Genomic DNA, 288,358 nt, shown 5'->3' on the forward strand with positions numbered 1-288,358 from the left:
CTATGGCTTTGATGATATTCCAAGAAGATGTAACCCTGAGCCGGGGCAATTCTTATTTTTCACCAGGAAATAATTCATCAGTATTTGTATGGCTTACCTATCAATAAAGTACATATTTTATATGAACCTTTCTTGTTCTGTTTTATAAAAACTGTATGATCTATTTCTATTTTTAAAATCAAGTATCTGTTACAGAATTACTAATATACAAAGCTATCAAATTTTCAAAGGACAAATGGGAGCATATTAATAAAATTCATTGATTTTTTAAAAGATAAATATCATTGTTTTTCATATTAAAAATGGTACTTATTGCTGAAAAAGTTAAGAAAATATAGATAAGCAAAATTAAATAATCTCATAATCCCAACACCCAGAAACAGATACCATTAACATTTTTTCTAGCTTTATTGTTATAATTGACCCATTAACATTTTATAACATGCCATATGTGTATATATATATGGTGTGTGTGATCATTTTACAAAAATTACTTTGTAACTTACTTTTTTCACTTAATGTTTCCATTTCTCACATCATTAAATACTTTCTACACCATTTCCCTTGTGATAGTGAGTGGAATTTTATAGATTGGATGTATTATAATTTATTAAACTAGTCTCTATACTTCGACATAAGGCGCTTCCAATTTTCCCCCAATATATGCTGCAACGAACATTCTTATACTTAACTGTGAACACATCCATATTTCCTTAGCACAAATTTCTAAAATTGAGTTTCTCTGTGTGAATGGATATACACAGTTTAAGGTTTGGGTTTTTTTTTGTTGTTTTGAAGACCATTACCCACCTGTTGTGCCAATTTACTATCTCAATCAGCAGTAGTTAAGGCAACTATCAAATAATATATCATCTCATATTTTTAAAGGAAACTTGCTCCCTTCTTGAGCCTCCAAAAAGATGATGAAATAAAGCTACATTTTCTTTTTTCTAGTATGGGAGTGCCTTTTTCCCGCAACTTTGATTAATTTTTTAATAGTTTGCTTCCTGCTATTAAAAAATGCATAACAACACGCATTATTGAGTGTGAGTTGCAAAGAAAATACAAGGTCATCTGAAGGAAAGAAGTTCAAGGGAGCATGGCAACAGCAGGAAGAACAAAAATGAAATTTATTAATTAGGCTCCTATTTGTAAATCTCTTGTCAAGGACAATTACGTTTTTAAGTAAGTTTTCTTTGGTATTACTAGTATATTTACATGAAAGATAATATGTTGCATTTTTATTTCAGATTCACCAGGTTTTCTTATAAAAAAGAAACTGGATCAGCCAGCAGTTGTATGTACACAAACAGTTGAGAAATAGTTGTCACATTTAAAATAAATTTCCCAGTAGAAATGTGATCATTAGTTCTTTATTTGTAGTTATTTATACACTGCACAAAGACCAACAGGGCCAAGAAAAAGGGAAATACAAATTTGTTAATGTCACAGTTCTGCTTGAACTTCAAATTTGGTTTCATGAATTATTCTTTCCTGTTTGGGACATAAGTCTTTGTTGCTAATACACATATCAGATTTATTTCATGTGCAACATTAAGATGACAATTCAATAATTTCCAATTATTAATGTTTACGCTAAGAGAAAAATTCACATAAGTCCTTAAAGAAAAAATAGCTGATATATACACTTCCCCATTTCTATAGCTAAAAACAGAAGAGCAATGTAGCTTAAGTTACTTTAAAAAATTTGAACAGTTTTCAAAAACTTTATTTCCCCTTCAAAGATCTGAAAGGCAGAGTATGAAATCAACCTACATTTTTTTTTCTACTCACCTAACATCAGTCAATCGTGGGTGACTAAATCTCTACAAGTTTGCTTTAAATTGAAAAGTCCTTTAAACTAATACTGTATTCTTGAAGTATCCTTAAACTAATACTGAATTTTTAAAGTATAAAGGAGACAAAGTTGGCATCTAGGAAAATAGAAACATTCTATTGATCTCCCAAGAGACATGAAGAAAGCCAAAGATCACATAAGCAGTCTGTTTGGCAGTGGCAATAGTGCAAGAAAGAGCTATTAGTTCTAAATAGCACTGTGCCCACCAGGACGCAGGAATTTGCACCCAGGATATCCTGTTGCTGTTTGCAATATTAATTTATACTTTCTGCAAACTGGATAATATATATTGGTAAGACAAGCAACATTGCTTCTCAAACAAAGCCATAGTGGGTAAAAGAACTGATAAGTGATTAGCAAAGTCGGGTTTACTTCTGGCAAGTACATCACAATGTTTGTAAGTCACGTATGAGATTGCCAAAGTGCCTATCGGCCAACTGAGCGAATCTTCTAGAAAAACGCCTCACAGTTGAAATGCTAGGGGAGTGACTCTGTAAATGCATGTCACACCTTGGAAGATTTTAATGATGTGGGGGTATGCACATGAACATATGCATGCAAAACGCTTTACTCTCCTTGTAATGCTCCAAATTCTAAAAATGTACATCTTGTGACTGGCGTGAATTATCTCTATGATACTGGAAAATTACCTGTCTTTCTAGCTTAAAGTTTTTGAAGGGCTTTTTGGTAGACTGAGTGTGCATTGAAAACATGATACCTTATTTTCCAGAAACCATAATCATTAGAAACTTTTGGAGGAGGGAAGAGATTTGTGTAAATTGGCACTTTACAACTCAGTACCTTTGAGTTTTAGTTCCTCCTTAATAGAAAATGTTGAATTTTTTCTTTCTAGTGAAAGGCTGTAGCTAGGTACGATGACTCTTATTTGGGGCTTCAAATTAAACTTCAAAAACAGCTTCACTAATATCCAGTGAATGCCTGGATGGTCCATCTTTCACTCCAACTCAGTGTGTGTAATAATGTCATATTTTAATTCATGTGTCTCTTCTTTGTTTAACTTGTCTGTTTTATTTCTGGTCTTACAGAGGTACCGTGCATTTCCCATGTGTCTTTAAGCCTCTGGCCAGTAACCATTTTCCTGATGCTTTCTGTGCCAAGGGAAGAAGAGATACCCCAGAAAGGGCCCTGACTCTTGCTACTCAGAGACCAGCAGCAAAGCATCATCTGGGCTTTTACATCAATCTACTTTTTACGTTTTTCATCTGACGAAATCCACTTTCAGGTGATGGGGATTACTTTTGTTACAGCAAGTCTGTAAAGAAAAAGGGAAAGAGTTAATGTTCAGCCTACAACATCCAAAATAAAATGTTTTATTGTGCAAAAGATAAAAGATTTGAAAGCCAAGCTTTGTTAAGAGAAGAATTTCTACTAGTCCTGTCTTTCCCCCTTTTGTCATATCACAAAGCAGGTGAATGCAGATCATAAGTTTTTTCCACAGCATAGAAACGACCTCTATTCCACGTATGACCGAGACTGTGACGTTTTCCCTTCATTGGTTTTATTTGGAAATAACTGTGTATTTACAGAAGAGTTGCAAACATGGTACAGAGAGTTCTCATGTACCCCTCCCCCAGCTTCCCATAATGATCAAAATTAAGAAACTGACATTGGCACCATACTCAGACTTTAGTTGGATTTCCCCGGGTTTTCTACTAATTTTCTTTCTTTTCCAGGGTCCAATCTATGACATCACATTGAATCTAGTGCATGAGTCTCCTCCAAGCTCTGATCATTTCATGGTCTTTCCTTGTCTTCCATGATCTCTACAGTTTTGAAGAGACTGTCCCTCAATCTGAGTTTATCTAATGTTTTCTCACGATAAGACTAAATGTTCATGTTTTGAGGAGGAATACCAGAAAGGTGATGTTAGGCCATGAATGGTATCCTTAATGTATGAGGATAAGACAAGGAGAAAATAAAAAGCCAGAAGTTTGCTCTGGTCCCAGGAGATGGTAGGGAGAGAAAAGAGACAGAAGCAGGGCAAGTAGATAAGATGATAATAGAGGTCTAGTTTTCAGGATCTCTTCCACACACAACTCTTTGGGCAAATCTTCAGGGCAAGGGCAGCTTTGTAACATCTTGATGGGTACAGAGTGACCAGAGGCCATTGGGTTGATGGCTCACTTTCCCAGACTTAGGCTCTAGGCAGTGATGTGCTGGTAAATGTTTAATAACTGGCCTTGGGGGTGGGGGGCTGGGGTAGAGGTGTGGGAGGGTGGAGGCCTGATTTATAAAGTTTGCTCATTTCCGTGGTGTAAATACTCCTGCCTTGACCAATTTGAAACTATCAACATAACATTACTGAACAGAATTCGGAAGAACTATGTTGTAGTTCACTGTTATATAGTATTTCTACCATGCATCTATAACAAACATAGATAATAGTAAAATGCAGTAAAATAAATAGGGAGTGATGATTCTGAGTATCAATTACCTTGGCTGTTAATATAATTTGTTTAAAGGTATGTTTATATTATTTGATTTATAATAATGGCTCTGTTTAACAGCTAGAGTGTAAAATTCCTAAAAAAATTTTTACAGGCTCCCTCCAGCATGTCACTGCTTCTAGGGGATTCTGGGCATTTGGTCCAGTACCACATCCCACGTGGATCAGAAGCAATGATGCAGAGGTGGCCGCAGAAGGTGTATAGGACTTAGAAAGCGGTCCTGTCTCCTCATGGCCTTTGTGTGGGAAGTAAAGCTCTCCGGATCTTGGGAAAGAGAAGGATGAGGGAGGAAGAGAATTTGAGATAGACTGAGTCATCTAAAATAATGTTACTCAGGCTTTCTGGGTGGCACAGTGGTTAAGAATCCGCCTGGCAATGCAGGGGACACAGGTTCGAGCCCTGGCCTGGGAAGATCCCACATGCCGCGGAGCAACTAAGCCCGTGTGCCACAACTACTGAGCCTGCGCTCTAGAGCCCGCAGGCCACAATAGCTGAACCTGCATGCCATAACTACTGAAGCCCACACGCCTAGAGCCCATGCTCTGCAACAAAGAGTAGCCCCTGCTCGCCACAACTAGAGAAAAGACAGAGTGCTGCAACAAAGACCCGATGCAGCCAAAAATAAAATAAATTTATAAAAAAATAAAATAAAATAAAGTAATGTTACTCAAAATCCAGTCCACGGGCAGTGCCAGTCCACTAACTATTACTGATCTGAGGTGAGATAAATACAGGTGAGTTCACGTTCAGAAATTTTTATCATAAATTGACATTGCCTTGACATCCTAGCATGTGATCAGGGGACGGGGTTTGTTGGACAAGATATAGACTAGTTCAGGTGCATTGAACTGGAATGGCAAGGTGCTTGTGGCATGAGCTGCATCCTAGTCCTACATAGGAAGGCCATGTATTGGATCCATGATCCATTGGAAAGATCAATCAATTTGAGAAGCATTCATCTCAAAGGGGCTGGTTTTGAAATCATCATCTTTAGAAGGGAATAAAATGCTGAGTAGTCTGAATGAGAGGTTGTCAGCATGTGTTCCTTGGACCAGCAACCTGGTCCACCCTGGAACCCCTTAGAAATGCAAGTTCTAAGTCCCCAGCCAATGTTCTGAATCAGAAACCTTGGGGGAGGGCCCAGAAACCTGTGTTTTAACAAGCCCTCTAGGTGTTTCTGCTTCACGTCTGCATTTAAGAACCACTGGTTAGAATGCTTTAAGTGAAAGAATTATGCTCAAGCTGGAGGAAAATGAAACACAATTAATTAAGTGCAAATTATCCCTGCTAGTATGCAGAGCTGGAGCCCATGAAAAAGATCAGACCAGGTAGAGGAAAAAGGAAGAAAACTCAACTTTCTTTGCATATCGGAATGATACGCAAATGCTAAAGCCAACTACTCTTAGTGGGTGATGATTTTTAATTTTTCTCTACAAGCTTACCCATAGGGCTGTGTTTCCACATTTCCAAGCATCAGTCATTTCCCAGCCCACTGCAGCCTGTTTTTATCAAAAAGGGTCACAGCGATAGGAACAAAAGAGTGTTTTCTTCAGCTTTGCTCTCACCACACAACTGCTGGATTTCTGGCTTTCCTCGCATTCCCTACAATTACCACTATTAATAGCTCAGGAGGCCCCTCCTGGCTGCTTTGGGTTCTCCATCCTTTTCCCTCTCTGCTCTCTATTCCAGGTACCCCTAGCATCTCATCTTCTCCAATGCTTCTGTCCCTTCCCAGATATGGTTTTGGCTTAGAATCTGGCTGACCTGGACATAAGCCGTATCACAGCCAAGAACTTCCCTCTGCTTTCCATCCGTGCTACGTTTTCTTTCTGGGGGACGCCACATGGGGCTCCCAGGATCTTCTAAGGCCATCTTTCTCAAACTGATGTGCAAGCAAATCACCTGGGGCTCTTGTTCTGGGACAGGTTTGATCCTGCAGGTCTAGGGTGGGCCCGAGGAGCTGCATCTCTAACAAGCTCCCAGGTGATGCTGCTGTTACCAGTCTGCAAACAATTATTTTGAGAAACAGGTTTAGAGCAGTGGTTTTCCTACTTTCACCGTGTCTTCTCCCCAGGTCTTGAACACAGGTGAGGAAGCGTCGTCACAGGGTGACCAGCTGTCCTGGTCTGACAGAGATTGTCCTGAACACCATGTGTCCTGGGATATCCCACAGTCCTGGGCAAATCTAACAACTGGTCATCCCAGCAGCCCCGAACCACTCTGAAGAGCCCTCATTCTGCTTCTCCCCAACTCCCTCCCCATCCGACCCTTGGATTTTTGCTTCTTGACTCTTAAGGTAAATGTTTTCCCTTGAGGCTCTTCATTTCTCCTCCGTGAGATGCCCTCTCCTTGGCAAACCTGTCTCCACTGGCCCTGAAGACAGAACTGCATCTGCACCCTATGTAGTTAGTTAGCCCAGTCTTTGGAAGAGCTGCCCATTAAACTTGGTTTGGAAGGTTCCATGTAATGTTTCCCCACAGATGGTCAGAACTAAGAGGCCTCTCTGAGATTGGCTGGGCCCCTATTTGACAGTTCACTCCTGTGCTTTCACATAAACATTCTCCTCCCTCCTGGTCTCTGCAGACCAAGCAGGATTGCCCAGTGCCTGGGAGCAATGCATATTCTGCTTTGCTTCTTAGGTGATGATATGGATGTTAACTGGAATTAGCAAAAACAAAAATCTTCAACTCTGAGGTTTGGCAAATACATGTTTTCCAGTATTTCCAATTGTCCTTTCTACGTTGAAGCCATGAATTCTTTTACGCACAACTTCATGCTTCATCATCATAGAAATACAGCTCTGATTATGTCCATCCACAGCTAAACACCTTCATTAACACTGAATTTCCAGCAGAATCATTTCCAGACTCCCCATGTTAGAACAAAGCAGTGGTTCTCAAAACTTTAGGATGCATCAGAATGACCTAGAGGGATTGCTAAAACACTGATTGCTGGCCTCATCCCTGAGTTTCAGATTCAGTTGGCCTGGGTGGGGACCCAGAAACTTGCATTTCTAACAAGTTTCCAGGAGATTCGGATGCTGCTGGCTCACAGAACACACTCTGAGAACCACCAGGCTAGTGGACCCCTTCCATCCGGCCACAGATTGCTTTCCTAACACCCAGCTACAGTACATGTTTTCTAAGATAGCCCTGTGCATACTGTATGCTTTCCTACTCTGTGCCTTTGTTTTGTTTCATTCATGTATTCACTCATTCATTGTCTTAGTCTCCTCAGGATGCTATAACAGAATACCAGAGACTGGGTGCCTTAAACAACAGACATTTATTTCTCATGGTTCTGGAGGCTGGAAGTCCAAGATCAAGGTGCCTGTAGGTTTGTTTCTTGGTGAGGGCACTCTTCTTGGCTTGCCGACAGCCACTTTTTCGCTGTATCCTTGTGTCTCTTCCTCATCTTCTAAGACGCTCCACCTTCATGACCTCATCTAAACCTAATTACCCCCCAAAGGCCCCACTTCCTAATACCACTGTGTTGGGGGCTGGAATTTCAACACAGGAACTTGGGGAGGGACACACATTCAGTCCAGAACACTCATGGATTCGTTCATTCAATCGGTGGTTCATTATTTCATCAAACTTTTTTTCCCAGTTTTATTGAGGTATAATTGAACAAAGTTGTAAATACTTAACGTTTACAACATGATTTTTTGATAAACTTCTTCAAACATCTTTTTTAGCATTTGCCAATTTATTTCTTTATTTTTAAAACTTTTTCATCAAACATTTTTTAAAGACCAACATGACTGACCCTGTCCAGTGCCCTCATGAAGTTTATGGTACAAGAGAAGAGAAATTTTACCCTTTTACGGAGTGCTTCATGGTTTCCAAAGAGTTTCCACACTCAATCTCCCATTAGATCTTCTCCAGAGCCCTGAAAGACCAACGGGCACAGATCGTTTTACACATTTCACAAATGAAGAAATTGAAGGGGAAGCGGCTCATCCAAGGTAATGTCAACGCAGGTCTCCCCAGTCCCAGGCCAGCATTTTTCCACTCAGTTCCACAGCTTCAGTCTTGGCTCACTGTACCCTCTCACTCCCTACTGTCCAAACTGTACCCCTTCTTTAAAGCCCAATCTGACACTACCTCCTCCACGAAGCCTTCCCTGATAACCCTAGTTAAAATAATTTCTCCTTCTAGAAAATTCGAATTCAAAAACATACATTCACCCCTGTGTTCATAGCAGCACTATTTACAATAGCCAAGAGATGGAAGCAACGTAAGTTTCCATCGACAGATGAATGGATAAAGAAGATGTTGTGTGTGTACACAATGGAATATTACTCAGCCATAAAAGGAATGAAAGAATGCCATTTGCAGCAACATGGATGGACCTAGAGATTATCATACTAAGTGAAGTAAGTCAGACAGAGAAAGACAAATATCATATGATACCGCTTATATGAGGAATCTAAAAAAAAATGATACAAGGGAACTTATTTACAAAACAAAAACAGACTCACAGACATAGAAAACAAACTTATGGTTACCAAAGGGGAAATGGGAGGGGAGGAATAAATTAGGAGGTTGGGATTAACAGAAACACAGTACTATAAAATAGATAACCAACAAGGACCTACTGTATAGCACAGGGAACTATATTCAATACCCTGTAATAACCTACAATAGAAAAGAACATGAAAAAGAATATATATGTATATGTGTAACTGAATCACTTTGCTGTACACCAGAAACTAACACAACATTGTGAATCAAGTATACTTTGATAAAAAAAAATAATAATTTCTCCTTCTCATAAAGTAAGATAGTACTTTATTTTGTGTCTCTACTGGCATTAAAAATATATATATATAAAACTTCCCTTTCTAGATAGACCCCAATCTCCTCAGGAATAGGATTAATACTTCACTCTCCTTTTGGTCTCCCAATGCAGTCAGTTCTTATCTTATAGTAGATGCTCATTAAAGCACTGAGAAATGAATAAAGGAATGAAGTTTGGGGAGATGAAAATTTCACCTATTTTCTGAGTCAGTAGTTATATTCATAAGATAATCAATGAAGAATATATTTGAAGATGAGAGCAGAGTTGTCTATTATCTCCATAATTAATTAAGTGACTGCTGGATGCCAGGTGATTTATGTTATGACATTTTGCTCTCATAACCTAACAGATAAAAAACATCGTTCCTATTTTCAAGTGGACATACTGAAGCCTCAAATTCTTTAGAAATTTTCCCCAAGTTCAGACATTGATGGCTTGTTAGAGAGGTGACCAAACTCAATTCCTTTTCACCTCATGTGGTAACATGAACACATGAAATCACCTCCAATTTTACTATAACAATAAGAAATTGTCCAGCATTTATCTACATAAGAAATTAGTTCAAATTGTAGTAATAATCTTGAGATCACCTTTTAGTAACATAGTCTCTCACAGTATTATTGACTCATCCTTGATTCACCATTTGTTGGGTGAATCCTTTGATCCATTTTTCCAAAAGAGGAAAGGAATTTCACTACTACCGTTGCTATTGCTATTTTCTTATTCTTCATGTGGTCCGTCATCACTAATTGTGAAAATGCTGCCTTCTGACTTAGTAAATCTGTCTTAACCAGTGGTACTGTGTTCTAATGGAACATGACTCCTAGACAAGAGAGTGTAAAAATTTGGGGCAAATCCTGGAACAAAGGTGGGGTGGGGGTGGATAAACCTAGAGATGCTTTCATGAATCACCCCCAAAGGAATAATAACTTTAGCAAAAATGAAAAACTCAGACATTAAAACAATTTGTTAGACATTTACCATTTTATAGAAATGAGAATTATTAGGGAGTTTAACCAAAGGACATTATTAATGAATGTCATAGGGCCTGGAGAGAGGCAGGTAAGAGACAGATGGCATTAAGGAGACAGCTAACTCACCTAGGAGGGTTCACAAGTGGGTTCTGCAGCTGAAGTCTTAGAAGAGCAGAGGCCAGCAACATCCTGAAAACCAAATAGGCACATCAAAGGTGACTGTTCTTCCAAATGTATAAATACCAATTTGCATCCTTTCCTCTTACAGGTACTGCAATATTTTACCTGGTAAACACCTGTCAGTATAATTGGCAGGGGTTATTAAAAGATCTTGTCATTTCATTAGCCATTAAGACAGCTAACAATAAATCCCAGTATCTTAACAGTTGTTTGGGTTTTTTGCTTTGTTTTTTGTTCTGTTTTTGTTTTTATTTCACTGAAACTGTTTCAGGTCATGAAAAAATTCTACCAAAATCTTCCAAATCTTCAGGCCTCCTGGGGTGTTCAGTTCAGAAAAATCAAGTCACAACAAATGTCTTCTTTCTTATACAGCTTTCTATTGTCAGATCAGGGAGCTGGAAAAGGTCATGCATCGAGAAGAAGGTGAAAATTGGGGAAGTAGATAAATATTTTTTCTAATTCAGGGCTGGTGAAATTAATGTAATACTGGCTTCAATGGGCAGTTTCAATCGCTCTTGTACCTGTCCTCAGAGATATGACACAAGCGGAAACTGAGCTTCTTGAAAATAAAGAACATAGACGTTTGATTTTTGTCAGTGCTTCTTGGAAAGAATTCAGAAGTGCCTCTTCAACCAATAGTAGGTAGGTTTCTAGAAATCTCTGCATTGGGGAATTCATAGTAAGGACAGAGTACAACCTATATATAGAAATGAAACTTGTTGCTAATGGGTGTGCTATCTAAGGACCAGTTACACGGAAATGTCATTTTGTTTGGTCACTAAGGAGCTGTAAAACAATGAGGTTTGTTTGTAAAATAACAGTAACAATACTAGATGATACTTACATATTTAAGTTCCACACAGTGTTCTAAATACATTTAATTTAATCTAAATACATTTAATTTAATCTTCCTAATCACCCAGTGAGGTAAGTACTATAATTATCATCATTTTACAGGATAAACTTAGAAACAAAAGTTCAACAACTTGCCCACGGTCTCACATCTAATAAGTGGTGACACAGGCAGCCTGGCTCCAGAGCCCAGGCTCTTACACAATAAACTCTATCAGATTTTTATATATAAACAATGGTATATACTTTTGAATATAAGGAACACATATTATTAATAATGGAACATAAGGAACACATATTATTAAAAATTTGAGAACGTGAGAAATGGAAGAAAAGAAATGGAAGAATAGTGCTACTAACCTCACATAATTGGACTTTATACTTTCTTTTTTTCAATAATTCCTCGTTGTTTCCTTTCCATCTTGTCTTTTGTATGGACTATGTTTTGTTTACTTTTATCTTCCATGATTATTTATAAAACAGATATTCTGTTTCTCATTCAACTCGTACCTATATTAAATTGTTCACAATTAACCTTAAGTGCATTCTTACCTAATGATTTAAAAAGAAAAGCAAAACTTCTAATGCTTTTTTAGTTTTCTCCATGTTCTCTTTTCACATTGTGATCGTAAGTTAGACTCTTTATTAAAAATTTTAAAACCTCCTTTTCAGGATTATTTTATTGAAAACATTGTTTCTTTAGTAAAAAAAAAAATTCTAGCCATCAGCATCAAGTCTTAATTCACTTCAATGTTCACTATACTTTATTCATTTATTACTTTGTATTTACCTTCTATGCTAAATTAGCACTAATCTTTTTCCCTGAAATTTCCTATTCTTGAATTTTTGTACTGTCTCACCTCTTAGTGATCTGGAAGCTATCTCTTTGCAATTTTTACAGAAAATAATCTGACACCTTGCAGATTTAAAAATGTTCTTCTGTTGTTTATACATATAAGCCAATAATTGGGTAGGCATAAAACTTGCAGAATCAAACTTGTTTCTCTTAAAATTGTGTAGAAATTGAACTATGGTCTTAAAAAAGTTCTTGTTCTATATTAGAAATATGAAGGCAATCTACAAGAGCACATATATGTTTTCCTAGATACTTGCAGGAATTTTGTTTGTCTTAGAAATTTAAAAATTTACCAGCCTATGACCAGACATTTATCTCTATTCCTTAGTTTTGCCCAAAAGAAACCTTACAGTGTCACTGTGGCTTTTACATGTAGAAAGTCTTCTTCTGGTACGACTTTGATTTTTACTTCTGATCCACCTGCTCTATTTTCAGGTGGATCATTTGACTCATAAATTTTATTTTATTCATAAATAAATGAATTATTTTCATTATTTTGTTCATAAATTCAAGAAATAGTTATCTAACACTAACAGTATATACTGTGTTAAGCACTCTGTTGGGGTAGGATTACAATAAGATGTTTACTGTTCTCAAGGAGCTTACAATCTAAGCTAGAACTCCATAACTTGCCCATTTTCCTCTTATCCTTTTAACTTTTATTCATTTTCTTTGGATAGTTAGACTAGTTATGAGGCTTATCTTCTGTATCCCTCATTTCTACTTCTGCAAAACAGAAATTTCACTTACTGAATTTTTTATTCAGTCACAATCTATTCTTATTTTTACCTGTTCTTGTTAAATTAAAAACAAAAGAGTCTGTCCTGCTATATTGTTATAATTGCATTCCTAAGACACCTCATATTATCAAAAGGTTATTACAAAAAACAATTATTTCAAGGAGAAAAGGGGCTAGGGGCTAAACAGTTTGAAATGCACAATAATAAAATAATGTTTACTACAGTAATTTTAATAAGTGTGTTTTTAAATCTGTTTTTAACTCAAATTACAACTAATAAATTTTTATTTCAAAATCAATAAATATAGTTCTCAACATTACTGACCAAGTAATGTTAGACTTACAATGTAAAGTAAGACCACATTTTAGACAACGAGTTCTTAGGACCATGAAATAAATTATATTACAGTTTGTAACTGTCTAAGGTAAGGAAAGGACTACAACACCAACTGAGCAGCCAGCCATTCAAACAAATCTATTCCAATTATTTTTATGGAATAATTTTGCTTCCACATGTATAACTCTAGTTCTAGACAGGCCATCATGTTAAAATTAACAATAGCCAGTAAAATGCAAACGATATATCTTAATTTATCAGTGGTGTTATCTCCAATTCCATCTACAGAGGAAAAGCTCCCATGCCTTCAATGTACTTCCATGAAATTCCCCTTTCCTTATAAGCTTACGGAGCCAGCTTCTAGCACTTACCAAGAAAGCAAAGGAGAGAACAAAAAAGGAACAAAGGAGAACATTTTGTGATGCTTATATATTTCAAGTCATTGGTGCACAAGGCCCAAGAAGCCATCAAAGGGAAGTCTTATGTTTGACCACTAAAATGCAGTAATGCAATTCTGCCCAGGAGTAACTTTTACTCTGCTATAGCATAGGAAACTCCCAAGGTATGTCAGGGCCAGCAACACTGAAGGCCACAGAAACATGTTACGGTATGAATGTGACAAAGTAGACTCTTCATTCCTTCCAATATCTGGAATATGCTTATTTCGCATATTTTTACTGTTGATGCATAAAATTCTTCTACAGACGGTTTTAAAGCCTTTAAAAAAGTAATTCGGTGGAAGAGTGTATTCATATATTGCAGCTCATTCAGTGTCTTTGCAGAAGTCCCCCAAATTGGAATCTTAACATATGCATATTGGGATGAAAGAAAAAACCCAGCTTAAAAACAGTTTTGTTAAATGTCTGTTTTTCTAATTCAATGAATGGTTTAAAAAATTAACTTCATTGTTTTTTAATTTACCATCTGTTAACTCAATAAATATGAGTTCTTAAAGTTAACCTAATTGTCTTGAAATTTGCTGTTTTTGAAGCTGATTAAAGTTATTTAAATTAATTTTATTGTATATTCAGACTAGAACAAGGCATGTCTGCATTTGGATAGATCTTGGCTAATAATTCACAAATAAATTTGCCCATTTAAAAAATGGACTAATTTTGTTTATGGTCCTTAATATATATCAGTCAACTTGCAGAAATGCAGAGATGCTGAGGTTAGATAACCAAAGATATAGTACATCAATACATCAAAATTTGTAGCCATTAAAAACTGACCAAGTACAAAATTTTCATCAACTCTGTCTCTTGTCTAATAAAGAGGAAACGTGGAGTTAATATCAACTAGAATGCAATTTCTTTTCACCCTACATTCTCATAGATGAAAGGAACTGCTGTGTTCTTTAAACATTGTCCTTCCTCTGGTCAGTTTATTGGATTAAGGGCGGTCATGGACCCAAGTGGACCGATCAGACTCTTCCTTGAGAATTGTGAAAGACAGAAAGATGGTCCTGTCTCTGGATGGCTCCACTGGAACATCCATGGCATGAGAACAACCTGCAACCATGTTCTGCTACGTAACTGAGGAGAGGAGCAGCTGGACAGTCATAAGGAAGAAAGCCAAAGAAGAGAGATGGAGAAAGAAGATGGACTGGGTTCCCTCTAGCACTTCAGGACTTCTGTTCTGGGAGGCCGCACTGCACCCCTGACTTTGGATTCCATGAAAAGCCCCAGTCTGCTTTTCCTTTTTTGCTTGAGCTCAGAGTCAGCTTCAATCACTTACAAGTCAAAACGACTTGAACTAATGCACAAGAGAGGAAATCCTCCTGATGGCAATGACTGTTTGATCATGGATTCCCAGGCTTTATTCCTCCCCCTCTTTCCTTTAGATGAGGAGAAACTTTTTATTTTAACATGTAATTTATCTATTTTTTTCTTTTATGATTATTGATTTTTTTTGGCTTCTCTAAGAAACCTTTGTCTATCTCCAACTTATGTTTTAAAACATAAAGCTCTACAAGCTTTAGGGCTTTAGCTTCTACATTTATAGCTATAATCTGTTGCCAATGAATTGTTGTGTATGATGTGAGGGAGGGATCAAGGGCTTTTTGTTTGTTTGTTTTCTCTATGGATGTCTAGTCATTCTAGCACCATGTGTTGAAAATACTTTCTTTGGTACATTGGGTTGCTTTGGAGGAGATGAAAATGGGGAGGGAGGGCATGGAGAGGCCATCTCAAACTAAACTAATGACTTAATAGTAAAATGAAGAGGTAGACATTTTATTTTGCTAATCTTATTAATGAGTTTAACAAAACGTAGTAGCCTCTTCATTTAACAAAAGAATGGGCTGACAGTCCATTTATTAGAAGTCACTTTTTCCATGAACTTGGACATAATGCACCTAAAACATAACTGATGACCAATAGTTAACTCAGTTTTCTGTTCTATGCTGTTGCCAGCTTAACCCTTTACACTGTCTGTATAATGTGCATCCATTCGTGTTCCAGACATTAACTGAGATTTAGACTAGGACTGTATCCATTAGATGGAACAGACTACATTTGCCCAAGAATATTAAATAAAACCAAACTGAAAACCAATTCAAAGTAGGATATAACTGTTGGCCCTGCTTGTTTGTCTGTCCTACTTTTTTGCACCAGAAGGGGAGCTTTTATTGTCCTTTCATTTGCGTAAGCCAACTTCCAAGTTATCTCAGGAAGATCTTAGAATAACAATATTATTGTGTTTGAGATGACCCCAAAGTGTGAATGATTCTCAAAATCCATTGATTCGCAACGTGCAAGTCACAGGTGAGCTGCATATAAATCATCTTCATGGTGCACATAGAAAGTGCTTAATATAGGCCAAGAACGCTGGGGTAAATGGTTGAGGCAACTGGCTCAGGGACTCTGACCATCATAAGCCCTTCCCAGGCGCTGTCGGGTCACCTGAAAGGTTGAAGGCCTCAATATCTTGGTACACTGGTCATCCGTTTGTAACAGAGCAGTTGGCTTATTCTCATCTAAGTACTTCTAGGAAATGTACAGTAGTGGATGGAAATCTACAGTTTTGGCCAATAAGCATCCACTTTCCCTATTTCTGGGAAATTATCCCCAATGTGTCTTGGAGAACTCCCAGACTACCTGATTTGGGTAGTGTGGCTAACACTCTCAAATCCAAGATGGGCATGTGACCCAAGGCTGGTGAGTTAAAGAACTGCAGCCCCTGACCAGGGTGAGGTCTGGGTACAGGATGCAATTTGATCCAGTCACAACCAGGTGTAATTTCTGGAAACTTTGAGAAAGAGGAACGCTCTTTGTGCTGGGGTTTCTACGTCAGAAGAATGGAAGCCTGGAGGGAGTAGCTTACTCTAGTAAAGGGACAACCAGCCTGAGGATAAAGTGAAAACAGAAGAAAAGAGGACCAAGAGAGAGATGGTGACATTATTTGAGCAGCTAGATTTAATTATGCCTAAAGCAGTCCTTACACTGTATTTTCCAATTTATGTGAGTATGTGTGAGAATATGTATGTAGCAGGGAGAATAAGCAATGAAACAAACTTTCCTTTTTGAGTTGGATTTCTGCCCCTTAACAGCCCAAGTTTCTCAAATCAATGTGGATTGCTGGATCGCAGCGTATTTTTTCTACCGAATCTGAATTTATAGATTTGGAGCCAAGGAATCTGCATTTTAAATAAGCATTCTATTTAATTCCGAAACACACTAAAGTTTGAGATCTACTGTTCCAATTTGATGGGTTAGGAAACTGAGACTAATAAAGACTAGGTGTCTTTCCCAAGATCATTCAACAACATATATTTATTCTAGGTGGGTGGGAAGACATAACAAACTAGCTGATTAGTTACAGAATCAAAACTAGAATTCAGTTACGCTCTTGTCTTCCTGGTGACTTTGATCTTCCCAAGCTTCTGCTCTAATACCTTTCTTCCCTATTCCAACATATTTTTCACCTAAAATAGGAACATTGGGTAGCATTCACAGTATATCAAAATAGGAGGTACTTTAACAATCTCAGGTCAGTGTTACTAGTGTGGATGGTCTGGAATTTGGAAACATTTCCACCAAAGCGAAGGAGGAGAAGAGGCAGCAGAACTAAGCAAATGCTGTCTCCAGGCAGTCCTCCCCCCTCCCCTTCCAAGTCTCAAAGATTCCTGTTTTTGTTAAAAATGCATGCAAGGGGACTTCCCTGTTGGCGTAGTGGTTAGGAATCCGCCTGCCAATGCAGGGGACACGGGTTCGAGCCCTGGTCCGGGAAGATCCCACATGCCTCAGAACAACTAAGCCCGTGCGCCACAACTACCGAGCCTGCGCTCTAGAGCCCGCGAGCCGCAACTACTGAGCCCGCGAGCCACAACTACTGAGCCCGTGCGCCTACAGCCCGTGCTCCGCAACAAGAGAAGCCACCGCAATGAGAAGCCAGCACACCTCAGCGAAGAGCAGCCCTCCCACTCGCTGCAACTAGAGAAAGCCCACGCACAGCAACGAAGACCCAACGCAGCTAAAAATAAATAAATTTATTAAAAAAAAAACCAAAACGTTGCATTCAATTCTAGTGTATGTATAACTGTTTTAATAGGAAAAGAATTTCTTCCAACATCTTTAAGTAAAAAAATAAGTACTCCAGAAATAGAGGCCATCATTATTCTCTGGCTTTGTGTGTCCCTGGCACAGCAGCAAATCACCCAGGAGGGACTTGCTTCTACCCCACTTACATTCCAGTCAATTCATTTTCTATTCTTGTTTAGATCCCAGGATTTCTTTTCTACTAGAATCATAATGACAGCAACAACATTAACAAAAGAAGCCATTGTTAGCCTTTATTGAGTACTAGCTGTTTTGAAACCCTGGGCATTTACTCTCTAGAGGAGGTGGGTACAATTATTATCCCCATCATAAGGATGAGGAAGTTGAGGCAGAAAATTAGGAAATTTGTTCAAGGTCAAACAAGCAGCTGAACCAGGATTAGAATCCAGGCAGTCAGACGCCCAAGGCTGCTTTGCCTATATCTGTTAATTTACTCTGAAATTCATGTAAAATATTATGATATGCTCATGCTGCTCCTTTGTCTTCAAAACTCATGGAACATATAAAACGGGTGAACTTTATTGTATAGAAATTATACCTCAAGAAAGCTGAGTAAAAAAATGACAATTTGTAGAGCGAGCTGTTGAGAATTTAAAGATTTGATTGCCCGGTGAATTGAGTGGCTTTAAGAATCTGGATGTGCCCATGGGAACAGAACCTACAAGAAACCAATCACATACCTTATGAGAGAATATCTAGCGTTTCTAAAGTTATACAGGCGTTTATGGGAGAGTGTGGGGTGTTCTTGCAGACTGCTGACTGTGGAATGGCAGGCAAGTATGGTTTCAAAGCAGGAAAGGAGCTGGGAAAAAGGAGGGTTTGGTGTCCTCAAGTTTTTTAATTGAAAAATTAACATCATTGAGACGGTCTTGGGCACATGGATATAGGACAGACTGAGTTATAATATACTCTGAAGGACAGTAATAAAGAATTTGGCTTTCACTAGAAACATACATAAGCTATACAAATGGGCCTCTGTAGTTCCACAGAGCCTGAGGATAGTTTTAGGGCCCAGTACAAAATCCAACTGTTTAGATGGCATTCCTCAATAAGGTGGAAAGATCAGGAAGTTTAGTCCCAGACAACACATATTCTGATGCCTGCTGATCTTTGTGTCCCGCACTGAATGATTTATGCATTTTAAAAATCCAATAATATGTATCAGAGAATGACACAGAAAAATTACATCTGATCAAGAAAAGATCATTGTGCATCCACGTTGCTGCAAGTGGCATTATTTCGTTCTTTTTTATGGCTGAGTAATATTCTATTGTATATATGTGCCACATCTTCTTTATCCATTCATCTGCCAATGGAAATTAAGTGAAGTAAGTCAGACAGAGAAAGACATATCTTATGATGTCACTCATATGTGGAATCTAATTTTAAAAAATTGTATAAATGAACTTATGTACAAAACAGAAACAGACTCACAGATTTTGAAAACAAATGTATGGTTACCAAAGGGGGAATGTGGCAGGGAGGGATAAATTAGGAGCTTGGGATTAATGTATACACACTACTATATACAAAATAGATGAACAACAAGGGCCTACTGCATAGCACAGGGAGCTCTACTCAGTATTCTGTAATAACCTATATGGGAAACGAATCTGAAAAAGAATGAGTATATGTATAACTGAATCACTATGCTGTACACCTGAAATTAACACAACATTGTAAATCAACTATACTCCAATAAACTTTTCAAAAAGTCATTAAAAAAAAGGACTGTTTTGCTCTTGAAAAATAAACAGTCTAGCAAAGGAAGTGTATAACATAAGGAGTACTCAAAATATGTGCCCCCCTTCTAAAACTTCAGTTTTCTTCTCTTTCATTTATTAGCTCTGCAAATATTTATTGGGTACCCCCTATATACGTGGGAAGTTGTGTCCTATAAAATGGGCAGTGTTATAGAGGGCTTTGCATCATCGCTCAGATGGTTATGCGGTATCAACTAGACCCTCCCGGCTCCAGCCTTTTCCTATCCACTCTGCCACCAGAGTGACCTTTCTAAAGAGATCTGATGGTGTTACCCCATCCTTACAAGCTTTAATGACTCCCTATCTCATGAAGTAGGAAACAGGCGACTGACTGGGGGTCCTTAAGCTGATTTTGACCTGTAGACGTTTTCCCTCCACATGGGTTCTTTAAAATGTGGATAAGTCCTCAACATTTAAGATTGCAATTTTTCATAGCAATCTGAATCAGTAGCTTCTCTTTAAAAGCTGGAAGATCTGACACTTGGTATGATTGGCCTTCACCATTCCACTTAGGCAGAGAATCTCTCTCCTGCTTGCCATTGTCGCTACCAATGCTTATGGTCTTCAACTCCGTCTGCTTTGCTCATTTACGTTCGTGCTTGGACCAAGGTAATGTAAGAGTTTGCAATCCCTTGATGCCTAAACTCTATAGAGTATGTCTTCAAGGTCCTTCACAATTTGAAGCTCTTGGGTTTCATCCTTTGCAAAGACCCCATGTTCCAGCCACACTGAATTCCCTGTAGTCCCCTAAATGACAAGCTTTGTCATCCTCAGTGCCCTGACTCCTGCTGGACTCTGCTTGAAATATCTTCCCTCCATCTTCCTTTTTTGCCTAAAGGAATCTCATATATCCTCAAGACTTAGTTCAACTCCTCTATGGAACTTTCCTCAATCCTGCCGGAGAGTTATTTGCTTCTACCCAAGTGTTCCCATAGCACTTTGTGCCTCTACTAGCATTGCAATTCTAATAGAATTCAAAATTCAAAATTCTTTCTGCATCTATCCAATTGGAAAATGTATTTCTTGAAAAGGAGGACTCTACCCACCTCTATATCCCCAACCCTTAACAGGGTGCCTGGCATCTAGTAGGTACACGATGAATGGTTACTGAATGAACAAAAATATGGATGAATGAATGAATGAATGAATGCATGAATGAATACTTCCAAGAGAATTTTTGTGTGTGTGTCACAAGATTGTGACATTTAAAATAAGGGAAGTAATGACTCGAGACCAAATTTCAAAGTTTGATAATGATCATGACATCTTCTGATAACAGTTCTTAAAAGTTCCTGTTCATTGTACCCTTTCCAGGAAAACAAGGCTTGAGAAAATACAGTGTATATAATATTAATAAATGGATAAAGAGTGACTTAAAACTGATAGGGTGCCACATTTTGGTGGGGGAGGGGTGGGTTATAGGGCTGCATTCAGAGAGTGGATGGTGAAAGAAACCACAGCATGTCTCCCTTTAAGCTGGTGGACTCTCTGGCAGCGTTTACCCTGAGGAGGGGAACATTTGGGCCACAAAGTGGCAGGAAGAAATCAGTTAGCTGGAGGCGATCATGTGGACACAAGTCACCATGAATATATCAGTTTTTAGAGCTGTGTACCATAGTTCTCCACTTTGGGGCACAAGGTAGGCTGCTCTGTTGGGCCTTGTTGTGATGATTCCATGGAGCCATGTCATCACTCTTGGACAATGAGTTGTGTGTCCAAATGATGTGTGTCACTTCTGGCCGCAGCACTTAAATACCAGTACGAGACTCTCCAGAGTGATCTTTATTTTTACCATAGCAACATGAAACATTCAAGGTGGCAACTGTTCCATCTGCCTGCGACCCTAAATGAGGAGACGTGGAACAGACCAGTAGACCTGCAGTGGACTCATCGCATAACCAAGAAGACAACCTTTGCCATTATAGGTCACTAAAAATTGGAATTGTTTGTTACTCTGGCATAACATAGCCTATCCTGACAAATACAATAGATTTGCTCTGTTTTGCAGCAGGTGGCAGAACTAATGGCTGGAAGTATTAGGAAGACCGATTCTGTGCAATTTAAGACAAAGATGTCATAAAGTGTACAAACACAGAACTACTTAGGATGTTATTCATTCACACAGTGTACACTGAACTCTACTCTGTGATAAGTATTCTTTAGATAAAATCCTTGCCTCTATGGAGGTAAGTGGTGAGTTTCCCTTCACTCAAGATGTTTGTATTGATGGTCCCTAAAGTTTTCACTCAACAAATCAACTTTAAAAATGCCTTCCAACCTGGAACTTCAGGATGTCTATTTCCTCCAGTTTAAAAAGGAAAAAAAAAAAACTATTTAAAAAAAATATTCCTTTGACTCAAACCATTTACTGATCTGCTGAGTTGTCTTTTCACATTATAATGTCATTTTCCCAGCAAGTAAGTGCCTTGCAGGCCAAGACTGTTTTATTCTTCCTTTGCATCTTTCTCATACTATTTAGTAGGTAATATTTTACTGTCTGTTCTCCTAGGAAGATAATGAGCTTTTGACACTAGCTATTATTATTGACCAATTGATAGGCTTCAGATTTAGTTGTCTTTCAACCATTTAAATTAGGTTTGGACTTGTTAAAAAAAAAACTAGCAGCACAAACGTATTACCCTAATAACTTTCAGGCAAGATGATTTTTCCTTCTGAAAAAAAGCCTTAGCCCTATACCATTGAATTTGTGGCCAATTACAATATTTCATTAACTTATTAATCCAGTAAGTATTTAATGTATTCCTACTATGTGCCAGGGGACAGGGTTTACATTGCGTTTACCAAGATATGTTATTTCATGCACTGTACCCATCATTACATCATTCTACATTATAACAGTGACTATGAGTTCTCTGTATAAGACTATTTCCCCAGGGGAAAGCAAATTCAAAAGGTTGGGGCAAAATGTTCCCTTGGTTTAATGCAGAGGACCATATCACACCTTAAATTCTGGGGGCTTGGTTGATAATTTGGAGGAGTAGATGAGTACGTAAGAGTGTGTAAGGGAGGAGAAACAATCCTTTTTTTATATTTCGATTTCTGCTAAGCTTCAGTTCAGGCTTTCAGAATTGGAGAATCAGCTTCCTGCTTCAAGAAATTGCTAATAAGGGTAATTAAAGACCGAGAATTTATTCTTTCCATTCCAAACCTGATGTCATTCCCAGATGGAGATATTGGTACTAGTTAGGCAATTCAGCATTTTGGTAAATGAAGGCAGGAGGATTTGGTGTCTCTTGGACCCTGTGGAGACAGAAAGTGGTCCAGAAAGGAAAACTTGGGTTTTATTTTGTTTTGCCCATTGCAATCATTTATACCTTTTTGCTTTAGAACCAGAAGCTGAGGTGGGCACCTGTGTCTTAAAAAAAAACGAGGGGCTAGTTCTCTTAAAGAACGCTAATTCATAAACTTTCTACATTCTTATGTCTTTAGAATTGTCAACTCTGCATAAAATGACAATCAACTGAAAAAGATGGATAAATTCCAGTGAATTCAATACCCATTGATAGAAAAGAACAGGCATATCAGAAACCAGTGTGAATACAGGCAGTATTATCCTTTATTTAGAAAAACCACACAAAAATACAGCACAGTTGATGTACCGTCACCAGGACTTGAAAGCAGAATCAACCACTGTGTAAAAGGTAAAATAAGAGGGCACAGATATCAGGATTTTCCCAGCGTGCTTTATTCATAGACATCTGACAGAAGAGGACCTAACAGAGCTTTGAGGAAAAACTGAATTCTCAGCCCACTGCCACTTTCCAGGAACTTCACTGCAAAACAGTGCTCTGCGCTGGCGGGATGGAGATCTTAGCAATCTTCGTCCTGCTCCCATAGTTTCCTGCTCTCTAAATACAATTATTTATGGGGTCTTAATAAGAGAACGAGCCTTGTGTGAAAGGAACTCAAAGTGCAGCTTCTAAAAATACACCGAGGCGCCTCTACCGTCCTTATTGTTACAAACTGACGTTTTGCAGTTCGAGCTTAACGACTACACACACACATACACACACACACACACACACACACACACACACACACACACACGAAGAGAGAAAGTAAACACTGTGTTTTTTCTTTCTGCGATTCTCTTAACTTTGAGTAAACAGTAGTCATTTTCTATTGTCATACTCAGTGCGCATTTCCCAAAGACAACACAACACAAAAGACCTGTTAGCTCCCTTAGAGCTGGGGGTAAGAACGGCAGGAAAAGAAAGCAAAGTTGACCGAGTTCCAGTTTCTCCTTAGCCTGGGTCCTGAATCTCCAGTCACCTAGATCTTGCAGAGGTGTTTGGAGTTTCACTCCCCTTTTGGAAAGGTTTCCTCGCCCCTTCTCCTCTCCGAGTCCGCTGTCATTTAATCCTCACTTGCCCTTTTTGCTTCCCGCTTTTTGGAGAAATTGGACCTCAGTTTAGGCGTCTTTTGCCAATGGGTTGAAAAGAAGTACAGCTGCCGACGGGAGGATATTAAATAAATGAGCAGGGGCGCGGCATGGGGAGGTCTGCAAGAGGGTCCCCTCCTCCTCTTTCCGCCACGTGCTCCGCAGTTGGGGTGCAGCGCTCCTGGATGGGGTGCTGAGCGGGGCGAGGGTGGGGTGAAGAGAGGTGCACCGAGCAGGTTGGAAGGGAAGGAGGCCCTCTAGGAAAGATCGTCTCGACCGAACACTGACGAGAGAAAAAAGCTGGCCCACATGCCCCTAGTGGGGAGCGATCCACCCCACGGAGGCTGGCTTGGGGCGGGGGGGGGGGGTGCGTCGGGGCCTCTCACCTGACTTCCTCCTCCGCTGGCACACAGCTACAATCATCCCCTTCCCGCTCCCCACCCCCCCCAGCCAAAAAAAAAAGCCCAGCCAAACAACGAACAACAAGAGGAAGCCGCAGGCGGCTGGAGGAGGGGTGCGCGCGCTGGGGGCCCGGGAGAGGTGAGGGGGGGTGGTTGGCGGGCGTCAAGAACCGCGCCGCGCACAGCCAAGCGCTCCCCCAGGCGCCCACACTTACCCTCGCGGCCGAGGGTCCGGTCTCCGGCGCCGATCGTAGCGCGCGCCCCTCGTCCGCCCGCGCCCCTCCGGCCCGCTGCCCCCCACACCCGGGCCGGCGCGCTGGGAGGGAGCCTGGGAGCGGCGGCGGCGGCGGCGGCGGCGACTCGGGCTCGGCTCGGCTCGGGCTCCAGCGCGCCCAGTGTCGCCGGCGGTCGCCGAGGCTCCACCGCCAGGGGGAGAAGCCGGGGTGGGTGCTGGGGAGGCGGGCCGGGCCCTCGCCGCCCCGCCGGCCAGCCCGCGCCGCACACGCTCCTCGGCGGCGGCGGGCGGCGGCGGCGGCTACGCGGGGTCCGCTGAGCCCCCGGGCGCCGCGTGCCCGGCCCGAGATCTGTGGCTGGATGCGCGCCCGGGTTGCTGCGGGCTCCCGCGGGGGGCGCCCCGGCCGCCCCGGTGCGCCTCCAGACTGCGGGCGCCGAGACCGCCTAGCAGAGAGCGACTCCCGCCGGCCCCTTCCCCCTCCCGCCCCCGCCGCCGCCCCCTCCCTCCCCCCGTTAACATCTCCTCCCTCCCCCCCCTTCCTTCCCTCGGCCCCGCGCGCTCGCTAGCTCGCTCCTCGCCTCTCTCTCCCCTTTAAACGCCCACTTCGGATGGGAAAAGAAGACAACTTAAAGTCAAGTTGCAATTAACTTCCGCGGCAGCCGCAGCTCCGGCGGCGGCGGCACCAGAGGCAGAAGCCGCCGCCTCGGAAGTCCGACGCCGCCGCGCCCGCCCGGGAAGCTGCGCCTGGTCTCGGGCCGTGCTCGACAGCCACCGCCGCCCCCAACGCCCATGCCTGAGTGAGTTCTGCTCCTTTGCCTCTCTCTCTCTCTTTTTTCTTTTTGGCCCCTACTCTTAACCTTTTATCTCTGTCTTTCTTTTTTCGGAGTCGATCTAAACTTCACCGTAGCGCCCACCCACCCGCGGTGCCCGTCGTTGGGGCGACTCGGCTCCTCTCTCGTGGGCGCCCGGGGACAGGGGTCTTCCGAGCTCCTTCTCTCGCGCGCGGCCGGATCCGGAGGGGTGGCCAGGAGAGTGAGGGAGAGCACCCGGGACGGGGGACTTGAAGATGCCATTCGTTCTTTCTCGGGGTGTGGACACCCTCACACACACCTGCCCGACAGACCCTGGCTGAACAAACTCCTTCAGGTCATCGGTAGAACCCCTTTGGGAAGAGAAAAGGGGGATCGAAAAGACCGAAGGAAGCACACGGGGAAAGGGAGACCCTCTCCGTGCGCCCCGGGGCCGGGCGGAGTAGGCTGGGGAGTGGAAACGTTCCCCCGCCGGATCGCAAGTTAAGCTCAGCATCCTTCCCCGGTCCATCTGCGCCTTCCTCCGCCCCCCGCCGGCGCGGCTGGTTGGGAGCAGTGGCGGAGAGAGGGGCCTGGGAAGTTTGTGGCAACTCCTCCATCCCGGGAGCCACTCGGGCCCCGGGGTGTTCAAGTTGGAGCCGGGAGTTTGAAAGGGGCGGCAGTCCGCGTTTCGAGCCCTCGCCGGTTGTAGTGAGGTCGGTCCTGAAGGCGCTGCTGGAGGGAATGTGGGTTTGGAGTTGGGCTGGAGGCCGGAAGAGGTGCTGCCCTCTTTGCAGGGACAGAGACATCACAGGTGCGGCCTCGGGGTCCGCGCCGTGTCTCCCTCCTGCGGCCCCGACCCGAGCGTGGCGGCCTTCTCTGAGCGCTCCACTACCGAGGCTCCCGAGGCGGCAGAGCGTGGGTTTGGACCACCACGATGAGAAGGACAAAGCAGGCGGGTGGCAGGTCCGGGGAGTGACAGGCGCGTACCGGGGAAATCCACCGAGCTGGACTCTTGGGGGCGACCCCAGAAGACGGAGAAGGGCTTAGGGCTCTTGCTGGAGATTTTGGCCCTGACCTTAATTAGAGCGTAGCAAATTTCACTTACAAGCGTCAACCACCGGATCGCGTCTCAAAAGTGCCCTGGTTGGCAGCTTGGACCTCTGCGCCTTTCCTGGGCGAACTTTCTCAGCAGCATTCCGGATTTCCAGGCAAATGCTGTTAAGACTTGGACTCCACATGGTTGTAAAGAGACAGAAAAGCTAAAGACGTCCTGTTCTCAGGAGAGAACCTTTCTGCCCCGACTGGCTGGGGGTCCATCCTGGGAGGCCAGGGGACCTGAGTTTCCCAAGAGGACAGAAGAGGGGGTAAGAATGAGTAAAATGCGACTTGCTGGGTGTCAGGATTTGTCCTAAGCAGTCCCTGAAATCTACAGTGTTTGTACTGCTGACAGAGTAACTCATCCCGCTGAAACTTTCTTGAAATTTACACCCAATCTAAAGTGGATTTTTCTGAGATGTCAGGAATTAAGATTTATTCTGTCGTCAAAAGTAGCTGGGGGGGGGGGGAAACTAAGACTGGAGAAAGCCAAGGTTGAGGTGTTTGCTCTAAAGACCTTTACTCTGCTGTGTGGTACTCGTGCTATGATTTAGCAGCGGTCCTTCATTTCTATTGCATATTATTTTAGTAGAACAGTAGTACATTCGTATACCGCCTGCTCCAGTCTGCTGGCAAACATTAGCATTCAGGCTTACATTTTTGACAAATGTGCAGACAGGAATAGCATGAATAGGCATCTTAAATATTAACAACCTAAGCATCTGTTGTGAAACAATTTTAATATATTTACTCTGTTTTTCTCACATTGTTAGAAAAGGTTATAATAAGCGCATAATCTCAACTTTAGTTAGCAGGAGTAACTGGCTGTATCTTTCACTACCTCTCCAAGTGTTTAACACAATCACCAGACATAAATACTTTAACTAACTCGGTTAGGCACATTATTAAATACACTTTAGACAATGTGTATTCTATATAAAATGTAACAGTAGCAAAATATGTATCCTATTTGTGCACATTTTAAATGACTATACATTTTATAAATATACCGGGCATGTTTATTCTTCATCTCCATTTGACACTTATTACTTCATATTTTTCCTAATGGAAACAATATTTTAAATGTAGAGTCGTTCAGTCATATGTAACACATAATATGTAAACAGTAGCTATAAAATACAAAGCATTGTTAAATTTGAGTATGGCTGCATGTAACAAGATTATACAAGAGAAATAAGAATCACTGCCCAATTTTATATTCCTTTCTAAATAATGAATACAAATGATGGATGAAAAAAGAACAAATAGGGATTTCCTTCCTAAAGTACTAGTGCCCTAAAATGTGGGGGGTGTGGGTATGGGGGGACAAGGCGGGGGGGGAATGAAGGGAGGAAGCAGAAAAAAAAAATATCAGCAGAGAAAGAAGACTTAAAGAACTTCCAAAAGTCTGAATAGTTATTTCCAGAATCAATGCATTCTTCATTTTCCCACAAGCTGAAATATGTAATAAATAATAGTTCTTTGTATGTAAAAGTATTCCAAAGGAATGCCTTTTGTTCAGTTGTTGTAATAAATTAATATATTCTTTGGTTGATAATCTACAAAAGGAGTTCTTTTGTCTCTCAGCATCTTAAACAAGAACAACAACAAAATGAATAATGGTTTATTTCTGCAAAGAAGTCTGTTGCCAAGCTATATGAACCTGCGATTGAATAAGATGATGTGCTAAATGATGGTTAGGCAAGTCTGCATTAAATTAGCAAAGACTGAAATATCTGGGAGAGATTTTCAATGATTTTTTTCATGTGACAGGTTGCGGATTGTAAATTAGGCCTAAAAGGTCAGGTGACAGGCACCTGTTCCTCATTATTGTTAAAACCTTTTGGTTACAAACACTGTTAAGCTAAATACAACATGGATATACAGCAGGGACTCTATAAAGCACTCTGGTGGGTTTTCATCTGCTCTGTAAATTTCCAAAAGGGCCATACACAGATATGCCCTTTACACAAACACATCTTTTCTCCTAAGACGTGTTGTCTCGGATGACTCTTGTGTCATATTCGTACCTGGGACTGATGAAGTATATAAAATAAATGCATATGACGGAATCGATCTTCAGACTCTGTCTGGACCTGTTGTAGTCAGATGCAAAAATATTGGGTTTTTTTGCATTTGACTTTTACAGTCCACTGATTAATGATCAGAATTTGTTCGGGTTTTAAATAGAAACCTCCCCAAATTACCTTTTATACTTTTTAGATAAGGTAAGTTCTCATCTTAAATGATGCCAGGAGATATTTTGCTTTGTGCTTATGTATAAGGAGAACCTGAGTTGCTCTATACTGTCAGAGCTTTGTGGTATGTAGAAAATGGGAAGAAAACCACATTTTACATGAATGCTGTTAGGAAGGGTATCATCATTTGCTCTTCATACTTGCCACTTCTCTCAGGGGAGTTCAGTAATCTTTTGATTAGAATTAAAGAATGTGATCGGATTTTTATGAATGGTTTACCTTTAGATATTTCAGAGAGCAGAAGAAGCATACATATTGAACAGGCCTAAGTAGCACAAGGTTGCAAAATATGAAAGGTGCCAGTTGCTTTTAATTAGCAAAGGAGGAGGATTTTGAGTAACTTCGGTAACTGAGATGATTGAATTCTCTATTTAAATATGTTCTTTGTCTCTTTTGGTTTGGTATACTTTCTGCTTATTATACTAAGTAGTCATTTTTAGCATTTGTGATCAGATTACAGAACAGTCATCCTTCTTGCGTTTCCAGTTGGTTTTCAAACTCCAAAACTCTGGGATGCTTTTAACAAATTGGTTTACATTTTGACAGAACAGAGTTAAGTTAATTAATAGATCAGGCACGAAAATCCTCCACGGTAGGGTGTATTTTCTGGTAAAATGAAAGTTGTGTTTCAGCACGATGAGCATCAGGCTTCAGTAATCTGTTCCTCGTGTGGAATGAACACTTCCTACTTCAAGCTAGCAGGCACCTACTGTTTATTTACGCTGCATTAAACTGACAGCTCAGCAATCAGAGGAAAAATATTACTTACCTTCCTGAAGTAAATACCAGCTTATAGGTTAGTGCACGTATTTATATTCCTGTCACCACTAAATAACGGCTCTGTCTCCACTTTAACATCTACCTGTACTATAATCCAGGGCTTTAGACTCTTCCTGGTTGGGGGTAGGGGTCGAGAGGAGTTTTCTTATCATTTCCCAGTGGCTGAAGTTTTAAAAAGAGTCATTTTATCTTCTCATGTTTTGTCCTGCGAGAATGAGTTGAAAGAAATATTATACATTTTTCCTTTGCATACTTCAACTATAATATCCAAATCCCCAAAGACTCCACATGCCACTTAAAATAGTCATCGTAGAGCAACCTCAAGACAAATATGTTCAGACACATTCAAGTGTACGTTTGCTAAATTAAACTTTCTACAGAATTCCAAAGAGATAACTTCAACTATTTGATATCTTAGATAATAACTTTGATAAAGTGTCTTCTATTCCAAGCCATAGATGGAATGCTTCGGGTTTTAATGGAGGTCTGCAAATATGAGTATAAAGTGGGACACATTGATTGATTGATTAATACTGTTAACTTTCCTCTGAAAATATTCTTGCCTCCTTTGTCTTTTTGTTTAATCTGCCAACCGTGAATTTCAAATTTTTGACAATACTAAATGCATTTGTTGTTTTTCTTCTTAAGTTGAAAGCCCATTCTCTTTGGAGACCCCTAGAAACTTCAAAATATTGTTAACGTTGAATTCCAAAACTTATTATTAACTTGAGAAAGTGCTCGTTTTCGAGTATGCTCTGTAAGTAGCTCTTACGCTCATCCTGTACACACGGTTGTTAATCTCTAATCACATGTTCCATTGACATCAGAGCAGAATGTGGTCTTAATACAGCATGTAAATCAAATCTGTTACACAAGGTTCTTCTCTTTCTCTCCCAAAGAAAAAGTGTCTACTGTGGTAATTTATATATCATTCCTAAGTGTTATTCTCAATGGTAAGTCTATTTCAACTTGATGTCTTCATAGAGTGTGATCAACACATTAACACACATTATTTAGTACTTTTGAACTTATGCCAACGGTACCTTTTGCTGTTTACTTTTTTTTAAGTCTTTTTTAAGATCAGATATTTCATTTCAGAGTAAATAGATACAGATTGTGTGTATATATATTCAGGGTGAGATTTAGTAGCGTAGCATTTCTCCAGCATATTGGCCTATTTTTATTCTTTCAAGTTATTCTGTATCACTTCCACAGTTGTTGCTGTCTGAAGGTTCGTAAATAGAAATTCTCATCACCTCTTTCAATGGACTCTCAAGGATGTAATTTAGCTTATGTGGTGATCCAGTTTAGTTATGAGAGATGAAAATTAGTTAACCGGTACCCCAGCATTTATGTCCCTAGATTCAGCTGCAATTTATTCAGTCCAGTTATTTGATGTTTGGTAGCGAAGTGTCTTGTAATCAAACATTAAGGGTTGGTTCAGTTTCCAGTGGAGAAACGATCTTGCTGCATACAACGTTTAACTGTGCAATATTTTATTACACTCATCACTCCTTGGAGAGCCTGCGTATTGTGGCACGAGTTGTGGCTGCACCTTAGGGGTGCAGGTCCCCCACATGAAGCGGAGATGCTTGCAGAAGAAGCAGATGTCAGGCTGCACTTGGTCCTGCCTTTGCTCGGATGTCTGTGGACCTGCATTTCCCTCCACCCCTTCCTTGGCACCCCTTCCCCCCAGGTGTGCAGGAAATGGAGGGCGTTGTACCCGGTGAAGTGGGTGGACTCTACCCAGAGCTATGACCTGATTTGTGACGTACCCTCAGAACTGCAGTAATGGTCCAGCTGCTTCACAGGCAACTGGTAACCACCTCATTTGGGGATGCTTCTGCCTTGCTAGCAGTGCCAGAGAGAACTTCGTCATTGTCACCTCGTCAAAGACTACTTCTTGAGAGCTCTCTAGTAGGGCTAGATTCGGAGAGCAGCCTCTGATATTTGGAGGGTAAGTGGCAGAAAAGTTCCATATGGGGAATCAGGGCTATAGCCACAGGGAGAGACCAGCATTTAGTGTCCAGGGGAGGTTTCTGTGTTGGGATGTTGCTTTTTCTCAGCGAGAGATGATTTGGGACCAGATACCAACAGAAATTCTGCAGTGTGAATTCGACTCTGGGTGGTGAAATGTGGTAGAAAGCTCCCAGGAGAAATTACTAGATCTTCTTTCCCTGAGATATTTAAAGAAAAGGTAGTCAGTAATCTGTGAGAGGGGGAACTCTTTAGATGCAGTTTTCCAGGAAGCTGGGCATATAGTGGAGTTGATTGCTAGAGGTTCTTTTCTAGTCTTACTCCGTGGTTTCTGATATGCTGTTAAGAGCATGCAAAAGACAATTTGGCCTTTTAATGTTTATAATGTTAAGGACTTTAAGGTAAAAGAGGTTTTCTGTTGTAAATATTTTATTGTAATAAATACTATAAATAAAAATAGAACCTAGTATATGCAGATATCTTTTAAACTTGAGATAGTCTTGAATATAGTGTGTCCATAATTAGCTGTTTGATGTTGAATGCAATTGAGTTTTCCTGTTCCAGTGAACCAGACAATGGAAATCACTGGGGATTAACAACAGGGCTATGTGATCATTCTTGATATAGCAGACCTTTTTTTCCTGTTCACTGATAAAAATATTTTATCAGTAAAGAAAACACTCAGTTCAAATGCTTACAGTTTTAAATTTTAAAAGAATATCTAGAATTAATAAAATAATCCAAGTGTTTCTCACTATATTTTCACCAACTGAAATAAATGATACCTAGATGTTCTAATAGTAGACAGATTTCTCCAGGCTCTGAGAGGTTGGCACAATATTTTAATAACTGTGCTTTAAAATTTTTTTCTTAGAGGTGGGCTCTCTTTGGGGTGGTTTAAGAGGACTCAAAAACAATTTAGAACATTATCTTAAAAGTTTAAAAATGACAGTCTTACTTTGTAAGGAGTCATTGTATTTTAATAATACTGTACACATATTAGTGTTATTGGCGCAGTAGACAGTTAATTACAGCCTTTTCTGAGACATGTTAACTGTATATTAACAGTCATGTTAAAAAAGAATGATGTATACTCTTACATACAAGCTGCTGCTTGCTAGACTCTTTTCAAAATAGTCTTTTAGAATGTATGGAGTCAGATTTGGGGTCCAGAATTATCAGAATGTTTTCTGCTAAAGCAACTTTATTTTAAAACTTTTCACTGGGATGTAAGCTTTTCAATTTTCTTCTTTTTTTTTTCTCTTCCTTTCTTTCTTTGTAATTAGCATTGGCTTGATCACTTTTGCCAGTGGCTTTAGAAATCAGAGTCCCTCAGTAGTTTCAGCCTTCCCACATTGTATTTTGAGATGCCTACATTTTTGTTTTGTGATGACTTTGGCCAACATAAGCCATTAAAAGCTTATTGAGTTGATTTAGCACCTCTCAGTACTACTCTTTGTGGAATCGTTTTAGTCACTGTTTCTTGAGCCAAGCTATGTTTTCTTACAATTCTCTGTAACCTGATCTTTAAGATACGTTTGAGCAATTGATCATAGCAGTAGTTCTAAGAATATTTTATTTTCCAAATCTAAAGCCTAGGTTTTTGCTTTGGCTTCTGGTGTGGCAGAACAACGCGTGACTGAAACGAGTGAGGTTTAAAGCTGGACTGAGCCTGCCTTAGACAGTTCTATCAAATTGGTTAACTCTTTGAACTCCCTTGGTGAATCTGGATATGGTGACCTTGTAATACAGCACTTAAAAATGCACTAGGATTCCCACTTTACAAATTTTTAGGTGCTGCCCTTATTTATTTCTACAAGGTTTTCAACTACGAGAAAAAAATTCAACGTAAGGTACATGTCTGTGTTATAGAAAACAGTAGAAGCTTCGCAGTTAGCGTTCTGTCTTGCGTGGAGAGCACTCGTTAAAGATTTGCTAAATTAATAATAAAGTAGTGAATTTAGCTTGTGCTGATCTGGTTTAATGGGAAAAGACTTTCCTCTCTAATTTTCTGTTTTTACTCGGGTTATCTGCACACTTAATCTACACATGCCCGTGTTCTGGATAATTGAGTGTTTTTTTCTCTCTGTGCTCTGTCATTTTGGACAGTAGCACTGGGGTTTGTTTTATCCTCACTGACCTTGAGGATGAGGCAAAGTCTGTCTGATTAGGTTCATGGTCCTTTGGTGTTCAGTTGTGGTAACAACCTATTCTGGTATAAGCACAGAGCACTCCCTGGAGGTCCTTGCAGTTAGGCTACCATGTAATGGTTTTTCTGATATGCTGGGGCCAAAAATACCATGTGGCCCAAGTCTGATTGACCTCTATCTGTTCTTTTCTACAATAATGATTTTTTTCAGGACCCCACTGGATAAATATCAGCCATGATTAATTGCATAAATAGATATTTTTTAAATTGTAGCTGTAGCCATTATTTTAAAATGTTTTGAGAGTTAGGATATTTATATTAATGAAGATTTCACTCCATTCCTTAAGGGTTGTGTTAGGTGCATCTAAAACAGTCTGAAAAGTTCTGGCCATTCTATGCAAGTTATCTTTAAAAAAGACGCTTCCTCTTTAAATTGATTTTCATGTGTGTGGCGCTTTACAAGACAGTGTTAGTTACACAAAGAAAAGTATTCCTGAAGCAGTACACTGCTGTGTGACCTATTCCATTATCATGCACATTCTGTCTCTTTAAAAACAGTCTCCTCTATTTGCCCTATTAATTGTTGATATGTTGCCATCCACGAGACAAAAATTAGAGCTGTAATTAAATAATCATGTGATGCTCCTTTAGTGCCAGTGAGAGCAAACTCATTTTTCCAGGCCCTGATGGTCACTGATTATTGTATTACTACCAGCTTGTTTTATTTTTTTTAATGATTCTCTATCTGTAGATTACCTAACTACTGTCCTTCTTTGCAAAATTAAAGAACATAGAGAACATTCAGCCAGTTAATTGGCTGGACGTCCTCAGGGATGTAAGGTAGACATACCTTTTTGTGCTTTTGGTCACCTGGTAGGTTCTTTGGGGAGGCTACATCAGTGGTGTGGTTGCCTGCCATTTCATTTACACTGGTGTTTTGGCTGGGATGGAGGCATATGGGGAATGCCAGGAGAATTACAAAAGGAGCCGGGTATTAAAATTCAGAAATGATTAAAATTGAAATAAAAGGATGCTGCTTCTTTGCCAGTACTCTGGCAGTCATAATGACACATAGAGATTAGTTTCCACCTTCATCTTTTCCTTCTTTTTCATTTCCTCTTGTTTATTGTTGACACATTTTCCTTATGTCTGTCTCCCGTCTCTGTATCTTTTTGCACTATTGTGCATTCCTAGTTGTCCCTCTTTCCTTAAGCATGGAGAAGCCTACTTAACCTTATTATAACAATAACAGAATAGGTTATTAATATTTAATATGCACATGATTAAAATTTCTCTCCCTTAAACATAGGTCAGCTGTATTATTATTAACTGGCATGTAATTTTTCATTTAAAATATTCTTATTCTGCCCTTGCTGTTTCTGAAATGTAGTCTACTTTACTGGTGATTTAATACATAATGTTTAGAAAATTGTGGTCGGCTAGTGAGAAAAGAACTTACCAGTCATGGATAATCAATTATGCATGAATTCAGATGTAACAGATGGAATCTGGTGAGTTAAAGTTTCCCTTTGCCTTAGTGGTTTTTTTTTTTTTTAATTTGTTTGTTTGACACCTGTCTCCTATATAGATAAACATCTAATGTAGCATGTGAGAAATTTCCTTATATATCTGTATATTCTCTTTAAAGTGAACTTGATTTTTAAAATTGAATTTAAGGGCAGAGAATTTCTTTTTTTTTTTTTGTGGTCTTAAAGATGATCAGATTCTTTTCCAACACTTTGTAGGTACAGAACTGGGTTCTGCTTGGCTTATGAAGGGTAACTCTTCTACTTGGTAGAGGAAGAAGCAAGACCTGAATCTAGTGTTCCTACCTTTTCTCCACTTCTTTTCCCACTATGTCATTTATCCTTTTTTGTAGGAGTTGCCTAATGATAGAACACTATTACACTAACTCTGGGTTTTAAAGAATTTCTGATGAAAATTGTGGTTGTCTAGTTTTAAGTTGTGTGACATTCTCTTGTATGACATGCAGATAGTATCTGTGAACATGTATATCATGTTATGCTATATGTATATCATACGTACATGTATTCATACTAGGTTGTTGGCCAAACAGTTGGATTTTTCAAATCTGTTGAGAATGCCCCAAGACTTGGCTTATATCTGAAACTACAGCATATGCCAGCCACAAAGATGCCTTTACCCTAGCTTGCGGTGTTGTAAATTCTTAGTGACAAAACCCCTTTGTGCAAAGTGAACCTAAAAGTTAGTTTTGGGAGTCTTGTTACCTCCACAGAGAGATAAGTTTAATTTTCATTAAATATGATATGAATGTGTAGTAGTTTTTTCAGTTGCAGAAGTAATGAAACAGTGGGTATTGTCCATCTTTAGAGCAATTACAGTCTCAAAACAGTTACAAGCTGGTCCCCATCAAAAATTTTTATAAATATGCTGTTTGTTTCTCTTCCAAGTGTATTTATATATAGATAAAAAAATAAAAATAGTCTTTACAGAATAAACAAAAATAAATGATTAAAAAATAGCCTGAAGGCTCACTAGTTCTGTTTTTAAAATTATACTGCAGCATTATTTATCAACTTTTTGCTTCATATCAGCTGGAAAGTTGCACGTGTATTTATAGTCCATGTTAGTTATCTAATGAATTAAATTCCACAATAAACACACTAATAAAGAAGGCCACACCTGCAAAATAGGTAACTGGATATGCTCTAGCTACAGTTATGCTGTGAAACTATTTTTTAGTATTTTATTTAGGCTTTTATACCCAATAAGGATGTAATTTTACTTTGGCTTTACTATGTAATCATATTCCTTAGTCATGCATCAGAAAAATACATATCTATAGGAATGAACTTCAATGAGATACAATTTATATATGAATTTCCACTACATTAAAAATAAAACTCCATCATTAATATAAAAGTCCCTAATATAAAATCAGTAAGAATAGATGATAGGAAACAGAATATCAGACAATATACTGGAAAAAAAGAAAGATGATATTACAAATTATTGCATGCAGAAATAAATACTTCAATCGTAATTACTATCACAAAAAAGTGACTGATAAAAATAAATCTGAAAGCCTTTTGGACTTTTCATAACAAAAAAGGTACTCTTTTATTAATAAATAGGATCTAGAATCTTTATGTAGAGATAGTTTATAAATTATTACATTGACTACATTTATACAGTTGTTTTACCTCTGTGGCTGGACTGCATAAAAGCGTCCTGCAAATGTTCCCCTGGGACGGTCTACTGTTTCATGAGTATAGTTAATTTTTACCCATTTGAAAAATATCCAGAAAGAATGTTTGTATATTTAAATGTTGGATATTTGGAGTGTTTGGTTTTTGTCTGTCCTTCCTCTTTTGCTAAGATACAAGAATATAGAAGAACATCTGAAAAGAGAACCATTTTCTTGCCTCAGAGGACCATCAGATTACCTACTTTGGGTGAGATCTTGGTCTCTCATTATCAATCTATGTTACTTATCCTTGGGTCAGGTAATCATCATGTGAATTAATTATCCAGCATAGACTGGACTGTGCTGTTGGCGGGTAAGGACAAAGCAGTGGCGGGTTGGCATCAAGGAGGCAGTTGTCAGTGTGTTGTAGCTTATTGTTTTTCTGTGTGGCATGATTAATATACGTCTGCCAATCTTAGGAATAGATGAAAGATTGTTTTGCTTAGTTTTGTTGTTTTTACATTTTTTTAATTGAGGTAAAAGATATATACCATAACATATGCCACTTGGGCAGTTTGTAAGTGGACAGTTCAGTGGCCTTAATTACATTCACACTGTTGTGCACCCAGTGCCACAGTCTCTTCCAAATCTTTGCCATCATCCCAAAGAGAATGTGCTTTAGTTTTGAATTACACTTCTCCTTCGCCTCAACAAATTTCAAGCATTATAGGGGTATTTAATCACTGTCCAGGTGTGTTGCACTTGTTTCTGGTGGTGGCTTTTCTTCCCAATGAACAACCCCTGTCCACTGCTTTGTGGCGATGGGCACAGCGGTACAAAATCAGATGTTGCTCGTGGCTGGTACTCTCCCCCAAAACAATCTGAACCCGGATTCAGGTCTATTTTAACCTCAAACTCTTTTTCCCTTTAAGTAAGCCGAGAAAGATTAAAATAGCATTCACATCACTAAGATTTGGTTGATATGTCTTGGCTAAATGTTGATTGGGAACAGTTCCTGTTTGACTTCATTGGAATTCAAATCCCCTGAGCTTCCTGAGAGTACCACACAGCAGCTAGGTGCCCTGCCACTAGCTCTTGGGCACGGACAACGTGAACACTTCACTTCTGCTTAAGTGCAATGACTAAGTCTAGAAATGAGTTAACAGTTTTCAACTGTTGCAAAGGGAGTCCCACTCCAGGTTGAAATTTTCTGGGAGAAAAAGCCTGCTGGACTATGTTGAAGGAAAAAAAAAAAAAGAATTAGAGAAAACTGGGATGGTTCTGGCTGCAGTAAATAATAGACTGATTTTGGAACTTTACTTCCACGTGTAATTTTGTGTTTAGTCGCTTATGTCTGTGATGATAAATCATATACTTGCATAGAATTTCTGGCATCCCCGTTAAGCCTCACGCAAGTGCGCAAATGCTAATTTGTCATGGTTCCTCAAACAGCAGACTTTTATTCACCAAATCAATGATCTAATAGCTTGCCCCCTACCTTTTTTTTTGTTTGAAGCAAGTAGCTTGCCTGCACATATATTTCTTAAGTTTGGGCGTGAGTGCTGGTTCCTAGAAAAGCCTTAACTTTTCCAAGTGACCCCAGGATCTTCATCTCACTTGAGGATGTCCCAGCAGGTATATTGGATTTCCTGTCTTCAAAACATTACCTAATCCAATAGATGCCAAACTTGGCTGTACACTGGAATCGCCTTGGTAACTCGCAACCACCGCATACCTGGCTCCTACCCGTGGCAGTGGGGTGCAGCCTGGACATCTGGGTTGTTGAAGTAGCTCGCAGGTGATAACATGCAGCAGATTTGAGGAGCCACCGGACTAACTTCTGATCTTGCACCTGGCTTTACCACCCAAGATTGCAAGAATCTTTCTAAGATTCTCACCAGCATTCACTTGTAAGAGCAGTTCCTGGATTCCTTTCCCTGAGAGGGCAGGCACCGTGAGACACTCCTGGAATACAGACAGGAGTCCACCCTCAAGATGTTGACAGACTTACACTTGGGAGGGGCAGACATGTAAATCTGAAATGCCACACTGGAGGACAGGGGCTGGGATGGGGCATCGAGAAGGAAGTAGCTAATAGCTGGAGGAGACTTTGGACAGAAGAGGTACAATCCAGCTGCATGTTAAAGGATGTGGCAGAGGGAGAAGCGGCAGGGCGGGCACTCAGAAGTAATGGGGAGAAGACAAGGCAACCTGAAACTCTTAAGTGATTTGGTAATTTGGCGATAGCTACATAACTATGGGAAGGTCTCAAGAGCATTGCTTTTGGAACCTGGCCCCCTCCCTACTCAATTTTGGAGCTAGTTCTAGATAGAGATGCCAGTTTTCATGGAATGTTTACCACTGTACCTTGTCAAGGTTATGCTCCACACTGACATCTATGGAAGGAAACGTAGCTTTTTAAAAAATTTGTCCAATCAATTCTTGCTTTAAAAAAGGTAATATTTCTGGGTGAAAGGACCCGATAGCCCATCAGGTTCTAGAATCCAACTATAATGGCTGCTCACTTCCCTTAGCCCACTCTCTCCAAACTAGCTTAAACATTGGCCTTTCTTTGCTTAGCTTTAATGCTGACCTTTGTCTATTAAAACCATAATCCAAATGACGAGTGGGTGTTTACATCCACCTTAAAGTAATTAGGAAAACAACTTTTGATCACTCTCAGTCTGACTATAACTGAAACCCCATGTATTAGGGAAAAAACAAAAACAAAAAACCTTAGGCCCCCTATTTAGAGTTCTTTATTATTTCTCCTTTATCTCTCCGGAAATATAGTCAAGCCTTTTGCTATGATTTTCTGCAGTACACCATTATTTGTTTGGTGTTTGGATGCCCACCCGGTTTGCGTAGGTATCTACATTAAAGCTTCCAAAAAAGCCATTTCTAATGGCAACTATGCTTATTTAACGTGGGGGTGGGAGAGAGGATGGCAAGTGATTCTGTGGTTTTTAGCTTCAGCTATGAGCTATTTAAATGTTCATGGAAAGCAGCATTTGGGGTAACTGCATATTATTCCAAATGTACTCTAGGACCCTTTCACATACATACAGGTCTAGAAAGTTGTCTTAAATCTGTGTGCAGCGGTACCCTATTCTTATTCCATGCAAACTTACAGATCTATGGGCTCATTCTAAAGTGGAAAATGGGGCTTCCCTGGTGGCGCAGTGGTTGAGAGTCCGCCTGCCGATGCAGGGGACACGGGTTCGTGCCCCGGTCCGGGAAGATCCCACATGCCGCGGAGCGGCTGGGCCCGTGAGCCATGGCCGCTGAGCCTGTGCGTCCGGAGCCTGTGCTCCACAACGGGAGAGGCCACAACAGTGAGAGGCCCGCGTACCGCAAAATAAAAACAAAAACAAAAATAAAATGGAAAATGGCTTCAATTTGGACATGATTAGAATGTCTGAAAGCCATTCAGCACCTCTAAGACTCCTCCTGGCTAGGTCCTGGATTTACTTAGTCATCTTTGATAGAAGTTCTCCAGATAAATGCTGTCCGATAGAACTTTGTGCGATGGTGGAAGTGTTCTATAGTCTACACTGTCCCATAGGATAGCCACTAGTCACATGGGGCTATTGGACACTTGATATGTGACTGAGGAACTAAATTGTAAATGTTACGTAATTTCAGTTAATTCACATTTCAATGATATAGCCACTTTTCCCTCTGCTAACTCCATCTCACTTCCGCAATCTCTAAAAGGAATTGTCCTTGCAATTAGCAGTGGAATTTGGTTGCAAGTGACACTGTGAGCGTTTGGCTCTCATTTATTTATTCAGAATGTAAATACTGCAAGGACGCTGTACAAATCCCTGGTGATAGGGCAGTGAGCAAGACGCAGCCACTGCTCTCATAGGGTTTACAGTCTAGTGTGGGAGATATTTATTAAGCCAGTAATTATCCACATTGTTCATTGATGATAACTGTGACAAAGGAGAATTGCCAGAGGCTATGAGAGTGTAAAATGGGGACCAGACCTTCTTGTAAAATTAGTCAGAAAGTTTAATCAAGGGTTCTGTTTATTCACTAAACGCGTGAGCCGGCTTCCCTTCCCCAAGTTCAAGGCTAGGTCAGGCTGACTGCAGGACCCAGAGCTCTCAGAGTAGGGCAGCTACCATGTGCCATGCCATGACCTCCAGAGATGCGGGGTCTATCTGATTCAGCTGCATACACACACACACACACACACACACACACACACACACACACACACACACACACACACACACACACACTGCAAACTTCTGAACTTGATCAAATAGATCCTCTCCCCAAGCTATGCAGTTGTGATGATGTCAGTCACAGATAAGATGTGAGAAGAAGGGTGCAGATGTTTACAGGATATTGCATTTCCTCTCCTATATATGTTTTGACAAAGTTGTTTGGGCTCCAGCCCCAGTTCTTTTTTCCTCTCTGCTCTTACAAATTTATATTTGGTCCATTCAAGAAACGATGTGGAAATCAGTCCTGACATCCCAGACAGACAAAATGAGACACATGACAGCAGAACATATGGCTCAAAGAGACATCCTTATATGGCCAACACAGACCGTATTCCCAGAAATTCATATATGGAAAACACCACCTGCAGCTAAAGCCAAAAAACAAAGAGTTGACACGACAAAAAGAGCAATATGCCACGTAAAATGTGCTGTTTTAAGAGTGTGGAGAGATAGGCAACAGTATTTGAATTTAAAAATTTGAAAAAAAAAAACCCACCATGTCCTTAGAAAGTGCTAATGGTGGTAAGCACTGCTTTGCTAACACAGTCACTGGCGGAGCTGTCATATCTTAAAAACGTTCAAATTCTAAATACTTTCTCTGTTTATTACAAACGTATGTGCTATTCAGAACTCCGAATGTGTTTTAATGCTTTCGGATATCTGCCTGTATATTTATCTTAATATGTTGCCATCTGAAACATGCTGTAGTCCTTTTATTATTCAACTTAAAAAAAATCTTGTCATCTGTTAAAATATTTTATCTCTGCTACCTTTGTGTAGCCAGTCTGAGTGCCGCCTTCTGTGATAAAAAACTGATGCACTGTTTTAACTGTACACCCACATGTTAAATAGTTCATGTATTTGACTTGCAATATTTCATGTTCCTGAGGTTTTCTATTTTCATAGCTAGATTTATTAAGTTTAACTTTATTCAATACTCTCTTGCATCTTTGTTGCCAAATTTAAGATGCCTGTGTAGAATAAAATTGATGCCCCCCTATTATGATAGTTTATTTTCACATATGCCTGGAAAGGTGGTATTTTCCTAATTACCTTTCTTTCCTTCTTCTTTATTTTAGAATAAGTATTCCAAAGGGGTAGATAATATATAGGAAGTTCATCAGTGTACTGTATCACTTGGAGGACATAAACCTCGGTGCCATTTTACTTGTGTCATTTCTTATATAGTTCCTAAATAAAGAAATTATTGCTTGGGGGAAATTAGTTATGTATATGTGATTAACAGATTTGTAATTGTACTATATTGTTTTTTTAAAAATAGTCAAGTCATTATTAGATGTCTTTATCCTCATTTATTCTGTTTATCATTTTCCAAGGCCACGTCCATCCTTACTACACATTTTTATGTTTTGTGTTTGAGAATTAGCTTATAATTCCTGGATAGAAGGTGCTATTCAAATTTAAAGATTAATATATGAATCCCCACATCATTAGGAGGCTAAGGCAATCAGGAAACTTTTTGTCTTGTTTATTTGTGTAAATAATGGGATAACCATCATTTACAATATTTTATGCCAATGTGTCTTAATATTGATATTTTCAGTCACCCTTTTTTAGTCTCCTTTTCTCTTTGCTCAAATTTTGTTTTGCCCAACAGCTGTCTTCCTTTTCTTTCTTTCTTTTTTTAAACGTTCAACTTGAGTTGCATTTGCATGGATAAATGATTTTTTGCAGTCCACTATACTTTTTCTCTATTTTTAAATTTTGCTATTGTTTGTAAATTTGTACACTTGTGATGCTAGAATGCACTGTCCCTACTGAAAGAAAATCAGGCAGGTTTCAGGGAAACATGTCAGGCATCACCAGTTTGAAGCAACTATTAAAATATACATCTTGGAAATTCCTAATTTGACCTACCGTATTGCAAAAATCATTGTCATTCTAAGGATAATTGAGTGTTATCCATGTTTTTCTTTTTGAATATCAAACATTAAAAAAAATAAGTTTACATCCATCCATCCACAATACCAACTCTGACAGCAGTGCTGTGTTTTGCCATGTTTATATATTTCCTTACTGACTGTATTTCTTATACTTTAATTAAAATACCCGCCTCCATACTTCCCCACATTTCAACTTTTGAAAATATGTTATCATTTGAGCTTTTTAGTAACGATTGCCTTATGTTTATTTTCTTGTTTAGGATGCTGGGTTTTGTGTTTTATTATCACATTCTTTTGCCCTAGGCTTGGGTTTCTATGCGCCAAGATTTCACTGTTGCCTTCCTCAATTTTCACTAACCTTTCTGGTTTTGTGGGTGAAACGTGGGTGCCATTAGAGTGATATATTTTCATTGTGTTTCTCCTTAACTTATCCTCCCTGGGAGGCCATTATTTCCTATACTTTATCTTCTGCTTTACCTTCTGCTTTTCTTAGATTTCTCATGTACACACTAAGAGTGTATTGGTAGTTTTAAAGAGCTTCATTTGCATATTTTCCTCTTATCTCGGTACTTGTGCTAACTTGTTGCTTTTTTTATGTGTAACAAAATGTTTCTCTTTTTCTCTTTTCCCTCCTAGTCTACTCTGAAAAATGATTCTTATAACATTTTTGTTTTTAATGATTAACTGCCTTCAGGGTTCTAAGATGTTAGTACTAAAACCTCTCTATTTTGGGCATGACTGTAATGTTCTTCATTTTTTTAGGAACTAGATTTAATAGATTATCTAAATAAGAGGATCATACTTATGTGCTAATGACCATTTACCTACCTGGGTAATTCACCGTAGATTACAGAAGTATTTATTGCTACAACAGAGGTTCCTACCCACCCCAACTTTCTTGTCTTTCACCCGAGGTAAATTAAGAATGGTGGCATGTTTTCTTTTGTAATAACTAACTGGTCAGGTCTCTTTCAAGTGACCCAAATTTTGTTTCACTCGGCCACCGTGGGCCACGTACTTCTTCCTCCGACGTGTTCCCTGGCTCAGAAGGGACGGAGTTTTGAATCTACCTCTGACTAGTATAGAAAGGCTCTTACTCATCTTTTTTGATCACTGTCTCTTAATAGTTTAGGGTTCCCCCGCCTTTGAGGATAAATAGTCGCCAGAGCGTTTCAGGGACCCTGGCCTTTATGTCTCTGCAAACGCCTTATGCACCCTCCGTGCTTCTCCGGAGAGCTGCACCTCCCGACGGTCCCCTTCGGCCACTTCCTTGAAGTCCCCCTGCCTCGGCGCTCGGCGCCCGTCACCTGCCCGCCCGGGCCGCTCTCCCGCGGGCCGGTGCGCCCTCCCCGCCTCGCCAGTCCCCCGGGTGCCCGCCCGCTACGCTCCCGACGTATTCCTTTCGGTGGCTTTTGTGGCGCGCGGGTGGGGTGGTTAGTTTCCCCCGGCCCTAGCCCTCTTCTCCCCATCACTTTCCTCCCCCGACACCCCCCGCCGGCCCTGTCCCTCCTCCCGCCCCGCACCCGCGCACACCTGCCCCCGCCGCCTGCGCGCCCGGCGGCCGCAGCCCGGGCAGCGCTCCCCGCCCCCCGCTCCTCCTCCCCGCGCGCCCTCCCCGCGCGCCCGGCGGCCGGCGCCGGCCCGCGCGCGGCGCCCTGTTATTCTGGGTATTGTGTGTAATAAACGTCGGGCCGCCTCACTCTAATCAAGCTCATTACAAATTCTTGCGCGCCCGGGGCCGGAAATCGTGCGCTCCCCCCTCCCCGCACTCATTCACTAGTTACTTGTCTCGCTGCTTTTTTAACTCGCCGCCCCCGCCCCCTCCCCCAATCCCGGCCCTCCAGCCCGGGTTTTAATCCCCATCCCTTTTCCGCCTGCTCCGTGCACCCTGCCCCCCCCCGCGCCGCCTTCCTCCTCCTCTCCCGCCCCCTCCCCCTCCGCCGCCGCCGCCGCCGCCGCCGCCGCCGCCGCCGCCGCCGCCGCCGCCGCCGCCGCCGCCACTCGCTCGCTCGCTCGCTCCCGCTCCCCGGACGCGGCGGCGGCGGCGGCGGAGCCGGCCCCGCTGGGGAAGGGCTCTGGGCGGCGGCGGCGGGCGGCCCGGAGGAGGCTGCGTGCTCGGGGCTGGGGCTGCGAGCTGGGTGACTGTGTATTAAAATGAGGAGGAGGAAGAAGAGGCAGCCACAGCGGCGGCGGCGGCGGCAGCAGCAGCAGCGGCGGCGGCAGCAGCGGCGCGGAGGGCTGCAGCGCGGCCGGACGCGCGGAGCCGAGCGGGGCGCGGCGGCGGCCACCGCGCCCGGGAGGAGTCCGTTCCGAATTTGATGGGGGCAGCGCCGGCGGCGAGGGGGAGAGCGGAGCGGCCCCGTCCGGGGACCCGCGCCCGCCCGCACGCACACACACCGCCGCGCGCGCGCCGCTCCCGGGGCCACCAGGCGACCGCCGGCCTCGTCGCCACCGCATTAGCCGTGGCCGCCCTCTAGCCCGCCCGGGCGCCCAGGCGACTCCGGGGGGGCGCCTCCTACCCACCCCCAACCACCCCTCCGCTTTCGGGAAACTCCTGCTCAGTTGTGTCGGGGTTTCTGGCTTCCTTTTCCCCCAAGTCCTAGAGCCATTGTGGAGCTCGTTGTTTATTTACCTCGGACTCCGGCTGAGTGAGAGCTCGGCGACTTTTTGGGGGAAGGGGGTGGGGAGTCGGTGGCGGCGGAGGCGGCTGGGGTGCCTTCCGATCCCCCGTCCCCTCCCCCCAGCCCTCTTCCTCGGCCTCACTCTCTCGGCTCCCCAGACGCTCGCAGCCCCGCGTCCATGGGCAGGGAGGGGGTCCTCGAGGCTGTCGTCAGCGAGGGCCGAATCAAAAGTGGCATTTTAATGCCTTGCCGGGGCTTTTTCCGCGACCTCCTGCCCCCCACCCTCGCGGCCCCCCGGTAGATGCCCTGGTCGGGGGCGCGAGGCTGTGGGAAGAAAGTTGAAGGTTTGTTACTATCAGGCGCAATTGTTGGGGAGGGGGAGGGGCGGGGGGCGATCGGAGGGGAGGCGAGCCGGCCTTCCCCTCCCTGCGTTCTCCGGGGTGCCTGGAGAATAAGATTACAAGTGACAGCCAGAAGTAGACTTTCTGTCCTCACACCGAAGAACCCCAGCGAGCGGGAGGGAGGGAAGCGAAGGGAACCTTTCTTGCCTTTCTGGAGACCTTGTCCGCAGTGATTTTTTTTTTTTTTTTAATAAGAGAATCCTCAGTCACCACCTTGTCTCCCCAGCACCGCCACAGTGTACTGCTCTTAAGGGGTTTTGCTTTGTTTTTACGATTCCCCCCCCACCACCGAACGAATCACTTGTCAGATCAATTTTATCTTCTCTCTCCTCCCACTCTCCCCTCCTCCCCCATCGAAAACCCTGTTCTCTGAGGTTAGACATTTTACAAACCATATATGTTGTTTTTCGAATTGTGATTTTTTTTTTTTTAACCCCTCTCTCCCATGGCTACTCTTCCAGACGTTTATCGGCCCTTCCCCCGCTTAGGGGGGCGGGGGTAAGGGAAGAGAAAATAATACAATTTCAGGGGAAGTCGCCTTCAGGTCTGCTGCTTTTTTTTTTTTTTTTAATTAAAAAAAAAAGGACGTAGAAAACATCATTCTTGAACTTCTCTTCAAGAACCCAGGCTGCAAAGGAAACCTCCTTTGTTTTTGTTATTTATATGCTGTCAAGTTTTGAAGTGGTGAGTTTCAGGTCGGTTTTGCTAATTTCACTCAGTAAAACTGCAGTGTTTCTGTTTCTAGATAGTACTTTGCTTCTTTGTCTCTTTAAAAGGTCACAGTGAAAGCTTGGCCTGGATCGTGCCGGCCATATGGAATGGATAAGGGCACAATCTCTTAAAATGTGATTATGAGGTTCTGTGGGCCGAGGGAGGCGATCCAGCACGGAACTCATTGAAAAGGCTCCCACGCTGCAAAAAATAGGTTCTTGAAACCGGAATTTCGGGCTTGGCTTTCTCTTTTCAAAGGAAATAATTGCTGTGTCTGAGTTCACTGTTTATTTCGTTGATTATCGTATATGGACTTCGTTTATGGACAGGGAAATGGGGTTTTGAGAAAGTAGCCTGCTTTCAATGCGCCAGCCAGACGTTGCAGTAAAATGGGTTGTTTAAATGTGTAACTTAAAAGAAACTCTTCAGCCTGGCATCTGTTGAGACTGTAGTTAGTTCCGGTGCTGTCAGTCCAGCGGGCCCCGTGGAGGTTGCTCTTTGCAATTCCAAACTCAGGTTTGGTGAACTTTAGCCTTGGGCGTAGAGTTTAAATGAGTAAATTGGGCGTTTTATGTGCATGTAATTTTGCTTTATAATGTAGAGCTTTTTACAAGATGACTGAGTTTGATAGCTGCTTATAGGTGGGTATTCATTCGAAGGACAATTTTGCATGACCTATATGACGTTTTGATTGTCAATACATTAAATTATCATCTAACACTTTACTGTACAGTTTATAACGCTGTTAAGCCTCATGACTACTTAATATGTTTTGTAGCATTAACTTTGATGCTTTTATCTACTCCCCCCTCTTTTTTTTTTTTTTGCTCTTAAATTGCCCCATGGGTTAAGTATTTTCTTTTCAAGTCATATGTTTTAAAATTCATCTTCCGCTCTAGGGTAAGGCAGCCAATTTCAGGAGAAGCAGCTCTGTACTGTAACCCATATGAAGCATTATAAAGCGTGTTTTGAATCAGTTAATAATCACCACTAATTTTGGCTTTAGACTACAGTTTAATATTAGTGGAAAAGAGTAATCTTGATAAAAAGTGGTTAAAAGAGGCACATTTATTGTTAATGAACCTCATAACCAAAAACAGATGGGACCTCGATCAACGGTAGACCTTTGGTCTCAGTGTGCCACCCTGGAGTACAAGGATAAATAGCCATTATTTCTCTAACTTTCTAGTTCTTCAATTGACATTCTTAAGGTTGCTTTTAAACCTACAGATTATCATTGCTCTCCCCTCCCCATCACCTCTTTCCTTGATTATAATGGACAAAGTAATCTACAGTTAAACAGAGGGGGAAAAATAAATGCTTACAGAAAGACCATGCTAATAACACAAGCTCGCTTTCAAATCTGGATCTGAGTAGCTTCTTCGGTATAGTGTGTGTGTGTGTGTGTGTATGTATATGTATTTTTTTTTAAGGGAAAGATATGTCGAATTACCAGACAGCTGGAGAAAAGTGATAATTCTCATATTGTCTCTGGTTTTTCTATATGTGCTCCCCTCTCCCTTAGTGTCAGTGAACTCAGTACTTCACGTACCATGAAAGTTCATAAAAGAATTCTACTCATCTGTTCGTATTAATGCTAGTTAAAACTGTATTTTAGAAGGGAGTTTGATAATGTACTACTTTATTATAAACAGTATGAAAATTGATGTCCCATGTATAATATAACTGAAAATAATTATCTGTTAATTTTTTCTGAAGTTAATTGAGATGTTGACTTCTTTGCATGCTGAGATTATTTTTGAACACTGGCAATTGTGTTTTACCGAAATTATCAAGATTTTTTTCAAAGCGAGTTTAGCGCTTCAATCTAATGTGTGTATTATGAAATATTTTCAAAATTTTTGCTATTTAAATTGTTAACAGCATTCTATTACTAAAGGACCCCGAAATATTAACCCGAAGACATGTGAGTTGTAACACTTCAGTACCGGGGCTATTTGAAGAAATCCTCCACTTCTATCCATTTGCTTAGGGGTGGAATGATTCAGTCACATGTTTGAGACAAGACTTGACTAAATCTTTAAAACAGGTCATGTAACTCTTGATACTTTGACAGTAGAAAAGTTTTTCTACAAATTAACTGTAAAGCCAATAGAGAGTTTCAAAAGCAGAAGTTTGCTACCTTTTGAGGTGGTGTATACGTATGTAGATATATTTTCTTAATGAGAATTAAACTGCATATAAAAATATAAGCAAAGACATCAGATCTAACTAATATTTTGGACTGTGATAATCTTTCCATCTTTGATTAAAGTGTTGTTATTGTGTTCTGTATTAAGTTTCTAATTTTTAAAAATTGGGACTACATAAATACAATTTATTTTCTTTTTAGCTATACTTGTAAATTCTTGTTCTAAAAGTAAGCCCATTCCCCCTGCACCCACCTCCCCAGTTAGTTTTGCTGGTAGGTGACAAATTACCTTTTCGTTCATGTGTGTTGGTACAATTTCCGCAAATTATTCTGTTACCTTGAATGGAAATACAATGCTGTGATCTAGAAATAGAGTAACGTCTGCATTATATTATATGTCCAGTTAAGCAATTTTACAAATAAGAGAGAAGCATCCAGGATAAAACATATACATGGTGTTACATATACAGAGAGAGAGAGAGATGTGGAGACCCCCACCCAATTATAACATGTCTTCTTTTTAAATTCTGGCAGGTGATCTTTAGAGAGTAACTGAGTATGGATCATTTGAACGAAGCAACTCAGGGGAAAGAACATTCAGAAATGTCTAACAATGTGAGCGATCCGAAGGGTCCACCAGCCAAGATTGCCCGCCTGGAGCAGAACGGGAGCCCACTAGGAAGAGGAAGGCTTGGGAGCACAGGTGCAAAAATGCAGGGAGTACCTTTAAAACACTCGGGCCATCTGATGAAAAGCAACCTTAGGAAAGGTAAATACTTTCTATACAAATCCTGGAAGGCTGCAAGCCCTGTGTTCACCCAAGGCCACTTGGTGTCCGTGTGGAGAGGCAGAAGGCTTCTTTGTTACGTTCTTTTCCTTGATTCTGATCTGAAGTTAGTTACATTTCTGGCTGTAGGTTCAGCCACGTTTGAAAGTGTAGGCTCCATGCCTGAGCAGAGCATCTTACTCCCCTATAGACTGGAGTCTTTGGATGTTGTGGACAATAAGAACTGAATTAAATGTCATTGTCTCAGTTACACGAGGCTTCCGTCGAGAAGATGTTATTGTAGTAGGGCATACAGAGGTGGCTATTGCTGAAACTAACCCTGAGTAAGAAGACGACATGTGGGACTTCCCTAGTGGTCCAGTGGCTAAGACTCACGCTCCCAGTGCAGGGGGCCCAGGTTCGATCCCTGGTCAGGGAGCTAGATCCCACATGCTGCAACTAACACCCGACACAGCTAAATAAATAAATAAATACTAAAAAAAAAAAAAGAATAAGACATTTCCATTGTTTGAGAACCAACCTAGCTTTTTCATAGAATTACTGGTTGTAAGGCAGTTTCACAGATAATGGAAGTCTTCTGCAATATGATATAAAAGTTTTGTGATGTTGGTTTTTTTTGGTGGTTTGTTTTCTTCAGAGCAAACTCATTATTTAGTAGCGAAAAACCTGAAGATTCTAGTGTCTCCCTTTTGCTGTAATTGGGTATTTTTGATAAAAGAAGGGCAGATCTAGGCAAGTTTATAAGGAGAGGGTATGTAACTGTGATTCCTTTCTACCAATTTTATATTCCATTGATGCAGTTGAATAACTTTGCGTTCAGCACTGTTGTTTCTATAAATCATTGCCTATCCTGGGCATAATGTGTGGGCCTTAGAAGGTCTTTATTTGTCTCCGAATAACTGTGTATAGGATTCAGATTTTCCTTACATTTGCTAAAGCAGAGGATAAAAATGCCATCTTGTAGCGACCAAGAATATTAAGTAGATAAAGTTAGCAAGCAGAGGAATTTCATTGTGTTTGATGCATAACATTTATCATACAATCATTTATTTTTTCCTTGGTTTGGCGAAAACAAAGAATATATTGATCCTGAAATGAACAGACACAGCAGTCCGTATTGTTAGATCTTTATCTATTAAAAATGGAAAAACAGCACTTCAGCAAATTCTTTGGCCTCTCCTCATGATTACCCTATTTATTGATTGTTTGCCAAGAATGTATGCATCTTAAGAAAGCCAGGGTAAGAGCATTAAAAATATAATTTATTACGGCTTTTTCAAACAGAGTGCATTAATATTGTACTGCGAAGCACTGGGGCTCTATAAAAAAGACTTTCTGACGCCTGCAAACATGTAAGTTCCATAAATTCCTAAATAGGAGATTTCAGCTGTCTCTGGTATTATGTGATATTTGCACAGCAAACTTTAATGCCAGGACAGTTTTAGACAAGGATTCTACAGACTTCACTGCTCCTTATGGCAGACGTGCTGTTTACACAGGCTCATAAACCTTCAGCAAAAGCTCCTAAGACTGCCTTCAGGTTTAAATCATGGGGTATTTTTAGCAGTCAGCAGTGACCAGCGCACTCCCCTTTCCATGCTGGAAGGTTATGAAGTTGGTGGAGTTGGAAGCCTTGTCCAGCGCTTACACAAATAATCAGACAGTTCAGAGAAGTCCCCTGTTCAGCTTGACTCCCAGCATCCGGAGGACAATGTGACAGTTTGCTGGAAGGTTTAGAAGCTAGATTGGGAATTAAAGGCTACTGTTGTCGCTTTATCAGTAGCCACCTTAATGATCTTACAGGGTCCCTCTAAATAAAGTCCAAAACAACTCTCATATATTTCAACAGTTTGAAAAACCTACAGTTATTTCATAGGTCTCAGGAGAAGCAAAGAGCAGAACAGGTCTGTATCATTCTATAAGAGGAGAAATCAATGTGTATGTTTTTGTTGTATTAGTAACCCAATTCTTTGAAGACCTCAGGACAGGGGGAGGAGAAACCAAAGTACAGTCATTTCACTTCCTGCTCAAGTGCTTTTTTTTTTAAGCATTGCATTCATAGTGACATTTTAAAAATGCAGTTTAATTGTAGAAGTTTCTGCTTACTTCAAGCAACAAAATTCCTACAGCCTTTTGGTGGTGGTGGTAGTATTTTTTTTAATCTTCTTTTTCCAGTGCAGGGTTTCTGTTTGACAGGCGCTAGATAAAAAGTGGGGCTGGGATGAGAAAGCACACCTTAAGAAAAGGGGTTGGAGGTTTTTGTTTATTTGTTTAGAAGGTTTTGCCAAAGTACCTTCCAGCCAAGGAAGAAATCACCCCTTTGCATACTGCTGTTTTTGCTGTGGTCTCCCCCAGTCTCTTTCTGATCCCTGATGGGTTCTCTCTCTGGTATAAAACAGCCGAATGAGTGACATGAATATTGGCAAGCTCCGCAGCTTGTTTTTCATCGCTAGCCTGTTGGGTCCCTCCAAATGAGTTTGCGAGCCTTTCTAAGTAAACCTAAAGGGGTTTATTTGTCAGAGCTAGAATCTCTTGTGAACAGTTCACTGAAGCTGTGGGGTAGATGCACACGTAGAAAAATGTAGCCGCTTTTACTGCCGGCTTTGTTCAGCAGCAACAAGCAAAGAGGGCGTTTTTAAAGGGCATCCCTAGTGTCAGGAGGAAATCCTGATTTTTATCTGTGCTTGGCAGGCACTCGACACCTTCAGAAGTTGGTTGGATTCTGTGAGTCCAGAGGGCAGAGCTTATAGAGGCATTAATGTGATAGGACTAATTGGGGATCCTGGGTGCCCTGTTAAAGTAACCCTAGTCATCATTTATGCTAAAGATGATACCCTCCTGGCAGCTTGCCACAGTATAGTTCAGATGCATCTGCTTTTAACCCTTTTCCGTTTATCTCTGGAAGTCTGACAGTGCGCTGCGTAAACACCTCGAGTACTACCACGTTCCGTGATTTCTGTTTCTAGAAACCTCTTTGCTAACAGTGGTGTGGCCTGTGTGTGTTAATCATCTGGCTACTGCGTTATTACGTGGGATTACAGTAAATAAAGAGAGAACACCTCAAGTCTATGCAGATTCCTGTATCCTAAGATGCCCTGATGAGGCCAGTTTCCTTTCCTCTCATTTTTATCCCATTTGCAATGGCAAAGATTGTTCATTTTAAAGACATGTGGTTACTGTGATATCTTTTTAGGCAGATAGATTAAATGAGTAGCCATCAGAGTAAAACCTTATTCATCTACAGTTTGCACATATTGAAATCGTGTATTTTGAACATCAGTTTGGTTAAGTTTTGTGTTTCTTCTATGGACTCGTTAAAGTCAAGGTCTTAAAAAAGGAGGAAAATGCTAATGATTTTATCATCAAATATAATTTGTTTGGATACAGACAATGAACGTTTAATGTTAACAAAAGTGTGTAGGAAGCCCAAAGGTGGGTTCTTTCGAGGACAAGTGTAGCGAATTGCGTTTGCACACTGGGTACCACTCACAGCAGATCAGACGAGACCCTGGCTCCTCTCTCATCAGCCTTATGATTTGATCAAAAAGGTAGTTCTGCATTAATTGATGTGGGGAAACGCACTGTTAAAATTAAAGCAGAGCCCAAGTTACCTCAGGGCCAAGTTCACATTCTGTTTCAGTATTTCTCTTACAACTTAAAAAAATAAAAATAAAGGCAGGTGTATGTGTGTGTGTGTGTGTGTGCGCCTGGATCTCTGTGCCCTGTCTGCCTTGGAAACACAGCCGCCCCTTCTCTCACTGTGTTGAAGATTTATTTTCACGGCTTCGTTTTTCCTCCCCCCAGACTGTATTTCTGAAGATCGTTGGTTTGCGTCTCTTTTTCCTCTGTGTCCTTGATAGGAACCATGCTACCGGTTTTCTGCGTGGTGGAACATTATGAAAATGCCATTGAGTATGATTGCAAGGAGGAACATGCAGAATTTGTGTTGGTGAGGAAGGATATGCTTTTCAACCAGCTGATTGAAATGGCCTTGCTGTCTCTGGGTTATTCGCATAGCTCTGCTGCCCAGGCCAAAGGTAAATAATGCAGACGTGGGGTTGGAAAAATTGCTTGGCATCCTTTGTTTACCTTGCAGAGAAAGCAACTGAATATTTCCATTCAAAAAACTGTAGCCTGTGTGTTACATGGGTTCCTTCTAGACTGTGGCTTTAAAAAATTGGCTTAATTCAGTTTGGTTTAGTTAACACACATTTTGCTCATGTGGAATGTCGAGGTAGATTTTTTTTTTTAAATTACTTCAGCTGAATCATTAGTATGCTTATTGACCTTAATAATCTGCTCCACTGAGGACCCACAAGGAAGTGAGGAACGTATTTGAGCAGATGGACTGTTGAGAGTCAATTTGCATTTATGACTGAATATCTAGTTCTGTTTCTTTTATTCTGTTTCTGATGGTTTTATGGGCTGTAAAGTATTTTTCAATGCTGATTCCCATTGCAGTAGAGAATCTTATCTAAATCGTAAAGCCATTTAGAACTGGTTCAGCTATGTCTTATTAGAACTTCCTGCAAGTTAGGAAAATGTGGCCTCTGCCTAGGTTTTATTGATGGGGTTTTATTTCCAAAATAATAAACAACCCCACCGTCATTTACATAATTTCACAATTTAGAAAGCTGAGCTGTGAATATTTTCATTGACCTGCCTTTTAGAGGGAAGGGAATCATTCAAAAAAATAACAATATTGCTTGTGGTGGGGGGCAATTAAAAAAGAAAAAGAACAAACCTTCTACTAGATACGTTATCTGAAGGGTAAAATAGTTAGTGACATATTCTCTTTATCTGGAATAGGACTAATCCAGGTTGGAAAGTGGAATCCAGTCCCACTGTCTTATGTGACTGATGCCCCTGATGCTACGGTAGCAGATATGCTTCAAGACGTGTATCATGTGGTCACATTGAAAATTCAGTTACACAGGTGAGTCAGGACAGCAACTCTAGGGCAGAACATTCTACTTACCTGATCATCTGAAATAAAGCATCTCTGGTCACCCTTCAGTTGTGATTTACTCTGTGTTTCAGAAAGGTTAACCCAAATTGATTTTGTTACTTTACCCCTTCTGCTTTATTTTCCTAACTTCAATCTGTCATTAAAAAGCAACCTTCCCCCCAAATGCATCGATCTGTGCAGGTTATCAGACGACGAGACTTTGTATGTGCAGTGGATTAAATGATGCATTACAAGAAGGCATTTTACATAAAGTTTACTTAAGAGAAAAATATTTTTGCATATCATGAACAGTGCCATCTGTGTACATTTTGTGAAAGAATGCCTTATTCGCTATTGCCGAGCTCTTCTTCATTTATGTATATATATATTTTTTACCATTTTAACTCGAGTCCTGAAAGGAAAGTGTTCCCACGTTCCCGTTTTTCACCATGGCTCGTGAGAAAGCAGCACACCTTAAATTGTCTTCCCAAGCACATCAGAGCAGGAAGGTAGAAGTAACGTGAAAAAATAGCCACCACAGGCAGCTGATGTATAATTCATGCATCGATACAGCAGATGTGTTGTATAAAGTAATTAACTAATCGGAACAATCAGGAGACCGAGAGCAATCTCCAGATGCATCTGTTTGATGCGCAAAATGAAATCTGTCTGTCTTAAAGGAACGTTCTGCAGCAGGATGCGATCTGGTCATAATCCCCTTTCTAATCTGTGTCTCCAATAGTTGCCCCAAACTAGAAGACCTGCCTCCAGAACAGTGGTCCCACACCACCGTCAGGAATGCGCTGAAGGACTTACTGAAGGATATGAATCAGAGTTCCTTGGCCAAGGAGTGCCCCCTCTCACAGGTACTTGGCATTGCCTGTCCTAAATGATAGGACATTGTGGGCAGCCCTAGTTAGAGGTGTAATAGGGTTCCCTAGTCTAAAGCAACTGGCATCGGAAGCAAGAATCTCCCCAAAAGGCAAAGTGACTTGACCGCTGGTGACTTTCAAAAATATGCCCTATTCGTCCTGAACCAGAGCCTTTACACTTTTTCCCCCTTGGGGAAAAGAGCGGAGGAAAAACAGCTCAGCAGAACTCTACACTAGCTCGATTGTAGATTCCTCCTCTTGAGTGCTCTGAGCTTGGAAGCTACATTGTCCTGAGAGCCTTTGTTTAAGGGAATAAAGGTGGTATAACTTCCAGGCACCCCTAGGTGAGTGGGAAGGGCATTGGAAGTGTTAATGTTCAAAACTGCACCATGCTACCTCAATAAAACAAGAGTATAGTATAGTTTTTGGATACTTTGTTCATTACCAAAAAAAAAAAAAAAAGAAGAAATAGCATTTAGTAAAAAAAAAATTTTTTAAGTAAGAACAGAAAACAGAAATCTCTTCCCTGTAACTAAAGATTAAATAGTTATTATTTATCAGGATTTTGTCACCAGTTTTATGGCATTGGTTTACACACCCCAGCTTTTTATTTTTTAGTGAGATCATATGTTTTCCTCTGAGACGCCTGTCATACCATCAGGGATTTTTGAAATCAGACAAAGATTTATTATTATTGTATTCGAGTTTTTAGAGTGAATTTTGGTAGAGGGGCAATTAAAACTCTACTGAGAGATTGCCTCTGTTTCTAAATGTAAAGCCAAACATCACTTTTGATGATGCAGAGCTGATTTCAAATAAAAAAGAAAGGATGCTGTGAACCCGCTCTTCATGGGCTGCTCGTGTGGTCACGACGTAACTGTGTCGTAATGTCATCTCTCAGTGCCCACACCAGTGAAGGTCATGCCACCATAGAGTATAGTTGAAGTGCTGGTCTAACTAGATTTTTACTAAATTTTTAAAGTTTTTCTTTCAATGCAAGTTTAAAATGTAAGTGTGAATGTTAGTCTGTCAGTCATTTGGACTTGAACTGAATGAGTGCTGTAAACATTTCTGCAACTGAGATATTCTCAAAATGTGTTTCTAATGTGATGGCCGTGAAGATACATGGGTACCTTTGGAAGGAAGGTTGTGGCCTTTTGTGCTGCCGTTTCATGGAACCTCCATGTATTGCAGGTTTGCTGCGTTACAGTCCATCAGCTTTACTTTGTTATTTGTTAGCAATTCTAGGAATGAAGCAAATGAATTAAGTTTACAGTTAATGATGGCTTTTTATATTCTTTTAAGGTAAGCTGTGGCCACAGGTAAAATATTCTCTGGTGTTAAGTGTCCGTTTCTTGAAAATCAGAGCAAAGTCTTTTTGTCATTTTAGCTGATCTTCTCTTTCTCTCTCTCTCACCCTTGGAGTAGGCAGGATGTGAATTTATAACCGTCGAATAAAAGTAATTTAAATTAATTAAACACAGTTAAATCAATAGGATGATATAATGAAGCAGGTGACTTACCTCTGGGGCTTTGGATTTTGCAGACAACTCCAGATAGTTTGTCACTTAGTTTCAGCATTTGAAAATTTGAAATGTCCTAGAATTAAAGGCTGGTTTATTTGTTTGTTTGTTAACTCAGCGTTAAAATACATATAAATACCCACTATAGGAATCTCATGTATCTTCATGTTACTAAGTGTCCCATTGATTTGGGAAGGCAGAGATTTAAGGCATTTACTGTGAGCCGGAGAAGAGGATGCTAGTATAAGTATTTATTGAAACAGGCAGTGAGAACTAATTGTTAAATGACATCAACATTCAGCCAATAAACTCTACCTCACTATAGCTTATAAATACAATTGTGAGTTTACTTAATGTTATCATGGGAAATGAATTAAATACAAACTATTATAATGTTAAACAGAATTGACAAAATGAAATTCAGGACTTGGTTTTGGAGTCAGACATGGGTGAATTTCTATAGAGGCCTCGAGAGGAACATGTGGGCCTGGGTAGCTGGGGACCCTGCTGTCATCCTTAAGTGGTGAAACTAGGCTGTAACTTCAACATCAGTTGTAATTACAATCTTCCTTTCTTTAAAAAAAAAAAAAAAAAATTTGTAAAAGTATACATCGTTCAGCAGTGGCAGCAAATATTTGAAATTAATATTTAATATTTTGAAAAAGTGCAACTTGTTCTCTAAATGAGGGGGTTATTTTATATTCTGCTGCATCATCTTCTATTTCTCTAGAATGAATTCGTGAATCTGATACTCAATTCGGAATGTTTTAATTATGGACTGTTTTCCATTTGCTTCTTTATTTTCTCTTCTGTCAGAAGTTATTAGTTAGAGGAAATGCAGGCACTCTAAGGCCTCAGCCCCAAATATATGCTGAGCTTGGTAAAACTGCTCTTTTTTTCCTCCCTGGTGAGATTTGGTGATGAAGATGCTGTGGTGCAAAATGCCTAGCAAATAATAAATACGGCCTCAGTCTTGTACAAAATGGGACCTAACGCCAAGAAATGCTACAGCTTAAGACTTTTTCCCCTCCTGTGGAGTTCTGATTCATTCACGTGAGGACTCTTAGCATACAATTCAGCATGCCCATTTTGCTGTACATTAAGGATTTGGTTTTGTTTAATATGGTAAAATAGCCCAGTCTTGAATATGGCCATTGGGTCCCTAATGATATGCTGAGCAGAATGTCCACCCTGTGGGCAAGGAGATTCCCTTTACTGAGGAGCGGCCAGGAGGGAAGGGGAGGGGCAGCCCCAGGAATTTGCCTGGGGTGTCCGGCAGGCCATGCCTCCAGTGCTCCCAGGAGGATTGTCCCCTACTTGCAAAGAGCAAGTCCAGTTTGCACTTCCAATCTTAGAACTAGAAGATGTTATCTTTCCCAGAGATTAAAGTCAAAATGCTGGTTAGTGACTGACCCCCAAAGTCCTTTCCCAAGGATGCGTTTTAGTGTGTTGATTTTAAAATGAAGACTTAGGTTTTCCTGCAGTAATGTTTTCTTGGATAATCTTTGCAAGGTTTTCTCTAGCCGCAGAAATTCCATTAAGTGTGCGTGGGGTTTGACTTATAACTCAGACCTTTATTTCTGTGACTGATTTCCTATCATAAATCTGCCCAAATAGATTGACATCCATTTATTGTTTATTCTACCACGTGTTTGTTTATTTTTGTAAACTGTTCTAAGGCATAAGAAACCCTTAGCTCATTATGGATCTGAGGTTGGGCGCTGTGTTGTTACTCTTGCTTTTTTCAGTGGATGTGGTTAGGTAAGGTGGGTGTTGTATTCTGACCTGCAAGTAAGGAAGGGAGAATAAAGTCTGACGTGGGGATAGGAAAGCTTATGGTCATGGGAACTTGGAGGGTATGGATTTGGAAGGTAAGTTGGGATTTGAAAAAGTAAATATTTTGATGTACAATAAAAATAGATTTCATTTTAAGTTTCCCCTGAAGTTTTAGAAATTGAACATTAGATAAATATGTATACATTCAGTACAAGGATAGATTCGTTTTGTTAAAAGTATCATAAGTAAAAGGTCAGTTATTACTTCTGCCAGACTAGCGTCTTCCTTCTAAAAAGTTTAGGTCACATATTCCTAAGGGATTTTAATCTGATATATGTGCATTTTTACCACCCTTGCCCACCACACACACATTCACATTTGTGTACACAAACACACACACGCTCACACATCACCACTTTCATATTTTTAAGGTGCCGGTTCTTTCTGTTTCATTTCTTACCTGGGAAAAGTAGCTCCAAGCCCGAGTCCTCCATACAGTGAGAACTGTCATTTTTATTTTCAAGTAGCAAAAGATATATAAAATGAATTTAAATTCGAACGTTCCATTTAGAAGTAACGTGGAGAAAAATGATATTTTGGTTTTCCTTTTTCTGACAGCATCTAGGGGTGTAGAATGTGTCAGACTTTTCATTAGGTACTGGCAAAACAGGCGAAAAAAGAAGCCACCTTGCCCTGCTGAAGCTTGGCGCTTAACCCTGCCCATTCTCTGAAACTTGACAGTCATTTCCATAGACATTAATAAACCCCTGTGTTCAGCTGGTTTTCAGTCTGTATTATACAAAGCACCAATTTAAAAAATCCCTATCTGTTAGGCTGTAGAGATATATATATTTTTTAACTGCACTTTATATTATTTTTTTCATAATTTTGGGGCCAAAATGACGTCTCTAAAAAAATTCCAGTAAACATTAATAATCACATTTTCTCCAGAGAATATCCAACATCAGTATTCAAATATTGTATTTCACATGAGAGTCTAACCTATGAAATTTATTCACATATTCATATATTTATTCATTCAGAAATAGGTATTGACAGTCTGCTGTGTGACAGGCATTCTATTTCCTATGGAGTAATAAGGGTGACACATCTTAGTAGTTGAAATAATAGTAACTTTCATTTAGTACTTTTACAGTATCAAGAGTGTATCTGTCACCCTAAGTGGTATATGGTTTTATATCCCCATTTTCAGTTAAGGAATCCGAGCCATGGAATGTTTAAGCAAGTCCCATGATTACGGAGCAGGTGAAGCAGAGGGGCGAGAATTCATACCCAGACCCTGTGAGCTTAATCAAGTATTCTCGGATGGATGGATGGATGGATGGATGGATGGATGGATGGAAGGAAAGATAGATAGATAGATAGATAGATAGATAGATAGATAGAGACAGAGGCCTTTTTAAAAAACCTTTCTCCAACTAATTTGATGTTTTATAAAATACATTTCTCTGTAGTACTGATAACTACTTACAGTTTTCCAACTGTATTTATTCTTACTGCTGAAATTTTTCTTTAACGTATGTTTTGTTTTTGTACCTTTGATTTTGTCATTCTTACATTGACTCACTTTAAAAATACCGTCATGCCCCTAATTTAGAGTATTCGAGGGTGATTTAGAGCACGGGGACTGATTCCTGGGATAGTCTGGTATTTGGGAGGTTCCAAAAAGTTTGACTGTAAGAACTCTGTTGGCAGTCACTTCTCCCCGTCCTTACATCCTGTCCGGATCAGTAGGTATAATTGCACTAATAGCCCAAGACAACGTTAGATATTTGCATGGGAAACAGTGGGCAATTTCTCGAGTCTATGTGAAAATATAGACCTTAGTCATTCACTGGCTCAATGTGATGACCAAGGGTATAACTGGCAGCTCTATTTAAAGTTTCCTGTTTGAGATCTGCTTGTAGGATTTTGTACCTGCCCCTTCCTAGCATAATATTGTAAATCTATTGTAAATCTTGTCATTAAATATCATATATTTTGAGGAAAAGCTCCACGTAGGAGCTTTTCTTTCCTCTTTTAAATGGCAAAACTTTTCCCAGTTTTTACCTTACTGCCCAAGGGAGTCCGAGGTTATGAATATCTGCTTTGCCAGGCATGGAAGTACTAGATACTAATTGGATTTTATTACTACTTTCAGCAATTAATGGCGAGATCCATAAAGGAAATGGCAAACCAGTCTTAAATGGGCAGTTGTGTGAATTGCTAAACTTACATCAGATTACTTTTTCTGTCTCCTTTTTTGAACCAGTTATTACTTCACTCTAGTACCTCTTTCAAATTAGTGAGATATCTGTTCTGTGTTAATAATGTAATACGTAGCATCTATAATAGACGTGTCCTCCAAATTGCAAATTTGCTTTTTTGTGTCTCATCTACCAGGCTCATTTTTAGCCGGTTTATATACATAAGGGTTTTACTGTAGCTTGATATTAGTTCCCTGTAACCTTTCAAAAAAGCCAAACTTAATAAAGCATCTGACTTCAAATGGATTGATCTCAGATATTTTATGGCCACTATCTTTTCACAAGAATAAAACATAAAAGAGTTTAAGCCATGCCAATTTAGAGGGTGCTTTGACAGAAGTAAGCACTTCATTTTCACTTAATAGATTTTTACCCACGCTTTGTTTTAGATCTGAACAGGTTTCCTCTGACCTCAAAATCACTAATGCAAGGAAAATTACCATATCATGAGTGCATTTCCCCTATTTTTTTCTGATTTACAGAATAATAAATACTGCCAAGGCTTAGGAGTAGACATGGCCTGAGAGAAAGCCTATTAAATGCTAGTTTCTAATTTTTTTAAAAAGTTAACCAAATCATGCTAATCAATCAGATTTTCTTGCTCAAACAGCTAGTTTTAAAGTGCTTTTGGAGTGTCTTTTGTCAGAATGACTACGTAAATTTCAAGTTGGGCTTTCTCTGGATTTGCTTTTTAAACCTGTTTTATTTCATGTCAGATTTTGGTCCCCAACAAACTCATAAACAAACAAACAGAAAACCCTAAATTCAGAATAATCAAAACAGATACTACACGCACCAGATTTTTTCCTCTTTCTTTGGAAACTGCTTGATTGTAAGGTGCTCTGAGTATTAAAAAACATAACAGAGCCTTTAACGTAACAGGAGAGAGCGTCAGCCAGGCTCCGCAGTTCATTGCCAATTGAAATAAGGAACGCTCTTGCTGTTGGGACTTTTAAATCTAGACTTAAAAGTTATTTGTTCTGCTTAGCATTTTTAAAATGGTTCTGTTAGGAATTGTATGTGCTTTAGTTTTAATTTTAACTCATAATGATTGTAAAGCACCCTGGGATCCTTGCATGAAGGGCGCTACAGAAATGTAAGATTGTAGTGGGTTCTAATATGCAGTATTATTATGGGGTGCTGGAGTTCCATTAGGGACAATTCAGGAGGCTGCAGAATTCCGCATTGTAGAGAAGGTGGCTGACTTAAGAAACTTTTTCTTTTCTCTCATCCTTACTCTAAAACTTCATCCTCTTTAGTCATCTTTTTCTTTCTCCTTTTCAAAAGACTATTCTCTTGTACGGCAATATTTCCCCACGAAAATGCTAATCTAATTTAGTTTACTCAAAGAGGTTAAAGAGGCAAATGATGTTGAAAGTTAAGAACGATTAAAGCTTTAATTGTTAGCACCGTTTGAAATCACATTCTTATCTAGATGACAAGACAGGGTATTTCCTCACTGGATACCACCCGACTGTCCTAGGCTTGTCCCGTTTTACTATCAATCCAGCGCTTATTCCTATGCAACTGAAAAACGTGGAGCAAACCAAAACGAGTATTATCTTTATGAAACGTCACAATAAATATTTCGCCAAATGTGTTGAATCTCCTCGATTATGTTAACGTAGGGCAGAGCTCGATCTCATTTTCTTTTTATTTCTTAATGGAACTATCTTTGGAAGTGATATATTTCATCAGCCACTGCTCCTTGCCATCACATAATTAGTAAGCTAATAGCATTCGTTCCATGGGAGTCAAGAATGTGAGCTCTGTCGTTACCCCTCTGTAAATTCAGGCAGGTGACTCTCCATGCCTCATTTTTTAAATCTGTAAAGTAGCAAGATAATAGTACCAATGTTTCAGGATTGTTAGGAGAATTACATGAGTTAATACTTGTAAAGCATTTGGAACAGCGCTCAGTTCTAAAGTACAGTATACTTGTTTTTCTACAGCCTGGGGATTGAGAGTTTGAAAGGGCACTTGTGGGTCTAAGAAACTTCGTTGCTAACATAGAAGATTTTGGTACAAGTGTCACTTTTTATGGAAACAACCAAGAACTTTTCGTTTGTGAAATAATTAAAGGGCCGTTTTATAACTAACTCATTCTCACCTTTAAGGAATGCTTTTAGCGCCCTCCTTAGAATCAGTATAAAGGTCTGATGCATCTTAAAATGCAAGTGGGGGGAAAACTCAAACATGATGCTTTAAATAAGCACATTTGAAAGTTAAGCAGATGTGGTATCTTAGACTGGACAGTGTCAAAGATGCCTGGTGTGGACTGTCCTCTGGATGTGAGTTTTCCCAGTGTTCCTTCCTTTAACTACCCTCCACCCCCCACTCCCTACATCCAAGTCTCTGTCCCTCCTTTATGCCCCCCCCAATAGCACTTTCCACTTTGTTTTGTAATTATCTGTGGACTAACTCCGTTCTCTGAGTACACTGTAATTGATGGTCACAAAGGGACTAAGTTTTATTCATCATCACATTCAGAGATCTGACACATAGTAGGATCTCAGGAATATTTGTCAAACCTAAACAGACTCATAGAATTTTCATCATGTTTATTTCATGAGCCTATAAACTATGTCAAGTAGTTTTATTACTAGTATTTTATATGTAGTCTTATCTATAATATCCTACTTTACAAAATATATTTCCTATTACACTTAATTCTGAATTTTTAATTTACCTTACCAAGAGCAAATTACTTCTACATTTTCCTCTAAGAAAACCTACTGATATTCCAAGCTGTCCCATATTTTTGCTTATATTGTCACTGTTCTTGAGTATATGTACAAAACCTCTATGTTTGTAAGCAGAACAATAGTCTTGGGAGGTACAAGGGACCCAGAGATCTAAAAACTGCTATAAAAGACCTAATTATACGTCACTGTTAAGCACACTCTTTAACAACATATTTCCGTGCACATTTAAAATTTTTCTTTTATAATCAACTGTGTATTTCAGCTTAGCTAGTAGGTTTCATTTTGTCTCAATTGCGTTATATTTGAGATCCATGCTTTTCTATTATTACTCTATTTATTTATGTTTGTCTATTTCTCATATTAAAAAAAAAAATAAAGCGGGGGGGAATACCAATAGCAGAATCAAATGATTTATAGACCAAGACGCTGACACTGCCAAGCTGCTGACACTGCCAAGCTGGAAATGCCAGCAGTTAAGTAGCACCCCGTGTTAGCTCACAATGTCTGTCCCTCAGCTGAGGTTCCAGAGGCCACATTTGGCATTGGAGACTCCGTTTGGGGCTATAAACATCTAGTGTGTAAAAGTCAGCGGTGTGAACGTCCAGAATCACCTGAATTTAGAGAGAGCTGCAAGTGGAGATAAGTGTTGAGCCATTGCAGAACAGGCCTCAGGGGCTTGGTCTGTCCACCCTTCTGCAGGAGGCACCAGCTCAGCCTGGCTCTTCACGCACCTGGTGATGGACTGAGCTCCTTACTTCATGACGGACAGCCCGTCCAGCACATTTTTTTTTTACCATTTCACCATAACTCCCAAAGAGGTGATTACCAGTATATGGCATTTTCCTAAACTGTAAAGCATTTTCATAATACTGATAGAGGTGAGCTAGGTTAATTTGATTTTTCTCTGTGACCTCATCCAGAGGTGACATTGGTTTCTATTTATTTAGTAGACGTGGGAAGTCTTGGCTAACAACTAACAACTAATAAAACACAGAAATCAAGGACATGACCTAGCCCTCAGTCTCCTGTGAAATCTTGGATCAGATCTGGGTGTGATCCACTGCCCACGCAGTGGGCTCCCAAGGGTTTGTGCAGACCCAGAAGTTCCAAGCCTCTTTTGGGGAGTATATATGTGGGGAGAGCTTCCGTTGGATTCATGAGACTCCCAAAGAAAGTCTTTGGCCCCATAAAAAGCTAAAAAGCAGTCTTACTTTTCTCCCCAGTTTTTAGGCAGTGTGGCTTAAAAATCTAATAGCGTTCATACAAGGAAGGAAGGGATATAAAATCTGTGAAGAGTTACAGAGTCTGATTCTAGTATTTACTTTTGGAAAAATGGATTGTTCAGACTAGTTTTTTTTTTCACTCTGTGGCTTGAAGTTTCTCAAAATGCTTTATTTAGGACCTCTGGAATTTAATACAAATTTGGTATCTTTTTCTGCTATTTCTAAGTACAGATATGAGAAATTTTAATCTCCATAGAGAATGGGAGATTTAACCACACAAGGGCCATCAGAGAAAGAAGGAGCAAGCATTCCCAGTGCTCAGGATTTAGAATTTTAGGAAATGATTTTTGCTATAAAATCAAATAAAACTCACTAGATTTATCTAATGAAAAACTTATGAAAATTCTATTTGGAGTAGCGTAATGTTTAATGATAGTATGTTTTTAATAATCATATTATAAGCAAGATACCGAGGGACTCCAACCTTCCTAAAAAATAAAACTGTAGTTGGTAATGTCTGCACAGTGAACGGTTGATGGGTATAACAATCGCATCTTCTTTAGTCATTAAAGAAGACCCTGTAGGACCTGTGTCTGGGAATGCCTATAGATCTCATAGAATCTTCAAGTTGTTAGAAGGGACCTTGCAGATTATCTAGTTCATTTCCCTTCATATTGCAGATGAGCAAACCTAAGCCTGCAGTTAGTTTGAAATATTACATGCCCTTAGTAACAGTACGCTTTTTAGCAAATATTTTCTAATTTAAGCTCTTTACCAATGTATTCAATTCGTTTGAATAAGAAGGTTTCAGTAGCATTAAGAACGATCTAGATGATACTTATACAAAAAGATAGAATAGAGAATCTGGTCAGAAGATATTATCTGGGCCTTATGTAAAATTACTTTAATTATGCGGAAAAGCCGTACGAACTGTGAGCCAGCATTTCCTTTAAACATGATGAATTGGCTATTTAAACCATTACATAAAATTCCTGTGCTTCGAAACGGTCACATTTTCATCTTTAGGAAATGTAGTAAGAGAATTAAAACAGAATCGCCCAGGTTCTCTTTGTGCTTCCCTTTGTACTCCTTTGGAGCTTTGTACCGAGTTTCTATTTTTAGCACGATACAAGGGTGACTCTGTGTGACGATGCCATTTTCAAGGCACCGGGATTGATCAAGATGGCAAGAGCCTTAACGATGGCAACTGGAGTTTAAGTAAAATTTAGAAGTGATTAGTCTCTTCTCAACAAATTGAGATGCCAAGTATGCCCCAGTTGTATCTCCCAAGAGAATAGCTTAGAAAGCAATAAAGGATCCAGAGGGAAAGATTTGGGGAACATAAGCTAACATCACAAAGAGAGTATGACACTTAGAAATCCTGCCATTTGCTTCCCATAAATCGAAACCCGATTCCCTTCCTCCCCTCCCTCAATACCAGATGGGGACTACCTGTGAATTTTCAACAAATTCGTTCCATGTCACCATCTCCTATGATGCCTTGTTTGTAGTATTTGATATCCTTTGGGATGAAAAGAAAACCCCATTTACTGAGAATCCCTATTAAAACAGTGTTTGAATGTGGAGTTGATTCCATTTGATCTGAAGTTAAAATTTGACCTTTAAGTTTCCCACGCGCATCTAAAAACCTGCTGTGAAAATTCAGGCCATAGGCAGGCCGGACCTAGAGAGAGGGGAGGGCCAGCCGAGTGTGTGAAGTTACACTTGTCAAAAAATAAAAATGTAAAATAATAGAGAGCCAGCAGTTTGACAGATTGTTCAGTAAATGCTCATTTTATTGAAAATTATAAAAAGGTGCTTAATGTCTCTGTGCCATTAATACAATACATAAAAAGGTTACTGTCAAGATTAGTGCTCCAGCCCTGAAAATTAACTGCGGGGCTTTACAAAGCATCACTGTGTGTCGCCTGAGAAGTTAAAGGTTTCTGTATATACGTTCTGCACGCACGGACATTTATTTCAGAAAACAATTATTTTAGACTTTATGCCAAAGACATGAGCAGTTATGTGCTTTCATTTTAAGACATGGATGTACCAGATATATATTACAGACAAGGTAGAACCATGAAAAATCGCCTTACAGAATTAAACCTGTGCAAGATGATTTCCCCTTGTGTCTCTGGAGTATTCCAATTCAAAACATACATTCCTTCCTACAGAACAAGATATTCAGATTCCTTAGTTGAAATTAATTAGCATTCAGAAACCAGATAGCATGTTTTTGGGTATTCATGAGATCTCTGTTTGAAAAAAAAAATGTTTTTAACTTGTAGAAATGTGTTGCAACACACAGATGGGAAGAAAAAGGAAAAAAAAAATCTCTTTAGCAAGCACTGTGTGTAAAAGGAATATTACATTTTGCACGTTCCTGATTGCTCTGTGTAAACAGTTTTTGACATCTGTCTTTATAGTTTTCGAGGAGAGGAAGACTTTGTTAAAAGAATCATTTTTATACAGCAGTCCCCATTTCAGTCTTGCTTTACCTGTATTATGAAAGCAGATGGTCTGCATGTCTTTTGAATATTTATAACTATCAAAAACAATCTCTTGCTATTCACCCTTAGGCTTATGAGATGTCAGGACTGTTCTGGTTGAAAAAAAATCATCTTGGGTGTTTACAGAAAGAGGATTACATTAAGCTGAAATGACTATACATTTTCCAGTTTAATATTTGTCCATCAGCTGTTTAATCGTATTTAGATAATTGTGTAAATAAGATGTGGTAGCTTTTGCCCTCTCTGCTGATGGAGCCTGAAAGCTTTAAACTTGGGTGAACCACCATTTTGTAGAGGCTCTGGCACCTCTTCCCACCTCAGTCAGACCATCCACAAGTCTTTAGTAAGTTTTGATCATGATATCACAGTCCTGTTAAAAAAAAAAAAAAAATTGTGCACGGAAAGCCTGTATGGAGATCCCATGAATGCTAGGGACCTGCTGGCTTCCGGTACAGGCTGTGTAGTTTATTAGAGTGAACTGTAATATGCAAATAGGGTCCAGCGCTCCAATTACCCTTTAAAGATGGCATGGCTTTCTCTTTCTCCTCCATGAGCACGCAGCGCTTTGAGGGTATTTTGGAAAACTTTTGGTATAGTCGGGGTTAACTGGTTTTTTGACTGGAAGCTGAGCAATCAGAGATAACAGATTTTGCTGTGGTTGGTTGATTTGGCAGAAAAGCATGAACAGTTTTGGTTTAAATGATTGAATAACCTGATTAGCATTGTTTGGGGGTGGGTTTTTTTGTTGATGTTAAAGGCACAGCAAAGCAATTTTAAGGGTAATCAGATCACTGCCTTTCCCCAGTTGATGAACCGTTTTTTCAGAAGGCCTCACCTCTCCCCGCAACCTCTTCCTTGGCTCCTAAGATGACCAAGGAGAAAAATAAAAAACTCTCTTCCTTCGGTTTTCTAAATGTGTTATAAATACACACTTAACAGTGTACGTCCTATTCTAGCAGGGGGTTGACAGGATAGAATATTTTGAAAAAATTATGTAACTTCCACCAATTCCTTATGGGTTTGGGGGTTGTTTTTTGTTTTTCAAATGCAGAGACCTGCAGTATTTGAGAGCAAAGGTTCAGAATGTTCTAACCATATCGAAGTCAGGCTGTAGAAAAATTCCACCCTTACCTTTTCACAATTAGAAAGGTTATAAATAATGTATTTGGCTGAAAAGGAAGCTCAGCCTGTGGCAGATGGTATCATTCTAGAGAACCAGGGTTTCTGTGAAGATGGCATTCTTTCAGATCGGAACTCGAGCAGACTCTCAGAAAGAGCCGGAGCTCCTCATAGGGCGCAGACATGTGCTTTATGGATCTGAGAAAAGCTTACAACTTGGCTCCTAGGATGAGAATATTGTGTCACACTGGGGTTAGGAGACCCACAGCCAATTTCTGCCGACTTCCAAACTGTATTTCCTGACGCTGGAAGCTGGGGCCTCTTCCTTGGTTTGTGTTCCTGGGTAGTGTTTGAACTTGGGATTTAAACTGAAGGAGTTTTATCAGCCTGGTTATTTTAGTCCCTGAACGTGGATGCTTTCCACAGACTGGCCACCAAATAAGAAGACTTGTCAGGCAAGCCGTGCCCTTTTCCCAGTGCTTTGGAGAAGCTCGTATAAATAGACACCCAGAGATCTGGGAGAACACGAGCACCGAGCTCAGTGACTTCCAAGACATCTGTGAGGAAGTAGCTTCAAAAACCTGGAAGGGAGCTCTTGCAAATTCAAGAACAAAGGTTCTTCAAACTCTTTGAGCTCGAGCTTGACAGCTAAAACTGATGGATGGAAAAGATTCCCTGTGACAATTAATCTAACATTACCTTTGACCTTTAAGAAAACAAAGAGAGAAGAGGACTTTCTGGTAGCCTGCAGTAATGACTTATTTCAGTGACCTTTTATCGATCACCAAATAGGTTGCCCAGCCCTGTGATAGGTCCAGGCTATATGGAGATAAGCCCCAAGGCTCACCCTCCTAGTGGGAAATAAACAGCGTGATGGGTGCCATGGTGGAGGTTCTATGTACGGGATGTTTGGGCCATCAGGAAGAGCCCTGCAGGAGTACGCGCTGAAATTGTATCCTAGGTGAGCAGCTGTTAGCTAGAGATGGAAGAGGGCATGGATCAAATAAGTCAGAGGAGTGGTGTGTATCTTCCTGATGTCAGCTACCACCTGGTACCTACTGGCCAGCTTTGGAAGATACCACCAAATTGGAATATTGAAACAAATGGAAATGCTCTTTTTCATTGATGTTTTCCCTTGTTATCCCTTGACCCGACTTGTCATTGAATCATTTAATTTGTATCCTCTTTGTTCTTTCATAAGAAAATTTCTTTGACTTAAAATACATCATTTGAAAATTGTATCTAAGACTCATATGTTATTTAAAGCATAGTCTTTCGACTGATCTGAAATGTGATCACATAATAAAAGCCAATGAAGAGGGAGGCAGAGGGTTGTCATAGTAATTAACTTCTCTTAAGTCCATACTCCGTATGTTCCAGGCTCTGTGCTAATTGTATCACATTCATTGTTTTATTTATTGTCAGTCCAAGTGGAGATAGTATGTCTCTTCGAGTCATTATTTTTCTAGTGACTTGTTCAGTTCTAGGCACATAGCAGGAGTTCCATAGATAGTTGCTGGATGAATGAAAAAAAAAATGTCCATATGAATAGGTTCTCAGAACAGCCCCAAGAGGTGACTGCTGCTGACATTCCCGTTTAGTACTGGGAATTGTCGTAGTGGTCAGTTAATCTGACCCAGGTCACACTACCAGTGTGTGATACATGTTGGACTTGAATGCAGGTTTAGCTCATTCTGCTTCATCAAATGAACATTTAGAGTGTATTTAATACGTGCCAGGCATTTGGGCTGGAAAGGAATACAGAGCCCCAGACCTGCATGGACTCATAGCTTAGTGAGTAATCTTTTTAGTTAGTGATCTTTTTAAACTACGTTCTTTTGATTGACAGAAGAATCCCAAGCCTCCTTCTCAGAAACATGGATCTTCGTTTACCTACCCCCATCCATCCTCAGCCCATAGGGAAGTATTATCAATCTTGACTTTCTCTTCTTTGTATTATCAAAACAAGAGGTGTTTCTTTATGATTTTCCAAATTTACGACACAGGACTGAATGTGATCTTTCAAATACCATGTGCCCCCCCCGCAAGATTCTGAAATCTCTCTTCCCTGCCTTTAAAACTCATAGACCTAGTTAGATGCCATGCCTAAGCCTTCAGTGGGGATTGTACCACAGGGAAAACAAAATGTCTCATGCAGTGGCTGTCTGAGCAGTTTAGTTGGACATATCACTGCATATTGTTCCAGTAAAAATAGAGGTGACCCCAAGTTACCTGAATTATGGACTATTTCCCGGCCCCCTAAAAGCACAGAAAGATAGAGAATCTAGAAAGTTGCTTTGGCATGCGTCATAACCTGTGGATTAGCCTTTTGACTTATGTCTCACTTAGGCTAATATTTATGTTATTCAGAGTTTCCCTAAGCCCGCACCACTTGACAGAGTAGAAAGCATCCAGAAAGTCACTTAAGGACAGAGCCTACCAATTTAGGGTTAAACGAGGGCAGGGGGAAGCTTTGATGAACACGCACATATGGATATTATTTTCCACATATGGGTAATAATGAACTACATAGCACTGTTACATATGGGCTCTAGTTTTATAAAAATATTTCAGATGTTTTTTTTTCTTTTTCCCACACATTGTATATTTTTCTTCCTCCCCTACCCCCATATATTTTCCACTCTTGCGCTACTGAATCACATTAAATTGAAATGATCTGTTTACATGTCTCTTCCTGATAGACGGTAAACTTCTTGTAGGCTGAGGCTGTATCTTATCTGCCCTTGTATCCCTAGTACCAGCCAGGGACGTAGTAGGTGCACAGCAAAGAGCGAATCTCATAGATGGAACCATTGGCAAAGTCAGGTAGCCTGGACATTTGTCAGAAACCTCAGCAAAATTTTGATATTTCAGACTTTTCTGAAAACTAAGACATAAGCTACATCTAAAATTTACATGTACTATTATGTTAACATTTAAGAATCTGCCAGCATGTCTAAGTTGAAGAGTAATAATTTTTTAAAAATTGGACCAAAGTAGAAGAACATGGGCTCTCACCCATTTGCAGAATCACAGTGATCCATCAGCCATCTCAGTAGTTTTGTTAGTGTCTGACTTTATTGATCCATCGTTAATAGAGTAAATGTGATTGAAGCTGACGGATTGTTAACTGGATCAGGTAATCTTCTGGGTCCGGTTTTGGCAACCTTGCTAAGTATCTTTTTGTACCTTGGACTGAGGGACTCTCAGTCTGGATTAATGGCAGAGTATCATGAGCACATTAAGAATGTCTTTTTAGAGAAATGTAAAAATGACTATCCAGTAGAAAGTGTCAAAAAAAAAAAAAGATATCATAGTGCCTCTTAGGAAGGATAGCCATGTTTTACATCAATAATGTAACCCCAGCTTATCCTTCACTGGAAGTTCTTCAAAGATCCCCAAGGTTTACATATTACAGGAATGTGTGCATGCTACAGAATTAACACTGATGACGGATGTCAGGAGAATCAATGATAATCAGAAGAGCTCTACGTTAGAAGTAGCTTAAAGAAGGTAACGATGTAAAAATACTTTTGTCCCCAAACTGGCTTTTCTGCTTGTTCCCCGCCTTCTGTAAACCGTTTTCACCACAGACCACCTGAAGTCTGAAATGTAAGTTCTCATGTTTCTACACATAGGAGTGGAGGACAGATTGGCTCTGCAAAGTCTAATTATTCCTACGACTCAATGGGAAATTAATTTAGCCACTACTAGAGAATATGAGTGTTGTGGCTGGAAATAACCATGACCAAGCCACTGAAATGACCAGAACCAAAATTTCCTGGGAAGAAAATACTTTTCTTTGTTGAAAATGAGTTTAAAAAAATAAAGACAAAACTAGTAATACATCAAAATCATTGTCTTTCTTCATTTTTCTATGTTAAACTGTTGACTCCATTTTCCAAGCTTTTGTTATTAGAAGCAGGATGAAGACAAGTGACAAAATAGGGCGTTTTCTTTTTTGTGGTATCCTTGAGAGATGAGTCACCATGAAATGCATATTTTTAAAAATGATATGGTTAGTTTGAAATTCAAAACCCAAGCTTTACTATATATGAAGCTAGCAATAAGATTGCAGCATATGTTTTTCTTCTGTTAGAGGATCTTTGTGAATAGTTTTTCTCTTCTTAAATGTGGTCAGTCAGCCTTGCAACAGTGTTAATTTACCTCCAGGTGAAACCCAAATACTATGAGTGGAAAGTGCAAGGGGTGTTTCCCAAACTTCAGTGGGCACGCAAATCCCCGGGGATCTGATGAAAATGCAGGTGCTGCCTGACCAGGTCTGGAGTAGGGCCCAATATTCTGCATTTCTAATAAGCTTCCAGATGATGCTGATATTATGGTCCCTGGGCCATCCTGGGAGTTGCAAGGATGGAGAATTTAGTCACCAAACCACAAAGTGGCATTTATTTATGAATTACAATCAGAAAGCCATCTCCAAGTATTTGGATTTATTGGAATCGGTGGAAGTTTGAAGTTTGTCCGCCCAGGAACAGATGACATTGGTGGAGGTCCCATACATACTAGAGCAAAGTCTGTGGGTGTGATCATTTTATACCAGTCTCAGCGGACTGTTGCTTTCTACTTAAATAAAGCATTTGATGCTCTACTTACTGACTTTGAAGAAGTCATGGCTTTAGGCTACAGTGTGAAACAAAAATGTATTGGTACTCAGTTGATGAAAAAAAGTTACAGTTTCCACAATTGAAATCATGTCCGTGTTCTGTCTTGTGCCGCTGTGTATTACAACTGTTTCCATCCCCCTCTTCACGCAGAGTATGATTTCTTCCATTGTGAACAGCACTTACTATGCAAATGTCTCAGCAGCAAAATGTCAAGAATTTGGAAGGTGGTACAAACATTTCAAGAAGACAAAAGATATGATGGGTAAGCAGAAAACCGTTGCAGCGGTGGCTACATACCATTACGTGTCATTTGGGGGTTTATCCAAGTTGCATGTAAAGCCAGGTCTTGTGATTGCCCAATTAGAGATCAATTTAGAATGTTTCTTGGAGGGTGGGGAGTGGGTCTGAGTATAATGAGATAATTAAATTCAATAAATGTTTGTGTTTAAATCAGCCCAACTGACTTGGTTGTCAGACATGCAGGAGATGGAGGCGAGGCGGGGTGGGGGGGGGACCTGTCATTTTTTAACATCTCAGTGAAGACCTAACCAGGCCTTGAATAACTAATATTGGCTGTGGGTTCTCCCAGAGATAAATCATGCTTTTATGTTTTTTTGAGTTTTCTTTGAGAGAAAGGGAAAGTGCCAATTTTTACACCCAATTTTTGAGGATATTCAATTGTATTTATAGTCTCCACAGTTGAGATCAAGTGATATTTACAGCTATAGTCTCCAGCCCCCCCAGATAGGCACTTTGGTGAGCATAGTGCTTTACCATCCGTAACCAAAGAACCATTGCATCATTTCTAGACTCTCACTGCCATGGCATCCTATCTTAACATGTAACTTTAGGTCAATATTTGTTACGCAGGAAATACATTAAAATTATCTGCAGTGTGAAGTGACAGATAAAAGTTGTGTGTTGTACCCTACCTAGCATTTAGATGATGTCATTTCTCCCTGTTGAGTTTGCTAGTGTTCGTTAAAGCAAACACTGTGATTAAGGTTAATGTTTTAATTTCTATTAAGGTTTTCTTTCTTGTACCTACCAAATAAAATGTTTTAAAATAATATAGGAATGGGATGTTTGATATGCATAACATTACGTTGTGTTTTAAGTCTATTTCTGTTTACTTCCGTTACATTCATTCAATAACACAATAATAACTTCTCCTGAAGATTTTAAGAGGCAAGAGAACCTGAATTTTGAGCCTGTTTTAGCGTTTAATATTTGAAGCAAAACCATCCATCTACCAAAACAGATTCTTTGCCGTTTATAGCTTAGAGCTGTAATGAAGACAATGCATCATTTTTTGGAATAATTGCTTGAATTACTATTCCCTATGAATGGCCCACTTGGGCTGATATCACTGGTAGAAATGGAAGGTTTCTTCCCCAATGCTTAGTTATATTTTGCATATATCAGTGACTATAGCAGTATGATAAGTTCCTCTAAATATAAAGCCTGAATATTTAATAAAAAGAGAAATGATGATTAAAATCAACCCAGAGTCCACACATGGGAAGCACGGTGTATTATTTATTTATTTATTGGCCGCACTGCACAGCTTGTGGGATCTTAGTTCCCCAACCAGGGATCAAACCCGGACCCCACAGCAGTGAAAGTGCGGAGTCTTAACCACTGGACCGCCAGGGAATTCCCATGGTGTACTATTTAGAAAGACTCACCTACTGACCGTCCTCAGCCTTTCAGGTCAAGAGCATCCAAGCAGTCTCTTCCCTGTAGCAGGAAAGCAGTTGACACACTATTCACTCTCAGCCAGTCCATGTGAGGGATGTAGCCAAGGGAGAAACATTCGTCCTGTGTGGGTGGTAATAAATTGCAAGATGGTGACGGTATCACCATTGCATCAGAGTGACTCCCTACCCCTTCCTTGAAAGATTGTCATAGCATCTGGTGATGGTCACAGCTTCTTCAAGAAGCATTTGGGTCTTAGCAACACTGGGTATGCTGGCTTGCAATACATTAAGTCCTTTGCTTCATTCTAAGAAATATTTGCAGCTATACCCATCATCTAACATGATAGTTAGAATTCAGCAAAACAGGACGTGTAAGATACCCAGCCCAGTGTCCAGCATGCACTCAGTTATCATTACTGATCATTATGACCACTTTTATTATTTATTATATTGATTAGTTTTCTATATTAACAGCTAGGTTAAAATTGAACATAAGTAACATTTGTGTACTTTTTTTCATGCAAACTTTTTGCCTGGAGTAGTAACAGTTAATGTATATATTATGAGAAAATACTTGCATATTTCTTTTTTCTACAGTTGCATATGATCTTTTCCTAGCTCCACTCACTCTTTCTAGTTGCCGTTAAGGAAAGAGTGTTCTTCTAGAAGCTATTTGGTTTTTTTGGGGCCGCATGCAGCATGTGGCTTGCAGGATCTTAGGTCCCCAACCAGGGATCAAACCCAGATCCTCAGCAGTGAAAGCGCCAAGTCCTAACCACTGGACTGCTGGGGAATTCCCTAGAAGCTATTTTAAAATAAATGTTGCCTTATAAGAAGTAAGAGTGAATAATCGTTTGACCCCCAGACTAGTCACATAGACTTTGAAAATAATTGATTTCTGGCCTTAAATCTAAACCACATTATAAAACTAGAAAGCATTATCCCCCTTTCAGAGTTTGTGCCATGGTGCAGAGGACAAAAGTAAAAGCATGGCCAGTTGCATTCCATCTTGAGATGTTCCTAGTTTCCTTGGACCTTGGGTGTGCCCTGTGCCTTCTGTCTGTATTAGGGAATGACCAGAGATCCTTATCAATGCAGATCATTGTTGGCTCAACGTGATTTTCCTTCTTGTCCACTTCAGTTGAAATGGATAGTCTCTCTGAACTATCCCAGCAAGGTGCCAACCACGTCAACTTTGGCCAGCAGCCGGTCCCAGGGAACACCGCGGAGCAACCCCCGTCCCCCGCGCAGCTCTCGCACGGCAGCCAGCCCTCTGTCCGGACCCCTCTTCCCAACCTGCACCCTGGGCTCGTGTCAACGCCCATCAGTCCTCAGTTGGTCAACCAGCAGCTGGTGATGGCTCAGCTGCTGAACCAGCAGTATGCAGTGAACAGACTTCTAGCCCAGCAGTCCTTAAACCAACAGTACTTGAACCACCCTCCCCCTGTTAGTAGATCTATGAATAAGCCTTTGGAGCAACAGGTTTCCACCAACACAGAGGTGTCTTCCGAAATCTACCAGTGGGTACGTGATGAACTGAAACGGGCAGGAATCTCCCAAGCAGTATTTGCACGTGTGGCTTTTAACAGAACTCAGGTCAGTTTTGTTTTATGTGTAAATGGTTCCTCTCTCTCTTTTTCTCTTCCTTCTTTAATCCCATCTACACTGATGTTTATGCTTTTACTTTGTACTAACATTTTTTTCCTTCTCTCCCTGTGGTCATATTGTCTGTACCTGGGGGTGCCTACATTTTATCATTTCTCTGCTTATCGTAAACCTCTTCTACCAAGAGAAAGCTGTGTACAAATCGATCCTGATTCAGGGGCCTTGAAAGAATAAATATCGAAAATATTTCAAACTGACATTACCTATGCTTTTATGTAATGGAATTATAGACTGTTGGTAGCAGATTGAGAAAGGTTTGAGGACTTGGTCAAGGCCATTTCATTGGTAGGGCTCCAGGCTTCTAGCCCACTATCCACCTTTCCTAGACCAGGGATCAGCAAACCTTTTCGGTAATAGGCCAGATAGTAAGTATTTTAGTCTTTGAGGGCCACAGCAGCCATAGACAGAAATGCATAAAACTATTTACAAAACAGGCCCTGGGGGTAAGCTTGGCCTTGGAGGCCTTAGCTTGAGACTTCTCATTGAGATTTGCATATACCCCTTGTGTTCTCACCTTTGTCCTCCTGGGCAAATTCCTGTGAAGATATTATCAGGAAGGAAGATGTTTAGCAGGATGTGGAGAAAGGGTGATATACAGGAGAAGACCTAAGATAAAGACATCTGAAAAGCCCTAAAAAAAATTGATTCCATTGGGCTTCCCTGGTGGTGCAGTGGTTGAGGGTCCGCCTGCCGATGCAGGGGACATGGGTTTGTTCCCCGGTGCGCGTCCAGAGCCTGTGCTCCGCAACGGGAGAGGCCACAACAGTGAGAGGCCCACGTACCACAAAAAAAAAAAAAAAAAAAAAAAAAATTGATTCCATTAAACACTGAATGAGAGGATTTTTTTAAAATGTCTTCTTTTTTGAAACTAGTATGATATATACATGGTGTTTATTACACACACACACACCCTCCCCAGAAAAACCCCAGAAGAACATGTAACTTTGATTAGAATGAGGACATTATGTCCTTTTAACTTTTCTTGTTTTGCCACTGTTCTTTCGTCAATTTTTTTTTTTTTGGCCTGACTCATACTTTCCTTTCGTATTTATTTTGTTTATTACATGATTATAAGAATAAAATCCGGGGGCTTCCCTGGTGGCGCAGTGGTTGAGAGTACGCCTGCCAATGCAGAGGACACGGGTTCATGTCCTGGTCCGGGAGGATCCCACATGCCGCGGAGCCATGGCCACTGGGCCTGCGCGTCCGGAGCCTGTGCTCCGCAACGGGAGAGGCCACAACAGTGAGAGGCCCGCGTACCGCAAAAAAAATTAAAATAAAAAATAAAATCCGGGTACAAAAATATCTAGTATTAATTCCTTGCTGGCAGTTTCCATACCTAGGAGAATCCCAGCTGTGATTTATGTTTGGCTTGCCTTCACTGGATTGAAACTTAGGAGGCCTTACAAAGCCTTTAACTCAGTGTTTGTTTTCAGTTTCTTTAACTGTTTTTTGTACATCATCTGTCTGTGTTTAAAAGGGTGGTTGCAAAGTTATTTCTCAGGTTAAAATTGTATGGTTTTACCTAGTTTTATTAATATATCTTTACAACTTAAAAATGTGTTCATTATTAGGTGGTAAATTTAATATGACACCTCTATTCAGTTGGAGGGTCATTATTTTAAAAAAAATTTTAAAAATGAATAGATGAAAGGATCAAGTCAGCCTTCTAGCTACTCCTGTTTCTGGCAGCATCCTTTATTTTTGTAAATAGCAGTAACTACCAGTAGTTCTTAGTACTGGGCAAAAACCAGGCAGGTCTCTGCCTAAAAGTTGCTTGTTGAACTGAATTGAAAGCCCACAGAGACAGCACTGACATGGACACAGATGACTCACAGATTCAGTGGAAAGCATTTTGGAAATTGAGCAAATTGTTATTTCTTAAAGGACCAAGGAAAGTGTGTTTTATGTAGTAAAGAGAGTCTAGCTGAAGGTGAAAAGGGTAAGGTCACCACCCATCAGTGTATTTTTTCTTCTGTGGGGCTGTAATGTCCCAGGCATCATCACCCTGGAGAGTGACCATTTGTTCTCCTTGGGTTTTCATGTGGACGGATTCCACAGATATCAATAGGATTTGTTACTGGAAAAGAGACAGAGTTCTCTATTTTATACCCTATCAATCTCTTCGAAAAGATGGTTATCTCTGTGGTTAACATTGAAAACAGTGACTTAATGTTTTCAAGGGAGAGAGGAGAATGAAACCCGGGTGCAGCTTGATATCCATCTCTTTATTAATAATAGCCAGTTGAGAAAGAGTCATTACCGAAAAATTGTCTGGAGCCCCGGATGACAGAGGGGTTTGGTTTTAAACCTGTATAGAGGTAATTGGGACTCCTCCGTCGAAGTGGATGATGGGCCATGTTTGAAGCTGTTAGATTTCAATGAGAGTCATTGTCTATGTATATTTAAGAGTTCACTTTTGGGGAATTCGCTTTGGAACACGCAAGCATGCATGTCTTTTCGGTGGTCATACCAAAACACCACGCACACTCACGCGTACACACACAGCTGCATTTATTTTAATGATTATATATTCATATGAGTGTATGTAGTATGTTTATTTCAAACTGTATGCATTTCAATAAAAGCAGGTGCATCGTGAGAGTGTATGGTGTGAGTGTGGAGGATGAAAATACACATGCTAATGCATATGTATAGAGCAGGAGCTCTGCAGAGTTAAACCGCACAGACACGTTTGTGTGTACTTATTACAGTGTGCAATTCCGGCTCCAGGTTTTAAAAAAATTAATGAAAAATATGTACATACAAATGCAAAGTCCTCTGATGTGATCGGATAAAGACACTGGCATCCTATAAACAGTATGTTAAAACATTCATGTAATAGATGATGCTGTTGTGAGTTGAGAATATCGACAGCTCTGTATAACTTTAAAATCCTGGGTCTCATCTTTCAACTCTTCATTGGAGAATTTTCTCATCAGCTTAATTGGGTCTCCTGAATTAAAACATACCCCTCTCTTTTAAGACATTCCTGTATCGCTATTTTTTAAAGTCGAAAACAAAAGAAAACAAAAAGATGAAAAAAAGTCTACCTTTTCTGAAAGCTTGTGATGAAATTTATATAATTCCTTGTTTTAAGGATGTTTCCCCCTTCTGAATTGATGGGCATATGTTCTTTAATTGCTACGGAAGGTACCAGCTTTTAGCATCTGTCATTCATTCAGTTATGCCTACTTGATGTCTTTTTAATGGAAACCCATGGCTAAAATTAATTGCTGAAGCTTCTAGATTTATACTTTTCCATTCACTTCTCTGTATTACTGCTACTTAAAGGTCGTGATAGAAGAAAATATATTCTTTAGTGCTCCCCCCGCTTTTTAAAATAAATCCCATAGTTTAACTCTGATCCCATTCTGTGGCTTTTCCCCTTTTTTCTCCCCCCTCCTCTTGTCTTTGGCACACTTTATTTTCCAGTAAAATAAAGAATGAAGATGGATTATTCAAAACTGATAACAGTAATGGACCATCATGTAATGTTTTATTGAATTTGAGTTCTGTAAATTATGTGGTGGAGAGAAATTTGCCTGCTTAAGTATAACAGAAATTGCTACTGTGTTCCTATAATTCTTCACAGTGTAATTTAAGAAAAGTCCACTCTCCATATCACTATTGAATAAAAGGTAAAAAGGTGCTATTACCCCGACGTGACAGCTCTTGTTTGGCCTCCCAACCGACAGAGATAAATGTGTCTGCTTATAACTTGCTTGGCCTGAGTCCAAGGTAGGAGGTGGAGTTCGAAAGTAGTCTTTCACCTGGACATGTGATTAAAAATTCACCAAACAAGAGGCAGGTAGCCTTGAAGAATCTTCTACATGTTTTATTTTTAGAGGGAGGTTTCATCAAATCATATTTTCCTTCTGAGGGCTTTGAAGTTCCACGAAGCTGATAAAAATCTATTTGAATCAGTGATTATGTTCAAAGAGGAGACAAACGGGAGGCCAGACAGGCTTTTTGTTCATACTGGCAGTCTCTTTCGCTTATCTGCTGTTTTAAAGAATTCATAATTAGCTTTTGGAAGTACTGATAATATTTATTGAAGGTTTTTCTTTCTTTTCCAATACTAATGAATTTTACTTGTAAACTCTTTCTGGAATGTAAAAAAGGTTTAGGTATTCATCAGCAAGTTCACTCTTTAATTGAAAACATTAGAAATCTCACCACCACTATGGAATGGCGATGCAGAATAATCTTACGTTTTCATGTATAGAGCCCATATTGAACACTCTGAAGATGTGAAGTGCATGAAAAGCAGCTTCTCGTTTCCCATAAAATTGATATCCATGAGGTGCTGGTAACATACTACATAATATACAAAATCGCAAGTTCTTTTTGGAAACAAAAATGACTAATGATTTTGTTTAATTTCATTCAGCAAATTTATTGAGCACCTATGGGGCATAATATTGGTAAATATTTTAGTCCTGGTATTTCAGCGATAGCAAGTATGGTACATGATGACCTTGACATGTTATTTTTTAGCATGAAGAAAAGTTTTTGGTAAGAGGTCTCTCTTACTATCCACCATGGGGCATTACTACAAATGACCTTGACCTAACTTGGCAAGTCTTAACTGGATTTTCAGTCATGGGAAATGGGAAACAAGGGCCACATACATCTTGAATCCATAAATGTAGCTACTCAAATAACAACAACCCAAACAGGACCAAAACGTGCATTCCCATACCCGGATTCTAATGCCAGTCATTTCGCATCCAGAATTTTCTCAAGTGACATCATTTTCTTTAAAAAAGTAATTAACACATTCTAATCAAAACATTTTCTAATAATATTTTCAAGCATTTCCACCAGGGGGCACTCCCCTCATTGAAAGCCTGGGCCAAAAAAAAAAAAAAAAAACCACACAAAAACCCGAAGGTTTGTAAAATACCTGAGACTGTCTACACTGTCTGCTTTCGAGCTCTGTGAATGTCCCAGGATTTGAAATATCAGTCTAGACCTTCAGCACATCCCAGGCAGAAAACCTGCACTCGCTCTAGTTAGAATAATTAAGTGGAAATAAAATGTTTTGCCCGGAAAACATTTCATATGCTCAAATGGGACGTCATGCTAACGTCAAAATATGAGTAGAGAAATTGCTAAATTCTCTCCCAGGTGACCTTCTATCTGTTACTTTAAGCCATACAGGAATGACTCAGTCTCATGTTAGCAAGACTTGATATCATTATGTATTTTTTCATGTGTTGGCTTTCTCACTGTAGTTCTCTGCTGTCTCGGGAAACATTTGTAATGGAAAGAGATGACATTTTGTTATCTGAGATCTCTGAATGTCTAATTTCAAATTTCCCAAATATAATAACATCTGTTTATAGGATCTCTTTTGACCTAAAGTGTTTTGTAAATAGTTGATTTACAATGTTATGTTAGCTTCAGGTGTACAGCACAGTAATTCAGTTTATATATTCTTATATATTTTTTTCAGATTCTTTTCCCTTATAGGTTATTACAAAATATTGAGTATAGTTCCCTGTGCTATACAGTAGGTCCTTGTTGATTATTTTATGTATGTTGATAGTAGTGTGTATGTGTTAATCCCACACTCCTGTTTTATCCTTCCTCCCTTCCTCTTTGGTAACCGTAAGTTTGTTTTCTGTGTCTGTGTGTCTGTTTCTGTTTTGTAAATAAGTTCATTTGTATCATTTTTCTTAGATTCCGAATATGAGTGATACATGATACTTGTCTTTCTCTGTCAGACTTACTTCACTCAGTATGATAATCTCTAGGTCCATCCATGTTGCTGCCAAAAAAATTTTTTTAATTACTGAACAATTAGTGCAGATAAACGTCTTACAAAGTGCCACATAACTTTCCACTGAAGGCTCACCTTGAGTACATTATTAATTACCATTAGAATTTTCCCGTGGGGAACATATCTTGTTAAGTTTCTGTCACCCATTTGGAATTTTTTCCTTCTATGGTCTGAATACACATAATCCATTTAGTAAATATTTATCAAACACTTACGTGGCAGGCATTGTGCTGGGATGACAAAAAAAGAATATTAGACTATTGTACTCAAGGATTTATAATGTATTTATGTGTACTGTATGTTTCTCTTTCTGTAGAGTTAAGATATATTGCTTTGTGAAATATATCTTTTAATATCTTTAAAGATTTTTTATCCCCATTTGGTAGGGAAGAGTTTAGAGCAAGGGCTGTTTTTTTTTACACCTATTTTCAAACATTGTTTCTGAGACCTGTATTTCTTGGTTTCAACGTGACACATCAAAAACACAGTCAATCTAATTAGTTGGCCTTGCGCAAATTAAATAGCTGGATGATTGACTGCCTGTTTGACTGAATTTTAGTTAAATTGACTGGATGTTTTGCTCATGTATAAACACAGTTGCAACATTACTTGTCAGTATTATAAATGAAAGGACAAGTACCCTTCATTCTTCAGTCACATTTCTTAGGGTGAAACTGGCTTCCCTTGCATAGACCAAATGAGAAACTAAAATGTACTCTTAAGCCCCCGAGCCTATTGGAGGATCTTTTTTAATAGCAGCCTATATAGATCGCTTTTGAAGTGGACACTGCTTTTATATTGTCTGTACCCAACTGTTATCTTGGGGCAATATGCTACATTTTCCTTGAGGAATTGGGAACAAAGCCAGGTTTGCGCTTCTAGGAAACCATGAAAAAACCCCAATGTTATAACGTTGGGGCTTGGTTGTTTTGACATGACACTTTACCTCCCTTTCCCAAATGTACCCTGTTGCCATTTCTGCAGGGTTATTAGAAAGTGAAATTTGCAAATGATATAGAGATCTCCACAACATTTTATTCTGAGCCATATTGTGATAAACTGAAATGTAGAAAGCAAACACGTCTTGGCATTCCAGGCATTTTTTCATGCAGGAGGTTGAAGAGGTAAGGCCTGCTCAGTCCTTATCAAATGGGCAGAAAATGTTTCTAATCCTTGTATTTCATATAAGCCCTTAAACAAAATTGTGGAGAAACACCCATTTTTAAAATGCATTCTTCCAAAAATTAAAGAAGTAGTTAACAATTCTCTGTTATTTGGGGAGGAATACCATAAAGAAGTTTACTAATGGGTTGTGAATTTCTTCTAGCACTATTAAAAATGTTTATTCCTCAAGAAATTTGATTTTTACAGAATTTGATAGTATTCTTTTTCTTGGCATGCTACGGTGGAATTTTGCAGTGTGGAAAAGGGGTTATGTATTTCAAATTTAAAGGATGGTTTCTGAAGTTCAAATTTTCAACCTGTTACTCAGAGGTATATTGTATAGCAAGCAGTATAGTTTCCTTAAGCGGTAAATAGAATCACTTGTCATTGACTCCAATAATTTGAAAACCAAGGAATAATGTAAAATATTGCCTGCAAAAACATAGCATAAATCTTAGATGATGCTTTAGTGATACTCTTTTTCCTAGTATGTTACAATTCATTTTCGAGTATTTTCTTTGTAAATCCTACTTCTCTCGAAATGGCTTTGTATCTTTACATATTGGGCTGTTGGCATTCCACTGCCTTTGTCTTGGCAGCTTGAGAACTATACAGTTCAGTGCTGTCGTATTATGAGCATTTCATTTATTCTTAACTTGCCTCAATCCTGTCTCTGTGAAAGATTTCATGGCAAGTTAAGCTACTCAAAAGAAGGAGACCAATTAGGCAGTTGCAGTTTATGTTATATGTAAAGCAGACGCTTAATAAAATTAAGAATACAATTGAGGCTCTCTTCTCTACCACTTCAATTGTAACTAATATATTCCTATGTGGAATTAATGCTTCTGACTGTTCATTTTCTGAACAGAGTGGAGAAGAAAAGGAAAGTTTCACCGCGGGCTGGGCAGAGCATGGGGGCAAGCTCACCCTGTGCCTTTCATTCCCTGCAGGGCTTGCTTTCAGAAATCCTACGAAAGGAAGAGGACCCCAAGACTGCATCCCAGTCTTTGCTGGTAAACCTTCGGGCTATGCAGAATTTCTTGCAGTTACCGGAAGCTGAGAGAGATCGAATTTACCAGGATGAAAGGGAAAGGAGCTTGAATGCAGCCTCAGCGATGGGTCCTGCCCCCCTGATAAGCACACCGCCCAGCCGCCCTCCCCAGGTGAACTCTCTTTTTCCTCCTCACCTTTCTGCTTTTTGTTTTTGTCTAAGAAAAAGAAGAAGTCTAAGGAAGAATCTCAACAAGCATGAGAAAGGTAGATGGATAGGGATTTTTTTTAATAGTAATTCATAGACTTGCTTGAGGAGAATTTGGTCCCAGCTCACTAATTCTGATATAAAAACAAGTAGCTACTAATTAGATAGAGGGAAAAAAAAATTACTTTGTGTTGCTTCATTTGGGGGGTTCTTTGGGGGTGAAAAGTCATCTTGAAATGGGATATTTGGCCCTACTACTATTAAGTAAAAAGGTATTTTAAACTCAATAGGGAAAAAAAAAGTAATGAAGTCCATTTTATCCCTGCACGTTTTAGAACCACCATTTGAATAGTAAATAAATAAAAATAAATAATTCCATTTGTATTTATGCTTTCCAATACCAACTGCAGCTGGTACCAATTACGCATCATCTCGTTTGTAATCTTTCATAATTAAGTTTAATACAATCCTTGAAGGCAGCTTTAAATGGGGCTGATAAGGAATTCCATCCATATTCCCAGAAATGGGCACATTTTCTATTTTCCAAATTTTTGCACTTTTTAGAAAGGACAGAAGTCACCTGCCAGGTAATTTTGTGTATGCGCATCTGTATTTTTTTTAATCAAGTTTAAAAGGTAGCCTCAAAACTATTATGAGAATTGAGAAGTTAATTTTCAGTACAACTGTTAGATACAAATTTGAGAGTGGATTAGATGTAAGATCCACAAGCAAATATATTTCTTACACATTTAATTTGTGGCCTGTGCAACTCTTAACAATGAGGTCAGCTAAAACGATGGAAAGTAAATATGGAGTACTAATTAAAAGTGCTTATGTAACATAATGTCACAATGAAATTATCTCTTAATGTTAATTTCATCAATAGTAAAAAATGGTCATCCATTTCCAAGTATAGAGAGAAAACTCACTCAACACTAAAAGTGAAGCTGCCATAGATCCTCCTTAAATAAGAAATAGACATAATACACAGCCACTTGTGGAGGGTCTTAAACTGCATATTTTAATGTTCTGAAATGATTATTGTTTAGAACCATCCCAAAGGTCCATTTTCTCCATATTATTCAATGAAAATCAATTAAGTTTTAATGTCTATAGGAGCAGACGATAAAGAAGGCATTGCTGTAACTTTAAGAAAGATATGTTTCTCTAAGCAGAAAAGAATGGCACCCAAATACATGCATACATGTCCATCTGCGGACACACACACTTACTGAATCTGATCTGTTAAGCCTTCAATACAATATTTCTTACCAAAAAGAATGAGGAATTCTTTATATACATATATGACTTTTGTAAGAGCGATTAAACAAAAAATACTTGGACTTGACTGAACACTGAGTTTGTGGTGTTTAGAGTTATCATATGTACCATCATTAGTTAATTTTGCTGTTGCAGTCATCATTGGAAGGCCTCTGGGCAGAGTTATTTTACTTATCACTTAATCTTGCAATACTAACAAAAGAAGGGCTTACTTAAGACCAGTGTGAATTTAAGCGTTGAGCTGCTTCTTTTTTTTTGTTTTAATCTATCCAAATATTTGACTTAGTAGTTCCTTAATATAGCTTTTGTTTTCTAATTTTTCTAGGACTTTAATGCTTTTATTTGTTTTCCAGATATGATTCTGCTTTCCTTACTCATCGTTCTTTGTTTTTTTAGCCAAAATCACATTAATTCTTAATTGTGATATTTATTTTTGTATACTATTAAGATACTCTGGGTTGCTTTCCTATATGTATGTCTAAAGACTATACCTGCTGATAAGTTGGGATAGAAACTGTAATTTATTTTGGCCTGAATTACTGATAAACTGGTTGAGCCACCCTCAGCTGTATGTGTTTGTTCTCAAGAGGGGGTTGAGACCAAGCCTTTAGCTGGAATATTTAGCCAATGATGAATGTACTTAGATACTGTAGATTCTTAGTGAAGGTCTTTCACAGAAAAAAAGTTTCTATTAACACAGTATTATTGGCCATCTAACCACATTCTGAAATGATTATCTGATATGTGTGAATAATTTTATTTCACTGCTTCATAGAGAATCCCTTTGCATTCCTTAATTTTATCATAACAGAGCTCACAACCGGTTTGTTCACCTTTTACCCTTGGACAGCGATTCAATGAATTAAATTTTAGGGAACTTTTAATGTATTAAATGTATTATCAATGTAAAATGAGTACTTAGGATTTGGAAGAACGGGTTATAGAGCAGTTGAGTTAGTACTGTTTTGCAGCAGTTGAAATCCAGTGCTTAACCTGGAACCAATACACCACACATAAGGTTTTCATGTGCTTATTTACAGATGACTAAAATGGAAGGAGTTTAGTAAAGGAGGAGACCACAGGTATAGAAAAGGACTGCAGGATTTTGTCTTTTTATATTTTGCCAGAGAGGAATCTGTGTGAAATCACTGTGCATTTCATTCCCCCCCCCCCGCCCCCCCACAATGAAGATATTCGAAATCTGTTTTGAGACTAGTCTTTGGCTTGGGTTGGACCGGAACAGGATTTCTTTCTAATGCTTGTTGAAGGCAGAGGTCCCTTGTGGCTCTCTGAAGACCCAGGACACCTTTAGGCCTGAGAGACTGGATTATCTTCCAGCTTCTCTGAAGAGTTTAGGTCATATGGAAGATGATTGGATGTCCCTGGGTCCTGCCAGACCAAGGACGTAAACCACTGAGGAACTCAGGTTATAAATCATCTTCAAGAAGGGGCTTCCTTCAGGCCCTGGGTGTTATTCTTAGGAGAACCTCACCAGGGAAAACCTAGGCCAGCCTCAGGAAGCTCTTGGCTGGCTCTGCCTTGGCGAGATGGCTCCTGTGCACTCCTGTCCCTCAGGCTTCGGTAGGGGTAGCCACGCCAGGAGCTTTGTCTTCTGGCTGGGGCAGTAGGCTCCGGGCCAGAGCTGTTGGTTGAAAGCATATTTTCACAATGTCCATGCTCTGATTCAAGAAATATGAATACCTTGCACTTGACAATGATTCACAGTTTTCTCAGCACCTTCACATACGTGAATTCATGGAATCATTATACCAACCTTTTGGTATGAGAAAAATGAGAAAAGTCAGATACTTAGTTTTCAAATCCCCTATTCAGTCGGATGCTCTTTCCCCTACCTCAAGCCACGTCCTCAGAAGACAGACATTTTAGAAAGGAGAAAATGAAACTCAGGGACTCTTTCTGTTTGTCAGAGAGGATGAGAAGTTTTCTTGTTAGGTTAGAAAGAGGAACACATGTACACTGAATATTTAACAAATGGTCCACTTTGGAGGACTTTAGACAGTTGGGCATTTCTGAGGTTGTAGAGAAAAGAGCCCTTTCCAAACTTTGGTGGTAGGAGTATCTGGGAGAAACCAATCCCTGCAAATCTCCATGGCCTTAAAGATTTCTTTTCTATCGCTTAGCAAATTTTCCAGGTGAGTTTACAAGATGAATCTTATTAATAGTAATTAATTATTATTTTCTGGAAGTTGTCTATTGCACTAAACATATCCATTTTAAGTTGATGGTTTCTATCTAGGTGTGCACTTACTATGGATTTATCTGTGTGTTTTAAGATGTGTGACTTTTAGAGTTAAATTAGCAATTTCTGTCTTCATAAGGACCATTTGAAAGCCTATAATTATCAAGTTATAACTTTTACATGAATTATATAATATTTTTTCTTTTTTTAACATCTCGTTATGGCATTCTTTGGTTTCTTCTGAAGATGGGACATTTTATAACAATGTTTTAGAAAATGTACAAAGTTTATGTCAATAGAAGCGATATATAATTAATTTAATCTGGTAGTTGCACACTTCTGTCCCTTTACAACACATTCTTCTATAGTATAATGAAACATAGGTTCAGTTGTGGGCAGGAACTTCACACTTGATAAAAGTTTTATTTGTTATGAATCCCTTGACCAGCTTTATTTTAAGATCACATATGTGCTTGGAAAATACTTCTCATTAATGGTCTTTTAAAAGCTAGAGGACTTTTGAAAGTCTAGATCTGGAAAATAACTAATATGGTTTCTACAAAAGGAAGAAAAGTGTAAAAAGGTAGAACCATGATACTCAAAACAGTATTAATATATAAAAGTATGAAAATGTGGACTGTTTTCTATCACCAATAGGAATTCCTCAAAATAGCACGGACTTTTTAAACTAATGATAAAACCATTCCCTACTAAAAATTAGACATTCATGAGCTAGATTTAGCAAAGGGCCACCAAAAAGCAGGTGCAGCATGTCTTAAAAAATAATAAGGATTTTCCCAAATAAAGAAGTCCTATATAACATCATACTCTCAGTGTATTGCAGTGATTCCTAAGATAAGCATTGGTGTTAGACTCAAGTTCAGTTCTCAGCCTTGCCCCGTGGACAAATTACTTAACCTCTTTGTTAGCTTCTCAATTTAAAAATGGGGCAGTAATGTGACATTACCTACTCAGGGCTATTATGCAGGTTAATGTATGTTAACACAAGGCCCAGCTCATAATAAACAACTGATGAATGTGAGTCTCTCTTATTATCATAATTATTATTAAAACTACATCAACCTTTAATTGCATATGGGCATGCCCTCACACATGTGTGCAGTATGAGCTTGCAGGCAGTTCCACTTGCATCAAGGAAGAGCACAGACGCCAGTCAGGACCACAGTAGAGTCCATTTTGTGTAGCCTGTATGTAGTACATATATAGTACGTATGTAGTGTATATAGTTCATTTTGTAGTATGGGTTGATGAATTCAGCAGCGGTAAAGGAGCAAAAAATTCTCATGGAAAATCTGTGTTTACTGAACAATTGTAGTGAAATAAAAAGCACACCCTAGTGCTACACCCTCTCCCCATGTGGGAGGGTAAATAGCAGAAGCTCCAATTCTTAACTACTTCCCTGGCGCCACCGTAATGATGGAGTGGTACACGCTACCTTGATAAATGCTATTCAGAAAGCAACTGCATTTATTTTACCTCCTGTGCTATTTGCAGAGAAGAGCTGAAGAGTAGTTTGTTTTGCCTGGAATGAACTATTTTATGAATTTTAATGTGTGATATAATATTAAAAGCTAAACCAGGATTAAAGAAGATTTTTTTTGAGCTAAGCTAAAATAGTACTTAGTAGAGTGAGGTATAAAAGATTTTTGTTTCCATTTTTACCTGGGGAAAAATTTCAGCTTTCATATTTTTGAAAAGCTGTCCAAGTCAGTTCCCCTTAAGCAATACCTTGTGTTTAGAGAAAAATGTGGTTCCAGAATTCTAATAGCTTATCTCTAATAAGATGCATATCTGAGCCAACAAGATGATAAGGAAGAGCTTTTCTAAATATTTTTTAATGAGTAATACAGTTTCTTAATATTTTTAAAAGTTGTTGCTCTCACCTTTTTTTTTTTTTTTTGCGGTACGCGGGCCTCTCACTGTTGTGGCCTCTCCCGTTGCGGAGCACAGGCTCCGGACGCGCAGGCTCAGCGGCCATGGCTCACAGGCCCAGCTGCTCCACGGCCTGTGGGATCTTCCCGGACCGGACCGGGGCACGAACCCACGTCCCCTGCATCGGCAGGCGGACTCTCAACCACTGTGCCACCAGGGAAGCCCTCTCACTTTTTTTATTTTTTTGAAAGAACTTTTACAAAGAACTTTTAAAAAGTACTTTAAAAAAGAAAAAAGTACTTTTCAACTTTTGATTGTGTTGGCTACTAGGAGATTTTTCTTTTTTATGATTTAAAATGTTTGCTTTTTGGTTCAAGTTGTAATTGCTTTATTAAAAAAAGAAAACTTAAACCAAAGAAATTTTTAGAAACAAAATCACAGGGTTGAAACAAATGATTATAACCCACCTCGAAGATAAATTCTTAAACATCATTTTTACAAAAGAATGAAAATGATTTTCAAAACACACTGAAACACCAAGTTTCCAAAGCCTGCCCTCTTAACTGTTGCTAAGCAGATGATACCAAGGAACTGTTTCTTCCAATGCCCTGAACTTCATGCCTCCATTTCCATAACATTCAATGTTCAAAGCGATTGAAATGGCTTTTCTTTTCTCTTTCATTTAAGCAGTGAAAAAAATAGGTATTAAAAGGGACCCCATGTGGTGATCAAATCTATCCTTCGGCCTCAAAGCAAGACCACCCCAGAGCAAAGTTGCAAATCTCAGCAAAGCAATTTTGTAGGCAATTTATGGTAATGCATTAACTCTTCTGGCTCCTAAAGTGGTGTTTAGCAGATTACTGCTTCAAAGCCCTGTGTCTGTGCCTAGTGGCCCCCAGTCCTTAAGATGCCTCCGTGAGTTAGTGCCCTTGCTTACTGGAGTGCAGAGCTGGCAGGGGAAGGCTGAAATCCAGCCTCTGCTCTTGCTGTTTCTGTCTGCGGATTATGTTTTAGGAGAGGCCAGTGAGGCCAGCCAGTGGGTCCCTTGTCCTGCCTCACCTTCTGTGTCCTCACTGGGGGCCTGTGGTCCAACCATTTCCCAGCATTATCCTTTCCGTGCTCCCAAGGGTAGTGTCCAGGTGGGAGAGTCTAGCTGCATCCTCCAGAGGTGAGTTATTTTGCTTACCAGGTAGAAGTTACGAGTCAGAAAGCACATTGTAAAGGAGACTCAGCTTTACTCTCTAAGTGCAGGGAATTAAATGGCTTAGGATAACCTCTGCCCCTCTTTTGATACCAAATATTTGGGGGCAGGGTGAAATAAACATTAGAAGAATTACTGTATGACTAGGAAGGTGTGTCATTTAGTGCCCCCAAATCATTTGTTTATCTTAAAATGAGCTTCATTTTCTGTTGTTCCTAGTGGATGAGAGAAATGGTCCAAGATGGTAAGTTTCTAGAGAAGGAAAACCTGGATTCTGTAAAGGACCCTAAGAAACGTGGTCCTTGATGAATCACTTTGCCAGGAGAAATGTGGTCCTGCATCTGGACAACTTTTCATTTATGTTTTCATCAGTTTCCCAGTAAAAAGCAGCTACATGGTTCATACGTGAATTTCCCAGGCTGGTTGGTTCCTGTAAATGCTCAATAAAGATCAAATTTTTATTTTAAAGATTTAAAGTTTTAAAGATTGATTTTAAGTTTTGAAGATTAATCATGGTATCAATAAATTCTGAGGTTGATTTTCCCCCTAAATTTTGTGGCATTTTTCTGCAGCTATCTGCTTATCATTATTACCAAAGGCATTTATATTAATTTCTCACTCAAGATTATACATTTTGAATATATCTGTAAGTCACTGTTTATATATTTTGTGTAACTTGCAGTCATGTTCTATTAAATATTGTGAAACTTTTTCTTATTGTCTGGTTCCACCAGTCAAAAGGAAAGAGTTATATACAGCGGTGCCAGGAAATGATGAAATAATTATACAGAACAGCTTGGACATGCATGTGTAAAATGCAACCAGCCTTTATGATAATTAAGCAAGGCACTCTACCTGTTTCATGGATGGATAGAAGATTTAAATGTGCAGCTCTGCAAATGGCTTTGTTATAGAAGATTTTTTAAATGAAACATAAGAGGAAAAGGCATTAAAAAAAAAAAAAGAGTCTAAAATTAAAAAGGCCGTAGTATGTAATAGCTATTAGTGATGCAATTGTCTCTTAGGCATCGGGTACCCAGCGAAGAGAGAAGATACAGCCCTGTGCATTATGATTTTAATTGTGAATTTCCTTTGTTAGAATTGCCGTGGAAGGTAATTGGGAAACAATTAGTTTAGGGTTTTCAAGTCTTTGAAACTATTGCATTTTCCAGAAAACTTACTTTATGGCATTATAATTCCTGGTTGTCAGCCGGCAGTTGCTGTCATATTACAGCTGCAGTCACCTGTGACACTGTGACTTCCTTAACGTAAGCAATCTGATATCCAGCTAAGAACTCATGTTGAATGACCGCATTGTTGATCACCTTGATCGTAAAAGGAGCAACAGTATCCAGTTTGGATGCCGAGCCTGAGAAGCTTCAAAACAGTTTGGCCAGTGGAAAATGACAGGCATGTTCAAAATGTTTTGTAGGTGAAAACAGCTACCATTGCCACCGAGAGGAATGGGAAACCAGAGAACAATACCATGAACATTAATGCTTCCATTTACGACGAGATTCAGCAGGAAATGAAGCGCGCTAAAGTTTCCCAAGCTCTGTTTGCAAAGGTGGCAGCAACCAAAAGCCAGGTAAGAGCCTCTGTTAGGCCTGGAGAACGTTTATCTGCGATGCCTGTGAAAGTTCCTTCGAAGGGGTGTCTATTTGCAAGTTGAACTTGCATCCCTGAGAGGTCACGGTTTCCAGGATTATTGACAGAGCTCATGACGAAACAGAGTGTTCAGATTCAGGGAACAGAGACGCTTGGTTGTGTTTCCTCCAACAGCTACTGTCCAGACCACAGATTTCTCAGGAAATCCCTGAGTCAGTTAATAGTTGTTTCCAGAAGAGTACTGTAATGTATAGGAGGTTTCTCCATCTGGTCTATTGTAGTGGAACAAATAACTTGAATTATTATTATTTCATTAGTACTTAGGTGACCTTGATTTCTATCCTAAAATACTACGAGCGTTGTATTTTTTTTCTGTTCCAACTCAGGCATCTACAACTGTTAGGTGTGCTTATTAAAACCAAGTGACACACACACATACACACACACACACACAGCTTTGTAAAATAATGATTTTAGTTATATATATATGTATATATGACACACAAATTTAATTACAATTAGAAAACTTGTCTATATCTTTTGAATTATAAATGAATCGAATTGAATGGAAAAAGTGGCAGGTCCCTACAAGACATAACGAAGGACAGATAATGCAGTCTTTTTGTCATATATTGATAATTTATGTTCATCAAAAGTAGAGTCATCTACATGAACAAGCTCACAGTTATCTACAAACCCTTGTTCAAGGCCGGGAATACTTTTTAAAGCACCAGAAGAATACCGGTCTTGTCCAGTATAAGTCTTGTCCCCTTTGCAGAAAGATTTGATAACACTATCAAAGTGAGATTGAGAGGCAATCAGGGAAATTTTAGACACATATATTTCATTATCGTTAATGAACCCTCCTTTGTAAAACAGCCTGGCTGCTGTCAGCCTCTGATAAAATTATACAGTCCTGAGACTATTTACAATGTGAGGTATTTACAATACAGTACTTTCCTTATTAGGTTTTTCTGAAATTTCACTCTAGCAACATTCATAGTGGTCCTTGATGGGAGTTTTGCTTGAGAAAAGGTGGTTCTCGTTTAAGTTATAGGCTGGCTGGAAATACGTAAGGGATATCTTGGAAATGTTATATAAAAATGATTAAACTCAAGCTGTGGACTGTAAAAATTATAGCTTTATAGGCCACATGCCTGCGTACCCTTCAATCACTGTCAAAGTGATAATTTCTACAATAATATGTTTCTTTTATTGTGAGATTCTAAACATCAAGTGCTGTTTAAACATTAAACTGAATTGTTTATGTTAGTGCCATACTCGGCGTGTCATACATCAGGCCACCGTAATCTCTCATGGAATGTAAAATTCTGTCATGAATCATGGCTTGTATATCGGAAATTACTGTAATTTTGATTGGAAATTACAGGGCTCTTGAAATGTTTCTAATTATGATAGAATGTCAGAGCCGCTTCAAACCTGTGTGCTTCTTCAGATGTCTTCATTTACATGCCAAGACTAGGCATTAAGGAGAAATGTCCTGTTCGCACATCGCCCCTCACCCACCCACCCTGCACCTTCTTCTTTTGGCTATTTAGTCTAATTAGGATGAGGATCTCATATTTCAACATAGTTTATCCTGCTTTTCTTTCTGATTCTGCATCTCTTCTGACCTTTCCAATTAAATTATCAAGAATAACAGACTGTCTTCTTACAAGGCCAAACACTTTCCCCCAATCTCCAGAATAGATAAACAGAGAAACTAAACATGCATTATTGTGATAAGGGGCAGCCTTAAAACCAACAAACAAAAATAGAATATTAAAACTTTGGGGTAAGTTGGCATCTGTCATATAATCACCACCACCCTCCCTCTCCTTTCTGACGAGCGCATAGCTCCTTCTGGCTAGCAGCGTTTTTGCTACCTTCATTCTTTCTTTCTTTTAAATGATATCCACAATTCTCCCCTCCTGGGCTGAGTACTGATTTGGGAGCTATTCAGACAGTGGTAGCAATGGGTTGGTAATGTCATGTGAGTGATGTTCTAAGGGTTTTTTTAACATCTTTGCTCTTTGGACTCCTGTCCTACGAAGCTCCCCATGAGTCACTTTCAAAGATGTCAGTTGCCAACTTCTGTGTATCTGCCATGATGGTGTGTTCCCCAGAACCCCCAAAGCTGCTAGCTCATCTCCTCATTACTGGTTGAAAGAGATTCCAGGGGGCCAATTGTAGACTACTGGGGTCCAGCAGACCATTAACTTTCATTCCCTCACATAGTTATTCCTAACTACTAATTTACTGGAACTTCGTTAAAAAGCGTTTCTGTAGCTTTCTCTTAGCTGTTCAGTTTAGATGTTAGCACTGCCCTCTTTATGAAAATCTAAAAGTTGATGATTACTGAAAAATAAGTCCAAAAACTGTATATATCCCTAAGAGAAGAGATCTAACTTAACGAGGGCAGGTAGTCCATTGACTTAAGTTCTGTTCACCTGCCATGATTTTTTGTGAAGGAAATAGAAAAACTAGAAAACAAACCAAAACCAAAAAAAAAAAAAATCTTCAAATCCAACGTACCTTTCTCATGGTCAGAATTCTTAACTTGCGCAAGAGTTGTTTATGCCTTGGAGATAGGTGCCAAGGCTTGTCAGCATGGGCAGAGGTCCTCCCAAATGAAACACGTGTACAGTGTGCTGGAGCCATTTTATCTCAACTGGTCCAGCCCCATCTGCTTCTGTATCTCGCCCTGATTCTCTATGTTGGCCTAACATTCGCTACCTTTTTTGTGCTAGACCCCGTCCTGCATTATATATTATCTGCATTTAGTTCTCAGTAACCCTGTGGGCTGTAACATTGATTTCCTCATTTTACACGAGGGTTACTTGACTGAAAAGTAGGAGAGCCAACCCCAAATTCTGCATCTCAGCATCACTATTTTAGTGTCTCCTCAGGGTTCCAGGCAGCATCAGGACCAAAGGAAAGAGGAATTAAGAATGCTGGACTAATTGATAGTGGAATGGGAGGGGCTTTCCTTTCTTCACTGACATATTCATGGAATATGGGTTCTTGCCAACATAGGGCCCTTAGAAGCCAAGCTTTTTCACGTCTGTTTGGGGTTGGGATGTAGGGAAGGGTACATGGTGGAGGACTCAAAGGACACGCTATGGTCCAGGCTGAGTCACTGCTGTTCTGGTATTGGGAAATGATTTAACCTTTTTGAACCCAAGATTTCTTTTAACATGGGAGGAGCTCCCATGCTGTCATGCATGCAGAAGAGCTTTTAGATTTACAGCACTGTAACACAAATAGATAATGTCTTACAATGTGCTAAGCAAAAGACTCGGACCTGCACACAGAGTGACTTATTTATTATCTATTTTTGTATCTCAAATACTTTTTATTTTACAAAGTAAAGCTTTAGGTAAATCCCTGAATGGCAGAGAGCAGGATTATTTGGAAAAGATAGTACAGCCCCAGAATGTGGTGGAACCAGACATGTGTAGCTGTGGTCTGCAATGACTAATGCACAAAGTATTTTCAGGAAAAGAAACCAACTTTTCAGATCCCACCATTTCACATGTATTATACTTTCTCTTCGATGAGTAATAGAAATGAAATTGTTTTTAACGTTAATAGAAATGTCTGGGTAAAGTATGCAACTGCAAACTGAAGGTAGGCTACTTTTTGTGCTTGGGTAGGAAAGCAGGCTAACGCAGACTTTAAAAAGGTGATATGCTTTAAACATAATGTGAATCGCTACAAATGAATACACTGTATACTGTGGGTATTCAAACAAGCAACCTTTTTTTTTTTTTTTTTTCTTTTTTTTTTGGTACGCGGGCCTCTCACTGCTGTGGCCTCTCCCGTTGCGGACGCGCAGGCTCAGTGGCCATGGCTCACGGGCCCAGCCGCTCCGCGGCACGTGGGATCCTCCCGGACCGGGGCACAAACCCGCGTCCCCTGCATCGGCAGGCGGACTCTCAACCACTGCGCCACCAGGGAGGCCCACAAGCAACCTTTTTTCCAAGTGAATCATATTAGAATTTTATCAAACATTTAGTCTGATACCATTCAAATAATTATGAGAGCAGAATTCACTAATTTTACTGTTTAAAAAAAAATAGTTGATTTGGGTAATAGCCATTACGGTATCAAGGTTCAGTTACTGTTCAGTGGTTATAGTGTTTTCATATGGGAGACGGAAATGGAATTTTTTCCTTAATGGTGGCAGATGTTGGAATCTAATTTTATTCCGCAGCAAACCTCCTGAGAGCTCTGAGACTTAAGGTGTATGTCCAGCAAGGGGACATTAGCAGTGCCGTAGGCCTTGCCTTGTACATCGAATTGTTACATTGATTTTCATGTTTGCAGAGGTGGAGCTCGCAGATACAGTAATGCAGTCAGAATAAAGGGCTTTTCCAGAGCGGCTGCATCCCCACTTGCGTTTAGAAAATGATTTCTCTCTAGTGCGTTATTGAACAGGGTATTTCTTTTAGGTAAAGCAGCTAGATGATGGAAATTCTATTTGACTGAACATGCTTTTCAATAGAATCTTTCGCAGTCTCTACCTACCAGTCCTGTAGTTACTGGACTCTTTGGCTGCAACAACTTCGACTGCTTGATAGGTGTGGTTTTTTGCACTAAAAAAAGAATTTCTGCCTCTGTGAAGATAGCACGACCAGTAGAAGAGACCAAATAATTCGAAGCCTTTTGCTTTCTTCCATCTACTTTTCAGACACTTCTGTCATTGAGATTCAAGACCTCTAGGATGGGAGAGAGAGGGGAGAGTGAAGGAGAAAGAAGAAAGCTTTAGTGCCCTTTGGGGTTGTAGGTAAAAAAAAAGAAAAAAGCATCTTCAGATTCGGTAATTCTTAGATGGTGATGGGAATGCCTTAAATACGAGTAAGACATGATATGTCACAAATCATTAGAGGTAGAAATAGGGCTAAGAATGTCATTTTCATTGCTGGTTATAGGAATCTACAGTGATAAAATCCAGGAAAAAAAAATCACGGCACCATGACTGCATTCTGTATTCTAGCATGTCAGTGAAGCCATCTTTTATTTTGTTAGCATCAAATTACACTTCACGGAAACTACACTTTGAAGCCCTGTGCTGATTCATTTTTTTGGAATGTTCACATAACAGACTTCACTGCAACACGATTTCACCTGTGTAGCCTCCTGTTTCAGATCCACAGGAGGCCCCTGCAGATTTGCGAGTCACGGTTCCGGTTATTTCTGGTGTCACATGCTTTTCTAGCAGCCTGTGGGAAGATCTTTACATCGCGTCCTCAGAGCCCCTTCTCTTGGGCTAATAGAGTTGCCTTCAGCCAGCATCTAAGGCGAGAACTGCCTCTTCATACATTTTCCATCTAGTGCCTTATTTTATTTTACTTTATCCATTTATTTATTTACTTTTTACTGGGTGGGAGGAGATCCTGGGGAGATACAGGTTAGGTTTCCCTGGATCAGCTTCCGGGAAGAAGGAAGAGGCCAAAGGAATGCTTGAAGGGAGAAGAGAAGTAAGACAGCCCAGCGTGTAGCATCTCAGGACTGCCTGTATTCAGGTTTACCTACATTTGGGGAATTGGGAATCCATGTTGAATTTAGTTTTCTGCAGTGTAGACCTATCTTTATGTCTCTAGTGGTTGCTCAACAGGACTTTTGAAATTAATGGCTTTAAATACATAAACATTGACATAATCTAGCGGTTTAAAGGTACATGATTGTGTTATACGATGTTTTAAGAACTAAATTTGTGAATCTGAGCCCTTTCCACATTTCTATGTTATAAAAACAAGCATATGTTTTAATTAATCTAGGGTTTGACCAAGGAGGTTCAAAATTATTAAATAGAACATGTACTTGCCGATCATACCTTTGGCTAAAAAAAATCACGTAATGGGGTGTTTTTCCCCCAGGCACTTGATATTGTCTATTGCAGCAAGTCGAACCGAAACTTCCTGGTTATCTTATTGCCACCTTCAAATTATTTAAAAATTTGTTTTCCTCTAAAATTTGAAATTCGGTAACTAGAGTGATATGAATGCATCTTCCTCATTCTCCCATTTAATAAGTTCACTGTAACAAGTAGAGTCATAACTCATTACGCCCAGTTTCTCCATCTTTCAAAAAATGTCATAGGAAAATATTAGTCAAGATTTGAAAAGAAGCAGTTTGTGAATATTGAGCCAACTCTCTAAAGAGGGTTATCACGTGAGGAAGTTCCGGGAAGGTGACCCCAGGAGTGGTCCACTTAGAAGCAGACCAGTGTAATTAATGCATTCTAAAGCATGAGTATAGCAAGTACATATTCGTAGAATCTGCTTTAATCTGAGGCCACCTTTTGTCCGAAAATGTAGTATAAGTTGAAAACTGTGGACTCATAATATCCTATGAAAGTTCCTCTTTTTGGAAGCCCTTCTATAATCATCTTTGACAATTGAAGAGTTAAAGTTCTTCAGGACAGGATCCGGTATCTACAAAATGGGAGTAGGGAAGAGACCAAATCCATGGGGTTTTTTTTTTTTTTTACATCTTTATTGGAGTATAATTGGTTTACAATGGTGTGTTAGTTTCTGCTTTATAACAAAGTGAATCAGTTATACATATACATATGTTCCCATATCTCTTCCCTCTTGCGTCTCCCTCCCTCCCACCCTCCCTATGCCACCCCTCTAGGTGGTCACAAAGCACTGAGCTGATCTCCCTGTGCTATGCGGCTGCTTCCCACTAGCTATCTACCTTGCCTTTGGTAGTGTATATATATGTCCATGCCACTCTCTCGCTTTGTCCCAGCTTACCCTTCCCCCTCCCCATATCCTCAAGTCCATTCTCTGGTAGGTCTGTGTCTTTATTCCTGTCTTACTCCTAGGTTCTTTATAACATTTTTTTTCCCTTAAATTCCATATATATGTGTTAGCATATGGTATTTGTCTTTCTCTTTCTGGTTTTAACTCTTAAGTAGGAATGAATTTCAAAACGGAATGTCATTCAGTTAAACTTCACACATAATTATAACACTGATTTCGTTCTTTCACAAACTACCAAGTGAAAAGACAGAGTGTTTCTCAGAAGTCTCAACAGTTGTCTTTTATGGTTTGGGTAGTAAAGGTAGGTTTTATTTTAGCTTTATCTTCTTTTTCCCTCATATGAGAAATGACAATAAAAGCCCCGTGAAATGAATGAGCTCTAAAAATGCATTTATGCAAAATGACAGTAGAAAAATAGCTCTGGAAGAAACTGCACTGTTAAACTTTCACATCAGTGAAAGGTACTAAAAGAGGGATGGAAGAACTTATGTTGGTAATAGGAATCTGATGTAGAATTTTTGGGCCTTGCAAGACCTGCACCTTAAAAAGTAACCTTTGAGATTATTCATTTTTATAACTGTAGTTGTTATGCTTTTGCACATGCAGTTCTTTTGCGTGACAAAATGACACAACTAAATCATAGACCACCCATTTATATATATAAAATATACATATTAAAAATGTTTTATTTATAAATATATATATTTATATAAATATAAATACATAAAACAAATAAATATAAATAAATTAAATAAATATATTTATATATCATATAAATATAAGATATATATGTATATTTTATATATATATAATATATATGTATTTTAGAGATTAATAGAAATATAGTCACTTTATAATTTGTCATTAAATACCTTGAAAAAATATAAGCTCCAGTCTGCTGATGGCGTCGCCGTACAATTGCTAAATTGATGAAGTTGTCCCTTTTCTAAGACCTAATCTACTTCTGTTGTCTGGTCATAGAGAATCTGTTCTCCTCTGATTTCTTGCTTCAACCATTCCAGTGGCCTTTTGTGTAATTTTCTTTTTTTTTAAAACAATCCCCTTTTCAACCCGTATGCCTCAGGAATTGGGTGGAAACACACTGTTTCATAAACCGCCAGCCTCCTCGGCTGCCTCGGTGCCTCTGATTCTGTAAATCAGATCATAGGCAGCATGCTGTCGTATAATAAGGTGTCTGATCCTTATTACCAGTTTGTTGATGCACAGGCTCCTTCAAATTGACCATTGCAACACATGGTTTCCCCTGAAACTAGCTGTGATAATTAGCGTGGTTCTAATGAGACAGAATGTCACTGATCTTGTGCTGAACTGTCGAGTCTTGATGCTACGGATGGGAACTGTCAGAGCCTGCCATCTGTGACAGCGCTTGGCGTATTCCGGTGGCAAGGTAGAGCATGCTCAATAGACTAGTTTCAAACAAATGGCCCTTTTCTTGACGAGGGCTCTGTGTTCTGTTCAAGTCAAGAATGTTTGCCCCAACTTCAGCCTATGCCAAAACCCATTTTGAGATCCAAAGGGGAAGAAATATTTAAACCTCTGTTATATGTTACGAAAGAGAGGACTCTTTTGTTTAGCAGGTGAATTTTAAGTGGGGTTCCTTCCCTTGGGCTTTTTTTTTTTTTTGGCCTCTCCCAGTGGCCCCATATAGTCAGTAAGGCAGTCCTGGAAGAGCCTTTCCCCCAATTTTCAAATTGCCTTGTTTAAAAGAGATTTGTTAGGGAGTTGGGCTGGCTCATCATGATGGAGCAGTCAGATTTAGCGGAGAGAGGGGAAACGAAAGGAATAGTTGAGAGTGTGTCTAGGAATACACAAGTTGAATAGCAGAATGAAGATGGACAGGAAGTTAGATCTGTAGGCTCCAGAGAGAAGTGGAGATTTTTTTTTTTTTTTTTTTTTGCTAGAGTACAAGTCCAGCGCTGCTTATCATTCCAAAATATGCTTTGTTGCTTTTTATTTCCTCTTCTCTGGCAGACCACACAGGGCTTGTTCTGAAGAACATTTTCACTAATCTGATCAGGCAGCCAAATACGCCGGGAAAACTGCTTTAATGATCCCACTAATTACCTCAAGTCAATATGAACTGTATTATTAGACTGAGGGAAAATATTCCATTAGGTCTCCCCCTTGGGAGTTCCTCCGCTTTGTGATGTCACCGAAGCCTTCACCCTCTCGCTTGTAATTAATTTTATTTACACACGCAGGCACGCACAAGGTCACACCTGCACAACCGGCGCTGGCCAGGGAGCTTGTGGCACTCGGGCTTAATCAGATCTGTCATAATTACCATTCTGCATGTTTCTGACACACGCTGTGAAATATTTCAATTTAACTGCCGCTACCAGCACAACCAGATGTAGTGCGAGTGTGGCTGCATTGGAAATATTATTCCTCAGGATAAACTCTCTCCTCCTCCTCTTTTCCTTCCTCCCCCGCCCCCGCCCCCAATTTACAGCTAATGTAGCACAGAAGCTGATGGGTCCTGTAAATCTTGAATGCAGCGCTAGATTGATAACAGGCGATTAGACAGTTTAACCACAAACAGCTTGTTCATTTTTCACAAATGAAAACCACATGTGGTGTAACTAAAATTTCAGGCCCTTTTTTTTTTTTTCAGAGTTGGGGTCTGTATGTGTGTGTGTTGGAGATGTGCTTAAATAAAAATAAAATGCAATGGAATGAAGTGTCTAGAAAAATGGAGAAGTTGCCTAGTTTTTTTCCAGGTGATTTTATCAAAACCATCGTCAAATTCCATGTTTTCACTTTTGCCAAAACTCGAATGGGAAAAAGATGGTACTCTCCGTTTCCTTTTTTTGGTACAATTTTTCTTTTCTCTCTCTCTCTCGCTCTTTTTTTTTTTTTTTTTTTTTTTGTATGGGAGGGATAATATCCTTGGAGTCTCTGCCTTTTTTATTTTGTCAGTGTTAAGCCTTTTATTTGAACATAAATTTTGAAAGAATTTCTACAGTGGGCATATGCAGTTTTTTAATGGACGGTTTCCCTTATTTTTGTTAATGAAAAGTTGTTAGTTTAGGTGTGCTGGTCATATCCCAGACAATCCCAAAACAAAAATGGACCCAATCAAAAAATTTATTTCCTAGAGAGTTGTGTTAATTTGCAGAATCAGTTTGAAAGGTAGAGTTGAAAACCAGTGAATTCTGTTGCTGCAGAAATAGTGGAGATAACCTGGCAGAAAGTGCAGGTGCAGGGTAACCATATAAGGCCAAAGTTATCACCAGTCTCAGAAGAATTCAGCCATAAGAAAATTAAAGTATTGGAGCCATAAGAAGGCAAATAAGCTGGTGGAAAACTAAAATTAAGAGAGGAGAAAGGAACAGGATCATTGGTGATTTAGAATCGTACCTCTAAAGAAAGCTTGCAACCATCCACTTTAGAGAACATTTAAAACATAGATCAAGATAATTAAGTGTCTTTTAATGCCAAATAAAATACACTCTCTCTTTTTATCTTTATTTTTGTTTTACTACTAAAGTTATGAGCCTCGTTTGGAAGCTTCCTAAAGTTCTGTGGTGATTCCTGTTACTGATAAGAGGTACCATTCCCCATAGAATAGCAGATTTTTCCCCTTTATTTCCTTTCCTTAACCATTTTTCCCTCTTCCTTATTTCCTCACATTAAAAAAAAAAACTTCCCAATTTTTCCCTGTTTGCTTAGTGTTTGCTCCATAATATCTTCCAACTTTGAAATTTAGCATTTTTCTGCCTATTCATATTTTCTTCTGGCCTAATATCACTTTAACGGAAAAGAAGTTATTTTCTTTTTAGTTAGAATCCCTCTTTCATCTCAGCTGCTAAGCAGTTTACATGATTAATACCAAATTATTAGGTCAGTTTCTTCGAACAGTCTTAATCTACCTTTATAATCATTTTGCAAGATACAGTTATTGTGGAAGATTTGATTCAAGCCTCACATCACCTGTCACATCACTGTTGCGTACAGATATAACCTCAGAATCCTTCTTAGCACAGAAGTGAAAGCACCCATTACTAATCAGTGAGATCCATCCACAATGGCTTGCTGTCACTTTTTATTTAGGATTCCCAAGAAGAGGGTTGATACATATAGTTGTATGGGAATGAGTCCAAGAAATAAGAAAAGTAGAGGTTAAAAAAAAGTACAGCTTATGACTTCATTGCTCCTGCCCTTGCTTTAATGACCCTGAAGATTTTGCATAGCTACTTCAAGATAGGTTAGTCAGCATGCAAATTGAATCACATTTTGCAGTCATTGGTAACACTCGCCACTTAAAGGAAACTTGCCTTGTTTTTTTTGCAAGTGAAAGATTTCATTTATAACCTGAAAAATCATCCCTAGCTTTCCACATTTGCAAACTTTAGTTTTCATGTGTTAGGATTATCTTTGTGTCTAAGCACACCTGTAGATACAAAAGGAAAGATGAAAGAGAACCAAAAAAAAAAAAGAATTGCTGTTTAGGGATGCTGGGGTATGTGTGAAGTTTGAGAATATTCAATATTTTGAGTATGAGGGAAGAGCATGTCTTTCCATTAAATTTAATGAGACTACAAGAATCTCATTATTCAAGGAAAATATTGTAATTTTCTTTACGGACCCTGCTGGGTCCCCGTCTAACAAAAGGACAGTTTTCGTGTAATCTGTTAGCAAGTGCCGGTGAAGATTCGGTTGAAAAGGAATTTATAAACTTGATCCTGCCTTTCAGCTCAGTCCATCTTTTTCAGCCACTCTGCAGTCGCTCTTCTCCACTGCTCTCAGATCCTTAGGAAAATGTACAGGAAGGAGAATTAGTTTCTTTGAATACTTTCTGCTCTTTTCTTTTGGACCCACTGCATTTTTCATCAGCATTGTCGAAGTCATCAATATCGTCTGTTAGTGTAGCTCACATTTTTATTCCAAGCTGAAAGGAAGGGGAGGGCATGGTTCCTGATTATCTACATGAGAAATAGGATTGTCCATAAAGTCACACGTGGTTTATATAAGAACTTGTACATAAACTGCATCTTTCAGAGAAAGCATTGAGGATTGGCAAAGAGTGGGGGGTGGGGGTCCCAATTTCCTGTCTACCATGTTGTGGATTTCCCTGGGCAAGTTGCTTGACCTTTCAGGCTTCTAACTTTCCCTTCAGGAAGGTGACATAGATTGGGTCGGACTCTGTAATGTCCCAGGCAGTTCCAGGTTCTGTGAGTTTGTTGCTGAAACAGGTGCAGAAGTGTGAAAAAGGATGCTATTTTGACGGAAGGTCCTGCTGACAGGTGTGTTAGTCTGGGAATGAGTCACAAAGGAGGCAAGGTTTTGAATAATGGAAGGGCTTAACCCAAAAGGGTTATTTATGAGTGGCATATAGTGAGGAGAACTGATTGTTTGCAATCCAGGGTATGAACTCCATGTTACACAGTGTGAGATGAGCTCAAGATTGATAATGATCTCATCTGCAACTCGTTGCTAGAAAACTGGAAGATCCCCCTCTCTCATCAGGGACGTAGCAAAGTCAGGACACTATAGAGAGGAGGTGAGCTTCATTCAGTTGGGCGTGGGCTTGGCTTACTACGTGGTGAGGTAGTGGTTGCCAACACCACATGACTTAGAGATAGCTAAAGAGTTTCCCCCTTTAACATGTCTTTTTTGGGTTTTTAACTGATGCCTGAAAGTCCACCTTTAACTTCTCATTTTGGGGGATTAATGCAAGTTCTTCAGAGGCAGGATAGCACATCAGAGAGGAAAAAATAGACTCAGTCCGTGAGAAATCACAGGTTTGGAAGAGGTTCGTGAAATGGAGAGTAAACCAGGAGGAAGAAGCAGGGAATGGCTGCTGATGTGAAGGAATATCTTGAAGCCCATATTTGCAGTTTGTCATTTGGTACCTGTAGCAAGCGTGTAATAGCTGCTGAGGAGTGCCCGTCCCCAAGTGTGTCCTTTAAATGTTTACCCATTTTACTCCTGGTACCAACACTGGGCTACTTGTCAGGGTGTTACTTGGCTGGTTCATTGATGGAGTATTTGGTGGTTTAAATGCAATGCAGATTAGGTAAAAATAAATTACTTTCAATACGGTCAAGAAAGTGAAGGCTATAAATAAAATATACATTCACAAACAGACAAATGCTATTAGGAAATCCAGCTCAGTCCATGCCAAGCTGTTACTGTCTAAATTGCCTTCTTTCTTCCGGGCTTGCAATTAATTTTTGCTTGTGTGTTTGGAGATTGGGGGAAGGGTAATAGCCTAATGGGTAATGATTTTATTTTAGTATTTTGATTAAAGAGACTAAATAACTTGGACCCTGGGTAACCATGAGGACTAAAGCCTTATCCATCAAGCTTAATTTCTAGGCAGAAAATTGTGTTTATATTTTTGGATAAACTTAGCATTGCGTTATATATAATATAAAGTGATGAGATGGCTATGTGCTCATTTTCTACCTATCCCCACTTCCTTTACCCTCTTTCCTACTCACTTTCTTTTCTTTCTTTAATCCTTTGACTAGCTTCCTTCTGCCCTGTTTTCAAATCTTAAAGGTGTGTCCTTTGTGACCGTTTGCTCTTTGAAGAGGTGATGAGAGGAAAGACCAACCATTGTTTGATTTGTAAGCCTTCCCCCCTCTACCTCCACCCCCCAACAGCAAGGACCTGCCTTAATTCCATTCCTTTCCCCGCCTCCATCCTGTATCTGCCCTGCTACTTTATCCTCTTCTATTTGGGAAACCCAGGTGTCTTTGGAAAATTGATAGTGTTCCTCTCCTGGCACATCCAGACATTTCTCAAAGGATACTCTACTAATCTTGCTTACCTTTATAGTTTTTGGGGTGGTAGGACGTTGGTTAACTAAGTCAGGGTATGGATGCTTTCTTTATTCAGAGGTGGTAAACCCATTTACTGAGTTTGTAACAGGACCAGGGAAAAACAGTGAGGTATATATATGTGCTAGTGCAATTGTCAATCAAGAAATTTCAAACTGTAAAACTACTGTTTTATGAACAAAAGCTCATCCAGAACTGAAATACGTAAATGGGATAAAAGTCTTCCCCCGTTCTGATTGACTTGAGGATTGGTTGGGGGCGGAGTGTTCTCATCAACACCCCACCCTACGTACAGCACTGCTGAAACACCCCTGGTGGAAAGCTGGGCCTCCTCAGGATGCAGTCCGGGAGGAACCATTAACTAGTGATTAACTCTTTCCCTCCAACCCATCTCTAAGAGGCATGGTCCTTTAGTGGCAACAAACAAACAAACAAACATGATAAGCAGATCTGTTCCAAGAAGTTATAAATACCAAAGTTTTGTAATCTACTAGGAGCTTATATAAGATAGTTCTGGAATAATATTTGAAATATATACGTGTATGTATCTATGTATGTATACAGACACATATATATTGGAGGGTTATTGAACCCCTCTTCAGGAGTTCTTAACCTCTGTCCCATCTTCCCCCAGGGGGTCCATGCATGAACTGGAATAGAATAAAAAAACTTTATTTTCACTAATGTCTTACTGAAATTTGACATTTTATTTAATTATCAACATAGGCAACAAGTCACAGTAGTATTAGCAATACCTATGAATTTGTCACCAATAAAAATCACAAATATTGTGCTTCCCTGGTGGCGCAGTGGTTGGGGGTCCGCCTGCCGATGCAGGGGACACGGGTTCGTGCCCCGGTCCAGGAGGATCCCGCGTGGCGCGGAGTGGCTGGGCCCGTGGGCCGTGGCCGCTGAGCCTGCGCGTCCGGAGCCTGTGCTCCGCAACAGGAGAGGCCACAACAGTGAGAGGCCCGCGTACCGCAAAAAAAAACAAACAAACAAACAAAAAAATCACAAATATTTTCATATCACATTTTTATTGCAGATATCTCAAAATACTATTTTTGCTCATCCCTCTGAAATTACAGTAGTTATTAGATCTCCTCCTAGATCTTGCTATTTGGTACGTTAATAAAGAAGCACATACATTACTGTATGATACAGTTTGGATGACCGTATTTCAGTACAGTTGGTTTTCTTCGTAATTTTATGCATTTTATTTCAGGCACATAAAAACATTGTTCTGAAAACAGTGGGCTTTACCAGACTGCCAGGAGGGTCCATGGCGCAAAAGAGATGAGACCAATGATTAGACAAGTTGTGTGTTGGAAGAAAAAAATTATATGTTTTTTTAACATGCTAGCTGAGGAATTCTTGAATTTGCCCGGGAAAGAATTGTTATTTGTTTATTACTTTTTCGATGCTTATTTTTCAAGTGCCCTTCACTCCAGAGCATGTAAGCGGGGTTTATGATCAGATCATTGCAATGACATTGCAAACAACAACAAGAACCTTACAGGCAACCTTGCTCCAGCGTTCTGATGCCCGCATATAGTGCTGGAATTCGAGGAGAGAGTACCTTTGCCCTTAGGCTGGAAACTTTTTGCCAGTTAAGCTACACCTTTGCTATCAGCTTACACATGAAGTTCAATCTGTTCTTACCTCACTGGACAGTCAGTGGCTGGGAGAAATAATTCCCTCTTACGTCTGTCCCCGCATCTCTTAGCCTCACAGTAGATGGCACGTAGATGGCGCTTTCTAGTTTTTTGTAGAAGGGTGGAATGATTCAGAAGCAAATTCATCTGATCACAATTTTGCCCTCACAAAAGTGGGCACATTCCTCAGGTAGTCCCAGCGGGGGACCCTGTTCTCAGAAAGACAAGATAGGGCCAGTCTCCACCCCTGTCCTTCTGCCCCGGGCCCCTCTCTGGACTTGCTCTCCCCACTGTAACACAGGACCAGTGGTTGTGAGGTGCAGCTGCTGGCCTGAGTGACCCAGCCTCCCTTGTCTCCTTTCATTGGTAAATGTCTAACCTGGCCATTATCACTGGGACCCCCACGGTGCTTCTAGAAATATTTACGCTTTCTTTTTTTAAAGCCTACTTGTGAATCCCAAAATTTGAGTCCCTCAATTAAGCCGACTTCTGATGAGTCGGTTTGCATAATGGGTAAAATGATGAGGTTTTTGGCCACAAAATGAGTGTTACTTTATCAGCAAAATCATAAGCAACTTGGGAGCTTGTAATGACCCTGCCCGTTTGATTGTTCTTCTAAGATATGAGTCCCATAACTTTTACAATCCCGAATTGCCTTCCCCTGGTTTTAAAAATTCTTTTGTTATCTCTCCTAGAATATCATAGAGGGAAGATTTAAATTTTTAATTCCCAGCCCCTCAATATGCATAATGGAAAGTATAGCTCATCTGAGGAGATATCTGCAATATTGAAAAGTTTTATATAAATCAATTAAAAATGCAGTGGCAGAAATATTTGTTTAAATTAAACTGACAATAGATTATTTTTGTCAGCAGACAAACCAGTGTATCGAGGCAATCATAACCTAAAAATTATTCATTTTATAGGTTCATATTTTTATAGTTTTTTTTTTGCACATGGCATATACAGATATTCAGCAACAGTTTTTCTTAGTGATCATCATAACTTTGAAGAGAAGAATAAATATTGTAAATTTTTCATAGTGACTTAAGAATGCAACATGATAAGAAATTTGCTTCATAATATTACAGTATAAGCACATATTTATTGGGTCAGGGGATTTGGGAAAAGGTAAGTTTCCCAGGAAGCTTCTGCTTTAAACAGTCTAATGTATTTGCCTTTGATAGAAGCCTTTAATAGTGCTTCTCTGCCTCTTACACCTACTAGGCTCAGCTCGCTTTGAATCTTATTCCTTTGAAATGCAACGTTATTATGAATGTAAGTTGTTGGACTTTGCTACAATACACAATGCCCTCAGGAATTGTAGAGGTGTATACAGTTTTTTGCCACTAACTAAATGTCCCAGACTGTGCCGTTTTTGTATTTTCCTCTGATCCCCCAGCTTACTGCTGCTTCAGTGTTGCAGGAAATCTTTTGCTATATTTTTACACTCACTCATTCAAGTGTGAGCCTTAAAGCGTCTCCAAGCCCCTTGGGTGAAGGAAAGTGTGGAGTATGCTGCTCAGGGGGCTCTTTGCACTGACATTTGTTTATGATAAATGTAACTCAGGTAACAGAGATGGGGGTGGATTGGAATAAAGAAACCCATCAGCCTTAGTTCGCGGAAGAAATGCTGAGGGCCTGAACCAGAGCAGTAGGAATGGAAAAGAAGGAACAAATTCAAGACGCCTTCTGAAGGAGTAGAATTGACAGGAATTCATGATTGTTCGCTTATGGAGGAAGCAAAGAAGAAAAGTCATATTTTTAAATTGAAGCCATTTGCTGTTTTTTTTTATTATTAAAAAACAGTACTAGCCAAACTAGAAAAAAAAAATTTAATGCAAGCATAAAGGAGGAAAGAACTAACCATAATCCTAATTAAGTAGCGATAACCTGATTTATGTTCTTTGCATACACACATACGTGTATGTGTGTATGCATGTATGTATACATATCACATATGTATACACATATACGTGTGTGCACATGTGTGTGTATATATATGCCTTTCATTCATTCATATGCTATACCCACCTGTTAATTCCCTATTGAGGTATATTCAAGTTGTATTCAACTTTTGCTGTCACAGATAATGCTAATGTGAACATTATTATGGTTAAATATTTGTATACATCTTTATTATTTCCTTATGATTAATTCTCAGAAGTAGAATTATTGGATCAGAAAAGGCATTTGTGTTTTAAAGGAAATTGCTAGTCATTTCTACATTCAAACATTTCCACCTTGCGCTTCAGAAAGTATATACCAATTTATACTTCAAATCACAGCCTTTCAGCCCAGGTGACTGGGTGAGTGGTGATGCTGTTAATTGAGTATATATAGGCAGAGCCTCGTTTGTGGGAGGAAGATAGTGGGTTCAGGTTGGGATGTGGTAGCTGAATTATTTTCATTATCTCCCTAGATAGCTCACATTCCTTTGCATTATCTTTGTGATAATGACAAAATAATAAAAATAATAACAGCTGACATTCATCATACTGTTACTGTGCGCCAAGCCCCTTGCGTGAATTATCTCACTAATTCTTACAACACTGTGAGTGGTGGTAACATTACCCCCATTTTACAGAGGAGAAAATTGAGGTGTAGAGAACTCAAGGAACTTGACCAAGGTTACAGGGCTAGTCAGTAGTAGAATAGGTGTTAAAATGAAAATCCAGGCTTTCTTAACATATAGATCTTAGAAGCACATTATAAAGACGAGACGAAGTCATAGTAATTAAGTTGCATCCTCAAGAAGGTATGGTAAAAAGCAATGACGAAAGAATGGATTCCAAAGCAACTAGTCTACCTATTTTTCCTAGCATATTGCTAATTCATCTTTTTTTTTTTCATTATTCTTCCCACTCTAAATATTGCCCATTCTTAAAAGCCAAACCAACATGACTCTACATCAACAAAGACTTCCTTGACCACCCCAGTGGATCTCTTCTTCCTATCCTCTTGGTTCTCACTGGATGTCTGCCCCTCACTGACCTTCACCGCATACTGCTTTGCTCTAGTAGTTATTTTTGAATGTCGCCTCTTCCCGAATGTACTGTGAGCCATTTAAGGGAAATGCTTTTGGTTAAGTCCATCACACCTTTTTGTAGTTATCACTGACCAGGCACTGGGCTAAACATATCCTGTTTCATTTGTACCAGCCACAGTCTTGTGAGATGAGTACCATTATCATCTGCACTTTGTAGAGGAAGATCTGGGGCTCAGAGAGGTAATTTGCTCAAGGTTGCATACGTAAATGCCTATAACAGGATGTAACCCTTAACTGGTATACTGAGGTAGTTGAGAGTAACTGGAAGGACCGTTAGTATTCGGGTGGGCAGAAAAAAAGGGGAGAGCGCTTTCCTGTTCGAGAGAACAGTATAGAGAATGAGAGTAGAATGTGGGGAAATGGGCAACAGTTAATAAATGGTCCGATGAATTAGGACCTAAGTATGATTGAAGGAACCTTCAGTGACCTCTAGGGAGGATGACCTTTTTCTCTGTCTTGGGAAGCTTTGAAGGTCATTTTGAGCAGTGGGATAACCTTGGGTAGTTTGAAGGCAAAGACCAGAGCAGTGGTTTTCATCCCAGCCTCCCTTTCCAAGGGCATCTCATTAAAGAGGACTAAGGGGATTCAAGAAAGCTTAATTAAACCTGTGTATTTACCTATCAGGAAGTTCCACAGACCAAGTCAAGCATCGTATTTATTTGCTTCTTGTAGGGGTCACAACTCTCTATGATAACCCTTGTTTTCTCATTCTTCCCCAAAGCTCTAGTCATCATTGGTATACACTTTCCCCTAAGTTAAGAGAGGAAAAGGAGTGATTACTTAAAGGCTGTTTTGTTCAGAAATTAAGATAATTGTCCATTGGACATAATTAACAAGTGTTTGGTACCTAAGAGCATCATTCAAGGAAAATGTACCCCAGCGCTGACAAGTCAGTGGTGGGCAGAATGGAAAGGAGAAGATGATTCTTTATGGTAGAAACAGAGGTGAAAATTGATGCAAGTATTACAGCATGAACCTTAGGGATATGGTGTTTTCTGTCTTTTAATGACACCTTGCTATGAAGAATGAGGAGAGAATAAGAACTTAAGATTTTTTTTTTAAACAAACAGATGCGGTATTTTATTTTTTTGGATTTTTTTAAACTGAAGTATAGTTAATTTACAATGTTGTGTTTCAAGTGTACAGCAGAGTGTTCAGTTTAATATCAATATATCTATTCTTTTTTCAGATTTGTTTCCATTATAGGTTATTACAAGATACTAAGTATAGTTCCCTGTGCTATACAGTAGGTCCTTGTTGGTTATCTATTTTGTATATAGTAGTGTGTCCATGTTAATCTCAAACTCCTAATTTACCCCTCCCCTCCCTTAAGATTTTTAAGACAGAGAGTATAAATGTTAAACAAGAGCCAAACCATATCACTGAAACTTATGTAATGTCAAAAATACATCCTGGATTGAGAGGGAAAAACATTCTTTTTCAAAGTCTGTATTCAAGTATCAGACAGGTAAGCCAGATTTTTATTTGTTTCATTTAAACTTCGAAGAAACCATCCTGAAAGCAGCTTTGAAGCCTATGAAAAAATAATCTTTAAATTAGATATCTTCCAAATATACTTTTTTTAAAGTAAAATGAAGGCTTTCTTTGGAAATTCTCTGTTTCAGTCGAATTAAGAGATTATCTTCTTGCCAGCTAGTTTAATATGTTGTCTAGAATTTCATAGTTTTATCTTTAGTCCTCCTTTTTCTCCTCAGATTCTTCTTGAAAATATTCTTTAAAACTTTCCTGACAGTCTTAAGTGAGAACCATCTTTATGTTTTTATCTACCCTGGCCATCTGATAATCTTGTTACGCACCAAACAATCTATAGGAAAAGAAACAAAACACCATATTTACGTGTTCCCTCAAGTCAGTGGCTTTGAGAAGGTAAAAAAGAGGTGAACAATCAAACCACAGAAAACAAATGATGTCTTTTTTTTTTTTTTTTGGCTTGGTTAAATTTTAAGCAAAATTGAAAACTAAAAATCATTTACCAGTGGTTCTGAATATTCCTTCTAAATTCACTGACTTTTAATGTGAGCTTCCCCTAGATTGTAGAAACATTTCTTTTCGCAAATGCCAAACCTCCAGAAACTCTGCTAGATGCGCTTAACCTCTTAAAGACAAAGTGGCAAAAATTTACTCAAGTGGGAAATTTATGGGTAGCCATTTTATTTCCTATTACTACCGCAGTATGGAAACCCGCGGATTTTTGGCTAAGATATTGAGTCCCTTAAATAAACTATAGAGTCTGGAGAGAGTTTAAAACAGTAACAGTTTAGACATTTAAAATAGTAATAATTTAAAAAACTAGTATGATTGGGGTTTTTTCCCCCCAGCAAAAATACAAGCATCAGAAACCACACCTTGAAAATAAAATATATTTGGGAATACACACCCGTATACATATGTTCCATTTAAGTAGGTTTCTTTTTAAAGCCCATCTTTGAATAAAGTGAGTATAATGTGCTACTTTTTGAATGGCAGATGCATTTATTGCTGCGCCTCTGTTCAAATTTATTTCCCATGTTTTCTTGAATCCAACCAATGTTAGCAGGAGAAAGTTACTTGTAGTGCCTGCTGGAATTCTCTTTACACAAAGTAGATATTAGTAAACTGGGAAGGAAGATCCATGTATTTCCTGCTAATTCCATAGAGAACATGTATCTTTATTAATGTTAATGGTGGGGACCTCTCATTATGTTATAGAATAATCTGCTTTAGCAAAGGTTTTTCTCCTCAAGAACTTCATAACATTTAAAGGTTAATATGTTAGGTAAAGAACAATATCTTAAGATAAGCGTTTTTATTACAGGACATGATGGGATGGTTTTTATTAAATTATATGATGATTTGAATGGGGAGAAAAAAGTGCATCGCTTCTTTGCCCTCAACTTTAATGCCTTTAATCAAATAATGACCTTCTGGAAAATAGTTAATTTTCAGCATTTGGAAAGATCAATACCACTTTGCCACCAAAAAATGGCCCAGACGATGAAATCTGATGTATTTAAAGTATCATTTCACCCTTTTAACCTAGTAAATAATTGAAAATGCTTTCAGTAGTGCTTTGCCGCTGTTTTGTTTCTCACTGTTCAAAGTGATAGGATTGTTCTTGAAAAAAAAGGTTTCAAGTTGGTGTGTGAAGGAAGGATGCAGACCTCACACCCGGAAGTGGGATTGTACCCCCATCAGGCCTTGTGTGTCTCTGCATTAGGGGCATGGAAGAAGTAATATGTTTTAATACTATATTTGAGGCAGAGTGTATATAAAGCACAAAAAGGGTGGAAATGGAACCCTTCTGGAACATTCAAGGGGTGGTTTAAAACATCATTAGTCACTTTGCATCTTTTGTGATATCTTTCAACCTTTACGTTGGGGTAAAAGATTCAGTAGTTCTGACAGTTAGAACCCATTTCCCCCCCCACCCCAGCTTATAGAACATTGATATGAAATTACCCATGAGCACAGATAACTTTGTAAATTTAAAAAAAAAAAATTGCCCTCTCTTAGCATGTTTGTGGGCAAATTGAAAACTGTCTTCATTAGCATAAGTAACAGATTCTTTTAAAAGTAGAAAATTATTTGCTGAATGATAAATTGCTAGCTCTCTAGTTAGTCGTTGTTGAAAACGTACTCATTCAAAATGCCTGGTGTAGTAGTTTAGTCTACAATACTGAAATTTTTTTGTGTGAGAAGTACTATTTAATGGATTATGTACTTAATCCTATTCCTACTACTTGCTAAACTGTAATTCATGCTTTCCACTAGAATGTTTGTATCAAATACCTCCCTATTCAGATTGATTTCTTTTAATGTCATATATTATTATACTATATGCCCCAGAGATTGGAACAAAATACTTCTGCAAATAACACATGAAAGATGAGGGTAAGGGGTGGGAGAATAAATACAGACTCTGAAATGTTTTGCTTTTTAGAACTCAAATTACCCATTCTGGTTTGTTTTTTTTTTTAATGTTTTTTCCTTCTTAGTTGCAGGGAGAATTATTTGTCATTTTTCTTTCTCTTTTTATAGCTCTTGGGTTTAAAATGTATATGTACGTAACAATCATATATACATATCTGTATATTGTATTAAATGACTCTGTTTTTTCTCTCAGAGAACACTGAAGTCTCTTTTCCCCTGGAAAACTAGTTGTGTTACGTGCTCCCAGCTCTGTCACAGACCAGGCCTTGTAAGGGTTCTCCTCTTATGTGTTTGAGGCTTCCTAGGTACAATAAATTCATTCGTGAAACGAGGTTGCTTTCCTGACTCAGTTAAAAATCACTGTGCACCCCTTATCTGTTAAAATGATAGAAGCAGCAAATTGACTTGAATTAACTGTTCTAAAAAGAGTGGAGTGGAAATCAGAGATTGAGTTTGGGTGGAAATTAAGCAGCTGAGAGATGAAGGTGCCAGGATTTTTATTTCAATGTGGTACAACAAGATTCTGTCGGTAAAGCACATCATTAGAATATTGAGTTTAGAACTGCTAATTTTTCCTTTAAAATGAGCATACAGTCATGTGTTTCATGGACCATGATAAATTGCCATTGTGTTGTCATTGAGTTTGTTTTGCTTTTTTTCAGTACTGGTTTGGCAGTCGTTCTGCATTTTCTCTTTTCCTTTTTCTCCCCCTCTGATCTTCCATGTCTTTCATAGATTCCCTAACCAAAACCAGTCCAAAGAATGTTATTGATTTCATACAGTCTGAGGTTTAACATCTTTACCATTTTCTTGCTTACAGTGGCAAGACATTTACAGATGGTTCTTGGTTCCTATAAAGTACATAACAGTATTTCCTTTGTGGCAGATGGATTCAAGACTTTTAGTTCTCAATAAATGTAGGTTTACAATACATAACTTTACAGGATTTGTGTTGTATATAACAGGTTTGAACATATTATCTCAGAATTCATCTGCATGGCATTTTCAGCTTGTTCAGGGTCCATGCCAGTTTTTTTAAGTAATAGGGGAAGTGCTGTGATTGATAGCAACAGCTCAAGGCGTGATTTTGAATAGAAACAAAGGGTTTAGAACAGAAGGTGTCAAATTAAACTTTGTCAGTTTGAAAAGTAGGAACATCCTGAAAGTTTTACTTATTTATTTACATGTGGCTACTGTTTATATTTTGCCCTCTTTATATTCAGCGTAATGTTGCTTGGCAAATTTACTACATTTAAAGTTTAGGTTGTTCCTTGTGCCATTTTAGTTTTCTGAGAATAGATCATTCTTATTATTTTAAGGCTGTTAGTCTCCTGTCTTTTCTACTGTTCAGAACAGTTGTGATCTAATTTTAATTGTCAGAGCAATTCCCTACCCCCGCCTAGGGTCTTATGATATTTTAAGTCCCAGAGACCTGGCTTAAAAGGTAATTATGTTCACATTTTGCAACAAAGTGCAGCACCTTATTCACCTCCTCCACCCAGTAAATCTATGCATGTATCATTTAAAAAAACCAATCTAGTATATAGGGAAATCATTATTTTTATTTGTTACATATTACCAGTATTCTGACATATCGTTGTCTTTATTTGCCCTAACAATATGGCTTATGGAGAAGCGACCTAGGAAAAGGTATTGGGGAATTGGAAAGCATTTGGTTTTTTTCGTCACTTTCTGCAAAACATAGATCAGATTACTGTCATCATTAATAGAGTCTCGATCGATAGGATTTGAGGGCGTCAGAATATTCCGACGTGTTTAAATGGTATCATAATAAATTGATCTTCTTTTTGCCAGTGTGAATTGGGAATGAGCCAGTTGATTTCTCTGCTGACAAAGAACTAGCCTGTCAGAATATCTGTTTTCCGTTATTTGTTGAGGGCGACGCACAGCACACCGCTCCTCCCCCCATTTTTGTTTTTTGGAATACCCTTGTAGAACTAACAGTTCCCAGCTGCATGCACTGTTAAATATTTTTCTAAGAAGCATCTGATTTCAGTCTCTTAAAATCATCACATCTCTTGAAAGGCTAGCGGAGACATGCTTCAGATTTATAATTCATCACATTATTTTTAGATAAGGAATTAGAAGTATTATTTAAGGGCAGAGGTTAATAGCAAACTACTGGAAATGTTATGTTAGTCATGCGCAATTAATAAAAATAAGAATCCGTCTCATAAGTATAGAGACAAAGAAGTGACAATAAGAGCAAAATATTTGTTGAATGAGTCAGGGCTCTTTTTCTGAAATATTTGTGAAACCAGCATGAGTGTGATTGTTTAGGAATTAACTATCATTATTAGCCGTTTTAAAAGAACTAATGATTTTCTTTTCCAAAGAACATCTGTGATCCACATGTTTGTTTTTTGTTCACATATATGCAAGTGCTAACTGATCTCTGTGTTACTTTTAAAAGTTTCTAAAAGGATTCGAGAAATTATTGAAGTTCTTCAGCTTTCTCTGAGAAGATTTTCTTACATGAATCGTTCTTAATTTAACTTTTAGCAATTTTTAGTTACAAGCATTTATTGCTAAAAAAAAAAAAAAAAGACATGCTCAATGTTAAGTACTTATTGCAATAGTATAATTCTAGCTAAGTAAAGGAAAAAAAAAACTGTTCTGTTCTTGATGAACCTTCTAACATCTCTTGAATGGTAAATAAAATTGTAGCAATTTGCTGTGTTTAGGCATGACGGCCTGTCAATTGCCATAGCTGAAGAATGGAGACAGGGGTTGGGGGGGGTGATCTTAACCATAGTTAATATTCAAGCCTTCAGGAAGACAGATCTAAAACCTGCCCTGCATCAAAACATAGAGGTAAAGTGTAAAGAAATAGCTTAGATGTAGGAAAATATAAAATATTTTCATGGCTGAATCGAGAGAGCAAATATTTGTCAGTAAGAGCTAAATAAATATCTCTGGGGCACCATATGCAAGTGGGTCTCAAATATTTCAAATACTCAAATACAGTTTTGTAGTTAATGTTCTATTCACATAAATAGAGCTAAAATGTGACATGTCACCATATGATTCCAGAAAGAAGCATAGAAGTGCCATGGTTAGAAGAGAAGCACGTTCAGTGACACTGTCATCACAATTACTTTTATTTTTTATTGAGCTAATATTCTTTCAGGTAAATCTTCAGTTTACTGTCTGTTCTCTTAGCCTGGAGTTATGCATTCAGTAGCATCAAATGAGTGCATGATTACATGACGGTCTGTAGGTTAATTATTTGTTTAATTAAACAGCGTGTTGAATGGAGAATCAAAGGCCTCTTAGTTAGGGTTAAGGCTAGTAGATGTCATGAGGGTTAGCAGCTGTCACCCTTGACTGGGTGGTAGGTGTGCCTTGGGAAGCTAGTGTTATCAGTCTCCATCTTTCCTTTTAAAATGTTTCAAATAGGCCATTTAAGGGAGAATAGGCCTTGCTTCTTCCCACAGTTAGAAGAGAATTTCTCCAGTGGTTCAGTTTGAGAAGGAAAGGAAAGGCACACCATTTTCTGATGTCACCCAGAAGTAACAACAACAAAAAAGCAACTCCCTTTGGCCAGTTCTAAAAATCAGCTACTAAACTGTACTCTTTCTCTTCCCATCCAACTAATTTACTTAGAATTTCCAAGAAACCCCTTTGTCTTAGGTCGAGTTCCCTAAAACAGAGGCTAAGGTAAGGAATCAGGGACTCATGATTTGGTGGTGAGGGACCCGGCCAGCATTCAGGAGGACAAGAAAGTGGAAGGGGTCAGGAAAGAATGTGGTCTCAGGTAAAGTCCGTATTGATGGGGAAAGGCAATAAGAAGGTTGGGGAGGGCCATCTCTGGCCATCTCTGAAGGGTAGAATGAGTCATCACTGTGGGGCAAGAGGGTGGGTCAGCCAGTCACTGGCCACCCCAGGGTGAAGGGGCTAGTGAGGGGTGGAGTAAGCATCCGGGCATCTCCAGGAGCGATGGCTCCAAGACATTTGTCCAGAAAAGAGTATGGTTGTAGGCCGACAACAGGCAGCACGGCAGCTGGGGCTGGTTGCCTTGGCTGGTGAAGGGGGTGTGGGTGGGACCTCTTCCCTCTTTCTGTCCACCCCATTGCAATCCACCCCATTGCTTAGTGTCCATCATGGCGGCCAAGATAAAGAAGGTTTGAGATGATGATTAGAGAATGTGAGACATGAGAATGTGAGACAGCGTACTCTCTTGGACCACTCGGTTCTTGAGAATCTGAGGATCAGAAACTGGGCCTTAGGAGGCATCAGAGAGGTTCAGGTTTTGGCATTCGTTGGACATTTCCTTGTCTCTTAGCCCAGGAATTCTATTAAAATGCTCACTTGATGAACCATGTGTGTACATAGCAGCAGGCAGGACTCCGAGGTGTCTTTCTGGAAAGTTCTGTCTTGGAGAATTCTTCTAATGCTCATTCTAAATACAGTGCCTTACCTTGGACGACATTCTTGCTCACATAACTGCACACGTCCTTTCTCTCTCTTTCCTACACACTCACACACACACACATGTTCACACAGAGTTGCCTTTCTAATACAAAAATTATAAACTTAGGGAGTCCTTTTAGAAAACAAAATTATTCTAAAAGCCTGTCCTAGCCCTTCTTAAATACCTTCAGAACCTCAGATGGCCACTCATCAGACAGGAAGCACACTCAGCCTTGCTTTTCTCCTCTGACACATTCTGCAGACTCCATGGTAAATGGGTCTTGCCCTTGGAGCCTGAAAAATAGGACCCTCCTTTAAGATGCAAATCTGAACGTGTATTAGAAACAGAGCCCGCTTCTGCGATAGCCACGGCTATTCTCTCTGAACAGGTTAAAAAAAAATTTTTTTAACAGATTGGGGTGTTTGTATTTTATTTTATTTTTATTAATTATTTTTATTTGCGTTGGGTCTTCGTTGCTGCACGTGGGCTTTCTCTAGTTGCGGCGAGTGGGGTACTCTTTGTTGCGGTGCTCGGGCTTCTCATCACGGTGGCTTCTCTTGTGGAGCACGGGCTCTAGGTGCGCGGGCTTCAGTAGTCGTGGCGCACGGGCTTAGTTGCTCCGCGGCATGTGAGATCTTCCAGGGCTCTAACCCGTGTCCCCTGCATTGGCAGGCGGATTCTTAACCACTGTGCCACCAGGGAAAGTCCTGGAGTGTTTTTAGCTTGTGAAAAAAGTTAACTTCACAGGGTCCTTCCTTTTTAGCTCCTAATGGAAAATGTCAGCCGACCCCCCTTCACCTCCCCCTGCCATCAGCCTGAACTGACCTGTTATGCCCTTGTCTCTAAGGGGTGGCTGTGTGAGCTATTACGCTGGAAAGAAGATCCTTCTCCAGAAAACAGGACCCTGTGGGAGAACCTCTCCATGATCCGAAGGTTCCTCAGTCTCCCTCAGCCTGAACGTGATGCCATTTATGAACAGGAGAGCAACGCGGTGCATCACCATGGCGACCGGCCGCCCCACATCATCCACGTGCCCGCAGAGCAGATTCAGGTTCGTTTACCTTGGCCAATTCAATATAACACTCAGTAAATAGAGGTTTAAACTTAGCAGGGAAACGAGCATTTCTCTTCTTTCCACCAGTCTAAACATAGGCTTCTGAGCAAGAGATAACAATACACTGCCATCTCACTCAGGGGGAGAAAAGGAAAACGAACACACGTTTTCCAACATGTGTATTGTGTTCCTCTCCTTTCATCTCCCCTCCCCCAAAGCGATGGAACCCCCTTCTACACTTATTTGGCAAGTCTGTCTTTGTTAGAATTGGGTGGTTTTGTTGTGTGAGAGCTTAAGAATTTTGTTGTCGCTTTTGAAAAAATCAGAATTTTTAGAACGCCACCTCTTTTTTAATGAGTACCAATACTGTCCCCGAGGAAAGGCATGACTGCTGTTTCTGTACAGGAAGTTAATTGGATCACAACTGTATACCTTGGATTCTGTCCAAAAGAGAGGAGGGGAGGGAAACTAAATTGGCTTCTGGCTTCTGACTCCCTGGCCCTGCCTTCACTTTGTAGCTCTATCCTCACAGCCTTAGGGAGCACAGGTTAGGGGTGAGTCACGTTTGTCTGTCTTTCCTTTAGAGCCCCTCTCCCAAGACCCCTGGGAAAGGAGAGTCTAGAGGCGTTTTCTTGCCAGGCCTGCCAACCCCTGCACCGTGGCGCATTGCTGCTCCGCAGGTGAGCCAGGCACAAGTTAACCTATGCCAGCAAGAGAGGGACACACAGAGAGGGTGGTGCCAAGACCTGCTCTCTTGGTCAGGATGCTCAACCTTGCAAAGGCCGTGCTAACCGTGGCATTGGCCGAAGATCCCTGTGCCGGCAGAGTCAGCCTCGGGCTCAGCTTGTCACATCCCGCGACCTGTCTCCACTCATCCACTGAGTGGATCCACTAAATTCATCCCCAGTGAATTCAGATTGGGAAGCTCTGGGTCCAGGTCGTTGTTGGCCTCCGTTGCTTAGGAAGTGTGTTGAAATTGAACTTGAGCTGTACAAATTATTTGTGTTAAATCTAAGGGGACGCTTTTAGCTTTCCCCTTTCAGGGAAAATGCCATTGCCTTCCATAGTCCTAAAATTCTATGCTCTCTTTGTTGAATCACCTGTATATTATTTCTTGGTATTGCTATTGGGGGGGAGGGGCCGCGGGAAGGGGAGGAATACACACACATACACATATGTACACAATAATAGCGTTATGCATCCACTAAGGGAAAAAAACCTTTGACTATAAAAGTTAAATTGAAAAAGAGAATCCCTTAGGATATCAAGCACTAAAATAATCGTGAAAGCCTGAAAAACTTACTGTTTAGCAAAAACAAAAACAAAAAAGATATGTGTTAAGTTAAAAAAATAGTACTTGTTTGAAAATGTAAATTGTTTTTAATAAAATTGCTTCTTAGGAGGATTAAGGAAATGCCTAGGGCACAGTACAAATGTTCTAGAATTTGGGGCTTCCTCGGGTTGATTTGCTTTGCTAAGAATCTTGGATATGGAGTGTATATATTATGTGCATGTGTCACACGTTTGTTATGTATGATTGTGTATGGAAATTACAGCACATATACAGATACTAATTATGAAAAAGTGTATACACTAAATTTAAATCCTAATCACATATGAGTTTAGTATAGATAAAACAATTTGCTAGCCATTGTGGGATGGATGGAACCTTTATTTGTTGGTAAGAAAAAAACTTGCAGTGTCAGCCCAGTGCAATTTTGTAAGAAATCTGTGTGTCTGTTAGATTGAAACTGCCTAGTAGGACATTCACACGTGAGAATCTCAAAAACCCTTTGGATTCACAAGGGCTGTGCTGCAGAAGACCAGAGGCTTACCCATTTTATTTGCAACGAAAATAAGACTTTGTATGCGTATGCTTGCTCAACGTTTTACCCATCCAATGAAATGGGACAAAACACTCATTTCCTTCCCCACGTCTCCACAGCTCACCTTTCGAAAATGCCTTTGAAATCCTTACTTCCCAATCTTCATTTAAAATCTTTGTCAATTATTGATATCATAATTTGCTTTGCTGTCTTCGCCTCTGATGCGTATCCTTCTGGTGAAGTTTATGGCTCACATTTTCAGAGCGCCGAGTTCCGGCCACCGTGAGCTAGCCTAACCTCTGATGAGGAAGCCCAGGAGCCCCCCCAAGCCCTCTTAATTCCACCCTTTCTGGTGATCATTTTGATTTTCTTCCTAGTACTGTGGGCCATTTAGCTGGCTTGCCTTTCCGCCCAGGATCCCTGTCCCCGTCCCGGTCCAGGCCAGGTGCATGTGGGATCCCTGACCATGTGCTCGCTCGTTGGGAGGCCGCATGCGCAGTGGCCAAGAACGCCGCTGACCCTGTGCTTGTTTCTTTCCTGCAGCAGCCGCAGGCGCAGCCGCAGCCGGCGCCGCCCCCCGCGCAGGCGCAGGTGCAGCAGCCTCCGGCCGGGCCCCGGCTACCCCCGCGGCAGCCCACCGTGGCCGCGCCCGCCGAGGCGGAGGACGAGAGCCGGCAGAAGGTGCGGCCGCGGACCAAGATCTCGGTGGAGGCGCTGGGCATCCTGCAGAGTTTCATTCAGGACGTGGGCCTGTACCCGGACGAGGAGGCCATCCAGACTCTGTCCGCTCAGCTGGACCTGCCCAAGTACACCATCATCAAATTCTTTCAGAACCAGCGGTACTATCTCAAACATCACGGCAAGCTGAAGGACAACTCGGGCCTGGAGGTGGACGTGGCCGAGTACAAGGAAGAGGAGTTGCTTAAGGATTTGGAGGAGAGTGTCCAAGACAAAAATGCTAACACCCTTTTCTCGGTGAAACTAGAAGACGAGCTGGCGGTGGAAGGGAACACAGACATTAACGCCGACGTCAAAGACTGAGATGAGTCTTCTTTTCCTCCATCAGCACCAGTGAAATTGACTAACGACACGGAAGGTCCACCCTGTACTCGCTCAGCAAACCTTGTTGTCCATTGTTTGGCCAATGAATCTTCAGAAACTTGCACAAACAGGAAAGTCGAGAAAGGATGATACAGACTGCACTAAGCGTTTTGCTCTCTTTTACAAACTGCTTGGCAGCCCCAGGTGAAGCATCGGATTGTTTGGTATTAAAAATGAAAATTTGTGTTCACGGAACACACCCAGGTGTGTACCCCGTAAGCATGATACCAGTGATTTTTTTTTTTTAATTATTATTCTGGAGCCTCAAACAAGCATTATAACTTCTGTGATTATTATTTCCTTCCTTTAATTATTTCTGTAACACTTCACACTGATCTTTGGAAACTCGCCCCTCGTTTAAAAAAAAAAAAGAAAAAAAGAGTTTGTTACTCTATTGTATGTTACAAAAGAACTATAGACTGTGGAATGCAGTTTAAAGATGACATATGCCAACAAATGCCTTGTATTATATGGCACTGCCGTAATTCAAATTTGTTTTTATTTTGGAAATAAAAGTTCACTGTAATTTTTTTTTCATTCTCATTGTTACATGATTTTTTAAAAAATGAAAAGAAAATGTGAAACACAGTTTAGTCCTCATTATTTATTTGTAGATCCTGCAGCATCATGTTGTAATTAATTTTTTGGAAGTTTCCGTTAAATGTAAAATTGCTTCTCGTTACCATACTGATTCTTTTCTATTTATAAATGTATTTTGATGGGCAGTAAAACAAAGTGTCTTAAAAGTTTTAAATAGATAAAATGTGCTTTACACAGTTGCCTATAAAAAGTGCTCTATGTTATCCAAGCAATTCATACTATAAGCTTCACTCTTATTGTTGTATGCAATTTTTACTATCATGCAAATAAGCTTAGGTAAATAAAACTAATAGATCACCTTAGAAAATTATGCAATTAATGTGAAAATAATTGATGTTTGCAATGTGTCTTCCTTTGGTTTACAATCAATTTTAAAGCTACATCTGTATAAAATTTCTGTATAAAGGTGTTATTTCTTTTTTATGAGTTTATGGCTATGAAAACACCAGCTATTTTGTTACAGCTGGCTGTTTTTATAAGTGTATCACAATTTTCTTTATGCAGAAATGTTCTGATTAGGAGTGGTTATTGACTGTAACTACACAATTAAAATTGTTTGTATGGTATGACAATGGTAGGGTTTGTCTGCTTATGTGAAGTAACTTACAGAGTCCAAGACGGCCCTCTAAGTTAGAATGCATGTTAATACTTTCTTGATATTTTGCAGATCTGAAAAAGAGCAATTGAAAAGTCACTTGAAACACTGTATATTTAAATCACAAACACATGCTCACTTTTTAAGTTTAACAATGAAGACGATAGCCTGTTTTTGGTTAATATATTAAACAGAGATAGGAGGATGGTCAAAAGACTCGCCAACAAAGACATCAATTCAGTCTCTAGCAGATAGGTGCTTAGAATGGATTCATCTGCATTTACTTCACAATACTTCCATCATGGCGACACTTTTTTTAAGCTGATGTATGAATATTTTTAAAGGCCATTAATAGTAACATAAGTAGGGGAAAAAAATGGACCTTCTGTTTAAAAACTCCTTAGTAAGCAATGTATTTTTTTTTAAGTTGTAAATGGAATATAACTTAATAACTCTGAGCTTATTTGGTTGTGTATGTCATAACTATAAGACCTCCGTGAAGAAAATAAGAATAACATGCCTGGAATTGAAACACGCACTTCAAAATTCTTGCAACATGAAACTCAGTAAACTCCAAGATATAAAGTGAGGTGTGCTAATGGTCATGAAAAGGATTGGGGCCAGTGTTGCAGTTTTTGGTTATTTTTTTTTTTCACATTCACATTATCTTTTGCTTCTTTTTAAGATTTCCTACTTGTTAGCAGGTGTCTGTTTTCCTTTGCTTCTAAAATCACCCACTCTCTTCCTGCCTATCTTTTTCCCTGAGCCCTGATGAGCCCATCGGTGGGCAACTGGACTGCTTTAATGCTGAATTTAAGAAAATAAAGTGGGATGGCTGAAAACTCCCAATTCAGCTTTCAAAGTTACTATTTACTTTTGAAGCACAGCTGAACTACTTTAAAGGCACCTGGTTTGCTGTAAACTTAAAATTATATTGGAAAAGTTTTCAATTCTTTTCATTAAATGAGAGAACAACTTTTAAATATTCTTGCTTATTACTAGGGTTCAGAAAATCATTTAAGCAAAAGAAATTTGAGATAAAATAGAGAGTAGATAGTGTGTATTAAAAATAATAATTAAATAGAATAATCCTATCTTCTTTCTTTTCTCTGAGTTTAAAGGGAAAACCTAGAGCAGAGGGTAGTTTTTTGTTTTTTTTCTACACCAGCACAACACCTAATATAAGGTGTCACAGATTTAATAACATTTAGAAGGAGAATTTGGGTTGCAAATAGGATTTTCTCATTCCCAGTAACCTCCTAACTTCTTTGGAAATACATTTTCAATGAGTTGCTGAGTGTGTATAAGAAATCGACATGACAATACTAATAAAATTCTCACTTAGGCCCCTTAACTCAAGCAACATGATCTTGCTAATATGACTTTTTAAACCAAAAAAAGGAAAAACACATGTGTATAAACAATGACGGTCATGATGGAGTGAGCAAAATTGTTTTCAGGGAAGATGGCGCGTTTTGCAAGAGGTTTGTCGGGGTAACCTTCCACATGGCTCCCCGAACGTCATATACGGCTCATACCAGCCCCAGTGTTGCCAGAGACTATGGTAAAATTCCTTGAACAAACTTCACTGTGTCCATGTATTTCAGAGACTTTTAAAAGATGGGCATGACATAGCGCTTTGTGCTGTTAAGACCTTAGCAGAGTCAGGTAGTTTACGGGTAATATTCAACCTTGTGCATCTGAATCTGTCATGGATTCCTTCCCTCAGCACTTTGCCACTAATTTGTATTACACTCTGTGGCCATATAATACTTGCACATTATGCAAAAAATAATGTTGATAGTATCTCCTTGGCACATAATATGCAGAGTTGACACATAACATTTGAAAACCAAGGTAACTGATACGTGTGCCCTAGTTGCGTGGCACTACGTTACAAAGCCTGTACATATTATATATAAAATGTGTATTGATTAACAATTAGTCCTAAGGAATTCTGAGCTTAAAAGAAGTGGTTTTTTTCTGCATTAGTGATATCTATATCTAACTGTGCTTATCTAAAATATATAGCTTGAGTAGAAAACATTTTCCATTTGTTCAAGATTGAATGAAAACGACAATCTCATACATTCCATTATTCAATTCTGCCCTATTCCATATTGTTATCATTGGCTGATATTAAGGTCCTTGACTGTCACGATATTATCAATAAAAGGTATTCTGCACTGCCTGGTGATATTTTCAAAAAAAAGCAATTAAAATGTGTATACCTACGCTATTATATAGCCAATGGAAATTGGACTATTGTGCTAAAGCAGGCCAGAATTTGCATGATAGTGTGAAAACCAATAGAGGTCCAAAAATACTAATCCTATCTAAAATATCAGAAGATACCGATACTGTAGTTAACCTTACAAATTAATACTTCTTACTTTTTAAGGGAGCATATCATGGATTCAGCATTTCTGAGACAATCCATTTAATGTAAATACTAAATACTTGCATGTCTTTCGACAAAGGCTAAATTACATCTGTTAACGTGCACATATTTGATGAAATATGAAGTACCCTCATTTAAGAAATGTGATAGAAAGTATATGTCCAGTATACTATTACCTGCTTAACAATACCACATGTTAAGTAAAAATAGTTTGGAATTCATGTTTAAATGATGAACAACATTTTAAGCCTTCCTTACATTACCCCTCTTATGTGGATCATACGTATTTCCAAGTTTAATTTTATCAAAATGATTCTACAAAAATGCCATTTTGGTTTCTTGCCCTGTATTAAGGTTGTATATTAAGTCACCTTCTTCTGTCAACTATTTCAACTGCTAATATCCCTCTTGTGATCAAAAGCACATGACTAGGGCCCTGTTCTCTCTGATACTAGTTGATGAGGTGGTGGGTGAGGAAAAACAGAGCAGTACATTATTTTTGTTGCCTTGCAAAGAAAATACAGAGAAACTCTAAAGTGACATTTTGCACTGAGTTAAATGGTGCCCATTATTTTTTTACTCCTAGTTGCATTTTTTTTTACTGTTATTGAATATTTGCATTTTATGGTATTCAAATAAGTTTTCATGACAGTGACAGTCTCTTTTCATGCCCTTATGCCCCCCCCCCCGCAAAGAAAGGATGTCCCATGGGCTGCTTTGATTTTTCACTCACAGAAGAACCATCAGTACCTGTTAAATGAGAACGCTGAGAAAGTTCAACTATTTAAGTGTGTGCATTAATTCACTGAGCCTGTGGCAATGTGCTACAAAATAAGCATTTGTTCAGCACACAAACCTGTCCAACAGCCTCTTTCACCTACTCCACCTTTGTTTCCAATTTTAATTTCCAAATATTTGTTCTACCAGATCTCATACCAAGTCTTTCTACCTTCTGAGGCCCCTCCCTAGCATGTCCCTCAAATATACTTAAAATGATAATAGCAACAACATTGGTAGAATGCTTCGTTTTACAAGGCACTGCCACACCATCTCTGTTCCACTATGAGTACTTAAGGCAGTCACAAGGGAGGGGAAAGTCAAATAGGGTAACTGATTTGTTCAGCTGTTAAGTGGCTATATTTGTTTCAAACCCAAGTCTTCTATCTACAAATTTCTATCTCTGTTTACTGCTTAATAAGAGCTTTCTCAAATGCAGAAAATATAGAAAAAATTAAATGCAATTCGATATTGTCAGAAATAGAGTGTAATGTATTTTACTAATAAGAAAAAGTCCATCACTAAGTAATTGAAATCAAGTGTATGAAATATTAACCCCAAAACTCTGCTGTGAAATCCATATACACCGATTTTTTTAAACATACATTTTATTATAGGAATTTCCGAATACACCCAAAAAAGTAGAGAGAATAGTATTTATAATGCACCCGCAAGGATTCATCACCCAGTTCAACCATTGTAACATTTTTCCGTTAATAAATACTTTGTGAAACTTGTTAAAATTTTGATGAAACGTATGAAAATATCGAAACTAGTCGATGGGTTTTGCCCATAATGACGTGACATCATCTTGCTTTTGCAAAGTAATGAATTTTCTGGTTTCTAAAGAAAATATTAAAATGAAGTTTTCCTCGGAGCTCTCTGAGAATTTTCAAAAAGCCAGTTTTAGAGAACTTTTGAGAATTCCACAAATATTTGTAACAAAAACAGAGAGGCAAACCAGCCGCTCTTTATTTATAAACAATACGTGCTTTCATATCACTGTTGAAACTAAAGTATATAATTTTCAGTTATGCATAATAAAATATGTAATTAAGCAACATTCCATGGTGGATTAAAGAATTAAAAGCTTCAGGTGCAGAAAAGAATTTGTTGGCATTTTCTTTTTCAAGGTGGTATTTTGAGATGTTACTTTTCATTTTCCTTTGACATCTTATACACAAATAAATAGACAGAAACAGGTGAGAAGCAGAGAAACAAAGAATTGGCTTTACTAAAAGGGACCTGAAAAACAGAGTGAGGTAGAGTATTTGCAATGTGCCCATGAAGGCAAAATTAAAAAGGACAGAAAAATCTTCTTAGCCTGGGGAGAAAAAAAAACTCTCTTAATAGGGGCATGTGCTCCAAGAAATAGAAATAACATACGAAGTTAACTGCATTTGGTAATTCCTATATTTCAAACTACATTAAATTAACACACACTCCAATTGATACAGTCCAGTAAGCTTATTTTTCAAATGAAGAACTGAATCTAATTAATAATTCTATGCTAGAAACACTGAAGTTCATAGAGGCGTTTGGCATGTATCCTATTTTTAAAAAAGGGTAATACATCAAATAAAATCAAACCACTCAAATGTCAGAATGTGTCAAGATGATTCTGAAAATAAATTATTCTACTGAACATCTAAGAAAAAAAATAACATAGAGGTGAAACTCTGCATCTAGCACCAGGAGAACTTTCTACCTAATATCGGCAGTTTTTCGTGCAATGCTTTAACTACAGTTACAGTCAGCCATATATGAACAAGTAAATTCAACATTTTTTTGTTTATATTACTCAAAGAAATATGCACTTGTGAGCAAATAAATGAATGAATGAGATCAGACCATTTAGAAGAAGTGTTGGGGTATGGTATGGAATGAGACCCGTATCCCATGGACAATCCTCTTGGTGGTGGGTTTTTTAAATTAATTAATATATTTTTTAATTGAAGTATAGTTGATTTACAATGTGTTAATTTCTGCTTTACAGCAAAGTGATTCAGTTATACATATATACATATATATACACATTATTTTATATATATATATTCTTTTCCCTTATGGTTTATCATAGGATATTGAATATAGCTCCCTGTGCTATACAGTAGGACCTTGTTGTTTATCCTTTCTATATATGAAAGCTTATATCTGCTAAACCCAACCTCCCACTCCATCCCTTCCCCAACCCACTCCCGCTCTGCAGCCGCCTATGTCCGTGAGTCTGTTTCTTGGTGGTGCATTTTATTTAAATTGATGTTTGTACAGAGGATTTGTTAGCCTTTAACATCTCATGGTCCTGCTGAAATATGGCATTGTTGTATTTGTTTGTGTGTGTTTTTATACCCCATCTTATTACAAAAAGAATTTGCTAAGACTCTCATATATACTACACTGACATAAGATAAAAAAGAAAAAAGAGAACAAAATTAATCCAAAATTTGGATAGAAAATAACACAAAATGAAAGGTATGTTTGACACACTGAAATACGTATCCTGAGAGCCTGTACAATTTATTAGAGTGGGCTACTAAAATTGTAACAGCTTTATTGAGGTATAATTGATATACAATAAACTATACATATGTAAAGTATACAATTTGATAAGTTTTGACATGTATGTCAAATACAAATATGACACAGATACACAACTGGGAACATAACACACCCAACATTCCAGTAGTTTCCTTGTGTGCTTTTGTAATATTCCCTCCCCCTCACCCCTCCCATCCTCATCTGTCACTGTCCCCATGAAACCACCGATTTGCTTTCTGTCACTATAGATCAGCTTGCCTATTCTAGAATTTTACACAAATAAGATAATTCAGAATGGACTCACTTTTTTCTGGCTTCTTTCACTAAGCATGATTATTTGAAGATTCATCCATGTTCATTCCATTTATTATTGTGAAATATAACCTTTTTCAGCTGTAGCACAGTTTGTTCATCCGTTAAGCATTTGATGGATATTTGGGTTGTTGCCAGTTTTTGACTGTTATGGATAAAGATGCTATGAGCATTTATATGCATACCCTTGTATAGACATATTTCATTTCTCTTGGGGAAATTCCTAGGAGTAAAGTAACTTCTCATATCATAGGTATTAGTTTAACTTTATAAGAAACTGAGAAACTATTTTCCAAAGGACTTTACTGTTTTACATTCCCAACAGCAGTGCATGAGAGTTCCTGTTGCTTCACATTCTTGTCATCACATGATATGGTCAGTGTTTTTAATTTTAAACATTCTCATAGGTGTGTTGTGATATCTTATCATGATTGTAAATTGCATTTCTGTAATGAATTGCATTTCTCTAATTGAATATCTTTTCATATGATTTGGGTATTCATATATCTTCCTTTAAGAAGTGTCTGTTCTTTTACCCATTCTTATTGGGTTGTTTGTTTTCTTATTATTGAGTTTTGAAGGTCCTTTATATATTATGGTTGCAAGTCATTTGTCAGATATATGATTTGCAAGTATTTCCTGTCAGTCTATGGCTTATATTTTCATTCTCTTAACAGTGTCCTTTAAACAACATAAAGAAGTTCTTGAATTTGGTGAAGTCCAATTTAACAAATTTTTTCTTTTGTAGGTCTTCCTTTCAGTGTTGTATGTAAGTAATATTTGCCTAATACAAGGTCACAAAACTTTTCTCCTATCTTTTCTTTTAGAAGTTTTGTAGTTTTAGGATTTACATTTAAATCCATGATCTATTTTGAGTTAATTTTTGTATATGATACAAAGTATTAATTTTTGCAGCAAAACTATTTTTTATTTTTTTTAAAAGATGTATTTCCAATTGCAACAGTACCATTTGTTGAAAAGACTATTCTTTCTCCATTGAATTGCCTTTACATCTTTGTCAAAAATCAGTTGGCCATATATGTGTGTGTCACTTCTGGACTTTCTATTTTGTTTTGTTGCTCTATCAAACTTTCCACCAAGACCACACTGTCTCTATTACTATAGCTCTACAATAGTCTACAGGTAATCTACATCTTCTAACTTTATTCTTCTTCAAAGTCAATTTGATGATTCCAGGTCTTTTCATTTTCCTGTGAATTTTAGGTTCAGTTTGTCAATTTCTACAAAAAATCATATGCTGGATTTCGATTGGAATTGCTTTAGCTCTATAGATCATTTGGGGAAGAATTGGCATTTTAACAACATTGACTCTTTAGACCCACAAACAGGATACAGCTCTTCATTTATGCAGGTCTTCTTTTATTTCTCTCAGCAATGTTTATAGTTTTCATTGTATAGTTCTAGCACATTTGTCAGATTTATCCCAAATAATTTTATATTTTTTATTTCATTGCGTATGATGTTCTTTAAAGTTTTGACTTCCAATTATTTATTCCTGGTATAGAGAAACACAATTGATTTTTTGTATATTGATCTTTTATCCTGCAACCTAGCCTAAACTCAATAGCTTTTTAATAGATTCCGTCAGATTTTCTACATAGACCATACTATTGTCTACAAATAAAGACAGTAGTAGCTGTAGTTTTTGCCTTGGCATTCACTGTTTTATCCTTACTTACCACAAGGGTGACAGCTTCAACACTCAACTCCTGAGTAGGTTGTCAGGCTATGCCACAAAATACCTTTTTTTTTTTTTGCGGTATGTGGGCCTCTCACTGTTGTGGCCTCTCCCGTTGCAGAGCACAGGCTCCAGACGCACAGGCTCAGCGGCCATGGCTCATGGGCTTAGACTGTTCCGCGGCATGTGGGATCCTCCCGGACCGGGGCACGAACCCGTGTTCCCCGCATCGGCAGGCGGACTCTCAACCACTGCGCCACCAGGGAAGCCCCACAAAATCCTATTTGACCAAAGTATAGTTGAGATGTGGAACAAGAGTAGGAGAAGGACTATGCCAAAAAATAACCCAAAGGGAAGAAAAGGAGATCTAGGAGAAGGAAGAGGAACACAGAAAGAGGAGGGTAAAGATGTTGGGGAGGAAATAGGAAGACTTTGGCTGGTAAGTGAGATTACTCAAAGGGAAAGTATATCTTCTGCATATTTCCATGTAATGAGTAGAAAGAAAATCAGGAACCACATGGCAAACTGACCTCTTTTAGTCATTCTAGAAACACTGCCTATTTTTAAGTTTGGGGCTTCTAATAAGTGCTCTAGTTTTGGATAAAGAAAATATTTTTATATATAATAGCAGAGGGGATCAAACAACAGAATCAATGCCCTAGATCAGTGTTTGGCAAACTATGATACGTGGGTCAAGTTTGTCCTGCTACCTGTATTGTAAATAAAGTTTTATTGGAACATAACAAGGCCCATTCTTTTATGTATTATCTCTGGCTGCTTTTGTGCTCAACAGTAGAATTAGAGTGGTTGGGAAAGAGACCACATGGCTCCCAAGCCTAAAATATTTACTCTCTGGCCCTTTGTAGACAATGTTTCTCACCCTCTGCCCTAGGACATTAAGCTGTGCCTAGGTTTACAAAGGTCAGGAATTAAAGCAACTTTCTGGACAACTTGTGTCAAAACAAAATAATCGTTTTAGTGTTTTTCAGAAGAGTTGGAGGCTATATTAACTAGAAAACTCTTTTTTTCTCAATTCCACATTTCACTTGATGTGTATGAAGAACCTAATTCTTTCCTTCTACTAATTATCTCATTGGGCTACACAAGAACACAAGACCAGAGATGCCACACCCTGTTACTCACCAGTAACTGTTCTATAAATTTAGAAAATTATTGACTAGAAATTTCACCCCTTCTTGATAAACTCAAGAAGTGTTAATATTCTTGGCAAAATTGTTTTTGTGCTAATTACCGTATCCATCTGCTCTGTGAGATGTATTAGACTGTGAGAATATTTGCTCTCTCCTGCAGTCCGTGCTTCCTGGCCCCGCAGAAAGCTAGACCTGTCTTATTTCCACCCTGAGAAAAGCACACCACTGACAACCGTTAACTTTTCCTTTGGGAGTCTGAGATTCAGTTGGCACTGCCCTTGGCTTGATGGCCCTTAGGGAAATCATTCTGTCTAGAGAGAGTTCTGTGGAAGGAAACCAATACAACAGGGGTTTAAATGACTTCTGCTTACATAGAGAACCCCCCCCCCATTTCAGAAAAGCTCCCATATTTCTATAGATCTGGTGGTTGGGTACCAGGTCTTGGAGAAATGTTCTACTCACCACTGGAGAACACACCCTGACCTCATCCCTCTTAACTCTTGGGCTCATGAAACCTGCAGAGACTGAGTAATGCTGTCGGTGTGTCTAGAGGAAAGAAGCCTCAGGTCCAAATCTGTCTGGACTGGACCCAATATTTTATTTATTTATTTATTTACCTATTTATTTATCTATTTATTTATTGCTAAAAAAAAAAACCCTGTCACAACAGCCTATGGGTTAGAAAAAATGGGGAGGAATTTAAGAAAGAAAAACTTAAACATTTATCCAAAAACAGCAACAAGCTCCTGCCATTACAGTGCTCCTCATGAACCTTATTGCAACACTATATTAGACATTTATCCCAGAACTTACATATATGCAGTTCAATGTCCTACAATGAAACAAACAACTTGATTTCACAGATCAAGTGTGAAAAGACACCTTTCTCTGCAAACCAACAGAAAAAATCTGAATAGAATTTCATTTAACAAAATTTTATACTCTCCTTACTATGGGCCAGATAGTGTGAGTATAAAATCACCATTGCCAGAGACGAAACCTAGAGCAGGAGTTTCCACATGCTTGTCTCTCCATGGGTACTTATGTAAAATTGAGTTTCCATTGGACCAGAGGGAGTTGAGAAAAATGAAAAAAAAAAAAGAAAATGGAGGTAAAATTTTTTATAATGCTATATTATACATTTTAAAGAACTGCAACTTCTGAGATGTTTTGTTTCTTGGTGGTAAAACATCTCTTTGGTGAAAAAAATGGTGATAAATTATGAGAGGACCCATCTTTTTTTTACTGTCTTTGATTTTTACCATCTTGGTGTCATGCAATGAATAGAAAGCAATCTTATTGAGACTACGTTTTAAAATCCAATTCATTTTCTTTTGTTTTACGTATCCATGAAATCCAAAACCTAAGAACCTTTGAATTTAATCAGAAGTTCTCAAATCTTTTGGTCTCAGGATTTCTTTATACTTGTAAAAGTTATTGAGACTTCCACTTCCATGAAAATAGAGTAGACACACTTTTTCTTATTCCTCATGCTGTGTACAACTAAAACCCCTGGACATTATATATAAAACAAACACTGAAAGACTTCAAAAGATGGCAGGAAGGCAGATCAGCTAGAGACCTCACGATCCAAGGAAAAACATAGTGACAAGTTCCCCAAGTTTCTTTTTTGCCTCGTACATCCCAAACTTGGAGTTGAAGAAGCCAGCAACCCAGAAATGCCAATGGACACAAACCAAAGAAATCCCTAAAAGCCTGCCTTCTCCAGACAAAGAAAAAGAAAAGGGGCAGTCTAGCAAGACAGAAAACTTTTAGGCAATAACTGACTTACTCCAGACATACAACACAGAAAACACTGTGCCCTACCCCTACCCAGGCCAGCAAAGCTGAATGGAGAGTCTAGATTTCCACTCTCAAGAGACTGTAACAATTGCCCCAGCCTCCCCAGGGGGGTGGTGTCAGAATTGGTCAAGAGGACAGTCAAGAATTTCATCACTGCCCAATGGTGACAAGACCATTCCACACCCCAAAATCGCATCATGGAGGCCACTTAAGGAACAATAACAAGGTACTCCTACTTCTCCCAGCCAGGGAGAAATTCCTGGAGTCCTACTAGGGAGCTGGAACTCCCCATCCTCGATGATGAGAACACATACAGATGTCAATAAAAGCCAAGTAGGGAAGCAGTCTTAGTGCATTCTCTCTATTTAATGTTCTATTTGTCATGTTTTCTTTTTATGAAACTACATTTTAAAATCTATCCAACAAATATGTATTGAATAACTACTGTTTTATTTTGGATTCCCACGAAAGCAGATGCTAGGACTTAGACTTGGTTTCCAGCAGTGTATTTTGGGAGAAGGAGCTGTCAAAGTGAGACACGGGAGGGGGAAAACCCAGTGGAGTGTGTGTTAACCAGTGGATTAACAAGGAGAACAACTAGGAATGAGTCCCATTAGAAACTCAGAGGAACCATGTAGAATGAAGCTCAGGATTGTCCCCTGAGTGATGGGAAGGCTGAGGTAGTTATCCACTGATTTCCACCTCTCACTGGTGCTAAGTTGCATTTGGGTCTGTTTAATCTCCATCACTATGGTAGTTATTCTTAACATAATTTTATTGGCAAAGTGTCTTCAAACACAGCAGGAAATTCCAGGACTACTAGTAACGTGTTTGGGGGGGAACAGGCTAACTTGAACATATTCCAGAGAGCTACTTACCTGGGAACATAAATAAACCACATATTGATTACAGCCATGGCTTTCATAACGTGGTCCAGAGAGGAATGCCGCTCTGAGTGCTTTCAGGAGAGTCATTCACAGTGAAATTTAAGAGCAATGGATTGGGATACCCCAGCTCCTGACATGAGATTCTGTTAACAGGGAAAGTATGGCACATTCGAGAAAGATTTTTTTTTTTCGTTCTTGAAAACTCCATATTAGAGGCTACTAATATGCATATCAAAGCCCCAACCCTGCATACCATTATATCTTCCAGGACATCTTATTACCTGTGAAAAAAAATCATGAATAGAAAAGCCTGAAATGAGGAAAATACTACCATAACATAGAGAAATATTTCTCTCTAGGAAACCCATCTCAAACCTTTATTTCTGAGAATGTTTCATGGTTGCTTAACTGTTTGTAAAATCTTACCCAAATATGACGTTCCCTTTCCTACTGGCTGGAATAGATAAGGTACAGGCAGGGTGGAATGGAAATTCTATTCACAAACCAAAGTACACTATCCGCATGACTCCCCAAACAATAAACTTCTAATGTATGAAATATTTCTTTCAAATTGTTCAACTGAAGATAAATATACAAAAGAAGTTCACTTTCATTACAAACATATGCTGGAAAAGTATCTTTACCAATGTTACTGAGGCATCATATTGATCTGATTTTAATCTATTCCAGTGAACATTTCCATATTTAGAACATTTGTTTCACTCAAATAGAAATTGCTGATTAGATGACAATGCAAGAAACTAAGGAGAGCTAAATTTGAGAAAATCAAAATTATACAAAGTATATCTTCAGATGTAATAGAATTAAACTAGAAATAGCTAACAGAAATATAATAGGAAAATCTCCAAACACTAACAAATTAAACAATATACTTCTAAATAATCCATGGGTCAATGAGGAAGTAGCAAAGGATATTAGAAAATATTATGAAGTGACCAAAAATTCAAATATAACATGTCAAAACTTGTAGAAGCAGCTAAAGCAATGCTTAGAAGGAAATTTATAGCATGAAATGCTTATATTTTAAAAGAAAGAAAGTCTGAAAGAAATAGCTTGAGTTACCACCTTTAGAAACTAAAAAAAGAAGAGAAAAATGAACCCAACTGAGTAGAAGGAAGAAAACAATAAGAAGCAGAAAGCAAAACAGAAAAGCAATAGATGAAATAAATAAAACCAAAACCTGAATCTTTAAAAATATCAATAAAATATTTTTAAGTCTAGCAAGAATGACAAAGAAAAAAAGACACAAATTACCCATATCAGGAATAAAGGAGATGATATCACTACAGACACAGCAGGTAAAAGGATAATAAAGAAATACTATGAACAACTCTGTGCACATAAATCCTACAACCAAGGTGAAATGGACCAATTCCTCAAAATTGACAAACTGCTAAAGCTCACCCATGATGAAGTAGATAACATAAACAGTCCTATAATTATTAAAGAAAATGAATTCAGACTTTAAAAAAAATTATAAAAAGAAATCTGCAGGCCCAGGTGATTTCACTGATAAATTCAACCAAGCATTAAATAATACTAAATTTACACAATCACTTCCACAAAATAGTAGAGGGGGAGATACTTCTCAACTCAATTTATGAAGCTAGCTTTATCTCATACAAAACAAAGACATTAAAAGAAAACTACACACAAATATCTCCCAAGAACATAGACAAAAAAATCCTCAAAAAATAGCAAATTGAGCCCCGCATTATGTAGAAAGAATAATGTATCATGAAGAAGCAGAGTTTATCCAGAGATTGCAAAACTGCTTCAAAATGTGGAAATCAATCAATGCAATCCACTACATTAACAAAGTAAAGAGGGAACCCACATGGTCTTATCAATATGCAGAAAAATTTTGAAAAAATCCTACTCTTAGCAAACTACTAATAGAAAGTAACTTCCACAATTTGATAAGGGGCCTCTACCAAAAAATCTAAAACTAATATCATTCTTAATATTGAAAGGATGAATGCTTTCCCCCTACTATCAGGAAAAGGCAAGGATGTCCTTTCTCATCACCCTTATTTTTTGCAATAAGGCAAGAAAAAGAAATAAAAGCCATAGAATTTAGAAAAAGAGAGATTAAACTGTCCCTGCTTGCAAATAACATAATATTTGAATGTAGAAAATTCCAAGGAATCTACCAAAAACCTCCTAGAAATAATAAATGAGCTTAGCAAGGCCACAGGAACTAAGGTGAACAAATAAAAATCCAATTTCTGTAAACAGGCAATCCAATATTGGAAAAAGAAATTTTAGAAAGCAAGATCATTCACAGCAGTGTTAAATAGATGAGGTGATCTGGGACTTTCTCTTGGCCAGTACAGTCAGACACAATCTGAACAGAAGACATTGATGGGATAAACTTCTGCTTTGCTTCCTTTTTCCTTTTTTTCAGACAGTCTATACCTGTTCTTTGAAGGCAGACACTTTTGGGGGAGCTGAGAAAGCTCAGTGAATAATGTAAAACAGAAGAAACAAAGATTTAGAGAGCCTTCGCTGGCTTTTTACAAGCTGGTACTAGGGCTTCCCTGGTGGTGCAGTGGTTGAGAGTCCGCCTGCCGATACCAGGGACACAGGTTCGTGCCCCGGTCCAGGAAGATCCCACATGCCACGGAGCAGCTGGGCCCGTGAGCCATGGCCGCTGAGCCTGTGTGTCCAGAGCCTGCGCTCTGCAACGGGAGAGGCCACAGCAGTGAGCGGCCCATGTACCGCAAAAAAAAAAAAAAAAAAAAAAAAGCTGGTACCAAATGGTCCAGCTATCTCACTCCTAGATATTCACCCAAGAGAAATGAAAGCATTATTCACATAAAGACTTGTGAACAAATGTTCACAGCTGTTTTATTCATAATTGTCCTAAGCTTTAAACAACCTAAATGGCTGTCAATTGGTGAACGGACAAAAAAAATCGTGCCACATCCATACTATGGAATACTACTCAGAAATAAGAAGGAATGAATTACTGATATATACTACAGGGTGAATGAATTGCAAAAACATACTGAATGAAAGAAGCCAGACACAAAAGAGTATATATCATTTGATTCCATTTATATGTAATTCTACAACAGGAAAAATCAATATACAGTAACAGAAAACAGATTAGTGGTTACCTGAGGCAGCGGGTTTGGGGGATTGAGTATAATGGGGCATAAGGGGTGAGGGACGTGTTCTATCAACTGTGCTTCCTAGGTAAATAAATTTGTCAAAACTTATTGAAATTGATCTACTTCAAATGGGTGATTTTTAACATAGGTAAATTATATCTTATTACTGTTGACTAAAAAGCAAATGGACAACCACTTTTCTTTACTGTTTTCTACCAGCCTTAGGGTTTTCTTCCTTTCTTTCCTCCTTTCTTTCTTTCTTTCTTTCTTTCTTTCTTTCTTTCTTTCTTTCTTTCTTTCTTTCTTTCTTTCTTTCTTTCTTTCTTTCTTCCTTCCTTCCTTCCTTCTCTCCTTCCTTCCTTCCTTCCTTTCTTCCTCTTCTCTATCTCTTTTTTCTTTTCTCTTTTTCTCAACTCAAAACCCCCTCAAACTGCAGGTGGTTCCACTCATCTTGCAATAATAAAGAAACCAATACCCTCTGGTCAACAAGCCCCACCTGGAATATGAAAAGGATCTGACAGCTGGCTGCAACTATTTGGAGTCAGGTATGATGAAAACATATGCAGTCAGCTGGTTGAAAGCATGAATCAGATCTGTTCATGTATTTCTAAAACAAGCTCAAGTTCAGTTAAAAAATGGTGGAGAGATTCCCAGCAGTGATACTGCTGGCAGAAGGCAAAGCTCTTAATATCCAAAGACTGCAGGGGAAGAGGAATGTTTTGGAAGCAAAGGTAGTTATTGCCTATGACAATGATACTGATTGAACCATCCTAATAGAAAAAACTAAGAAAGATAGCACTTCCTCTTAATATCAGATTTGGCCTCACCACCAGGATGAAAAGAAACGAGAGGGAGAATTTCTCTTCCGGGACACTAAGGCCATAAGTATGACTTTTTAGCTTTTGCTTTATATGGTTCCAATGTTTGAAATCTAATTTCTATCTTAACATGAATTTTATTTAGATCAATGAGGAATTGTTCCTTGAGAGAAGAAAACCTCTGCTTGGTTCATTAGGATAATAGTCCTCCTTTATTTATTTTTAACCATAGATATCAGGACACTTCCAAAGGACAATACATGGAACAGCTAAAACTGCAATCAAAGAAATTTTTTGGCATCACTGAAAACAGAAATTTAACTAATGTAAACTTTTTCCATTTTTCAACAAGTTTTATTTGAAGGAACATTCTAAACCCCATTTCTCCATCTAAAGTTCAGTAGCAGAGAGGAACCAGTAAGATTGTATCAGCACATCCAGGTGAATGCACAAATCAACTTGGCCTTGACAGACAGGACTGGTTATGAATGTGGGTCATGATGATAAGGTCAGGAGTGTTCTTTTCTAGTTCAGTGGACAAAGCCACATAGTGGTTGAATGGTTTGGCTAAACGTCCCAAGGGAGTAGGCACAAGGGATACATACAAGTGTGTGTGCGATTGTTTCCTGCTCTCACAGGCTAATGACTACTTCTTGAAGCAACAGTCACTGAAATGTGACTGGAAATGTCCATTTATTTATGGTAGCTACACCCCACTAAGAAGAGCCAAAAGATTGATAATCAAAGAATGACCTAAAAAGAACAGAATGACACTAGCAGATGACATTAGCAGCATGATACTATTTCCTAGAAAAAGAGAGAACATTTTCATTTTTGTGCAAAAATTATTTTTTAATTACAAAAACATATTGACAAAAAAAGTGATTTTGAAATATAAAAGCCTAATGTTATCACCTTAATAGGACTGTTATCAATTTTGTGCATTTCCTTACTATTGGTCCATAAGAATGAAGATGTCTTCCTTTTATTAAAGTCTAGCGTACTTATAATTTTGTTTTATGATTTTGTCATTTAGCAATAATTTTCATGAAGTCTAGAAATATTATTTTTAAAGGATTTTCTTAGCTGGAAACAGGCATATGGATCATTTAATCTAGGCTTTCCTAATGTGCTTTATCTGGATTTTAATAGGTGGTAACCTGAAAAAGGATTCCATGATTAAATAAGTTGGCTGACTTCTGATGATGGCCACATAGACTTGAGAAATGGCTGTTGATATGACATATTTTTAAACCTGTGTGGATTATAGGCCCCTTTTGAAAAGCAGCAACTCATAGGATTTGTGTTTCCCATAATTTGTTCTTTACAAAACATTATTTAAATCAATTTCTCTATCAGGAAACTGAGGCCCAGAGACATTAATTACATTATGCAGTTAATTTGTGATAGAATCCAGACCAGAATTTATAGATAAGTTTCCAGAAATAAAACTTCAACCAAAATCTCCTTGACTATTTTGATTGAAATATTCCCACACTGCCACCAAAGTTTCTCAGTTATTGACAATTCCACAAATATATTTTCTATCATAATGTCCTCCTGTTGGGTCATTGGTATGAACGGAAGCCCTCCTTTTCACCTTAGAACAAAACAAGGTGTTGAAGCCTGGGGGGTAGATATTGAAGGAGTGTCCCAGGGCCCTAGAACCTAGTGATGGATTAAGCAAATCTATGCCTAAATACATACAGAACCGAGCAAATTGTTCATAAGTCCCGCACGTTGGGAAACAAAAGAATGTCGTTGAGAAATTACACCAGGAAATTTTTGAGCAAAAAGTTTCTCTTTTTTTGATGTTATTTCTAAATGTCCTAAAATAAAACTATTAAAAATTTCTGCACTAGACCATAGTTCACAAGGAAAGGAACTGTCTTAGTGAAAGAACAGGTTTTTCTTAGCCCTGTAATGCTTTAATTTTGATTCTGAAATTCTACACAATACTCGGTCTGCTTGCCAGAATTGATTGATGAAATCCCACTATATTATGAAAGAATGTATTCTTGGCATCACATAGAGTTCTTTATTAAACATTCTATTCGCTCACATACTAAAGTTATTTGAAGGCTACTCTATTAGTAATAGCTTAGTTCAAAGCACTGCTCCCTAAATCATATGGTTAAGCTTACTTCTGCTTGTTAAAAAAAAAAAAAAAAAGCATCCCCGCCCCCATTCTCAGGGTGGCAGCTGACATTCCGAAGGTAAATTTGTATTTCTTTTCACTAAAACTGGATCCCTTTGTAATGCTAATATAACCAAGACCTCCTCGGTTTGTAGAGGCCAATGAAATTTCAGGAACCCAAAGTTCTTGTTCTTGCCCTGTCTGCCCAGACTGGAACATTCTTCCTCTTTCAAAATCTCCTCTGAGTATCTCCGGGAGTCCCCAAAGGGCTGATCTTTACCTGGCAGGTACTGGTACATCAGTGATTTACAGCAAGCTTCTGGTCTAATTGGCTACTGTCAAGTTAAGTATTTATACCCATGTATGTGCTGACAAACTAGGCAGTGTGCTCTGGACAACTGTGTCTCAAATACCCACTCCCAAATGTCACTCCTGCCAAGGTGTGACTTTTTCACACCTTGAAAAAGTCTGTCTTTTGTGCTCCCAGAGCTACTGGTCTTTGATGTGTCATAGCAGACTGCAAAGGAAGGGAGAACGGCTCTTGCCATTGCCATGGCTAACTCCATGCCATGCTGTCACCTACACCTGAAGCAGACTTGCTTCTTCCCAGAGCTTCACCAAGTCCCTCATGAAAGTACATGAAGATCTGATTGTAGCTCTCAGACACTTCACCTGACCAACCCACTCCCAGACCCGAGAGCAGGGTAAGTCTTAAACGCGTCATCACCTCTTCCAGAGCACCATCTCCTCTCTGCATTTTCTGGACTCTATCATCATCTAAATTTTTCCCTTCTCAACTAGTCACAAAGTGAAGATGCCCGTGAATTTCAGTGGCTGCCACCTGAGACTCATGGTGCCTTGGGCATGAGTGTTGTTCTCACCAGTTGCCACCTGGATCCCAAGTCAAATCAGAAAAATACCCCTTTACACTTATTAAAAAGCATCAGCCCTTGGGGGGATAAACGGGCACATTGGTGTCTATATAAAAAGACTTGCATAAGTAACAAGGGAGAGTGTGGAGGGGTGGGAAGGCTGTGATGAAGCCATCTGGAGCATTTACATTGAAATAGCTGTTTCTTGGATATTTAATGAAAGCATTGCCTGTTGACAACATAGACTGTTCTATCTGTACTGAGAATGACTTCCTTCTTAACTCCACATAGAAAAAAAAATGCATCGGTATCTTTTAATTTTGTTTTAAATGGCAGTAATTTAAGTCACAGAATAATTCCTTCAGACTTAGGGCTGCCACGAAAAATCTGACCTTTGATATTTCCAGTTTTAAAACAATGGATTCTATAAAAGAATGAAAACACTGAGTGCTGACAGCCATGGTCAGGGGAAAACTTGAATGATGTTGGTCAAATTCTATTCCAAAAATCTCCTTTAAACAATCAGATATGATTCAGCCTATCAAATAAGTTATGAAGTTTCAATCAGTGGAGCTGGAATATCTCCAAGATTAAAAAATTGTAATAATCTAAAACTGATTTCACATATTAAATCAATGTATCCACATAACTATGACATCTAATGTGACTTTTGCTCTGATTTTTTGAAGTTACCATGCTAAAAGAAATACACAAAAAGTTAAAACACAGCCATGTAATACAATAAATAATTTTAATTTTTATTGGGAATTTTCTTCAGTATAAGCATATGTTGTGATTGCAGCTCTAAAACATACTGTTTTATAAGTAACAATAATGGTCAGTTTCTCTGGTTTGATTTGGACACCAACTCCAGTCACCTTTATGAAGAGGACAAGGGCTTGACAGTGTGGGTTAAGAGCAAGTGAGGGTGCAGGAAATATCTCAGAGGTTCAATCCACAAGACATGGTGGTTGGTTGGACGTGGGTAACCATGAAGAGAGCTAGGTTAACATAATTTCCATGCCTTGGAAGCAAGGTGGGTTTTACTGCCATTTACCAAGGTAGGCAACCTGGGGTGTAGTGAGTGTGAAATGACTTCAAATCCATTTGTTTATAGCAAAAAATGAACTTGTAAAGTTTTTTTTTTCACCACCAAAAACCAAAAGTGCATATATTATAAGCCCAGATGTAGCAGAGAGAGTGATGCTAAATCTTCTGTAACGGGGGTGTTCCCTTCAATGGCTCCATTTCGCCTAGATCCCAGATCAATCCAGTGTTCTATTGTGGTCCCCACTCTCATTCCGTGTGGAATAGTTGTTATCTAATGATTTTATGTTTGATCCCATACTGCTCATCTGAATTTCTTTCCGACCAGGTTTCTTATCTGATTTCTGGTTCCGGTCAATGAGAGGGAGAGTGTTATCATCGTATCAGTGACTGCTCTGGCTTCCAGAAGCATTGTTTAGATTCACCTGAAAGTCTGATTTCTTCCATCTTTTTCTAGTGGCTTCCACAGTGCCTTTTATCCCCAGATTGTCTGTAACACAGGTGCTGTGGCTCAAACTTCCTTTTCTGAGCGGTTCCCTGATTGTAAAGTTGTTTTGATATAAAACAACTTTCATGGCACCTGTGATTGTCCAGCAACACTCAGGAGCTCAGCTGCTGGGGGCCGCTGCTGGGGGCTTGGGGATAAGAACATATGAAGAAGCAAGTGTGGGAGGGGACCGTTAACCTGTAAACACCCAGAGATTGTGAGAACTCTCTAGGGTGTTCGATCTGGACAAGGTGACTCTTGGTTCATCTAAATAGCTCTCCAAAGACCTTGGGGCATTAGCTCCTGCGTGGACAAGTGGTGCGAACCATGCAGTGGCTGGAAGAAAAGCTCATCTTGCCAGCCGCCACTGGAGCCTTCTTCCCTAGCAACGTGCTTTAGCAACAGGGACTTTAAATTTCACCCGCAGCTGGACGTCAGCTCCTGATTGGCTAAACTGACTCTCTGGAGAACCAACTCAAGGAAAGTTTCACCTCAGTTAAATTTGGGCTTTATTCCTGTCCTCTCCCCTCTGCCTGGAGCAATCGTGTAATTAATCTATCATTGGTTCATTGGTTTGGAGTGTGTTATTTCTTTATTGGTTTATTAAGTAAGAGACATTATCCTGTATGCTACTGGCTTGTGGAATTCTTACAATTCTCACAGTCAACCTGTGTTAACTAAAATATTGGCAAAGGCAGTCTTAGTCTCTGAGCATAATTGTCCCCCAAACAAAACACAATTCAAAAGAGGAAGATCATGAGGGAGGAAGCTGAGGAAGTGGTTCTGGACATCATGAAGTTAAGATGTCGTAGGTCCAGTTGGCAGTGATATACGTGCATCTGGATTACAAGAGAAGTCAGACAGTTGACAGAGATTTGTGGGGTCCATCGACAGAATTAGGAGTTGAAATATTGAGCAAGGATATGAGGGTATCTTGATAAAGAAAAGAAGAGGTTAACAGAAGAGCCTTGAAGAAGTCAGAGCTTTCAGAATCAGGGAGAGAAAGAAAAGCCTGAGAGAAGGAAGAATGTTTCAGAAGCAGGAGAAAAGCTAGGAGAACCTGGTGTGATAGAAGCTCACAGAGAGAATTTCAAGAACAAAGAAAGAGTGGGTATTGGTGTTTTGACCCTTAAGCATCTGGTCCCCCTGTGCCTTTCCCTTCATGGTGAGTGGTATGGGTCAAAGGAATTGCCTGTTTTCTATGAGGAGCCCAAAGGGGCCAGGTGCATCCTCTTCTTGTCCTGAGCAGACAGATCTAGCTGGGCCAGTGGGGACAATCTCTTCCATGACTTACAATTTTTTAAAAATTTATTTTATTGAAGTATAGTTGATTTACAACATTGCGTTGCTTGGTTTCTGGTGTACAGCAAGGTGATTCAGGTTTTCATATTCTTTTCCATTATGGTTTATCACAGGATATTGAATATAGTTCCCTGTGCTATACAGTAGGACCTTGTTATTCATTCATTCTATATATAATAGTTTACATCTGGTAGTCCCAAACTCACAGTTCATCTCTCCCCCATCCACCCTCCCCCTTGGCAACCACAAGTCTGTTCTCTATGTCTGTGAGTTTGTTTCTGTTTCATAGATATGTTCATTTGTGCCATATTTTACCTTCCACATATAAATGATATCATACGATATTTGTCTTTCTCTTTCTGACTTACTTCACTTAATATGACAATCTCTAGGTCCATCCATGTCACTGCAAATGGCATTATTTTGTTCTTTTTTATGGCTGAGTAGTATTCCATTGTATATATGTACCACATTTTGTTTATCTGTTCATCTGTCAATGGACATTTAGGCTGCTTCCATACCTTGGCTATTGTAAGTAGTTCTGCTATGAACATAGGGGTGCATGTATCTTTTCGAATTAAAGTTTTTTCTGGATATATGCCCAGGAGTGGGATTGCTGGATCATATGGCAACTTTTTTAAGTTTTTTGAGGAAACTCTATACTGTTTTCTACAGTCCTATACCAATTTACATTCCCACCAACAGTGTAGGAGGGCTCCTTTTTCTCCCATCCTCTCCAGGATTTATTATTTGAAGACTTTGATGATGGCCATTCTGACTGCCTCTGACTGAGGTGTTACCTCCTTGTAGTTTTGATTTGCATTTCTCTAATAATTAGCAATGTTGGGAATCTTTTCACATGTCTTCTTTGGAGAAATACATGACTTACGACTTTTAATGTGAACAACAAGAACACAGGGAGCAGTCAGAGTTAACATCATGATGGTGGTGTGGACAAGACTGTATCTGGTGTGTGAACATAGTGGTCATTCTTTTACCCAGTTCTCTTGTCCCTCCTGACTGTGCAATTTCCTGTTCATTTTTCCAATAAATTCACTTTTACTTAAGATAAATAGCTAATGTAGAGTTAAAATGGGTTACGCCTAAAAAATCTAAAATAGTTTCATTGTATAGATTCAGATTCAGTAATATTAAAATCACCCAAGTTCACAGAGTTAATTATGGCATAAATGGAATTCATGTCTCTTAACTTCCAGGCTAAGACACTGTTTTTTGTTTTATTTTGTTTTATCGTGGTAAAATACACATCACATAAAATTCACCATCTTAACCAATTTTAAGTGCACAGTTCAGTAGTGCTAAGTACATTCACATTGTTGTGAACCAATCACCAGGACCCTTTTCATCTTAGGCTAAGTTGCTTTCCAACGTACCACTGGTGGTACATGACCACCCCAAATCAATCTGCCTTCCCAGCCTCCCTTGCAGCTAGGTCTGGCCAATGGGATGTGAGAAGGTGCGGCTTGTGCAGCCTCAATGTTGCAGTCTTGAGAGGAAAGAACGTGTCCTTTTTTTCCCCCTCTTTTCCACTTGAAATTAATGTGGACCATAAGCCATTCTCATGAAGCCAATACCTAGGGATGAAGGTTGAACAAACATGAAGAACACCATGGACAACTTCATGAAGCAGAGCTGCTACAAGAGCTCCAACTATTATACATTAAAAAAATTCCAAGAGTATTTAAGCTACATTTTTTGGGGGGGAGGTGTTTCTCTTAGAGAAGTTGAACCAATTGTACTTTATACAGCCAGACTGACTTGTATTTGCCTTCCTCTTTTCAAACACGACATGAAAAAATACAAGGGATTTGCCTTCTTTCCTACTGAAATGTTGAGTAGGCAGAGATTCACATTTATTATCCTTGGACCCAAAATCCAAGAAGAATGACTCTTAGTTTATCCTGTTAACAAGGTCAAGTTGATGGAGACACACATGCATATAAGGCTGCAGTTCAGTCGTTAGGGGGAAGCTTGGAGGACATTGATTTGGGGCAATGTGTTTTAAGTGGGACCTTTGTACAAAAACAGCTTACCAAATAAATTGAGGGAAAAAAATAACCATCTTTTTTATTCAGATGTATTTCTGGAAAATAAGTGTGTGCAGGTGGGGCGGGGGATGAGCAACAAGAATACTGCACAAACATTTTAACGTATTCTTACACGTGTGAAAACTTGGAATATTCACTCAGGAGCTGACGGTTCCACCAGGTGGTAAAATGCTGGATAAAGAATTCAGGAAAGAATGTTTAAGGTTTATATTTAGCAAATGATGGAGAGCACTATAAACGTATTCGTTCTAATTCACAAAAGTCTATAATTCTTATGAAACATGCATTTTATATAAAGATGAATTATAATGCTGTACATTTTCTTCTAGAGGCATTTTAGATAGATAAATCAATCATGTACTACTTGGAAAACAAAGCTGCTTAATTTTTCCCCCAGTAACAGTGTATTCAATATAGATGCTCAGTACATTAAAATCACATGTCTATGAATCAGACTTAGGTACAAATCCTGACTCAGCCACTTGCTAGTGTATGATTTGAAAAAAGTTACCTAAATTTTCTGAGCCTCAGTTTCCTCACCTGAAATTGCAGGTAATCATATTGGTACTAGAGGGTTGATATGATGATTAGGGAATATAATTATGTAAAATGCTGAGCAAGTTAAAAGTGCTCCGTGAATTGTGCTTTTTGTTATTATTATCGCTATTTCTAAATGATAATTTCATTATAATAAGCTTAATTGCTGTGAGTCCCCTCTCCCATGTTTCCTCTTCTTGGATTTTCTTGACCCTGGTGATTTCATGTTTTTCAATATGAATATTGCATTTTAAATTAGAAACATCTCAATTAAAAATGTAAAGGGAATTTCTACTTGAATTAAAATCAGGCTGAATATTTTCTTAAAAGAGGAGCGACAGAGAGAGAATCCAGTTCATATAGAAAAATGCAGAAAACAAAGGAATAAAAAAGAAATTATAAATAACAGGAAACAAAAATGTAAGATCCTTAGTACTTTTTCAGTGCCCAATAAATATTAGGTATCACTAGTGTGAAGTATTATTATTGAAAAACGGTGCATCAACAGAAATAGAGATAAGTTTCTGGAAATTCAAGGAATAATATAGAAAACATTATTTTACCAAACAACTTAACCCATTCAGCCTTAAACGGACAATGCAAGTAAAAAGTAAATAATGATGTATGGGATCCATGCAATATAAATTCTATAATTGAATAGAGTTAATGTTATATATGCATTAATCTTTAGACCTTTCAGAAAATACAATTACTTTAGGCAACTATAGAACACATATAAAATATATGAATCAGAGGATCTTTACTACTTCTAAAAAGCCAAACTTATACAGGCTCTGAATTTCAATGCAGAGAAAATAGAAATTCATTGAAGTTAAAAATTTAAAGCCCCACCTACTCAAAAAATTTAAAAACAACTTTTGTGCTAAAGAGGAAAAAAAAAGTACAATTTCAAAAATACTTAGAAAATAGTGGTGACAACACTGTGTATTTGTAACTGTGCACTGTGGTCAAAGGCATACTCAGAGGAAAATTCATATATTTTCATTTTTAAATAAAAAGGAATTTAGAGAGACAAACAGCTGTTTAATGCAAGGGCGAGGGAAGTTCGCTGAGACCCTAAATATCTTTAATCAGATAACATTCACTTTAATCAGATAATGTGTATCCTGTATCTGTCATTTTATGACTAGAAAATCATGTTGGTTTCCAATGAGATTTACTTTGAAATTATTGTATATGCTCATCATGGGTTGGCTGCAGGTCTGTGCCCTGACTCCCATTTCCAAGATGGTGAAGCAGACCTTAAGGAGATGGATTATGGCACAGGAAAAAGAGAGCATGGCCGAAGCCATGCAGTGGTTCTTAAAAGTTCTGTTCAGTGGTGGCGCATGGATCTTCTGCTCATGTATCATGACAGAAACTGACTTCAATAGAGCATGAATGTGTAATTCAACCACGGGAAAGGACAGCAAATATTTTGAACAATAATACAATCTTACCATGGTCTTCTATCTTGGTCACAAATATTTTCTTCCTTCTCTTGTGCATGCAAAATACACTCAGTCACTCCCTAAAGGAGACAACATGGAAGTCTCCTCCAATCAAAGGATCAGACTCAAAACCCCAGAATTCTTGTGCTAGTCTCTACCCCCGTTCTGCATGTGGCTTCTTCTGATCTGGAGATTATGAACGAAAAAGGAATCAGTGACAGGATAACCATAATAAGCAGAGCCTTTTGGAAAAGGAGTGAGTGGGAAGTCCACGGCAGCCACTGATTCATCCATAACAATGGTGAAAGCCCACTAAACATGCTAGCCAGGACCCTGACCCATGGCACTAGAAAATATTCCTGGAGCAAGTCCTGGTTCTGCCCCTGCAGTAGATGCCCAGTCCAATATTCTCCATGGCTCTTGGTTCCATCTCTGGGAGGTCCTTTCTTTTCCCTCTTCCCCATTGACTACATATACATACCTTGGGGAACTGGTTCTCCTTGGGGGCTGAGAAGCTCTCTTGACCTGCTTCTTGGCTATAGAAACACGAGGATATGAGTGTAATCTTCCTGAGGTTGGGGTGGAGAGAGCAGAACATATTTTGTACAAAAATACAATGTACCACATATGATTTACAGGTGTTGAAACCTTCCATGGAAAACCAGTTCCACTGGCTTGGGGCCATACTTGGATTCCCTTTAGAACATGTGTTTCAGGTTCTAAGTTTTTGGCTTTTTAGTGAGCTTACAACTTGCCTTAGAAAGAAGCTCTTTGGGTTAATCAACTTACCCTCCAGTACACCCACATAGTTACGCTGACTTGGTGTTATTAGATCTCAATTGAGTCAGGAGCTCCTAGGAATTTATTCCCCACTTCTGCACCAGTCCATCAAGTCAGAGGACACTGAAATGTATCAAGATATGATGCTCTTCTTGCCTTTTGCTGCAACAGCCTTGGAATAGTCTACCTGCAATGAAAAAGGGGCTCCCATTGAGGCACTGCAGTATTTTCCTTAACTTAGTCCTAAACCTATCCCTCAAAATTAGGAAATATGAGTGATGGTTTTAGAATGAAAAAAAGGTATTTCCTTCACATTACATTTTTTTCTTTAAGGTCGTTCTGAGTTGCTTCATGGTTTCATGTTTCAATTTGATTCAAAATATACCTTTTGTTTTCAAAATAGAAATACATTTGACCAATTAAAACAAGAGGAGTTTGCAGAGATCTACGTTTACACGGATATTTTTCAGTAGATACACACTACAGTACTACAAGATCTTGTTGGTTGAATTCACAGATGCAGAACCCAGGATGTGAAGGGCCCACTGTAAGTTATACTTGTTTTTTCCATTGCTCAGAGAGCCGGCACCCCTAACCCCCATGTTGTTCAAGACTCAACTGCATATTTATTATCTTTTCTGATTATAAAAGTATAGCTGCTCATTTAAAAAAACAATTAACAGGGGCTTCCCTGGTGGTGCAGTGGTTGAGAGTCCGCCTGCCGATGCAGGAGACATGGGTTCGTGCCCCGGTCCGGGAGGATCCCACATGCCGCGGAGCGGCTGGGCCCGTGAGCCATGGCCGCTGAGCCTGCGTGTCCGGAGCCTGTGCTCCACAACGGGAGAGGAAACAACAGTGAGAGGCCCGCATACCGAAAAAAAAAAAAAAATTAACAGTATGAAATTGACAAGCCCTGACCTGGTCACCTCACCTGCTAGGAAGTAGAAATTTCCATCTGGACACCTCACATATGGAGCAGAGGCAGGTGGATGCCATAATCCAAAGATGGGCCCCATGCTTGCAGCCAGCCAGTGCTTATTTAACCAAGTCCAGTTCATCACCAGCTAATCGACAACACTCAGAGATGCTGCTTTCTTAATATGAGAACAGGTATGTGCAATGTTCTGTCTTCAGAAGACCTTCCCCAATTTCTCTAGCGTGGCTCCTGTTCCCCAGAGCCTAGACTCTGTAACTGGATTTCACCTTTGGCAGTAAAATTTCTCCACTCTTCACTCAATCTCTGAACTCTTAGTTTTTAATTTTCTTCAACAAAGATGTTTTTATGATCTGCTTGATAATTTCAATGTCTGCTTCCTATCGTTACCAGTATATGATTTTTCCTTTTTTTCTGTTTTCATTATTTTATATGTTCTTTTTTAAATTTGAATTTGTAGGAGTATTATCCTTTTGTGAAATATGTTCCAAGCTTCTCTCCAAGTTGATGATTTGTTTATTGTGTTATTTTGTCAGATAAAACTTAAACTTTAAAAAGTCAAAACTTCTAATTCTTTCTTTTATTATTTATGATTTTGGTGTCCCAAATTATACTATATTTTCCTTAATTTTTGTCCCTTTTTATTTTTTTATCAACTTTAGGGAAAAAGTTTAAAACTTGCACTTAATACATCTGTAATTCCATTTTATTTATAAGAATGTCCACTTCATATGTGTCGCTGTAATTTTATTTGGTAGAGGAAAGTTTATGATTTTTATATTTTCTCTGTCAAATATAACTTCTTTTAATATAAAATGACCTTTCAAGACAAGCAACTCCTTTCTCTGTAGCACAGAATTCTACTTTGTCTGATATTGGCCCCTCAACATTGTTTCCTTTGACTAGCATTCATTAAATATATTTTTACCTGTACTTTCATGCTTAATGGCACACTTTGTGTCAGTTTTTGATGTGCATCATTGTGGGTATATAACTGGATTTTGTTTTTGACCCAGTAAAAAGTCTTGGCTTTTCATGTGGAGATTTAATTTATTTATAATCTTTGTTACTACTTATTGACTTTTAAATCTATCACCTTATTTTGTACAATCTATTTTATGCTTTCTCATTTTTCCACTCTTTTCTTACTTTTGTTATATAAGCTATGTTTTCATATTTCATCATTTCCCAGGTATGTAAAGATAGGTTCTGATTTTAATTATATCATTGGTTATATTTAATAGTTTCAAAATTAATATTTAATCTATTTTTCTCTAATCTTCAAAAATCTTAGTGAAACAGCAAATTTTGAGTTTCTCCCCACCCCTTCATAAGTAAAAGAGTTCAGTACACCTCCTGCCCTAGACCTCACTTCTCAATTTTTCTTAATATAATCTGGGGTTTTAGATGCCCATTACTATAGTTACTTTTTTTTCAGTTACTATATATCTTCAATTTTGAAAACAATTCTTGACAATTATAATTATTTAATAGCTAGTTTTTAATAATATCATAATGCTTTACGTTTATTGATACAGTCATTGGCAGTGCTGACTATATCTTGTATCCGTTTCCCTCTTTCCTTGAGCTTTTTGTTTCTTCACTAAGTGATTTGGAAAATATCATTATTTTTTTCCAAGAAGGACATGTGGTTGGTATATTTTAAGAACTCTTGGATCTCTAAGACTGTCTTGGCTCTGGATAAAATCATCAAGTCAGAATGTTTTCTCCAAATTCAGTAGATATTCCTTTACTAATATCTTCCATATAGTGTTGTAGAAGAGAAGTCTAAGGCTGTTTTTATTTTTGTTCTCAAGTAATTTTTAGGTAGAGTACCTGTTTAGTATCAGCACATAACTGTTTTTCATATATTATATATATATATATAAAATGATATATGATGATTTTTGTGTTAGCATGTAATAAATTCATAATTCAAAAATGGCACCAGTGTGTGTTAGCTATCTATTTCTGTGTAAAAAATTACCCCCAAATTTAGAAGCTTAAAACAACAAACATTTGTTATCAGTTCTGTGGGCCAGAATCCAGTAGAGGCTTAGCTGGGTAATTTTGACTCAGTGTCACTGGTGAGGTTGCAGCCTAGTTGTCATCTAGGGTTGTAGGCAGCTGAAGGCTTGCCTGAGGCAGGAGAATTTGCTTCTAAGATAGCTCACTCATGGCTGCTGGTTGTTGACTGGAAGCTGTAGTTCCTTTCTGGGTGTCATTAGGATGCCTCAGTTCCTTACCATGGGAACCTCCATGCAGGGCATCTGACTTCCCACAAAACAAGTGATGGGGGGTGGGGGCAGGTTGGGAGAGAAAGAGAAAACAAGAAACTGGTGCCTTTTATATCCTAGTCTCTTAAGTCACACACTGCCATTTCCACCTTATTTTATTTATTTTTTAGAAGCATGCCACTAAATCTGGTCTACACTGAAGGTAAAGGGAAGTAAGATCCACCTCTTGAAGGGAGGATTATAAGAGAACTTGGAGACATTTTTTTTTTAAATTACCACACAGAATAAGACATTTGTGGGTACGGTTTCAGTGATTTTTTTCCCTCTGCAAATTATTAGCCTATGATTTCTGAGTTTTATTTAGTTTGTAATTTTCTTTTTCACTAATATCTTTGGCATTTTCTTCCATTGTATTTCTTTAGCTTTTCTTCATGAATTCTAATTACTCTACAGTATTTCTTTCAGCTTTCTATTCTGTATAGTTATATCTCTTTTGTAACTTTCACATCTGTGATTTTTTCCTTTGCACTCTGGTAAAGGATCCCAAGTTTGTACTTGATATAAATTCTGCTCCTTTTGACCTCCAATAGCATCTTAAATCATGCTCTTGTTACCAACCAGGGTTCTTGGCCTCCTTAATCAATAGAAATTGATCAGAGACCAGACAAGAAATTCAGGCAAGGCTTTATTGGAACCCCTGCTGAAGCAGGAGGGTGTGGAGAAAAGGGAATCCTCTTGCACTGTTGGTGGGAATGTAAATTGATACAGCCACTATGGAGAACAGTATGGAGGTTCCTTAAAAAACTAAAACTAGAACCATACGACCCAGCAATCCCACTACTGGGCATATACCTTGAGAAAACCATAATTCAAAAAGAGTCATGTACCACAATGTTCATTGCAGCTCTATTTACAATAGCCAGGACATGGAAGCAACCTAAGTGTCCGACAGATGAATGGATAAAGAACATGTGGCACATATATACAATGGAATGTTACTCAGCCATAAAAAGAAATGAAATTGAGTTATTCATAAGGAGGTGGATGGACCTAGAGTATGTAATACAGAGTGAAGTAAGTCAGAAAGAGAAAAACAAATACTGTACGCTAACACGTATATATGGAATCTAAAAAACAAAAAAAAGAGTGGTTATGAAGAACCTAGGGGCAGGACAGAAATAAAGACACAGACGTAGAGAATGGACTTGAGGACATGGGGAGGGGGAAGGGTAAGCTGGAACAAAGTGAAAGAGTGGCGTGGACATATATACACTACCAAATGTCAAATAGATAGCTAGTGGGAAGCAGCCGCATAGCACAGGGAGATCAGCTTGTTGCTGTGTGACCACCTAGAGGGGTGGGATAGGGAGGGTGGGAGGGAGACCCAAGAGGGAGGGGATATGGGGATATATGTATACATATAGCTGATTAGCTGATTCACTTTGTTATACAGCAGAAACTAACACACCATTGTAAAGCAATTATACTCCAATAAAGATGTTAAAAAAAAAAAAAGAACAAAGAACAGGTTCCCATCTTGCTCGCTCCCTGAGGAGGAGAGAGCTGGTTCCTCATATGGGGTGAAGGGAGTGGTGTGCACAGGGGGTCGGGCAGGAGGCGTGGCTTAGGTGGTTTGCCCACCCCTTTGGTGGTGCTGAGTGCAGAGGGCATGTGCAGTATCCTGCTTTTGCTCCCAACACCCTGTTTTTGCTCCCTGCTCTTCAGAAGTTGCAGTTGGGTTTTGGTCTTTTTGTATCTTGTCCATAATTTGCCCCAGCTGGATATGCATGCAGTTAATTTTAGTCCCTTATAGTTTCTTTGTATTTTGTTACTTGAGGAGACGTTTGTCCAGGTGCAAGCCCTGCAGCAAAGGGTCCCAGGTCCCAGGTCCCAGCCTGTCTCACTATTATTTTCTTAATTTATCTTCAGTCCGTCCACATCTATTTTTAGCTCTTAATGTTGCCTTTTCATGACAACTTGTTGGCTTTCTTCCTCGGTTATACTCACCATACACATTTCAGCTCCTCCTCATCGAAGTAATTTTTCCTTGTATCAATTGAAGATGCCAAAGAGTTTCATGAAATTTTCTTCTGAACTAGCCGTTGATAATTTTCATAATTAGACTCCTCCTCTGAACTTTCCATATTGACGTTATTTCTTCATAGGCTTAACGGTCATTTCTTTTCACTTTTGTTATAACCTTGGCATATGTCAACAAACAAGATGTGTGGCTTCCCTTGGTTCTGTCCACTTGCATAATGGTGACATTTTTTACTTATGACAACTAGAGGGTAAGTTGATGAGTTTACTCCAAGTTCAATACCTACCTTCTAGAAGGCACCCATCTGTCGCAGCTCGTAGCAATAGTAGATGCATCTACTATTGCTACTCTCTGGCTTTATGATGCTGTCAACAGGCAGAAATCCTGAGATATACATATATACTCATTGATACACGTTTCCAGGCATTCTGCTTATCTCTGTGTTCCTGACTTAGAGAGTTTGTTTTGGGGGCTACATCCTTTCCTAGGATTAGAGGCATTACCATCAGCACCCCGTTTGTTTTATCTGTTTTCGTTCTGGGTATAGCTGTCTCTGTAGTGGTGTAAAATATGTGGTATTGAAGAAAAAGACTGAGCATCCTTCAGAGGCAACAGCTCTAGTGCAACAAACAGCTTCTAATTTTCTGTTTGGGGAAGATCTTGGATTCTGAGGAGACAGACAGTGGGAGAACATACAATATCTTTGTTTTCCCCAAGTGGTTCTGTTTCACAGGGGTGACGGTTAGGCATTTCATGACATGAAACTTAAATACTTTTGTTTTTCCTCAGTCTTTTTGTCTTATAGTTAGCATTGAGTCCTTTCAGCTTCTTGCATTAAATTGCTCATAAATCCAAGTTTTTAGAATTGCTGTGAATTTTTGTTGTTTTCTGGTCTTTACCATTATTTTCATTGAAAATTAGATGAAGTTTTATTGTGGTGACCATCCAGGATGGCATTTTAACCTGGAAATTTCTCTTGGTACTATTTATATTAGCAAAAAGGAATTACAAAGCAGTATATACAATGTGATTCCAATTTCATATAATAGCAAAAAAAGGAAAACAAAAGACAAGAAAGAATTATAATATAACATTCACAGAGGTTCTGCAGACAGTAGAATTCTGGGTAACTTCTATGCTTTATTTTGAAGGTGTTTTCTTTATTTTAAAATTTTCTGTTAAAATATGTATTACTTATTAAACTAAGGAGAACAGTTTTTCAATTAGCAGTTTATAACTACAAGTTAATTTATTGACAAAGGTGTTATCTTTAAGGATTAATATTATATACTTGGTGGTTTTGGGGTGGGAAGGGAAATGTATTCTCAGGTATAGAAAAAAATTTCTCTTAATAGCAGATATGTGAGAACCACAGTGTTCTATGTTTAATGTAGCACTCATTAGGTGTGGATTTATTGTCCTTCAAAGTAATTGATATATAAATATTACAACATACATGTGTATACACACACACACACACACACATACAGACACGTGTGTGTGTCTTCTAAAATTGATTGAAGGTATCTGATGGCCACTTTAATAGGATACTGGTACCTTTCATCCATGAGAGGACAATAAGGAAGATTAATCTATGGCCCAGTGGTTCTGAAAGTGTCGTCCCTGGACCATCAGCCTCAGCATCACTTGGGCTCATATTACAAATGCAAATCCTCAAGCTTCCCCTCAGGACTAGACCCACTGAATCAGCAATTCAAACCTGTGTTTTGAGAAACCCTCCAGATGATTCTGATATATACACATTTGAAAGTCACAGCTATGGATGTTAATTAATGTCCTTTGAAGTGAGCATTATCAGACAGACAGAAGCCTTTTATAGGTATGGTCATGAAGAACCCTGCACTCTGAGAGGCAGAAGCATCTCTGATACTCAGCTGGATAACTGTTCAGAAGACATGATCTATCACAAGAGTCTGACTGAAAAATAGGAAAGTGAGAACTTGATCCTATTTCTTCTGTGGCTATGGTGTTCCACATCTATTTATTGTGGAAAATAACAAATAAAAGTATCGTGTATACTATAAACTTCTTATGAACACATCAGTTTAACTTGTGCACCATTATTATGTGAGAATTGGCAGAGGTCCAGAAATAGGCTACACTGTGGTTCGGTGGAAATGATTTGCCAACTCTCCACCCCGGGGATGCTGATGTCAGGTGCTGATGTTGATGAGCCATGTCTAAGGTCATCTGTTGGACCACAGTGCATAGTGGTGACAATTTGGGAGTAAAGACTGAAGGTCCTAGAGCTCAGAGACCTGGAGTCAGGCTGGCCCTTCCTAGTCTTTCTTTCCATACATGGTTGACATGATGGAGGGGCCTGGGTCACCTTTCTGGGGAAGCCAGACTGAGAGGATTTGACACATCTGCTGTAGACTTTTAGGAAAGAGCTTTCTTCCACTTCCTTACTTGTGGTGTCCTTTGCTGGCAAGTGGGCTGGTAATGATGTATGTGATGGGGATATGGTACGGGTGTGGGTCCAGGTGAATGGGACCAGGCAGGGCACTTGCCTTAGACTGACAGGTAGACCAGGTACCGGCAGTCCTTTTCTTCTTAGTAGGGTTGCCAGATTTAGCAAAAACCAGACAAAACCAACAAAAACACCCGGTGTCCAGTTAAATTTGAATGTTGGATAAACAACAAATAATTTTTAGTATAAATATATTCGATGCAATATTTGAGACTTACTGTATAGTATATTGTATGCATTATTTTGGTATAAAATATTTAATATGTATAATATTTAGTATGTTATTGTAGTACAGTTAATATTTCATTATATTGTATGTCTACATGTCTTTTCTCACTCCGTGGACCTTTTGGAGGTTATGGATTATACTGTATATCTCTAGCATGCAATATTTGGGACACGCTTACTGTAAAAGATGATCTGTGTATCTAAAATTCAAATGTAACTGGGTGTCCTATATTTTGTCTGGCAACCCTCCTAGGTAAACTTGGCTAGATAGGAGACTCCATTAGGATTTGGGACAAAAGCCCTATGAGGAAAACAAAGCTTTTGCCTGAATGTTACCCTCCTTCAAGAAGCTGCTGTGAATTTGGGTGTCAGCGTTCCTGTACCCCAGTGTTCCTGTACCCCATCCTGACATCATCTTAATACAACTCACAAAGAGTGGCTATATACCTGAGTGGCTATATATTTAAGTCACTTTTATTTCCTTGAATAATTTCAAATTTCTCAAAGATGTTAAAAAGGGGTGGCGGGGGCAGTGTGGGGGGAGCATGGTCCTTTGTCATGACCCATGATTAATTTATTTTGAGAAATATATTTTCCTGGTTCACTCACAGCAGAAAACACCATCTCATTTCCTCTAAGTACGATTTCCAAACAGAAGTAACAGCATTGCTGATCAATGGGTCCGTCTCCAGGATCAGCAGCCACATTCAACCAGGAGCTCAGAAAAACAGTTGTGATTCCTGCTTGATTTTCACATTCCTGTCTCAACAGCAGTTTAGGAGACCAATTTTGTAACCAAATTTTTTCTTTCAATAAGAGGAAAGGCCGTTTTCTAAAAAAGCCAAGTCTGAAGCTCATCCAAGAAGGTTAAAGGAATTTACTTCGTGTCCTCCAACTTGGTCTGTTTGTCAGTCTGGGAGCAGGGTTCTGTGCAAAGGCTTTGTGTGCTGCTGGCTTTCAGCTGGGGAAGTTGTGTATGAGCTACTGCTCCTCTCCCAGGTGAGAACAGGTGTACACCACTTTAAATTTCCCGTGGATCTGATTGCATCATTTGTTATATTATCCAACATAATGACATGAAATACGTAAATAATAAAATGCCAGTGGCCTGCTGAAAATTTAAAGTGGCAGGTCCTCTTTCTTCCATGGGAGAGCATGCTGTCAGGTGATGGAGATTCCACTGCTGAAAAATGATGACCAAGCTGAAGGAAGCCACAGGGGAAAGCTTGCTCCTCCCGCTGATGAAGCGAGTACAAAAAGGAACAGCATGGCATCACCCCTTCTCCACTCTATGCAACTGCCATATCTTCCCGCAGTTATCAGGTGCTTGACAAGACAGGTTAGCTTGGAGCAGTGTGTAATGATAAGACAATGGAAGGAGTGTGTTCAAAGGTCAAATGCTCCAGTTTCCACTGTATGTGTGTGTATATATATATATATATATAGTCACTCTTGCTTGTCTTTTTATCCAAGTGTCAACTTGATGTGGTAAATGTTTGTGTTGGGTAGAATCCACAGCACAAATGCAAAGCAGAGTAGCTCGATTAAAGATTTCCCATGGATTTGGAAACTCAAGGCAAAACTCTCCCAACCTTTCCACGTACAGTCTGTCTCATTACCTAGGTTCCTTAAAATCCAAGAATGTTCCCCTAAACTTGCGTAACGTTATCAGCAGTTTTCCATCCACATCATAAACAAAAGGAACTACAATTTTTTATTCAGTTGGATTCAGCACCAGTGCACCGACCACCAATTCTGGAAGCTTTGTGTGAGGTGCAAGGAGTTTAATAGTGCGTAAAATATGGTTTCTTCTGGAGGCCTCACAGGAGACATAAACAGTGTGGTGAAGGACTTAACAGGGGATCTGGCTCTGGAGCATTGCTGGTGTGTTGGGCAAGGAATGGATGCCAGCATTGTACACAGCTATGCGACTTGCCAGCTCCAAGTATTACTGCTTATGAATTAAGAATGCATTTTGATGGTACTCTGCTAATTTGCCTAGAGGAAGGAGAGTGAGAGCTATAGGAACGGAAAAATCTCCCAGATGGGTGAGACACTGATGACTGCAATGCTAGGTAAGTTGAAATTCTGCATGGATATGGTAGGAGCAAACATTATGTACTTATAGCGTGACTCTTTGGGGCAGTGTTTTGGATGGTATACTGACTACAACTATTCTGACTTAAAATATGTCATTTAAAACAAAAGTGAAAATGAGTTTTTGAGATATTATTCAGAACTATCCTGGTGTTTTATGTTTGCTTTTGGTTTCATATATGTTAGCTTCCCTTCTATGCTTTGTCTGTACTCTTACCTTCCCTCCAGTTTCAACTTGTTTTCTCTTAGCCATGGGAGTGAAAATATATTGCAAACTGATGATAGCTTAAAAGTGTGAATTGTCATGAAATGACAATTCTTTACCTCTAAATCCCTTTTTCAAAAACACAAAAATGTAGTTTTTAGCTAGCGCTTTTTAACCGTTGGTGCAGAAGTAACCACTGAAGACTGACTTACCAAATGTCTAATGAACTGTCAATAGTATTTCCCTTAAAATGGAATAGTTATACAAAATTCCATTTTAGTTATATGCATACGTGTCTCATCTCACTTATGTATGGTTTTGCAAGCGTGGATTTTACCTTATACCTCTATGAATCCTGTATAGTACCTTAAAAACAATAGATGCTCACTAAATATAACTGGATAAATGAATAAATGAATACTTCTAGAAAAATGGGAGAGAATCATTCACAGACCTGTTGCAAAATGATACCTCATACATGTGTCTTAAATGGATAGGAGATAGAAAAACTAAGGAAGAGAAGTATCAAAATTTCTGGGTCCGTAACAAATAGTGCTTTCCAGATTCAAACCTGCCCAATGAATCACTATTTTATTCTAACAGATCTCAGGCTTACCACCAACATAGCAGAACATCAGGTTAGGTTTATGAATGAGCTGATCTTTTTCCTCAAGTCCTTGGTCCTCTTGATCTTGGTCTTCCATTCAGAGATTCACATTCCATAGTGTAAGTAGAGATCTACAAAACTAGTTCCCATATGTTTGGCTGGTAGAGGCCAGATACCTAGAAAATAAAGTAGTTAAGTCGAATGTTCAAGGCTTGAATCTCAGCTCTGCTACCTGCTGGTGACTTGACTGCCATGGCTCTCATTTCCCTCCTTTAGAAATGGGGGAAAGTAGTTGTGAGAATTAAGTTGGAAAAATGAGTTAAAGCAGCACATAGTAAGACCTTGTACATAATAAAATTATAGACTACTGGGGAAGATGGGATCCTTTCCTCCTGTTGAAAGTTGGAAGTAAATTTCGAGCTAGGCCTTAAAAGAAGAGCAGGGTTTTCTTCAGTTAGTTTTGTTTTAGGCACAGAAATAAGGGAATGAGATTCCAGACAGAGGAAACAGCATGAGCAAAGGCACTGGGGTTAGAAAATACAGGAGGGATCAGAAGACCATCCATCTATGGTCCATACGTGGCCCCTAGAGCATAGGGAAGAGCACACTGGGTGGAGAGGAGGACATTCAAAGTCATGGTCTTGTTCATAGCACAGAATGTGTTAGAACCTATCTCTTGGCTCCCAATGAATGATTTCTTTAACAAATATCAATCTTCCTGATACTAGAATTTAAATTTCCAGCAGTTTTCAGTATCTCTAAGGAATTTTAACTGCAGTCTACACAGATTGCTGGGGAGAGGCTCTTTATTCAACCCCCTGAAAGCCAAGAGCCTACCTGTTCTGGGTGAATATTAAAGGCTTCTCAGTATGCGTCGACAATAGGGGCAGATGTTACTGCCAATATTTTTAGACAGAATTCAGAGACCTGCTAAGAATTCTGAGCAGCTGAGCGTTTACGCTCCATAGAGGCTATTCGTCATCCCACAGACATATCTTTAGATGCTCTAGTATGAAGTTTGCTCATCTTGATCATGCAATTCCAACTTCAGCTGACTGTGGACGGTTACTTAGTAATTTTGATTTAAAGAAGTGCAGTGGGGTACACTTAGAGTGGACCAACCTATTTATAGACAGGAAGCCCAGAATTACTGTCATGCGTTGGGAAAATTATGGTTCTACTTATAATGACTTCTAACTTTCCATTACCTTCAGCTGAAGGGAAATAACAACTGTTTCTTTTTTTTTTTAAATAAATTATTTATTTATTTATTTATTTTTGGCTGTGTTGGGTCTTCAGTTCCTGCGCGCGGGCTTTCTCTAGTTGCAGCGAGCGGGGGCTACTCTTCATTGAGGTGCATGGGCTTCTCATCTTGGTGGCTTCTCTTGCTGCAGAGCACGGGCTCTAGGCTCACGAGCTTCAGTAGTTGTGGCGTGCAGGCTCAGTAGTTGTGGCACACGGGCTTAGTTGCTCTGCAGCATGGGAGATCTTCCTGGACCAGGACTCAAACCCATGTTCCCTGCATTGGCAAGCTGATTCTTAACCACTGCACCACCAGGGAAGTCCCACAGCTGTTTGTTTTTAACTTGGTTTTTTGATTCACTGTGCAGGAGTGCAGTGATTAGCACAAAATGTTCAATAGCATATGATAGATGTTCCATGACATATGATAGGCATATTTTCAATCAATATTTGTCGAATGAATAAACGAATGAAATCAGTTGAACCATACTTTTAAGTTGTGTTTCAGAATGTGTGGAGCATTGGTTAAAGCTGATGCCTATGAACATGTTATTATTATATACAAAAAAGAAGCAAGATATTTTCTAGAAAGATTCCTGGGCAGGTGTCAGTTTAGTGACCTTGAGCTAGTCATTTAACCTCTCTTATTTCCTCTTTAGAAAAATGAAGGGTTTGAACTCAGTGATAACCAATGTCCCTTCTGGCTCCAAAACCCCATGACCTAAATTCTGGTTTTGCTGATACTCTTGTACATGAAATGATCCCTTGTCACATCGGCCTGAAGTTGAACTCTTCTGTTTCACATTGGAAGCCTCGCAATCCATCTTAAATTTCTTCATGAAAATAATATCTTCTTTAATGGTTTGTTGCCTGACTGGAATGTTTTTCTTCTGCACAACTGTTGCACTTTATACATGTACATTTCTGATGCTGGCCTCTTTCTCTCTAGCTGGGCATCTGAGAGGCAGAAACTGTGCTTTATTCATCTTTATGTCCTTTAAGCACCTAACACCATGCCATGCAGAACAGAATCCCTTCTTTACAATCCCAGTGTTATTTGTTTCACAGTCATCCTGGAATAATGGTTCCACCCTAATTTGTGGGTTTAATAAAATGCAGCTGCTCCAGCAGCCAACCCATTTCATCTCTCTCTCTCCCTCCTTCACTGTGTTCTAGCCATAAGGCTGCTTTCGAGTCCTCAAAAAGGCCAAGTCTGTTGTGGCTTCTGGAAGCACATCCTGTCTGGAATGCTTTTTCCTGAAGTCCTCATTCAGGTGTCATTACCAAAGTCACCATCTCAGAAAGGAATTTCCTAGCAACCCCCCTCCGGGTTACCCCTTCAGCAAATATTGCCTCTTCCTTATAAGCCCACTGACTGAAATGCTTATGGATTTTAAACTAGTTTTGTTTTCCTTTCCCACTAGAATATGAGCTCTGTGGAAGCACAGAGTGTGTCTCTCTTGCTTTTGCCTCTGTCGCCAGCATCCGGAACAGTGCCTGGCACACGGTGGTTTGTTAAATATTTGTGGGATGACTTCAGTGCCCTTTTCCACCCTCTTCACCACCTGTCACCTGCTGCCCCTTCCCACTAGGTCCTCACCACTTCCTCCCCCTTTGCCTTTGGCCCACCTTGGTCACTGACCATCACTGAGCACTTCCATGAAACGTCATTTAGCTTTTGCTACCTTCACACAATCAACCAGAAAATTCCTTCTATGCGCCCCATTTTATGACTCACAATAGGGATTGTCATCTGTAAACAAGCAAAGATTTTATTTTGTCAGGGAACAGAGAAAAGTTCTTTGAAATTTTAATGTGATGCTATTGCTAGACATTCCATGGTTAGAATAATGGGAATGCCGTTGAAAGCATGCCGGAAACTTGCAAGTAAACTTGCCAGTTTATGGAATAAAAGTGTGCTAATAAGGATTGTTGAAAGACTTTGTTAGCAGCGATCTTATCTTGGGTTCTATATAGAAGAAAGAAAAAGCAATAGCTCACCATCAGGCAAAGCAAATAAACTAATATTTTAAAAATAACCATAATCTGATGACATCGGAGAGCAAGAGCATTTCGCGTGTATTATCAGGACAGCTTTTCGCAGGAGGACGGCCCTCCAAAGAACACTCGACTCTTGAAAGCCCCATTAAAAACCTTATAGGCAGAAGAGCAGGTGGAAACAGTTTCAGCCATAATCCTGCTGTAGTCCCAAACATTTCCTTAGGTGGCTGTGGTAGTCAGGGGACTGTCCCAGCTCTGCTATGTGTCACAAAGGACTGAAATGTGTGCATCCCAGTTTCCCTTGCCAGCTGGAACTCCGGCAATGGAAGGTTCTGGAAGGAAATTGGATTGGAAGGAGGGAAAAACCCAGAGTCTCTCTCCTGTTTCGCTGCTTTGGACTGTGCCCTCCAGCAGTGGTTGCCTGGCCTCTGGAGATAAGCCCTGGCACCTGGCTCTGGTTAGACCACTTCTTCCTTCTATCCTTCCAGCCCAAGAGAAGGGCAGCTTCCTGCTGTCATTATGTGGGCTGTCTCACCATTTCTTCTCTCCCCTTTTGTTCTTTACAGTATCTTTCTTATTACTTCCTGATATAAACTTCCGTCTTTTGAAAGATTTGGTGAGAGTTCTCTCATTCAGAGTATATCCTGACGGTTACAATAGCCTGGGAGTCATCAGTTTGGGACCTTTGTGTTTAAATTTCTGAACCTGTGGTCTTTGGAGAGGCTTTAAGAAAGAAAAAAACCCATCTCCATCAACATGGACCATATTCTTTTCAGGCACTCTATGCCGCGCTTAATCTCCATTGGAAAAAAGTAATTGAAGTTTAAGAAGGATGGAACATTCATGCATAATAATAATGAAAGCACGGTTTAAATGTAATAATGGGAACTTCAGTTTCTAAAAGACCCATTTAAGTAGCTAATTAATAAAAGAACAAGGAAGGGCAATAGAAGGTTCTCAACACAAAGCGACTCACCCAGAGCACAAACAAAAACAGCTTTCTTAGAAACCAAGGATGTTTGCCTATTCACAGGATGTGGACAGCTCGAAACTCATTCTACTGATCCTTGAGAACAAGCTAAATTCAAAGCCAAAGGACGCTGAACAAAACATTGCTAGAGAATTATGTATCTCCACACAATATGCAGGGAAGATAAGCAAGAAGGGATTCGAAGGCTTCGCTAATAATGCCAGCCGAGTCCCTTGTGATACCAAAATATAGGGCTGTGCGTTCCAAGAGGGGACACAAACGCCAGTGGCAGAGAGGAGAGACAGTATTGTTAGAAAATTGGAAACAAATTAGACAACCCGTAATTTTAAAAGTTTAATTTATCTGAAGTGAATACCATAAGACATAGACCTGCCTCTCTTTGGTGAAGAGACAGTAGCTTGAGGAGTTTTGATGTCACCTACTCAGGTATGCTCTAATTTTCAGACTGCTTTGCAGAAGACCAAAAGACATGACCAGAATGCATCTGCCTCAAATGGAAGTTTCTGTGAAAAAGAGTTTAACCTGTAAAACTTTGCTCTGCTCATTTATTCTGCTCCTTCTAGCCCTCCGCAGGCTACTACAGCTCTCCCCTTCTTTCTCTGGCTTCTGCAGACTGTAACTCTTGAGACCACGAAGAGCTTTCTCTTTTGTGACTTCTTTCCTCCTCTGATGGCATGCCATGTTCTCATGGTCTAAAAGCTTGCCATTAAAAACAGATCAGGCACAAATATGTCCTGAGGAATATGGGATTGTTAACCATCCAGAATGCTGCCTATTTTGGGGAGATAGTTAAAGGTATGGAGTATTAAAAAGCCACTGATTTTCATTCTCGCTCCAACACATCAATCTTTGTGTGCTATTAGACAAATGACTTGAGGTCCATTTATTCTACACTTAAAAGGAGGATAATATTAATAGTACCGTATTGCTAGGGTTTCTTAGCTGCAAATAACAGAATACACTTTGGCTGTTTTAAGGTGAAATTGAAAAATTTAAAGATATTAGGCAACTCATAAAATCAGCAATGTAGTCACAGGCTCAATCGTAAAGTTTCAGAACAATGGGCAACACCCTAAACCATGAGGAAGAATCGGATGAATGAGGAAGCTCCCACAGCAGCTGCTGCCTCCTGGACCCACGTGGACAGGAACTCTCCTGGATTCACCACTGTCACCCATTTCTGCTTTCACTGTGCCAAGAAAATGAACGTCCCTCTCTGCCATGCAGAGCCTCTGACCTCAAGTCCCTCAATTCTGAATGAAGTCTTGTGGGGGAAATTCCATCAGGTAGAGGTGACGATACATCTCCACCCTAGCTGCAAAGGAGTCTGGGGTAGGCAAATGTTTGTGTGCATCTTGGGAAGGTGGGACTCATACAGGGAATTATCAAAACAACAGGTGTCCACTACAGATGTAGAAAACAAATTTATGGTTACCAAAGGGGAAAGGTGAGGGAGGGATAATTTAAGAGGTCAGGATTAACAGATACACACTACTATGTATAAAACAGATAACCGACAAGGATCTACTGTATAGCACAGGGAACTACACTCAATATTTTGTAATAACCTATAAGGGAAAAGAATCTGAAAAAGAATATATATATATATGTATGTATAACTGAGTCACTGCGCTTTACACTTGAAACTAACATGACATTGTAAATCAACTATACCTCAATTAAAAAAGAAAACATAACAGGTGTCCACTGTCAGTACTGCCAGATGTAACTGGAGTAGGGAACGTGAGGTGATGCACATAAAACATTTAATAGATGTTCAGCCCATAATACACCCCAAAAGCCTGGATTTTATTAATAGTTGTTACATGAAGCTGGGTATAACCCGGATACCAAAACTGAGCACCAACTAATGGTTTGTCAGGGAAAATAAGCTCAACCACTAGGAACTCTCATACAACTAACCCCAATATTCACTTTAAAAAGTCAAGAACAAGGCCTTCACCAGTGACTATGGAGACCACAAGCCTAGTCATTGGGCTGAGGGCGGGGAAAGCAGGTGCAAGGATTCTGTAGATTCATGTGAATAGACACAAGGGAATCCTGGGAAGCAGACCCTGGATTGACCCGACATGAGAGGAATCAGGAGATGTGATTGTACGTAAAATCCTGCTTATCAAAGAACGCTTGGCCTTTCGTGACTGTTTTTGTCCACCTATTTCTAGATGAAAGATATTTGTGATTGTTTATACTTTGGTTGAATGGCACTTATGGAGAGAATGTATTATTTTTCAAAGGCATTTGTTGCAATACAAGACATAGACTAGGTAACTAAAGAAACTTAGGACTCTTACGTTACCCTCCCTTCTTCTCCAAACTCTGTGTAGAACTGCGTACCACTGTGTAATACAGAAGAGGTTACTCTTCCACCAACAGATAACGCATGTGGTGGTTTGCATGAAAGCCTGGATGTGGCACAACCCTTTTCCTTAGCTCCTAGGAGATGGGATTTTATCCTGCTTCCCTTTAGCATAGGAGGCACCTTCAGTTTAAAATGCAGATGTTCTTGGCTACAGTTGCTATGTGAAACGTTATGAGATAGAAATTACTGTAGCAATTAATAATAGGCAAAGGTTTTACCTTTGATGTGCTGCATCCTGCCCGCGACTGAGTCTTTTTGATTGTATTCATGGTGCAGCTCTAACTTCCCATTGGGTTTCTGGCTGTTTGTGTCCTTAGCTGTATGTCTGTTTCTATTTAGTCAAGGCTATGAATGCCTTTCAGACTTATTTTCAACTGCTTTGTAAACCCATATGGTTTAAGTTGAAAGGGAGATTTACACTATTACTCTCTTGGATATTAAAACCTACTTGCGTCCTTCATTTCTCTGTCCTTAAAAGATGTTGTGATTTATAAAGAAGGTACATAGAATTTTGTGCTCAGAGTAGCCAAAATCAGAACAAAGACGATCCAGAAACTAGGCTTTCCCAAAGCCAAATATTTTGGTAAAATAAAGACCCCAAATATATGTAAAATTGTTACAACTTACAAAACCTGTTCACATATACCAGAGAGGTATTTAATGTAACCAGTGATTGGGTGGACATTGCATGCTTTTACTTGTCCAGCATCTTTTTCTCTTTCTTCTGGGAATAACTTCCTAATTTTATTTTAAGAAACGGCTCCTCCCTAACTAAATACAATATTGGTGAGTCTGTTAATCAAGGTTACATGACATCTCCTGGCAAATGGATGGGCACACGGTTAAGGAGATGTTGGTCTCCTTCCTCCTAAAATGTGACTAGTGAGCACAATTCCTCAAAGACCAAAGATAGTTGCAGGTCATTCATTTTGACCATGCACCCCTAAAAAGGCTTCTTGTTAAGTTAACCTATGCAGGTTCTAATACTTTCCAAAGCTTGAGTTTGAGCTTTTCCTCCAATCCTAGGGGCTATGTGATATCCATTTAGTAAGACCATGCGTTCTTTTTTCTTAGGATCTTTCATCAGCAACCAAAGAACCCTGATACAAAAACTGGAGCATGGAGTGGGAGAGAGCTCTCACTGTCAGGAAAATGTATAATATATGGAATTAGAAATTAAGCGAAATACACTGAGGCACTAAGTTGCTGCCTCTGGGTATGCGGCATCATATGCCCACTGAAAACAAAAATCTAGGGTATATGTTTCAACTCCACATAACAACTTAAAAGGCATGAGAAATTCTGGCACTGGAGTGGAGTTAGCATTGAATATCTTTAAGGTAAGGGAATGGCAAATTGAAAGATGTAAATTCTTTGGCCTCAAGGCCCTAAATGAACTTTAGAGACTGTCCTGACTGTGCTGAAAGGATCTCTTGCCTCATATAAATAAAGGCTAAGACCACCAAAATACAAAGCCCAGAGTAATGTTCACAAAGTTGCTGGACAATAATGACAGTTGAATTCACAGCCACACAAAGCCTGTTGCATGAAGCTTAGGTAGTGGCCTGACTCCCGACAATAGGAATGGTGATATCCAGAGAGAATTCAGAGTGCCTGCAAAACACTGACATCACAAACACCCTCTGAAAAACTCCCATGAAATACCCCCTACTTCCTCTACTGCCTGAGGAAGCAGAGAGGAGCCTGACCCTAGCTACCTCCTCTCTGCCCCCACCCCCCGTCTGATTTCAGCATGGACAGGGTGGGGAAAATATGGAATCCGAGACAAAAAAGGGTTGCATGGCTTGCTAACATATATCAGCAAAATCTGTGGTTTATTTGTGGGGGCGGATTTCGAAAGTACTCGATCCAAAAGCACAGAGGGGTCTGAATTCTACAATGTGAAGGTGCTTGTAGAATGTTTGTCCTCAGTGTGTGCGCTCAGACACCCGGCTGTGGCTCTAAAAGCTCTCAAGTTTGGTTAACGCAAACATCGATCTAACACTTTCCCCAGAAAGAGAAGAAAAGGCCAGAAATCCTATGACGTAATGGAGAACGATGGTTCTCAGTGTGTGATCCCAGACCAGCAGTATCATTATCATTTGGGAAATTGTTAGAAAGGCAGACTCTCGGGCCCCAGCCCAGATCTGCAGAATCGGAAACTCGAGGGAGAGGACCCAACAAACTGTGCTCCAACAAGCCCTCTAGGAGATTCTGATGCATGTTCAAATGTAGGGGAATAAATTTAAAAACAGGCAGGCTGAAATGCTGGTTTGTTTCTCTCATGTACGTTCTGCCCACGCACTCCCCACCTATGCCCTTCTAGAGGGGCCACAAGATTCTCTCATTCAGGAAGGCCTTGAGCACAAAATCGTGGAAAGAACTCTCTTGGCTCTTCTCTCTAGGATGGGAAGACTTAAGGAAAGGCGTATACTAGAGACTCCCCTTAACTTCACTGGGCACCATCTCATGGCAGCAGAGAGACAAGATGTCAACTTATAGAGGCATCAAGGCTGATGACATCATCAAAAATATCCACAGATCCCTCTGGATGTTCTTAATTAAACATGACTTGCAAGCCTTCAAATTAATAAAGAACCATCCTTTAGTCTCTCTTGATTTATTTAATACACAATTAAAAACACTCCAGGTCTGGTGACTAGAAGTCCAACTTGAGCCATCACCTTAGGGACCCATAGCCCCTTGCTAGATCTCAGACCTGAGTCAGTTATGAACCCAGAGTCCCAAAGATGAAAGAAAGATGGAACCCCTGGAAGAGAAAGCCTGCTGTTCACTATTGATGCTTATTGCATATTTTCCATGTAGCCTTTCAAGGAAGGGTCCTGCACATATGTATCAAGGTAACTGTGCCCTGGGAAAAGGAAATATTTGGGGGAATTTTGACTGAATTCTGCCTGACAGTAGATTCAATAGGATCTCGAATATATCCAAGAGTTAATTCCCCAGATTTTTAATACACAGTTGGAATAGATGTTGTTGGCAGCCATCAGAATTCCTTCTTTAGATCTTTGAGTAGGTCAGGGCTATTACAGAAAGGTACCCATTGAACTGATGCTGCTCCCCCGCCATGTCAAAGAACAAATCAAAAGGCATTGAGCATCCCTGAAGGGAGCCTGGCAATCAGAGCCATACTCTGATGTAACAGACTTGATGGATATAGGGGAAGTGTAACATTCATGTACCGGTCACTAAAACTAAGGGTGGGCTTAGAGCATTGATGGTGAAGTATGTCCATCTCCAGGGAGCCTGACATGGCACAGTGGTCAGGAGCATGGACTCCAGCACTAACCAGACTGCCTGGGTTTGATCCCAGCTCTGCCACATATGAGCTGTGTGACCGTGGGTATCACTTAACTTCCATGTGTCTAAATTTCCCCCTGTATAAAATGGAGATGGTAGTAATAATTCCTGATGTATAGGATTTTTATGAGGAATGAATGAGTTAATATTTGCAAAGCACTTAGTACAGTACGTAGCACATACTAAATGCTCTATAAGTTGTTATATAAAATCAGAGAAATTGAGAGCTATGTCCCAGTTTGTTTTTATTTATTCACGACCAATGGCTACATTTGTCCTGTAGATTATTGTGTCAAGGGTTTAAGTTGGTTCAAATCAACTATATTTGATATGCTTATCTAGACAATGGATGGTCCTTTCAGCGCAACTGCATTAGTTTCTTAGGGCTGCTTTAACAAAGCACCACCGACTGGATGGCATGAAATGACAGAAGTTTATTTTCCCATATTTCTGGAGGCTAGAAGTCCAAAATCAAGGTGTCAGTCGGGCCATACTCCCTCTGCAACTTGTAGGGAATCTTTTCTTTCCTCTTCCTAGCTTCTGGTGGTTTGCAAGCAATATTTGATGTTTCTTGGTATGTAGGTGCATCACTCCAATCCTCCGTCTTCAAGTGGCCTCCTCCTTGTATCCCTGTGTCTCTTCTAAGTACACCCGCCATATTCTATTAGGGCCCCCCCATACTTCCCTCCCCTCACAACCACTCTTCCCCTTATGACCTCATCTTAACTTTACTAATGCTATGGACAATGACCCTGTTTCCAAGTAAAGTCACAGTTTGAGGTACTAGGAGTTAGAGCTTCAAAATACATTTTGCGGGGAGATACAATTCAACCCATAAGAGTATCTTCAAATGAACTGTAATGCCTGTGGATAGGCATGTGCTTTTGATTTTGCTACAGGTGCCACCACTCCATGTTGCCTCATCTCATACCTGACTTGCTTTATTAATTCACATGACCTGCTTTCCCTTTGCTCTAGACCATGACTATTAACTGACATTTGGGTCAGAAAAGTAGAAACAGCTTTATAAAATTGGATCATGTTCCACACACCTAGAAACACCATGTGTCTATACTTGAATGCTATAGAAAATATCAGATTTTGAACTTTTTTTCTCTCTAAGAGCTCAAGCTTTGGAGTCAGATGCATTTGGGGCCAGCTGGCATCTCTACCCCTTGCCAAAAATGAGTCTAAACTGAACTGGTTTTATCATCTATAAATTGGAAAAATTAATATCCGTCATATTGAGTTGATCTGATTATTAAGTAGAATCATCTATGTGAAGTCTTTAGTATAGTTCCTGGCACATAGTAGGCTCTCAAAAAATGGTAGCATAGCAGCAGTGGTAGTAGTAGCAGTAAGAGTGGTAGCCATTCCTAGATAGGTATTAACATCAAAATTTACAAAGTTGTACTTTAGCCATGCATTCTGGTTTTTAATTATATTTGTTGATTGTATATTCTTATTCATCTTTTAAAAAAACTGATTATATATTTAATTTAGCATCTTTTTCTAAGAAATCAGGACCTTAATACTTATCTGTCCTTGTGCCACAGGGTCTTGCCTGCTCTTGACACAAACTGACCCTGTCTGTGCCTGGTGACATTAGTATACCACTTGAAAATTAATTGCATATATTTTTTATATTCAGCTACATCTTCAGCATGCTCTTAGCATTCAGACTTCATGTATCCTTGGTCTATGTTTGCATTATTTGTTCACCCCTGGAGTAAAAAGCCAAAGAAAGATTAATTCATAAAAAATGAATGGTTGTTGAACCTCTTCAAAGCCTTGATTTACTGTATAATTAGTAGACAACACTAGAAAACAGAGTATCTTTCTGCCTGTGAATTAAGTAAATTGATTAATTCATTAATTACGCATGATAACTCCATAGATAGCATAATTGTATCACTGGTTAACAAAACACAGCAAAAGAATCAAGCATGTTTTCAACATGGTCCAAAATTTAATTTACAATATTAGGTTCCTCTCTTAGAATTCTAATTAAAGATCTCAGGAAAGCCATATATAGTCCAAACATATTTCTGGAAGGAGAGTTGTATTACTTACAAAGCATTGTCACAATTAGGAATAATCCTTTTTTCTTCCAGAATTTCATCCCAACCAGGAATCACTTATTCATTCGTTTATAATCAACAGAATATTACTGAGCAATATCTGTCTTTATGGGATTTACGTAAGCTTTGGGGATACAGCAATGAACAAGTCAAACAAAGATCCCTGCCTTCATGGAACATACATTTGAAAGCTATTCTGTTCATTATGGTAGGTAACCACCAGCCACATGTGGCTATTGATGTGTAAATTTACATTGATTGAGTTTAAGAATTCAGTTTCTCTTTAGGTAGGTTTATTACTAGGTATTTTATTCTTTTTGTTGCAATGGTAAATGGGAGTGTTTCTTTAAATTCTCTTTCAAATTTTTCATCATTAGTGTATAGGAATGCAAGAGATTTCTGTGCATTAATTTTGTATCCTGCTACTTTACCAAATTCATTGATTAGCTCTAGTAGTTTTCTGGTAGCATCTTTAGGATTCTCTATGTATAATATCATGTCATTTGCAAACAGTGACAGTTTAATTTCTTCTCTTCCGATTTGGATTCCTTTTATTTCTTTTTCTTCTCTGATTGCTGTGGCTAAAACTTCCAAAACTATGTTGACTAATAGTGGTGAGAGTGGGCAATCTTGTCATGTTCCTGATCTTAGTGGAAATGGTTTCAGTTTTTCACCATTGAGAATGATACTGGCTGTGGGTTTGTCATATATGGCCTTTATTATGTTGAGGTAAATTCCCTCTATGCCTACTTTCTGGAGGGTTATTATCATAAATGGGTATTGAATTTTGTTGAAAGCTTTTTCTGCATCTATTGAGATAATCATATGAGTTTTCTCCTTCAATTTGTTAATATGGCTTATCACATTGATTGATTTGCATATACTGAAGAATCCTTTCATTCCTGGGATAAACCCCACTTGATCATGGTGTATGATCCCTTTAATGTGCTGTTGGATTCTGTTTGCTATTATTTTGTTGAGGATTTTTGCATCTATGTTCATCAGTGATATTGGCCTGTAGTTTTCCTTTTGTGACATCTTTGTCTGCTTTTGGTATCAGGGTGATGGTGGCCTCATAGAATGAGTTTGGGAGTGTTCCTCCCTCTGCTATATTTTGGAAGAGATTGAGAAGGATAGGAGTTAGCTCTTCTCTAAATGTTTGATACAATTCACCTGTGAAGCCATCTGGTCCTGGACTTTTGTTGGTTGGAAGGATATTTTTGTTGTTGTTTTTGTTTTTGTTTCTTACGGTACGCAGGCCTCTCACTGTTGTGGCCTCTCCTGCTGCGGAGCACAGGCTCTGGACGCGCAGGCTCAGCGGCCATGGCTCACGGGCCCAGCCGCTCCGCAGCATGTGGGATCTTCCTGGACCGGGGCACAAACCCATGTCCCCTACATCATCAGGCGGACTCTCAACCACTGTGCCACCAGGGAAGCCCTGTTGGAAGGATTTTAGTCACAGTTTGAATTTCAGTGCTTGTGATTGGTCTGTTTATATTTTCTATTTCTTCCTGGTTCAGTCTCAGAAGGTTGTGCTTTTCTAAGAATTTGTCCATTTCTTGCAGGTTGTCCATTTTATTGGCATATAGTTGCTTGTAGCAATCTCTCAGGATCCTTTGTATTTCTGCAGTGTCAGTTTTTACTTCTCCTTTTTCATTTCTAATTCTATTGATATGAGTCTCCCTTTTTTCTTGATGAGTCTCGCTAATGATTTATCAATTTTGTTTATCTTCTCAAAGAACCAGCTTGTAGTTTTATTGATCTTTGCTGTTGTTTCCTTCATTTCTTTTTCATTTATTTCTGCTCTGATCCTTATAATTTCTTTCCTTCTGCTAACTTTGGGGTTATTTTTGTTCTTCTTTCTCTAATTACTTTAGGTGTAAGGTTAGGTTGTTCATTTGGGATGTTTCTTGTTTCTTGAGGTAGGATTGTATTGCTATAAACTTCCTTCTTAGAACTACTTTTGCTGTATCCCATAGGTTTTGGGTCGTCATGGTTTCATTGTCATTTGTTTCCAGGAATTTTTCTGATTTCTTCTTTGATTTCTTCAGTGATCTTTTAGTTATTTAGCAGTGTATAGCTTAACCTCCATGTGTTTGTATTTTTTACAGATTTTTTCCTGTAATTGATATCTAGTCTTATAGCATTGTCGTCAGAAAAGATACTTGATACGATTTTAAATTTCTTAAATTTACCAAGTCTTGATTTGTGACCCAAGATATGATCTATCCTAGAGAATGTTCCATGAGCAGTTGAGAAGAAAGTGTATTCTGTTGTTTTTGGATGGAATGTCCTATAAATATGAATTAAGTCCATCTTGTTTAATGTATTATTTAAAGCTTGTGTTTCCTTATTTATTTTCATTTTGGATGATCTGTCCATTGGTGAAAGTGGGGTGTTAAAATCCCCTAGTAAGTTACTGTCAATACCTAGGTATAAACCTACCTGAGGAGACAAAAGACCTGTATGCCAAAAACTATGACACTGATGAAAGAAATTAAAGATGATACAAACAGATGGAGAGATATACCATGTCCTTGGATTGGAAGAATCAACATTGTGAAAATGACTATACCACCCAAAGCAATCTACAGATTCAATGCAATCCCTATCAAACTACCAGTGGCATTTTTCACAGAACTAGGACAAAATATTTCACAATTTGTATGGAAACACAAAAGACCCCAAATAGCCAAACCAATCTTGAGAAAGAAAAACGGAATTGGAGGAATCAGGCTCCCTGACTTCAGACTATACTAAAAAGCTACAGTAATCAAGACAGTATGGTACTGCAAAAAAACAGAAGTATAGATCAATGGAACAGAATAGTAAGCCCAGAGTTAAAGCCACACACATATGGTCACCTTATCTTTGATAAAAGAGGCAAGAATATACAATGGAGAAAAGACAGCCTCTTCAATAAGTGGTGCTGGGAAAACTAGACAGCTACATATAAAAGAATGAAATTAGAACACTACCTAACACCATACACAAAAATAAACTCAAAATTGATTAAAGACCTAAATGTAAGGCCAGACACTATAAAACTCTTAGAGGAAAATATAGGCAGAACACTCTATGACATAAATCACAGCAAGATCCTTTTTGACCCACCTCCTAGAGAAATGGAAATTAAAAAAAAAATAAACAAATGGGACCTAATGAAACTTCAAAGATTTTGCACAGCAAAGGAAACCATAAACAAGATGAAAAGACAACCCTCAGAATGGGAGAAAATATTTGCAAACGAAGAAACTGACAAATAATTAATCCCCAAAATATACAAGCAGCTCATGCAGCTCAATATCAAAAAAACAAACAACCAAATCCAAAAATGGGCAGAAGACCTAAATAGACATTTCTCCAAAGAAGATATACAGATTGCCAACAAACCCATGAAAGAATACTCAACATCACTAATCATTAGAGAAATGCAAATCAAAACTACCATGAGGTATCATCTCACACCAGTCAGAATGGCCATCATCAAAAAATCTACAAACAATAAATGCTGGAGAGGGTGTGGAGAAAAGGGAACCCTCTTGCACTGTTGGTGGGAATGTAAATTGATACAGCCACTATGGAGAACAGTATGGAGGTTCCTTAAAAAATTAAAAATAGAACTACCATATGACCCAGCAATCCCACTACTCAGCATATACCCTGAGAAAACCATAATTCAGAAAGAGTTATGTACCACAATGTTCATTGCAGCACTATTTACAATAGTCAGGACATGGAAGCAACCTAAGTGTCCGACAGATGAATGGATAAAGAACATGTGGCACATATATAGAATGGAATATTACTCAGCCATAAAAAGAAATGAGACTGAGTTATTTGCAGTGAGGTGGATGGACCTAGAGACTGTCATACAGAGTGAAGGAAGTTAGAAAGAGGAAAATAAATACCGTATGCTAACACATATATATGGAATCTAAAAAAAAAGAAGAAAGGTTCTGAAGAAACTATTGGTAGGACAGGAATAAAGACGCAGACATAGAGAATGGACATGAGGACATGGGGAGGAGGAATGGTAAGCTGAGACGAAGTGAGAGAGTGGCATGGATATATATACACTACCAAATGTGAAATAGCTAGTGGGAAGCAGCCACATAGCACAAGGAGATCAGCTCAGTGCTTTGTGCCCACCTAGAGGGGTGGGATAGGGAGGGTGGGAGGGAGATGCAAGAGGGAGGGGATGTGGGGATATATGTATACCTATAGCTGATTCACTTTGTTATAAAGAAGAAACTAACACAACAATGTAAAGCAATTATACTCCAATAAAGATGTTAAAAAGAAAAAGGAATTCAGTTTCTCAGTCCCATTAGTCAAATTTCAAGTGACTGACAAGCACATGTGGCTCATTGTTACTGTATGCAACAGCACAGAGGAACGTTTTCAACGTTGGCAGAGAGTTCTCTCACAGTATGCTTTTCTAGAGGGTGGAGACAGAACGAACGATAACTATTAAATAAGGAAGACATGTTTAGACTGTGATTAAAAACTCTGAAGGAAATGACAGGAAAATGTGATAGAGACCATTTGGAGACTGGGATGGCCACTTTCTACGAGGCGATTGGGATAGACACCTCTGACGAGAGTGCATTTTAGTTAAAACTTAAAGACTTCAACTCTGTGAAAAGCTGTCAAAGCAGAGGCACGCACATGTGCAAAGTCTTTGAGGCATGGAAGACCTAGATGTGCTTGAGGACAGGAAGAGGTGTGACTGGAGGACAGTGAGAGATGGAGTAAGGAACACAAGACGTCGCAGGGGAGGAAGCCACGACAAAGAGTAGGGTCTTGTGCTCTGTTCCACGGGAAAGTGCTAAAGATTAGATTGAAAGGAGATGAACATCTGATGAATGTTTCAAAAGACAGGCTTCTGTGTGAGGAACAGAGTGGGTGGGGGCAAGATTGGAGGGTGAGAGGCCTGTTCGAAAGTAAAATATTAAGGTAAATGGCGCTGGAATTGTGGCAATGCCTTTGGAAATTAGAATGGAATTGAAATATAATTTGGAGGAGAAATGACTGGAATGTGATGGATTAGACGTTGGGAGTGAGGAACAAGGAAGAATCAAAGATGACTCCTGAATTTCTGCATCGGGCAGATGAAGGGGGTGATAGTACCATCCTCTTGAGACTGGGAAGATTACCGAAGGGCAAGTTTGAGGTAAACTAATGTGATTTCTCATCTGGTTGTGTGAAGCTTAAAAGTTCAGTTTAACATTTGAATCAGAATGTTGAACAATAGTTGGATAGATAAATCTGGAGCCTGCAGAAAAATTAAGGTCAGATGTATCATTTTGAAATGATCATCAAATAGGTGGTATTTAAATCCACAAGACTGGATAAAATCATCAATGGTGAATGGAGATAGAGAGGAAATAAAGAGGGCTAAAGACCAACCCTGCAACATTCCAACGTTTAATAGTGGGGCAAAGGGGACAGAGAAGAAAGCCAGGGATGCAGGAGTAAGACCAGGAGGGTGTGAAGCATGGATGCCAACTGAGGAGTAGGGAAGATGCTGAGCAGTAGGGTGGGATGAGGACAGGAAGGTTTTACTAAGGCATCTATAGGAGGTCTTTGGAGACCTGGCCAAGAGTAGCTTCAGCTGAAGAGTGGGGGCGTAAGCCAGAATGGAATAGGTGGAAACATGAATGAGAAGTGAAGACACAGAGCTAGTTGAGTGCAGGATCTTTTCGGAACTAGGGCAGAGCTGCAGTGGGTCTTGGTAACCAAAGAGGACCTCACTTAGAATGGGAGAGAGTAGAGCTGGCTTGAGAAGGCAACCTTACAGGGGCACACAGCCTAGATGGGAGGAGTTGTTTTTCTATTGTACGAGGAGCAAAAGCAGAAAATGTGGGTCCAGATGCAGATAGAGCTGTAGATTAAGAGGCTGGCTTAGAAGGGGAAAGAGTCCCAGTAATATTGCTTGTGGTTTCACAACTTCACAAATTACAGAAATTCTGAAGGCCACAGTTGTAAGATGCAATAGAGTCAATGAGTCTATTTTTCATCACCTTGACTCTGAGAAGAAAACATTTTCAAGTCCTCTGAAGTTAGCTGAAAATTGCACAGCACAGGGCTTTGGAGTTAGTCCTGGTATGAAATCCTGACTCCATCCATTAGGAGTTTTTGTGACTCTGACCCAGTTATTGAAATTCTCTGTCTCCACCTCTTTGTCTGTAAAATGGCAATTACCACATTCTTAACCCATTAAGTTTCTGGAAAACGGATACACAGCATATATACGTATGAAGTACTTTTGAAAAGACAAGGAAAGGAAACGGAAAAGCAGGAATCAGAGATTGCAATCAGAGGTTGAAGCACAAGAGGGGCACAGCATCCTGACTGTCAAGGAAGGATAGGCTTTCAAGACTGGGAAGTAGATTATAGACTCACACAATCCAGAAAGATGAAGAGGCGTCAAGCTGACAGAAGGTGCTGGATTTTCTGATGCAAAGGTCACTGTTGACCTTCAGGATTACAGTTTCCATGAAATGGTAGGCACCCAAATCAGAACGTATGGGCTTTGGACGTAAGCGAACATTGAGGAAACAAAGGCAGAAGCTGTTTAGCACTTTTTAAAAAGTATTTCAGCAGTGAAGTAAGGACAATAAGGTACAGATAATACAAGAGCAGAGTTGGAACAAGAGAAGGCCCTCTTGCAGTGTGAAGGCAATGGAGCTATGCTGTAGGCAGATGGGAAGGAATTATGCCAAAGGAGAAAAGGTACAAGGAGCAGGAACCCTGTACTTTGCTAACAGGAGCAAAGTACCCCAAAGCTACATGGAGATAGAACTTCAGAAGAACAGATAAACTTCTGTTCTTAGAGACAGCTAAAGGGACCAGTTTTGGGGTGGTATGACCTCAAAGAAGAAAAGAGGGGAGAGGGGTGAGTGCTAAATGCAAATCAGAGTTATTAGGAAATCTGAGAAATTAAGGGACAGAATGGGATACACAACAATGTCCTACTGTAGAGCACAGGGAACTGTATTCAATGTCCTGTGATAAACCATAATGGAAAAGACTATTTTCAAAAAGAATGTATATATATGCATAACTGAGTCACTTTGCTGTACAGCAGAAATTAACACAACTTTGTACGTCAACTCTACTTCAATTAAAAAAAATTAAAACTGAAAAAAAAATATTCTAGTAATGGAGTACCAAGATCATCATCACATTGCATGACTTCTGAAAAGCAAAAGAATAAAACATTTTTGAAATATTTCTTTTATAGTAAGTTGATTTTCAAAATGTAGCTACCTATGTTTATCATCAACTAAACAGCAAACTCAGTAGAGCATTAAAAAAAAAAAAAGAAACGGAATGTGCTGGTTTCATAGCATCAGACTTGGCAGGATGAGAAGTCTTCAAAATCAGGATTTTCTTGTCTGGAAGATGGATTTTCCCAACAGCTAGATGAGCATCTCCCTTCTGGACTTCCAAGAAACAAAAATGGCAACCTATAGTTCTTTGGTTGTTCTTTTTCTGTAACCTGTTCTCAAACAGGACACAGTACACCAGATCTGGTCTCTTTCCTAGATTTCTATTGAGTATTCTGATCCATTGTTCTGAGATGTCTCCTAGGTACCTGTGTCACTCTGATTGAGATTTGTTTAGGTACTCCCAAACTCTTGAATCACAAACTTGTAGATGTCACTGCAGTTAGCTGACCAAACCTACTGCGTGTGGAATGTATTTGTTTAATTCTTAGTAGGAAACCTTGGGATGCTGCTTCAAGGAAGGCCACTCACAGGATGCAGCTAAAACTTGACCAACTCTCAGATTGATGTCACAGGTTCTCATATTGGAATGTGCTGTCCATCAGAGCATCTTATCAGCCTCTCTCTACCACTCTCTCTCTCTCTCTCTCTCTTCATTATCTGCATCCCACAGAAGTCCTGAGCTGTACAGTGGAAACAGTCAGAAGTTACCTCCATCACAGCCTCCAAGCCCAAACACCACTTCATTAATTAGCTGGCATTCCCCAAACTTCCAGGTTGTAAAAGCAGTGTATTTATAAAATATCTGGCTATGGTGTATAGTAAACAATGCCAGAGTGAACTAAAAACAGACTAATTTAATAAGAGATTTCCTTTCCCCTCCACTGTTGAAATTTACATAATCCACTGGCTCTAATATTTCGCATACTTTTAATGTTTCTCATTTGTTTACATTACAATTCTGGGCTTCAGACTTCTCCAGGCACCAAAATATCGATGGGCCTACAAAGGGTTTAAAAACAGCAAATATTTTGCTGGTGATCATTACTAGAGTGTGAAGGAAGTGAGCGGTAGATCTACTGTATTTTTCTTGCTAATTACAAACTTAATATTCTATTAAAATGTATGCGATGACAAAATCTCGACAAACTCTTTAAAGCCATTACGAGCAGGTAAAGTATTCTCCCAAAGGATTAACATTAGCATCATTAAAAGAGTTTTATCAAGTGCGCATTTATCTCCACCTTGGAATCAACACAACCCGAAGGAGACAAATGCCCTTGAGTGCTGTGGTAAGAAAACAAACAGCAGTTTTAGAGCCGCATAAAGTCTTCTTGTGGCTTCACAACTAAAACAAAACCGCACAAGAAAATTCTTGAAGCCACAGTTATAAGATGCAATAGTATCCATGAGTCTATTTTTTTCACCACCTTGGGTTCTAAGAAGAAAACATTGCGGGGTTATCTTGATAAGGAAAGAGCTCAGATATTAAAATACATTAACTTTACTTAATTGATTTAAACAGATCCAGAGCTTTCTAAATGCACATGATGTTATTTCTGCACGGACAAAATAGATCTGTTTTAGATTGCAAAGCTCCCTCTCTGTATCTCCTGTCTGGTAGGGAGAGAAAAACCTCTCCATTTCTTAGTCTTTTAAAGAAACCAGAACAACACAGGACACCATATACTTTTTTTTTTTTTGCTCCAGCTAAATAATTTCTCTCTGTATCCTTTCCTCAAAATGTCTTTTGGTAACACCAATGCAGTGTTTTCCTGTGTCTCAGAACGCTGTATTCACAGAAGAATAACAGCAGATAACACTAACTGAGTTTTTAGACTGTCCCAAGCACTGTGCTGCATTGCGTTACTTTGTTTAATCTTCAAATGAGGTAGATCTCATTATTTATTATTTCCGCTTATACAGATGAGGAAACTGAGGCCCCAATAGGTTGGGTAACTCACCCAGACAGCAAGCAGCTGAGATGAGTTATGAAGTCAGCAAGGGAGCTCCGGGGCCCTGGCTCTTGACCCAAATTGCGTGATGTGGCCCCTCAAGGTGCAAGGGGTGTGTGAGGGGGTAATTAAATCAAAGGTCAAGGTCACAGTTTCTTCTATACATCATAAAAGTAAAACCTTTACACCAACCTCCAACTGAAATGGTTTCTTTCATCAGTTTCTTTCTGTTATCCTCTTTGCTTTTGCAGCACTATTTTTTAAGTTGAAGTCTAGTTGACTTATAATATTTCAGGTGTACAGCAAAGTGATTTGGATATATATATTATGTATGTGTATATATATTATGTATGTGTATATATGTATATGTATATATATTATGTATGTGTATATATTATGTATGTGTATTATGTATGTGTATATATATTCTGCATATACATGTATTTATGTATATATATACATATATATGTATACTATATATATTCTTTTTCAGATTCTTTTCCTTTATAGGTTATCACAAGATATTGACTATAGTCTCCTGTGCTGTACAGTAGGTCCTTGTTGTTTACCTATTTTATATATAGTAGTGTGTTCCTGTTAATACCAAAGGGGAAAGGGGATGGGAGAAGGATAAATTCAGAATTTGGGATTAACAGACGCAGCATGATTTTTACAAGTCAGAGATGAATCACTGAAGGACAGAAGTAACTGGAAGGGCTCACCAGACACCACGTCTAATGGCCCATTCAAGATGAGGAAGGTGAAGGGAGAAGACTAACTTATCACAGAACTTCCCTATGGCAGAGTCCACGTCAGACTCCAGAAGTCTTTTACGTTATCTTTTCTACACATTTATGGTGTCCAAGACAAAAAGAAAAAGAAGTGTAAGTAAAGGTTTCCATTTCAACGAATTCCTTTTAAAAGTAGAATGTTTCAGGTTTTGATCAAAAACCTGTAAGAATCTCCCGTTCTGATATGAGAAGAATGGCAGTATTGGGGGCCGTTTCTCTGGCAGCTGAATTAAATGATGAAGCTTCCTCTTCATCTCTCGGTTCACACAAAATATTTTCTTCTAGGGTTCCTGCAGCTTGGAGTTCTGCTTTTAATCTTGGGTTCACTAAGCCCCCAGTCAGGGCCATAAAAAGAATGTTCAAAACATATGCTGATTCTCGGGAAGGTAGTGTCCAAGATGATGAAGAAATATGCCACCGCCATCCCCCCCTTCAATGCACGGCTCCACATGCAAGAAGCAGCAAATGAAAGGACCCACGTTAGCACACAGTGGGAAAGCCAAAACTCTGTGTGTCTTTAGTAATCCCGAAACAAATGCTATTGAATGGACTGCTTTAAGTTCTCTGTTTATTTTAGGGAAATATTTCCACGGGAAGCCTTCCTATGTAGGGCCATGAAAAGCCTTTTATAAAAGGATATTAATTAGATGCTGAAAGTTAAAAGCATCATTGAGCCAGAGTAGCTGGATAAAATACCAATATACCATCTCACAGATCTACTAATTTAGGCTACTCCTCTTCCTAGTTTTCCAGCTGAGAAATGGAATTATTTAGCAATTATTTAGCTGAGCATAAATATTTAGAGACAGTTTTTGCTAACAAGTCTTGCCTCCAGGATCCAGGCCTATAACAATATTCTTGGCGCTAGTTTTCCACACATAAATCAAGCCTCTAACTTCACACCTTCTCTGTTTCATTTTTACTATTCTGTGCTCTTTTTTATGCCTTGTCTCTTTTTGTACTACCCTGTGGAACAGAAACCTGGCCGACCTCATGTAGCCTGAACTGAGAGCCTGAAAAACCGCTCAAGGGAAGCAGGTTGGCTTCTTTTTGAATGTTCCATTTTGGATTTGTAAAGTTGATGAGAGTTTGGGATTTTCAATTTCTGGGGTCTTACTTTCACAAAACATACTTGTTGCTAAACGTTCTCTCTTTCCCTTGTTTTTTTTTTTTTTAATTCAAGTATAGTTAATTTACAATGTAGTGTTAGTTTCTGGTATACAGCAAAGTGATTCAGCTATATATATATATAAAAGAATCTGAAAAAGAATATGTATATATACATATTTCCATTATAGGTCCTTGCAAGATACTGAGTATAGTTCCCTGTGCCATACAGTAGGTCCTTGTTGTTTACCTATTTTATATACAGTAGTGTGTATATATTAATCCCAAACTCCTAATTTATCTCCTTCCCTTATTTTGTGTCTCTGACCACATGGGCGCAAGTACATGCTCCTGATCTGTAACCTGAAAGGCTATGGAAAACACTAGGGTATTTCTCCACCTGCAAGAGATCCCTGTTTTAAACAACCCACCAATTGTAATGATGAAATCAAGTGTTCAAAGTAACATGTTCCCTTTGGTGGTGTGGGGTAGATTTTCCTGTCCCTTGTGGATTTTAGGCACTCGGATTCCTATTAACTTTTATCCTTTGAGAATGTACAGCCTCTTAGGAAAGTTACATATTTTCCAACTCTCTGCTAAAATTTCCTGGGAGCGTCAGTGACAGCAGAGACTCCAGCTGAGTTCTCTCTATACGGTAAATAAATCATGTGAACAACAGTCCCCAATTTCACATTAATTGGAAATCTCCACAACATCAAACATTTTGTTAAAAGTCTAGGAAAAATAAGTGTAGCTCTTTTGTTGCCGTCGTCATTGTTTTGCTTCAGAGTGATTTGTTCTAAATACAGCTTAACAGGCAGATGACTGGTTTGTGACTAGAGTATCTTTTCTGAGATGAAAAAGCAATACAAATGCTCCCCAAAAGGACGCCAAGCAGGCACAAAGCAACACGGGGATGGTGGAAGGGGTGCGCCCGGGGAAATCCTTATCACAAATTGGATTGACAGGGAGGGCTGGGTTCCTGCCCCAGCACACGTGCCTCTGAAAAGCTGAAAGGGAATCACATGCTTTAGGAACGAGATCTGGGAATTGCCTGTATATGAGAGTTTCAAATTGCTCAGGCATTAAGAGAATAAGAACATGAGATGCAAATATTGCAGGAATAAAGGGGAGAAGATACGGTGCAAAGCTCATCATGACTGAGAAATGGAAGCAGGACCTGGAGCCATGCCCTGGGATGGGATGCAGAAAGATGGCTTGCTCCTCGTGTTGGGCAACTCGCTTTCATCCCTCCCTTTCACAGCTGACTTCTGGTATCTGAACAGAAATGGAAGGTGGGGATTCCTTCAGAATTTTGTGGAGGATGGAAGTAGAAAATCTATTTAGACCCTTGTTGGTCAAGATCTTTCTCACTCATGAAATAATTACCAGACTGAAAAGAGAAATAAAAGCCAGGCTCTATTTGCCTACAAGAGTCACTGAAAAAGTTAAAAATGCAGGGCTTTGATTTTTTATGCAATAGCCCCTTGGTTCCTCTCAATGTAAGATGCCACTGTCTCTATGACCTTGAAGACTTAAATAGCAAGAAGATAAAACAATGAACTTCATTCCACAAAACTCGCCCATAAATCTGGTCAGATATCTTTAGCGTTCTCTTCTGTGAATTTTCATTTCAGAGTCTGCCTTCCAGGTAAGATTATGGTGAATTTTACCCATGTTTTTATTTTTTCAGGGATTTCAAAATCTCTGCTTTAAAGTGTTTCTATCCAATCACTCCCCACCCCCCAAATAATCATTTTATTATTGTTCTGATGAACCCCCTCTTCTAAGCTATGGGCATGTGCATTAAGTTACTGATTTTCAAAGTTACATGAATCCTTGGACATCTTTCACACAAACACTTCTGGAGATGAGAACGCTGAGTCCCACTGAGACAAAGGCACGGACTAAACATCACAAAAGCAATTTTATGGTCAAGCTGAGGGCACAAACAGCAGCCTAGAATCTTTCTACATTGCTTTCAAAATAGAATTGGGGGCTTCCCTGGTGGCGCATTGGTTAAGAATCCACCTGCCAATGCAGGGAACACGGGTTCGAGCTCTGGTCCGGGAAGAACCCATATGCTGCCGAGCAACTAAGCCCGTGCCTAGAGCCCGTGCTCCACAACAAAAGAAGTCACCGCAGTGAGAAGCCTGCATACCGAAACGAAGAGTAGTCCCTGCTCACCGCCACTAGAGAAAGCCCGAGCGCAGCAACGAAGACCCAACGCAGCCAAAAATTTAAAAATAAATAAATAAATACAAAATAGAATTGGGATATTTGCATAGGCTGGTGTTAATGAAACTTAAACCTTGGGGGTATCAAGATGGAAGAAATCTATCCTGTTGACTCTTCTCAGCAGAAAACAAGAGCTTGTTCATAAAACGAACAATGTAAGATCACGGAGTTTCCCCCTGAAGTATTAGCTCCTGTATTTTCCCTTTCTCCCCACCCTGCATAACACCCTGTGCTATACAGTAGGTCCTTGCTGGTTATCTATTTTATTTTAAATTTTTTGAAAATACTTTATTTATTTATTTATTTTGGTTGCATCGGGTCTCAGTTGCAGGCACACGGGATCTTCATTGAAGCATATGGGATCTTTTCGTTGTGGCACGTGGGCTCTTCATTGCAGCACTCAGGCTTCTCTCCAGTTGTGGCGTGCGGGCTCCAGGGCTCGTGGGCTCTGTAGTTTGTGGCACGTGGGCTCTCTAGTTGAGGCATGCGAGCTCAGTAGTTGTGGCACGCGAGCTCAGTAGTTGTGGCGCATGGGCTTAGTTGCCCCGCGGCATGTGGGATCTTAGTTCCCTGACCAGGGATCAAACCTGCATCCCCTGCATTGGAGGACAGATTCTTTACCACTGGACCACCAGGGAAGTCCCTCTATTTTATAAATAGTAGTGTGTATCTGTTCATCCCAAACTCCTAATTTATCTCCTTCCCCCAACCCCGCTATATACTTTGGTAACCATAAGTTTGTTTTCTATGTCTGTGAGTCTGTTTCTGGTTTGTAGGTAAGTCCATTCGTATCATTTTTTAGATTCCACATTAAGTGATGTCATATGAGATTTGTCTTTCTCTGTCTGATTTACTTCACTTAGTATGATCATCTGTAGGTCCATCCATGTTGCTGCAAATGGCATTATTTCATTCTTTCTTATGGCTGAGTAGTATTCCATTGTGTGTGTATATATACCACATCTTCTTTATCCATTCATCTGTCGATGGACATTTAGGTTCCTTCCACATCCTGGCTATTGCAAGCAGTGCTGCAATGAACATTGTGGTGCATGTATCTTTTCAAATTATAGTTTTCTCCAGATATTTGACCAAGAGGCTCCTTTTGTGCATCAGGTACACTGACCTTCTGCACTGCCACGCTGCATGGAAAGGAGGGAGTAGATGGCTCTTGAGTGAGGGTCCTGCTCTTGGTTGGACCTGAGTTGGCCCTTGAGTAAGTTGCCAAAGTTCTCTAAGCCTCGCCTCCTCCCATGTAACAAAGCTACTACTGCTATCTCCAAGGGCACTTAGGAATATTGAATGAGAGAGTGCATGTAGTATAATCCCAAAAATGTCCAGCTCATAATAAACTTGCAATGATGCTTGCTATTGGTGTCATTATTCTTAAATTATGTTCAATCCTATCTCTGAAATAGTTACATGACCAAGTAGAGAACAACCAGGCAAAGGTCTCTGGCCTCAAAGTTGAAAGGGCTTTTCAGTAAAAGGTTGACCTCCATTTCCCCTGTGGTTCCATGAACATTTGTGGTTCCCCCAAGGTTTGAATGTTCTCCATGTAGCTGGCCCTAAAGTGAGATGGGCTCCTACCCTGGAATTCTTTGGTGTTTTTTTTTTTTTTTTTAAACTGGAAACTAAAAATGAAAGGCTCAGCTATTCTAGTGATCCCTGGAAGAGCAAAGCAAAAACAGTAATACTAATTAGTAGCTACCAGAGCGGTTCAGCATGGTAATAAGCTGTAAATTTTTGGTTTTGTTAAGAGTCAGGATACATTTGAAATCTTTTATATAATATTAGATATGAAAATACACACCATCTGGACCTCTTGCTGGTAGCCTTGAAATGTCTACATCTCACAGGAATCAGACCCATTTTACCTGCTAGGGAATAAAACACCTGTTTCATATATTACTTCACACTGGGTGATGAACATTTCCACCATCTCCAGCCAGAAAGAAAAAATGAAACTGTGCTTCCACATTGCTTAGTAGATTTTAAAAAGCTAGCAGGGTTGGGGGCTCTTTTATTATCTGGTCGGAAGAAGGCTCTGCAAATTGCCTCTGTATTAGTAGCAGTTCCCTAATAATTTGGGGGAGTCCTCAGAAACCCTGCTTAGTGTCAATAAAAATGCATTTCCCTCTCATTATAAATCTGTTTATGAAAACACTTAGTGAAATGAGCCAACTGCATCTTGGCTGCTGGCTGCATCTTGTAATGGATGGTCCCAAAGTGGGTAGAAGGCTGTAATTCACTGGAGGAACTCTGTTGATGACATAAAATAGTGGAGCAGTTTATGAATAGCCCTAGAATCTTGAGAGAGAATAAGGACTTGCATTCTTTTCTAGGACATCTGCTGTCAGTTATAGATCTCCTTCTACAAACTGAAAAAAAAAAAAAAGTTTCCTTAGCATATCTTGCCTTTGCATTTTTCCATAAATCCTTTTGCTCTTCAGCTCAAATCCAACTGCCCTGTTAGGGAGCTAGGTTGCATTTTTAAAAACATAATCATAAATACCATTATGTCTCTTAAAGATATCACAATGATTCCTTTATATCTTCAACTATCCGGTCAGTGTTAATGTTTCCAATCATCTCATGATCCTTTAAAGTTTATTTGTGTGAATCAGAATAAAATATGATCTGGACATTATTTCCTTTCAAATAGCATGCCTATTTGTTTTACAGAGGTTTCTATAGTCTGGGTTTTGTTGATTGCATCCCTGTGGTGTCTTTTAACATGTTCTCATGTCCTCTGTATTTTTTTTTATTAATATATAGTGTGTACAGTATATTCTGTATATTAGAGGCTTAATTCAATTCAGGTTTGATTTCTTTGGTGAGATTGCGTCACTGGTGGAATTTCTCCTTCTGTAAGGAGGCATGTATTGTCTGGTCTTTTCTGTTTACTGTTTACATCATGTCAGCAGTGATTCACTGTCACTATCAAGATTCATTAGTTCATTCCTTGAAAAATATTGCTATTCTAACCCTTTCACACCGTCCTCATGTATTAGCTGTAAAAAGTCTCTTTAGAGAAAATTTCCCCTGATCTGCTACTGGTTACTCAGTGATACAAGAAGGCAGGATAGAATACTTGATTTTCTCCCTTTATCTATCAGTTTTCAAAATAGTACGTTGCTTTTCTAATATGGTCCAATATTTATCTATTTGCTTTTCTTAAGTATCGTTATAAACTCATGGACTTAAACATATTTGAAATGTTTCAATCAGCTGATGTTTTACACGTTTTGAAGTGTTTTTTCCCCAGAGGACACTGTCTCTGGTGATCTTCGACAGCTCCTTTGCTATTTGTTACAAGATGTTCCAGACTCATTTTATACATTTTCTGCCTCAGACCTGGAATTGACCATTTTTGAAAGGTGCCCAGGTTCCTTTCAGTGGGAAATGATATTTGGATACTATAATCTGAACACTAGGCTGATCACTGTTACTGAGTTGCTAAGTATTTCTAGATCTTCTCAGTGGACAGAGCTGGGTGATATATACACCGTTCGTTCATGGAGAGGTTTCCAGTTCAAATTCAGGGCCACAGAATTTTGACTTAAACTCTTCAATTTTAAGTCTGTATCTGATTTAAGAATTCTGGTTCTCAACCACACCAGGAATGATAGAATTGGAATATCCCATACTTATTCAGTTGCTTTACCCTACAGTCTACTCACTGCAGGATCAGAACAGCAATACCTACACTACCAGCAGTAATATGATTACTAAAAATAGTTTATAATTCTTTAAACTTATTTTTGCACATAGGATATATCCCATTAGAGATGTCAAATTACAGTGTTTTAATATCACTTGAAATTGTTTCTTTGTTTTTATGCCACCAACTGTATATTTGTTTCATTTTATTTATTTCTAAAAATATTTTATAACATTTATTTTTATGTTATACTTTTAGTAAATATTTACATGGTTCCAAAGTCAAATCTACAAATGTAGCAAATTTAATAAAATCTAGCATCCCTGTCCTTCCCTCTTTCCATAATGGCTTTTTTGAAAATTACTTTCCCCATAGGTTATTATATATTTTTGAAAAATCAAATTCTGGTTTAACCGTTCAGTTGCTTCTTTACTAAATATAAGTCTATTAAATATCTATATATCTCTCTATCTATCTATGTAGATATCAGGCATATTCTACCATGTATATTTGTATATATGTTTATATACCTGGAACTACTTCTTTAGATAAATAGTAGCTTACTATACACATTTTTATCTACTGTGCCTTTTTTTCACTTCAAGTACAACTTGAATATCTTCTCTTAGTAGCATATAAAGATATCTCTCATTTCTTTTAATTCGCATAGTACTCCATTCTACCATTACACCATAGTTTATTTAACCAATCTCTTATCACTGTTATTTGGGTTGTTTTCAGACTTTTGCTATTAAAAATAGACCCATAGTAAGTATCCTAATGTATATGTATTTTCATATTTTTACCAGAGTAACTTTAGAAGAGATACCTAGAAGTGGGATTGCTGGGTCAAAGAGCAAATGCCCATGAAATTTTGTTAATTATTACCAAATTTCCTCTCCTGTAAGTATTGTACTACTTTGCACTCCCAGCAATGACATACGAGTGTAAGGCTCTGTTTTAATGCCTACGTCTTCCTTGCTGGATATTGTAGCAATTGATATTTTACGTCACCTTCTTTTATTTAGGAACAAGAGGAAAGGATAGCCATCTCTTTAAGTGACATTTGTGAGAAAAAGTTTCAATGAAGTAAAAATCTAGAGAGATTTAGAAGCAACTCTTGACTCCCTCCAGTTTGTCAAGGAACAAGGTATTAAATGCAAACAAAAGAGCCACCAACTTATGAAAATGGCCACAATCTTTTCTCCTTTGATGTTTGACTAACTTGTTTTTACCTTTTACTTTTCTCTGCATTTGATTTAAGATGGTTTGCATCCTGCTAATCTTCAACATGAGTTAACATTTATTCTTGTTTATCCATTCTGAAATGTTCTGCATTGAAAAAAGAAAAAAAGATTTACCAGATTTATATCCTCAACGTACTGTCCTCTATGGCAGTGGTACTCAAAGCAGGCTCCATGGACAGTGTCAGTCCACAAATTGTTTACTTCCACAATGAGAAAGGCACATAATTAGGGGTAAACATAGCAAAACTATTTGAGTCATTTGACATCATCATGACCCAAGTGTATGATCAGTGGACTTCTGCAAAGGTATTGATACATGATGGATTACAAATGTCATTATTGTAATTATAATATTATGGGTTGCAATTGTATTATTATATAATGGACTACAAATATGGTCTTTCACCACAGACAGTTAAGAGGCATTGTTCCATGGCCCTGTTTCATCTTCTGCCATTATCCTGAGCCAATAGTTCTGCATCTTGTGTGTTTGCTGAGTCTCCTTTCATCTGATTTAAACTTCTAATAAAATTTTCCTTATTTGGTTTGGCTCAGTGCTTCCCAAAATGGGCCATGGGGTAGAGTTATACAGATTTCTTTACGTCTTCTCTGCAGAACTTCTCAGGGCCATGAAATACTGATGTGTTTTTACCAGTCTCTCAGAGATCAGATCCCAAAGGTAGTGGCCCTTGGAAACCTTTTTTTGTGAAGTGTTTTGTGGGATCAGGTTTGCAGACAGGAAACATAAGAAAATCCTGGTATAGGCTCATAATTTCCTTTCTATAAAAATGGTATTATGGGAAAATGTCAACATTTTACAATTCTATCAAACCATCCAGACACTAAATAAAGACAGGGCAAAAACAAACAAGCAAAAACTATTCCAAGACTTTAGATCACCAGATATGTCTTATCCTCTAAAATTAGCTTCCATTCCATGCCTTTAGAATATCTGGCTACCTATTTGATATTGAAAAATTGCTTAGAAAAAAGATCCTATAAACACTTTAATAGTAGTTTTTGTTTGCAACAAATATAAGTAACAGTCTGGCCTGAGGTTTAATAATTTTCGTTTTGTGGAAATTCTCCCATGGATGGCTCTAAATCTTGTCAACTTCAGTCTAGACTCAGCTACAATTGAAATTCCTTTCTCTGTGTTTCTAAAGTTCCTCAAATTTCTTTTTCCACTTTTAATCCTTTCAAGGCTAGAACTCTATATATTAAACTTTGTTTTCCAAGACCAGAGTATTTCCTTGGTAACTTTCAATCCACACAGTATAGATGTGAAGAGCCTAGGTTTTGGAAGCCATCGCACGTGGGCACAGGTGAAGCATGAGTAAGATATCTAAGGAAACACTGATGACATCAGATTTTCCCTTGGTGAGTTGGACGTAGTGTGATCTGCCCCCTAATCCCTACTTCTTTATTTCTATTTCCCATTATGTCCTATTCTCAAAAAGAATTTTGGGGCCAGAGTTCACTGCTCACTCAGTGAGTTTTTTCAGTTAACATCTATTTTTCTTCTTCCTCATTACCAAAGACATATTCATTGCAAAAACTTTAGAAAATATCTGTGAGTAAATATATTTAAAAAATCCCTATACCATCACCTGACATAAACACTAGAAACATTCTGATGTTCCTCCTCTGGTGTTTGCTCTAAGAATACATATAGTAAATATGTTATATACGTATTGCACAGATGCACCAATATATGATACATTATGTTATGTGATAAATATAATATAGGTTTATATATTGAAAATATCTATTCTCATGATTATATTTCACTTTACGAGAACATTCCCCATGAATTCTCCTGCACATAAATCTCAGTCTCAAAGTCTGTACCCTGGGTTACTTGACCTAAAACATCATTATTTGTATGCGTTTATGTGTCATCTGCATTTCCTTTCATGGGATATTTTTCTTTGTGTCTTTTGCCCATTTTGTATTGCTTGGGTTGTTTGTTTTTTTCTTATTGATTTATACATATTATTTATATATTCTGGAGATTAAATTCTTTGTTAATTTTACTGTAACTGTCTTCTTTCACTTTGTGACTTGTCCTTTCATAATCTTTATGGTGACTCTTGATGAGCAGGTTATCTTATTTCTATGGTAGTTTGATTTGTCAATCATTTCTTAGATAGTTAATGCTTTTGTTTTATTTAAGAAAGACTCCCATACCTTGAGGTCAGAAATATATTCCCCATATTTACTTTAAAATGTTATATTTTGTCTTTCACATACATCTTTAATCTTCAGGGAATCTACATTTTAAGGAGTGTTAGATAGGGATTCGATTTCATTTACTTCTAAAAGGGGATCTCAAATCTATACATCTTGCAAAACACTCTTATTTTTAATAATCTGTAATTTTTGGAAGTTTTTCTATATCAAAACCCCATCCTTTTTGCAAATCACAACTTTATTTCTTTCTCTCTGGCCCTTATATCTTCTAATCCTTTTTCTTGTTTTATTCCACTGACTAGGAATTCAAATTCAGTCTTGAATAAAATTGTTGGATAGTGAGCAGTCTTGTCTTGCTCCTATTTAGAAGAACAGTCTCATCATTAAGAAAGAATTTTGCTCTGCCTTTTTAGTGACAGCTTTTAACAGGCTAAGGGAGGTTTTTTTTAAATCATTATTAGATGCTGAAATTTATCAGATGCCTATTTTGCCTTCGTTAAGAAGATCATATATATTCTTCTTTAACCTTTTAATGGCATAATTGATAATTATAGATTTTTCTAATGTTATGCTGTCCTTGTATAGACGTACTAAATTCAACTTGATCATGATGTATTACCTTTTTTATATGCTTCTTGAAACATTTTGCCCATATATCATTTTAAAAGCTTTTATCTATGTCCACATATTAAAAATGACTTCTGTAATACTCTCCTTTGTCTGGCTTTGATAGTGAAGTTTACTAGACCCATAAATTGAATTGGAAACTATTTGTCCTTTTTCTATATTCTGGAAAGTTTGGGGTAAATTTGAAATGATTGTTTTTTTGAAAGTTTTATAGACTCACTTTAAAAGCCATTTGGGACTGGGGTTTTCTTTGTAGAAATATTTAAAACTACTGATTAATTTCTTTGTTGGGTTATGTGGACTTTCTTATTCTTTTTTTTCTGGTTTGTTTTGTTTTGTTTTGTTTTTGCGGTATGTGGGCCTCTCACTGTTGTGGCCTCTCCCGCTGTGGAGCACAGGCTCCGGATGCACAGGCTCAGCGGCCACGGCTCATGGGGTCCAGCTGCTCCGCGGCATGTGGGATACTCCTGGACCGGGGCACGAACCCGTGTCCCCTGCATCGGCAGGCAAACTCTCAACCACTGCGTCACCAGGGAAGCCCTGGACTTTCTTATTCTTGAGAAAAGTTTAAATCTATTGCGAGTATGTAGTGGTTCTATGTTCGTTTGAAAAGAATGTGTTTTCTAAGACTGAAATATTCTGTAAATGCCCTAAATCACAAATTTATTAGTTGTGCATTTCAAATAGTCTAGCTTTACTAATTTTTTGGCCATTTAGAAGAGGTATATTGAAACATCCCACTATGATCATGGATATGTAATTTTTTCCCTGATTTCTACCATCTAATGATTTATTTTTTAAGAGATATTTTAGTGATGTAAAGACATTTGAATTTTTATAACTTCCTGGAAAAATTGAACTTTTTAGTTAAAGATTAAATGTGTCACATAGCCCACATTTAATCATTATAGTGTCCTTTGTGGTAGGCAGAATTCTAAAATGTCCCTCAAGACCTCCTGCCCCCTTGCTATACACACCCTGCATGATCATAGGACTGAATTTGATGGCTTTTACCCCATGATTATGTTATGGCACAGCTGACCTTAACAAAGGCAGATGATTTGGGAGAGCCTAACCTAATCGCACAAGTCTTTCAAAAGCAGAGCAGTTTCTCTGGCTGGAAACAGAAGCAGAAGTCAGAGAGATTTGAAGCATAAGAGAGATTTGATACAAGGGAAATTCTCTGTTGCTGAGATGAGTGGGACTGCAGGGCAGGGATCTGAGAATGGTCTCAAAAAGATGAGAAAGTTCCCTGGTTAACAGCTAGCAAGACAAGAGAGACCTCAATCCTAGAACAACAAGGAAATAAATTCTGCCAACAACCAGAAGGAGCTTGCAGCAAATCTCCCCCTGGTCAAGTCTCCAGATGGGGATGCAGATTGCCAATACCTTGATATCAGCTTAATGAGATCCTAAACATAGATCTTAGCCATGCTGTGCCAGATTTCTGACCACAGAAACTGTGAGATGATAAACTGGTGTCTTTTTAAGCTAGAGTTTGTGGCCATTTGTTACATAGTAATAGAGAACTAGGACACTCTATCTTTAAGAAGTTTTTTTGTCTTAACATCTATTTTGTTTCATACTGATATAGTTATGCCAGTTTCCTTTTGTTTGTATTCTGGGTGTATGTTTTCCATCTCATTATTTTCAGCCTTTCCATTTCCTTATATTTGGGGTATTATATTCTAAACAGCATATGCAGAATTTTAAAAATCCAAACTGAAAATCTTTGTCTTTTAACTTGGGGATTTAGTCCAAATACATTTATTGTAATTATTAGTGTCTTTGAATTTGGATCTACCATGTTCTTTTCTATGAGTTTTTAACACTTTTTTTGTCCTTTATTGTCTTTAAATAAATGATTTAAGATTTGCTTTTTGCTTTGTTTTTTTCTTATTGAACATTTCCTCCTTTATTGTTTGGAAGTTATACACTCTAATGCTATTCTTATAATGGTTACTCTTGAAATTTTATTATGTATATTGAATAAAAATATGGGAATTATCATGAATTTACATGTCATTCTTGTACATAAAACTACAAACTTTTTCCTGTATTGTTTAAATTTAGTAAACATGCACCCAAAGTAAGAAGTTACCTAATGACTCTGACTACTCACTTCACTGTCTCTGAAAATGGGGAGAGGGATGTCTTCTTATTCTTCCACCTTTCCTCTGTCCATGCTGATGTCATGTTATGCAACAGAGCTCAGATTCCAGAATTCTTGCTTGTTATGTGCCACTGGGCAAGTTACTTATTCTCTCTGAGCTTCACTTTGCTCATCTAAAAATAGGGGATAGTAAAAACAGACTTACTGGGGGTTCTGTGAGTAATAAATATGATAATATACGTATAGCATTTAGATAAATGCCTAGCATTTAAAAATCATTATTTTTATTCAGTATTGATTTCCTTTTTGGCATCATAACTTCTTTTGCCTGTATAGCTTCTATCTTCTTAAGGGTATGTTATGTTTATGTGTGTCTGTGTTCATATCACATTCTATTTTGTCTCACTAAATTATATCCCCAAATTAAACAATCTATTAAAGGTCTTTATGTACAGGATTTAAAGTGTGAAGGCTATCTCTGTCAAGTAGAGAGTGGTCCTTAGGGAGAATCATTCTGTATGTTCTCATAATACTTTTGAATATAACGTGCCATGGAATGAATGAGCAGAAATAAATGATAACCCTAAGGAAAGCATTATCATCATTTACAGCCAAGAAGGACAGAGCAACTTTAGTAAGCTTATGTAAATTGGATACAATACAATTTTTAACCTATGTATTTGGACTTAAATAAAAGCTAAGTGGAAAACTCTGCTCCAAAATAGCCTTTCAGAAAGGGTTCATGAGATTTGGTAGCTTTCTAAATTTGACCACGAATGCTTATAGCTTTTAATTTAGTGGACTTGAAATTCTTGGCTTCCAAGTAGCATGTTGTAAGAAGGTTATTTCTGGACCTTCTCCACATGTAACGTATAAAATTAGCATCCTTCTTTGGCAACTGAAACTCTTCATTTCAAAGCTCTAAGCTAACCCAACTCATCAGACTATTACAAGCAAAGACTAATTAAATGTTCTTCTGCTTTCAGTTTAAACTCTTTATTGGCACAGATACCTAGAGGTCAGATTTGAGCAGCATGAGTCAAATGAATGATCAGCAGTATCACAATTACATTGGAACATTTAAAGTTTAAAAAAAGAAAAACAGAATTACTGCTTTGCGATCACATTAAAGTGACAATGTAATTGTAATTGTTGATCTTCAAAGACTCAACCTAAGTGTAAAAAGAAGGAAGTCTGCTTAAATGTTGTCTCAGACCCTCACATTTCTTTCCTTCTGAAGTTGAGCAGCTGCAATGGAAGCAGCCAAAATGTCTACCTTCCACAGGAACAATGGAAAACCTCCTTACCATTACCAAGATGTCTAGGACCCATGCGGATAGACAGGCCAATGCTTTTAAAAAGCATGCAAAGCATCACTACATGACGGAATAAAGAGACATGTCCAAGGCCTCTACTGCCAGGGGTAGGCAGGAGAGCTCTTTGAAGACTGAAAGTCACAGAAAACCATATTGTTTTCATTTTTCAAGGAACTGGGAACATTACAGGTGGGAGTATGTTGAATGTGGGAAAAGACAAGCAATATAACAAGGTTTCATTGTATTTCTCTTTTCAAAAGTTCCACCAAAATGAGAAAATCAAATCATTCTGCAGCAAGGCCTCATAAAAATAAAAAATCTATGGAGCATTTTGAGGAGAAGAGGTGTGTGCAGAAGCTCTATTTGTTTTGTCTTTAAGAATCTATATAGAAGTGTTGCTTTTGCTCCAAGGCACTTTGAATTATTAATTGTATTTAATTATTCTTCCCAACAGTCTTGTGGGGCAACACCATTTTACAGATAAGGAAATGAAGGTAAGGCAGATTCAAGAAATAATACTCACAATATCTCCACCATTTTTCAGGGATGAACAACGCACCAGACATTGAATTAGTGAATTAGAAAACATTATCTCAGTAAATACAGGCAGCAATCACAGGGATAGGTCACATGATCCCATGTTAGAAGTTAGAGATGGAAGCTCAGAGAAGTAGAATAATACTCTTCCCCCAAAGGCAAGTTGCAAGGGAATACCAGAGACAGGACTTGAGCCCAAGCCTGTTGGATTCCAAAGTCTTGCAACTCTTTAAAACAGTTCTCTAATAAAAAGTCTCCCCCCATGCACTACATCATTGATAAGTCCAGGAAACTCCAAGGGGGCCAACAATTGCACAATAAACAGTCCTGTTTGTGCCAATCAACAGTGGAGCTATTGTTCCCGTGCACCCCTCTGAGGCTGGAGGACCTCACTGTTCCTGGAAACTGGTACCTCTGTAATGAGTTACCATCATCATGGCTGGTGGTCCAGCATCAAAACAAACCATCCCAGGTTTATGCATACTCGCAGGTGGCTGGGGCCATTGGACTTTGTGATCTCTACACTGGATATTCACTGGGATGTCCGAGCTGGAGGTTAGGCTTTGTTTACCACTGGAGATCAGAAAAGGTTAGCCATCCTGAATGGCATGTGGTGTGGACTCCCAGGGTCTATTGTATCAGAAGATAGAAGAGCTTCCTGGGAGATGGGTGAGGAACGATCTGAGAAAAGTCATCACATACACAGCATGGCTGATTAATAGTGGCCAATTTGTTGGAGAGGAGGGGAGAGTTGATTCCAAATACATCAAGGGGAACTATTCTGCTCTCCCCAAATCCCCTTGTTATTGAATCCTACAGACATTAAGGGCTATGAGAAAAACCAGAAGCACTATTTTCATGGACACCTCTGCAAGACGATTAGGAATCCTCAATAAACTCCTTTAATGTAATGGTTTTCCTTTACCCCAGGAATAGAGGGTATTTATGGATTGTGACCAATTTTGCTAAGCAAAAAGGAGGCCTGGGAAGTACCACTCAGATTCCTAACAGCTGTACCTGGAGGAATCTGAATGTTTTTACTGTGGGCAGGAAATGTCATTCCCTTATTTTGGTAAAGAAGAGAGTCTTGGGCAGCGGGGAGCGGGTGGTTGGTGAAGACTAAAAGTGCAATTGATTGAATTCATCCTGGGTCGCCAAAGTAAATTGAACATGCCCCTTGCTCCACAGCTGGCAGGTCTAATGATTTTTCAGGACTGACCTGGTTGAGCTGCATTCATAGTTCAAAATTCTGGGCAAAGGGTACAAAGTTTCAGGTACGCAAGAGAAATAAGTTCTGGAGATCTACTATACAGTGTAGTGCCCGTAGCTAACAACATTGTATTGTGTACTTAAAATTTGCTAAGAGGGTAGATCTTATGTTAAGTGTTCTTATCATGCAAACAAAAAAATTTACGACAACAATAATAATAACAATGATAAAGGGGCAGGAGGAAAATTTGGTTGAGGATGGATATGTTTATGGCCTTGATGGTGGTGATGGTTTCATGGGTGTATACTTAGCCCCAAACCCATTGAGTTATATGTATTAAATATGTACAACATTCTACATGTCAAATATACCTCAATAAAATGGTTTAAAAATTAATAAGGTTAAAAAAAAATCTCTGGTGGAAGCTTTTCTTCTGTCTTATCCTGTGTTTTCTCACACGGGCATCTTTGCCTCTGGCCCAAGTCCAGGAAGATAACCAGAATCTCCTGAAGACAACTGTGCTTGCCCTTTCTTTTTGGTCTGTATTTCAAATAAAATTTTACCTCCACTGTTGCAGTGATATGCTCTCCTCCCCCTGCACTCAAGCATCTACTCTACTCCACCCTTCCCTTTTTCTGCTGTCCCTTCAAAAGAGGTGGTTTCCTTCACAAAGCCCTGTTTTAAGATAGAGAGATTTATCTTAAAGATAATACACTCCACCCCTCCAGAAAAAAGGAGGCAAAGGAGCAGTTACTCTTAGAATAAGAGTGGGAAGCTGATGGGCTACACCAGGTCTACTCTAGGAGGGAGATCTGGCTTCCACTGGACTCTGGCCTGTTTTGCATGTGACTGGCCACAGCAATCAGAAACCAAAAGCTGTGGCCTGGCCAGGATGCACCGCAGAGTAGGGCGTAGATCTTTTACAGAAGATGAGCTCAAAATACCCCTGGAATAAAGACCTCTAATAGGATTTGGGGTCAGAAAGCCTTTACCCTGGTTACCCTCTAGGGCTTTGGCTTTTGTCCCAGGCATGTTGCTTGATTGTTAATTTTCTAAAATCCAGTAAAATCTCTTGTTCTGGTGACTTACTGATGAGTTTCTCTACAGGCAGCCTCCCTGGGAGCTTTTGAGAACTACCATATATCAAAGCTGTTGAATTATACATTCCTTAAATAGAATGCTTCAATTTATTGTTGAATGCCTTGACAGTTGCCCTATTTGTCTGATATTGCTAATCTGACTTAATCTAACTGGACCAGAAAAAAAAAAGGTGGTTTGGTGCCACAAAATTCAAGGGAACCCTCTTCCCTTGCTAACTACAAAGCTTGCTGCTTAATTGTACAAATACGTGTGGGCTTGGTGGAGGTGAGTGCTAATTTGTTGTTTAGTACAAAGCTGGAAAGGTTAGGAGAGTGACAAGAAAATAGGACCAAGGTGCACGTGATGTGCTAAATTCTTGGGAAAAGGTGAAGGTCCTGTAGATAGGACACTGCAAGCAGAAACTTGCAGAAATTCTGAAAGAAAATAGGTAAACAGAACAGGGAACAAGAAAAACAGGCAAGAACCTGTTCTGGGGGTATAAAGGCATTTTTTTCCCCTCTGTATAGATACAGCTTCATTTGCTGGTTTACTGCATTTGATTTTTGCTTTAGAAATTGGTTTAGGGATTCTAAGGGAGGGCATGATTTAAGGAGTCATAATGCATCAGCCTGGAAATGAGAATACTTAACAATGAGAAACAATCAAATAAATAAAAATTGCAAATATGCCTTTCTTTATGCTTCTCTAAAATAGGTGTAGTGTCCCATTAGGAAGATGAATTAGTTAATGACTGGAAAGCACTTGAGACCCTCAGGTGGAAGCTTTATTGCTCTATTGCCTTTTTTTGTCTGAGTTAAATGTTCTGTGCAGTAAGGTGATGCTTCTCTAACTTGAATGTGTGCAGGGATCCCAGGGGGGGTTCTTGTTAAAAGGAAGGTTCTGATCCCGCAGGTTTGGGGTGTGGCTGAGAGTCTGCATTTCTGACAAGTTTCCAGTGAGTTCAGTGTTGATGGACCTCACTGGAACAACTAGGGTCTAAAGTCCCTCTTTCTTGAAGTGGGCTGCACATTGGGATCAGCTGGAGAGCTTTTAAAACTCTCCCCAAAGATTCTGATTGGCCAGGCGTTAGGATTTTTAAGCATCTGGCTCTGTTACTGATAACAAGTTTGCAAGTTCCTGTGTCAAAAGAAACCACAACGTGGAGTTTGGAGCAGAGAAAGGTTGACTGCAGGGCCACACAAGGAGAATGGGTGGCTCATGCTCAAAAACCCCTGAAATCCCCAGAAGGGTTTCAGCAAAGCATTTTTAAAGGCAAGGTTGGTGTGTGCGCTGGGGGTGTCCCAGGATATGTGATCAGCTCGTGAACGATTTTCTGATTGGTTGATGGTGAAGAGCAGGGCAGTTAGGCTAACATTATCAATCCTTAGGCACCAGAAGGTCTGGGGGCTACATGCTCATGATCCTCTAGTACAGTAGTTAATTTCTTCCCTTTGGTTGTGGTTTTTAGCATCTGAAAAGCTCAGGAAATATGCATGGGATACTATTATCTGGGTACTTCAGAGAGGAGCTACAACAGAGGATATGGGAGAGGGGTCTGTCTCTGGAAGACCCCATAGGGTCCTGCTGGTTATAGCTCCTTCTCTCCCCCCACCATGAGTCCAGTGTGCAGCAAAGTGCGAGAACCACACTGGTCTAAGGGGCAGGGTTCAGGCCCACCCCAGGAGGCTGCTGTGGGAATTAAATGAGAAAATGCAGCAAAGTGCTTAACCCAGCCCCTGCCATGGAGCGGTCCCTCATTAAAACTTGACTGTTTTTGAGACAGGCTGGGACCTGGGACCTAGAGCAACAGAATACAAAAAAACTATAAGGGACTGAAAATAACTGCACACGTGCATAGTTGGGGCAAATTATGAACAACAAAATAGAAAAAGGGCACAAACCAACTGCCACTTCTGAGGTAACAGGAGCAAAAGCAGGGTCCTGCACATGATCCCTGCACACAGCACCACCAAGCGGGTGGGCAGACCACCTAAGCCAACCTTCCAGCCTGATTCATGGATCTGTCCCCACCCCTGGGGAGCAAGCAAGGGAACCTGTTACTTGCTTTCACTTCCTTGTGCTGCAGCAGGGGCCCCAGTAAAGCCTTGCCTGAATTCCTCATCTGGTCTCTTATCAATGTCTATTGATGAAACAGCCCAAGAACCTTGAATCAGTAATATTATGGGTTGCTTTAGCTGTAACAAGATATACCCCCCCAAGGTGCAGACAACACCAGCCCACAGAATCGGTTGTGACAGATGCCAAGATCAGCAGAAGAACAGGGGACTCTTTGGCCCATGTTAGAAGCACAGCAGATACTGCTATGTGAGCAGAATAAGAGAGGAAGAAATGGGGCAGTTGTAAAGTCATGTGTCACAGCCCTGAGGATTCTTGGAACTTGAGAAGGAACTTTAAAATGGTGGTTCACACTGTAGAAAACAGTACAGCAGTTCCTCAAAAATTTAAAAATTAAACTACCATATGATTCAGCAATTCCACTTTTGAGTATACACCCAAAAGAATTGGAAACAGGATCTAAAAGAGATTATTTGTGCACTTATATTCATAGCATCATTACTTACAGTAGCCAAAAGATTGAAACAACTCATGTGTTCATCAGTGGACAAATGGATAAATATATGACGTATACAGAGTTCAAAAGTATATGTATATTTATTCCATAATATGAATTACTTTATCAGGCCATGTACACTCCTGAAAGCACCTGGAATCTGAACATCAAGGAAATGGAAATGTAGATGGACTAGTCAAGAGAGGGGATAAATGTTAAACCTACTTGGGGAAAGCCTCAGTAGAAAACTCTGAATCATGAAGCATTTGGTATCTAAGAAAAGGGGCAGACTGAGGAGCATATGTCAACCAAAGAGCAACCCTTCAACTTAACTATTTTCCAAAGTGAGTCTTGAGATGACCCTTGAAGGAAACATTCAGAAATAGAAAGAGGGCCTTCTTGACATAAACCAAGATGGACAAGACAGAGTGGACTAACTGGGCTGGTTTGATTGGAGAAGGGGATCCATGTTGGGAGAAGTGAGCTTGGGACCTGTTAGATGAGATGAGATTCATGACTTAGCTAATGAATGAACAGATAGTAAGAATGGAGGTGGTAGTGAGCCACTGCATGTTTCAGACTGGAAAAGTGATGTGTCCATGACAGCAATAGGGATGGGTTAAAACAGAGAGGCAAAACAAAAGGTTTCTGGCACAAGCTCAGATGCTGGGAGAATACGTCAAAAGGTGAAGAGACAGGATTTGGGGATGACTTTTAGCTATAGAGACTTAAGTTCTTAAGCAAATGGGCAAGTTAAAAGTTTTGAAAAAGAGATAATGAATTCAAGGCAAGATTATAGTAAATATGGATTCATATTGGTGAACTCAACATAGATTCCATTTTTTAAAGTTCTTTAAACACTGTAGAATTGTTGAATTATAACAATGCTAGTCAATATGGATAGAGCACTTTATGCATTCTCAAACACTCTTAGGTATTAGTTCATTGAGTTGTTGGAGTTGGAATTTGAATTCATGACTTCTGGCTCCATCTAGATCCCACTGTGACTTTTCCAACCTGACTGCTGGCCTCTCTTCTCAGTGATTGGGGTATAAAATGGCCAAATTAATCTGAAAGAAGAGTTTCGGCCATGGGTAAGAAGGGACTATTTGTCTACAAAAATGCCAGCAGCACTTATCAAGACCTCTTTAAATAATTATAAGTTGACAGTTATTTTTCCTGCAAGTTGAATTTTCTCGGAATTGTAACCACCATATGATAGAATAGACATCTTTGTTATCTGCTCTGCCCTTTACTATTTTGGTATTCTGTCCTTAAAACAACACAGAATACTGAAAAATTCCTAAAGTGAATAATGAACTTCTCCAGGGACGAAAGGTCTTGGTTAATGTGGCTAGCAAATAACGAAGCTAGTATTGAAGTGATAGCTCAATTCCTATGTCCAGGTCAAGCACATGGGGATATACTATTAGTTTTCTTTTTTTAAAAATAGCTTTATCAAAGTTTAATTTACATACCATAAAATTCACCAGTTATAAGTGTAAAAATCAACTCGTTGATTTTCAGTAAATTTCTAGAGTTTTGCTACCATCACCACATTCTAGGTTTTTAATATTTCCATCACCCCAAGAAGTTTCCTCATGCCTGTTTCCAATTAATGCCTGCTCTAACCCCCAGCCCCAGGCAACCATTGGTCTGCTTTCTGTCTGCACCAATTTTTCTGTCCTAGACATTCCATATAAATGGAATAATACAATATGTAGTCTTTTAAGTCTGACTTCTTTCACTTAGCATGTTTTTGAGGTCCTTCCATGTTGTGGCAAGTATCAGTACTTCAATTCTTTTTATTGCTAAATAACATTCCACTGTACAGACACACCATGTGTGCTTATCCATTCACCAGTTGATGGACATTCAGGTTGTTTCCAGTTCTGGGTTACTGTGAATAATGCTGCTCTGAGCATTTGCACACATGTCTTTGTGTGGACATATGTTTTCATTTCTCTTACTTAGATTCCTAGAGGTGGGATTGCTATGAGGTATAGAAAGATTGTTTAGTGTTTTAGGAAAGCCATCAAACTGCTTCTAGAACAGTGGTACCATTTTACGTTTCCACCAGCAATGCATGAAAATTCCAGTTTCTCCACACACATCCTTCTCAACCTTTGGTAATATATGTCTTTTTAAAATTAGGGCCATTCTACTGGGTGTATAGTTGTATCACATTGTGACTTTCATTTGCATTTCTCTAATGAATGATGGAGTTAAGTATAGATTTATATGCTTATTAGACATTCATATTTCTTTTCTAGTGAAATGTCTATCAAGTCTTTTGCCAGTTTTATATATTGAGTTGTTTGTCTTCTATTAAGTTTTAATGATTCCTTATATATTCTAAATGAAGTCTTTTATTAGATATATGATGTGCAAATATTTTCACCCAGTCTGTAGCTTGTCTTTTCATTGTCTTAATGGTAGTTTTTGAAGCACAAAAGCTTTCAAGTTTGATCAAGTCCAACTTACCAGGTTTTTCTTTTCAGGACTGTGCTTTTGTATGGTAGCTAAGAACTCTGCCCAACCCAAGATCACAAACACTTTCTCCTGTCTTTTCTTCTAGAATTTTTATGCCTTCACTCTTGTACTTAGGTCTACAATCCATTTTTGTGGGGTAAGGGTTTAAATTCTTTTTTTTTTCATGAATATATATATATTTTTTTCTTTACAATACCTGCATAAGGAATGTAGAATCCAAGCTGTGCTTATTGGAGTTACACAGAATTTAATGTCTTTTTAATGTATTCTGGAGGTCTAGCATCAACTAATCCCTAAAATTTGAGTCTTAGAAGGTAAGCATGCTTTTGGTGGAGGAAGTGGCTTCTTTGTGCTTTGATAGAAGCACAGAAGAGGAGAGGACAGAGCCTAGAGGTGCGGTAAGCATGTCCCTTTCCAGGTCAGCCTATCATAATGTGCAAGATGCAGTAGCCAGGAGAACTGACCTTTTGGTTTCAGCCTAGAAATGAAGAGTGGCTATTTAAATCTCCTGCCTCTGTGCGCTAGGCATCGCCTAGTATATCTGCTTGGTCAATAAATAAAGATCAATTATCAATTCCATTTCTTTTCCCAAGTCTATGTTCCTGTAATTACAGGGGTGGTTTGCGCACCACAGGAGGAGTGAGAGGACAAGGGGATTAATTAGGGTAAACTACACGTAAGAGGCAAAATCATTTTGATTTATCAGGGAGATGATAATTTTGTATTAGATCTAGTGGAATACAGACAATTTCGAGGACATGGGGATCTTCCAAAATACTCCTCCTTCCCCAGCCATCAGCCCCTTTAAATCTGTGGTAGCCATTAGACTCTCAGCCTCTCTAAACAGAAGTTTTCCTATTCTTCCCAATTATCACAGGAACGTTCATAAACAACCACCACTGGGCTAATAAATAACACCTTAATGAAAGAGAAACAAATAGTGATGATGATGAGAATGATGGAGGAAAGTTAACGCGCTCAGAGGATGATCCGTGCAGACTGAGCAGGAAGGCAAGGATTTGCCCATCCAGGCCAGAAGGGAATGATGCAATGGATGCCTCGGTCCTTCTCTGAGAGAAGAGCCAGGTCAGTGTAGGCCTAAGAGCCGATACCAACACCTACTGTTTTAGAGTTCACGTTAATTACACAACTATTCATTAACCTATAATCCTTCCAACAACAGCAAAAGCCTTATTGCCAAAGAAAGTAAAAATGTCTTTTGTACTATCCTCATAATCTCCAGAGCCAACGCCCTCTCTTCTCAGAGATAACTGATTGTTGTGATGCCTTCCAGAACTTTTCACTGCACGTACGTGCATACACAAGTTCCATAAATTTTGTGAGTGTTTGGAGCTTTCTTACATAAGATGGTGTTAGATCATGTGACCCATTCTGCACCTTGCTTTTCTCATTCATTAATATTAATATCACATACATTTACATTTATAGTGTATTATTATATTATAACATTTCTCAGAGATCTTTCCACACTGGGACACAAAAACCACCTTATTCTAGTGGTCCAGGTATGGTTCCTTGAAATGCTTAAGAGTGTGTCCTGTGCAGCTGGATTACTGAAATTTACTTATTCTTGCTGTGCTTTAATTTCTGCCCCTCTAAAATGGGGATAAGGATAGTATTTATGTCATATTAAAAAGTTAATATATGAAAAGCCCTTAGAACAAGGTCTGATACGTTGTAAGTAGCCAAGAAATGTTATCTGTTGTTAATCATTTGAAGGGCTATGTGGTATGTCTGTGCTATGGTTTAGTTTCTAACTGATGTACATTTAGATAGTCAATAATTTCTGCTATTATTAATAATGATTACTTCAGTGAATGCCCTAAATATGCTTCCTTGTGTATCCACGTGTTTCCATAGGATAGATACAAAAAGTGGAATTCCACAAAGGAGGGGATTACACATGTCAGATATAGCAGTTTTGCCAAATTGACCTCCAATTTATATTCCTGCCCATGAATGAGAGCACCCATTTCTTCACAATCTCGCCATCAATTAATGTTTTAAACATTCATTCCTCTAAAGAACGAGAAATAATCTTGCTTTCACGTTTTCATTTGAATTTCTCAAATTACTAGCGGGAGCAAAAATATTTTCATGTTTATCGGTCATTGAGGTTTCCTCTAGGTGAATTCCCTCCTCATAATCTTTGGCCATTTTTCTATTGAGTGGTTTGATTTGTAGAGCTTCTGGATATACTGTGCATGCTGAAAGTGGGTTTGTTATATGCTGCACATATCAGTATCCCACCCCCGCCTCGGTCTCAGAATTAATTTATTAAAGTTCTCCAAGGAAACCTAACCCATCCTCCCCTAGTCCTGTCATCGGTGGGCTCTCAGGAGGATTAAACCACAGAGAGACCACCATGGCCATGCTCAGACCACAGCTCTAATAAAAGATGACACGGAGGGGCCAGCGCTGGGGACACAGCCCAGAAAATAATTTCGTGCACAAGACACCGCTTAGCCTCAGCTGGGTCGGGCATGAATGGATCTCTAAGAGCCTCTGAATTTTGTGGCTCTGATTATTTTTAGACCCTGAGCTGTGGCTACCCCTGAAATGTGGTTCCAGGTGAGAAGGTGGTGAGCTGCCAGCCTTTGGGAGGAAATACAAGTTCTAGCATAATAGACGTGAGAGATGGGAAATGAGCATGAATCATCATGAAATTCTTCTGGGACCTTCCACTCAAAGTAGCAGCATCTGCATCACCATGAGCTATTCTAACCCCCACAGCAGACCCACTGAATCAGAGTCTGCATTTTAGTGTGATCCCCACTTGCTTTTTGTGCCCGTTACGTTTGAGAAGCCTAGCTCTAAGCCTGTTTAAACAGGCCAGAACTATCTGTGGGGTTGGCCTAGAGTCTCATTTAGCATCCGTCATGAGTTGAATTGTGGTCCCTCAAAATTCATATGTTGAGTCCTAACCCCTCATGACACCAGAAGGTGACCTTATTTGGAAACAGGGTTGTGTCAGATGTTATTAGTTAAGATGAGGCCATACTGGACCAGGCTGGACCCTTAATCCAATATGACTGGAGTCCTTATAAAAGGGGGACTTTGGGACACAGACACTTGCCCAGGGGAGCATCCTGTGAAGATGAAGACAGCGATCGGGGTGGTACAGCAGAAGCTGAGTAGTGCCAGACATCGCCAGCAAATCCCCAGAAGCTAGGAGAGGGTCCCGGAACAGGCCCTCACAACCCAAAGAAGGAACACATCCCGCCAACACCGCGATCTTAGACGTCCAGCCTCCAGAACTGTGAGACAATACATTTCTGTTGGTTAAGGCCCCAGTTTGTGGAATTTATTAGAGCGGCCCTAGCAAAGTAACATACCATCCCAAGGGTTTCCCGTGATGGAGGGGCTGGGCATGCAGTGCCCTGGAAAAGACACCTCCCTGGACGGTGAAAAAAATATAGCGGGGGTGGTAAATAGGACTTAAGATACTGCCTCCCTCTCCAGCAGTCATGGTCCCTCCGTCAGCGCCTCTCCCGTTGCGGAGCACAGGCTCTGGACATGCAGGCTCAGCGGCCATGGCTCACGGGCCCAGCCACTCCGCGGCATGTGGGATCTTCCCGGACCAGGGCACGAACCCATGTCCCCTGCATCGGCAGGCAGACTCTCAACCACTGCGCCACCAGGGAAGCCCTTGCATGTTCTTTTTATTTCACAGCATCCAGTGATGTCTCCAGAGGCTTTCAGCAGTCAGCACCCTGACAGTGTGTGCAACCAGGAGAGCATTTAGCTCTCCCTGCCTTTAAATAAAGTGGGAAGCAGTTGGGTGCAGAGAAGGGCTGGCTGATGGAATAACCCCGGGATGCTGCTTAGGTTTTTCTACTTAAGTGTTTTAACTAATGGGCTGTTTGGAGTCAGTTTGCCCGCTGGAATTAAAAGGAAAAAAGTATATTTGAAAGAGTACCCATTTCTTTTTGTATTAGTGACTCAGAGCAGTGAAGTCCACAGTTCCTGATTTACCCACAGCCTGTTTAAGCAGAGTCTGCGGCCTTTGCTGAAATCGTAGAGGAGACAAACCACCATCGTCTGGATCACAGTTAGGTGCTTCCTCCTTATGCTTTCCTGAAATGGATAGTACCTGGGAACCAAGGTGATTTTGCCACTGACTGCTCTTCTCTTACATTTATCTCTGTACCTTAGAATATAACATTTTATTTGTCCTAAATATACCTTTTAGAATAATGCCTGTTTCTTTTCAGAAAAATTTTTTTTTTCTGAATAAACAATAAGATCCAACTGAATAGCACAGGGAATTATATTCAATATCCTGTGATAAACCATAATGGAAAAGAATATATATATATATATATAAAACTGAATCACTTTGCTGCACAGCAGAAATTACCACAACACTGTAAATCAACTATACTTCAATAAAAAAATTTTAATAGTATTAGCTAATATTTATAGAGTAGTTACATGTGCTAAGCTCAGAGCTCACCCTTGACCTATGGCTTGTCACACTGAATCTTCACTGCATGCATTTGAAATAGGTGATGTGATTATCCCCATTATACAGCTGAGGAAACTGAGGCACAGAGTAGTTAACTTATTTGCTCATACACAGGTAATGAGGTATGAGGCGTAATCTTGCTGGTCACCTCCAATGGAATATGCATAATAACAGCTCTACAAGGGAGCCTCACTCAAGGCACCCAGACACATAGTGCTCCCAAAGGGTCTTATTTTTGTCACTGACACCACATGGCTATGGGAGTAATGAACGGCAGTAGGAAAGAGATGATAAGAGTTTGCTCTGGAGATAGCCAGATGCAAAGGTTAAATCCAACTGAAAGGATCAAATCCATTCTCTAGATCACATTCACCAAGCCAAAATTGTCCCCATAAAAGTAGGCAATAGAGTCTAGTACAGGGATCTCAAACTCAGTCAATCTTGCATCAGGATCCCCTGGAGGGCTTGTTAAATACAGATCCCTGGACTCTCCCCTCAAGACTTCCGGATTCAGTAGGTCTTGTGTGTGGCTGAGAATTTGCCTTCCCTATAAATACTCAGGTGACGCTGACGCTGCTTCTGGGGACCAGACTTTGAGAATCACTGGACTGGTGGTAACGAGCACAGGTTCTGAGTCACAGAGAGCTAAATTCAAGCCCCAGCCCACCACTGACCTGCTGTGTGAACTTGGGGAAGTTTCTAATCTCCTCTGTTCTTATTTTCTTCAGTATAAAATGGACTAAAGATTGAACCTTGTCTCTTACAGTTATTGTAAGGCATGAGCTAGGGAATGCCTATTTTAAAAATTAGCACAGGACCTGGTACTTATTAAGCATTCAGCAAACACTAGCTGTCACCACCATCACCATCGCCACCACCATCACACTTTATTTTTAAATTTTTAAAAATATTTTTAAATTAAAAAATTTTTAAATTTTTATCTCTAAATTTTTCTTATTTACTATTTTTTACACGCTTTTTATTCTTATACCCCCAGTTTATTTCTATGCCCCTCCTCTTACATGCCAGACCTCTTTGTGTTTCTTTGTGAAAAATGTTTCTTCCTGGTATGTCCTATGTCATAGGTTTGTTGTAAGGATGAAATGAGTTACTCTGTATAAAGAATTTGGCATCATGTGTCATCATACATAGTCAGAGATCATTATGATTTCTTCATCTTACAATCAAACATGCATTGTAGTAAGTGTTTTATACACATTATCTCATTTAATTCTCACAGTAACCCTACAAGGCAGGAAACGTTAGGATAATTTTATAAGTGACAGAGCTAAGGCATTAGAGGTTAAGCTACCCTGCTCAAGGCCACTCAGCGATTAAGTCAAGATTTAAATGCAGGTCTGTTGGACTGAGGGGTAAACACTGCTTATTCACATTTCTCTACACCCCTGCCCAAATTTATAACTCACTTCAGAATGGATTGAGGCCTCCCGGATTGGGCGTGCTAAGAGAAAGCAAAAGTTTTGATTTAGGAATATAGGTTTAGAAAAATAGTGTCCCTTATGGGTCCATGAAGTAGATGAAAGCTTGTTGCCATGATAAACCTCTTCCCTTTTTAGATGATCAAGGTGACTTACAGCTTGTAAAATTCACTCAGAAAGAAAACAGAACAGCCACGAGCTAGATGCATCCGTATTTTCTGTATCACCGGCTGGAAAGCACTCATCTGATTCCTCGTACCCCTTGTTCCCTTGCTGGGTCATCGTCTATCTGCCCAGCCAGACATGGGGATGTTGAAATAATAGTTATAATCATTTAAAACTGACATGTGCAATGTCACAATGTTAGACTCAGATTTCCCTGAATGAAGAGGTATACAAGGAGAATCTAGGCACCTGCTTCAAACCCACCCAAGTTAACTACAAGATGAAAATTCTTTTTCTTTCTGTAACTACTGAGGTGGTCCCTCAGATGTTTATTATGTTAAACTGGTACCAACTGTCAGGGGGTGTTCATAGGTGGCTTTCAAGGTTATGGAGGAGGGAACCACCGTCTTGACCTAGGAGTGGAATGACTTCCAACTGAGGGATGTGGTTAATGTTTGCGGGAAGAAAGAAGACTACAGCAGAAGATCATATTTCTGTTTACCTGGAGGCAAAAAAAAAAAAAAATCATAAACAGATGCTCTCGAATGTTGAACCAGCTCTCTGACTTCTCAACCAAATACCTCCTCAAGGACTTTGAGTTTCAGGGAAGGGGAGGCTGTTTTAATTCGCATTCCTGTTATCTCTGGTTCCTTTTAAAAATAAAAAATAAAATCTTTTAGGATAACAGAAAATGTGTACAGAGTGTGGCTGGAGCCAGAAGTTATCCCATAGCTCTGGCCCGTGACCAGTTTGCCTGGGAGGATTTATTGTAAGCTATTCTTAACTGAATTCGTCTGGCTGCGCCAGCATGAGAGCTAATTCTCTGACAATAAGCCTGCTGGGGTGTGTTTGGGTCTCTGTTTGTTTGTTTTGCTGTGTACAAAGCCTGCAAAGTGGAGAGCAGCATCACACTCTGCTCTAAATGAGAGGCGCAGGCTGGCACCACGGGGGAAGCAGGCGATATTTGGGGATCTGGGTAGTGAACACACAGGCACTTCTGGGAAAATGTAGGTAGGCACATTCCTTCCCCGCAGGAGACCCTGAAGCGCAGGGTCTCTTGAGAAGAATAGGCTTCCAGGAATGCAAAATGCCAGCCTGTCAAGATTTCTGGGAGGAAACATCCAGAAGTTTCTGCAGAGTAGGGAAGTGAGTGGAAACGCCCAGCTCTGAGCTGAAGGTACTTAAAGGACCCTTGACCCAGGACATTTCACATCATTCCTGCACCCAGCTGCGAGGGGAGGGGCAGCTGGGCTCATCATCTTCTGGGGTCTCCCAATCTCATTGTTGACATGGATGCAACCTCCGGTTCAGTGTCTTAACCTCCTCAGGGCCAAACTGTCTCATCTCTGCCTCAGTTCACCTCAATCACAAACCTTAAACCTTATCTCTCAAAACTTCCCACTGCCAACACTTCACTCCCTGCAATTGTTCCAGAGATGTCCACTGAGCCCACGTCTTCCCCACCTCTTTTCTTCCTGTTCCATCACCACAGCTCTGACATCACTTCTTTCTCAATCCTCCTAGACCTTCTAGCTCCCTTGACAGTTCCCAAACCCTCTTCTTGGAAATCTTGTGGTCTGTCAAATCTTACGAGGTCAGGATATTGATGTTGCGCTGACCTCAGTCATCGGGTTGGCCCTCAGTGGGCGTTTAGCATACCAACATATTTTGTATTGTTCTCTAATTGACCCCCCTCGAATTCCCCACAATGTTTTGTTCCAAACCTTTGGTCTCTTTCTAATACTCCAGCCCCTGGCTCTTCCTTCAAGAGAAATAACCTGACTACTTGGTTTACCCAGAAGACTAAGGGAAGACAGTATAAGAATCCTTGGTTTCTCTTCTCTTCACCTCAAAATCACTCACCCTCAGCTTCCCTTTGCCCTCATTTCAGAGGAAGAGATAGTTCCCTTTCCTGCCAAGACTCATTCATCCTTATCCTCTCACTGTATCCTACTACCACTTACAGCCTCAGGTATGATTGATCTCATCCCCATCTACCTTTCTATTAGGTCAAACTCTATTTGCTAATTCCTACTGATGCTCAGATCTTCCCCAGTAAAAGTAATATCTTTGCTTGACCTTATAACTATATATCTTAACTTATCAATTTTCTCTGGCCCTACTTTAGCAACCAAGTTCGTTGAAAGAGATATCTCAACAGATGAATGGATAAAGAAGATGTGGTGCATATATTCAATGGAATATTACTCAGCCATAAAAAAGAATGAAATAATGTCATTTGAAGCAAAATGGGTGGACCTAAGGATTATCATACCAAGTGAAGTAAGTCAGCAGAAGAAGCTAAATATCATATGATATCTCTTATATGTGGAATATAAAAAAAAACATAGAAATAAACTTATTTACAAAATAGAAATAGACTTACAGGCATAGAAAACAAATGTATGGTTACCAAAGGGGAAGGGGGTGGGGAGAGATGAACTAGGAGTTTGGAATTAATATATAAACACTACTATATATAAAATAGATAACCAGCAAGGACCTACTGTATAGCACAGAGAACTCTACTCAGTATCTTGTAATAATCTATAAAGGAAAAGAATATGAAAAAGAATATATATATGTATGTATAACTGAATCACTTCGCTATATATCTGAAACTAACATGACATTGTAAACCGACTAAACTCAATAAAAATTAATAAATAAATAAAATGCATTTAAAAAGAAAGAGATATCTCAAGACGTACATACTCTTTCTCTCTCTCTCTTTTTTTTTCTTTTTTACATCTGGATTCTATTTCTCTACCAACAAAAACTATTTGATCCAAGATTACCGGTGAAAATGGCAAACCCTGTAGCCACTGCTCCCTTGGTGTCTATGATCCTGCACCATCTTGTTTCTTCTGCCATTTTAACTGGTTTCTCTTCTACCTTTCACATGTTCATCGTAGCTTTACTCAAGGGTTTATCCTCAGTGCTGCTCCCTTGTCTCTCTAAGCTCTCTGTCAACCATCTCATATATCTTCCTGTCCCAAATGCCATCACCACGCAGAGAACTCCTTAAAGAAGCTCCAACCTCTCTTCCAAGATCCACCTTATAAATCCAACTTTCAGCTGGATCGCAGATGAATAATAATAGCTACTGTTTATTTAGCACCTACTATGTTCCAGACACAGTACTAGGCTGTTTATTTAAATGATCTTATTTCATTTCCCCCATAACCCTACAAGTAGATATTGTATACTCCTTACAGAGAAACATATCAAGGCTCAGGGAGGTTAAATAATTGCTTGAGATTATGTATTTTATGGCACAACACGGTTACTTGAACTCTGATCCTGAAAAAAGCAATGGGCTAAGGGTTAGAGGATCAGAAAGTTAGTCCCAACTTTGACATGAACTGGGTCTGTGCCTCGAATGCTTCAGTTAGCCTTAGTGGGCCATCATTCGCTAGTCTATAAAATATAGGTGAAAGATCCCACCAGTGTTACCCAACTCTGAACTTTCAAGTTTTTATAATTGTAATATTGTAACATATCTTTGGCATCCCAAATCCAACAAGATTAAAAACAGTTACTTGATCATATGTGTTCAAACCTATTGTACTCCATTTGGGCTTAGTCAATTCAGAATTACTGGCAAGTGCCCCTACAAAGCTTTCTTCCCTTGTTAGGTGTAGGATTGGCTGCCCCAAGACTATTATTGCAATAGAAATAGAAAGAAAATCCACTTGTCATATTTTTACAGGATGACCACTTCACCAACCGTTTGCAGATAGTGAGTTTGGAACATTTTAAATGAGGTGTTTGAAGGTGGTTCACTAGTACCTTATAAAATGTCATTTTTAAAAATGCAGTGGTTTCAAAAAATTTTACTTTCAAGTTGACCTGTGGGATGTCCTGGAAGACAAAATGACCATAAAAAATACATAAAATCATGCAGAATAAATCACTTCAGAACCAATCAAGACCTACTTTAGTTTGGAATATGGAATATCAAATGTTTGCAATATTTAATAACTTCTACTTTTTCTCTTTACAAAAGTAATACAGACCACATCAAAAGCATAGAAACTACAGGTAAGAAAAAGAAAAACATATCAAGCCTACATCTGAGGGACATCTATTATTAAAACTTTCTGTGTAAACTTCCAGTCTTCCTTTTTCTCTACATGTGTAAAAACATGAGCTCCTAATCTAAATAATATTTTAATTGGATTTTTAATCTTAAAATATATCTTGAATATTTTTCTGTGCCATCATGTATATCTTCCTTCATCCTCTTTCTTAAATGGATGCACAGTAATCTGGAGTTAGGATGTACCACAGTGTATTTAACCAAAAATCTCCTAACATTGGCTACTTAGGTTATTTCCAAATTTTTACTCTTCTTTACAGTGTTCACCCAATTGTCATTTAGCTAAGCTTTTGCACAAATCCTTGAATATTCTGGGTAAATTCCTACACATGAAATTGGAAGGTCAAAGAGCTTGCAGGTTTTAAAAAATCTTGACATCATTATCACCAAACTGTTTCTAAACAGGTGGCATTCATGCATGGTCCACTGTCAAGACAGATTTCCTTCTTTCTTCTACTTTCACCAGTGCTTCACATTATTGTTTTAAGTTTTGCAAAATTGGGAGTTGTTTTAGTTTGTATCAAATAAAATTTATAGCAAATATTGCATCCAAATTATGCCATAATACTTTTTTTAAAAGTGTATTCTCCATAGCAAGAGAAAACAGGTGAGGAAAAGAGAAAAGCCACCACAATGAGTCAGCAAAACTGTTACAGATATGAGGTAAAATTTATTTCTTGAAACAGTTGGTGTAAAAATAATGTACCAGAGCTTGTACAAAATTGAAGGAAAGAATAGGCAAAAACAAAGAAACAAAACAAAAACAAGGGCTTCCCTGGTGGCGCAGTGGTTGAGAGTCTGCCTGCCGACGCAGGGGACGCGGGTTCGTGCCTCGGTCCAGGAAGATCCCACATGCACAAAGCGGCTGGGCCCGTGAGCCATGGCCGCTGAGCCTGCGCGTCCGGAGCCTGTGCTCCACAACGGGAGAGGCCACAACAGTGAGAGGCCCGCGTACCGCAAAAAAAAAAAAAAAAAAAAAAAAAAAAATCCTGATGAAATAAACTAAAAAAAAGAAAAATTAAAACCAAGACAGAAAAACAGAAAAGGATGAGATGATCGCTGGAGAAATTATTACTCTTGGGGAAAAATATTTCCTTATAATTCTGTGTGAAATAGAAAGGTAGTCTCATGACATATGATAATAGTTAATAGAAGCCTTCAATGCATGATGTAAGAACTGGCCACATATTCTGCTGGGATAAAGCATTTCCTAAACTGTCACAAGGCTTAGGCAAAGAAGCTCTCTTGTGTCTTGACAAGTCATGGATTAATCATTGAGAAAATATCCAACATCCCAGTTAATAGAATGAGCAAGCTGTCTCTCAGTTAATCCTCAAGAACCAGAAGGTTTATACCTTGACAATCTCAGCTCTCCCTAAAAATAAGACAGAATAGTGGGGTTTAGAAGGTTCCTAAACCTTCTAAATGTTGGAAGATTGGAAGCCTAGTCACTTCCTAGCTGTGTGATCTTTAGAGGTAACAAATATTTAGAGTCTCAGTTTCTACTCCTGTGAAACAGGAATGATACTGTTTCCCTGCTTACTTCACAGAGTTGTTGTAAGGCTCAAGTAGGATAATAGATGTGAAACAGATCTTTGGGATTGAAGATCATAAAGTTCAATATGGTGGGATATTGAAGTCCATAAATCTCACATGACTAACACAAAAAGATATCTATAGATTTCCCAAGTCCAGAATACTAATCACATTCTTAAATCCTAAAGTCTGGAAGGTCTATAGGGTCCATTTTTGCAAAATATATTAACAACAACAAAAGTCAAATAAGCTTACGTCTTTCTACTCTCTGGGAAACCTGACTTTCTTAATCTTGCCTTGGTAAATCCACATTATAATTTGAAAAATGTGTTGTTGCCCTGGCAAACCCACATAATAATTTTAAAAATGTGTTGTCTTCAAACTCACCTGACTCCATCCCCAAAGCATACTATGTCCTTCTTTCTGCCAGGTGCTTGACTTAAAACTCCAGAGTCCCTGGATATTTGTCACTTTCTTCTCCTCCCACTCTATCAAATTAACCAAGGGAAAAAAATATTCATGCAGATACATATGAAGTTCTTAAAATATTTAATCAAAACTATAAACTTAGCCATGTGATGCCCCCAAACTCAAAATTAAAATAAAATTAAAAGTTAAGTAGCTGAGTAGGTATCTTGATGTGCTGTGTTTTTATTCTGAATGGTAATTTGCTAGAGGATTTGTTTATTATCTCAGAAAATACAAAGTTAACATCCTATATGAGTTTTCTGCTCTCACACTCAAATTCAGTCATTGATGTTGGAATTGCACATTGGTTGATTGACATTGGCTAGCTCTTTCTCATCAATTGTCAGCTCTTCCTGTCAATTATAAGGTCTCCTGCTCACCTTGAGAACTTGAACAAATACATAATCACACATCAGAAAGGCTATTTTCTATAACTTCTCAGTAGTTGATACCTCTTTGTTGAATGGGATTGCCATCAAAATGCTGTCTGTGATTCTTTGGTCAAAGGAGGTTGTTTCATGCAAGACACAAAAGAAGACCAATGTGTTTATTTACCGAGCCTTCACCATGTGCCTGGTGCCATTTTTGGCACTGGAATATGGTGCTGAACCAAATAGACAGTTCTCACTGTCATGGCCCTTGCAACCTTGTGAAGGAGATTGATTATAAACAAGTAAGTCAATGCCTGTATAATGTCACAAAGTGATGGGTGCCATGATGGTTTTAAATGTTATGTGTCAACTTGTCTAGGTGATAAATGCCCAGTAGTTTTGTTGCAGGTCTCAGGCAAGTCCCTGGGATGGGCCGCCAATCGTGGGTTCTCGGCTTCACACAGGAAAGAATTCAAGAGTGAGCCATAGTAAAGTGAAAAGTGTATTCAGTGAGGTACACACTCCATAGACTGAGTGTGGGCCATCTTGGAAGGCGAGAGGCCCCAAAATATGGCGTGGTTAGTTTTTATGGTCTGGGTAATTTCATAGGCTAATGAGTGGGAGGATTACTCCAATTATTTTGGGGAAGGGGTGGGGATTTCCAGGAATCAGACCACCGCCCACTTTTTGACCTTTTATGGTTACCCTCAGAAATGTCATGGTGCCTGTGGGTATGTTGTTTAGCATACTAATATATATAATCAGCGTATAATGAAGCTCAAGATCTAGTGAAAGTTGAATCTTCCACCATCTTGGACCTACCTGGTTCTAACCAGTTTTTTTTTTTAACATCCTTGTTGGAGTATAGTTGCTTTACAATGGTGTTAGTTCTAACCAGTTTCTGTCATGTCCCATGGCTATGTCATTCTTCTAAAGGTCGTGCCCTGCCCACTTCCTGTCTCAGTTTGGTCAAACACTAGAAGTTGCTATGAAGGTATTTTGTAGATATGATTGACATTTACAATCAGATGATTTTAAGTAAAGGAGATTAACTTTGATAATAGGGCCTCATTCAATGGATTGAAGGCTTTAAGAGCAAAAATTGAGGTTACCCTGGAGAAAAAGGAATTCTGCCTTAAGACTGCAGCAGAAGTCCTGCCTGAATTTCCAGCCTGCCAACCTATAATACAGATTTCAAACTTGCCAACCCCCACAATCGCAAGAGCCAATTCCTTCTAATAAATCTACTTATTTATATGCAGATGAATCCTACTGGCTCTGTTTTTCTGGAGAACCCTTACTGATGTAACTGCAATGAGGGACGTGAAGTGGGTGACATGAAAAAATGATGTGGGAATGGGAGGGGAGTACAGTTTGGAGGGGTTGTCAAGGAAGGGGTCTTTGGGGAAAGTCACATTTCAACAGCAGCCTGAGTCAAAGGAGGGAGTGAGCCAGGCAGGGATACAGAAATAGGACTTTCCAAGCTAAAGGAGCACCAAGGGCAGTGGGCTATGGTGGAGCTCATCACAGCATGTTTGAAGAAGAACTGGTTAGAACACAGTGAAACTGGTTAGATCACAATGAATGGGGATTAGAGTGTTAGTAAGTTTAGGGAAATGGGCAAAAGAAAATCATGTAGGATCCCGTAGATCATAAGTGTGATAAAGAACCATTGGAGAGTTTTGAGCTGGGAAGCCATGGAATCTGACATACATTATGAAATAATTACCACTCCAGCTGCTGTAGTAATCCACCCAGTTATCCATTGGAGATCAGTGAGTTGGTATATTGCCTGTCAATTTCTGTCAATAGTCTCAGTCTAATAGCTTGTTTGTTTAAACATGGCTGCTCTCCTTGTTTAGCTATTCAAATATTGAAACAAGTAGTTTAGAAACAATGATAACTTATAACTACAAGTACTTTTACCCAAGGTCAATGTTTTAGGGTTTTTCACATATCCTTTCAATATGATAAAAGCTCTTGATAAGTGTAATGATTAAACAAATAGTTATTAGGTAAAAAGAGAAGAGGCAATATCTATTAATTGGTTAATCATAGATATAGGTAAAATATATACCTACTTCCAAGCAGGTGTGTCTGAAATCTCCATAAAGAGATACTGGACCCGGATTCTAGGGGGATGTGATGATAATTAATTCAAAAGGAGATATACAGGAGACCTTCAAGATGGCAGAGCAGTAAGACACAGAAAGCACCTTCCTCTCCACAAATACATCAAAAATACATCTACATGTGGAACAATGCTCACGGAACACCTACTGAATGCTGGCAGAAGACCTCAGACTTCCCAAAAGACGCCAGAGGGTGACCTACATGCAGAGACAGGGCCAAATCCAAAGCTGAACCCCAGGAACCGTGTGAACAAAGAAGAGAAAAGGAAATTTCTCCATTAAAAAACTGTTAAAACTCCACTACAGAACATACAATTTTGTTGTGAGTGCACTGAAGCAAAGGTTAACTGTAAAATAAAAGAAGGAATGAATATGCATTTGTAGCTAGGATGTCATGGCTGCTTCATACACCCTGGTGACAAAGAGTAAATGTGTCAAATCCTATATAAGTTCAGAAGGTTCATGGTTTTAAAGCAAGGAAAATTTCCTCCCTTTTAAAAGTAAGATTTGAGGAGACCTTCAAGATGGCAGAGGAGTAAGACATGGAGATCACCTTCCTCCCCACAAATACATCAGAAATACATCTACATGTGGAACAACTCCTACGGGATACCTACTGAATGCTGGCAGAAGACCTCAGACTTCCCAAAAGGGCAAAAGAAAAAAGAAAAAAACAGAGAAAAAAGAATAGGGATGGGACCTGCCCCTCTGGGTGGGAGCTGTGAAGGAGGAAAAGTTTCCACACGCTAGGGAGCCCCCTCACTGGTGGAGATGGGGGATGGCAGGGGGGAAGCTTTGGAGCCACAGAGGAGAGCACAACAACAGGAGTGCAGAGGGCAAAGCAGAGAGATTCCCGCACAGAGGATCGGTGCCGACGAGCACTCACCAGCCCGAGAGGCTTGTCTGCTCACCTGCTGGGGTGGGCGGGGCTGGGAGCTTAGGCTCAGGCTTCGGAGGTTGGATCCCAGGGAGAGGACTGGGGTTGGCGGGGTGAACACAGCCTGAAGGGGGCTAGTGCGCCACAGCTAGCCAGGAGGGAGTCCAGGAAAATTTTGGACCTGCCAAAGAGGCAGGAGACCATAGTTTTGGGTGTGCGAGGAAAGGGGATTCCGAGCACTGCCTAAACGAGCTCCAGAGATGGGCGCGAGCCGTGGCTATCAGCGCGGACCCCAGAGACAGGCGTGAGATGCTAAGGCTGCTGCTGCTGCCACCAAGAAGCCTGTGTGCGAGCACAGGTCACTATCCACACCTCCCCTCCCAGGAGCCTGTGCAGCCCACCACTGCCAGGGTCCCGTGACCCAGGGACAAATTCCCCGGGGGGGGAACACAGCGCCCCTCAGGCTGGTGCAACGTCACGCCAGGCTCTGCCACTGCAGGCTCACTCCGCATTCTGTAACCCACCCTCCCCGCGGCCTGAGTGAGCCAGAGCCCCCGAATCAGCTGCTCCTTTAACCCCGTACTGTCTGAGTGAAGAACAGACGTCCTCAGGCGACCTACACGCAGAAGTGGGGCCAAATCCAAAGCTTAACCCCAGGAGCTGTGCGAACAAAAAGAGAAAGGGAAATCTCTCCCAGCAGCCTCAGGAGCAGCGGATTAAATCTCCACAATAAACTTGATGTACCCTGTATATGTGGAATAACTGAATAGACAACGAATCATCCCAAAATTGAGGCAGTGGACTTTGGGAGCAACTCTAGACTTGGGGTTTGCTTTCTGCATCTAATTTGTTTCTGGTTTTATGTTTATGTTAGTTTATTACTTAGAACTTATTATCAATTGTAGATTTGTTTATAGATTTGGTTGCTCTCTTCCTTTTTTATACATATATATATATATTTTTTTACTATGAGTGTGTATGTGTATGCTCCTTTGTGTGATTTTGTCAGTATAGGTTTGCTTTTACCATTTGTCCTAGGGTTCTGACTGTCCGACTGTTTTTTGTTTTCTTTTAGTTTAGTTTTTAACACTTGTTACCAGTGGTGGATTTGTTTATTGGTTTGGTTGTTCTCTTCTTTCTTTTTGTATTACTTTTTTTATTATTTTTATTTTAATATTTAAAAAATTTTTATCTTAATAACTTTATTTTATTTATTTATTTATTTTTCTTTCTCTCTTCTTTTTTTCTCCCTTTTCTACTGAGCTGTGTGGCTGAAAGGATCTTGGTGTTTCTACTGGGTGTCAGGCCTGAGCCTCTGAGGTGGGAGAGCCAAGTTCAGAATATTGGTCAACCAGAGACCTCCCAGACTCATGTAATATCAATTGGCGAGAGCTCTCCAGAGATCTCTGTCTCAACACTAAGACCCAGCTCCACTCAATGACCAGCAAGTTCCAGTGCTGGACACCCAATGACAAACAACTATCAACACAGGAACACAAGCCCACCTATTAGCAGAGAGGCTGTCTAAAATGATAATAAGTTCACAGACACCCCAAAAGACACCACCAGAATCGGTCCAGCCCACCAAAAAGACAAAATCTAGCCTAATCCACCAGAACACAGGCACCAGTCCCCTCCACCAGGAATCTTACAAAACCCACTGAAACAACCATACCCACTGGGTGCAGACACCAAAAAAAAAAAAAAACAGGAACTATGAACCTGCAGTCTGTGAAAAGGAGACCCCAAACACAGGAAGTGAAGCAAAATGAGAAGACAGAGAAATACACAGCAAATGATGGACGAAGGTAAAACCCCACCAGACCAAACAAATGAAGAGGAAATAGGCAGTCTACCTGTAAAAGAATTCAGAATAATGATAGTAAAGATGATCCAAAAACTTGGAAATAGAATGGAGAAAATACAAGAAACATTTAACAAGAACTTAGAAGAACTAAAGAGCAAACAAACAATGATGAACAACCCAATAAATGAAATTAAAAATCCTCTAGAAGAAATCAATAGCAGAATAACTGAGGCAGAAGAACGGATAAGTGACCTGGAAGATAAAATATTGGAAATAACTACCACAGAGCAAAATAAAGAAAAAAGAAATAAAAGAATTGAAGACAGTCTTAGAGACCTCTGGGACAACATTAAATGCACCAACATTCAAATTATAGGGGTCTCAGAAGAAGAAGAGAGAAAGAAAGGGACTGAGAAAATATTTGAAGAGATTATAGTTGAAAACTTCCCTAATATGGGAAAAGAAAGAGTTAAGTCCAGGAAGCGCAGAGTCCCATTCAGGATAAATCCGAGGAGAAACACACTGAGACACATAGTAATCAAACTATCAAAAATTAAATACAAAGAAAAAATATTAAAAGCAGCAAGGGAAAAGAAACAAATAACATACAAGGGAATCCCCATGAGGTTAACAGCTGAAATTTCAGCAGAAACTGTTCAAGCCAGAAGAGTGTGGCAGAACATATTTAAAGTGATGAAAGAGAAAAGCCTATAACCAAGATTACTCTACCCAGCAAGTATCTCATTCAGATTCGACAGAGAAATTAAAACCTTTACAGACAAGCATAAGCTAAGAGAATTCAGTACCACCAAACCAGCTTTACAACAAATGCTAGAGGAACTTCTCTAAGCAGGAAACACAAGAGAAGGAAAAGACCTACAAAAATAAACCCAAATCAATTAAGAAAATGGTAATAGGAACATACATACTGATAACTACCTTAAATGTAAGTGGATTAAATGCTCCAACCAAAAGACATAGACTGGCTGAATGGATACAAAAAACCAGACCCGTATATATGTTTTCTACAAGAGACCCACTTCAGACCTAGGGACACATACAGACTGAAAGTGAGGGGATGGAAAAAGATACTCCATGCAAATGGAAATCAAAAGAAATCTGAAGTAACAATTGTCATATCAGAAAAAATAGACTTTAAAATAAAGACTATTACAAGAGACAAAGAAGGACACTACATAATGACCAAGAGATTAATCTAAGAAGAAGATATAACAACTGGAAATATTTATGCACCCAAAATAGGTGCACCTCAATACATAGGCAAATGCTAACAACCATAAAAGGGGAAATTGACAGTAACACAATAATAGCAGAGGACTTTAACACTCCACTTTCACCAATGGACAGATCATCCAAAATGAAAATCAATAAGGAAACACAAGCTTTAAATGACACATTAAACAAGATGGACTTAATTGATATTTATAGGACATTCCATGCAAAAATAACAGAATACACTTTCTTCTCAAGTGCTCATGGATCATATCTTAGGTCACAAATCAAGCCTTGGTAAATTTAAGAAAATATAAATTGTATCAAGTATCTTTTCCAAGCACAATGCTATGAGACTAGATATCAATTACAGGAAAATATCTGCAAAAAATGCAAATACGTGGAGGCTAACAATACACTACTAAATAGCTAAGAGATCACTGAAGAAATCAAAGAGGAAATAAAAAAATACATAGAAACAAATGACAATGAAAACACAACAACCCAAAACCTATGGGATGCAGCAAAAGCCGTTCTAAGAGGCAAGCTTACAGCAATTCAATCCTACCTCAAGAAACAAGAAAAATATCCAATAAAAAACCAAACCTTACACCTAAAGCAATTAGAGAAAGAAGAACACAAATAAACCTAAAGTTAGCAGAAGGAAAGAAATCATAAAGATCAGATCAGAAATAAATGAAAAAGAAATGAAGGAAACAATAGCAAAGTCAATAAAAGTGAAAGCTGGTTCTTTGAGAAGATAAACAAAATTGATAAACCATTAGCCAGACTCATCAAGAAAAAAAAGGAAGAGACTCAAATCAACAGAATTAGAAATAAAAAGGGAGAAGTAACAACTGACACTGCAGAATACCAAGGATCATGAGAGAGTACTACAAGCAATTATCTGCCAATAAAATGGACAACCTGGAAGAAACTGGACAAATTCTTAGAAAAGCACAACCTTCTGAGACTGAAAGAGGAAGAAATAGAAAATATAAACACACCAATCACAAGCACGGAATTGAACGGTGATTAAAAATCTTCCAACAAACAAAAGCCCAGGACCAGATAGCTTCACAGGAGAATTCGATCAAACATATAGAGAAGAGGTAACACCTATCCTTCTCAAAGTGTTCCAAAATACAGCAGAGGGGGGAATACTCCCAAACTCATTCTACGAGGCCACCATCACCCTGATACCAAAACCAGACAAAGATGCCACAAAAAAAGAAAACTATAGGCCAATATCACTGATGAATATAGATGTAAAAATTCTCAACAAAATACTAGCAAACAGAACCCAGCAGCACATTAAAAGGATCATACACCATGATCAAGTGGGGTTTATCCCAGGAATGAAAGGATTCTTCAATATATGCAAATCAATTAGTGTGATAAACCAGGTTAAAAAATTGAAGGAGAAAAACCATACGATTATCTCATTAGATGCAGAAAAAGCTTTTGACAAAATTCAACACCAATTTGTGATAAAAACCGTCCAGAAAGTAGGCATAGAGGGAACTTACCTCAACACAATAAAGGCCATTTATGACAAACCCACAGCCAATATCCTTCTCAATGGTGAAAAACTGAAAATTTTTCCACTAAGATCAGGAACAAGACAAGGTTGCCCACTCTCACAACTATTCTTCAACATAGTTTTGGAAGTTTTAGCCACAGTAATCACAGAAGTAAAAGAAATAAAAAGAATCCAAATTGGAAAAGAAGAGGTAAAACTGTCACTGTTTGCAGATGACGTGATACTATACATAGAGAATCCTAAAGATGCTACCAGAAAACTACTAGAGCTAAACAATGAATTTGGTAAAGTATCAGGATACAAAATTAATGCACAGAAATCTCTGGCATTCCTACACACTAATGATGAAAAGTCTGAAAGAGAAATTAAGGAAACATTCCCATTTACTACTGCAACAAAAAGAATAAAATACCTAGGAACAAACCTATCTAAGGAGACAAAAGAACTATATGCAGAAAACTATTAGACACTGATGAAAGAAATTAATGATGATACAAACAGATGGAGAGATATACCACGTTCTTGGATTGGAAGAATCAACATTGTGAAAATGACTATACTACCCAAAGCAGATTCTACAGATCTACAGATTCAATGCAATCCCTATCAAACTACCAATGGAATTTTTCAAAGAACTAGAACAAAATATTTCACAATTTGTATGGAAACACAAAAGACCCCACATAGCAAAAGCCATCTTGAGAAAGAAAAATGAAGCTGGAGGAATCAGGCTCCCTGACTTCAGACTATACTACAAAGCTACAGTAATCAAGACAGTATGGTACTGGCACTAAAACAGAATTATAGATCAATGGAACAGGATAGAAAGCCCAGAGATCAACCCACACACATATGATCGCATTATTTTTGATAAAGGAGGCAAGAATGTACAATAGAGAAAAGACAGCTGTTTCATTAAGTGGTGCTAGGAAAACTGGACAGCTACATGTAAAAGAATGAAATTAGAACATCCTCTAACACCATACACAAAAATAAACTCAAAATGGATTAAAGACCTAAATGTAAGGCCAGACACTATAAAACTCTTAGGGAAAACATAGGCAGAACACTCTATGACATAAATCACAGCAAGATCTTTTTTGATCCACCTCCTAGAGAAATGGAAATAAAAACAAAAATAAACAAATGGGGACCTAATGAAACTTAAAAGCTTTTGCACAGCAAAGGAAACCATAAACAAGATGAAAAGACAACCCTCAGAATGGGAGATAATATTTGCAAATGAAGCAACTGACAAAGGATTAATCTCCAAAATATACCAGCAGCTCATGCAGCTCAATATCAAAAAAACAAACAACCCAATCCAAAAGTGGGCAGAAGACCTAAATAGACATTTCTGCAAAGAAGATATACAGATTGCCAACAATCAAATGAAAGCATGCTCAACATCACTAATCATTGGAGAACTTCAAATCAAAACTACAATGACGTATCACCTCACACTGGACAGGATGGCCATCATCAAAAAATCTACAAACATTAAATGCTGGAGAAGGTGTGGAGAAATGGGAACCCTCTTGCACTGTTGGTGGGAATGTAAATTGATACAGCCACTACAGAAAACAGCATGGAGGTTCCTTAAAAAACTAAAAATAGAACTACCATATGACCCAGCATTTGCACTACTGGGCATACACCCTGAGAAAACCATAATGCAAAAAGAGTCATGTACCACAATGTTCAGTGCAGCTCTATTTACAATAGCCAGGACATGGAAGCAACCTAATTGTCCACTGACATTTGAATGGATAAAGAAGATGTGGCACATATATACAATGGAATACTCAACCATAAAAAGAAACGAAACTGAGTTATTTGCAGTGAGGTGGATGGACAGAGAGACTGTCATACAGAGTGAAGGAAGTCAGAAAGAGAAAAACAAATACCTTATGCTAACACATATATATGGAATCTAAAAAAAAAAATATTCTGAAGAACCTAGGGGCAGGACAGGAATAAATACACAGACGTAGAGAATAGACCTAAGGACACGGGGAGGGGTAACGGTAAGCTGGGACAAAGTGAGAGAGTGGAATGGACATATATATGCTACCAATTGTAAAACAGATAGCTAGTAGGAAGCAGCTGCGTTGCACAGGGAGATCAGCTTGGTGCTTTGTGCCCACCTAGAGGGGTGGGAACCGGAGGGTGGGAGAGAGATGCAAGAGGGAGGGGATATGGGGATACATGTATACTGATTCGCTTTGTTATACAGCCGAAGCTAACACAATATTGTTAAGCAATTATACTCCAATAAAGATATTAAAAAAGAAAAAAAAGAAGGAGATATACTACAAAAGTGCTCTCCACATGTTGCTGTCAGCCATAAGCTGGAACCTTCAGTTGGGCAATAACTTCCTTTACAAATAGCGATCCCAAGAAAATTCCTAGTAAAGCAAACTGCTTACCTAATTGAAAGAGCTTCAGGATCAAGAAGTTGTTTTAATCTAAATAATCACCATAACTGGTCCTTTATGTTCTTAGGAAGCAGGCCCTATGTTAAGCCTTTCTGTTTCTATATCAAGCCTACTCTGGACAAAGAACCATAATCTGAGCCTGTCACATGAAATCCAGCCAACTCCACCACACTTTGCAGGCGTCCAGATCCACTCTCACGGCCGACGCCTTTGGAGCCACAGAATGATAGTCAGCCTGGCTGTTATGGGGGTCCAACATATGGCAGACCTGAAAATAAATGCTATGAAAAAGGCCACAGGGCCTTAACAGAGTTGTTATTCGAGCCGAGCTGAGAACTGAAAAACGATGGTACATCCACTATCCAGAGAAATTTTAGAGCCTGTTCGGGGAGAAGACGACTCATGGCTAGTTCCAATTTCCGTTTTGGCAACAGGCACACAGAAGTTGACAAAAGCAGAATGTATATGCAAATGCCTTGTAAAAAATAAATCCAAACTATGAGTGAGCCTGGTTTCCAATCAGCAAAGGGTGAAGATAAAATGATTTGCAATGATTTTCTGTTGTGTCCTATCTGTCCTATGAAGAATTGAGAGTTTATACTCAGAAATCTGAGTTCCCAATGAGGGATAGATCTTGCCTCAGCTGCTTTGACAAAGAGAGGAAGAAATGGTGTATGCCCCAAACTTTAGGACTCAGATCCTGCAAAAAAAAAAAAAAAAAATCATCACTATATATCTATTCTATTCTTTCTTTACAAGTGTTCATTTTGAAAGGAACGTGTGAGTTGTAGGATTTTTTTAAGATTGCTCTGTCGAATGATGCAAATGTTTGTAGCCAAAACATTTAGGGGACTCTTCCTAATAGCTTTTTGAATTCAGTGTCATTTGCCCTTGGGGTGTAGATGGGTTTTTCTGATGCTCCTATTTGTAATTCGGGATCCAGTTTTCAAAATAAGCTTCAGTCACATTTGTCATCACGGCACATGTTGCTAAATGTTTAATTGACCCCAAAGTTTTGAAAAGTTAATTTTCTGACCACCACGCCAGTGTCACGCTTAATTCTGCCACTTTGACATTGTGTTCACTCCTTCAGCTAGCAGCGTTAAGGAGAGTGAAAATGTGTCAACAGGCAGTGTTGTGGGTGAAGGCATTAAATTTTTATGGATGTGTTTATGTATTATACATGGACAAGTCAGCAAGTCTGTATTAGAATAATCCGCAGAAGCAATAAATTAATGCTGTATTATTAACATTTGTTTACATGTTCAACAATGGCTCTGCATTTGTGGCCAAAATCCCCTCATAACCAGCTACCAAACACCACTATGCCCTGGTGTCCAAGAGTCACCTGGCTGGAGCTGTGAGGTGCCCTTTTCGGCTCTGAAAATCTCAATTTGCATAAAGCTTCTCAGCCTTCTAAATTATCTTTGTTTCTGTGTGGAATTGTAAAGGTTGAGTGGTGAGGGCTTAAAGAATCCTCTTAAATAATTAACTGGAGTAAACAAAGTAACATCTTGAAGAGTGAGGTTTTTATTCCCCTCCCTATGGGGGAAAAATAGCAAATTCCTTAAGATAATACATTAGATAGAAAGGGGCAGCCATTTTCTTTTCTTTTTTCTTTTTTTGGCTTAAACAACAGAAATTTATTTTCTCATAGTTCTAGAGGCTAGAAGTCCAAGATCAAGGTGTCAGTAGGGTTGGTTCCTTCTGAGGTCCCTCTCTTTGGCTGGTAAATGGCCTCTTCTTCCTGTGGTTTTACATTGTCTTTCCTCTGTTTGTGTCTATGCCCTAATCTCTTCTACTAAGGACACCTCTTTTTAACTTAATTACTTCTTTAAAGACACTTTGTCCAAATACAGTCACATTCTGATACACTGGGTGTTAGGACTTCAGCATGTGAATTGCGGGGTGGGGGGGGGACACAATTCAGCCCACATGATGCTGTAACATGTTGAATAATTTGTTCACATCTTGGCTCCCTCACTAGGCTAGGTTGTGACGTCCGGAGGGGCAGAAATGCTAGTTCTTTTTCCCATCTCCATCGTTCAGTGGAGCAGCACAGCTTAGCTGACTGGATGACTGAGAAGCACAGTGGAGCTCAGGAAGGAGGTGTGGTCCGTGTGCCAAGCCCTTTGGTCTCCAGAGACTCCAGAAGGATCTCACAATCAACAGTGCTGGGGAGAATGGTGAGAGGGCGAGGAGAGTTCTACCTCTAGCTGCAGTAGCTTGTGTTGGTTTGCTTTATTCTTTTAGTTTAAATTGAGGTAAAATTGGCATCTCACATTATATTAGTTTCAGGTGTACAACATAATAATTTGATATTTGTATACACTACAAAGTGGTCACCACAGTAAGTCTATGACCATCCATCACCATATCATTGACCCTCATTCACACATTTTTGCTTATCCCCCCAACCCCCTTCTCCTCTGGTAACCATCAATCTGTTTTACATATCTGTGATTTTTGTTTTGTTTCATTTGTTCATTTGTTATGTTTTTAAGATTCCACATATAAGTGAAATCATATGGTATTTGTCTTTCTCCATCTGATATATTGTACTTAACATAATACCCTCAAGGTCCATCCATGTTGTTGCAAATGACAAGACTTCTTTTATATGGCTGAGTAATATTTCATTGTATACCAAAATATACAACATCTTTATCCATTCAACCATTGATTGACACTTAGGTTGTTTCCATATCTTGGCTACTGTAAATAATTCTGCAATGAGCATAGGGGTGCTTATATATTTTTGAATTACGGTTTTCATTTTCTTCAGATAAATACCCAGAAGTAGAATAGTTGAATCATATGGTGGTTCTATTTTTAAATTTTTGAGGAACCTCCATACTGTTTTCTGTAGTGGCTGCATGACTTTACATTCCCACCAACAGTTTGTGATGATTGCCCTTTTCCACATCTTCTCCAGTACTTGTCTTTTTGATAATATTCATTCTGACAGGTGTAAGGTGATATTGTGGTTTTGATTTGCATTTCCCTGATAATTAGTGATGTTGAACATCTTTTCATGTACCTGTTGGCCATCTGTATGTTTTCTTTGGAAAAATATCTATCTAGATCCTCTGCCCATTTTTTAATCTGATTGTTTTGTTTTTCTTGCTTTTGAGTTGTTTGAATTCTTTATATATTTTTGATATTAATCCCTTACCAGATATATGATTTACAAATATTTTCTCCCATTCAGTGAGTTGACTTTTCATTTTGTTGATGGTTTCCTTTGCTGTGCAGAAGCTTTTAAGTCTGAGGTAGTCTCACTTGATTATTTTTGTTTTTGTTGCCCTTCTCTTTGGATTCCAGTCTAAAAATTCAAAGCCAAAGACCAACATCAAGGAGATTACTGCCAATGTTTTTTTCTAGGGGTTTTATGACTTCAGGTCTCACATTCAAGTCTTTAATTCATTTTTAGTTAATTTTTGTGTATTATGTAAGATAGCAGTCTAGTTTCATTAGTTTGCATGTGACTGTCCAGGTTTCCCAACACCATATATTGAAGAGACTGTCCTTTTCCCATTGCATATTTTTGGTTCTTTGTGGCAAATTAATTGACCATATATGTATGAGTTTATTTCTGGGCTCTCTATTCTGTTCCATTGATCTGTGTGTCTGTTTTTATGCTCATACCATAGTGTTTTGATTACTATAACTTTGTAGTATAGTTTGAAATCAAGGTGTGTGATACCTCTAGGCTTGTTCTTCTTTTTCAAGGTTGTTTTGGCTATTTGTGGTCTTTTGTGGTTCCATTCAAATTTTAGAATTATTTTTCTGGTTCTGTGAAAAATGCTATTGGAATTTTGATAGGGATTTCACTGAATCTGTCAATATCTTTGGGTAGTATGGACATTTTACCAATATTAATTCTTCCAATCCATGAACAGAAAATATCTTTTCATTTATTTGTGTCCTCTTGAATTTCTTTCATTGAGATCTTAGAGATTTCGTGTACAGGTCTTTCACTTCTTTGTTTAAAATTAAATTTATTTCTAGGTATTTTGTTCCTTTTGATGCAACTGTAAATGGAATTGCTTTCTTAATTTTTCCTTCTGAAAGTTTGTTACTACTGTATAGAAACACAAAAGATTTCTGTATATTGATTTTGTATCCTGCAACTTTACTGAATTCATTTATTAGTTCTAACTTTTTTTTTTTTTTTTGGTGGAGTCTTTAGGGTTTTCTATATATAGTATCATGTCATCTGCAAATAGTAGCAGTTTTACTTCTTCTTTTCCAATTTGGATGTTTTCTGTTTCTAGCCTAATTGCTCTGCCTAGGGCTTCCAATACTATGTTGGATAAAAGTAGTGAGAGTGGGCATCCTTGTCTTATTCCTGATCTTAGAAAAAAATCTTTCAGCTTGTCCACTGAGTATGATGTTAGCTGTGGGTTTGTTACATATGGCCTCTATTATGTTGAGGTGTGTTCCCTCTATGGCCACTTTGCTGAGTCATTTTTAATCATAATTAGATATTGAATTTTGTCAAATATTTTTTCTGCATTTATTAAGATCATCATAGATTTTTATTCTTCATTTTGTTAATGTGGGTATCACATTGATTGATTTGTGGACCTTGCATTCCTGGAATAAATCCCACTTTATCAATGTGTATGATCCTTTTAAGGTATTGTTGAATTCGGCTAGTTAATATTTTCTTGAGGATTTTTGCATCAATGTTCATCAGGATATTGGCCTGTAATTTTCTTTTTTCTTGTGTTATCCATGTCTGGTTTTGGTATCAGGGTAATGCTTTCCTCATAAAATGAGTTTGGAAGTGTTCCCTCCTCTTCAATTTTTTGAAATAGGTTGAGAAGGATAGGTATTAACTCTTCTTTTAATATTCTTTGACTCTTTGGTAGAGTTCACAAGTGAAGCTGTCTGACACTGGGCTTTTGTTGGGAGGTTTATTATTACTGATTCAATCTCCTTACTAGTAATCAGTGTATTCAGATACACTGATTCACTCTTGGAGATTGTACATTCCTAAGAATTTATCCATTTTTCTAAGTCATCCAATTTGTTGGCATATAATGATTCATAGTAGTCTCATAATCTTCTGTATTTCTGTGGTATCAGTTGTAACTTCTCTTTCATTTCTGCTTTTGTTTATTTGAGCTCTCTCTCTTTTTTTCTTGGTGAGTCTATCTAGCCTCTCTAAAGGCTTATCAATTTTGTTTATTTTTTCAAAGAATCAGTTCTTAGTTTATTGATCTTTTTTTCATTTTTTTCTTTCTCCTTTCTTTCTTTCTCCTTTCTTTCTTTTTTTCTTTCTTTCTTTCTTTCTTTTTTCTTTCTTTCTTTCTTTCTCTCTTTATTTCTTTCCTTTTTTTTGTCTCTATTTCATTTATTTCCACTCTGATCTTTATTATTTCCTTCCTTCTACTAACTTTAGGCTTTGTTTGTTTTTGTTTCTCTAGTTCCTTTAGGTGTAAATTTAGATCATCTGTTGGAGAGTTTTCTTGTTTCTTGAGGTGGACCTGAATTGCTACCCCTCTTAGAACTGGTTTTACTGTATCTCATAGATTTTGGAATGTTGTATTTCCATTTTCATTTGTCTCCAGGTATTTTCTGATTTCCCTTCTGATTTCTTCACTGGCCCATTGATTTTTCAATAGCATATTGTTTAATCTTCACATATTTGTGACTTTTCTCGTTTTCTTCTTGTAATTGAGTTGTCCGTGTGTGACAGTACTGGAGCTTTAGACGAGTGTATAAGATCTTTTTGGGGGGATACCCATGAGCTGTGGCAAGGCCAAGGGAGTGCACAAGGATGGTGTCTCCTGCCTATGTTCCCTGAGAGCACCTCCATAACCTCTAGGCATGTGGCAAAACTGAAGCCTGTCCCTCAGGTTGAAGCCTCAGGACAAGAAAATGGGCCTTTCTCACAGGCAGACTGAAGGTGTATTTCAATCTGCTATTTGTGCAGTGCCCTAGGCTTGCTAGCTTGCCCAGAACTGTCTTTCTGATTGTTACAGTCCCATGGGTCAAGAAAGCAAGCATCTGTGGCCACCAGGGCCACCCCTGTGGGCTGTGCTGACCTGCTGGCAAGGCTGCAGGAGTGCTGAGGACAGGACACACTTTAGAGAGGCATGGGATGAGCACTAGTGGCAGGGCACACCTGTGGCCTTAGCAAGGCTGGAAAAGAGTGCTGGGGGTGGTAGCTATCACTATGCAGAAGCACACTGAGGGTGGGGCATGCCCATGGCTTTAGCATGGAAGAGTGTTAGGAGCAGAGCAAGCCTGCAGCTCTAGTGAGGCTGTGTCCATGCCTCTGCCTGCACAAGCAAGGTATAGGAAGAATGCAAAAATGGCACTCACCAGGGGCCTCCATCCCCAGGAAAGTCCTAACTCATCCCTGTCCCCCCAGCAGATGCTTTAAAATTAGCAAATAAACCTTCACATGTAGTCCAGGCAGTTCTCTAACTGTTGCCTTTATGCTGGGTGTCAGGATGAGTGAGATTACTCGCGAGTCCCTCAGAAGGAGTATCTGAGATCCCCACAGCCCTTGGGTTCCCTGGACATAAGCCCCATTGGTTTCTAAAGCCAGATATATTGGGGGTCTCTCTCTCCATTGCAGGTCCCAAAGGTTGGAATGCCCGATGTGAGACCCAAACCCCATGCTCCTCATGGAGTAGCATCAGACCCAGGAAGTCCTTCCCTCCTGTGTGTCACTGTGCCGGGAGTGGGATTTTTGGCGAGATCACATCTCTGCCTCTCCTGCCCATCTTGATGTGGCCCTTTTATCCCAGAGGGTCAGTTGTGGAGGAGCTGTTCAGCTAGTTGTTGATTCTTTCTTAGCAGTAATTATGCCATATGTAGATGTCAATTTGGTGTGTCCATGGGAGGGAGTTCAGGATCTTCTTACACTGCCGTCTTGGACTGCCTCTGGTCCAAGACGCATTCTTAAAGGATAGCATAGGGAAAGAGGGTTGAAGAAGCAGTACAGATTTTTACTTAACTGCTTCTCATGCTAGAAATGATTTCTTGTGATCTTCTTTATCAACCTGGCAACAGCAGTTATGAAGTGCAGATTAAAAAAAAAATACATGGCAAGCTTGCTGGTAGAAGATGCTAAAGATATAACATTAATGACATAAGGGCATGGGAGCACGTGTGTGTGTGTGTCCTTGTATACATAGGAGAAAATGCGGTAATCCTTCTCGAAAGTGTTTAATGAGAGAACAAAAAATCTAAGACATAAGGGGTTTTCTCTGGTATTGAGCAGTTCTGCCTACCAGCTGATGAAGAAACTACATGCGATTTTTATGAGAGATGAAATTTAACCATAACAAGTGAAAATGGAACATTTTCTGATGGCATTAATAATTGAGTGAAATTACTTCTGGGGAGCCAAATTTTATTTTCTGAGGGATGAAGGGGAAATGTGGATTTCCAGAGCAGAGCAGGTTCACTGTTGCAGTCAGAAGTACAGCTGAATGAGGCAGCCCCAAATGAAACCTCGAATTTCCTTCATTCCTTTGTAGTGTGCCTTTAATACACTCAGGGACTGTGACTGTGACTTTACGAGACAACCTAGCATGAATTTGAGTGTACAAGATGCACAGCATATCCAGATTCACCGTGGCATCAGTAGCTCCCAGTCATGGCTAAAGTCTTTTGCACAAAGTCTTCAAACTAACCGTTTACCTCCCCTGTTATTTGGCTGCCCTTATTTCCTGTTTGTCAAACTGTAGCTAAATAAAATGAGACACCAATTTCTACATGGATCTCCTTTGTCTCTTCATTTCTCCATGAAAACATATCTTCTTACTCCAAACAATGCACTCCTTAAAGTTCTGCGGAAAATTCCTCTCTTCTATAAACTCCGTCTAGGTTCTTTGCGTTTATTGTAGCATCCCTTCAGGATTCATTCATTCACAAAAACGTTGGGGAGCAATTTCTATAGACAAAGCAAAACATAGGATCGGGGCCACAGAGATGGACAAGTTGCCTTCTCTACTCTCGTGGAGCATACAGCCCAACTGGACAGATGGGCAATACTCATCTGTGGTAAGTGCAGTGAACAGAGGAGTGCCCCCTGGGGGTGGGGTGCCAGTGGAAAGCTAACATGGATGTTTCCTGGAAGATATCATGTCTGGGATGAGTCTCAGAAGATCAGTGGAAGTTTACCAGGCTGGGCATCCAAGGCATGGAGGTCAGTGCCAAGCCTGGAAACAGGGCAATAAGCACGTCATCTTATATCTTCTGTAGCTATGTGTTCATAAGAGTCTGTCTTCTCCCCTGCTTCAGACTGACTCCCCCTTCAGACCACAAGCAGACCGTGGGACATCCAAGTTAAATGAGAAAATGTACCTACCACAAAGTGCTAGGAGATGGCTTCTAGACTTCTTATTATCAGTATTTAATCCTGGCTTACTGTATATTTCCCTTATGTATCATTAAAGTGCTCTTTAAATGAATATTCAAATCTTGCTCCTTGCTACTTTACTCTTGTTGCCCCTCTGATGGCAGAGGCGACTGAAGCTAGAACGAGGACTCTACAAAGAAGTGAGAGGATCAAGGAATAAAACCAGGGTCCCCAATCTTCCTGTTAGGAGCCCTCTGTCCGAGTGCTCACAGTAACTTCCGGTGTGGAGGAGGGCGCAGGGGGCGGGAGAAAAGCGCAGCAGCTGCTTCTTCACTTCCTCCAGAATAGGGCATCTCTATAATCAGGAGGGAGGGGGAAGCTGGAGGTGGCTTTGGTAACTGGTTTGGAATTCAGTAGGGCTTTGCAATCTCCTGAGAGATCGTGCTCTACTGATTTAAGAACTCTGAACAAAATCTCTTAACTTCTTTTCTAAGCATTATCACAAGTAAAGATAGGATTTGTTTTCTGGTTAAAATGTGATTCAAGGGACACATGATACGATGTTTTAAGTAATATGCTCTCGAAGTCTTGATTTCCTTTTAAGCAACTGGATCATCAGCAAAATTGTAACATTAACATGGGTGGTAAAATGTGTGTATATCATTTTTCATATAAATCTCTGCCTCTCGATCAGTTTCCACATCGCCTGCACATTTATATCAGATCTCAGAAGCCCACTGAAAATTAGCAAGAGAAGAAGTGTGAAAAGACAGAAATAGTACGCAATCCTTGCAGAATATCTTATTTAGTAGAGTAGGAAAGCTGAGGAGAAGAAAGAATAGTACTACTTTTTTTATTCTGTGTAGCCCCATTACTTTTTCAAATTATTTCCCACCTTTCATTTAGTTGTGACCTAGCAGCTGTTTTTGACAGATGGAAAAACAGAGACAGGTAGCAGCCAATCAAGTGACACCCAAGCCAGGCTCCCTAGAGCTGCCGCATCTCAGGCGCAGTCCTTGCTGTTTGCTGCCAAATCATCCCGCTTTCTTCACAATGAACACACAAGTCTCTGTTGGCATCTCAGAATAGCCAGCACGTTCCTCACACTGGCTTTGGGAACAACGTCAGGAGCCCGGAAAAGCTCCAGGAAGAAGTCCTGAATTCCAGTGCCTGCCGGGATCTGGAGGGTGGGGAAGGGTGAGGATAAGATGCAGAGGTGGGAACTCAGGAGGGTGTGCCTGCTGAAGGACGGCGTCAGCTGGAGCCAGCTTGCAGGACCACCAGGGCCCATTGCACACGTCTCTTTCCAAATCTGCAGTCAACATCCTCACCTGGGTAGCTTGAAATCGACAATTTACACCCCGGAAACTAGTGAACACTACTCCATAGCAGTGCTTTCACCCCTCCCGCACGCCAGAGGGGGTTATTAAATGTTGACTGACAGACTCCCGCCTAAGAACAACAAATTTGATTTTTTTAAATTGATATATAGTTGATTTATAATGTGTTAGTTTCAGGTGTACAGCAAAGTGATTCCGTGTTTTATATATATATATATATATATATCTGTATATATATATATATATATATATTCAGATTCTTTTCCATTACAGAATATTACAAAATACTGAGTAGAGTTCCCTGTGCTATACAGCAGCACCTTGTTGGTTATCTATTTTATATATAGTACTGTGTATATGTCAATCCCAAAGTCCTAATTTATCCCTTCCCCCACTGCTTTCCCCTTTGGTAACCATAAATTTGTTTTCTATGTTTATGAGTCTATTTCTGTTTTGTAAATAAGTTCATTTGTATCTTTTTTTAGATTCCACATATAAGTGACATCATTTGATGTTTGTTTTTTTCTGTCTGACTTACTTCATTTAGTATGATAATCTCTAGGTCCATCCATGTTGCTGCAAATGGCATTATTTCATCCTTTTTATGGCTGAGTAATATTCCATTGCATATATGTACCACATCTTCTTTAGCCATTCATCTGTTGGTGGACATTTAGGTTGCTCCCATGTCTTGCCTATTGTAAATAGTGCTATGAGCATTGGGATGCATGTAATCTTTTTGAAGTAGACTCTTCATCTTTTCCAGATATATGCCCAGAAGTAGAATTGCTGGATCATATGGTAACTCTATTTTTAGTTTTTAAGAACCCCCATACTGTTCTCCATAGTGGCTGCACCAATTCACATTTCCACAAACAGTGTAGGAGTGTTCCCTTTTCTCCACACCAAATTCAGTCTTTATTAATGGTGGATGAGCCAAACAAAACTCCTTTGCTCCTGTATCCAGCCCTGAGTTTGAGACCCCTGCTCTAGGGACTAGGCTGTCCTTGGCACGGTGCCAGATTTGGTTAGTTCTTCCTACTTTCTTTTTTCTCTCTTCCTTCTCTCCCCTCCCCTCCCCTCACTCTCTGACTTCTGAGGAGGTGATCAGTGAGGTGGCCGTACAAAACTATTACAAAGGAAACAAGGTAGAGGAGATACTACAACTTGCTAACAGGTGTGTGAATAACTCCAGGCACGGAGTTGCCTTCTCTCCGTGGAAACTCCTCGGCCCACCTCTCTTGTTAACACCTGTGAAATTGTTCAATAAAACAATCCCACAAGCCCTGTTCGGTCTCTCGAATGTGTAGTCTGCTACATTTCTTGTCAACGAGGCAGCATATAATTCATTTAGAAGACCATGTGAAATGTTCGTGAATAACAAATTAAGATTTAGTTCAAACATTCTTGATGGGGCCTTGGTGTGCTAACCAGGTTTATGGATCTGTTTCATGGGAATACACTTTACAAACTTGCATTTGTGAATTGTTTATTCAGTGAGTTTAGGCATCCATAATATTTTTGTCACTGTTGTAGACGTGAATGGAAGGGAAGAAAACCATTGCTGGCAAGAGCTATTTCAGATTTTTCCAAGTTTAAGTACTGCATTAAGAAATTGGAACAATATGTCCAGCACTAGACACTATGTTTGATAAAGTAAAATAATCATAAGTGGGCTTCCCTGGTGGCGCAATGGTTGAGAGTCCGCCTGCCCATGCAGAGGATACGGGTTCGTGTCCCGGTCTGGGAAGATCTCACATGCCGCGGAGCGGCTAGGCCCGTGAGCCATGGCCGCTGAGCCTGCGCGTCCAGAGCCTGTGCTCCACAACGGGAGAGGCCACAACAGTGAGAGGCCCGCATACCGTAAAAAAAAATATAATAATAATCATAAGTATCACAGTTTCTTTCCTTTTAATGAAAGGATTTTCAGCCAACATTGGAAAAGCCTGATAAATAAAACCTGTCAAAAAACAGGTTCTTAAACTGGGGTTCACAGATTCCCAAGAGGGTCATGGGTAGAATGCAGAGTGGCTGTGAATGTAACATGAAAATAATTATAACATTATCTTCACTCACTTCCAGCTGAAATTGAGCATATCCTTCAAGTATGAAGATAGGCAACAACCTGTAGTACTATAAGCAGTACCTGTCTCTTCATCACCAAAAGAAATCACAGATATTTTCCTATCAAATTACAGTTGTTGCAGATATCTGAAAACATTGTTTATACTCAACACTTCTTCAAAATTATAATAATTATTTGATCTGCTAGATTTTGTGTTTTAAAAGCACATATATTATGACATCACACATTTGATTTTTATATATTTTGATAACTATAATTCCATATAATTGGTTTCCTTTGTAATCTCTATGCATCTTATTTTATGCATTTAAAAATATTAACCTGAGAAGGGATCCACAGTCCTTACCAGCTTGCCAAAGGGACAGGAAACACGGGACCAAAAAAAACTTAAGAACTCCTGTCCTAATATCAGTCTCATATTTCATTTTTTGTTCATTCAACAACCAAGAATATTAAAGTACCTTTAATATGCCCTGGAATGTTCTAAGCACTAGAGCTATAAGCGCACACAAGACGAGTTGTTTGGCCTAAGGCGACCCAGCACTGGATCCTACCTGGCTCTTTGCTGGAGCTAATGGTGGACTCTTGGAGGGCTCACACCAAGGAGTACTTCCAGGAACTTCTGCTGCTAGTGTCCTTGTCCCCACAGTGAGCCACAGCCACGCCCTACCTCTGAAGGACACAATCTAAAACTAGCAGCCGTGTGGCTGACAGGATCTTCGTGCTCTGGCCAGGTTCCAGGCCTGTGTCTCTCAGGTGGGAGAGCCAAGTTCAGGACAGTGGTACACTAGAGACCTCCCAGCTCCATGTAATATCAAATGGCAAAAGCTATCCCAAAGATCTCCATCTCAATGCTAAGCCCCAGCTCCACTCAACAACCAGCAGCTAACACCCTATGCCAAACAACTAGCAAGACAGAAACACAACCCCACCCATTAGCAGAGAGGCTGCCTAAAATCATCATAAGGCAACAGACACCCCAAAATACACCACTGGATGTGGTCCTGTCCACCAGAAAGACAAGATCCAGCCTCATCCACCAGAACGCAGGCACTAGTCCTGTCCACCAGGAAGCCTACACAACCCACTCAACCAACCTTACCCGCTGGGGGCAGACACCAAAAACAATGGGAACTATGAACCTGCAGCCTGCAAAAAGGAGACCCCAAACATGGTAAGTTAAGCAAAATGAGAAGACAGAGAAACACACAGCAGATGAAGGAGCAAGATAAAAACCCACCAGACCAAACAAATGAAGAGGAAATAGGCAGTCTATCTGAAAAAGAATTCACAGTAACAATATTAGAGATGATCCAAAATCTTGGAAATAGAATGGAGAAAATACAAGAAACGTTTAACAAGGACTTGGAAGAACTAAACAGCAAACAAACAATGATGAACAACACAATAAATGAAATTAAAAATTCTCTAGAAGGAATAAATAGCAGAATAACTGAGACGGAAGAACAGAAAAGTGACCTGGAAGATAAAATAATGGAAATAACTACTGCAGAGCAGAATAAAGAAAAAGGAATCAAAAGAATTGAGGACAGTCTCAGAGACCTCTGGGACAACATTAAATGCACCAACATTTGAATTAAAGGGGTCCCAGAAGAAGAAGAGAAAAAGAGACTGAGAAAACATTGGAAGAGATTATAGTTGAAAACTTCCCTAATATGGGAAAAGGAATAGTCAATTAAGTCCAGGAAGTGCAGAGAGACCCATAGAAGATAAATCCAAGGACAAACAAGCCAAGACACACATTAATCAAACTATCAAGAATTAAATACAAAGAAAAAATATTAAAAGCAGCAAGGGAAAAAAAAACAAATAGCATACAAGGGAATCCCCATAAGGTTAACAGCTGATCTTTCAGCAGAAACTCTGCAAGCCAGAAGGGACTGGCAGGACATATTTAAAGTGAGGAAAGGGAAAAGCCTACAACCAAGGTTACTCTACCCACCAAGGATCTCAATCAGATTCAATGGAGAAATTAAAACATTTACAGACAAGCAAAAGCTAAGAGAATTCAGCACCACCAAAACAGCTTTACAACAAATGCTAAAAGAACTTATCTAAGCAGGAAACACAAGAGAAGGAAAACACCTATGATAACAAACCCAAATCAATTAAGAAAATAGTAATAGGAACATACATATCGATAATTACCTTAAATGTAAATGGATTAAATGCTCCAACCAAAAGACATAGACTGCCTGAATGGATACAAAAAGCAAGACCCATATATATGTTGTCTACAAGAGACCCACTTCAGACCTAGGGACACATACAGACTGAAGGTGAGGGGATGGAAAAAGATACTCCATGCAAATGGAAATCAAAAGAAATCTGGAGTAGCAATTCTAATATCAGACAAAATAGACTTTAAATAAAGACTATTACAAGAGACAAACAAGGGCACTACAAAATGATCATGGATCAATCCAAGAAGAAGATATACCAAATGTAAATATTTATGCACCCAACACAGTAGCACCTCAATACATAAGGCAAATGCTAACAGTCATAAAGGGGAAATCAACAGTAACACAGTCATAGTAGGGGACTTTAACACCCCATATTCACCAATGGACAGATCATCCAAAATGAAAATAAATAAGGAAACACAAGATTTAAATGACACACTAAAAAAAATGGACTTAATTGATATTTACAGGACATTCCATCCAAAAACAACAGAATACACTTTCTTCTCAAGTCCTCATGGAACATTCTCCAGGATAGATAATATCTTGGGTCACAAATCAAGACTTGGTAAACTTAAGAAAATTGAAATCATATCAAGTATCTTTTCTGACCACAGTGCTATGAGACTAGATATTAATTACAGGAAAGAATCTGTAAAAAATAAAAATACACGGAGGCTAAACAATCCACTAATAAATAACCAAGAGATCACTGAAGAAATCAAAGAGGAAATCAAAAAATACCTAGAAATAAATGACAATGGAGACATGACAACCCAACACCTATGGGATGCAGCAAAAGCAGTTTTAAGAGGGAAGTTTATAGCAATACAATCCTACATCAAGAAACAAGAAACATGTCAAATAAACAACCTAACCTTCCACCTAAAGCAATTAGAGAAAGAAGAACAAAAAAACCCAAAAGTTAGCAGAAGGAAAGAAATGATAATGATCAGATCAGAAATAAATGAAAAAGAAATGAAGGAAACAATAGCAAAATCAATAAAACTAAAAGCTGGTTCTTTGAGAAGATAAACAAAAGTGATAGACCATTAGCCAGACTCATCAAGAAAAAAAGGGAGAAGACTCAAATCAATAGAATTAGAAATGAAAAAGGAGAAGTAACAACTGACATCGCAGAAATACAAAGGATCATGAGAGAGTACTACAAGCAACTATATGCCAATAAAATGGACAACCTGGAAGAAATGGACAAATTCTTAGAAAAACACAACATTCTGAGACAGAAACAGGAAGAAATAGAAAATATAAACAGACCAATCACATGCACTGAAATTGAAACTGTGATTAAAAACTTTCCAACAAACAAAAGTCCAGGACCAGATGGCTTCACAGGTGAATTCTATCAAACATGTAGAGAAGACCTAACACATATCCTTCTCAAGCTCTTCCAAAATATAGCAGAGAGAGGAAAACTCCCCAACTCATTCTATGAGGCCACCATCACCCTGATAACAAAACCAGACAATGTTGCCACAAAGAAAGAAAACTACAGGCCAATAACACGGATGAACATAGAGGCAAAAATCCTCAACAAAATACTAACACACAGAATCCAACAGCACATTAAAGGGATCATACCACATGACCAAGTGGAGTTTTTCTCAGGAATGCAAGGATTCTTCAATATACAAAAATCAATCAATGTGATAAAGCATATTAACAAATAGAAGGAGAAAAAACATATGATCATCTCAATAGATACAGAAAAAGCTTTTGACAAAATTCAACACCCATTTATGACAAATACCCTCCAGAAAGTAGGCATAGAGGAAACTTACCTCAACATAATAGAGGCCATATATGACAAACTCACAGTCAACATCATTTCCAATGGTGAAAAACTGAAACCATTTCCTCTAATAACAGGAACAAGACAAGTTTTCCCACTCACACTATTGACTATTATTCAACATAGTTCTTGACGTTTTAGCCAAGCAATCAGAGAAGAAAAAGAAATAAAAGGAATCCAAATTGGAAAAGAAGAAGTAAAGCTGTCACTGTTTGTAGATGACATGATACTATACATAGAGAATCCTAAAGATGCTACCAGAAAACTACTAGAGCTAATCAATGAATTTGGTAAAGTAGCAGGATACAAAATTAATGCACAGAAATCTCTTGCATTCCTATACGCTAATGATGAAAAATCTGAAAGTGAAATTAAGGAAACACTCCCTTTTACCATTGCAACCAAAAGAATAAAACACCTAGGAATAAACCTACCAAAGGAGACAAAAGACCTGTTTGCAGAAAACTATAAGACACTGATGAAAGAAATTAAAGATGATACAAACAGATGGAGAGATACACCATGTTCTTGCACTGGAAGAATGAACATTGTGAAAATGACTATATTACCCAAAGCAATCTACAGATTCAGTGCATTCCCTATCAAACTACCAATGGCATTTTTCAAAGAACTAGAACAAAATATTTCACAAGTTGTATGGAAACACAAAAGACCCCATACAGCCAAAACAGTCTTGAGAAAGAAAAACAGAGCTGGAGGAATCCGACTCCCAGACTTCAGACTAGACTACAAAGCTACAGTAATCAAAACAGCATGGTACTGGGACAAAAACAGAAATATAGATCAATGGAACAGGATAGAAATCCCAGAGATAAACCCACACGCATACAGTCACCTTATTTTTGATAAAGCAGGCAAGAATATACAATGGAGAAAAGACAGCCTCTTCATTAAGTGGTGCTGGGAAAACTGCACAGCTACATGTAAAAGAATGAAATTAGAACACTCTCTGATACCATATGCAATAATAAACTTGAAATGGATTAAAGACCTAAATATAAGGCCAGACACTGTAAAACTCTTAGAGGAAAACATAGGCAGAACACTCTATGACATAAATCACAGCAAGATCCTTTTTGACTCACCTCCTAGAGAAACGGAAAAAAAAAACAGCCATAAACTAATGGGACCTAATGAAACTTAAAAGCTTTTGCACAGCAAAGGAAACCATAAATAAGATGAAAAGAGAACCCTCAGAAAGGGAGAAAATATTTGCTAATGAAGCAACTGACAAAGGATTAATCTCCAAATTTTACAAGCAGCTCAGGCAGCTCAATATCAAAAAAACAAACAACCCAATCCAAAAGTGGGCAGAAGACCTAGATAAACATTTCTCCAAAGAAGATATACAGATTGCCAGCAAACACATGAAAGGATGCTCAACATCACTAATCATTAGAGAAATGCAAATTGAAACTACAATGAGGTATCACGTCACACCGGTCAGAATGGCCACCATCAAAAAATCTACAAACAGTCAATTCTGACGAGGGTGTGGAGAAAAGGGAGCCCTCTCGCACTGTTGGTGGGAATGTAAATTGATACAGCCACTCTGGAGAACAGTATGGAGGTTCCTTAAAATACTACAAATAGAACTACCATATGACCCAGCAATCCCACTACTGAGCATATACCCTGAGAAGACCATAATTCAAAAGAGTCATGTACCACAATGTTCATTGCAGCACTATTTACAGTAGCCAGGACATGGAAGCAACATAAGTGTCCATCGACAGATGAATGGATAAAGATGTGGCACATATATACAATGGAATATTACTCAGCCATAAAAGAAATGAAGTTGAGTTATTTGTAGTGAGGTGCATGGACCTAGAGTCTGTCATACAGAGTGAAGTAAGTCAGAAACAGAAAAACAAATACTGTATGCTAACACATATATATGGAATCTAAAAAAAAAAAAATGGTTCTGAAGAACCTAGGGGCAGGACAGGAATAAAGACACAGATGTAGAGAATGGACTTGAGGACACGGGGAGGGGGAATGTTAAGCTTGGACGAAGTGAGAGAGTCGTGTGGACATATATACACTACCAAATGTAAAATACATAGCTAGTGGGCAGTAGCCGCGTAGCACAGGGAGATCAGCTCGATTCTTTGTGACCACCTAGAGGGGTGTGATAAGGAGGATGGGAGGGAGACACGAGAGGGAGGATATATGGGGTTATATGTATATGTATTGCTGATTCACTTTGTTATAAAGGAGAAACTAACACAGCATTGTAAAGCAATTATACCCCAATAAAGATGTTTTTAAAAAAAAGAACAAACAAGACAAAATTCCTACTCTCAAGAATCTTAAATTCTAGAGAGGCAACCTAAATTAATTTTCCAAGTAGAGTAATTTCTTAAACACTCAGTCTCAAAAGCAACAATAGAAATTCACAAGTAGCATAGATCCTTGCTACTCAGAGTTTGGTGCATGAAACAGCATACTTGACATTACCTGGGAATTTGTTAGAAATGAAGAATCTCAGGTCCCATCCCAGAATCTGCATTTTAATAACATCCCAGGGAATTATAAAGTTTGAGAAGTACTGGCTTACCTTTTAGACCCCACACTACCATCCTTACTACTTCCTTCTTCCCATTTGGCCTGAACATCTGAAACAGTGATGAAAGCCACAAGGTATCAGGAGGCCTCTGATAAAGTTAAGTCTAGTTCAAACTGATTTTTCCAAGGCTCATGAATGAAAGAGGAGGTGGGTCTTGAGAATTGTATTTCTAACCACACAAAAGAGAAAAACTTCGGGCTCGAAAAAAAGTCATGACTGAAAATTTCCTCACATTTTCTCATGCTTAATTTGGTCATTCCTTTGTATGAAATAAGCTCATCTTGTTTAGTGGTACCTCAGTGAAGTGAAATTGGCTACACCCTTCTTTCACTCAAAGCGCTATTCATAGATATCTATTCTCAACCATGTTATTTATACTCTGTCTAAAAGTAGGTTTCACAGTTATTTAGAATCATGCAGCACCAACAGAGAACTTCTTTAATTTTGATCTGAAGAGCTGAACTCATTTGAATTTCCTAATATAATATCTGGGGAGAACCCCAACCTGTGAAGAATGAAAGGAGAGAAAATGATATGTAAGAAAAGATATTAGAACCCAGTGGCTATTTAAGAGCTGAAAATAGATTGAGTTCTGTCTGGTGGAAGCTTCTGAAATTCTACGCAAACTGAAATAAAGTGGTTTGATAACTAAATCTTACTAATGGTCTGGGAGCAATGTTCTCTGCTCACTGCAATCTCTGATCCTGTCTTTGCTTAAAATTCTGATTTTTTTCACCACAGATTTTGGTATTCATTTTTATTTTTAAAAATATTGCATGAAAATATGATTCATCTTGATTAATGAGTTTTGGGGGTTCTCTTAAATTGTGCACCCAAGGTCCTAGTCCCAACCCTTCTGGACATACAAGGTCAGAGGTGAGGAAATTATTAGAATAAATTTCTGAAATAAAAAGTGTTCATTTCTCCCAAGTGACTGTCTTTAATCTTTCAATATTATCAAGCATATTAGAATAATTTTTAAAGTAATCATGATACTTGTGTCATGTTGCATTCATACACCACTCATAAGTATAATTAAGATCTGTTGTTTTCAACATGTTACAGTCAAGAAACTCTTCCTTTAATTAATAGGTAAACTGAGCCTTGGATCTTTAACTCGTAGATTTGTGGTTTCTCTAAACTACTCCAGAGTAAAATGTTTACCAAAAGATAACCCCGCTCTAGTATAAGAAGCAGAACATTATGTTTGAACATCGTGTGAAATGCTATTGTCATCAAAGTTAATCACCAAGAAAGCTAGGGCTAATAAATGGCTGAGATGCATTGGAAAATTAGATCTTTACTTGGATTTAAATTAATGGAATTATACAGTATCAGAGATAGCCCCTCACTAGGACATTTAATGTTAACAATATTAATAATAGTCTCAAAGGGTATTGTTAAGAGGAACTCTCTCAATTGCCATATGGAAGCATGTACCAGTATTTTTGCAAACATAATGTAACATCAAGTAGAAAAGGGTACATGATAGGAAGATAAAGGTAAACCCTATCATCCCATAAAGCACAAATAATCCCAAACATCTCCAATGGCACATGACTGAAGAAAAATAGTCTGGTGCTATACCAAATAATTCCTTAAGACACGAAATAAGCAAATAAACACTGTGACCAAACACACTACTGGCTGTTGTATTCGGCTTCCTTTGAAGAAGCAGAGCCCAACTCAAGCTGGTTCAAGTTAAGGGAGGATTATTTTATGGATGAATAGGAAGCAATAAGAAGGCTAGGATACAAGAGAAATGTGACTAGTTCTCATTGAGATGAGCTATATGTGTGAAATACACATTCGATTTCAGAAAGTCAGTATAAAAAAAAGAATGTAAAGTATTTCATTTTCATATTGATGACATGTTGATATGATAATATTTTAGATATATTGGCTTAAATAAAGTGTATTATTCAAATGAATTTCACCTATTTCTTCTAACTTTTCTTAATGTGACTACTTGAAAATGTAAAATTACACATGGGGCTCCCATTTGTGACTCATGTTATATTTCTACTGGAGAGCGCAGCTCTAGAGACACTGGTGTTGAGATGTAGTTAGGGAAGGGGATGGTACAAAACAGGAATGCAGCAGGAGTGAGAGTGGAGTAGTTTCCATTCAAAGGAGGAGGGGCCTGACAAGATAAAATTTACTGCTGACTCACTGAAGAGTAATAGAAACCAGAAAGGAAAGAGACCCTCTACATATATGGCAAGTCTAGACTGGAAGGCACCTCCTTCTTTTTCCTCCCTCCACCTCCATCTCCCTCCATCTCCATCTTCCTCCATCTCCATCACCATTTCCATCTCCATCTCCCTTCCTCCCTCCATCTCCCTTCCTACCTCCTTTTGTACTCTTCCTTTCCTTCCCCTTTCTCCCCTTCCTTCTTCCTTTCTTATCCCCCCGTTTTTTTTTAAGAAAAGATATCTTGATTATCCTGAATAGGGTCAAACAGGAAAGCAAGTGATGATTAACCACTTACCGTATCATACTTTCCAGAAAAATTTTACAGGTGAAACAAACACAATTTTGAAACTGAACATTGATTAAGGTAAAACCTGAAGAGGAATTCCTAGTTGTCTCCTAGTGATGGCAATACCTTGCTTGCTCTGCAGCGACTGCTGCCCATGACTTACCTAACTGTTCCTGCCGATCAGCTCCACAGTTAGAGGTGATTCTTAAAGGTGTGTGGAGACCATCGTTTATGTGTATGTCAAACAGATTGCATTTGTAACATTTAATGCCCACAATAACAAAAATAAAACGTGCTGGCGTGTGCTCTCTGTGTAAACACTTTCTTCTGAAGAAAGAGTCAGTGGAATGTTTTAGGAACTTTGACATTTATGGCTGTATTTATAATCTTTTTTGGATCATTTCCTCACAGAGTCACATGTTCATATATTTTAAATTCTCTGGAGAAATAAAAATGTTTAAACATAATATAATGATGTGATAGGCATTTTATGAGCCCTTGCTCACCATCTAGGCATAAGAAAAGAGAATTGTATGGTGAATCCTGAGAAGGGTTTCTATAAATGTCGAATTTTCTAGATCTGTGCCACAAAGCTAAGGTGATTAGAAAGAGAAAGAGGAGGTGTATATTCAACTCTGACAGAGACTTCTTTTTTGCTTGAAACTAGACTACCCTAAAAGTTGGAAACTAGATATTCACCCTGTTTGGAATATGCATTGCAGAGACTTCTTTGAGCAGACAAATGCACTTTTTGTGATTTCAAAGAAAATGAAGAAGATCCAGGAATTTTTTTCCCACTCTATACTCATATATAATATGAATTTACCTACTGTTTATTTTTTGAAATTTCCTGGTCTATAGCACAACAGCCCAGGATATATCCATCTGGCCATAGAAACAAGCCCTTTATTTTTAGCCAAAGCAACACAGCTAAGTTTTACTAAACACTCAATTTGGTTTATACCAAGTATCTTACACGTGTTAATTTGTTAAACAGCCATAACAAGTCTAACTAGCAAGTGACAAAGATGGTATTCAAACCCAGGAGATGTCTCATACCTGAAACTGTTTCTATACAAATATGATATCCTGGAGGGAGAGGACACAGAAATTTTAAAACATATCTTCAGGGCTTCCCTAGTGACGCAGTGGTTGAGAAACTGCCTGCTAATGCAGGGGACACGGGTTCAAGCCCTGGTGTGGGAGGATCCCACATGCTGTGGAGCAACTGGACCCGTGAGCCACAACTGCTGAGCCTGCGCGTCTGGAGCCTGCACTCTGCAACAGGGGAGGCCGTGATAGTGAGAGGCCGGCACACAGAGATGATGAGTGGCCCCCACTCGCCGCAGCTAGAGAAGGCCCTCACACAGAAACGAAGACCCAACACAGCCAAAATAAATAAATTAATTACTAAACTCCTACCCCCAACATCTTCTTAAATTCAGGGAGTTCTTTCACAATTAAAAAAAAAAATCATATCTTCAAATTTTTTGACATTCCTCCTAAAGAGAGTATTCCCCTAAAATCTGACCAACCTTAGAGATTGGTTGACCAATAGAGGATGTCAGAACAGACAGCTGGGCTTCCCTGGTGGCACAGCGGTTGAGAGTCCGCCTGCCGATGCAGGGGACGTGGGTTCGTGCCCCAGTCTGGGAAGATCCCACGTGCCGCGGGGCGGCTGGGCCCGTGAGCCATGGCCGCTGAGCCTGAGCGTCCAGAGCCTGTGCTCCACAACGGGAGAGGCCACAACAGTGAGAGGCCCGCGTACCGCAAGGAAGAAAAGAAAAAGAAAAGAAGAGACAGCTGTCTTCAGAGGTTATGTCAAGGTAGAAGGCCATTCATTGTCCACCAGTTTAATTTGAGACACTCATCTCTGGGGTCCTGAACCGTTATGTAAGAAGCACAAGGCTGCCATGTTGTGAGGAAGCTCAAACTACAGTTTTTGCTGTGATTTCTTACACAGATAGAACAGAAGATTTAAGTTTAGCTGAGGGGTAGGGACACAATTAATATGAAGCCTTATCTCTTATTACTGATAAATTTTAAAAAGACCAATTCTTATGCAGGTTCCATTTAAAAACTGTTATACACAAGTAATAGTTATGCCTAATACAATATGTCTGCCTTTGTTCTAAAGACTTTTATGTGTATTGATGCACAAAATCTTCACAATAGTCATGAAGCAGATGTTGTAATCATCTCTAATTTTACATAGAAAGAAACAGAGAGGCTAAGTGTTTGCCCAAGGTCAGTCAGCTATTAAACGGAAGAGCCAGGATTTGAACTAGGGTCTTCTGGTTCCAGATTCTGTGTTTTTATCTCTTTTACTGGCATGAACAAATTCTCAAATTAAAGAGATGACTATTTTAAAAAAAAGATTAATAAAAAATAAGCATTTTCCCTCTCTGGTGATTTTTTACCACTCTTCACACTGAAAGGTAGAGCTTGTATCTCCTCCCCTTGAATGTGGGTGGGCTTGTGAATGCTTCAGCCAATAGAATACAGCAGAAGTGAGGCTGTGTGCCTGCGAAGGCTAGGTCATAAAAGGTCTTACACCTTCTACTTTGTTCATGGGAATATTTGCTCTTGGAGCCCTAAGTCATTAGATAAAAAGTCCAAAGTCCAAAAGTCTGAAGCCACCATGGTGTGCAGAAGCCCCAGCCCATGCAGAAGTCACTGCAGTTGACAGTCTCAGATGAGCAGCCTTTGAGCCATCCTAACCTGGGCACTGACATGTGAGTGAGAAGTCTCCAGACATCCAGCCTCTGTATTTTGAAATACCCTCTGCCCTTTGAGTCTGCCCAGCTGAGGTTTCAGATACTGTAGTTCAGACACAAGCTATCTCTGCTGTGTTCTAAATTTGTGACCCACAGAATCAGAGAGGATGATAAAATGGTTGTTGTTTTAGGTCCCTGATTTTGAGGGGTTTGTTACACAGAAAAGGACAATTGAGATATTCTCCTTCACCAACAACTTCTAAACTTGACTCCTAGAAGTAAGTACTAAAAATGTTTGCTGTTACATTTTCAGTCCCTTTTCTATACTTTTAAACATTGTTCATACTCTGCTTTAAATATTAATAGGACCATTATATTTAAATTGTTCATACACTTGCTTTTTTTCACTCATTTATTCAAGAGATTTTTAATTGAGAACTTATACCAAGCATTGTTTAAGATATTGAGGATTCAGGATGAACAAAGTCCTAAAGCAGATGGAGGTTATGTTTATGTAACAATGTCTTGCTTTGTATGTCCATATATACAGGTCTATATAATTCCTTTTCTCTGCCCACATCGTATTGCTTTTTATCTTCGCATACAGATTATCTAGTACACGAAGTGATTCATATTGTTGGATACATACAATGTTTCCAATATTTTGCTATTTCCAACAACGTATAAGTGCACATGTATACCTTCTCTTAATAGAAAGCGCAAGAAGTATAATTAGGGAGAACTGTATTTTTAATTCTAATACTGCCACATTAACTTCAACAACTGACGCTCCCATCAGTAGCACAGGAAAATGCCTGTCCCCTGACCCTCACTGACACTTGAGTCAATGTTCTGGGAGTAAAACTCTCTTATTTTAATTCACATTTCCCCCAATTATTAATGAGGTTAAACATCTTCAGGAACCAATTATAACTCCTTTTCAGTGAATTGTTTATTGTTATTCTTTGCAAATTTAAAAATTGGTTGTCTTCCTTAACTAAAGGTGTGACTACTTTAGTCTAATTATGAATGCTTTATCTCTTAAATATGGAGCAAAAACAACTTGAGTCTAAAGTTGCTTTTTTTTTAAACATCTTTATTGGAGTACAATTGCTTTACAGTGGTGTGTTAGTTTCTGCTGTATGACAAAGTGAATCAGCTATACGTATACATCTATCCCAATATCCCCTCCCTCTTGTGTCTCCCTCCCACCCTCCCTAACCCACCGCTCTAGGTGGTCACAAAGCACCAAGCTGATTTCCCTGTGCTATGTGGCTGTTTCCCACTAGCCATCTATTTTACACTAAACCTGCTCTTAAGCTTCATATTGCTTTTTATTATACAGAAGATTTTGATTTTCATGTGGGCAAATCTGTCCATCTGTTACTTCTTGTCTTTTGGATTTTATATCTTGCTTATGAAGGCCTCCATGCCAAAGTTATATAAACATTATCTTTGGCCTCTATATTTAAAAATGTTTCTTTAAACATCAGTTATTATTTTGTAATGTATATGGACTTTTCTCTTAGTGACTTGGTGTGGTAGGCATCTAGATTTCCTTTTCTTTTTGGTCTATTGATTGATTCTCAGTCCCCAACTAATATGTATTTAGTTACTATCGATTATAGCTTATTTTCATGTTTGGCAAGGCAAATTGCCGCTCTTGGTTCCTCTTTCTCAAAAACATCTTGGCTTTCCTTTTATTTTCTCTTCCAAAGTTTGGAAGTGTGGCTTATTGAGTTCCTTTCAAAAAACAATTCCTATGTGGTTTTTTTTATTAAGATTTAATTAAATTTATAGAGAAGTGATATCTTTACAACCCAGAAATGTGGTCTCTTCTTCATTTACTCAAGTTTTCCATTAAGTTTTATAATATTTTTTCATCTAGGTCCTGGCATATTTCTCTCTGTTTCATTTCTAAAAACCTAATTATTTTGTTACAATTGTGAATGGGACGATTATCAAATTTTTATTCAGTTATTGCTAGAATGTGGAAAAGCCACTGATTTCTGTGTGTTGACTTTGGAGACAAAGTTTTTACTTACCAGTTGTCACTTGACCCTCTGGGTGTCTGAGCAAAAAATTATATCATCTACAAATAATAAATATTTTGTCTCTTTTTTCCCCCCCGATTCATCATTCTTGTTTTTCTGATTAATTCATTAACTAAGACTTCCAATAAAGTTTTGACAAGTTGAGGTGATAGTAAGCACACTTTCCTTGCTCCTAAACGTTTTATTATCAAGTATGACACTTGCTATATGTTTCTAGTAGAAAACTTTAGCAAGATAAAAAAGCTCACTCTGTTGCTAACTCAGCATTTGATGAAAAGTGGATCTTGAATTTTATCAAATGCTTTTATCAGACATCTCTTAAGACATTATGTAGATTTTCTCCTTTAATCTATTAATGTAGCAAAACAAAAGATGACATAAGGTTCATTCAGCCAACACATATTTATTGAGTACCTATTATCTATGTGCCAAGAACTATGATAAATGCCAGGAATATAAACAAGAACAAGAACGGAAAGTTTTCTGCCCTGAAGTTGAGCAATCTTTGCATTCTTAGGATAAACCCTATTTACTCTAGGTGTGTTACTCTTTCAATACGCTGCAGGACTTGATCTGATATCGCTTTGCTTAGGATTTTTGCATCTACATTCCTGAGTGGAACCAGATTATGTTGCCCTGGGCCCCATTCAAAACTGACAGTTTTACAAGTTCTCAGTAAACAGACTGGAGCAAAGTATAGTGCTTCTCTCCATTTATTCAAGTGTTCTTTTAAATCTGTAATAAATTTTGCAGTTTTCTTCCTGTGGGTCTTAAACATTCCTGATTAAATATATTCCTAGATAATGTATTCATTTCATTTCATTATGAGTGAGATGTTTAAATCAACTCTTCTAATTATTTATTGCTTGGGTATATAAAACCAATTGATTTTTATATATTTGGTTTATGATTGGTTGCTTAGACAGAAATTTTTCAATAAGGCTTTTCTTTTTTTTTTTTGTTGGTCAGCAGCTACATTTATTTTGACCAGACTCAGGAGTCAGACGATACTCCCAACAATCAGACCATTAGGTCTTGTAAACAAAACAGGCAAAAAGGGGGAACTAACCAGGATCAGCATCTACCATTTTCCATGTGTGTTCACAAGCCTTTTTTTTTTTTTTGAGTTGGCCTTGAGAATGAATTTAGAGAAAGCTAGCAGAATACCAAGCACTAACATGAAGAGACCCTATATGCACACACTGTCCATCTCCCCACATCTGCTACCTTTGACTGGCAACAAGACAGGAAGGAATTATTAAACTATTAGGTAGCATGAAGTTATCCAGTAAGAGGCACACCTCCAGCTCAGGTTTGAGACACCAGACCTCAGAGTAAGGGAACTTATGTTAAGTGGTGTGTAAAAAGTAATAGAAGACTAAGGTTTGGAAAGAGGATAAACAAGGAGACTTTAAAAAATCTCTTCTCCTGGGATGATCTGTTTGCGCCAGTGTCCTTGGAAAGTGAGGGCTTGATGTGCCTCCTGCCAGTGTCTTGGTCATGCGTGTTGCTGCTGGTGTGTTTCAAATACTACTGAAAACATGGTATTTTTTTTTTCTGAGCATTTTCCTGGTACTGGGTCCAACAGGAAAATCCCCTACGGTCACCTCTCCCCTGGACCCGGGGTTATTTTTCCTCATTTTTTTCTTTCTTTTCTCCTCAGACTTGTAGTAGGGGTTCCACAACATGAAAAGGAGAAGTATAATAGGGATGAGAAAGTAGGTGATGTAGGCAGATATATGGAATAGTCATTGGTGGAAAGTCTTAGGTCCTTGTCCTCTGAAACAACTGGTTTTGGAGAAATCCTGGAGTAGAAACGTGGAGAGGATTGGAATCAGAGTTGTCATGGTGTCAACCGAGTAGTTGATTGCAGGGGTGCGGATCCACCTGCAGCCTCCATGAACACTGGTATGGCCACCTTCTTTTTAAAAGCATCCGTCATGGGGACACTTTGAAGACTTATGTTGGGATGAGAAAGAAAGGCAACTGACACACAAGCTCGCAAAACAGGAAGGACTTAAACCACACCGGGGGGTTGTGTAGCAGGGGATCTTTGAACTCCTCAGTATACCACTGCCGCAGGTTTCTCAGCTCCACCCGGTAGAGATCACAAGGCAGCACCGCCTGCAGGTCCACGAGCAAGGTGATGGGGATGTGGGAGAGGACCAGCAGCCACTCCAGGCCATGCCGGGCACCCAGAGACCCCATCATCCATCAGCTGGGCAGAGCAGGATCCCAGACTACCAGACTTTTCATTTTTAACTGATATTTTTCCTGGTTATGAGACTTCAGGATAGACCATCATAATATGAGTAAATAGTAATATTTTCCTCTTCCTCATCAATCACTAATCCTTTTCCCTCTGTGCCTGATCTTATTTCATGGGTTAGAAATTGCAGCACAATATCGAGTAGTATTTATAATAAAGAACATCCTTGTATTTTTTTCTTCTTTTAAAGTCAATGTTCCTAGAGTTTTATGGTTAGATAATCACATATTGAGATAAATAATCTGCACCAACTTGAGAAAGAAGATTTCATTCCTATTCTGGTCCTAGTTATCAGGTGCTTTTACTAAAAATGGATGTTGCATTTTTTGCAAAATAGTTTTTGACATATTTTGGAATAATCGCTTTATTTTTCTTCTGTGACATATAGATTTGAAAATTATATTAATTAATTCATAATATTGAATTATCTTTGCATTCTTGAAAGAAAACCTGCTAGGGTTTGTTTCATTATTTCACAAACAGCTGGGTAAATGTAGTATTGCATTTTAGATTTTGGCATCTAAATCTCAATATTTGTGAGGTTACTTTGTCATTTTCTCTTTTGTGTTAGTTTTATAAATTTTCGGTGTTAGAGTTTTGAACTGGGATTCTTTTCCCACGTATTTTAATGTCCTTAGACATTAAAAAGAGTTAATAAGTCAGAAAATTATTTGTTCTTTAAATTTTGAAATAATTTTGCTTTAAATCCTCTGAATAGGTAAATATTTACTTTTGTTTTTCAGTTTCTTCGTAAGAATGTTTCCTGCTTCTTCAGCAGTTAATATTCATGTTTGATAAGCATGAGAATAATTCTTTATATCAAGATTTTCAGATGTTTTCATGTCTAAGATTACACTTCCTTTCTTATCCCTAATTTTTTCCTCATCTCTTATTTTTCTTTGATTAGAATAGAGGTTTGTATATTTTATTCTTTTTGTTCTATATATTGTCTGCTTTTTTCTAAAGAACCACTCAGATTTATTTCTCTATTCTATTCCTTTTTGTTTACAAATTTTAATTTCTGCTTTCATCTGTAATCATTTTTTCTTTTTTTTCCCCCTTAGTCATGCTTTGTTTTGCTCTTAGCTTCTCAAGTTAATGGCTTAATTCATTTGTTTCTTTTATTATTTAAAAATAGTAAAAGTATGTTTTTTGCCTGATTATAGCTTTGGCTAAATACCACAGGTTTGAATATGTAGTCTGCTTATAATTATAATTTTCTAAGTATTTTGTAATTACACTTTGAATTTCCTATTTGACCCAGAAGAATATTGTTTTGTTTCTTTTCATCAAAAACTGGGGAAATTTTTTTAAAATTATTCTTGTTCAACTATCAATTTTGTTGCATTTTGATCAAAGAATATGGTCTGTATAGATCTGTCTTTTAGAAAATTTTGAGGTTTTCTTTGTGATCAAATATATATAAAATTTTAAGTGTTTCCAAATATTTTAAAGGGGAATATATCTTATATTTGAGGTTATTACATTTCCATGTGTATTTTCAAATTGACTCAATTGGTGATATTATCAGATACTCCATTTCTTTGTCTATTGCCTATTTTAACTCTTAAGAACAGAAAAGTGCTTCCTTTTCTTACTGTGCATCCATTGCAGTCAATTCCTCTTTCAAATTCTAACAGCTTTTGCTTTACGCTTATTATATACTGTTATTTGGCACATGGAAGTTGAATCCTGATACATTTTAATTTGGGATCTTCCTATCAACACTGAAAAAGAAAGATTATGAGACATTTAAATTTTTTCCCTTGAAAATCTACTTCATCTTATATGATTGTAATTCCAACTGTTAGTTGGGGAGAGTAGTTCTTTTATATCTTAAGACAATCTTATACTTTCAATTTTCTTGTGTTTATCTTTCGTAGGTATCTTTGATAGACAACTATTGCAGATTATGACCTGATTTTTGCCATTTAATATGATAAAGTTATCATATTTGTCATAAATTATATGTTTGTGCTTACTCAAATTGATTTACATTTTTTTTCAGTTTCTTTGCTTTTTCTTTTGATCTTTATCTTTGACTCTATCATACAAGTTTTCTTTTCTCTTTTCTGATGTACAAGTATGCATCCTACTTTTACTTTTGCTCAAGTTTACCTCTAAAAAATAAGCAACTGTATTTCTCTGTCCACATCAAGGGGAAAGAATCAGTGTCTACCACTATCCCTCCTTTGCACAATAAAGACAATAGCCTGCCATTCTTTCCTCGAGGTCTCCTCCACTACCTAGGGATTTAGACCCAACATCTTATTTGCTAAGTATTATTATTTACATGTTATATTTTCTCTTTCAAGGATTAAAGGTGAAGTGTCCAATCTCTGTTGTAGCTACAGTGTATTTGCAACGGTTTAGACTTGATCCCACATTAAAATATTTCAGTACTTACTGCCAGTCCTTTTAAGTCCTGTACATCTTCTTTGTACAGGATGTTTTTAAAACTGGATTCATTTTATGAAAATTGTCTGGAAAACTTTGATTTTTCTTTCATGAAGACGACTTCATTAATTTAGTTTTCGACACTTGGTATCAGAGAATGCTTTTTTATTGACTTCAAATGTGAATAATAATGTGTCCAGATTTAGCATTCTTAGATCTTAATAAATTGGGCCTCTGAAGATGTTGCTTTATTAACTTCTGGTCCTGATTATTTTCTTTTGTTTTTTCCTGCCTTCCAGAATTCTTTTTATGAAAAATTAAAATTTTAAACTTCCGTAGAAACTGGTCTCTTTATATTAATTTTGTCTAGTATTCATCAAGCTCACTTGATCTGAATATTTACTTACTTAAGTTCAGGAAGTTAATTTCTTTAACTTTAAATATATATATATATATATATATATATATATATATATATAAAACATTGCTATTTTTCTATTTGTTCAGGTGTCTCCTTTGGCAGCACTAGTTTTCTTCATGTTGGATTTCCACTCTCTGCCCTCTGACTCCATCATCTCTTTTCATAATATTTTTTTATCTCAATTTCATTTTCTTTTAATTCTGGAAGAGTGCTTCACATCTGTCCTCTATATTACTGATTTCACTATAAACATTGCCCATTAAGCACTTTATTGCTTCTAATGCATTTTCTACTTTGATATTTCATATTCAGTTTTATAACATTTTTCCTTCTTTCATCTTACTCTGTATTCTAGTTTCTTAACCAGCTTCCTTCTCACCTCAATATATTTTCTTCTCTCATTTTTCATCTCCTGTTTCTTGGGGTCCTTGGATGTTATTTAGATTACAAAGCATATGCTGTTTAAAATTTATTTGCATTTCCTGTAGTAAATCTTTTTCAAAAGTACACTCTTCCTCTGCCTCCTGAGTCCTATATTTTCACTTCTTGAAGTTACAAAATTTTTCATATGCCTCATAATGAGGTTCTATTTTACCTGTTTATTCATCCTTGAATGATGACTATTTTATCTGGCCTGTTATTTCTCTGCAAAACACTGAATAGATTTTTCTTAGATCCCATCAAAGTTTACTTGGTTTTTGTTCTAATCCTCTTTTAGATCTTATGCTATATGACATTTTACCCATTCAGTGATTAAACATCCTGAGGGGAGATTTATTCTAACATTATGTGAGCCGAGGTCAAACTTCCTCTGTGTATGGCTAAGCCATTGTGCTAGAAGCCAGATCGGGAATGACCTGACCTAGTTCTTTTTGCTACCACAAAGTAGGCTGAAAAAGAAACTTTTGACTTTGTGGAGAATCCTCCATGGCAGAGCCCAACTACTGGCCGTATGGTGCAACCACAAGGGCCTGGCCCCAAGCAGTGGCTGCCCTCAGGTTCTTAGGACCTGTAAGGGAGAAGTTCCTTGCTAGTCCCAAGCCTGTCATGCCCTCCCACCATGGACCCTATATTTCAGGGTATTATTAAAATGCCTTCAAGATCTCCTTCACTTTTTTCCTCTTAAGCCTGTACCACTTTCTCAATGAGTGAGTCCTAGTGTCTTTCATAGATAAGGTTCCATTGGCAAAAATGTACTTGACATCTCTACATGTGAAAAGTGTTCTTCTCTAGCTCCCAGCAGTGATACAGGAGTTCCCAATTCTTGTGTTCCCTTTGATGCTTTAATAGGAATTTGGAAGCTTCCTGTGCTTACATTGCCATCTTTACCTGGAAGTAAGTTAAGAATATCTAAATAAGCAGGACATGTCTCAGAGGCTGTGGCGACCTCTCAATTGGGCTTAGATTTGGGTGCCAATACAGATCTATTTTCCACAGGACCAGCCATACCGATGGACTTCCAAGTGGCTCTCAGAAGTGCTTTTCTGCCAATCCCAGCCAGTTTCCTGGATTACAGCTAAGTTCCAATGATTCTTTTTGCTGTTTCCTAGTTGGCCTGGTGCATACATATATCTGAGTGTCTACCTTTGTTCTCACTTTTTTTTGAAGCCCAATTATATATGAATACCTATGAGGTGCCAGAAACTTCACCTGTATGATTTTGTTCAATCTTCACAAGATGGTTCAACATAGATACTATTATAGTCCCCAATTTACAAATGGAGGACTTGAAGCCTAGAAAAGGATTTAAACAACTTAAGGTCACTCAGATAGTGAGTGTCAGAATCACTACTTACTGGCCCATCATCCTCTAAAACCCATGTTTTTAACCAGTATTTCAAAAGCCTTTAAGCTAGAGATTTCCCCCCCAAAAAATAGATAGATTTCCCACATTAACCACGAGTGTTAGCAGCCATTTGGATTCCCTGCCATCATGTTGTACCTTTTCACCATGGACCAACAGTCTACTAGATGAACCCATGTTTATATCAAACTTACTCTTCCCTCCCATCTTAGAATAAAAGACATCTTTCCTCCAGAGCAGCTCCCTCCCTGTGTGCCCAAGATTCCCTTCTCTTTCTTCTCCTTCCATGAATCTCTGTCCCTACTTGTTCTGTCATCTCACCATAAAAACACAGTCACGTCTCTCCCATCTCTTCTCAACATCGCATTGACCTTGTTTTTCTTTCCTTTACTGCCAAACTTCTCCTTCCATTGTCATGGGAAACTAGTTTGCACTAGCTTTTTCCATTTCCTTTTTGTTCCTTAATCTCCCCAATTTTCACCCCTAGCGACCCCACTCAAACACTCCACCCAAGATGACTGTGGCCTCCCAATTGTGAGAACACACTTTGGTCTTCCACTTCCACTTTCCACTACACATGGAAACATTGATGCCTTCCTTCATAAATTTATTTCCACCTTCTTTCCATGATTCTACTCTCTTCTCTTCTGTCCTCCTCCTGTCTCCTTGGCCTTTATTTTTCCAACTACCTTCTATTTTTCTCTTTTTCCTTCTGCCCAAATGGTTGGGCAAAATGACCCAGCATTCCATCCTTGGATCTCTCTTTTGAGTATAGTTCCCTATGCTATACAGTAGGTCCTTGTTATTTATCTATTTTATATATAGTAGTATGTATCTGTTAATCCCAAACCCCTAATTTATCCCTCGCCCATCCCCTTTCCCCTTTGGTAACCATAAGTTTGTTTTCTATGTCTGTGAGTCTGTTTCTGTTTTGTAAATAAGTTTATTTGTGCTGTATTTTAGATTCCACATATAAGTGATATCATATGGTATTTGTCTTTCTCTGTCTGACTTACTTAACTTAGTATGATCATCTCTAAGTCCATCCATGTTGCTGCAAATGACATTATTTCATTCTTTTCATGGCTGAGTAATATTTCATTGTGAGTGTGTGTGTGTGTGTGTGTGTGTGTGTGTGTGTGTGAGTATCACATCTTCTTTATCCATTCATCTGTCAATGGACAGTTTCATGTCTTGGCTATGCTGCTATATGCTGCTATGAACACTGGGGTGCATATATCTTTTTTGTTTTTAGCTTCTTTTTTTTAACATCTTTATTGGAGTAACATTGCTTTACAATTGTGAGTTAGTTTCTGCTGTATAACAAAGTGAGTCAGCTATATGTGTACATATATCCCCATATCTCCTCCTTCTTGTGTCTCCCTCCCACCCTCCCTATCCTACCCCTCTAGGTGGACACAAAGCACATAGGTGATCTCCCTGTGCTATGCGGCTGCTTCCCACTAGCTGTTTTACATTTGGTAGTGTATATATGCCCATGCCACTCTCTCACTTTGTCCCATCTTACCCTTCCCCCTCCCTGTGTCCTCAAGTCCATTCTCTAGGTCTGCGTCTTTATTCCTGGCCTGCCCCTAGGTTCTTCAGAATCATTTTTGTTTTTGTTTTTTGGATTCCATATATATGTGTTAGCACATGGTATTTGTTTTTCCCTTTCTTTGACTTACTTCACTCTGTATGAGAGACTCTAAGTCCATCCACCTCACTACAAATAACTCAGTTCCATTTCTTTCTGTGGCTGAGTAATATTCCATTGTATATATGTGCCACATCTTCTTTATCCATTCATCTGTTGATGGACATTTAGATTGCTTCCATGTCCTGGCTATTGTAAATAGAGCTGCAATGAACATTGTGGTACATGACTCTTTTTGAATTATGGTTATCTTGGGGTGCATATATCTTTTCAAATGAGAGTTTTCTCTAGATATATGCCCAGGAGTGGGATTTCACCATGCTATTCTTTATTCCTGGAATTTGTCCGCCTTCCCTTGCAACCTTGTCTTTTTGGGAAATTCTCAGTCATTCATTAAAACTCAACCCAAATATTGCATCCATTTTGAATTTTGACCTTGCTTCACAGAAACATTTACTATATCACTTCTTCATGCTCCCAGAGAACCTGATGCACACACCCCTATGTTGATATTCAACATGTGGCTTTATCTTGAGTTTATTCACCTCTTGGTCTTCCATCAGAGGCTACAAGCTCTTTGAAGACAAGGACACTAGTTTTTAATGACCCACCTGACTCTCCAGGATTCATCATTACTGTTGGACCAGGTATCCCAGCTATCGTGCCTGGTTGTGCAGATCTGAGGCCATGTCCTAGCTTCTTCCTCTGCCCAGTGCTGCTGTGAATAACCTATTATGAGCTATAACTGTGTCCAAGTGATGTCACAGGTAACTATTGCAGGTAGAGAAGAGAAACCCTGCTATTATGTAGGACTCAACCACTAACTCATAAAAGGGATGACTTCGTCTTTCTCAAAATTATAGACCCTCATATTACGCATAAGACAGAACATAAGAATATATAGGGTCATTGGAAACCAGAGTACTATAATAGCGGCACTTTTCAGGGCATAAAAATTTGATTTTCCAATTTGTTTCTATCCATAAGTAGGAGTATGGGCCAAACACAACCCATAAGAGTGTTGTCAGAAGATGTTAACAAAGAAGTTTATCTCATGCCAATGAAGTATTTACATTTGATTGAATCTGGAGACTTCCATGAGGACCTTGCTGTGGGACTGAGTTTTCTCCACATTCTAATTCTGCAGTGGAGAGCTGTTTCCATTTTCAAGGTATTTGTCCTTGTCGTTATGTATTTTCCTTCCTGTTTATATACACTCTGTTTGTATTAGCCTCCTTGGTTACCATTTATCTCTCTGGGTTCTGGATTTCAATATTTAATCATTTCTATTACAAGCATTTGCTCACATTTTAACATCTCTGAAATGGGAATGTGTCATACAATTACTAACATCTGATAGTCTTTGCTTGTCTAGGACCATTCATGACATCACTGCTCTTGTCTGTGCAAATTTGCTTGTTATTCCTGGGAGCCTGACTGAACAACAGCAAGCCCTCAGCCCAGAGGGGAGTATTTGTGGCAGCTCCCACTAGATTGATTGCAGGACAGGGGTTTCTCCACCCTGTACCTTCCCACAGTAATCTGAATTCTCTATTTCTTTCACTGGTTGTCAGGAATCTTCTTTACCAGGGACTATAATGTCTTGCTCACCATTATCTCAGTGTAAAGATAGATGTCTTTCCATGTGAGAGGAAGGACGGCTCACCTAGGAGTTCATCCTCTGTACCACAGAGATGAGGAGCAAACACCTTTATGTCATCAATGCTATGTAAGTGTTAGCTTCCCCACATTTGAGCAGTACAAGGTGTGTTAGGAGAAAAAGAATGTTATCTCATGGTGGCCTCCCAAACAAACCACTTGGTGGCTTCTGTTCTCCTCTGGCAACTTCTGCCCATTCCTCTCAGCAAACCCGTAGGTATACCTGTCAGAGTTCATTCAAGAAAAAAGATGCCATGCAGGATATTCAAATGGAGGGTATTTAATACAAGCAATTGGTTACACAGGTGCTGAAGACTAAAAGAGCAAAAAGAAGGGCTGAAAATCATCATAACTATAGAAAGCAGCTACAGCTCTTAGGGTTGAGGAAACCAAAGGAGAAATTTGTGCTCACAGGACCCAGGAGTCGAAAGGAAGGTCCCCATGTTACTAGAGTTTAGGGATGTGGGGTGTCCCATGGGTGGTAGTTAGGTCTCTGAAGTGGGTGAGGCACAGCTGGTGCTCTCATCAAAAAGGGGTACAGTAGTGGGCTGATGATGTAACCCCTTTATAAAGGGGTGCCACAAGGCTGGGTCTAGAAGTGTTTTAAAAACCTGGAGGTTGAAGCAGTAGCTGCCCTCTCCTGCTAGAGAAATAAGCCAGGACTGAAGACCAGAGGGAAGATTTTCCTTCCACCTCCTCAGCTTCCAGTCTGTTGTCAGGGCCTCCCACTGACAAGAGGAACCTAATGGAAATCTATCCAACAAGGGAATCTGGGAAAAATAGTTGTCAGACTCTTAGTGGAATATAGAGAAAAGGCGGATTTGGGCCTCAGAGACAATAAGGAAACCAATGGCACAGTGGGTAACCTAGCTCTCTGCAGCTGGTTACTTTTTGGAACCATGGACTTTTCCCCTTCTAGATGTGATGTTTCTACCAGTGCATAGACCTCAAGGAGGGGTCATGTGAGGAAGACCACGTGTACCCATGCTGCCCTCTCCTGATCTCCTCCCATAGCACTATAAGTACAAGATAATATATGCAGAACACACTTTACAGATAGGTTGAGAATGAAACCATAAGGAAAAATACTTAAATTAGGATGCATACTGTGGTTATTCTGAATGTAAGGTAAGGTTTCTCATCCTCAGTGCTATGGGCATTGTGGACTGGATAATCCTTTGCTTTAAGGAATGGTCCTGAGCACCATGATGTGCTGAGCTGCATCCCTGGCCTTGGACCACTAGACACCAGCAACACCTGGCCACAAGTTGTAACAATAAAAAGGTACCCACACATTGTCAAACAGCCCCTAAGGGGCAAAATCACCTCTGGTTGAGAACCACTGGTATAATGGTGAAGAACAGAAGCTTAAGCCCTTCATGGGGGTTCCCTGAGGTTAGTCCCAAATTTCTAGATTTGCTTTTCCTCAAAGAGAGAGAGAATGCCCTCTAATGTCTTCCCATTACAAGTCTTTACCCCCTTTCTGGAACACTTCCTATCTTTTCCACAGGGCCTGCTTCTATCATGGGTAGATGATGTGCACCCTTTTCCTCATAAGAAAGGGGGGCAGATATTATAATCTACAAATTGTATTTCCCAGAGTCATAATTATTTGGCCTAAAATAACCCCAAGATTATTCATCAGGCCAACCCAGTGTGCACTATGGCATCTGCGCCTACCCCCCCCCCCCCCCAAGGTCTCTTCAGCCATGTGTGGTGGCAATTTCTCTTCATCTTCTGTAATATTCAGGAGGATAATCTCTCTCATCTAACACAGATACCACCCAAGATAAAAGTAGAATTCTCAGAAACAGTGCATTTCACACCGATATTACAAAAGAGGGAGAAACCCCATATATGCCATGTGATCTTCCTCTTGCCCCAGCAGAAATGATGTTTCACTTTGTGGTGTGAGGCAGCATCAAGTTTTCTTTATTCTCTCTGGGCCTTCCTGGTCATAGCTACAGGCATGCTGGTGTACAAGGGTCTCGTCAAGCAACAAAGCTACTTAGCCCTTTGTAGTCACATACAAACACTTAAGATGAAACCTTTTCTTTACAAGGTAAAAAATTATATTTTTAGCTACTGTAGCCACTACAACCTTAAATGGAAAGCAATAAGGATAAAGTATGTTTTAATTTTATCCAGAGTTGGAAATTAGAGTGGGAGGATGGAAGATTGTTCTTTTAGTTACAATGTCCATTAGATTAATGATTTCTCTTGTTAGATTTCCAGATGTCTATACAGACATTCTAGGGCACCAGCTCATGGTGATACTCGTGGATAACTACAAAGAGCAAAGGCTCGTTTACAAGCATCATTGGTTTGGTTCACCATCGTCACAGTGTGGGTGAGATTATCAATATAATAGAAAGAATTCTTGGTCAAATATCAAGTGAAAACTGATCTCCTTTCCCATTTTGGAAGTGAAAACAGTCCCATGTCTCACTTATAACTTGAACACTCCCCCATACTTTAACCAGCTCAGGTCTATTTCAGAGAGCAATGTTGTAATGCCTCTTTAGGCTGATAGAACTAACTGGTATTATTCTTCCCTGCGTGGTACTGTGGGAAGGATGTTAGATTTGGAATTAGAAGACTTGATTCTAGACAGTCCTTTGCCATTAGCCCAGTGCATCTCTTTAATCTCTCTGGCTTCCATCATCTCATGATAAGAAGGGGATGGATGAGATGATCTCTAAGTTTACTTTCCACTTCCATAATGCTGGGAACCAAAAATTGCCTTCCGTAAAACATGTATAAGATTTAAAAAATGCTTCCTCTAATGCAGGGATAGCGTTCGTCACTGTTGTCATTCAAAGTGAGGTAGACTCACTGTGGTGAAGCCACATAAATCTTTGTCAGCAGCTTTGGTGCAAGAGTTACCCAAATCAACTTACATTTCAGAAAATACATTAACATGAATAGCCAGATAGTAAACAGAACCTGGACAATTCTCTCCTTTTTAGGCTCCTTCATTCATAAAGAGATTTATACAGTACAATATTTTTCTTCCCATAAAGCAGATTTTGTTGTGGTGGTAAAAATAAGAGATGATGAGATGAGACAGTAATCTAACACTTTAGTGGAATACACTTTCCTCCAAATCAGTGAGAAATCTTTATTACAAAGTATTCTCTTCTGGTATGAATAAAAGTTGATCAATATATAAACATTGAGATTTCTTGCCATAAATTGTGGATTTTGCAGAAATAATTGGTATTTGCCTAAGTACTATTTGTCACTCTAGCTCATAATTACTCCATTTATTTCCCCATTCTCTCTTCATCAGTTAGATCATTTTTTCCCTCTTTTGAGGCCCCCAAATACAAAAAGAGTTATAGCGAGTTTGTGAAAACAGCTTTACATGAGGGAATGATTATATTTTTAATCACCAACAAAGAATTAAACAGACTTGAGACTAGAAGAGCCACTTACACATCCCTAATTCAGCATTCCTTTGCCCATCAATTATTTCCTAAAAGAGGGTGATCTTTAGTTTAAGTTTTGCCATCTTTTTGACACATTGAACACCAGGAACTCTCCATCTTTATACTTATTCCAAATAGACCACAAAGTCAATTACAATCAAACAATTCTATACCAATGATCAGATCTTAGAGGCTCAGAGCACTCATATGCTGCTGTCCTTTGTGTATGTATACCAATAATATTAAGTTGTAACTACTTTTAATAAGGTTCCAAAACAATAGAGATCACCTTCCAAATCAAAGCATAAGACATCCATATAGGATGTGGAAAGGAAGTGTTTGATAACCAAATTTGTAATTCTTAGTTGATCATCCACCTTTATCCCATGAAAAGATTGAAGAAGATAAGGGGGAAAAAAGATCAGATGAAAAGTTAGTATTTTGGAGAGAGCAGTGGGTATGCTATGAATCCCACCGTGCCCTCAAAGTGGAAGCTGTGAGGGGCAGGGGACAGGGTTTTAGGGAAACCCTTTGGAGAGTTCATTGTGTATCCTTTGAGCCTGGGTGCCATCATGGTTTCATGTTTCCCTCACTCCTGAGAAATCTAATATATAAAAGGCTGGCTGGTGGTAGAAGAAAGAAAGATGAGTATGTTGGGATCAGCCTGCATGGCCAGTTTTTTGTTGTGTTTTTTGTTTGTTTGTCCTTATGATTTGTGAGTTTTCTATGAACCAGAAACAGGCTCCTTTGCAAAGACAGAGAGCTGAGATAGGGGTCCTCTTAGATACTGGTCAGGAAGATTCTGCCAAAGGTGCAAAAAGATGTTAGCAGAAAGAAGTTGAAAATATACCTGGGATGCCAGGAAGGCCCAGAGGCAGGTAGGGATGCATTTACTCATGTCAAGGGAGCTGGAAGTGGGAGCTCCCTAATGATGGAGGAGGTGTCTTTGTATGGTACAAGTTACCCCAAGAAACAGAGCCTGAGACAAGTTTGGAAAGTGGATGAAAAGAAGAGTGAGGAACAGGCAAGAAAGAACAAGGAGGGAGAAAATCCTGGACAGGTGTGTGTCACTGAGCTGGACTGTGGGCAACTCAAGTCCACCATAACCTCCCATGGTAGAAGGTGCTGCAGAATTGTCCACATGAGTGAAGTCTACTAAGGGGACTTCTGAGAAAGGTTTTATTGTTCTTAAAGATGGACTCAGGGAGGGGCCGAGCTCTCTTCCCCTCTTCTAGCCTTTGACACTGTTGCCTATCATGGAAGCAACCATCTTGTGCCACATGAAGTGTAGCTGATACGCTGAGGATGAAGGTCTGAAAAGAGGGACGGGAGGTAGGTCCTTGATGATATGATTGAGCCATTGAATTATCCAGCCTGGTATTTTCCTGACTCTCATTTTCTTACTAATTGAGAGAATATGTGTTCCTTGTTGTTCAGGTCATTTTGGGCTGGATCTTCAGTCCCATGTAGCTGAGAGCACTCTGACTGATACAACCTCTATCAACACCCTCCATCACTCAGCAATTTCAGCTTCTCCCAAAGTCTCATTGCCGAGTGAAGGCATTAAAGAAAACAATGTTTTGTTAACTTTAATGGGAAAAATTCTAATGCACTCCATCACAACTCAAGGTATGTGAGTCATATCCCAGATTGAAAAAAAAATCTATTAATCGAGCAGTAAAAACAAGTTTATATAAGTAATAAATGAGATAATAAGTATAGCTTGTCACAACATGTAAGATAATGAAAGTTTATTGTACTCATCAAAGGTGATGATTATTGGTGGTGGCTGGAAAAAAGATGAAACAGTGCTGCAGGTAGAGTCTTTCCAGGGAAGGAGATTCTGAAACAGAGGTTAGTATGACAAAATTTTAAGGAGAGATCCCAGGATCAATACACCGTGGAAGGGAAGGAAAGAAAGTAAGATTGGCAGAGTGGTTCAGCAAGTTCTTCAGACAACTCCATTGGGAGCTCTGGAGCTGGGTTGGACCTTCCAAATTGTCCTGAATTGCTAAGAAGTGGCCCAAATTTTACACTCCCACTTTGACCAGTCATTGGGGTGAGGCTGCACCTGGGAATGTATCAATACCTCAGTCAAGGTAATTCTCTTCACTTTAACAATGACACCCAGAGTGGATTGTGTGTTGAGCCCAGACACTGGGTGGTAATCCTGTAAGACTAAAGGCCTACCTAGGCTGTGCCTCACAGCATTCACTACAGAGCAGAGACATTTTTGGAAGGTGGTAGAAAGTCAGGAGACTGATTTTCACGCACACCTTCAACGTCAGAAACACACAGCCTTGTCTTAAGGATATATATATATTTTTAAAATGTGAACCCAAAAGGGTAAAGTTGAGCTTTGAAACACATTGAAAACGCATCATAGAAAATGCCACATCTTCTTCCCTTTTATCTGGTTTGCATACTACACAATGCAAAACTTGGGGGTTCATCCAAATAGGGCATGAAATTAAAATTCTACATCCTATTCTCTGACTAGATACTTATGTTGAGTCAATTAGTATATCTTTGCCTGAAACAATAATGTCAAAACATCACTTCTCATAGCATGTCTATCTAGTGGGCTTGGGGGGTTAAAAGTTGTTATATAAAAAAAGAAGAAGTTGTTTGATAAATAGGATAACTTTTCAAGCGTTGTTGTGGTGAAAACCCATTAACTGGACAATTGTTATGTGCATTAAGTCTGTATAGAATATATCCTAACCACACATCCACAAAATACACCTTGCAATTTTAAGATTATTAAATTCTCTTAAATTTTTTATAGTTGTCCATAAATCATCATTTACTTCCATGCTGATGGGGCTGAAAGTATAGAGTAGAACGCACCCTTGGAAATGGTCATTTTAGTTGACCATTTAGAAAGTTGTCATTCTGTGGGATTTTTAGGCAGCAAAGTTACCATCAAATATAACATAATTAGGTTTAATCTATGACAATTCCAGTATCTTTAGATTACGTTATCTTGAACATTGTAAATTCCCAAATAAACCCTAAAGAAGACCAGGCAAAGCCAACAAAAGGATAGAATTTTTTGTTTTTAATGTCACCCATCTAGGACCTAGAGATGATCATACTAAGTGAAGGAAGTCAGACAGAGAAAGACAAATATCATATGATATTGCTTGTATGTGGAATCTAAAAAAATGATACAAATGAACTTATTTATAGAACAGAAATAGACTCACAGACACAGAAGACAAACTTCTGATTACCAAAAGGGAAAGGGGGGGGGGAGGGATAAATTAGGAGTTTGGGATTGATAGATACACACTATTATATATAAAATAGATAACCAACAAGGTCCTACTGTAGAGCACAGGGAACTCTATTTAAAACATGTGACCATCTAACCACAAACATCGGTCTTCTGGTATCATACACTCAAGCTCTGGGTGGCCCACTGTACCCAGAATGCCTCCCAGAAGCAGGGCCTGCTGCTGAGCCCCTTTCCTTGACATAGATCCAATGGTCACCATCCTGTGGAAAGCGCTGACTGAGCCAAGAATAGGAAGACCAGAGTCTACACACCAAGATTATAAAGCGAGAATGTTGGAAAGAAAGAGTTTAAACAACAGCCCTGTACCCAAAAGGTCCTGTCTCCCTTTCACAAGATGTAGTCCAGCTGGTTAAGCACCCCCCAGCAGCTAATTGGTATTGCAGTGCTTCTGAGCTGTGACCTAAAAAAGGGGGAGAATATCAGCCTTTGGTTGAATCTCTTTGCTTAATGTTTTCTGGAGGTCAAAAAGAATGGTTAACTCTCTATATTGACTGCAGAGAAAGCTACCTTTCATTCTAACCTACATTTGTAGGTTTTTAGGAAGGTATTCCTGGCAATTGCTGCAGTTGGCTTCTTCAAATTTAAATGGGAACAAAGATTCAGAACTGGTTTTGAGGGACCAGTGGGAAGAGTCTGGAAAATAGCCATTGGTTAAGCTGAACCTGGCCCAGATACTTTAAAGCCTTGGGGACATATTTAGGTAAGGATTATTTCTTAACTTATCAAGTCACTGTCAGAGGAGGAGGTCAGAATCAAAGAGGAGATGAGGGTCAGAAAGGTCAGAGCAAAGCAAGCACAGAGAATTGCTAGGTGTCAGGGCATAAGAACAAGAATGAGGTTTGATGAGTGCATAAGTACCATTTATTGAGGCATTTTCCTAAGTCTTGAACACATCACCTCATTTATTTTCACTTTGCCTTATTTTTAAAAAAAATTTACTAGTGATAAATTGAGTTAGAGTGGTTAAATAATTTGCCCAAATTCCATAACTAAAAATTGGTGTCAGTGAGATTCAAACCTAAACCTGCCTGACACCAGAACCATTGCTCTTAACCAAGAATTCTGAACTGTCAAAAAGTTGAACGTGTGATCTGGAACACAGTAGATTGTAATGACCTGTATGGGAATAGAATCTAAAAAAGAGTGGGTATTTGTATATATGTATAACTGATTCACTTTGCTGTATAGCAGAAACTAACACAACATTGTAAATCAACTATGCTCCAATAAAAATTAATTTAAAAAATAAAACAGAAAAAAAAAAGAAAAAAAAAGGGGGAGATGTAAAAGTCAAATAAAGTGACATAAAGAAATCCCCACCCTGGTTCTTAGGTTGGCTGGTGAGCTATTTCTATACTGTACGTACATGAACAGCTCTTCTTGGGTGGTGGTTTAATGTCGCTCCACCTTGGCTTGCAATTACCCTGAATGGAGCCGCAACAAATCTTCGTAATGCCAATCTCATCTTTCCACCTCATTGACAGCTCAGGAAATGCATCTGAAATTCATAGTAGCCTCATAGCCTATGGCAAGAGAAATCCATGCTGCTAAAATTTTATTTTAGAATTCAAGCTGGTTTTTCTCAGTTTCGGATGCTCCGTTTTTTTTAATCTTGTGCTGCCTACCACACTGTATCAAAATAACCAGCCAATATTGTTCAACTGTCAGGGACCTCAGCTGCCTCTGAATTTTATTAGTACAAATAAATACTGGAACATGTTTAAAAAAATCATCCCGATAGATAGAAGCTCACATTAATAGAATTAAAATCAGAGGGGAAATGCCTATAAACTTGGACTTGACTGGCCTCCCAACTTTCCTTTACTGACTTTAAAAAAAAAAAAAGGTTGAATAGATATTCAGACTGATTTAATGTTTAGCCTGAGAGGGATGCTAGGCTGGGTCCCAAATTTGTGCAATGTTCAAAGGGAGAGAGATTTTAAAATCCCAACAAAAAGAGATATTTCCAAATTAATGGCATTGCCCGAATGCCTTGGCTCCCTGCACCCCACCAGGAAGGTTTATTATTTTCTGGTAAAATGTTGCTCGGATGGGGAGTGGTAGTCAGCGATGCGTCAGAGCTGCTCTTTGAACACATTAAAAAGCTGAATGCACAACAAAGAACAGATGTTCCAGCATGCCTTATTTATGCACCCATCAGCAATCTTCCAGTGACCACAAAACACAGCCTTTTTTCCCCCTCCTCTTCACAATATTATTTCCTGATAAGCTCACCCTTTCGATCAATTTATTTATTTTTGACCCCCACTGAACTCCTAGGTAATCGTCTATGTGTGTGTGAGCAAGTGTGCCTGCGTGCGTGCGTGTTATTTGCGTCTGCCTCCATCGGAGCTGAATTCTATTGAACTGTGGAACAGGTGTGGATTCTGCAATTAGATCACATTTCAGAGAGAGAGACACTGAGAGTTATAATGGCGGTGAATTCTTCACAGTCGAATGCAGCACCATAGCGACCAGCAACAATGAAGGAGACGAGGTGTTAGTATTAGGGGTGATCATTTTTAGTTTATGGGATCATCCGATTGAATGTGGCCAGAAGGCATGTGAACGTGTGTCTGGGGCTCAGCAGCTGTAAGGCAAACTTGTTTTACTGGCACTTATCTGAAATGCCTCACTCGCCCACCCTCTCTGCTTACCACTGGAATGGAAGTAGCGATTAGGAAGTGAGATATAATGCAGATTAAACGTTATGATGGACCAAGATCCTGTTGGGTTATTAAAACCCATTTGCTTTCACTGGTTTTAAAGGCATAGCACCTTATTGAAACCTCTAGCTCTAGATCTCCGAGCATTAAAAGGTGGCAGGTAGATGAGTGAGGGGAAGGGTTATGTGAAGAAATACAATTTAGAATCTAAAGAGAAGCAAGAATATTTCCTCTTCCGACACCAGAAAGCTGCATTTTTTTTTCAGTGAGTGAATCTAATCTGTGACCTCAATTTGAGCTTCAGAAAAACATGATACATTAATACAGAAAATACTCACCCCCACAAATTGATTTAATAGGTGACAAATAAATAGGGTAAGCAATTTTCACAATAATATTTGGTCACTTTTGGAACTTCCGATGCTAAGTGGTATTTCCTTAACATATTTTCCATATTTTCTATGAAGTGGAGAGTATTTGGTACCAGATTTGGTGGTGTAAAATCAGCCCTTGGGAGAGTTCCAGCTGTTCCCTGAGGCATCTCAGAACGGTGCTGTGGGCTGGCTGGCAGCAGCAGCTATCCCTGAAAGAATAAAGGAAGCCAGACAACAGAGGGAAGGGCTTTGCACAAAGTGAAGCCAAGGGCATCTTATGCACACATCAGGAATCTGGGCTTAGAAGAAAGAGATGTGGGTAGCTTGATAGGATACAGATTCCCCCATCGCGTGGGCCTGGGAGCTCAGCATGAGGACCACTGTTCTTTGCCCAGAACCTTGAACTCTGGATGGCCAAGGTCAGGGCTCAGCATCACAGTATACTAGATCACAGCCAACATATTGCCAAGGGCAGAGTTCCTTTTCTGGCACCAATATGAGCTCTTGGGATGAAACACCTGAGGGATGGGAAATGGTTCTACTGTCCACAATGCCTCCTCATCTTGAGAAATTTGTTACCAGCACAGGAATTTTCTATTTTGTATATTTGGCCTAACTAAGATTCCTAACAGAAGAACCACATTTTCTGGCTAAGAAATAATAAAGCAAGAGTGACAGCAGACATAAATACCAGTGCTTTTCTGTTGCATTCTAATTTATTCATTTTCCAGCCACCAGATTTTATCCAACATTTATAATTTCTCTCTTGATTTGGCAAAATAATTCCCATATTATTATCATAATATCAATCACTTGAATTTAGCCTCATGAGCCTTGATGTTGGATCAATCACTTCTCTTCGTTCTAGGTTTCTGTGAAATAAGGGGTGAAATTGGAGATGTAGTTTACAAATGCTTGCAGTAGAGCCCCTTTTATGAACAAAATATTAGCTAAAAATTGGAGTTGCTATATTCAAAAGTGGGATTGGGGTTCCCACTCAGCTCTCACTCTTTTTTATGGGGCTTGCGCTGCCTTGACTAAATTCCGAGACTGCTCAGAACTGGGTGGAAAACTCTAAACTAGATGCTGAACTTACCTTCCAAGAGAAAGTGTGATTGAATGTCTAGGTCTTCCACCAAGTGTCCCCAGATGGGGGCTGAGTGGGTTAGTGGCATGGAGGTACTGCGTCAGCATCTCACACAGCAACACCGGAGATGATGCCGTGGGTTCTACAAGCACCAGTTCATGGTCTCAGCTGTGAAGGGATTTTGACCTCCGTGAGGTCAGGCACTCAGTTTGACAGTCCCTTTTCACAATATTGTTTGAGGAGTCTGACTGGTACAGTTGTCCTGACGACACAGACCTTTGTTTCATTTCTTTCACTCCAACTGGTAGTGGGACAGAAGTTTTCAGTGAGATCTGACCTTTTCATTTGTCTTCATTATCACTTACCATCACTAACTTCAGTAACCATATTGAGAGCCTAAAGATTAAGTGGGGTTTTTATATAGTGTTAATTTTATAATTTTTCTCATCCAAGCTCCAGACAGCTTCTCCAGTTCTACTCTGGGTCTTGCCCCATCGCCATATTGGGTGTTTACTTTTAACTATTTGAATATAACTTCTTAGACTTTCTTTCATTTTGCAAATATTTGAATATACCTTCTTAGACTTTCCTTTGTTTTGCAAACTACCTTTCACAAAAACCAAAATGAAACATAGAAAAATCTTTCTCATCTTGGCCCTATAACAGTATCTTTCTTCACTGAAACAATGGGAGAGAAATGGCAGTAGTACTTATTGTTATTGACATGGTGATGACTCCTTTGCAGATGTTACAATGTCAGTGTTTTGCTGCAAGTTTGCGTTGTCGCTTTAACATGCATTGATACACCTTGCCATTTAGTCATCTGAGCGAACACTGACAAGATGCGTGGGAGCCCTGTGTTGGCAGAATGTAGGAGATACTGCCAGCAAGCTGTGAAAATGAAGTCAGACCATAGAATTCTGACTGAAGGCTTGACATCACGGGACCAAGTGATCCAAACAAGATGTAAATCATAGTCTCTGAAACAGAAGAACTCATTAGCTCTCTGGTATTCAGTGTAGCAGCAAATCAGTAACGGAATTAGCTTGGGACCATATATTCTTTGCCCAGGAAAGAAAATTGGATTCCCAAAAGAGTTAAGTGCTTTCTTTGAAAAGCAAAGAAACATTTTTTTGTTTGTTTCTTCTAAATTTTACTAAGCCTAAGTTTTACTAAGCATGAGGGTCACCCTTCCAAAAGACCAAAAACATAGCGATAAAATAACATTCAAATTCTGCTTACAATGCCAACTTAATGGATAAGAAAGTAAATGGCTGATTATTGGCAAACATTTTCCAAGTGGATCCAAACTGGAATTTTTGAAGGTCACTCTTACCACTATCTTTCACTCCCCCAAGCCTGGGAGAGAGCCTCAGCTTCACATTTTGCTTTAGGCCAAATACATAAATCCCAATCTAAATAGGTGGTATTGATTAAATACAAAGTATCTATTAAATACAAGGTATCAATAACATGTAATTAAGCTCTGACTCCAAATTCTTAAATTTGAGTAAGACTTTTTATGCATACACATCAAGATGAAATCAACAAATCAAGTGGCTAAGGCATTTGGTCAAAAGGTAAATTTTTTCTCTGGCTTATAGCTTGTTTAATAAATTATATTGGTGACCCTCATGGCAGAATGCTGACCACATGGGTCATGAGTGCTGACAGCCATCACTCCAACCCTCATTTCCAATCACTGACAATGTAGTTGCTAAGGAGTTCTTTTTCTCTTAAAATATATGTAGAGGAAAAGATGGGAAATTTCTATATTAATGACATGATAATGACATTGTGAAAAGAAAATAGTGATGACATATCCACTGTGGGAATAATATGCCCTCATGCTAACAAAAGTAGCTTACCTGTTTAACTTATTAGAGTATTTTATAAACATATTTGAGATGAGCAACTCAGTTCATCCTGAAATAAAACAATGCTACATTTTCTTTTATGCGCATGAAGAAAGAAGTTGCTAATTGCTCACCAACAACCCACCTAAGAAACTGATGGAAATACATCTACAATAAAATCGGAAAAATGTACCTGCATGATACTCATTCTGGTGAGTCATCCCCAAAGACTTTTTAAAAGAAAATAGAGTTCTGATTCTATGTTTGCCATTAATTTGCTACAGAATTGGGCCACCATTTGGTTCCTCAGCTCTGTTCCATCAAAAAGAGTCAAGACCAATTATTTGAGTGAGTGTAACGTGGATAGGTGTGAGTTAAAGAACTTTGGAATTGTGGAGATAAAAGGTTTTCTCTCATGGAATGCCATTATTATTAATATTATTGCCATCATCATTATTTGTGCTCTCAGCACACGTATTGTGAAAACGTGTTATTCGCGTAACTGCTATGCCCTCACCATGTCATTTGCAAAATCACCATGTTCTCCTCACAGAAATGTCACTGAAATGTCATTTTTACAATAGCTGCATTATGAATCTGCTATAACTTGAATTGCTTTACAATGAAAATGCAATTTCTTAGCAATTAAAATTATTCCACCCACCCCAGTCAAATAATAGAAAATCTCCTCCCTGTCCAATGTTGCTTATAGTGCAGTGCAGAATGCTGTAAATTGAACAGTATGTGGCTTCTCCCATAGCCAGGAAGGTCTACATCTTAGCCACCCCAGTGGTTGCATTATACCACATGTGAGTATCCACTAAACCTGATCCGAACTAGTGTAGCATATTACTAAAACTCTCATAAGACTGGAAAATTGCACTCACTCAGTCATTCTTTTTAAGTTCACCCAGGACCTTAACCATATCTAAGCTTGCAGATATAACAACACTAGATCAAGACATGTAAAAAACTAATGTCAGTTTTCACTTTGGAGACAAAATTCTTCTCATAAATTCAACTCATTATCATTAGGTCTACTTAAACCCCCTGTTGTATTAATTGAAAGTTTCCTTCTTAATAACTGCCCCTCCGAACCTGTTGACTTGACGTGCATTAGTATCATCATTAATAAGAAAGTAGCAATATACAAAGCATAATACAAGTTATCAGAAGGCTGCCCATAGGGTAAAATTATTAATGGATATAGGGTAATGTTTAGAGAGATTTTTAAAGGCTCTTTTACTAATTCACTTGTTTTCAAATGAAATCTTACGTGGAAACCCAAGCTGTAAAAAGTTAAGATGTAAGGCAATGAAGATTGTTCAAGATGAGAGTCTGGGCCCAGAATACTAGAAATAAGAAAAAAATATGTATTTACAAATATACCTAACCAGCCTGTAAAATAAAGAGCGAGAGGGGCCACAGGATAATTCTAAGTATAAATAGACAAGAAAATGTATATGGGGCAGCATGGCATTTTGGCTTCTCTTTCTGACCCTCACTTGAGCTAAGAAGTGTGTTTCATGTTTACCTCCAGACTAAAGCAGATGGTATGGGTGTTTGGGCCAAAGAGACAGGACAATGCTTCAAATAGCTGAAGAATCAGGAAAAGTGGGGAAGCTTCCACACATGAAACACAAGTTATAGCTGTAACTTATCTGGAAGTACATCCAACCCATGCCCAAAGACCATAGAGAATGTGCCTCTGTCAAAGCCAGAATCTTCCCAGAAGCAAAGATGTATTTTCAAACATGAATATGAGCAGGTAATAAAAAATTCACAAACATTTAGGGAAATCCAACATCATAGAAGAAATGAATGAATGGAAGAACTAACTCTTGAGGAAATAAAGCTAATAAAAGGAGTAAAAATTTTAAAAAGCCTTAAAATAAATATGTTGAATATCCTTACAGAGATTCCCAAAGATATCACAAACATGAAAAATAAACAACTCTAAAAGCCAAAAGCATTAATATAAAAATCATATGCTTAGTACATGAACTGAATAGCAGAATCAATTCAGATAAAAGGCAAATGAATGAGCAGTAAGATTAGAACTGCACAAAGAATTGAGACTTCAGATTTAAAAAGCTCACCAAATACCAAGCAGGATAAATAACAATAATTTTTAGAAATACCTCAAAGCAGAGAGGAAAACTTTAGAATAAAGTTTTAGAATAAAAACTTTAGAAAAAAGTTTAGAATAAAGAGTAAAGCTTCTAAAGGGGATATGGGAAGATAAAAATGAAAACAAAAATCAGATTAGAGTCTGAGTTCTCAATGACAAAAACAGATGTTAGAAGAGAATATACGATTAAATTTATGAGACAGTTTGTTTTGTGCTTAAGTCCTGTATCTAGAAAAACTAGCACTTAGTAATTATATAATCTACAGACCACCTCAGAAAAAATGTATTCTAGCAAAATGAAAAATGAATCCAAAAAAGAATATGATGCAGACATAAGAAATGGTGATGAGCAAAGAGACCAACCACAGTCCTACTTAAATTAAAAGCTGTTTTAATGTACATGGAAAAGAAAATTATTAACAATCTGGAACTAAAGTCCAAAATGATCTCAGCATGGGAGGCATTACGATAATGAATCTGACTCTGTTTTTGATATTTGACTGCTGACAAACCCATCACTTTCCACTTTCCCCTCTGCCCCATCTGAACAAGCTGATAAGAAAGCTCAGATTACCCCTCCTTTGGTACTGGCAGGAAGTCAAACCATACAAGCCCCTGCCATGTGTAAGAACCCTCACTCACCTCTCCTTGCTTTCTCAAGCCATGTTTGGACCAGGTTGAGGGTCTTTCCTGCTCTCCCCAGAAGCCTTATTATGTATTAAACATTTTCATGTCATCTTGATGGATGTGTGGTGCCATCAGCCTTGACATTCAAACCTAATTTTGGGTGGGAGATTCACACTCCCTCTACAAAGTGACCAGAATAGGTGTGGAGAGAAAGATAGGAATAAATAAGGTGAGGGAAAATATATAAATACTGCTTAACTCTAAGGATTTATTTTTAAAATCAATGTGACAATATTAATATTAAATGAAATGCAAAGTCATTAAAGGGGATAAAGAGGATATGTTATTTTGATGTATGTATCATACTCCCAAAATCATTTGATATTCAAATGACAACAAAGTCTCTCATGTTAGAAAGTTCAATCATAACTATATTTTGAACAACAAAGTGCAGTTTGTGAAAGGACATCATCCAGAAAATAAGTAAAGTCAGGGAGAAGCGTTAATGTAAGGGGCGGTAATTTCCTTGGAGATATCTGCCAATCTCTCATGACCCATCACCTGGGACTTAAGGGGCCAAACACATGACAGGAAAAAGACAAAGTCTGTGAGGTTATATCAGAGAGCACCTCGTATAGTCCAGACTCCTGAATGTTACACTAGGAAAAACTTATCCCATAATAGGAGGCAGGGGGATGATTACCAGTCTTAGTTTTGGATTTTTGCTAAATCGAAAAAGAAAAATGTTTGCCTTGAGAATTGTCAACTACAATACTATACTTATGCATGTTCAGGGTAATTCCAGAAACTTCAAGCTGGAAATTTATCTTAAACTTGTCCCTGATAGGTTTGTAATGTCTACAGGTTCCAAGCATAAGCAAACACAAATACCCCATGAAAAATATTTAACACCTAGAGGTCCAAAAAATCCCATGTTCTAAGAAACATGAATTGGTATGCAAAAATTACTTGACATATGGGGAGGCAAAAACACATTAATCAGACACCAAATATGGCATAATCAGACACCCAAAGACCATAGATATTGGGGTTATCATATACACAATATAAAATAAGTTTATAAGTTTAAAGAAATATTTAAAAGGTAATAAAAGTATAATAAAATAATAACAGTTCCTAAAAAATAAACAGATTTTTTTAAAAAAACCAAATATAAATTCTTGAAGTTAAAAACATCATAATTGAAATTAGAAACTCAGGGAAACAGTTAAACAGTGGATTAGGTACAGCTGAGAAGAGGATTAATTAATTGTATGGCAGTTAAAAAGATATTGTCTGGAATGTTGCAGAGACCAAGTGGAGAATATAGTAAGAGAGTATTATGATACCTAACTAGAGTTAATATTGAAAAAGTGTGAGACATTCTTCCAAGGAATAATGGCTAAGCATTTGCTAGAATGGATGAGAGATCCCAGAATCAGATCTGGAAAGCCCAAAGACCCTCAAAAGAATAACTAAAAAGAAATCTAGATCCATCTACTTTGAAAGTACAAAGCACTAATGATAAAGAGAAGGTAATAAAAGCAGCCAAATAAATTCTACAGAAGCGCCATAGTTAGAATAACAGATGACTTCTCAAGAATAACAATGAGAGTCCAAAGACAGTAGGAAAATATCTTCAAAGTACTGGATGTAAATCAACTGTTAACTCAAAATTGTATACCTAGTTAAATTGACCTTCAAAAGCAATAGTAAAATAAAGATATTTCAGACATTAAAAAAGTACAAATCTTAAGTGTACAATTTAATGATTTTTTATAATTGTAATTCAAACCCTTAGCAAGATATAGAACATTACCACCCCCTTAAAAAATTCTATTACTTCCCAGTCAATCCTCACTTCCCCCAGTACCACTCCAAGACAACCATGTTCTATGCTTGTTTCCACTGTAGACTACTTTTTCCAGTTCTAGAATTTCATATAAAAGGAATCCTACTCTTTTGGACTTTTTATGTGCTCTTGTGTAAGGCTTCTTTCAACATATTTTTTTTGAGATTCATTCATGTTATTCATTCTCTTTTTATTGTTGAGTGTTGTTGAGTAATATTCCATTCTATAAATATTCTATTCTTTATCCATTTTCCTATTGCTGGATATCTGGGCTGTTTTCATTTTGAGTATCATGAGTAAACTGATATAAACATTCTTACACATGTCTTTTTGTGGATGCTTACTCCTTATTCCTTGTATGCAAAAAAAAAATGATTCTGTGCTTTGCTACATATCAAGGTTCAACAAAATTCAATAAATCAATATTCTCTGGGTAACACAAAATATAAACCAATAAAAAAGAATTTCAAAGCACATATGTCTATACATTTAAATGCACTTCTAAATAATTCATGGATTAAAGGAGAAACTAGAGTGGCAATTAGAAAAAACAAAATTTATTTTAAAACTGCATATTTTCATGTGAGGTTCAGCTAAAATGGCACTTAGAGAAAAATTTATAGGCTTAAATGCATGTATTAGCAAAGAAGAAAGGCTGAAAGGACAAGACATCTAACTTAAGAAGTAAGAAAAAATAACAGAATTAATTAAAGAAAGTAAAAGGAAGGAAAATGTAACAATAAGCACAAAAATTAATAAAATGGAAGGTAGAGATATACTAGAGAGAAGCAACACATACAAAATTGGTGTTTTGGGAAGATGAATAAAATTGAAAGACTTCTAGAAAGATTGGTTAAGAAAAAGGAAGAGAAAGCACAAATAATTATTATTAGCAGAAAAAAATGATTATAACCACTGTGGAGATTACACTTTTAATGAAAAAGTATAAAGAAAATTTTATAAAAATAAATGTAAAATTTAAATGAATTGAGTAAATTGCATATATATACACCCACACACACATAAAACATCATAACTGACCCAAATGTTCTTTCTGGAGACATGCTTTGTCTCAGAACTTTTCTGCCCAAGTCACAAGTTTATTAGGTTATTTTCTGCTTTTCAAGTTATTGCAGAGGTAAGGTGGAAAATGAGAACCCAGAAATTCCAGGAGTTGAAGGGTTGAAAGCTGCAGCTGTTACTCATCTCCCGGTGGCAAATCTTTTTCAAATTTGCACACAGTCACAGGGCTAAGATTGTGGCCATTAAAATATAGACTAGGAGTAAAGACCAAATCAAAAATCTTGGCTGTATCAGCTCGGTGCTTTGTGACCACCTACAGGGGTGGGATAGGGAGGGTGGGAGGGAGGGAGGCGCAAGAGGGAAGAGATATGGGAACGTGTGTATATGTATAACTGATTCACTTTGTTATAAAGCAGAAACTAACACACCATTGTGAAGCAATTATACTCCAATAAAGATGTAAAAAAAGAAAAAAGCAGAAAATAAAAATCTTGGCTGTCATATCTTTGTTAAATCCTCTGATTGGATTAAGATGGCTCCCTGTAAACACTCTTCAATTAGGTAGAATAGTTCAGGGACTAAGACTACGGTAAGTATCCTGATAAGATCAAAGGACCCATAATGATGTTTAGAGTGGGGTCTCACAAAGAAAACAGTGTCATTTTGCACAGGGAAAGGAATCATTTTTAAAAGTGTTTGAGAGAATTTCGTTTCCAAAAATGCCCACAGCTTGGATTAAAAGAGACTGACTATTCAATACAGCTGGGCTGCACACATTTCATTTGGCAGGAAGTAGATTGAGAAAGTCCTCTATAGATGTGACTGAAGAAAATTATGAAACAGGAATGATGACCCAAAGAGTAGTTAATAGGCAAGGAGGACTGGGGAACTGCTCCCAGGCACCATGACCAGAGTCTAATCAAAAAATACTTCCTGGGAATTCCCTAGTGGTCCAGGGGTTGGACTTGGAGCTTTCACTGCCAGGGCTCATGTTCAATCCCTGGTTGGCCAAAAAAAAATAAATAAAGAAAGAAAGGAATACATCCTACCTTCAGAGTAAGGGGCCTCACCACACTTTCCCAGAGGAATTTCAGAATTGCTATACACTAGTAACAATGATGAAATTCCCATTCGTCTTCTTTCCAATGGGGGTGCTTATTTAGGTTCAACTAACTCTGCTCCACTATTAGAGATGGTGTAGGGTGGGGAAGGGCGGATTACACATAAGATTACTTTTTTGTACTTAGGTGCCAGAAGTAAAAGAAATTGAATCCAGTCAAGATCCTAGATCTTAATGCCATAATTAAATGAGATTTTTGGATGTCTTGGTGAGCAGGTGAGTGATTTTACTTGTAGAAGAAAGATTTTATGATCAAGAGGGATGACTATGGGAGGCTGTTATTTATTAACAGTTACTCATTCCCATTTTGTCATTGTCAAGCTTCTCTAAGAGACAGAGTGTAATGTCTCACCTCATTGACTTTGAGCTTGTCCATGTGACTTGCCAATGAATAATGAGAAAATGTGATGTTTGCCACATTTGGTTTGGCTCACACCTCTTACGTTTCTACCTTCGGTCATGAAAACAGCATGTGCCAAATACAAGTTGCTTTTTTAGCCTGGGTTCTAGAATGAAAAGGCACATAAAGCAGAGCTCAGCTTAGCCCACCAAAGATAACCAGAATTACAATCTAACCTGTAACATGAGAAAAAATAAGTGATGTTGCAAACCACTGAGATAGTGGAGTTATTACTATAGTAATAGCTGAATAAAATATTCTTCAGTTTATGAGACTAGTATGAACTTATTAACAAAACTAAGAAAGAAAAAATTTTAAAAATAGGAAAATATATAGATCATCTCCCTTATAAACATATATTAAAAATTCTAAATAAAATATTATCAAACAGTCTAGCATTGCAGAAAGAGATAATATCTGATGACTAACTGGGTTTATTCTAGGAATGCAAGGTTGGTGCAACAATAGAAAATGTGTTAGTATAACTTATTACATTAAAAGAATACAGGAAAAAAATCACCACAGATGTAAAAAAAAAAAAAGGAAACATTTAATAAAAATCAACCTTTATTTATAATAATAATTTTCAAAAACCTCTCAGTAAAGAGGACTATCCTTAATCTGATAATGGTTATCTATGATGAACCTACAGCAAACATGCACTCAATAGTGAAATATTATAGTATTTTCTTTTGATATCAGGAAAAACCCATTTATTGGATTTTTTGATAGGTTGTAGACAAATTTTTTAAATAAAAAGAATAAAGATTACAAATCAAGAAACAAAATATCTGTTTCATAGGTGATATGACAAACAGCCATTTGAGAAAAATGAAAAATATTGTGTTCCTCTCTAATCCTTGCCTATTTTGTCCTTATGTTTGTATGCTAAAAATGTAAATATAAAAAATGTAAGGTTTTGCGGGGGGGCAAGGTGATGGTGGTGGGATGAACTGGGAGATTGGGATTGACCTAAATACACTAATATGTATAAAAAAGATAACTAATAAGAATGTGCTATATAAAAATAAATAAATAAAATATTCAAAAATTCAAAAAAAGTAAGGTTTCTTCAAATAATATATTAGATTTTAAAAGAATATTAGGCAAGGTTGTCAAACATAAGATTAACAAAAACCAGTTGCAGTTTATATACCAGTAGCAAACAGAAAATATAATTTAAAAGGGATATAATTTAAAATATCAATGAAAATATAAGATATTTAGAAAGATCTAACACAACATGTAAGGTCTTTATGCGAACAATTTTTAAATTTGACAGCCATAGTGGAGATCAAATAAATGGAAGAACCAGTTTTATTCATAGATAAGAAGACAATATTTTTAAAATGACAATTCTCCCCAGGTTAATCTCTAGATAAAGTGGAGTTCCAATTGGAATTCCAAGAGGATTTTTGTGGAACTTGTAAGTAATTCTAAAATGTATAAAGAATGGCAACTGGCCAAGAATAATCAAAACACTACTAAAGAAACTAGCCCTACCAAATATCAAGATTTTTACTTCATTACTATTACTATTACTACTCTGAAGACAGGTAGTGTTGGTGAAGGGATAGACAGAGAATTGAACAGAATAATACAAAGCCCAGACAATAAATCCTCTATATTAAAATTAGAAATTCCTGTTTATTAAAAAAAAATAGAATGTTTAAAGGCAACTCACAAACTCAATGAAATATTGCAACACAAAAAAGGTGATAAAGAATTCAGTTCCAGAATATATAATGTTTTCATATGAACATGATTTTACAGAAGAAAAACCATCCTTTCCCATAAATATGCAAAAACTGATCAATATCCTTAATATTAGTCAGGAAAATCCAATTTAAAATCTCAATGAGATACCATTTCACACCCAACAGATTAGTAATAATAATAGTCTCACCATACCAGATTTGAGCTGCAACATGAAGCAATGCTATATCTTGTACACTACTGGTTGGATTATTAAATGGTGCAGCTACTTTAGAAACCTACTTGGAATTACCTCTAAAGCTGAAGATACTCTTTTTCTATGACCCAGTTATTGTACCTCTAGGTGTATACACCGGAGAAATTTACTCATGTGCCACAGGTGACTTGTTTATAATAGCAAACAATTAGCAACCATCTAACTGTCCATCATCAGAATTGCATAAGTAAATTGTTGCATATTCATAGCATGGTTTAGTATATAGTTGTGGAGATGAATGAACTTCATCTATACATAGTGTGAATGAGTCTCAAAATTCAATGTTGAACAACAGAAGTAAGTAGTAGATGAATTAGTTTTGCATGGGTCTATTTATATAAATGTTAAAATTGGCAAATTAAAAACCACATCACTCAGGAAGGCATACATGTACACAGAGTAACATTTTAAAGAAAAATGGGAGCATGATTAACAGAAAACTCAGGATAGTGGTTACTTTTGGAGGGGAGGAAGAGAGATGCATGCTTAGAGGAGCCCAGAGGAGGGTCAAAGGCACAGGGATTGTTCAAGTTCTTAATGCTAGGTCAGTGCAAGATTGGCTCATTTTATTATTATCTATCACTCTTCTTTACATTGTACTTATATATTTTACATGTATACATTATATGTATGCTATATCTCACAAACTTTTAAAAAGCAAAGAGAAAAGGGATCACAAAATACATTCTAATTAGACAAATGAGCAAAGCCAACTCTTATAATGTGATAGGAAGTAGATATTAGTGGTTTGGGGATAAAAAAAAAACAGTAGTAACATTTTACACGGATTTTAAAAATGCTTATTGGATCCCATGGGGAGCTCTGGGTGTGCTGTGGTTTCTCGACGTAAGATTACTATTGCACTATTTAGGATTGTTTGGGTTGTCAAAGATAGAAACTTACGTATCTTAAGCAAAAGAGTGAAATATACTGAGAGGATCATGAGACCCTGAGAAGGGTAAGGGTCCAACCAGCCTCAGAGATTAGGTTTCTACCAGGGAACAAAAGAGTTATATTTCATTTTTTGCTTAAGATAGTTAGGTTTTTTGCTTTCTAGTACTTAAAACCAAAAGAATCCTCAATAATACAATCAGTAACTTTACTTCAAACAAAAGACTTCTGCTGTCTTTTTCCTCTGTTTAACTACATGTGCCAGCTTTCCTTTTTTATATCAATGCCCTCTACAGGGCAAGAAACATGGATGACTACTCTAGGTGTTCATATTTCCAAGCTTCAGCACGGAGAGGAATGGAACACTTTCCCTGGCAACTAAGCTTAAAAATCTCAGAGAAGGGCTCAATGGGCCAAGCCTAAGTCAGATGCCCATCCCTGAATTAATCAACTGATTGCTGGGGGGTGGGGCTTAGGATCTGTCAGATGCTCACACCAAGTGATTGAATTGAATGAGGGGAGGTTCCATTGATTGAATGAGGGGAGGTTCCTTCTCACCCTTCAGTCCTCAGCTTAAATATCACCTCAGAAACACCTCTCCTAACTACAGTGAAGTGGGTGCCCTACTCTTATTCTCTCTCACATTACCCTCTCTGTTTCTTTTGTAACACTCACCACAATATTCAACTATTTTTTAAATAACATTAACAATTTTTACTGTTTCACATCAAAGACAGTCTTTTTGTGGGTTTTTTTTTTGAAGTATAATTGATTTACAATGTTGTGTTAGTTTCAGGTGTAAAGTGATTCACTATACACACACACACAAACACACACACACATATACATTCTTTTTCAGATTCTTTTCCCTTATAGGTTATTATGAAATATTGAGTATAGTTCCCTGTGCTATACAGTAGGTCCTTGTTGATTACCTATTTTATATATAGTAGTGTGTATATGTTAATCCCAAACTCCTCATTTATTCCTCCCCTGCCACCTCCCCTTTGGTAACCATAAGTTTGTTTTCTATGTCTGTGGGTCTATTTCTGTTTTGTAAATAAGTTCATTTGCATCTTTTTTTCAGATTCCACATATAAGTGATATTATATGATATTTGTCTTTCTCTGTCTGGCTTACTTTACTTAGTATGATAGTCTCCAGGTCCATCCATGTTGCTCCAAATGGCATTATTTCATTCTTTTTA

The 288,358-nt window shown here is 38.9% G+C and overlaps 2 protein-coding genes and 1 pseudogene across 6 annotated transcripts; 1 reads left to right on the forward strand and 2 right to left on the reverse strand.

The window, feature by feature from the left end:
* Positions 1–1,357: 1,357 nt before the first annotated feature.
* Positions 1,358–25,218, reverse strand: LOC109549816 (uncharacterized). Its single transcript, XM_073803645.1, has 5 exons — positions 25,076–25,218; positions 24,408–24,930; positions 10,230–10,292; positions 8,146–8,217; positions 1,358–3,131 (listed from the first exon to the last, which is right to left on the reverse strand). The coding sequence occupies exons 1-3, from the start codon at positions 25,216–25,218 to the stop codon at positions 10,230–10,232; spliced, it is 729 nt and encodes a 242-aa protein (XP_073659746.1). The 3' UTR covers positions 1,358–3,131; positions 8,146–8,217.
* SATB1 (SATB homeobox 1) lies at positions 25,053–124,536 on the forward strand. 5 transcript variants are annotated; one of them, XM_033855275.2, is made up of 11 exons: positions 25,053–25,224; positions 49,208–49,442; positions 53,321–53,497; positions 54,270–54,396; positions 55,151–55,274; positions 73,185–73,296; positions 75,876–76,330; positions 84,302–84,514; positions 92,557–92,712; positions 120,231–120,434; positions 122,807–124,536. In XM_033855275.2, exons 2-11 carry the CDS (start codon positions 49,232–49,234, stop codon positions 123,302–123,304), a joined length of 2,277 nt encoding a protein of 758 aa, XP_033711166.1. In that variant the 5' UTR covers positions 25,053–25,224; positions 49,208–49,231; the 3' UTR covers positions 123,305–124,536. The 5 variants fall into 5 exon arrangements, with proteins under 5 accessions (XP_033711166.1, XP_033711168.1, XP_033711169.1 ...); XM_033855277.2 differs by lacking the exon at positions 25,053–25,224 and adding an exon at positions 45,656–45,753; XM_033855278.2 differs by lacking the exons at positions 25,053–25,224; positions 122,807–124,536 and adding exons at positions 46,359–46,494; positions 121,022–121,552.
* A 131,203-nt stretch (positions 124,537–255,739) lies between these two features.
* Positions 255,740–256,490, reverse strand: LOC101322821 (sigma intracellular receptor 2 pseudogene; annotated as a pseudogene).
* Positions 256,491–288,358: the final 31,868 nt, after the last annotated feature.

This window comes from Tursiops truncatus, chromosome 4, assembly GCF_011762595.2.
Source record: "Tursiops truncatus isolate mTurTru1 chromosome 4, mTurTru1.mat.Y, whole genome shotgun sequence".
Taxonomy (NCBI): domain Eukaryota; kingdom Metazoa; phylum Chordata; class Mammalia; order Artiodactyla; family Delphinidae; genus Tursiops; species Tursiops truncatus.

Coding starts and splice junctions, on each gene's coding strand:
- LOC109549816 (XM_073803645.1), bottom strand. CDS start 25,218: ATGGGCGTTGGGGGCGGCGGTGGCTGTCGAGCACGGCCCGAGACCAGG. Junction 24,931..25,075: donor GAGCTGCGGCTGCCGCGGAA/GTTAATTGCAAC, acceptor TAACGGGGGGAG/GGAGGGGGCGGCGGCGGGGG. Junction 10,293..24,407: donor CCGGACCCTCGGCCGCGAGG/GTAAGTGTGGGC, acceptor TTTGGTTTTCAG/GATGTTGCTGGCCTCTGCTC.
- SATB1 (XM_019934428.3), top strand. CDS start 49,232: ATGGATCATTTGAACGAAGCAACTCAGGGGAAAGAACATTCAGAAATG. Junction 76,331..84,301: donor TGGCTTTTAACAGAACTCAG/GTCAGTTTTGTT, acceptor CATTCCCTGCAG/GGCTTGCTTTCAGAAATCCT. Junction 92,713..120,230: donor TGGCAGCAACCAAAAGCCAG/GTAAGAGCCTCT, acceptor CTTGTCTCTAAG/GGGTGGCTGTGTGAGCTATT.